Raw genomic sequence first — 288,358 nt, 5'->3', positions numbered from 1 at the left:
CATATTTGAAAATCTTTCAAGAGACAGTTTCCAACAGCTTTTCCAGTCACATTTTCAGTGCTCAACAGACCTCACACTGAAAAATATTATCCAGCCTATCCAGCCAAAAGTCCCATTGCTGCAGACTGTGACTACTGCCTCTTGTCCTTTACTTTGCTCTTCTGCTTCCCTATAACTGCCCTTTTAGAAACTAAAAGCAACAATTGGATTCATACTTAACATTCACTTTTCCAGGCTAAGCAAACAAATCTTCCTGTGACTCTTTCTGTGTGAAGTGCTCTGCATCCCTAGTCATTAGGTGACCTAGACAGGCATCTTAGTAACTCTGAAATGGATCCTTTCCAGTTTGTCAATGTTTGTTTTATGCCAAAGAGCTCAAAGCTAGACAAAATGCTCCAAACCTCAGAAGGCTGGAGTACAAGGAAACAGTCCTTTCCCTTGATCTGCTGGCTATCCTTTTGCTAATGCATCCTAGTATGTGGTATCCTTCTTCTCCAGGAAGACTTGCTGCTTATTTGTGTTCTACTTGTTCACAAAGACTGCACCTCCTCCAGCAGTGCTATTCTGCAGAGCTGCTGCCTGTCCCCTCAGGCCCAGCATACATGGGCTTATTCCATGCCAGAAGAAGGACTTTTAATTCAGTTTTGCAAAGTGTGCCAAGGTTCCTGCTTGCTCATTCCTCCAGGCTGTGGAGGTGTTGCAGTCCTGCCCTCCAGAGTATCAACTGCTTTACCTTGTCTGGTGTCATCTGAGAAGCTCACAAAGATTCTTTCTGCCCCATTGCCCAAGCCTTGATGAAGACATTAAACACTGCTGAGGAGTTTGCTAGTGGCTTGGCTGTATAGAAAGCTCACAGAGGTAAAGTGGAGGATGGTTAACTGCTCCTTTCTGAAGTATTCAGATGCAATAATAATAGATGCCATAGGGAATAGCTATGCAGAAAGTAATAATTCAGCCTTCAGAATGACATTTGAATAGTGTGCAGCAAATAGGGCTTGGGGCCACACATCAAATTCCGTGGATAAAAAAAAAAAAAACAAAAAACTAGCATCTGCTCACTCTTTGAGCATTATCTATCTTTTGTGCTGAAAGGAGCAGAGGTTCAGTGAAAAATCTCAGTGATCATGTGATCAGGAAATAATAATCACTGGTCATTTAATGATGTGGGCAAGGGAACTGAATCCAATATTTATTATTTTATAAATGCTTTTCATTGTAATCTGTAATGCATACATGTAATTGGAATGGATGAAAAGGCTGTATCTTGAAGCATAGTCTTACTACGATTCTGTGAAACTATGAACCATCTTCACCTTAGTTGATCACTTCTACAGCATCATAAGAGGAGGAGATTCAATTATGTTGAGGAATAAGAGAAAGAGGAATATGTCAGAAGAGAACTAGCTATGCTGATTTTCACATTTTGTGGAGAAATTGAGTGAACTATAATTTACTAATCTACAGCAGTTATTAATACATAGTAATCTTTGTCAAGATTTGTATACTGCTGCTACCATCACTGTGGTCTCCATTTTGCTTATTGTCTGTCTAGAGACTGGGACCAAACTTCAAATCTGCATATGTCATTAATCACGGGTTTTACTGAAACCAATACTAAATGTGACTTTGGTTATTGTATAAATATCTGGATATCGAAATGGGCTGCTGATATTGCAGCTGATATTGGCAGTTCAAATATTTATTTGTACTGTCTGCCAAGGGAAACTGTGTGAAGAAAGCCATGTTTAAGACACTTTAAAAAATTCCATTTAAAATAGTCAGTGTGTTAGCGTCCTGCACATCCAAATGTGTGCATGCAAGCACTAGGCTGAAACTGGAAGACAAATAAACTATTGCAACTTGTATTTTATTACACCTAATTATTTATTTTCTAACTATTTTTAAATCCTATTTGAAAAGGAACACCAAATCATATTGCATAGGTGTAAAAATACAGCCTTGTAATTAAACATTTCTAGTGCATGTGCATAGCTTACAATTTTCCTACACAAGTCAAATACCAAACAGTTATTAAAGAACTGTACTTGATAAGGGAAACGCACAAATCTGGGATGTGTTCAGATGATGAAAAATATGTGATTGCTCTTAATTGAGTAAAATATGATTTATATTCCTTATGATTTCATCTGAAAGAGAAAATCCACTACCTTACTTGAAAAAATAGGACCTGCAAACTTCATTTTTTTTCAAGCAGACCAGAGCTTTTCTCTTTTACAAGAGAATATAAAGGCCACAATAAAGAACGTCAAAAGAAAATTTGTTCAATTTGAAAGGTGCTGAAACAATTAACTGGAATGTCACTATTATAATGAGGCAATCATGTATGAACAACTATTACTTTTATTAATGATCTGCAGAAGGCTTATATTTGCAGCTGGCTTGGGTGGATGTTTACCCCTGAAACTTTGCATATCTCCCTGTCTCTTTTTAAATAGTGCTGAAACTTGATCAGAAATTTAATTTTCGCTTGAGCAGGAGAAAAATCATTATGCCAGTGACAAATATATTAATAAAATCTTTGAAGAATCATGATGTTACTTGAACAGCTGTATTTCTTGTGCAGTCTCCAGTCTGGGGGACTTCAATTCTGTTTTCTTTTTATGAAAAGAAGTGCATTTCTTTTCACTGGACATCATAATTGCCAAAATAGGTGGCTATGGCTTCATAAAAGTGTCAAATTTATAAATAGCTTTTTTCAACTATCACATATATCTAGATATATGGGTTGGTTTTTTTACTACTACAGTGCACTTCCAGGACAGTACTAGTGTTAAATAATGCATTTTAAACTGGAAACCAGAAATTCTAATAGCAGGTTTTTAATCTCTTTTAAAAGACAATCTTTTGCTGCTGACTGAAAGATAATAGTGGGAAGATGCTCAGTGTTGCTAGCAAAGAACACTTAGCCATGTAAAAGTAAATGTCATACTTTGAGGTCATATCCTGAATGAGTGGGAAATACTCCTTTTTTTCATTCAAGCAATTAAATGCCCATAGATTTTTTTTCTTTGTTGACATGTAATCAGGCTCAGTGCTTCACAGATCTTCTTGCTCTACTCTTTATTAACTGTCCTGTGTGCCTCTGCTGTGTTAAGAGTTAATGGAATGTGCCTCCAACTGACCTGCTGACCAAAGCCACTGGTTGGGACAGGCACTTGACAATGGCAAAGAAAGTGGTTCTACCCCAAAGATGCTGCTCAAAACATGGAAATGAATTCTAAAGTTTCAGCTGTATAATTGGTTTCAAAACCTTCTGCATAAAGCATCTCACAAAGGTTTAGTTTTTCTCCTGTTACACTGCTGCACATTACCAAGGTGGGGTGGGACTGTTGAAGCTTGACTTAAAAGATGCAGACATCCTTGGCTAGCTTCTCTGAATTCAGGGAGGTAGAATGCCAAAGTTTAAACAAATTGGGTGTGAACAGATTCCTATATGATGACCAAGTGAAATGTATAGGATTTAATATGTGAAAACATTTTCCAAAATTAGTCTGGAAGGAGTTTATTTTTTTCTTTTCAGTCTTTAACTAAGCATAATATTTATCACACAAATGGTTTCATGTCAAGTAGGCAGAGGAATTATGTGAGCTCTAGTGATTAAAACACAGAGATGTTAAACCTTGTCATTGCCTTGTGTTTGTCTCTGGGGCTGTCACTGTAGGAGGTACCAGCAACTGAGGCCTGTCAAAATCTATTAAATGTGATCTGCTGCTTAATGCTCTGATCTGATGACAGGACAGGGAATCTGACACTGCAAGAGGAGCAGGTAAACAAAAGAGTGCTCATAAAAAGACTCCCACAGAAGTGAGAAAAGTAAGTTTTCATTACTAGTTTCTGAAAATCATTTTTAAATAAAAAAACATGCGAAATTTTGGAGAAGGAGTGGTTCATAACTGGAAAAGAGATACTGATAAGATTCTTTTCTTTCTCCAAGAAACAAAGAGGAAATACCTGTCTCATTCAAGCTAAGCAAGCATTGCATTTCTGCTTGAAAGAATAGGAGACCATGGGGGACAAACACAACATCAGACTGGCTTTCTCTGTTGCTATATGCCAACAAAAGGGGAAAACAAGGTTTTCCCAGTAATTCCTCAGTGTTGATTACTCACACCAGTGCACAAAAAGAATTTGAGGCATAGCTTTCTGTTTTCCTGTTCATTCACTTGCATTCAGATGTTCATGGGCAGAAAAAGAATGGGAAATTACACAGTGCCAGAGCCCTGGGGACCTGCCTATCCCTGCCCACACCACTGGGCTTCCCCAACTCTGCCCAAGACTCAGAACCCTATTTCAGCCCCCAGGATCAAACAATGCCATGGCAGAGCATTGTCTGGGGAGATTTTCCACAGTCTTAATGAGCCTTCATTAGTAAGATCACTGAAAGGAAGTTTTCCTGGTTTGCAGAGGTTTGTCATTTGCCTGAGAAAAGTCTTACATTAAACTTAATTTAGTCAAAAGCAAACAACACATTAAAAATTCATTGCATATACCCAAGCATGATAAGATGGCACATATTTAGATATGAACTGGACTGCTACTAGCATTGTACGGAATGTTTACTCAGTGGCTAAAGCATGAAGGGTTTTCAGTATGCCACAAAAAAAATTGTACATCCTGCATTTTTTCTCGGGCTTCTTTCTTTTTCTTGTCATAAAAAATACTAGTTTTAGAACTGCTATACCAATTTTGATAATTACAAGACTATTAAATCTGTTCTAGTTCCCAAATTAATAAACATATGCACAAATACACTAGAATATCAAAACCCCAGAAAATTTGTCCATCAGGAATAAATTTTTATAGCCATGAGACACATGTTTTACATAGGTCTGAAAGAAATCTCCTACATCATAAATCAAGGCTTCTACTTTTTCAAGCCACCACACATATGACTTTATAAATTTATTGAATTCCATATTAGAAACTGGGACTTTAATCTCATTACTACTACTGTATGGCTATTCAAAATGTCATTTCTATAAAGGTTAGAAACCTTCCCTAATTCATAGCTTAATTGTATTTACACAGTTAGTTTCTGTGCCAGGTTTATCCTTTAATTTAACTAGTCTTGCCTTCCTATTTTTGCAATGCACTTTCAGAAACAGGTGACATCGCCTCACAGCTTTCGTCTTGCTGGGCTAAAGAAAACCAGACTTCTTTGGAAGGGTTTGCCTTTTCAGTCTTTATCCTAACATCTTATGTCTGAGCCAGCTGCAGGTTTTTTTTAATTGCAAATGACCAGAATAATTTACTTTGTTCTAGATAATAATTTGCACATCATAAAAAAGTATCAATCACTTATGAATTATATTCTATTTTGGTAATACTGTACTTTGCCCTTTTAGTAGATGCATGGCTGCCCTCTCATTAGGTAGAAACATGTTTCTCTTTACGGTAGTTTGAGTGCTGACTTCAGTGAGGCCAATATTTAAGCTCTACTTTTCAGCAGATTTAGAAGTCATGGATGCATCTCAACATTTTGTGAGCAAAATAAATCCTTTTAATTATAACAAAATGTTAAAGCTCCACAAATGTTCTATGGATATTACACTACATGGAAATGAAGCAATACTTTAAAAAAAAAAATCAACCAAATATTTAAACTGAAGAAGAGATGAACAGGGGAATAATCTTGTTCTCTTGATAAATGGGGAGTTGTATTTGCAGTCCTTCCTTCCCACTGTCTCCAGAAACTGGAAGAGCTATCTGTTTTTAATGACAGTTATTTCTGACTTTTATTTGATCAGTATATGTATCTTCTAAGGAAGCAGTTTGACAAAGAAAGGCAGAGTATGACTGTGGATGACTACACATGTGGCTCAGGTAATAATAAGTGGTTTACAGCATTTATCTAGACTGAATCAAAAGTGACTTATTTGCTGTATAACAAGTTCAAATTCATCTTGCATCCAAACCAGTATTTCCAACTGTTGCATTTTAAATACCAGTCAGTAGCATCTCAGCAGAACTGTTGCACCTCCAGTGCAGCAGGAACTTTTTTCCTGTTTTACTAACAGGCTGTTGGCATGAGTAATAAAGAATTTTCCTGAGACACAGACTCCAGGATCTGATAAAAATTGGCAATATATCCTGATGGCATCCTGTTGCATGTCTTTTCTTCAGTAACCTCAATATCAAATTTAATTATGTAGGTTGAGCTTTTTAGACTTGTCTCAGGATACAAAATTAATTCCCATAAATCTCATGTGCTCCACATCCTGGTCTGTGCAGAGGTTAGTCCCCCTGCCTTGCTGTTCAAGAGAGCTTTCAAAAGGTCTGCGGTCTTAGGCATAAATATTATTGAAAGACTGACAGACTTCTGCAAAACTAATTTTCCCATCCTCTTATCAAGGATTTGTAGACAAACAGGCACCTAGAAACTGCTGTTTAAAAGCTGAACTGTGCAGACAAATGCTTCTAAAATGGAATTGGCTGCCTTAGCTATATTTATTTGTTATTTTGCCTATTTCTATCCAGGTTCATTCCCACCTCTCTTCCCCTGGAGTCTTAATGAATAGTTATTTCACTTTCAATTGGTTGCAAAAGAAACAGCAGAGAAGATGAAAGCTCACCTGAGAGTCATTAGGAGGAATTGTATCGCTCAAGTTTTCCATGCACTACCAAGTCAGTTATTCACTGTTGAAGACTTGGCACTCAAAAACTCATCAAGAGTTAAGGTCAGTGTTAATCTTGCCAGTGTTAATCTGAGAGCTAACTGTCACAAACACAGATTGAGGGTGTGACTTTCAGGCAATTGTTATCACAATTCTATGTATTTTATAGCATTTTTGGGTCCTTCATGCACTCAGTCTTTTGAGATTAGTGTAATTGTCCAATTATCCACAAGGATATACTCAATGGCAGTTTCACAAAGAAATACAGAAGGCATTTGTGGAATAGCGTGAGCACAAAATGCATGTTCAATAGCCTCAGCAGTGCATTTTAGTAGCATCTTATAAACAATGGACTTAACTCTGCATTTATGTGTAATGTGTATGATTTGTCAGCACAGTGGTAGTCTGTTAAAACATGAAGCAGTGAGGTTATAGTTGCATAAATTGAACTGGCTAGCATTTTTCCAATGGGAAATTTTATTTGATGGAAAAAGATTTTTGTAGGTAATAATTCTTAAATTGCAAATATTCACAGTTAAATTTCCAAAGTGGTGGAATTTATGATCAAAACAGGAAAGCTCTTTAGCCACAAGAGTAGCTGGTAGCCTGAAGTTTTAAGAATGAGGTGAGAGATCAGTATGAAGATGCTCTTCTGTGGGACTCAGAAGAATTTAATCTGCACACTTTTCATTGTTAGATGAGCGGCCTGATCATCACACATTTCAACTACTCTGGATATATCCAGAATAACCTTTCAGAAGGTTTTACTTTGCATTAAAAATGCATTGAGGGAGAATAAAAGATATTAGTTTCAGCACTGCTTTTGGGTACAGGAGATGAAAGTTCAGATACTTGTTCTGAAGGATGTTTATTTATACATATAGCAAGTAGTAGCTCCAATAAGAGATACTAGAAAACACTTCAATTTCCGCAAATGCTTAGTAGCCTAGTCGGCTAGACATTCATCTGGAATTTCAGGCTAAAGTTGGACTTAAGTGCTGGACTTAATCACATGAAATAAGAACTTTCCTATCTTAGGAGACCGCACAAATATTGTGTGTGTGAGAATCCCCATATTTCATGGTCTTAACATCAACCTCATGTGTACTGGGAAATATCACAAAGCATAAGGAACTCACAGCACTCTGCATTTTGGAAGTCCTCACTCTGGCATTTGACCTCACAGTATATACCCATAGCAGGGTAGAAGGTACCAGTGTCTCAGTGGTGCCATCCTTTGGTTGTATTAAGTGATGTTCAAGCAATTTCCTTTCTCCAAGGTTGCGCCAACTGTAACCGAGTGCTCCCAGGGTCTATTCTGTAGTGATAAAAAAGATAACTGTAGTATCCTTGCAAGAATTCTCCTCTCATTCAATCCTTCAAATACATGCTGTCTAATATGCATGAGTCTCCAATATTGTCAAATAAATGACCCATCTACAGCGCAAATTCGTGAACTACTAAATAAAAGTTCTACAGACAGATTTAGGATAACTGGGAACTAAAAGATGTGACGCAAAAACTATTTTCATTCCTTTCCATATTAAGAGGGATCTATGCTGTTAGTAACAAGAAAAGCACAGTTTTGTCATCTAGTTTTTCTGAAGCTTGGTGCTTTTTATTTTTCTTTAGGATAATCTCAAAGTGCCAAAAAAATATTTACACTTCTAACAGAAATAAAAAATTTGCACATGCCTAAAGCCATTTAATCTGAGTCATGTCTATTTTCTTCTCCTTTCTACTTCCATCCTATTACATATATTGTTGTTTTTCTTGCCAATGGATAGACATAAATGCTGTTGCAGGAACAATTGGGAAACAGGAACACATATTTATGTAAACCAGTATTGATTCAACTTAAAAAAAAAAATTTAAAAAAAGAAACAGAAAAAGACAAAGAAACTAAGACTTTCAATGTTGTGCTGAAAATCATTATGACCAGGGCTGCTTATGTGCAAAGAATACCTGACTGAGTTCTTCTGATATTCCTTAAGTCTGGTATGAATTTACAGAGTTAAAATTGTTATATGTAGTTAAAAGTCTCTGCCCAATATTCATCATGAGATATAGATCCTTGTGTTATTTTCTTTTAGTCTCTGAAGAGTGATGGCTGTTTTATTTGTTTATGCAGCTCTGTGCTCTATGGCTGACAGCTCCACATTTGGGAACATCTGAAAAAGAGGTCACATGACCTTTTCAAACACAGGAAAACTGTTCTTCTCAAGATGACCTGAAAAGTTCTAATTATTGGTTATTCCCTCTAGTTGGTGATGCAGCCAACAAGCACGTAAAGTTCAGTGAACCCACAAGTGTACAGCTGTTATTTTTGTCTTGTGGCCAAAATAAAAATTGGAACAAAATTTACCCAGACAAGTATAAAGCCTCCTGTTTAAAGCAGTTATTTTCTAAGCCAAATAATCAGACTGAAACTAAGGAAGAGTGAATCCTTTTTCTAGAAACACTGATTCAAACCAGGTCAGCATTTCAGAGATGAGATGTTAACACAGATTACTGACTTGACTGCACGAGTCTCCCAAAGAACATCCAAGTCTCAAATCTATTAATATGTGTTCAGTTTTACCTCGTAATCCAATTGTTCCAATTCCATCATATATGTCATCTTTTCTTGCAGTCTGGAAGTTGATTTTATTTGCCTCCTGCATAACCAAGGTGAAGGTTGAAAGATGGCAGTGGTAGGTCATGTGGAGTAACCTTTGGCACACACCAGTTATATCTGTCTGATGTATCATTTGGAGCAGCCAGAAATGAGAAATTAGTAATTCCCTACTCTTTTCAACATTAATGTTCCTTAAGAAATTTCCATCATTAACTAATCTGGGTCTTCTTATATGGGGTCAAATAGGTATGATAGAGATCAGAACCATAGCAGAAATTGCACACACCTCCTTTTCCTAGTGCTTATCCAGGCACCTCTGTCTGATCTGCTCTTCAGATCAATTCTGTGCTACCTAAGACTATAGGGAAGGGAGACAATGTAGTCAGAAATAAAGTTTCACAGTGCTTTTCATAACTGTGCTTGCCCATGTTGTACAGCAAGCAGATATAAAAAGCTGATTCCTGAACATGTGTAAGTCATATCCATAGTAAGCCAGAGGAGAGAGATCTTTCCACTACAGTGAATGTGTGTATGAACTCGTCCGAATGGGTATTTGATTTCTGTTGAACTGTATCATGAGTTGCAAATCAGCTTCTACTTTCCAGGTAGTATAGCCTGTCTGACTGATAACAAGGCTTAATTAATGTGCATCTGAAAAGCTCCTTCCTGACTCTTTATTTTGAGACAAGGCACATTTATACAGGGAACAGTGCAGGTCTTACTAGCAGATGCAATCCTATCCAGAATTCCTCCTGCACTATCTGTTTATGACAGTAACAGAAATGCAGCAGTGCACTGCTACTTTTTCTGAACAGAGAGCACCTTTTTACATTGGATGCAAAACCAATCGTAACTAACACTTCTGACAGTAAATTCAGTAATAGTTCACATTTTAGATTATCAGCTTGGTAACGTCATCAGCAACAATTTTCAGAAGTCTGTTGAACAAATAAATGGACGTTCTCACTGTACACCTTAAAAACCAGTAGCTGCCATTATTTCAAAAGAGAGGTTTAAATGCAACATGTTTTTAAAGGAACATTTTTTTGTATTGGTGGATTTTTCATCAAACAAAAAAGAATGTTTTTCAAGGTAATGCTTGATAAACTGACAAATAACTGGCAACTAGTCAGTGGTTGGACAATTATGTCTATAAAGGCAATGTTGCAATCAAAAGTTTCTACAAACATAGCAGGCCATCAAAACATTTCTTTGCAATTTTTGTGCATGTTAGGGAGAAAAATGCTAGCAAAATACATCCCCTCCTAAACTGTTTCCTGTCTCTAAATAGCCAACAATGTCTTAGGCAAGAAATTTATTTTATCTTTTCTTTTTCCTTTCAATAAATATTTATTTGAATATGTTAAGCAGTCTTTCTGCTTCATTAAGTTCTTACTGAGATATCTCCCCACTCTGTGACGAGACAATTCACAAATAAATTGCTGGATAGAGTAATATATAAGTAGTCATCTTCAAACTGCAGGTAGTGAAGTGGACCTATTTGTCCTCAGTATTCCAAGTATTAAAATTTCTTTCCTGTCAGACAGCTCAATTGCTTGTCTTAGGTTTTGGAGTGGTTTTTTTTCCCTCCTTCCTGATTATGTTGGTTGTCTTATCTATTTCATGTTTTACTTGTGTTATTTGAAGAACATTATTGTAGAAGACAAAGGGAAATGAAAGCTATTACCAGGAGGCAAACAAAATGGATTAATCTCTATGTGATAGAGTACTCAGATTTCAAGATAAAAACAGAAGAATTACCATGGAATGTTATGAGAGATGCACACACACTACATGGAGGGATGAAAGAGTATCACACCAAATGATATAAATTTAAATAAATTTGCTACACAAGAAATCTGCCCCTTATAAAGTACACATTACAAGTAAAAAGCATACCAATAGATTATTTCCAGATCAATTAAAAGTCTTGTATCATTGACTGATTTTTGACCATCCAAGCTGACTCGTGTTTATTTCTCCTCAGATCCTTCTATGCATTTCTGGTGCAATTTCTTCTTCTGTAGGAGTAGCGGGGCAGAGTCAAGTGCTTGCATTAGGGAATGAAAGGGTCTCTTGTTATTTCATCAAAAGTCAGTTACTTGTGGGAAGGATATCCAGATAGGGAAGCTTGGTCTGTTGCCCAGAAACCCTGCTTGTGCATGACATGAGTGAGAGTTTGACAGCCACAGAGAACATTAGGTTGCAGCTCAGGTGGGTATGTGGCACAGTCCCACCTGATGAACCAAATCTTCCTGGTTTCTGCAGAGCTGATAATTTTTTTTATGTTTTGAGAGAGATGGAAAGGGATGTCCATTAGGCAGAGCAACAAGGAGCTTAAACATCAGCTGGAAGAAATGCTGCAGAGGAAATACTAGTGACAGGACACAAAGACAGCATGATCTTAAGAATTTGATGTGATATGATAGGAGACATAGAGGAAAAGTAACATGTGGATAGCTGTCACTGAGGGGATGGCAGATGAGAATGATGAGTTTGTTAGACAGGCTAAAGGGAGAGTTGGGTGAGGACAATGCCAAATATTTGTGTGAAAGAGGAGTGCACGTGTGTGTGTGTGTGAATAATCAAATAAGTCGTTCATTGAGTGGTCAGTAAGAAGCCAGGCTGTTTGAATGGTTGTAGGAAAAAAAGTGCCATGATGTTGAGTAAGAGGAGGAAAGGAGAGGAAGGAGGGAGAGGCAGGCAGCAGATGCTGTTTATGAAGGATGATGGAGTGATGCTTTGCAGGGTCAGAAATGGCATGGGACAGTTGCAAATCAGAAAAGTAGGCTGAGGTGGTATCTGAAATAGAAATAAGTGGAGGATTTATGGAGGATTATTTTCATTCAGGTATCTGGTGACTTGCAGGGCCAAATGGTAGAGCAGTGTCCACAGAGTGAGTGTGCTCAGCTGAGGTAGGTGTGATACTGTTGTTTCTTGTGGCCACTGAGAGGCTTGTGCCAGCACACTTAGCCCTCTGAATGTTAGAGAAGAAGATTTACTAAAAAGAGCCAAACAAGCCATACCACCATTAGCTAAAGAAGTTTAAAGAGTGTTTGCTACACTCTGAGAGGAAAAGCGATTTTAAACATTTAGTGTCCTAGATTTGCAGTTATCCTCTGCACTAGTGCGTCACAGAGCATCATTAAGGTTCCTGACTTCACACTGTAAAATACAGAACAGTAGAACAGCAGGGTACAGAGTTGCAAAGTTTGTGAAGAAAAAAAGTTACTATAACCAGATTGAGGTGTTTTTCTGCTGTAAACTATGGCAACATCAGGATTGTTGGTTATATGGCAAAGTTGTTCTGTTAATCAGTTAAACTGTTGTCCTTATTTAAACTATCTGCAGGTAAATTATTCTCTGTTTAGGAGGAAAAAATATATAAATGCATTAGAAGGACATCTATCATCATTTATCATCTGAACAGAGGGTCAAGGTCTGCTGTACTTGGGATATGAGCATGAAAAGATCATGTTAGATTTGAGTCTGCTTGAGAAAAAATCTCTTCTATTTCCTGTCCTGCAGAGCCCCCTATGGGCTGAGCCCTATGGGCTTGTTCTGTGCAACTTGACTACTTTGGGGGATGTCTTGTAAACTCATTTCATTTCCCCACATACAATAAGATTTTACTTGCCATAAACAATGTTCTGTCTTTCTTATACATTGGCTTGTTAAGTTTTCTTTGTTTTGCTCTTAAATAAAAGGTTTTCTTTGAACCTCATAGAACTGTATTTTGTAAGTTGATGCTGTTGCCATGCCAGGTGAAGGAAATTAAAATATATAGAAACACAGTGCAATGGGTCCTTCTGAATATTTAGGCACACATAAATTGATTCCAGTTAATGCTCACTGCTATAGTTCTGTAAGATTAGAATGATTTTTAATGAAGCCCAGAATCAATGTCTGCTTGTCATGAGATGGAGTGAGTCCATTCCTTCTATATGTGACACCTTTGAGTTCTTAGCAAATCAGATGCCAGCAAACATGGCAAAAATTTGTGCAAAGAAAAACATCATCAAAGGACTTCAGGGAAAAGTTTCTCTCCTGCCTGAAATGAAAAAGTGGTATTTTCCCATTCCTATTTATATTTTAAGTGTGTGCATGGAAAAGTGGACTTCTACAAAATAAATTACTGGCATAGTGAGTGATCATACTGAGTTTTACCTCCTTTTCTGCTTAGAATTTCCCTATGCTGAAGCCAAAAATGCAGTGCAGCTCCTGTAGGCTGCCAACTCTGCTACAACAAAAATGTAGTAAAAACAGAGCTTAAATCTTGCAGAAGTCTGTGCAGGCCTCAGGCATGTAACTAGGAGACGTAACCCTGCTAAGCTCCCATCTGCCCTCATGACACTGCTAGCAGGATCCAGCTTCACTAATGTTAAAGCAGCCTGTGCTACATCAGGATAAGCAACACTTTTAAGTTTGTAATTAAGAGTGTAGTGACCAGGGAAAAGTTATTCTTGGCTCTGGCCCCATTTCAGTGGGTATGGTGTAACAATCCAGCACCAGTGAACATAAGTGTGTTGCTACACAAAAGTGGGCCAAGGAGCTTGAGCACTGGACCTTGTCTGTCATTGCAAGATTATTAGGTTTTCATTTTTCTGTACATTGGTCTGCTCCCTTTAAGTCCAAGATGGACTTTTCATGATCATTTGTAGACAGACACAGCACAGTTCAATCTGTGGTCTGAGTCAGACAAGTGTGGGACAGTGTCAGTATAAAAGCCATGCTGTGCTTTAACTCAGTTCTGTTCTAGTATAATCAGCATTTGCTGTATTTGTTTTTAATTAATTCTGTCAGCATCTCTTAAATATTCTTCAGCTTGGGCAGCTATGAGTCTTTATGAAACCTAACCATCTCTGCCTGGGGCTTTGGGACTTTGGCAAGGGTTCGGTATCTGTCTCCCAAGGCATGGTACTGCTGAGCTATATCTAACTCCTAGGTGCCAAGAAAATGCTAAGACCAGAATTCTGTTTCTGATAGTGGCAAAAGAGAATATTTTCTAGGGAGAGCACATGGGCTTGGCTTCTTTCTATGATCTTTCTCCTTATACTCCCATGATATCTAGAAGTGCTGTATTAGAGTAGTAAAAGTTGTTGCATTCCCGTCTAGTCCTTTTAGTACCCCTTAACAGATGCGCTGTCTACGAATTTATCTAACTTCTTTTAAGTCCTGCTAATACTGTCTGCTTCCATAGTCTCTGTGCTCAAAACACTATCTGCTGCACAAAAAAAACCCCTTCTTTTATTCAGTTTAAACTTAACTCCCACAGTTCAATCCAATTTAGTATGCAATATTGTCATAGTTTGACATGGGAGGAAAATGTAGGGAAGTGATGTAGAAGCAAATAACAAATAACAGTTAATAATTTGTTATTTAGCAAATAACAGTTCTGCATTCAGCTAATGGATTGCCTTCATTATTTTTCAAACTTTGTTCATATCCTCTCTCCTGCTTAGCTCTCAAATATGAAGACTTTCAGCCTCTACTCCTTTTAAAGCAGCTGCTCCTCAACATAGGCTATTCTAACTGTCCTTTTCTGCACCCTTTCCAGCTCCACTACACTCTTCTTTGAGATGGGTGAACAGAACAGAAATGAGAACAGAATGGCACACAGAACTCAGTGTGTGCACAGCTGAGCTTTTGTACAGAAGCAAAGTGACATCCTTTCTTGTCCACAGCATCCATCCTGGTGGTGATCAAGATTTTGCAAGCTTTTCTGGCAGCCCCTGCACACTGACTCAATGATTCAGAGAACTGCCAATTCTGCTGCTTTAAAATTTCTTTCACTGGATTTAATACGAGTTCTGATGTCAGCACCATGTACACAGGGTTCAGATTCTTTTTTTCCTAGGTGCATTACTTTATGTCTGTCTACACTAAAGTTCACCTGCCAGCCTTTTTGTCTTAGGTGGCCTTGTGTCTGCAGACTAGGAAATGTTACTGTTTATTTCCTTCTTTAAGACATTGATGATCTCTGGGAGACCACTGAAGATTCTTTTTAATTTAGAAATGAGACCAGTAACCTCACTGTGTAGCACCTAATCTTTATCCAGCTTCCAGTCTACAAAAGAGCACTTTCACCACTTACAGTGGCAGCTAAATTTCTTTCATAATCTTTGACGTAGAATTTTATCAAAGACTTAAAATAAAAAAAAAAAAAAATATTTAGGCAGGTATTATCTTTGTCCAGGTACCTCCTGTCAAGTAAAAGCAGATTAGTGTTGCAAGATTTCATTTTACAGAAGCTGTGCTTACTGTTTTTGCAGCAATCCCTGTCTATTTGGGCTCTCAGTGATATCATTCTCTGTTATACAAACACCACCATCTTAACAACAGTGAAAGCCAGAATTCCCAACCTAGCCTGTAGCTCTCAAGATCTCCTCTAGTACCGTTTTTATAGGTGGAGTTCATCCACCTGTATGTTGGCACAGTATGTTTGTAAAAAGGCTTCATGACTCAGCCAACACCTCTCCAATTTCACATTCAAACAAATAAAATACATGGTGGTGAAGGTGGTCAATTAAGTATTTTCGTACCTGGCTAGATATCCAGCTTTGCATATACAGTGGTTTCTCCAGTAACACACACAGTGCACATCCTGTGTGCCTTAGAGCCTCTGTGTAAAGCCAATATTGCCTTTGGCAACTACAGAATGTCTCTCACTCCCAGCTTCCAGGAAAATGGAAGATGCTAATACTCTCATGCTGTTCTTCACCTTGTACTTGCTGTTTCACTCAGTATGTCAGTACTTGAAAAGTGCCAGGCATATGTTGGTTGCTGCATGTATCTCTTGCTGTCTTGGAGTCTTGAGACACATACATTAGATATGTGACATATGCTAAGAGTGAACTGTTGATGTTTGAAAAGGATTTCCATTGCTTAACACAAGCTTTGTGAGTGATAGTCCTCCAGCTTCTCTTGCCTAATTCTCTGTGTGTCCCCTGACTATTTAATGCTGTGCTCTTATGAGACTGCACGGTACGTGCAGTATGTGGAATTTGCAACATAACTATTCAGTGAGTTTAATCAGTTGTTATCAAACTTTTTTTGACCTCTGCTTTGGGAGGATGAACTGGGAAATCCAAAATTCTTCCACCCCCTGACCTACTGTGCATTCTTTCATTTGCTTATTTTTCTTTTACCATTTAAGTATTAAATTTTTTAAAAAATAGCTCTTATCTCCCTTTTTCTCTGTATTTATAGCATATTTTAATATATTTATTCATGTTTTCCTATTTGATTATTTAATCTATCTTTCCATTTTTCCTTTCTCCAACTCATTTATTCAGTCCCTCATTCTACAGAGTTTGGGAAGCTGATATTTCCAGAGCCAAATTAATTACTTGGGTCAGAAGGAGTGTCATTATATAATCAGGGTGTGATGGGTTAGAACAATCTGGCACAAAAGGCTACAGTCCAAAACATGTCAAAATCCTGGATATCATCTTGGCAGGTCAAAATCCTGAATATCATCTCTTTGGTAGTTATAAACTAAGCTTTATTTGGACTGGATGATTCAATGGCACTTACACCAGCAAAAAATTTAGCCCTTGATAATGTTTTAATGAATGAGACTTCTGATGTGTGGTAGGATTTTTCTGTGCTGAAGAAACAAAGAAATCCAAATAACTAGGTAATGGCTGCATCACAATGAAAATAATTATCTAAAAACATTGCACATACTAATTCTGATCCAAGCATAATCTTAATCAAGCCTCTATTAATATCACAGAACACCTTGCTAGCATGAACATCAACAACAGAGTCATTGAACCTAAAGTGTTGTAAGTGGGCTTTTTACTTCATCAAATAGAACTTCCAAACAAATTTGAGACAGGGTAGGAAGGACATAGGTGCTGACTGCCACATTTTATTCAGGAGGAGCAAAAATGCCTTGCTTACATGTAGGATTAATATTGTAGACTTTAAAAGGCTTTAAATGAGGTACATATGACAAAACACATTGGGGGGGAAAATACAAGTTTGAAGAGTATTTTAGGGTGATTTAGAACAATTTACATAGTGGCTGGGCATGACCCAGATTTGCCTTCCTTCAGTCACTTCAAGAATCTGGTCTAAGTGTATTTTGGGTGAAAATGAATAGACAAAGCAAAGAAGGTAATTTTTTGCAGATTCACTTTTGCATATAATGTCATTGTAATGGTCTGATAACTAGCATAATGCATGATCTAATTTTTGAGGATGATGTCATATTTCATAAGCATCCAGAAGAGATGATACAATCATTTCACAGAGGGAGCTATATGATGTAATTGCCAGCAACACTGCATGGATCAGTGACCCAGCAGGTTATATTCAATTCATATTTTATATGGTGCTAATAGGTCTTTTTAGCTGTTTTTTCATGTGAAGATGTCACAGGGAAGAACTTTATATTTTATGTTCAGATTTTTTATTTGAAATCTGATTTTCTTGTTTGTTTTTAAAATAGAGTAATTCAAAATGTCTTTTTTTTTTTTAACCTTAGGGGTTTCTACTTGTTTTGCCCCCTTTTTAACCTGATACTAATTGAATTTGCATGGTGAGGGTTTGGTAGCAGGAGGCTGCAGGAGGGTTTTACATGGGTGATTTCTCTGAGGAGCTGCCAGAAGCTTCCCCCATGTCTGCCAGAGTCAATGCTGGCTGACTCACACATCTCCTCTAATGCTTGGTCATTCTGTTCCACAGCTTTCCTTCTGCCAGCAAGATACTACCAGCTCATAACTAATCATAGGATGCAAACAAACAGAAAATCACATTATTATCCCCTTGCTCAGATTTTTGTTGAGGCTAAGTGCTCTTTGAGGTCTTTAACAGTCCTGCCTAAATAAACATTAGATTAAGTAAGAGTCAGTCCTCTGAAACTAAGAATAAGGGAACTAAAATTACTTCCACATGCAAACAAAGCAGAGACCAAATTCAGAAATCAGACAAAATCGTGAGGCAACTTTACTTTCTGGGCCTTCCCTCCATTCTTGCCTCAGGAAGGGTTATTGAGCAAATTAATTTCTGTTCTTTCAACTCCTCTCTTTTTTCCAGCACTCTTCTTTGCAGGTACATGTTCAGTTGCACTGATGTCTCTTCTTTACGCCCTCTTTCCTTTCTTTTGGTATTTTCCCCCTCTCCCCCATCTCATTAACTTTCATGCTTCCAAGCTCTGTGTCTGAGATAATGCAAACAAAGATGCAAATCATTCAGAATCTTTCTCTGAGATTATTGGTACTGTGGTCCTTTGCATATTCTTCTTCAGATTCTAAAGAACAGAAGCCTAAACCCCAACATTTTATTTCACATTTAGCATGTGATCATAAAAGAGGGTACTTGTGCTGTGCAGAGTTTAGAAGTAAATAGTTGCCAGTTTTGACTTCTAATTACATTTAAAAAAAGCTCAGCAGCAGTCCCAGTGGCAAATTTCAGTGTCATGCTCTATTTTTTTAGGTGTACAGTCCCAGAATAAGAGGCTTTGCTAGTGTGGAGTCTTCCAAAATTGCTTTGTCACAGATGCCCACCAAAGCTCTCTTCCCATAGTTACTAAAGGAAAAGTGGAGTTGTCCCCTGGCAGACATCTCCCTGTTTGACTGTACATGCATTACGGTGTCATGCTTGGCTTCCATAGCTCTTACTAAGGCTTCAGCAGCAATGGCCAGTGACAGCCACACCCCTTTGCTTAGCAAAAAAATTTACCAGAAAGGGGAGTAACATTGCTCTTGTTGCACCCTTGCTCTCCAGCCATACACAGCCGGAGTGGTTCCAATGGGGACCTGCTCTGTGCAGTTTTCTGTGAAGTTACCTTTGGTAACACACGCACTCTCTGAGCCCTGAGATTACTGTCCAGCACACATTGTCTGTGCATTTATGTAGGAGAATTGAGAGTTTGTTTGGCAGGAATTCATACTAGGAAGAATAAAACTCAGTACAAGTTTTGATGAAGTGGGCATTGCTTTGTCGTCAAGTCCGAATGCAAAAAGTCATAGGAAGAGCTGTGAACACAACAGACATAAAAATACAGCTGTAATTCTTTTCCTTCTCTCTTACAGGAAGAGAAAGATTGGGTTTTTGTTTCTATTTGGATACATTGGAAAGACACAAGTATTACTCTGATCTGATTGCATAAGTATTTAAAAGATACAGACCTCATTGTTTGATGTTGAATCAGTATTAAGGAAATTCCAAAGATGCAGCAATCAAAAATTAAATATAAAAGTAAAAATATAGAAAAAAGGGGGAAAGTAGTCAGATTTTGTTATAGTAATGTCATCAGAAGTGCAAGGTGTGAAGAAACTCAATTTACAAGATGTTATCAGTCCAAAAGATTTTGAAAACATAGGTATTAATCCAGCTTTCCTGGTGTCCACAGTATCACCCTGGTATTCAAACTGAATTTAGTGTTTGGTAACCCTGCTCAGTTATAGTCAGATGTGAACTAGATTTGACATCCATGTTTTAAAACTACCTCTCCAGTCTCATTTTTTTTTTAGTTGTTAAAAATTGCATTGGGACCAGTTTAACTCTTTTCACTACTCTTTTCACTTGTAAGCATATTTACTCAGAAGTTGTTTCATTTTCTTATTTTTCATTCATCTCTGATTGTTCACATTTAGGTGGCCACAGTCCTTTATAAAGCAGCTGTTTTTCCTGGATAATGTATGTTTAAAAACTGAAAATAGTTGACATTCCACTCTGTTGTCATGAATATGTCTTTATGATACTTCTGGATAAAAATGTATTTCTTTCTTATTTTTACCCATGGGTCCCTCAGGCAGTCACTGTCCATTATCTTAGACAGAGATGGACACTAATCACTGTTGCTGTAGAGACTAGCTGTTAATCAAATGCTTTAAAATGCAATTCCTTTGGTTCCACATTGTATAAAGAACTGTCTTGTCCATTTCTTTCCCATTCTGACCTTGCACAAACTTTTGTGTATGCTTAGATAGCCCTCTTTCCTTGACCATGAACTGTCCACTCAGTTGTAGTGAATTGCTGTAATGATAAGAAATAAAAATGGCTTGCTCCAGAGCAAGGGGCAAGAACAGAAATTAGAGGAATGTAAGGATGTTGTAGTCCATTTGATTTTTACAATGGATTCCCTGATTTCTTTGGGGTGTGATTGCCCAATTTATGCTTTTACAGGAACTGAAATCAAGCAATTACTTTGAAAACATGTCTTGACAAATATGGCTGTGCAAAATGCAGTCTCCACCATTTCCTCACACTTTCTATTTGTTGTTTGTTCTCTTCAGGAGAAAAAGAGGTTGTCTTCTGTTTAGACAATGATATATTTTTACCTCTCATCTTTTTTTGTTCAAGCACAGACCTTCAAGTAGAGAAAATGGATCTACCTATAACTGCAGATGTCCAATTCATAAAGCTCAGTGATACAGAGGAATATATACAGTATGACATTTCTAGTCAGGCCTCAACATAATAGCTAATATAATCCACTTAACAACTTCAGACATTTTTGAAATATCTCAAAATAATTTTATTATTTAGTTACAATTAGAAATTTTAATCATACTCCCTTCTCCTTTGTCTTGGGGTGAGACAACCTTTTACCACAACACATTTTCCTTTAAAGCCTTTTTATTGCCATCTTGTTGATGTTTTCTGGACTTGATACTAATTAAAAGATTGAGGTATTAGTCCTTCATTCAATATCTTGCAAGAAAAAGTGATTTAAAGAGCAACACTAAGCATAGAAAACTCATAAACTTCCATCTAAATAAGCAGCTAGAGAACTGTAGATGTTTTAGATTGCATTGGTAAATGGTACAGTGTTATAGACCCACCAATACAGTTAATGCTAATTGTAACACACTTTTGTCAAAAATAGTGGGTTTTTTCTCAATTTCTGACATATTTCACTTTCCATAGAGTAATTCTGCAAACCTAGTATCTTTTGCATTTTATGCCTGCTAATGGAAAGCTGTATTCATCTGTGCAAGATTCATCTGGCTTAAGTATATTAAAACAGACATGCTTGATTGAAAAGTGTCTCAGATATTTAGAGAAGATTTGAGTTTTACTTTTTCATGGTATTGTGTTATGTTACTTGGCTTGGTATAAACCGAAGAATGTTCAAGATCTTTCAAAGTCTGAATTTCTTGAAATTCTAATCTCATATATTTGAACAATCACATAATGCTGGTGGCTTAACTGTGGAATTAGAGGTTAATAGGATTTTTTATTTTTCTGCTATAGAAAATAGCATGAAGTTTTTGCCGTTTAATTTCTGAAACACGTTGTTTAAACTTTCACATAAGGTCTTTGGGCAGAAGCAGTGCTGTGTTCATTGTATACAATACCTGGGAGTAGAGCATTTTTCAACACGGGAGTGCTGCCGCAATATCAATTGTAGCTGTTCTGTGAAGTGAAATGGTTGCCTGTTAAATAGGCCACTTTATCCTACTCTGCTTTTCTGGTGACTCAATTTTATAGACCATTTTTTTGTTCATAATGCAATACAATATAGAATGTGACTGTGTAATAAAGAGCCTTATATGAAAGATAAAAAGAAGGAAGAAAAAATGGCTGAGACAACTGTTATAATGAAAACAAAATGTCATTAGGTAATTGAAAATATTAAAGAGCTATCATGCTTCTGAAGTATCAATATTTTCCTCCATCCATAAGACAGAACATATACCATGTACATATACATATACAGAAGGTGAGTTTCTCATCCCAGTTGCTCAAATTTAAAAGGAACACAAATGAAGTTAGTCTGGGCCTTCATCAGTCTGCTGCTTTGCCCGTTGATTTAGCACACTTGTATTTTATATGCCCTCTGTTATTTACATCTGCTCAGACAGCTCTCCCACTATTACAGTCTAGTATTTCACAACCTGTATAACAGCACTTTTTTTTTTTTTTTTTTTTCTGACAAATGCTAGTTCAGAACACTTCTTTTTCTGCCCTATTTTCTTGGAAGGAAATAGTATTATGCAAGTGCCTACATCCATACAGCTGTGACAGAAATAGAGAATATTGGTCTGACTTCAATGTACTCCCTGAAAAATGAACTGAAAATATTCCATTTGTGAGAATGCCAGCCTGTCTTTTACTGTTGCTTGTAGAAACACTGGCTCTGAACAAGGAAGGCTCTACCTCATACCAGCATCATCAATGTGAGACAATCTCATTAGCCTAATTAGGGAAAAAGTGGACAAGATTTAACAGAGCTAATATGATCCGCAGACATTAGAATTGTTCTTTCCTGGATGGTGGCAGACAAATGCAGACTATGTAGCGACAGACAGGTCATCTCTGAATTTCAACATGAAGGAAAAGAAAGGTTCAGTTCAGATATTCACCTGACTTTTTAACACTGCAGCTCTCTGCGTTCCCTTCTGAAATCTCTCTTAATGCATTCTGATATTATTTAGATTTAAAATGTCATTCACATTTGGATACAGCTAAACCTTTAGTGTCTCCTGTCAGTGTTCTGTTTTCACAATCGTGGCTCTATTGACTAGGTGGAAATAGGGCTTTCTTATATTATTAGGATTATTGGCAAAATGACCTTCTATAGTTACTGGAAATGTATGAGAGATATAGTATGAAATTTTCTGAATAGTTGAATTCCACAGTATGTAGATAGTAATTCTTCTCTCTCTTGGACTATACTAGATATTTTGATCCAGGGAAGAGCTATTTTGTCCCACACATGACTTGTGGGCAGGCAAAGATATAGGGAATGACAGATGTCAAGTGAAGTGCAATAATCCCGAGACAGTGTTTGCTTGGAAACCTTCCAGATCTGATCTTAACTTTTTTGCAGCCTGAGATCATCAGACATGAAGCCAGAGCTAAACAGAGCTCCCATCTCTCACAGCCAGTGGGTACAAGTTGTTCTTTTCTGCCACAACAGTGACTGAGAGCCAGACTGCCCTTTAGACTCCCACAGCTGGGGAACATGGCACAAAAATGTGATGCCTCCATTACATGGCCTCTGATGTAGGAGAGGAGTCACTAGCCTTGACGTTGTCCACCTCCCTGCAGGAAACACACTGGTGAGGGAAAGGAAGGTGGGGAAGGAACTGGACAGGAAAACTTGCTTCAAGTGTTCTATATTTGAAAGATTTTTCTGGAAATATGTGAGTCTATGAGGAAAGAGATTAAGGGCAGGCTTGAAAAGCCCAGTCACAGAGCACGTTATCTATTATATAGCTGTACATTCACTCACATTCTGCCAGTGTTGTATTTTCTCCCTTAGCCATCCCTGTACATGTTAAAACTAGTGAGTCAAAGACACAGATTAAAACCCTTTAGGTGGTGATTCCTATCTAAGTTTTCACATAAAGGTACATCTCATAGGCCTCTTCATAGTATATTCCTATGCAATGTATTTGCCATGATCTTTCCTGGAATGGGGACAGATCCTAAGCACACCTTCTTGAAGTCAGAGAGACAAGAATTTATCATTCCTAAAAACAAAGTTGATTTCTCTGCTTCTCTTCAAGAATATACTTTCTGAAGTATTTCAGAATCCAGCACAGATTAAATTAATCTAAAAATGATAGAATGTAATAAAGGATTATACTATCTCAGTGATGCTGAGTGTGGCAACTTCACAGCTGTCACTTCTTTTCAGACTCTTTAGGATTTTTCATAAACCACAAAATGTCTGCATTTTAAAATAGTTGTCTGAAAGGAGTAAAGAAAGCATCAGTGACCTTAAAGCTTCATATAAATCTTTTTTTACTGTCTGATCATGGCAGAATGAAGACAAGCAGCTTCATTTTTGCCCAAGTAATTAAATATTATTCCAGCCTTTCTGACCTCAACCTAATGATAAAAGATTGCACCCAGGAAGAGAGCTTTTGTGGGAGCCAGTCAGAGACTCTTTGCTTGCTTCAAGGATATATATAAGTGCCCAGTTCACAGAAACATGCTAACTAGTTGGGGTTTTTCCCAGCAGCATTTTGTTGCAGAGAAGTTTTGCACATAGTGTAGGATTCATGTGGCACTTACACCTGCTGATGTGCCTATTCTGGCCAGACTAGACCACAACTGCAAGATCTTCGTGAAGATATTTTCTATGAATGTTCCCTGAGGAATGTGGGTAGGGAAAACTTTCATACAAACATAGAAAGGTTTGGGTTGGAAGAAACATTAAAGATCAACTAGTTCTAATTCCCGTGCCACATGCAGGGACACCTTCCACAAGATCAGATTGCTCAAAGCCCCATCCAGCTTGACCTTGAACACTTCTAGGGATGGGACATCTGCATCTTCTCTGGGAAACATGTTCCAGTGTTTCATCACCCTCATAGTAAATAATTTTTTTCATAATTTCTAATTTAAATGTACCATCTTTCAGTTTGAAGCCTCTCCTCCTGCCCTATCACTACATGTGTTTCTCAAAAGTCACTCTCCAAGTCTCTTGTATCCCCCTTCATGTACTGGAAGGTGCTCCAAGATCTCTTTGGAGCCTTTGTTCTTCAGGATGAAAAACCCAAACTCTTTCAAGGACAGGTCTTCTTAGGAAAGGTATTCCATTCATCTGATCATCTCTGTGACTTTCCTCTGGATGTTTTCCAAAAGGTCCATGTTCATCCATACAGGCCTACTGGTAGTTTTGTCTGAATTCCTCAGGATGTGTCACTCCTGAGTTTGAAGGATGTGCTCCTTGATATTAACCAGCCTTCTTGGACCCCCACTATAATGCTACCTTACCCCTCCTTTCAATGGCTCCACATCCATCCCCAGGTGGAACTCCATGCACTACAGTAGGCCACCGACATAGAGCGTGACACTTCCTCCTGGTTTCCCCTGCCTGTCCTTCCTAAAGAGCCTGTATCCTTCCTTTCCAACACTTGCTTGCCATCCCACTACATCTCCACGATGCCCATAGGAACACAGCCCTGCAGGCATGGAGGGCTGACTCCATCTCTGACTCCTTTTGTTTATTTCCCCTGCTATATGTGTTTGCATAGGTACGGCAGCGCGTCACTTTTTCAGCCCCGACCAGCTCCCGAGAATGCGGCTTGGCACCTTGGCTCCTTGTCAGGGTCGATGCCACCGCTACTTCCGGGTGCTTCTGCGGCTGCGCCCCAGGGTGGGCTGGCCGCGCTTTGTCGTCGGCGCGAGGGAAGGAAACGAAGAGGCAGGGAATTGTCCAAACCCATCCATGTCGCAGCTGGATGCTTTATTGGTCGCAGGAGCCGCAATGGAGAAGCTGTGGCCACTCCCAACCTTGTGTGGACAGATCTAGCCCTGAGGCTGGGGTGGGACAGGGGAGGACGGGAGCTCTCCGCCCAGTGAATACAGATGCCGTGGCGGTGATGTTGCCACAGTGGGGACACGACGGGGGTGGACACGGGGGTTCAGGGCCAATGGGACCGCGAGAATGAGGTGATGAGCACGGAACTGACGGAGACTGGACGGGGGAGTGGTCACAGGAGTGGCAGGGGAGAAGACTCAATGACCAGCAGCCTGGGGCTAACTTCCGTGGGGGGAGATAACACGGGGGATGCACGAGGATACATGGAATCGGCAAGCTAACAAAAACCAGAACCCCAAATCTGAACCCAAAACCCAGGATGCAACACATAGGGGCATTTAACTGCCTGCCAATGAAGCTGATTTGCTGGCTGAAGTGGCTGGAATTCCTTTATGCTGCACTTCAGGTGCTCTCCTGACTTGCAATCCCTCTCCAGCCTCTGGGCATTTCTCACTGGCCCTAGCATCAAACCCTAGGAGTGGTGTGGATTGAAGTGCCCTTCCCCCAGCAATTTTAAAGCTCTGTAGTTTGACAGCATCAGCCTTCTTCTTCACTGATATATATTTCTCTCACAGCTGGAGTTTTGGAGTTCAAAACTAAAGTAATAGTAGGAGAAACTGATGTTAATCTCCATAGGCCCCATTAGCTCAACAACTTGCTTATTCTCTAATGTGTGATAGCAGGGTGCAAGAGAGGTTGTTATATAGCCTGGCTTCCTGTGTGTCTTTTCAGTCTTAGCAGCTCTGCAGAAATGCCAGCATAACACAAAAGTAATTGTTCTGCTGTGATAATCAGAATTGCTGCCTTTTGTGAGCTCATTAGGAAGGCAAATATATCTCATTTATAAAGGAACTTTTTGACTGATTATTTAAGTACAGGATAGAAAGTCTGTTACCTAAAAACATGTTTCTATCTCTGTAGTGTTTGGGGTTTTAATATGTCTTTTTTTTTTTTAATTTAAATTTTTGTGAAAACTTTTATTAATCATACTGTGCCTCAGTTTCCTTTCAAGTACAAGGAAGTTAATATATTGGAAACTTTTGATTGATAAATTTAATATTTGTCAGGTACTTTGACATGTTTAGATAAAAGGGTCTCTTGAAGTGCAAATTACAGAGGTAAGCATGGCTGAGGTGCAAGTGCCCTATCCCTATTTTTGGTGTCAGCATCTGCCAGTCTTTTAACTGATTTTTTATGAAAGCCTGTCTGGCAGCACTGTCTAATGTTCTGTTTCGTTTTTTTAATGGGGAGAGAGCCCTATTTTGCTAGGAAGCCATTGATTTGTTTTCTTTTCCCTAGAAAAAAGTTATTTTTATGGAGTGTTTAAGGATCTCAGTAAGTGAGATATATAATACATATTGTCTATCAGAGGTCTACAAAAAGTATTGAAATTTATTGTGCTAACTTTTCACCATGGAGGTAAAATGTCAGATTATAAGGGTCAATTAGTTAATGTTTAGGCCTGGGTACTTAAATCTTGAGGTATGTTAAATCCATATCTAGCCGATTTTTTTCAGAAAAAATCACTGTTTGGAAACATGATCTCAAGATGTACAATTGAGATGTCTTTGTTCATTCTGAGCCATCTCCTTTCTCAAGACATCAGGTATCACCTTTGTTGGGTGCGATCTTCTTTCTCCATTTGTGAGTAAGGTTTAAGGAGGAAGTTGTTCAGTGATTCCCTCTCTTTGACTCATGAGTTTAGCTTGCAGGAAGAACAGAAGTAAGTCTGTTAGAGGCTTCACATTGTCCTCTGCCTTCCTACTAGCTTCTGGTTCTGGGTACATTCCTTTGGTGTTACTTCATGAAATGAAAACTAATATACCTACAGGAATTCTTGGAAAAATAAAAAAGGCAGATATTTTAAGGTCTTCATTAGGTTCTGTGAATGAATGCTTCATTTTTTAGAATTTGCACAGCATTAGAGAGAAAATTAGACCTTATCAACCAAAAGGGAATTCACGTCAGGGCAGAGGAAATGTAAATTAGCCTTAGTCTGTTTTATCAGAGGCTTTTTCATCATATCTGCATGATGTTGAGAGAGGCTGGCAACTAGGGGAAGCTATTAATCTTGCATTGTTTTCACTGTACCATGTCTATTTTTGAAAAATTACCTTTGATTTAAGTGCAGTACTTCGAAGAAATAATTATAATTTATTAAACAAAACCTTTTCCAACCATCCACAGTGATCTAATTGTGCATGTTTGTGTGCACCCATATGGTCTTCTAGCTATAACTCCTGCGGGAATGAGTTTGACTTTGCGGACTTGGTGTGTCTTCTTCATGTGACCTACAAGGTCAGCACCTTGTAGGAATAAGTTAGTAGATCATCCCCCAAGTTCACGGGTCATATTGGCTTACAGCTGTCTTTTTTGAAAGGTCATAAGTAATATTTACAGTATTAACTTTAAACTGTTCATTGAGTATAACTGTCTATAGTAAGTACTCTGAGCAATGTCTCATGGAATGCAACTAGTTATTTCCTATTAATTATCATAAAGTCTTGCACTCTCCTACATTTGTACCTCTAGAATTTATCAGAGAGGTGTACAGTTTCCAGGAATCTGCCCTAATCTCCAAAAATGAGGCATGCTAGGAGTCAAGGACACTTCAAGATCAGTGTATTTCAATGCAAACAAGGACAAAAGGTAGCTCTATTAGAAGCAGAGATAAGGAAGCCTGGTATCCAAAGGGATTTGGTCATCTCATTGAATTCTTTGATCTTTGAATTCAGCTGAAGTGTTTGCTAGCTGAAAAGTTCCTAACATGCATTTTTGACTGCAGAAATTTGTTGTTGAGTAATATCTGCAGCTTTTCACTTGGAGAAGAGAGGGTAGTAATGGAGAACCTTCTTTACTTAGTTGCCCATTTATATAAGCAAGATATTTCTAAAATACATCTCCATTTTCAAAAATGGTACGGGAAAGGACAGAAAGATGTGCATGTATACTAGTACTTGCATGTATTTTGATCCTAAACAGGCTGAGACCTAAGGAATCGAGGTGGAAAATTATACAAAAAGCATTAAAATTAAACAAACAAACAAACAAAAAATCCCCAACCCTTGCAGCACTAGCAAGAAGTGTTCTAAAGCAACAATAAGGTAATTTTGATGGCATTAAGCCTTAAATGTTTTTTGCAATCGCTGTGGAAAACCTTTAAGTTGATCTAATTCAGGAAGATAGGAAGTGCTTCTACCTTTGTTCTTCCTTGCCTTGAGACAAAAAGTTTCCTAGAATCTAGAATCATCGAATCCTAACGTATCCTAAGTTGGAAGGGGCCCACAAGGATCATTGAAATCCATGTTCTGGCCCTCTGCAGTGCTGCACCAACAATCATATGTGCCTGAGAGCATTGTCCAGGTGCTTCTTTACCTCTGGTAGGTTGGTGCTGTGAGTACTTCCCAGGACTGCCATTCCAGTGCCCTACCAACTACCTTCTGTGTGAAGAACCTTTTCCTGATATCTGACCTAAGCCACCCCCAACTCAGCTTCTGGCCATTTCCTCAAGTCCTCAAGTGACAAGAGTGAAGAGATCACTTCCTGCTGTTCCTCACGAGGAAGTTGTGACTACAATGAAGTCTCCCCTCAGTCTCCTGCAGGCTGAACAGACCAAGTGATCTCAGTCACTTCTCGTATGGCTTCCCCTCATCCCATCACCTTCGGCAGCCCAGATTAGAAAGGTGTGGAGACAGCAATCTTATTGCCTTGGAATGATCCACTTGGAATGACTTTTCCAGCCCCAGTTTCCCTGAAGTTGTAAGCTTTCTTGCACTTTGAACCCTGTCCCTAACCCAACTTACTAGATAGTTTTCAGAGGCAATAAGTGTAAGAGTATGCCATTACTCTACTACTTTGCTTTTGCAAACTCTGGTAGGAAAAGTCAGCACCATTATGAAATCCATTATAACCACAAGTGCCAGTATGTCAGAGTAGTTGTGGGAATTGTTGAATCCCCTCGGGAGTATTTATTTCAGTTGTTTTATTTGTTCTAGCTATTTAGATTGCCTCTTGTCTGGATTTTTTTCTCTATTTTCTGCACATTTAAAGCAAATACATACCTCAGAGTCCCAAGAGTTGACAGCTTTCTTGAGCTTAACAGAGGAACAATAATTTTTCTCCCCCACCCCACACTCTGAATAACTTAAATGCAATGATGTGCTCTCTTGGGCTTTCATGTTTCCTAACTATATATAAATAAAACAGATGCAATTTTTTTAGAGCAGGGTTTCTGTCATTCTCCATTTGTCTGTAAATCACATCAGTATTTATCTTTGGTGTTATCAAAAAAACCCCAAACCTATCTTATAACTGATAAAGTACAGCAAATAAAAACTATATATTAAAAAAAATCAGTAAACTTCAGTCTAGCTTTAGAAGTATCTCCAGCTGTCTCAGGACTACTAAAATGTGTTTCTTCTTTCTATGTGTTGTGGTTTAACCCCAGCCAGCAACCAAACCCCACAGAGCCACTGACTCAGTCCCCCACCAGCAGGATCAGGGAGAGAATCGGAAGTGTAAAAGATAGAAAACTCTTGGGTTGAGATAAAGACAATTTAATAACGAAAGCAAAAGCAGCACACACAGGAAGAGCAAAACAAGGAATTAATTGACTACTTCCCATGGTTCAGAAGGTTCCTGTTATGCTAATTCCTGTAACATACAACTCAAATCATGGTTCACAACATCTGAAAGGCACATCCATTTCAATCTCCACTTCTGGCTGTTTTGGACCCGGTTACTTGGTTCAACATTGCAAAGAACTCTTCCGCTTGTTCCCATCGTGATTAACAAGGGATTCAAGCTGGAGCCCTCCATTAGTACAGTCCATATCACAGTCCTCCATGAGCTGCAGGGGCACGGCCTGCCTCACCATGGTTTGCACCACAGGCTTCAAGGGAATCTTTTCTTCCTCTGCTCCATTGTGGGGTCCTACACACAGGAGACACTCCTCCTTGAACTCCTCCAACATGGATCCTTCCCACGGGCTATAGTTCTTCACAAACTGCTCCAGCATGGGTCTCCTGTAAGGTCACAAGTCCTGCCAGCAAACCTGCTCCATCATAGGCATCTCACAGGTCACATGTCACATTCTCCTTCAGGCATCCACCTGGGATCCTCCACAGGCCGCAGGTGAATCTCTGCCCTGTCATTCACACATCTCAGTCCCTTCATCTCAAGTTCACACTGGAGTTTCAGTCTGTCCAGTAGAGGAGCACAGAATTGCACACCATGTAAATTACTTGGTTACAGATACTAAATTTAACTCACTCATTATTTTAACACAGTTTTTGTAGCATTTTTAGTGCCCTGCTTTAAAATCATGTCAACTATTCTTGCAACCCTAGTGAGTAGATGTATTTTTTATTTTGAGTCAGATATTTCAGCAGTGTATTTCAGTATCTTCCTGGGATTAATAGGATTTTATGTTCAGTTATACTATTCAGTTACAAGGATTTCCTTGAGGAGTTCTATCTTCAGGCAACAACTACAGTCCTTCAGTGGTTCCTTACCAGCCTCTGAAAGTGTTAAGAAATAATTCTACCTGATTTTTAATGTTATCAAGCTCTTCCATTATCATATTTCCCTCTATTACATCAGCAAAAGGTTACAAGCATGCTGGAATTCAAGTGAAATTTAATTCAGTTTGCAAGGGACAGTTTGATTTTGCTCTAACACTCACTAGAAAAGGTACTATGTGCTTCTGAATAGAGAAGTGATGTAATGAGAAAGTGTTTGCATTTATAAAGCTTTAGCTGAGTACTATTTCAACCTTTTGCCTGGCAACTCCATGTGAGATGAGTATATCCTTACAGGATATTGAATTCAATAAAGCTATCCACAGTCCAGTATGTCCCTGTGATAAGCTAAGAACGAGATTACTTCTGCCAGTCCAAAACATGACAACAGAACAAAATCTCTTAGTGGCAGGTACCAAGCAGCATTATATATTCTTGAAGTCATATCAAGCATCCTGCCTGCAAAAAGCAATTTAAAATTTAATTTCTAGCTAATAGACACAAAATCAGCCTCATAATATATATTATTCTCTAATAGTGTATTTTTTAATAAGACATTTCTTCCAGACAGATCCCAGTACTTATATAAAATACACAGGGCACCAAATTTCAGTCTTTATGCAAGTAAAATCAGGAAAGATTTCTGTGTTGGTTAAACATCCAAGTCCAGTCCTTAGGGAGAATGGTGGGGGCAGTCATAACTTCTCATATATTAACAAATGCTGACAGTGTATAACATATTCTCATCAATATGAGAATCCATCAAGATATGTATTTTGATTTTTTTTTCTTAGCTAAGTCCATTTTTAAACAGCAGATTTGATTTACTCTAATACCCACATCATTTTGTAATTTTTATTTTTTCTATATTGAACACAATTTCATTCTGGTACTGCCTTGACAAGTAAAAATGCCTGCTATAACATCATAGAATCATTAAGTTGGAGAAAACCTCTAAAGTCATTGAGTCCAACTGTAAACCCAGCACCAACATGTTCACTAAATCATGTCCCTAAGTGCCACACCCCACTGTTGAACACTTCCAGGGATGGCAATTCCACTATTTCCCTGGGCAACAGACAATATAACTGCTTTAGGGAGAAAAGAGAAAAAATATTTTTAGTCTTGCCTGTAACCTTTCATTTTTCAAGTATTAATATCCCCTGATTTAGGTGACCCTAAGATAAAAAAATTTATCTAGAAATAAAAATGGAGATTGATATCCAAGGACTTGTGTTTGTTATTATGAAGTTTGACAGATTCTGTCATGCTTAAAGTGTTGCTTGACTCTTTAGAGCATTGCTTGACTGAAGGCTGAACTTTGGATTAATCTGGACATACTAATTAAAGGAAGATGCTTCTTTTTTTTGCTGTCAGTATCTGGCAAAGCTGGCTGCATTACAGCACACAAGTTGATATCAATGTGCATTATCACACACAGGTGTTTAGATATTTTTCAGGTAACAATATTTAATTTTCTGCTTGAGGACCAAGCTTCTGTTTTCAAGCACTGTCCACCAGTTTAGCATAACAGGTAGAGTGCTCAGGCTCCACCCAAATTTGTGAGCTCTACTTGCTGAGTTATTAGAGTTACTAGGCCAGGTATTTTGGCCTAATCAGTGGTTCTCCAGGGATTGCATGGACTACCCTAATGGACCTGGGAGTCAGAACATCCCTCTCCCACCAGGTCACATTGGGCCACGTGAGCTTTCTTGTACCAAGTCCAGAAGTCCACCTGCCCCACTGCAGCCCACCAGCCCCAAGGTGTGAGGTGCAACTGAGGCAGTTGAGATGTGCAGAAACTGGCTCTCACTCTCCTGCTCTCTCTCTCAGTGTTGACTCTGAGGTTAATTATACTCATGGGGTTCCTAGTGCTTTCCATCACAGGGTTGCCTTGGGGAGACCTAGATGAAGAAGTGCAAGGTAGAAGTATGGCATGAACCAAGAGTAGAATGGGGAGGAGCCCACTGATGTGCCTTGCTCCTTGGACCTTTTTTATTCCTCTATTTTTATTTCACTCCATTAGCTGGAACTTTTGTGTGTGCTCCTGAGAAGAAGAAAAGAAAGGTACAGACTGTAGCATCTTAGTGATCTTTCAATTAAATACTTTTTAAAGTTTTTTTTTTGAGAACACAAAGATAGCAAAATGCAGCCTTGTCTACAGAGGTGAGAAGTCTTGAACGAAGCATGATGACTGAAAAAACCCATCAATTCTTGAGAGCAACCAGAAAAGATTATTTAGTATTTAGACTTCTTTTCAAGATTTTCAGATTCCTCCTGCAGGCCACAGGAAAAAAAAAAAAACTTTATAAAAATCTTATTGATTTGCATTTCCAAATCCTGTTCCCAGAAGTAATGTAGGAGCAAAATGACATTAACTGTCAAGGAGACTTATGAGTCAAAATGTCCCCCCCTTCTGAAAATGATCTTTAGCTTCAAAATCTGCTACTTCTTGGAAGTCTAAACTAGGAAAAATACAAGATATTTTTTGAGAAAGAACAGATTATAAAGACTACAATTTGTATGTTTTGATAAATATATATGGTAAATATCAAAAGGCGTTTAAGTTTTTCTTATAGCTGTCTGTGGAAATGCTTTCATTTCTTGAAAAAGAACATAAAGAAAGTGTTCATCAGTTAAATAATAACCAATGCTTAGGACCCTTAAATGCTGTAAGGAAAAGTAATCTGATGCTGAAAATATTTATCAGCAATTAGTTTGGCGGTTTTCCTGCTGTATGTATGTTTTTACTATAGCTATCAAAATCATGCACACCCAAGGCCTATGGAAATAACAATTACTGACCTGTTACAAAGAAGACTTTTTTAAGGGAGGCCAAAAAGGGATTATTTTGATTCATTTCTCTTAACTCAAAGACTTTGTATAAATACAGGGAAGAGATATGTTTCTTCATCTTCTCTGTATACTTGCTAAAAGTTTCCAAAATTTTTTCAGACTTTCTACTGAAAAATGGTATTAGCAACCAAAATCTCTATTCTTCATAACATATTCAGCAACAAAGACTCACAAAGCAAAATCCTTCTTTGTCCTGCATAACCTGTAGTGCGTGCACTGGCACGTCTGTTATCAGTGCAGTGCACTGTGCGACTGCAAACAGTAATACAATCAGGTTTTCATTTATATTAATGTAGCTAAGCTCTGTGTTTGATCATGTTAAAAGATATGCACTTGCTAAATGTAATTCCCATATATTAATATATTACCTACAAAAGGCCATTGTTTACATAATGTGATTCACATGAAGATTCTGAATGAAAATTTATCAGTGAGATTGGTAAATATTCACATTTAGTTTTAGGCTAGAAGAATTAAAAAAAAAAAAAAAAAAAGGATTCACATGAAATCAGTAAATGTCCATCAACAGCAGATTTACTATCAGCATCTCAAGACAAAATTCATCATCATTTATAAACCAAATCCCACAGTCCTGTTCAGGAATACATCCATTATTTTTGAGTGAAAACTGAACTTTGTATTTCTCTTATGGAGAAATTACCTTCTTCATGCATGAGGAACTTCGGCAAAATAAAATCTAGATTTCAGCACTGTGGCCCAACATGATCCCTATATTACAATTAGGATTGTACTGGTAATGGATTTTCCAGCAGCTGATATTCATAAGGTTGAAAGTAACCAGCAGCCTTCTCTACAGTAAAGTAGAAATTAAAGACACATTCTCAAAAGGCAGGAAACCTGGCTCGGTGTCTTCCTTGTCTTGGATGGACTCAAACTCTTATTTCCTAACAGGTCCATTTTGCTTTTTTTTCAATTGAGCATGAACAAGAACAAAAACTTAGATGCAAGGATTCACATGCTGAGATGCTTTTCACATGCTTTTCCTCACTGGAAATTTTTTTGTTTCAGTACCAGCACTGTCTTCAAATGCTTTGAAGAAATAGGAGGAATTTAACCAGATACTAACCATAACCTCAATAAGTGCACTCCCCACTGAGGTATGAGCAGAAAGGGATATATGTACATACTGTAAGTTAGCTCTCCTGAGAACATAGGAAATTGCATTCTTCTGGATACCTCCTTATGACTTCTTTTCACATATAACAGGTGCTTAATTTTGTAATAACTGGGGACCTGTTAGTAAATTGGAGCTCTGTTCCCATTTACTTCAAAAATGTGTCTGAAAAGCATTTTATATAAATGTTACTTGGCAGAGGATGAAACCATACAGATGTGATTGGTACTCAGTTCTCTGTGTACCTCCATTTACAGGTAGATATCATCCTGCCTGCCCAGAGTTAAAAATTAAAAACAAGAGGTAGAACCAGGAGAACAGGGAAAGTTATGGGAGATGGACAAGTAATCAGTATTATACTATAAGGGTGTTTTTCTGGACAAGTTAGCTTTTGAAAGTAGTTTAACTAGACAGACATTTTAGTCTGTCTTACTAGACCTAAATTTCGAGGAGATAATGAAGCCCTAATGATGGCAGGTTTTAATGGGAATGAAGATGAATGAAGTAGTTACCAACAGGTGGGTAAGAGTCTCTAAGAAAGGAGTGCATAAACTGGATGAAGTGTATTGAGCTGACTGGAATGTATCAAAGCTTCAGCAAAAAGGAAAGCTGGGAGGAAGGAAATATCCAGAAAAGGTTATTTTATTTTTAGCTCTCTGCTCTGTATGTGTGTGCCTTTGAAAAAGGGAGTGCTTTGTTCTGAAAAAAACATTCTGAAAAAAACTGCAGTTAGCTCAGCAGTCACAAATCCCTGAAGAAAGAAGGACTCTCGGATGCCAGATGCACTTGTCATGCTACCAGAGCTGGAGAAATGGGAATGTCTGGCCAGTGATCCATTTTAGATTTCATCTTTTGAGAGAGTGGCCTGGTCACTGAGTACACGGAAGAAAGATGGAAACAGTCCAAAGGGAAGATCTCCCAAAGACAATAATGCTCTGTGTTGTCCAGTGAAAATTTTTAGCTGGTAACAAAGACAGCTGAAGGAACCTCTGTCCCCAGGCATTTGTTCTACATCTCACTAGCCCATCAGTTTTACAAACCTTACTTTTACTGGGGCTGCACTGTAACCTAAAGCTTCAAAACCATCAGGCTAAAAAGAAACCACCCAGCATGGACTGGGAACTTCTTTAAAATGCAGCTGGTCTTCCTCCTGACCTCCATGTCAGCATGGCCACTCAGGCACACTCAGCACTTCAAAGAGGGAAACACAGCAGTGTTAAGGTGTGAGGGAACAGCTACAGGTGGCAGAAGGGGTTGGCACCCTGTCAGCCCACCCAGACAGTGTGGCTTACACCCCTGTGATGCCCACATTGCTCACAGTGTGCACCAGATCTGGCCATGTATTGCGAAGTGCTGCACATGTTCCTAAGTTTCAGTACATATTGGTTGATGGTTTGCCATAGATTTGGGAAAGATACAGCCAAATGACCTTGGGATTAATGGAGACACAGTTTAGCTTTGTCAAGAGAGTGAAGAAATTTCTTTTTCTGAAAGCATATGATACTCCTGATTTTTTGCTTGCATTCCATAAATCCGCATTCATTTACAGAAAAACTCAAAGTAAGAGAGCCAATTATCTTGGAGGTAATTAAAATCTTATTCTTATCCATGAACAGGGCAATAACCTGGGAGGTCCCCTTTTATATTTTATGGAGTACAACATAAAACCACTGGAGCAATATCAGATGACTCTTTGACAACAAATTATGTGGTGCCGCCACATTACTGGAAAACTACTGACATTTTTTAAAGGGAAAGTTGCGGTGCAGTTTTCCATGAGATACTGATTAATATGCTATTGAGTCTATAAATAAGGTGCCAACCAGCAGCAGTTGTGACAGCATTTCTGCACCTTGCTAGGCTGGGGCTGAGATCAGTAAGTCAGTTCACATAGGCCAGTTATCTACGATGTAACAGTAATGAAAGGTGAAAGGCAGGATATGAGCTGCTATTTAGAGGGAAGGTGTTCAGAAAAATAAGGACAAAATGAGAATTTCTTCATACAACTTTAGCCATGTTACAAACATACTCAGACAGAAAAATGAGTGAAGTGTCTAAGTGCAAAACAAGCAATAAATCTGAAGATAATAAAAAGCAGTGAGTGGCAGTCCAAGGCCACACACTGCATTTCATCATATGTGCCAAAAAAAAAAACAACCCACAGAGAGATAAGACCCTAAACAACCCTCTGATCTTTGTTTTAGGTTTAAGGTAGTTAGTCCTGTGGTCCTGTGGTGACTTTTTTATTCAGCCCCATTTTGCTATAGACTCAATGAATTTTGAGTGCATAAATAATAGCATAACCTTTTTTTTTTCCTATGTTCTGGACAAGATTATAATTTTGAAATATGTTCAGGTTCCTCTCAGAGGTTTATCCTGTGGAAATAGTGAGGCTGCAATAGAAACATTGGTGTAATGAGAGAAAACATTTAATGAATGAGGTCCCTGGGATGCTTTGATTTGGGAATAATTCAAACACATGGTTTGTTCAGGCAGCTGTCTGTGTGCAGTTTGTCATTTCTAAACTCTGTTTTTCAAGGAGATTAATTAAAGTCCATGCAGTGATTTTGTCTCAATTAGAAGTAATGAAATGAGGGAGCTTCCTTAAAATTACAGCATATAGTAGAAAGTCTAAAATTAATGCATACCATAAGAAAAACTAACCTCTCACAAATTATTCATATAGACTGTTGAAATAATAATATTTTCAGTATCCCAGACAGAGGGGATACTCTAATGGTAACTAATTGTATGTGTTAAGTTTTCTTATGGCAGTTGTGTATCCTAACCAACACTTATAAAAATATTTTTTGCATTTCAAAAGTCCATATCAACAATTTTTGTGACATTTCTTTTGCTTAAAGTTTTGCCATGGTTATTCTCCAAGGAAACCATCCTCAGGTCTGTCTAGTGTGTTACCACATCCATGGCACTTCACTGGACTCACTCCAGCACGTCTGTGTCAGTATTGCACTGGGGAGCCCAGAACTGGACCCTACATTCCAGAGATGTCTCACTGGGGATGGACAGAAGGGGAAGGATCACCTCCCTCTGTCTCCTGACAATGCTCTTCTTACCACAAGGGCCTTCCTTGATTTCTTCTAACTAAAAGAATAAAATCAAAAACAAACAAACAAACAAAAATCCAAAACACACACATCCCAAAAAAACCAAACAAACTTGTCCTTTTTTTGACAAGCCTTTAAGAAACATTACATTTTATGCAACTACCAGGAACAATACCTTGCAAACTGCAATGGAATGTAGATACAGCATACAAATTTAGGAATTGTCATACTGAGGGTATTGACACTCATTGATTTTAGGCTGTGTGTATATCTAAAGAATAGTCTGCACCAGTAGCTACTACCAAATGCTTGTAGGATACCAAATGATAGTAGGATATCATCATAAGATATCATATGGTTCCTAATATGTTTTCTCCTTACAGATCAGCCCTGAAACTCTAAATTCTACCTCTTTATTTTTGTTTGGCGTTGCTGCTTGATGCTATAGCTGGACAATTTTATTAATAGGATTAATATTTAATTTTGCTGGTTTATTAATCTCAAGAGTGCCCTGTGACAGTCCGTTTAACAGGGTGGTCACACTTTTCTGATTTCCCTACACAATCAAACTGTTCTTTATTCAAATTCAGAGTTGTTGTCATTCAGTGGTATCTGGATGTCCTTTCAGTCTTAGAGAGAAAAGAATGAAGAAGATTGCAATTATTTTCCTCTCCACTATTCATTACTTACATTCCTTATTATTTCTCGCCTCCCTTGTGATTTAAATGCTTTTGCATTAAAAAATACTATTTTCTTTTTGAGATTTTTTTTCCCATATTAATCATTCTTGTTGTCATAAGGGCTTTGTTTTTGCAAATGATGTCAGCAGAGTAATTTTGTGGTATTTTAGCTTTATGCTTCATTCTTGTATATGAAAGTATATAATCAGTTATGTCGATGATTGACTGATTACTGTTTTCTGTGTAAACATGCACAGAGGTATTCTTTGTATTTCACCCTGACAGTGAAATTGTAGGCTATTTTCCTTTGTTAAAGCATTACAAAATCAGTTTGCTTGCTTTTTGTATTTCTTACCTTTCCTAAACAAAAATTCCATTCTGTTCTTCATTATTTCCTTATTGTTTACCAGAGGGACATCAATTAAAAAGATCAGGCATTATGAAAAGTCATTATTGCTTAAAGACTTTTAAATCTGTGCTTTTGTGACTCCCTTGTTACCTATTTTCATATAAAATCTTCCAAATTTGCTAAGCTGATACAAATTGAGATAAATTAGATCATTTGTAGCCTAGTCTTTACTGCCAAATTTGGATCTGCAGTCTGTGTGCGTCCCTGTACAGAGCATGGCATTGTGTGCTGGTCCTCTTGGAGGATGAAATCTCAGATTTGTCTTCAGTCCAGACAGCTATTTTGCTTCCCCAGCACAGCTAGCAGTCATTGCTTCCCTCATTTTCTTTCCACAATTGTCAGCAATTTCCTCCCATGTGCTTGTTCTCTCCAGTGCTTTCTGTGCCAGCAGTTTGATCATAGTATCCCACTCTTTGAGAAATTTTAAGAATACATACTTGAGCACACCCCTGCAGATGATGGTAGCAAGGTACTTCATTGAGCTTGCATTTCTTGTTTACCGGGAAGGCAGGGATTCGTTGGTCTTAAATGACAATCTTGTTGAAACCTTGTTGAAATATTACCTTGACTCATTTTGGATCAAATACTAATTTTCAATTGGAGTATCTATGAGACTCACACAGGGGAAAATATTTGTACTTGTGTGAACTCTGTGGTTGATGCAGTATTGAAATAAATGGTCGATTCTGCAGTATTTAGACCTTCATTTTGCACTTGATCCACATTTTCTTTTGAGAAATAGTTATATTGTGGAGTTCAGTTCTGTCTGTGAGACTCTTTGAAAAACTGACATTTCTGTAATGTAAAGTGGAACTTTGCCAATTCTTATCTGAACTGTCCAAACTGCAATGGTTTTGAATAGAATCTGCTTTCAAAAAAGCTCCCAAGATTGGCTTTGTAAGAGAGGACAAGAGCTTAAATAGGAGAAAAAAACTGTTGTACATCAAACTGTACATGTGAAAACTACCAAATGTAGATTTTTGGAAAGCAATGCTGGAGTCCTGCAAGCTGCTGGTTATCTTTTTCTATGGAAAATCAGGTATCTTCCTTCTAATTTAAGAATTCGTGATAATGACAACACTGTAGTTGTTTACAGAGACCTGGTCCCAGGCTGTGTTTGCCCAAAGCTTCATTGACCTGCTTAGATTGGTAGGTTTGTTTTTACTTGCAAGCCTGCTTCCAAATGCCACAGGTGTTCCAGGGAATAGGTATGAAGGGATCTTCTGTGATTTGAAATGTTGTTAAGTGCAGATTGATAGAAATTCCTTGCAGCATGCATGTGAGTAGCTGTTTTAAGGTAGGTGGATCGTGGCTGAGGCCACAGCTTGGAGGTGGGCGACGCTTGAAGGAGTAAAGTGCTGCTGCATTAAGGATTGCTCAGCACACAAACACACAAAAGAAAAATAATTATTTAAGCTCAGGATTATGAATCATAAAATAACCAGCAAAGATCATGGAGACGAGATGTTCCACCACAAGCCAGCTGTAATTCACTAGCCAGATAAGCAGTGTGAGTGAAGAAGGTGAAGGAAGGATTCACATTGTGTTGGAGGTAATCTGATTTACAAAGTATTAGCATGGCTACAGTACTGAAGCAGTACTATGTGGCTGTATTCATATAAATAATATGCAAAATAAAACTTTATTTTAAAACTTCTTTACAAATAAAATTGTGTTTTGGTGTTTTTCTATTTCTTTACAGCTTTTGGAGTGTTTAGGACATGACTCAAACTTGCCTTCATACACAGCAACTGTGAACCTACTCTCTACTCAAGTTAGGGCTCAAGCAATGAAAAATTACCATAAGTGTTTCAGGACTGTATAGCCCTGCACAGTGCGGCGTGGGTTTTCGCTCTCCCCGGCTGCACGCAGCTCTTGGGAGCCCGGCTGTGGCGTAGCTTCCACGTGCTGCCGGGGTTTGCTGCCGCGGGTTCCCGGACACGGCTCCATGTCTTGGGCGCGTGGGCCGGCCAGCCTCTGTTACCGTGCGCTAGGGATCCGGCAAAGAGGTAAGGAATTTGTCCATTTACTCCGTGCTTGGCAGGAACGGTTTATTGGTCACACATGGCGCGATTCGATGGAAAGGCGCGACCGCTCCCGGCACTCGCATGGGAGAAAATGGCGTCTGGGTGCCGGCGGGATAGGGTTTTATGGAGGGGCGGGGCGAGAGGATCCACGGCCTGCCGGCCAACAGGGGCGGCTGCTGTGGCGGTGACGCCAGCAACAGCGACCAACCAGAGAACCCTGCAGGGGCGGGCACCGAGCCTTGGGCTGAGCGGGATCGTGTGGCTTGGGGTGGCCAGCACGGGGTTTCCCGGGGCCGGACGGCAGGGTGGTTACAGGAGCGGCACAGGGGTAAGAATCCGGCAGCAGGCAGCATGGGGCCAGAAACCACAGAGGGGAACAACACCGGGGAAACGCAGGATTACAGAACTTGGCTTATTTTAACATAAATTAAAAACCCTAATCTAAACCCAAACTCCAGGATGCAACAGCACAGAGCAGAGTAATAAAATATCACCCTATGTGATGTAAATTCTCAGCATTAACTTTTCTGGGAATACAAGTATACAGTTCTCATTTATCATCCTGATTTCAGGGGAAAATGGATAAACAATCAAGCCACCTGAAAAATAAAAAACAACTCCAAAATCTAGGCATGGCTGATATTACAGCTAACTTCATCTGAGGAGGTGGTGCACAATTTATGCTTTTGGAAATCAATGACTAGAACATACACAAGAAATAGCTAAACCTCATTCTAACCTTTATTCAGCCTAAAATTGGTTGAACACCAGTCTCTGATAAACTATGAGAATGCTCTTAGTTCATTGGAGCATTTGGTGTACAAAGACTTAAAAGCTCTCTTGTTAAATGTATAGCTAGGCATGCAAGAGAGCTCTCTGCATAGCTGGCAAAAAACCCACCACCCAACAGAAGCAACAGAACCCAAAAACAACAGCAACAGCAACAACAACACAAAATAAAACAAAACAACAAACAAACAAACACAAATCTCAAACCAAAACAAGAAAAAAAACCTAAAGAAAACCCTAAAGAAAAAAAATAGGACGTCATTCTTAATCAGCTCAGGTGTTTATGTATTACACTTATGTCATACCCTGAAAAGAGGAGGATACTCCAAAATCTCCCTTTTTGTGTAATGCCCTGAGTTAACTCTGGACTGCCTCTTTATGTCCAAGAACAGATCTGGTGCCTTTTGCTACCCTGGCTGCACAGAATGCCAGCTATGAGACATGCTGAGAACATCCCTCTAGTGACTAAATCTCTGTGGGAAGTTACATTTCTTTCTGTTGAGTCTGAGGACCTCCCCATCCTCTTGAAGTGAGACCTTTGTGCAGTACCTTTGTACTCCTGTGACAGTGCTCTCCTCCCTTTCTTGCACATAGAGCTCCTTACACTGAATCCTGACCAAAGAAGGGAGGAGCACTCAGCCTGCACTGGACTGACAGCCAGTTTCTCACCAACATATCCTCTTCCCTCTCCCATTTCGCTATCTTTTCCTGTAGTTGCTGTGGGCTGAACAGTGGGTGACAGGACTCTGTCTCTATTCATGTCCCTGTCCTTTACTTTCTGTGGCTGACACACCACAGCAGGCTGCAGAGCTGCTGGGATGAAGGGTGTTGTGAGGACTTCAGCAGTGTAAGGGTAACCATTGGACTCAATGACCTTAGAGGCCTTTTCCAACCTGAATTACCCTATGATTCTATGACTAATGAGAAGAGAGGTGGGGCTCCACTACCACTGGCAACAGAGGAACCTCCAGCAAGACTTGCAAAATACAGAAAGGGTAATAGTCTAGATTGTGATAGTTCCTATATTATGCTGGCTGCAGCATTCAGAGAATTTCAGTGAGATCTTTTCTTCTGTAAAATGATATGCAAGATCAGCATGTAAGTACTTGCTGCAAGTGCACCAGCTTCACTTGGAGGTGTATTGTGCTGTGCTGAACAGACCTCACCAGTGACATGGTGGTCGACAGGGAAAAGGTGTATGAAAATCACTGGCATAAAGGAAATACTGTAAAATAGACTCATCTAGTTTATTCAGAAATAAGAGCATTCTTGCGCAGTAGCTGCTGGAAGGGAATGTGATCTGAGCAGTTCTGCTTTGGTAGCAACACTAGAATGGAGACAGGACTGCAAGACTTAAGTTTTACAGTGTCTGTTCACAGCATGTCAGACTGATGCAAATTGACAAAATGGAAAGACTGCCTGACAAGAATTCATGCTTCTGAAGAGATCATCAACTGTAAATTTTGAAATAAAACTAATGGCCAAAATGACTAATAATTGGACACTTTGGGGGCAGGGGAGGGGTATGAAAGGGAAAAAAAAGGCAAAAATCCCCTGTCAAAGACTTTCTGTAGTGAGGTTGGAAGAAGGATAAATCAGATGGCTCGGAGGAAAATGAAGTGCACATGTTGCATTGCTCAGAAAGGATGGAAGTGAGGCATTACGATGTGCCAGTGGAGCTGAATGACCTCCACAGCAGATGTGAGCTGATATGATTTGTGAAGATGCACTGTAACGGTGCAGAGCAGGACCGAAAACTCCACTCTTTGCATATATGTTAGAAAACCCGACGGTACATTCTTTCCACTGTGTAATAAAAAAGGCAAAATAAAAGCATATTACAAGGCAGAGATTGGTTGCCAGAATGAGAATTGAACTGGCATCCTATTTGCACTTGCAGTGTGAAAACAGTCAGTGCCAGATCAATCACTTGTTCAAGCAGAGTTTTGGATCTCACTGGGTGTAAAATGTAGCATGTATATCCAGGAGGAGATCTAACCACAAGGCCAATTATTTTTGCCCTCAGAGTAAAAATGACCTAAAGACCAATTTAGATTCGTTGGGAAACAGGGTATCGCTTCCCTAGTGTGGTTGAGTGGATGGCACTTAGGAATAAAAACACATTATTGTTAATTGACTGTGAGTTCCTTCATTTAACAAGGACCCTCTCAGGCTACAAAATGTAATAAATTGGTCAGGCCAGACCACAGAGGAAGCTGGGGGACTGTTGGAAGGATTGGGCTGCTACAAACAGCCTGGAGGTGTTTTTGTCTGTCCTATGCATTGTAACATGGTAAATTAGTGAGATAAATATAAGTTAGGAAGTGTGTTCATCCTGCTGTGTTGAGGAAGAGCCCACCCTCCCTAGAGTACCTTGCACTGGTGTTTGTCTAACCTTTTCCCTGAAAATCAATGATGAGTGTCATGCCTGGGGGAGAAGGGGGAGCAGTTAACTATACATTTTCTGATACTTTTCATCTCCAAGAATGACAGTTTGCAGTACAATCATCCTGTCCTGCCTTCCTGTAAAGTGTATTCGGCAGCCACTGAACCTCTTGAGGACTTAGATATCTACACTCTGCCTTAGGATGATCATTTCCACAGAGGCAGTGCTTCCCAGTTTATCATCTCCACCCTGGTTCATCCCATGACATTTGGCTCATCCTGTGAAACTAGGCTGTCTTTGTAATGAAACAAATTACAAGTGTAATTATCCAGTTGTCATATATCAAAGGAATAGATGCACAGGCTGAAAGAAACAAGATTATAAGTGAAGTAAAAATCATCTTAGCAATGGAATACATCCCTTGTTTCACTACTGGCCTGAGATGCAGACTGCCTCCTGTTTCCCCTCTTTTTAGCAGAAGACCTCTAGTCTTCAGGATTAGCAGCTTCTCTCCACAGAAGAGTCATTAAAAATCTCTTAGATTTACAGCACTCCATGCATGGTGCATTGCAATAGTGTTTGTTGTACATATGTCCAATTGTGTCAGTGCCCTACAGCATGCTCTCATTTTTTTATTATTTAAAAGGTATACCACAGGAACAGATGCTCTCTCATGGATTCTCTCTAAGGTCAGGCTGTTCCTCGGCTATACTCTGATGTGGGGGCACAGTGAGACTACAGCATTTCTGTCACACCTAGTAATTTGGTGATATTCAAATCCACTTTTGCAGTGTTGTGACCTGAGTGAATGTGACCCTGGCTTTTCTTTCAGTGAGTTTGGACAATGACTGGCTGTAGTCCCTTCATGTGTGTGCATAAGTGTAGGCATAAGAAAATCATAAAGTATATACATACAAATTAAGTATATATCTGAGTAAATATATCAATAAATACATCCCAAAATGCAAAAAAGGGGCAAGTTGCAATGGTAATTTGTTGTCTCAAAATAGGATTTCTTAACAGTACACTACTGTATTAATCAAGCTTTCCACATTTCTATTGTTATATTTTATTGTTCTATTAATCCTTTTAAGTATTACTCTTTGTTTCTTACTGAACACCATCATGCTTATTTCATACTACGTCCCAAATCTGCAGAACAATTTAAGACTTTAATCCTATTATTCCAAATGCTTGCAAGGCCTCATGGTCAGGTACCATCTGTACGTTTTCCAAATGTAACCACTCCTGAAATGCAACCAATTCAAAGTAAACTTGGCATAGAAGAGGATCCATGGTCAGTCTCTCAGGATCTGCTTCTCCTGAAAAATGTTTTCCTCATTTTATCAGTGTATTACTTAGAGCAACTCACTTGTGAGGCCTTTTTTGAGCAGCACTGAAGGTACCACTTGGCAATTTCACTTAGATAAATTTAAAAAGTAACATAGATTAACATCAGAAACACGAGTAAAGTCAGCGTATCTCAAAAGACATACCCCTTCTGATCCACAACATCCTGTCAGAGAATGACATAAGTCTGTCACAGTTTATCCTTCACAGCTCTCTGTTGGTTGTCCACCCCAGCCACAACCTTTAGGCCAGTGTCTGTCAAACTGTTCATCGTCCAGGACACCACTTTAAGTGGGATGGAGTTGGTCCATGATTGACATCCTTAAGGGGCCACATTTTTTGTTGTCCTCTTTCCAGCATCCAGCCTGCCAAGTCTCACCTCAGACCTATCTGCTCTGCTCTGTGAACATATCTAAGGAGATAAAAAGGGTCAGGAGTGTGATTCCAGAGCTCGTCAGTTGCTGTGTAGTCATTTCTTCCTGTGTATCACCATGGATGAAACTTTAACTAATTATTCTTGATTGCCCAGGCTCTTTTTGTTTAATCAGACAGGGGATATATTTACCTTCCTCTTGATCACTTCAACCTGCCTTGAATCCACAAGTTCTTGAAGACCACAAGGATTAGAGTCTGTTTTCTCTCAATTCTTCAGTACCTTAGCAAGCATTTCTTTGAGGAATACTGACAAAAATTCATCTAGACTATTTAAGTGTTATTTCATTATTCTATTCCTCTCCTAGAATATGTTTCTGCCTTCTTCTAAAACCATTGCTCTGGGCTGCTGATCATACATAACATTTTTTTATGAAGACTGGTGCAAGAGATTTTTCATACAACTTTGTGCCATTAATTATTGCTGTCCTCTGATTTGAACAATCAGCCTGTGTATTCTGTTGTCTTTTTCATGCTTCTATTTAATTTCTAATTTTTTTTTGTTTCATGTCCTTTGTTCCTTGTAAAATGACTTTTTCTTATTTTATCCCTGCATGCCTTTCAGCATGATCAAATAAGGTGGTAGGTTCTTGCCTGTAGTTCTAGATCTAGAGTGTTATTTATTTCTGTGGGCAAACATGTCAATCCAGATCTAAAATCCCCTTCTGTGAGATGTTGAAATAGAATCTTCAGTGCTGACAATTTCTCTGAACATCACAATGAGTGTGGTCTTTAATGCTTAAAGAAAATTGGTTTGGATCATCTGGATTTTTTTTATTTCCTACAAGTATGATGTGAATTTATTTATCATATTGTAGTAGAGAGGGAAAAAAAATAAACTTTCATGAATAATCTTGAAAAGTTGCCTATTTAAATACCAACTAAAATAATCTTTACATTATAATTTTCTTAGAGCTGCTGTGAGTTTATTACCTTTCCAAAACACACAGGTATAGCACAGCTGAGATGTAGCCAACCTGCAGGGAAGGGCAATAGACAGGTAGGCTGTTGACAAGACAGAAAATGTTGGTGAAGGATGGTGGGGCAATCCTTTTCATGAGAAAAAAAAATGTCACTCATTCTTTAATATCCTTGAAAAGCAGACAAGGCCTCATTTTTTACAATCTCATATTACCATAATGGCTCTCTGTTACACACTGAGGAGTAGCTAACAAGGTTACCCTCTGCCCTTTCCTTATAATTATTTCCAGATTAATGCATCACGTTTCATTTGGGTTCATTTGCCCAGCCCATGTTTTTTTTTTTTTCCTTCTGGATGCCCATTCTGGCCTCTTTGTGCCTCAGACCTGGACAATGTGAATATCAGTCTCAAAGCAGATTTTTCTGCCTCAGACACTCTGTAATTTACATTTAGATTTATTTAATTTCCCAGACTCTGCAAGTTACAGAGCTGGGAACATTTTGGCCTGCAAAACCTTTTTCAAATAGCTGAAGCTGCATTCTTATCCTCCTTTCAAACCATCAGACACCAGGTGCTGACCCAGTCCCATTAACCAATTATATACACGTTACACAATTAATCTTTCATTGCAATTTGATCAAGTTCATTCCCATCTCCATATTATTCTTTACAATCCCACTGTGTAAAACCTGCACAATTTTGTCACTGTTCATTTTGCCCTGTCTGCACTGCTTCAGGCTGGGAAGTGAAGTGACTGTAAATGTAATTTATACAATTATGGGCTGTATAGAAACTCTTTTCAGTATGACCTGATGCGACAGGTTGTAATAGTTTCTTTGGAACCACTCTGGTTTGTCAAGCAGACAGGCTTCTTTCTTTAAATATCCAAAATAACAGATTTGTTTGAACAGGTTTAGGTGGTGTTCAGAGCTCTATTGCTGTCTTATCCTTTGTCTCTTTTGTTTCACACAAACCCTTTTTCATGCTGCCTTCTGCTCATATTGAGCTTTGGAAATAAAAGGAAAGAAATCCTAGCAGGAAAAACTAAGGTATGGAAATTGAAATCTGCACCCTCACCCTCACCTATTTGAACTGAATTCAGTAAAAGCCTTTGCCATATTTGGGGTGCAGCACCACATGCTGCCACTTGTGACAGAAACAGAAGTCTATTCCCATTTCCCTCCCACATGTCAGGAACAGGGCTCTGCATCAGCATCACATCTGCTGAGAACAGGGCAATCAAATATTGTGGTTTGGTTCCAGAGAAAGTATAGCAATGTGGGACACACATCTGGGGATGATCTGCATCAGCAGATCAGCTGAGGTGTCAGAGGATTATCCTGACTACCATATCATGAAGGAGGAGGAGGATGAAAGCCGTGTTTTTTAGATAGACAAAAAACACAAGAGGGCAAGAGAGACTGTTTACTTAATCTATCACCCTGCCATATGTCAAGTTCACCTCTAATTACTGAAATCCTGATGGATGATTGACTAAGCAGTTGAAAGGCATCCAATGTGGGGACTGTACATCCTCTGCAGTGAGGGGTGGGTGTGATGGCGGCAGGATGCATGGTGGAATCACTGCCCTTCTCCATAGGACTAAGAATTCTCTTCTACTGTCTGAAGCACTGTCACTTCAGTTTGTCTGTGACTTTTGTCCTAACCATTAAAAGTTTGAAGAACAGAATAGTCCTCTTTGTGATCATTTTCCCTGTATCCCTCCTCATTTTTATTTAGGTAAACATCTCCAAATCTTTCAATCTTTCCTCCTAGGTAGGCTTTGCTAGATCTCTGATTGGTGTCCTTGCTCTTAAGATTTGTGCCTGGATTTGTTATTGAAATTCAGTGCTGGAAAACTGCACACAGCTTTCCCAGGATGTTTTGACAGGACTGGACAAAATTAGTTGGTTACTTTAAAGGTGTGCCATGCTGTAGAAGGATCTAAGGATAAGAAGGATAAGTCCCAACAGGGTGATTAGCTTTTTTTTTGAGGCAGTGTGATGACTGAAGTTCATTTGTGCTTGCCTTGGTTCTACAAAACCCTCACCATGTTTTTCATGGTGACTACCATGGTGAGTTCATGTAGCTAGAGTAGTTTCTTTTTTCTCTGTTTGCACAACAGATTACTTCTGCCTACAACAAAATACATTTTTCTAACCAGCTTTGTAACTATTTGGAACAGGTTTTGCATAGTCACGTTTTCCTGCAAGAAAGCTCCAGAGCATGGTGTGAAATGCCACAGGGAATCCAGGATATATGACAGTCTAAGGTGGTGCTGCAACCCTCTTTTCTGTTAGTATCATAATTACTTCTTTCTGTCCTGATTTCTGATCCCTCCTGAACCCTTAGGACTATTCAAGGATGGTCATTGTATGAACTGGAATAAAACCCCTGAGACCAAATTGATGTGAAAGGTTTTAACTTTTTATGCCCTAAATGCTTCCTAGCCTTTATTTCCCTGCTAAAAAAATGTGGCATTGTCCCTTACTCACACCTATGAAATGGCAGCCGCAAGATCAGTTTCCCTTTTTCAGCAAAGGCATGCAAGAAGATTAAAGAGCTTTCCTGAAGCTGTCTCTTGATTGCTTTCCTTCTCCGTTGAGTAACAACTTTTCTTAATCTTGGTGGATACACCAGTATTATTACAAACCAATTTCTTGCTATCTTCCATGTCCTCTAGTAATTGAATATCATGTTACATTGCTGCTTTTCTTTTTTTTTTTTTTCTTCTGTGTCTTTGAATATTTTATCTTTTTTTTTTTTTTTTTTTTTGTCATTTGAAACCTGAGTTATGTTTGTCCCATTGTGAAACCTCTCTGACTCTCAAATCCAACTTACTCCTATTTGTATCTGCTACCATTTTCCTCTACAGGGAGGTACCTCTTCCCATGTTTTATTTGTTTCATTTTTGAGGGATATTTTCTTAGGAAATGCCATCTTTAACACTTAGTTACTTTGGATCAGAATCACAGATGATTTTACCATGCAAACTTCTGAATTCATTTAAGTCTCCCTCTGGAACCCTAAAAGTTGGTTTGGTATTCTCCTTCTTCTGGTAAGCATTATCCATCTGAATGTGTTACACTGATTCAGTTACAGATTTGATCATGTATCTACTTTTCCATGATCTCCTGCTCAGGTACTTGCAGTAGAATACAGGAACTGAACTGCTCTGACCAGTTCAGCATCCTCCTCTGTGAACCCTATGGCATATCCTGATTTTCCCCCCCATTTTTAGGGCAGTCTGTTTATAGAATCATAGAATGGTTTGGGTTGGAAGGGACCTTTAACAGGTGAACTTTAAAGTTCATCCAGTTCCGGCTCTCCTGCAATGAGCAGGGACACCTTCCACTACATCAGGTTACTCAGAGCCCTGACACACCTCACCTTGAATGTTTCCTGGGGAGGGTCATCTACCACATCTCTGGGAAGTCAGTTCCAGTGTTCCACCACCCTTTAATAAAAAAAAAAAAAAAAAAAAAAAAAAAATCTTCCTTGTATCTAGTCTGATTCTACCCTCATTCAGTTTAAGATGATTACCCTTTGTCCTTAGGCCCTGCTAAAATGCTTGTCTCCATCTTTTAAGCTACCCTTAAGTGCAGAAAGGCTGCAATAAGGCCTCCCCACAGCCTTCTCTTCTCCAGGCTGAACAGACCCAACTTTCAGGAGGACAGGAGGCTGTTCCTGCCCTGTGCTTGCCTTCATGGCCCTGCTCTGAGCCCACTCCAACAAGTCACTGTACTGAGGACCCCAGAGTTGGATGCCATGCTCCAGGATGGGTTTCCATCTTTTCATTATCCTCTATTAAATACAAACACACTCATTAAGTTACCTTAATCCTTACCGAGCTGCTCATTAAGCAACAGCCTATAGATGAGAAACCAGCACTCCAGTGCCAACCCCAGAAGCCCATTTCTGCTGTTACCTAAAACATGATTCTTGTTAGGAACAATTGGCACATGCAAGGGTTTCTACCCACACTCCAACTCCTCGTAGTCACTTTTATTCTTCTATGGTATTCCTGTCAGTACTATTAATACCATATGGATAAGCAGCACAGGAGCACTTGGTGTTAGCTTTCACTGGATGCCATGCCTGGTTGACAGATAGATTCCTCTGTTGCCCTTAGGAAAGAGACAGCAATCACCACCACTGCTCTTTTGCTTCTTCCTGGAAATTATGATGAATTGCCGAGCCTTTCGAGTCTGCGGCTTTTCCTAAACTGCCAGTGAGACTGGCATTATACCTGCAACGTGAGGATTAGTGCCAGCACATGGTGTCAGTAGGAGTCAGGTTCAAAATAAACAAAAGGAGATGCCGTGGGGGGAGTACGAGAGTTGAGTTCTTTGCCAAAGGACGCTGTGTACAAGAGATGTTTACATGACTGGAAAAACAGCAGAAAGAGAGATCAGATGAGTACTAGACATGTTTACAGGACTGAATTGTTTCCATAGCACATAGCTTCCAACTGCTAGACACAGGTAAGTCCCTGCATTGCCCTTCAGGGATCAGAGATGGTTTGTTTTTGTTGCTATGTTCCTTTACCAGTATTCAATTACCTTTAGAAAATCCCATGGTTTCTTTTGTGAGCTGCTGGCATAAAGTTTTCTCTGCCTTCAGTAACACAGCAATCTTTGCTTAGGAATAAAATTTCATTGCTTTTTGTCTTGACACCACATCTGCAGCAGTCTTGGAGGATTGTGTGTTTTGCTTTTACCATTACTAAAAAAAAAAAAAAAAGCAAACATATCAACACTAGGTATTTTGCCCTCTGATAGCAGCTGTGCCTTTCAGAAGCCCTCTGTGCAAAAGTAGTACCCTTTTGGAACGTGACACAATCCCCCTCTGCCTTCCCTGAAACACTGCAAATCTGCTGTAAAGTGTCGTGGTTTGACATGGAAGTGAATTTTTTCCAGGAAGTTGGGTCAAACCAATCAGTGGTCAGGTTTGGATATTGGCACCTGAAGTGACCACTGAAAGTATGGACACGCTTCTGAGAACACAGGGGGTTAAAAGCAAGAACTCCCAAGGGAACTGTCTCTTTTTGGTTCCGGTTGTCAGAGAGTGCAGACTCTCCTCTGCCCAGCCTCAGGCTGGGTGGGGGAGGGGAAGCCACGCAGCCTTGTCCAGGTAGGCCGAGGGGCTGAGGGTCTGGAACCGAGCCAGCTCCTGGACGGAAGGGTGGAGAGAAGTGGAGATGCCTTTGTTCCCCCCCCACCCACAGAGGGAAAGTGACAGAGAGCCTGGCGGCACCTGGAAATTTGCCGGCAGAGGAGAAGGAGAAGGGGGGGGATGATGTCCAGCGTGGGAGACGGAACGCTGGACCAAGATATCAGCCGTCCAGGGAGTCTGAACTTTTAACCCTTTCCAGGAAATGAGGGCTTTGTAAAATATTACTCCTCCTCGATTTGTAGTGGAAGAGAGATAGTCCGGGACCTGAGATGTTAGAAGAAGAAATATTTAGGTGGGAGGAGATGATGAAGTAGCTTTTGGCTGGACTTTTCTTGTTAGCCATGGACTGAACCAAAATCTCCTGCAATAGAGACTGCATTTTAGGGGGATGCAGTGGTGACCCAAGGAGACCTGCTTCAGCTTCTAAAAGCACCGGAATGGCAAGAACGAAAGAAAGTTGAGGAGGGAATGGTGATGCCCTCTGTCTTCGGGAAAGAAGATGATTTTTCTGTTCTTGGACCCTCGGCCCCAGGGGAAAAGGGGGGGACGGTAGTCCCAAGATGAGAAGCTGAACTGTTGTATCTTTGGGTCCGTGGCAAAGCATCCTTAAAGGAGCTCTATGAGCTGTCTGTCCATGCACGGTGGTGAGAGCACTGTGACATGGAAAGGAGAGTGTCACACTGGCAGATTTTCTCCGGGCGGTTGCCATGTGTGACAGGGAAACACAGGAGGTGGCAACTGTGTTTCCTGGGGGGTCTGTGGTGCAAGAGAGACTTCTCTCTCCCTTGATAGCTTGAGTATTGATTATCTGAAGGGTGGTAATTTGATCAGGAATCCCGGGTGATGTTTCATGGTGGGTGTTTTAGGAATTGAGAGGAGGAGGGGTGTTTTAAAAGGTCTTCATCCTGGATTTAGTTTATGTGTTTTCTGTAGTAGTAGTAGTTTAATAAAGTTTTTTTTCCTTTTGTTATTAAGCTTGGGCCTGCTCTGCTCTGTTCCTGATAACATCTCACAGCATTTATTTAGAGAAGGTGCATTTTCATGGGGGTGCTGGCATTGCGCCAGTGTCAAACCATGACATAAAGCCAGAGGCTTTCAGTGTGCTGCTGCACCTATGATCTACAAAGCATCTTGGAAAGATGTAGCAGGGCATTATCCAGTTCTGCATGTCAATATAATTAGGTGAGATATCGGTGAAACTGGGAGGTCAGCATTTTGAGATGCCCTTGTTTTTGCAAGCTTAAGTAATTTATCCTATTATGTTCACAGGGCTTTCTGAGATAGTCTCTAAAAACACAGATAGCAAGTCCTTTGCTATGTAACACTAAAGTTGTACCTTCTTTTTGCTCTTATAAAAATCCTAGAGTCATATTATAAACCTGCAAGATTAAGTTCAAGGAGTTATTCTTGTCATCAAGAGCCTGATGTGTACATTTTATATATATATATAATATATAGGTATAATAAAAATAGCCTGTTGTACATTTTATATATATGAGTTTTAAGAGATAATTTTCATAGCTGCAGAATATGAGACGGAAAACAAGTGACTGCATGCAAGTACAATGCCAAGACATTTGTGGAAGTTGATTATTCCAAATATACATAGGCTATGCTGTAGCAGTCAAAGTCTGATGCAAAGCACAAAAAGTCTGATGCAAAGCACAAAAACACACAGGAGGAAGAACAAAACAAGACACCTTCTTGTCAGGTGATTGCTACAAAATTATGCTGCTGGGTGTTTTGAGCTGCAGTGCCTGCTGCTGTGATGGTGGGTTGGTTTGAAGTGAATAGTTCTTTTGCCATAGGCTTAGTGACTGTTGGTGGATGGGTCAAAAGTGGGAATTTAATTTCAAGGTCCAAAGTGAGCAGAAAATACATGGGACAACAGGCAACACCACAGGGTCTAAAACATGCATCTATGGGATCACATTTTATGTGTGGTAGCCTCCAGCATACCACCAGCTGAAAGGCAAACAGAAGGCCCCCAGGGAAAAGAATTGTCCAGGTACTTGTGTTAGGTTCTGAAAGTAAAAAAAAAATGTGCTAATACCATCCACGGAGAGAATTTTCCACCAAGGGGACTCAATTCACCTTCTTCTTTTGTGAGCATGAGAGACATCTGCTGTTTCAAGCCTGACAAGAAAGAATAAAGCACATGGAGTTCGTGACATGATGCTGAGCAGGGGCTCTATCTTCCTTTTATTTTAGATTTTGGTAGCACACTGGTTTCTCTAATCATTTGCAAATGTTCAGTTACATCTGCCCACACCCGAGCTGGTCCCCTCAGGCTCTCTTTCTAGTTGAAGGAGGCAATAGGCATGGCTGCAGACTGCCTTCTCTCTTCCCAACATATGCAGTTGAAAGAGTTCAAATTGGCCTGTTCTGTGTAGGAGGAAAGCCATGATGAGTGATAAAGAAAAGCTGAGATGAATGATGATCTCTGTTGGGGATTTTAACATCAGCAACATCTGAAGTGAGGTAATATGAAGCCTGCACAAGAGACTGTGTGTTGTTCCAGGTAAAAAAGAATTTTCCTTTCACTTCTATTATTAGCAAGAGCAATTTGTATAAAATGCATTTTCCTCTCTGTTATAGCTGGATTGTGCACAGGGAGCTCAGGCTTCAGTGGCAATGCTCCCCTGCAGCCCTCAGCCTGATGCTGCTAACAATAAACATCTTCTTTTGTTCATGACATCTCCCAGGGAAACACGGAAAGGTGTCATATCACAGACTTCTGGGCCCCATTTTTTATATAATTAACTGGTTTGCCACCTAAAATGCTGTAATTAAGCTTTCATGTGTAAAGCAGGAACATATGCTACTGTCAAAAGAATGTGAATGAGACAAGTCAGGCATTTCATGTTAATTTAACTATACCACGATTAACTCTCTTCCACTTGTTAGTGGTGACCAAAGGCAGAAACTACTGGTGGTGCTGTTGCTTGCACACAAACCTGGCAGGGCTCTCAGAAAGGTGCACTGTGCCAAGCACAAACAACATGACCTACCTTAAAGGTAAGAGTTGTTTCTGTCCAGCACGACTGATCTCAGTGATGCAGGGAAATTTTCTGTTACTGGTCAGTGAAGCATGCCTGAGTTAGTTGTGGATGGACAGGAGAAGGATGCTAAGGTACTTTGTTTTTATGACAATACTAGATTGTGGATTTCAAGTTCACAAAGTCTCTGAGTATAACAGTACTCTACAAGGAGTCATAGCATGGGCTGAGGCACTGGCCCTCTGTCCCCCACGTTATATAATGTTAATCTGTCCCTGAAATAAGTCTGACCTATGCCAATACGCCCATGCACAGTTTATGGGGTGACACAACAGAAAACACAGAGACCGTGTGTCCTGGGACACGGCCTTCAAAATTGCCTGCCCATTGCTTTGTTTTCAGTTGGCTCAGCCATTGACTGGAATGCTGCCTTGTAGACCATGTGTTTTCTGGTGAGTGGTCTTTATGATTGTGGCTCATTTAAGGAAAATTAGAATTGTATACAATTCTGAGTCCTGCATGGCATAAGAAATCTGATTACAGGATCATTTTTGCTGGTTAAAATTTCAGACAGTAATTCAACTCTCCTATCCAGCACGATATTTATTGGACTGGCAACAAGAAAATCATAATTATACTAAAAAAAACTGCACAGATTGGAGCTGGAAGCAATGAGACAATAAAGCCCCACTGTCTAAGCTGTATAACTGCCTCCAGGCTAGAACTGCAGTTTGAGTCATCCTATTTAGGAGCTGTCTCCAGCACTCACTGAAGTCAACAGGAGCCTTTGATTTCTTCTCAGTAGGTGATGGATCAGACTGTTACAGTCTCCTTTTAAAGTTTAAGAACAAGGGGGCAAATGGCAAGCTTAGTGAGCCACATTGTAATATGAAATAATATATGAAATATATATATATATATGAAATAATATAACTTTAAGAAGAAACATTCTCCTTGGAGGAACTTTAAATTTGCAGGAGGATGAGAGTTCAGGGCACTGCAATTACTACATAATAGTAAAATTTCATCAGTGAGCAAGGACAAAGCTGAATTTCTGGGGTAATGCTTGATGTGCAGCATGGGAGAGGTTTGTAAAAAACAAATTCTGTGGTTGGAAAACAGGCAGCATTTAGAAATAAAAACACAGCAATTAGCAGTGCAGTTTGCATGCAAGGGGCTTGAAGTTAAAAATGTATTATATTCTCATTTAAAACTTTATGGTGCTTTGAGATGAATATGCTGTATATATGATGGAACATACCAATCATTTGGCAAAAAACAGCCCAAAAATTCAGTGAATGAATTAGTTAATTGGAGCATTATCCATTTCTTTCTGAAGGCCAATCACAAAGGGGTCAAGTTGTTCTGCCAGGAAAATGTCCTAAGGGGAATATTTTATTTTACCTTTGTCAGCACATTGGAAAGGATTTCACTCAAGTCACCTTTGTATATTTTATTCATTAGGGCATGATCCTGAAAGGCTACACTCACCCTTTGATCAGAGTAATTTCATGCAGTCTGAGGATGACAAGTACTTGCGAGGACATGCTGGGGACCTCATAGGGTTAGGTTTTGGGCATCTGTGTTCTTATATTGGACTTCTGAGCTGAAAATGGGGCAGGATAATAATTTGAGACAAGGTGCTGAAACTGTGCTAATCAAAGCACCAGTGCAAAAGGAATAAGATGAACACAAAGTCTTCTTGGTTTTATCTAATTAAAAGCAATTTTAACTTTAATATAGGTTGGTGTATTTAGTATTAAATATATTGGAGATGGAAATGGAAGAAATGATCCTGCACAGCCTCTTTCATGAAAGTCTTAATTTGTTCTTGCCTGCTGATTTTGATGCTCTACCTAGGTGCTATTGAATTTTAACCGTTTCTTAGATAATGGAAAGATTTACTGTAGCACAGTCCTTCTGAGAAAAATAAAAACATCTAATGTCTCCTTGGGGATTTGGTAATCAAAGAATAGAAAATTCTATTCTGGAGCCAAAGTTAATGACAGCTTATTCTGTTCCTGCTGGACAAGAGTGCCCCATGTCCCCTGCTGAGAGGACAGGGAGAAAGCTAGCTCTTCCGAACCATCATCCAGAGGCTTGAGCAATTAATCTGTGGTGTGGAGTTGCAGGTTGGAATCCATTACATCCCAAGTGAAAAAAATTCTCATACTGTCATGGTTCCTGTTCCTTCTGATTCTCCACAATGTCAGTGGATTCCAGGATGGATATGAAGACAGGGGTCTGGTTATCTTGTCATGATGCTGCAGCACAAAAAGGCAAGGTGCCACCAACTACGTGGCAGTAATGTATTTTTTTCTGTCCAAGCCTTTTTAATGCAGTGCCCAAGCACCTTGGAGATAAATTAGTCATAACCAATTCCCCTTCTAAAGGGTTGGAAATCTCTCACCCCATTTTTCATTTCAAACCACTTTTTGTGGTTTCTCTACCTCAGTGGTTGTCTTTCAGGAGCAGTGTGGATGTGTTGTGCTCCGAGATTCATTACTGAAGAAGTTGTGAGTAAAATTGATGGGTCTTACGTTCCACTATCAAGGTGACTTGTTTGACTGGACTGCTCTGCTTGTCTATCCATTAGCAGAAAGTACCCTTCGTTAATAAGGAATTCATTCAACAGACTGCATAATTGCCATTTCTGTCTTAGTTAATGAAAGAGTCGTGTTGTACTCCATGATTTCAACTATGTGCAACAACCCTCACATTAAAATGCAACAAATTAAACAGAGCTTTTACAAAAGCCTCTTTTTAAACTAACAGTTATAGAGTGCGAAGTTTAAAATGGCTTCATTTGGACTGAAAATTTCAGTTAAGGATAGAACTATATATAAGAAGCCAAAATAATTGAGAATTTAAGCTCCTTCTGTGCAGCTTTCATGGAGTCATCAGACTTAGAGACTGGGTGTAATGTCTGTCTTTAGGAGGCATAAGGAATATGTTCACATTCTGGTGCTGTTTTGACACCTGAATAATTTAGAAGAATGTCTTTTTTATTGTACTTGTATGGCTCTAGAACCATGGGGTCTTTTTATGGTGATCCCATGATTTGAGGCCACGTTTGCTGGCCATGGTTTCTGTGTCTTTCCACAGTCTGAAACACTGGGAGGGCAGAGTGGCATCTCCATTGCCTTCACTGTGCCAGCCAGGGGAGCTGCCAAGAGCAGCATTGTCTGGCACAGCCATAGGGAAGGTATGGCCACCATGTGGACTCCTCTTTCTCCTCATGCTCTTCTTTTAGCTACCAAAGTGATGAGGAGCAGGGCTGGTGCTTGGATTTAAGATTAAAATATTCTCAGGTTTTATGGTAGCTCATATTCATCTCTGCCAGACTTTTCCTTCCTTTGATTCATTTGAGGGCTTCAAGAACTAACAGCCCAACAGCATTGCTTATTCTGAGGATATTCTGATATATGTCTTTGAAAAGACAAGACACCTGTGACCATACCAACTCTGGATCACCCACCATCATTTCCTTCATGACCTTTACAGATGTAAGATCAAACTGGGCTTTTTTTCCCCCTAGTTCCTTCATTCTGCACTGAATGCAATTTCAGGTCCCAGAAGTGAAATCAGGCAGCACATTAATCAACTCTGCTTCCCAGCCTCTGCACTTCTGTCTTTCCATAGTTTATTTTTTCTGACTAATGCAACACAGATTTAAAAATAGGGGTATATTATCCTCCCAAAATACATACTATTCTGGTATCAGCAGTGGAATAAGCTCATTTAGATGAAAGGAACCATTTTCTTTCTGTGGAATAAAATACCTTATCTGCCTGTTTGGGTTACATTTCAAGTGTTATGCCTCCTACAGCATATAGGGCTGATGTTGCATGCAAGTCATCTGCTTAGTGTCCTTTTGGTATGCTGCTATAAAGTATTTCTCTTAACATTTCTTCAGTGTATGCCTTTGTATGGATCACAAAAAGAAAAAGCTGCATTATGGAAGAAGAAGCACAGAGGAGTTTAAATGTACTCAGCTAACATATGAAATGTAATGGCTATCTCTGCAGCTGGGAGGGAGAGAAAAATTGTGCCTGAACACCTCTGGTTTATTTTGCACTGCTGTCAGAGTGACCAGAATGCTTTATCAAACATGTTTTTACAGTGAGGAGTGGAGCCCTGCTCTAAATACTATACTTCAGCTAAAACATACAATAGTGCAATGGACAAAATGTGTTTGGAAAGGAAGAAAATGTGCTTGCTTCATGTGTTAAAAAAATGCAAACCAAATTCATTAGTTGGTGCTGTAGTTATTTTAATAGCAGATGGTAATTTTAGAATTTCTTAGATATAGGAATCTTGGCATAAAATTAGATTGAAAAATTGATAAAGTGCAATTTGTCTAATTCTTTTTATTTCATTAACTAGACAAACAGTTCCTCAGACTTTCAAGAGAAGTTATTTTTCTGCTGCAGTTCAGTTGTGTAGAACCCATACATTACATTTAAAAAAAATTAGAAAATGGTATAGTAATGCTTTATTTCATTCTGGAGAAAGCAATGTTGTCATGTAATTGCTTTTTTGCTGAGCTCTTTCACTTGACCCTGCTTGCTTATTATAATATTTTAGGTGCCATAGCTTGGGGTTTATTGACCCCTGTTTGTTGCCCATTTGTTTTATAGTTAGTGAGTATTGTAAGGCTTGGAAAGATTAGTGTAAAAATTATAATTTGGTCCTACTCATTAGAAATGGATGTGGAAAAAGTGTTAGCAGTAAATGTCGTCCTTCTCAACTTTTCTAATAAAAGCCTGAAGGGCTGCAACACCTCCAACTGGTCAGCATTAACTCGTGCAGTTCTGGAGAATGTGACTTTGGATGGGCCAGGCTGAGGAATGGTTATATGAGGGAAAACAAAGAAAACTGTGTGCTGGAGAAAAACTATTTGCAGCAACCGCATCTGAGACATTTTTTTCCTACATGTGGTCCTTTCAGTCTCCTAAGCAGTAGTGTTCCCACAATAATTGGGAACTAAAAATAAATATTTTCAGGTTGCTGGTCCATGCTTCTTCAACTAAGTGCCTAATCCAGATATCACGTCTCATGGCAGCCACCACGTGCTGGCACTGTTGGACTTTTTCGTAATGAAAACACTTCCTCCACTTTTCCTTCTGGGTTTACACACACTGGGGTATTATGTACAGCCTGTGAGTCAGGTGGCAAGCTTGGCTGTGTGCAGTTTGAAGAGGCTGCTCCAAACATTCCTGCCTTGCTAAGATCAAAACATTAGAATATTTCATACAAATTTAGACCACCACCACAAACAATACGGTGTCTACAGGAACTAAAAATTGATGTAGTAATCAAAATTCTTTTACGGAGTGAAATGAAATGTCATCCAAAACGTATATGAAGAATCAAAAAGATTTTACAGCTGTACTGGCAAGAAAAGTCAGGGATTTGTGCCTTCTGTCTGCTGCTCAGGTGGGGAAGGAGTCCTGCAAGAATACTTCAAATGCTTTTATCTGAACAGTTGTGTTTGACTTAATTAGGAAGCTCTTTTTATAAGGACATAAGGTGTGAATTATAGAGAGGGTGTGGCCCAGTATGTGAAACCTTTGTCCATTTCTAACAGAAGTGGTTCATGGCTCAATCCCTCAGCTGTAGGAGTAGACTCAATACCTACTAAAAATGACTAGCACATACCAATAAAGATCTACCCTAAGTATTCTGAGATTGAATTAACTTTAAATTTTAAATAAATTATTCTTAAATTTAATTAAAGCAATTTACTCTATATAATTTACAAGCTGCATTTTATACTTTAATAAAAACATAAAATCATAGAAATCAATGCAGCTGCAATACTTTCAAAGTTTTTTTTTTCTCTGAACTCATTAGGCAATACTAGCATTTTTCATATCAAAAACATCCTATGTATGAGTTTGTGTCTAATGGAAATTAAAGAAAAATAAAATGTAGAAAGAAAACCTACTGTGTACTTCAACTGGACCATGTACTTTAAGTAGATTAAGTTATGATGGTACAAAGAAGCACAGAAGGAGGAAAAAAACCTGGATACTGTTTTTATATGTATTCTAAGAAGTTGCACAGCTTTTTATTAGCCTTGTTACAGACATAAAACCTCTGCAAATTAACTTAATGGCTGCTTGAAAGGATTAATTCAGAAACACAATACCTTAAAAGGACTAAAAGCCCTGGAATACATTTCTAAAAGCTTTCCAAACTGTAAAAAAAAGTAGCTTAAATTCTGTAATTTAAAGATAAATATTTATTCTAAAACCAGGAGATACTAGGCTTCTAGCAGCATTTTGTTATTTGCAAAATTCAGTAGATAGTTTTGTAACTTTGCTTGATCAGCTATGCAGTCGTGTCCTGAACTGTCAGTTTTCTGAGGTGGAGTTTCACTCATTAATTCAAATGAACAAGTTTACAGTGTTCATGAAAATAATTTGTACTTCCACCTACACACCACTACACTACCATCCTCCAAGTGTAGGAGGAACATCCTAATATTTAAGAGATGGCTCTCTATTTTTAGCTCTTTTATTTTAGTACATCCCCAGCAACTGAGGAGATCCAGTGTACTGCTAACTTTTATTCCCCTTGAATAGGCATTTTCTTTGTGTTTGAAATGTCATTTTATGTAGTCAATCATATTGGACTTTTTAGATATTAATTTTTACTGCACCCTGTAAATAGGGGTAGTAAGTCTTAATCCTGGAGGTGCAGAAGACCTTAGTGGAACAACTATCAGTCGCTGTATTTCGACTTACACATTCAAGATATATTTCAAGTTACCAAAGGTGTCTCTGTATGACAGCTGTGCCCACTGTTTGCAAGAGGAGCTGAAGAGATGTCTATCTGACAGGCCTGCTCTGAATCCTTCCCTGATTTGTGTTTATACCTCTCTTTTTTCAGCAAAGGCGGGAAATGTAATTAGTGTATAATGACAGCTACAACAGTCCCAAAACCAGATTGATTCCCATGATGGCTGAAAACCCCCCCACACCGTGTGTGTAATCAGGCCCAGTTTTCGAGTCCTAATTAACTTTATTAATGTTTAGTGCGGAAGTACAAAGGCAACTTAAACAAGGATATAAAAAGCACTGGAGCATTAAAATACTGGTTTAATGTAACTGACTCTTATTGAAAGACATATTTTTCAGCATTTTGTAAAGAAAAATAAAGTAATTTAGAAGAAAGATATTAGATTCTTAATACACTCTTATATTAAGGAAGCTTTAAATAACGGAGCAAAGAGACTAACAATAGCTCCCTACTTAGTAACATTGGTAGCAACTCTTTCAGATGTGCAATTAATAAATACGATAGCGAACACGCAACCCTGTACAGTGACAGTGGAATAAAAGAGATGCAATCACTTACAAGACTCCTGTTGTGCCAGCAAGTAAGACTTTATGGGCTACTGGAAAATGAGTTTGTGAAAAACCAATTGAAAAAATCTTCTCCATTACATGTTCCTTTTGTAGAAACATATTAATTCGCATGTGAAAAGATAAAACATTACACTGGTAAATAACTGTGAAGACATTTTCCCCAACTAAAGACACAACTGCAAAACCTTGCAATCAAAGCAATTGTATATATTATTTTTATATAGTTATCATAATAGCCTTAAAAGCAGTGATATATTAATTACATATAAAGTATATTATTTGCATAGATTTTTTGTTTACTGCCCATGGATTACCATTTGGTAAATACATCTATAATTCATCAAGCTTTGGTGCTCTTTGATGAGCTCAAACTGGAATATGGCTGATAATGTATATTACTCTAATGGTAAAGGACACTATAATGATCCATATTTGGTGCTTTTGCCTCCTAAATATAAAAATTACAGTAGAAAATATAAGAATATCTTTTCTGTTATTTATTGACCCTATTCTCAGGCATGATGATTTAACAATACTTAAAAGATATTCCTATTTTCAGAAGCACTCACAAAATATGGTTAGCAGCCTGTCCACTAAAAGGATTGTGCTTTGGAACAATTTAGTATTTATCTCCTTCTGATACTTTTCATATGCTTATTAAGTAAAAACATGTAATAACTGTAGTATTGTTTTGTACAGTCTTGCAAACAAAGTTTAGAAGTAGATTATCCACAGAGAAGTTAGAAAGTCAGAAATATATAACGTCAAAAATAGAAAATTATTATTTCTTTAAAGATGTAGTGTAGGCTATTGTTTTTAACTTTTATTTAATCTGTTATATGATTATTCTATAGTGCTCGCAGTCTCGCCAAGAGAGCTTCTACTTCTGGAATGGCTTCTCCCTTAGGAGGGGACCCGATACGATCCATTTTCTTTTCTTTGCCACCTTCTCCATGACAGGCTTCCCTTCTCCCAACAGCCCTGTTGAACACCTTAGAACTTGTTTCCACATCATATGTAACTTCTTTGGTTACTGGGCTTCTTGTCGAGTTTAAACTGATACTGTGGTGTGAACACGGCTTCTCTGGCTGTCCTTTCTGGTTCTCTGCAGAAGACAAATCAAACAAACCTTGTTTCACTATTAAAATACTCAGTTTCAATATTCTGTAACATAAAAAGACTTCTTGATCAGAAAAATTTTACATGCAGATGATGTACTACAAGGAGTCATGAATGCCAAGGAGGCAAGACAAAATATATTATCACTTCAAAAGCAGTGGACTGGGTCCCTTGGAAGTGATACAGACTTTGCATGTCTTCATTAAATTAGCATCCATATTTCTTACAAAATCACGGATATAGCATGAGAGGATCCTCCTTTCCTACTGGAGTCAAAGAGATACCTAGCACCTCTCAGTGTCTTCCAAGGTTTTACCTCATAAATTACATTTCCTGTATACTTTTTAATTTTTCAAATTTTAAAATGTATTTTAAAATCTATTTTAATTTAATTATCCATTGTTATACCTTTTCTTTCCTTAGTGAAGTTTTAGGCAGCTAAGTAATTTCAAGAAATTGCATAATTCACTATTTTTTGCTAAACACCACTGGCATTGCCTGTCACACAAAGTTGCACTCAGTTAATATCCAGGCAGGAGTTTTGCAGGTTTGGCATGTATTAATAGACAGATTTCTTTTTCTGTCACTCCCCACCCCTCTTCCAGATCAAGTGACTGTTTTCCAAACCAGCATATAAGTTGTTTCTCTCATAGATCTCAAACTTTTTTAAAAATAGGCGTACTCAATATTCATGTAACCTTGAGCAAAGCTTGAAAATGCCTTCAACACACTTGACATGACATTTAAAGTTTTTTGGTTATTCACTGAAAGATGTTCCATCATCCCAATAGTAATGACTTTGGAGCACAGGCAGTCACTCATGACAGTGTGTTTTATGTGAGTGCTGAAAATTCCTACTGAAAACAGCTTGTACATTAAAAGGCAGCTGCTGAAGATATTTACTGCACTGTCATTCCCTGACCAGGGGCTCTCAGTGATGGATGAGGATTTTACACACTTTCTTGGACAATCTCGGTGAATTTTGTAAGTATGATCACCTTTTGGGAGGTGGGAAGGAAATAAATACCTCCTTTCCATCATCTTCTAAATCAGATAAGCAATTCTTAATTAAAATTTCTTAAGACAAATTTGTCACTTAGCTGAAAAACATATTTTTTTTTTACACTATAGAAAATAATTTGACCTTGAATATGCAGCAGCACAGTGTTCCTGAATCACAGGAGGCCAATGACTGGTTATGAACATATCTTTATAATTATATGTAATAAACCCATCTTATATAATTAAAATATTCCTTGTATGTGCACTCTTAAATATCCCATCCTACTTAAATGTTTATGCTTATTGATTCTGAACACATATTTACAAGCAGATAAAAGTGTGCTACCTGTGTCAATATACAAACTACCAGCTGCACCACAGACCTTCCTGTTTACATTCAGGAAGGGGCAGCAGGAAAAACTGTTGGTTTTTACAAATCAACACTTTTAAGTATAAGAAAACACATTGTCATATCATCATCAGAGATGAAGCATAGCTGTTAGATTTTAAAAAGTCTAAAGAAAATTAGGCACTGAAAATAAGCTTCTCAAATGTACCACCAACCAAATTTTAACTACTTTATGTTTCAGCAGTCTTCACCCCAAAATGTGAGGATGAACTACGTGTGGTCAATTAGACTGTATAACAAAAATGGGGAACTCGACTGATGCCTCAAAGTCAAACCCAGCAGTAAAATCCCCCAGTTTCTCATAGTGTACACGGAGCAGAGTAGAGGTGCCTTAGAGAGAGACAACTGCCGCCTAAGCAGGGAACTGCTGCAAGCTAGCTATTAATAAGTAGCAGGTCATGGGATCTATCCAAACTCTTTTACCACTTTGAAACTCAGTAACTAATTGAGGCTTTCACTTCAGTGTGTCCCGCAAATTGCTGCCTACAATCTGGAATTGTGTAGAGATAGGACAGAGTAAAGCTGAAGAGAGATGTGCCTTTTTTTCCCCTTAAAACAACAGTAGTTGTGAATTTCTAGGCATCGACTAATAAGTACAACACTTAACTCGAATGACCAGCCTTTCCCTTCACTCTGAAGGGTCCTGCAACAATGAAAAATGGCATTAGGAAAGTGCCTTAAACAGTGTCCAGTTTATGTGAGTAGTTTTTGTTTTATCTCCTTTGCAATGATAATGTCAAGATTCACTAGAAAAATCACAAAGTCTCAGGCTAGTGATTAGCAGCATTCCTTAATAATGAGAACACTTTGGTCTCAGCTATGTTACAAATAATATTGAGCAGCTAGTGTAAATTTTAAAAAATAGTACTTGGACACATTTTATCTAAATACAGTATTATCATCTCAAAGTTGTTATTTCAGCTGCTTTCTAAATCAGGCAGCATCTTTACTGCTTACGTTCTTCAGTCAAGGAGGAAGGAGGAACTTCTCCACAGAGCATTGCTGTGCCTAAGTGCAAGTCCAGTATTAGCAGATGTGGATGTAGACAGTTCCCTGCTTACCAAATTGGCTGTTGTAAACTTGATTCAGAAACACTCAACTTTGCTAGGCCTGGCTCAGAAAGCATACACATTTACTTACAGCCCTAGATTTCACTTCAGTAAATGTGCACGTAAAGAATTAACCACTGTATTACTTGAGGTATACATGCTGCTCAGAGCAAAAGATGAATTATCTTTAAATCAAAGTGTACAATTAGTTAGGCACTATCAAGGTAAAAAGTCTAACTAATTCCTCAGTTTTTTAAGACAAAAGAAATTAATTTTTGTTAAATCCAAACTCTTAAGCACTCTATACTGCTTCACACACTGATTCAAAACTCTCAAGCATTGGTGTTTTGGTACCACATCCATTCCACTGCCTTGACTTGGGATTGTAACCTCACCTCCCTCAAATCCTATGCTATAGTGGTGAAACCAACGAAGTTAATCTTCAACCTGTCAGTGTTGAGGTGAGTGGTTTAAAAAAAACAGTGCATCTTGCATGTGAATTCAGAACTACATGGCTGCAAACTGCTGTAGGTTAGCATGCAGCTTTGACCACAGCTATGGAAAAACTCGACTTCCTTAGTTCCATATGATAAAGGCTATAAAGCCTTTATCATATAGTTATTTACTTGCAAGAAAAGCCAGAAGTCAAGATTAACTGACAAAGTAAGTACAAGAATAAACAGCCATTAATTTACTGCTATTAGACATTAAAACCTTGAACCACCAGAGTAATGAAGTTCTGGGATTAACATATGTACATGTGAAAGCAGGAAACCATAACCAGTCATAAGCAGGAATTTGATCTGTTTCTGAAAACAGTATTTGATATGGCTGCATAAACAGCCTGGACATGGCTTAGTGACATTGGCCACCTATGTTTCCAGAAAAAGGGAACACACAGAAAATCCACAAACCATACCAGTCTTAGCAGACTTTTCCTAAAATGTTTTGAACCATTACATCATAGACATACATAAATTTGTTTTGTGCATTTGACAATAAACTATACTGGAAACAAATTATGTATTACTCACATGTATTATTTCAAATACACTTCTAAAGAACTGAATATAATTAAACACACAGAAGGTTAAACAAAAACTACTCATGGAAAGGCACTTCTGGATGAATTCTTGTTCAGAAGAAAGCTTACATTTCTGGAGATGCACTATTTGTCCACCTACTGTAGCAAGGCGCACCTTCAAGCAGTAGCAAGACAAAAAGAAATCAGACATTAAAAATCACTGGATAAAGACAGAACTTATTAATTTCCCGTATATACTGGAAGTAGTTGAGACAAGTTTCTACTGTTTGGTCACTTTCAACAATTGAAATTTATCATTCACCTGTTATCATAACAATGACTATGCAGGGGAAAAAAAAAATCAATAATTTTGAATTCATTATTAAATTTTCTAAATGCTCAGGTGATAACCTATAATAGTTTTGACTTTACTGCTAGTGAATGCTCCCAGGCATGGGCTAGGCAGAGATCAGGCAGAGATCATATTGTCTACTACAAAAGTCTCAATGTCCAGATTCCATGATATTTAAATCTTTTCTTTCACTTGTTCAGTATTGAACTTTTATGGGTCCTCCAGACCTATTCAAATGCAATTTTTGCAGATATTAATTGTTCAAACTCTGCTGTTAACAAAAACATTCCCAAGCCATATTCGCAAAACCTAGAGCCAAATACTTACTATCATCTAGACATAAGACTTCTAACAGCAATGCTCAGAAATTCAACTGACAGAAAATTGTGCTTAAAATAGCTGTCCACAGTCAAAATTATGTCCTAACACAGCATAACTTATAATGGTATGCTTATAACCTATTAAAGGATACAACATATTCAGAAAAAGGAAATTGTGCCCTAGTATCTGAACAAAAATAAAATCAGTAGTATGAGACTTGCCTGCTGTGAACTTGGGAAAAAAAATGTGATCAGTTGGAGATTTTAAAATCCCACACAATAGTGTTATATATTACCTTTAATAGAGAAAAAAAACAATTGCAAGAGACTCACTAAAGTCGAGATAGTTTTAAAACAACTAATAAATATTTAATATTAAAAAGGATGTTGAAAAGCTTTATTTCATCACAGTTTCTCAGTAAAATCTTGATACTAAGGACATATTTTGATTTTATGTAAATACTTGTAGACTGATCGAAAAATAAAGTTGCAAATACAATAAGGAGAACAGCGCTGTGTGGCATTATATGCTGGTATTACAGTCATACATCTCAATGCAGGGCATGACAAAACTGTAACATAACAAGAACAATTGTAGTTGCAACCTCATTACATCTCTTACCAAGTTAACAGGGAAAAATGCTCAAAAACCCAGTGGAATATTTCTGATCTCAGTGACTTGTGCTCCACATGCTACATCATATTCCTGAAGCTGTATATATGCCAACATTTTCTAAAGCCCACCCATACTGGCATTACTGGCAATACAAATTATTTTTACATTTTAAGTCATGACTTGTCATTTAAGTCATGTCCTAGACAATACTCTGAAGGAATGTCCCCATACCAAAGGGTTTTAACTCGGAAAAGATAATGGCCCAAGCCATAACTTACCACTGGATCCCCAGTTTGGTGCTGTAGTTTCTCTCTGGCTCCTCATCCATGACACACAGAACTGAAATTCTCAAAAAGCTACAGCATGCTGATGCTGCGCTCATGTATTTTCCCAGCAAAATATCAGGGGAAAAGATCCTGCTCAAAGCTTGCCTTTCCCCAGATAGATCAGAACCAGAATTTAGACATAATATGAAAGACTGCTATAGCTAGAAGGTCCATGTGTATTACATAAGATCATTCATGAAAAATGCGGTAGCTTCTTCCTGGATGGTTTAATGGAAAATATTTTAAATACTTTTTATTGATTTCATGTTTTTGCAACAATATCTCTGACTGACAAGGGTAGGCTTGAAGAATGTCCCTGGTAAAAGGAGCACTGTGTGTTTTTACGACTTATTTCAGTTTGAACCTGCAGCTTCAACCCTAATCCATAAAGGAGTGTGACCTGTACTCAAAAGACCTTTGCTTGATAAACAATTTCTTACACCTTTGTACTTCATACTAAATGCCCACAACTACACTAATCTTAAGCAGACAATAGCTCATGAGACATGAAAAAGTGTTACTGATATTTGGAACATTTTTTTTTTAACTATGCACATATCATTTAATAGTTGCTGCTGTTCTTGAGTGTTGCATTAAAAAGGTGTGAAACACAAGGAAGAAACACTATCGGTAAGCTCAATTTAGATGAGACGGTTTTCAGAAATAGTGAATATAGGGGGTTTATGTGCATTTCAAAGGTAAGAAATGAGTATATCAGCACAGAATGTGACTAATACAGAGAATTTATAGAAACTAAATTTCAAGGACAGTCAATTACAAACTGTGAGCAAACAAATTTTTGATAAGAGGAACTATGCTGGATCTTTTTACTTGGCCCTAAAGTAAAGCCCTTAAAAATTCTTTTAATCCCTTTCCTCCCTATGTCTTCTCAAAGACTACTTTAATTTCCTGCCGATCACTCCACTCAAAGTTTTGCCTATCTTTTCCGAAGACACATTGCAATGAGTTTGGACCAATTTCTCTGTTTAAACTAATATATTCTCACCTGTGATAAGACAATGACTTTTTTTTCTACAAGAAACGCAACTTTCATTTACTGGATTTTAACAAAAGTCTTGAGAACCTGTCAAGATGATAAGAGAAAAGAGTGTGGATCAAGCTGCTGACAGAAATCACCCAAGGTCAGTGAGAGAAGAAACCTCTGCAGGTGTCTTGTAAGATGACTGTTTCAGACTTAGGAGTTTGGCAATCTTCCTATTTCACCCTGAATTACAGTTGATTTTCTGTGTCTTTTCATGCATTTTTCCCAAAAAGAAGGCACATTTGACAGCTCTAGGAAAACTGCAAAATGGAAATTTGCAAAACAGAAATCTGCTTTGTGGCCATTAATGATTTTTAGAGCACATGGTTTGAAACATTCTTGAAAAACTAAATTCTAAGTGTCTTAATTTCCAAATGGATAAATCATAACTCATAACTTTAGTATTAACAACTAATAAATTAATATTCATATTTATGTCAGAAAAAGGCAATTAAAAGGTAAATATTCATCTACATGAATACCAGAGGCATGGGGTCTTCAGGCCCCAGAGGGCAGAAGCAATCCACAGCCTAGGGGTTTATAGGATTTCTCTCAAGGTACAAATAGGACAAACATCAACTTTTTCTCTTCTTTAAGTCAAAAAGTATCAGGGAAATTACAACAATAAAACTGGAAGTTAACATATTTTAGAGTATTTTAAATTCCTGGAATGCAGTTTGTTACTTGTTTTTGTTCACAGCTATACTGCAGCTTGCATTCCAAACTGTCTTTAGAGTTAACAGTCAAAAATGATGACTAAGTTAGTGACCTGTGACAAGATACACAGAGGTCCATAGTCTAAAGCTACCCTCTTCAGCTGATGATAATTAATGTAGTTCACACATACTAAACTGCCTTCAAGCAGTAGACACATTTAGTCTCCAAACCTGTCTACAAACCTGTCTACAAACCAGCTCCCTATAGATGAATACTGCTTTCAAGGTGCACTTTGATAAAAAAATCTTCAGGGATATGCATAAAGACTGCTGTCATCAAAGGAAAGCCACTAGCAGATGCAATGGGGAATGATAAGCAACATACTGATGAAAATAACTGTAATGGAAAAGAAACACAATTTTGTCTTTGTTTACCAACCGTTGAGGAAAAACACAGTAGGAAGCCTCCTTCCTCTGGAAAATAAAACCCACAACAAATCCAAACAACAAAGCAACTCTTAAAGACTGACCTTATATTTATGAGATTCTACTCACTGCAGTTCTAAATGTTGTTGTTGCTTCTGTTCAGTATATACTATTTAGCATACACATTGAAAAAACCCCAGACAAACAAGCAAAACCCCACAGAAAACATGCCTGGAGAGTTTCAAGGCTAGGCTGAATGGAGTTCTGAGCAACCTGATCTCATGGGTGGTGTCCGTCCCCATGGTGTGGGTGTTGGAATTAACTGACCTTTAAGGCCAATTCTGACCCAAACTATTCTATGACTTTATATATAGTCTTGGGTTAGCCATATGATGCTTGTATCCCCAGTTGTCTGTTCTGTTTATGTTGGATATTAAGTTTTGTCCCTTTAAGATTGGTTCTGAGAGCGAAGCGTGAGAGAAGAAGGGCACAGTTTGCTTTCAGATGCTGCGCTCACTCCTCCACATTCCAGCTCCTGGACTGTGCTGTCTGCAGTATGGACAGTGGGACAGGGCTCTCTTTGCTTTTAGTTAGGTTTTTGCTAGCTGAGGCACAGAAGATCCCTGGACTGTGTTTTTTTTCTTTTTCTGGAACTGTTCAAACCTGCTCTGGACTGAAAACCCAGAAAAAAACAGGAGCTCACATCTGTGGCCCACTGGGGCCCAGGATGCAGCATTTTCCAGCACAGGAGGGACTGATAACAGACTGAGCGAGATGAGCTGCAGCCCATGACAAGGACTCTCTGAATTTGCCATCTCTTCAGAACAGTGAGAGGTTCCATTGTTTAATATTGTTAATTTTTCTATGTTTGTGAGTATTTTGCTTGTTAAATAAACAGATTTTTCTGCTTCTCTCCAAGGAGATTTATGTCTCCCAAACTGGTAGGGGGAGGGGCCGCTTGAATTTGCTTTCTAGAGGGACTCCTTCAGAAGTTTCCTCCCAAATTTGCCTTAAACCAGGACATGTCTCTATTTCCAGTAATTGCCTTAAAAGTTTGACACCATTAATATTTCTTATTCACTACTCTTGATATCAAACGTTTACAAGATATTCCCCAGCTATTCCAGTTGCTTCTACAAATCCATACAATTTTTATTTCTTATTTTTATCCCAAACTTCCATTCCCAGGTTTATACCAGCAGTGAGAGTACTGGTAGATTGAACTGATTTAAGTTTGAATACAAACACTTTGTAATACCAGATCAAACCAATGAAAAAAAAATCTTTCTCTCATCGTCTGTTGCTCTTTTCTCTTAAGGAATCAAACTACTTCTAAGCTAAAGGGAGATCTACAGAGTCCTGGAAATACTTTGGGAACAGCATAAAGAGGAGAGGCTAGAGCTGAAAGTAAATTTTTAGTAGTAGTAGTTTTAACAGTTGAATAGAAACACAATCTCCTCACATTGCTGTAAGAGGCACAGGACCAATGTCCTGGGGTAGCTCTTCCCACACAGGTCACAGTCAGAGTGGGCTGTCATTCACTATTACTCAAAAGATTGCAGGAATAACATATGGTTCTCAGGCTCCTCTAACTCTGAATGTTTTTAAAAGAGGTCTCTGGAAGAAGAGCAACAGAGAGCACTACATGCTGTTAATGCTATGACAGGGAAGAGTGTAGTGATTTACTAACCTGGACAAGTATTTATGAGAACTCTGAATTCTAATCTGTGCTTCTTTATAGCATGGGTGCTTTTTAAGAGAGGAGAAGCAGACCTGACTGTGAAGTTTAACTTGCGTAAACTAACATCCAAGATTGCCTTTATGAATACACTGGATGCAAATGGAATGAAGACAAATCATCTTAGTTCATGTAACTTTTATATTATTATTATGGTCCTTACTTTCTTCTGACAAAGCTCTGCAGAAAAAAATTGACAGCATGCTAACAAGCAGACTGTAACCTTGGAGCAGGAAATAGTACATATTGAAGAATATTCTTGTGCAAAAGTAAATATTGGGAAATAAAGGCAGAAGAAAAGTTATCGATCTCTCCCTCACTCTACAAGATTTTATAAACATATTCCTTTGACAATTCTTCTCTCTCTCTTTATATGATGCTCTAATTAATGCTATGTGCTTTCACCTAATTATGAAATCCCTCTCTCTGGGATGGACTCATTTGGTCTTGTTCATGTGTTGAGAGTGACGGGATGTAAAATAATATTTCTGCTCTGCACATGATCCAGCCATATGTGTATTCGACACCAACAACTGTACTCTGCAAGTGTGACAAACTGCTCTGAAAAGGGATGCAGATTTCAACAGTCTCTGAAAGAGGAATTATTATTTAAAAATGGCTTTTACTGACACCTCCAAATACCACTGAATTATCACAAGACAAATTCAAGCTGCATTATCATGGGTAATTAATCCAGTCATTGTGAATTCAAAATGCTGTGTTTGATGTCACTAATGGCATGCACTTTTTATGCAATGAACATATTTACTGCCCTATATTTGACCAGTTAAACTCTTAGCAGCCACTTTGGTATGTTAAAATCAACAGAAGCTAACAGTAGTACTTCCTCCTTCTATTCTTCATCAGTTGCACTCAAATACTATTTATTAATCACTAGATAACAAAAGTTAACCTTACCATGTAGGAGGGTTTTTTTTTTAAATTTTCAAAAATCTAAAATGCAACACACCTTTGCACATACAGAAAAAAAAAACCTCTCTCTCATGGAGGAACTTAAAATATTACATAGAATATGAAAAACTGAGCTACTGAAACCCTGAAGCCTTTATACTCAATGAAAAAACAAGGCAGAAGGCAATAAGACCTCCCAAGCCATGGAAACAGAGGATTCTTAAACACAGACTTGTTTTTCTTTTGTCTGTTTTGACTTATGAAGCAGTCTTGCAAATGAGTTTAGCTCAAAAGGTGATATTAAAAACAAATGGTTAGAGATCATCATGGTATATTAATTATGCAAAAGTACCCAAACCGAATTTAATCAGAAACAGGAGACTCCAAACAGGAAAAATAGTCTCTCTCTCTCTCTCTCTTTTTTTTTTTTTGTTTTGTTTTGTTTTGTTTTGTTTTGATGGAGACAGTTAAGAAAACATTTTGGTAATGCCAGAGCATCTGCTGATTAAAGTCAAAGCTGCAGGATGCCAACATTAAATCACTGAACCATCTTGACAGCTTCTGGGTACTTGAATTTCATTCTAATAATAAATTGCTGTGAAATTTACACAAATCGGAAAATTAGCCAGAAAATGTTGACAAAGACCATAGGTAAGAACATATAAAGCAGATATCAAATTGATTTGCATCTGAAAAAACAGAGCTAAAATAAATGTTTGACACTCAGACATTTCATAGCTGAATTTAATTGGTAAACCTCTAAAAGACTAAGTGCTTTAAGAACAGAATATAATTTTATCATTCATTTCCTAATGATTTTGACCTGTCTCTTTTGTTTGGAATTGTTAGCATGCTTGTTTGTTTAACATAAACACAGATGAGCCATTTGAACGCAGCCTGCAACATTTAAAATCAGTTTTTAATTCCTGACACCTGAGGATTCCACATAGAACAATATACTTCATTGTAAAGCTTTAATTGATGCATCTATGTGCTGCAGAGGGTGATTACTTGAATAATAAGTATGAGACTTGTGATCTGGTTGCTAAGCAAATGTGAGAAAGAGGAAAAAGTCCAAGAAACGATGTAACAATGAATCAAGGTGTGATGACAGGATAATTATTCTGTGAAGTGTCATGTTGAAGGACTCTCAGAACATTGACCTGCACTTGATCACACATCAGAAGACTGCCTGAGGGGTAATTAAAATAATAATACACAAGCTCAGACATTCACAAAGAAAAAAACATATGCTTAACTTATTTCTCTGTAGCATGCATGGTCAAATACATTGTCATTTTAAATGTAAATGTAAAGACAGTGCAAGAATTCAGAGAACAGCATATTACAGAAAAGACCACTGAAGTTTATTTGAATTAGCATGAATGCTTTTCTTCAATTATTCTGAGTATTCAACTAAATATTATTCATACTATGACACATAAAAGCATAAAATCTGTGAAGGGGTTTTCTGAGTGAAGTTGGGAAAATGTAGTCCTTTTAAAATACGCTTAATATTGTAAGGGAACATGTTCAAGAAGAACTTTTCCTCCTTTCCCTGAGATTTTATTGCTGAGCATGACATCATATGGTAGAGCATCAGTCAGCTGTGTCAATTATCCTCTTCCAACCTCTTTCCCACCCTGAGCCTCCTGGCTCCGTGTTTTTGTGTGTGGACAGACAGAAAGCCACAACACTGTGCAAGCACAGCACAGCAACAGCTGAAACACTGGTTTGGTGGCTTCACCAGTCATTAAGACAAAGCACAGCAGCTTATGGGCTGCCATGGAGAACATAAAGGCCAATCCTGGCACCCCCAGTAAAACCGGAGATAGTGTAACAACTCTATGCCATTGCATATATGAATTTGATAGAAGCTGTTCACATGACAGATTTCAGATTTTAATGGCAAACTTTTACACAGTTACATTTTTTCCTATTTAGACTTTTGTTTAGTTGTTTACTGTATCACTTTATATTGCCACGCACCCCACTACAGGCCTAGACTTTAGTTCCAAGCCCCTACGTGACCACATCTAAGCAATGACAATTCCTTCTCAAATTGCAGACGCTTCACTGCCTTTAAACCAGCCACTGCCAGTCTTGTTTAGGGGTGAGCTTTGCCAATTGTATGAAATCACTAGTGTTTTCTACTTTGCAACTGTACTGACTATAGATGCCAACTCAACCCATGAAACAACTTATTTCCAGGACCAAGTTTGTCTGTGATGGAAATCACTTGACTGCTCAGAAACCTCAATTTTCCCCTCCGTTATTCCATACGTAACTGAAGAAACTGGAAGACAGCCGGGAGAAGTTCTGTGGAAACTCTTCAAAAATTTAAGACCACTCAAAAGACTTGAAAAGATTTTTTTAGGACACAAGGTGCACATACGGTTTCACGTGCGCATAAATTCATTCAGGCTAGAATGTCTATAGGTTATTCTCAGTTATACACGAGCACAATTGCCACACAGTTCTCATAAAGAGAATTCTTTTCTCCCACCATGTTCTAAAGAGATGATAAAAATACCTCTTAGGAAACACAATATACATAATAACTATTAAAATGACACTTCTTTCGAGAACAACTATATTGTGCAAACTCATTGCTAGCTCATCAGTTAAATTAGTCACTTATACTAAACACGTTAGATATATTCTCAAATTTTTTCTAGCACCTTCATTAGTGCTCATTTCCAGAGAAAAGCTACACCTGAGTAGCTTTAAATGCTAAGGAAGAAAAACAAATGCAATTGAAAATCTCATAATGTTCAGCAGTTCACTTTTCTAAGGAAAATTTATCAAAATGCAATTTTTATGCATGTTACTATTAATTTCAAATCAACATCCTATAGAAGAAATATAATTTTCAGTTTTGTGTCATAAAATAATACCACATACAATTGCTATTATTATCTAGATTCTCAATGTTAGAAGTGTTAAGAATAACAATTCAGCTGACTCCAAGGAGATTTGTAAAAATTTTGCAGCAAAAATAGTAGGCTAGATATTTATGTATTTTTATTTCAGAAACATAACTGACGAAAACTTTGTGGAAGGGAGTGTGAAGGGAGAATATCATCTATGTCTAAGAATTCAGTTATGGCATTCAATAATTTATCTTACATCTCTTAAAGCATTTGCTTCTTCTGAGCTTACTAGCCAAACAGATTTCTTCCAGAAATTAAGCTTAAAATCAGGACAGTTTCAGTAAGCTGAAGCAGATGTATAAATTTATAACTCTTTAGTTAGGTAACAGAATTCAGCTTAAAGCAAAAAGTTCAATTACATTTCTGTAGATGCATTTCCTTTTTTTGTGGGAATGAATACTTTGAAATATTCTTAAGTTACATTTAAAACAATAAACTGCAAATTTAACTGGCCTTATTTACAACTACAACTATGAAATAGATATAACTCATTGACTATGGATCTATATGTTTTGCAGGTACAGAAACAAACCTGACTCTTTTCTTCAGTGTTATATAAAATTGTTTGTAACAAGAGCATGCAAACTCCTGTGTGTCCTTGTGCCTGACCAAAGGCCCTTGATCCAGTGTGAGATTAAGCGGACCGAATGAATTTGTGCTGGTTGCCTTAGGCTTCCTTCACATTCAGTGAGGAGAAACAAGCACTTTTAAACTGTGCTTCATTTCACCCTAACGTAGATATTTCAAACAGGTAAAGAGAGCCCACACTTCAGATATCTAAAAGTAACTTCTGTATCTGGGAGTTATAGACTTTTGACTGCAGCAAAATCTGCATAAAAAGTGGATTTCCTAGTCTGGACAGAGACAAGGGATTGTTGAGATGACACCTCCCCTTGTAAGGGACGACAGGGTGCAGATTCTGTGATTTTAAGGCCTGATAGACCATTAAGTATACATCTCATCACTTATTTAAAAGAAGCTGTAAAATTTCACAAAACTTTTTCTGGCTACATGAAGAATATAATTAAAACAAATTACAGTTGCTACAGTGAACACTTTGGATATAAGCAGAGGAACACTGTTTAATATGCAATATGCTGACAAGAACTGTAGATGTGAAAGACATAATTACTAAGTACGCTGCTCAGCCATTACCTATCACCATTTTTTTCTTTTTTAAATATCATTCATGTTCACTAACCTTTACCTCCAGCAGACGTAGCTCTTATAGTTGTTTAGGTTCTTCTCTCTAACAGATTTGTGATACCCAAAATTCTGTATAGCTTTGCAAGTTTCTGACAAGCTTGAGACATATTCTGGATTTAAAAATCAGCCCATAAAATAAATGATTTCTACTTCTGCATTGGTACGTGCAATCCTACCCTTGAGGTGAAAATCATCACTTCTTTAAACTGAAATTGGCTTAGATTTAGTCCTGGCCATGCAAAACTTACAAAACTCTAGTTGTGTACATAAAATCTTAAGAATTTCACATCCATAGAGGACTAAGTGTTTAAGCTTAGTCTTTAGAGATGATAATTCAAAAGGGAAGGCAACCCTGTGATTATTAGATATTACTTCTGAAGTGTACGCATTTTTGTTAAGTAAGATAGATTAGTAGGTGAAAGAATTAAAGTAACAGAGATTTGAGTTCCATGAAAATGTTTTATGAAGCCTCTCTCTAAAAAAACAAGATAACCCAAAAAAACCAAAACACCCATAACACTGCTTTTGCAGGGTATGCACCAAATTAAAGACAAAGCGATAAAAACTGGGCCTTATCATCATTTTACATCTATATTACAGAATATTTTTCTCTTACTTGTACAACATAGTAAATATTATGTTAAATTTGAATTATTCCATAGAGCATAAAGCTAAATAACTAACAAGGAAAAGCATTAAGATTTCAACATAGTAAAAAAAAATAAAATGCTAACATACAAAGCTATTTTTGGTATGAAACAAAAACATGCCGTTACTTGAGACTCAATCATTTGAAAAGACTATTTTCATTGATTTTTTCATTGTTTAACAGACTTTAATATATATTCCATCATTCATTCAGAAACTAATCCAAATTACCTATGGCCATCAGAATTAAATTAGAAATGCCATTTTCCTCATCAGATTATGCACAGCTCCATAGTCACTAGAGGTGCATAGGTGCATATAGGAAGGACTGTGATACACAAAGATTCAGCTGAAAGGTATTTCAAATTTAGGAGACAAATCATTTATAGAAAAATGTATTTGTGGGTGGCTGAGGTTGTTTTGTACCATACTAATTACACAAAATACAGAATTTCTGAGAGTGATACAAAGTGTGGAATGTTATCTATGGATCCTATGTACCCACTAGTGCTGTATTTCACTATAATGAAATCATTGTAGAGCATGGTAGTCCTGGTACAGAATCATTATGCCTGACTCTGCAGAACAATAATGGCAAAGAGATTGCACTGTCAAGGGACTAGTCAAGGGAAAAAGGCAATCTTCAGAGCACAATTAAAAGCACATACTTTAGGTATCTATTGGCTTCTTTTGATTAGAGACAGAGCCTAGCTTAGATTAGTTTTAAATAGATAGTGAAGGCAAGCAAAACAGATCCCATGTAATTAAGTGGACCTTAAGTGAACACCTGAACATGAATTATTTACCTGCTTTACATGTGTCCATACCTGTCTGAGAATTGCCAGCTTTGAACAGTAATTTCTCACCAATAGTCTTTAAAAGATGTTTTTTTTTCAAACAGAAGTGGTGTAACTTGGAAAGGGAAGTGGGCTGAAGTAGCTAAATAGAGTATATGAGAGACAGACACCTGTAAGAGCAGCACTGTGGGCAGCTGGCTGGCTGCAGAGGGTGCACTGATGTGACTTCCTGGCCAGAAAGACTAGTAAATCTTGGACTGGGAGTCCTCACCTGCCTTGGGAAGACAATTCTGCTGTTCAGAGAACAGCGACTCTTGACTGCTTTAGGGGTGATGTGACTGTCAGTAGGAGGAGACTGTACTTGTCTGAATTCAGTTTCAACTGCAATTCCTTCTTGAGTATTTCATTCTAAAGCAGGTCCAAATGAGATGATAGCTTGCTCTCCACCCGTGGGACCTTCACTCGTTCTAGTTTCTAACAACTTCTTTCCTTTGTAGTTTCTCTTGCTTTTAAAAGGCATTTAAGTCTTCTTTAAGAAGACAGATTACTAAGCCAATAGTAATATAATTAGTGCAAGATACAGTTAATTTTATATATTTATATAAAAGATTGGCTATATGTGAATCTGCATTAGGTGAGAAAGCAACTGAGCACTTAGGATGGATGAGAGAGTTTTGGAAAAACACTTTCAGCTGCATTCAAGAGCATGTAGGTAAATGAAAGACAGAGGAAGGCAAGACAATCAAATTTATGATTGTGTAAGTCTAGGACACAGAACAGCACTTATTCTGTGCAGTTATTTCACTTGGAATATTGAAATCCACTACATAGGAACATTTAACAACAGGCAGTTACATTAGAATGCTGGGTCCAGTTTAAGAAACCACTCATTCACCTGCACTTTTTGAAAAAAAAGAGAAAAAATGTTTGAATTTTTTTTTTGAAAAATATAAATCAAGAAATCACACAGTTATAAAATAAACTTTTTGATGTTTAGTATTTTTTTAGTGATGATTATTTTTCTTTAAGCACGATTTTTGTTATTGGATGAAATAATATAAATCTAGATATAGCACTGGTTAAGCATTTTATTCTCAAAAATATTAATTGCATTTTCTTGCTATTTTTACAAAAATATAAATAAAATACCAAAAATAGCTATAACACAATAAAGCAGAAAATTCACTAATGTGAAATCACCATTCCTGAAACTGTTTTTGCTTAAATGTACAAAGTTGAAGGTTACAAACTACAATTACACATGGGTTATCAAAGAAATATACAATCTCTATGGAGAAAACCACTCACTTTCTCAGCCAAAATTTAAAGACTTTTTAAATTAAGTCTTTGTACAAAATGTTTCATTGAGTAGTTGCAATAATATTTCACAAAATAACAATGAAATGCAACAGGTGAGAGAAGATAAATATTGTCACATTTCATTCTTACAATTTGGAGAAAACTTTATCTTTTTCGTTATTTTACTAACAGATTTTACTCCCATAAATCCGAAATATTACATTTGTCCTCATTTGCAAATTTGGTCCTCAGTGTTTAATATCCTGTGCGTGACAAATTGGAACTCAAATATACAGTAGTGTCCCCTTTACTTCAGAGAAGCACTATTTTATAGCACAGTGCCTACCTAGCATTATGACTGTGGTACATTTATCACAATGCACTGGTAGCCAGAGTTTTCTAACAAAAGCAATTGAATAGTAGACCTTATTGAAGTCTGTAAGGAATAGCTAAATGGACAGCAGCAATTAACAAGATATGCAGTAGAACACCTTTTAGAAACAGGTGTTAGGAAATATCTAGTGACCAGTGTTTGTTAGAGACATTAGACGTCTTCTGGAGAAATGAAAAAACATGCAAAAAACAGTCCACTCTGCATGATGTTGTGTATCTTCAAGTCTTTCAAGATCAGCTTTCACCGCACTGGCCATGAATCAGTTTATTGTAAGTACCACTGTGCTACTTGATGATGAGGGAAAAAATAGTATTCTTCTCATTTTCATTGCATTTATCATTTTTAAGCAGCTAAAAGAAGGGCACTTTTCCAAATTAAACAATCCCATGTATGGCTACTTTTTTTTCTTCATACCTCAAAAAACACCACCAGTAATGTTCATTTAAAAATACTTGATTTAGGATTTTTTAATATATATAACTTTCAGTTTGTTTCAGTTAAAAGAAATACCAGACACTTATTAATGATGCATTACTAAAATATTAAAATAGGGGCAGTTTAAAAATCCGTCGCTTGGTGCAGTTACTGTTTCACAACAGGAGCAGTAATTTCTTGAAGAGTGACATGTTTCCTTATGCCACAGCTATTCTTCCCTTACATAAGCTGTTACTTTGAGGGGAGGGGACAAATTCTTGCCATCAATTACTATGCAGTCCATTCCAATGGGTTCATTCATATTTATAATACAATCTGTGATGTTGATGCAATCACTTTAGACTTCACTGTTATTTCAAACAAATCCATAACTGAGAAAAAGGCAGGCTGTTGACAGGAGTTAATGTAGGTTTTACTCTGTTTACAATTGCTTTCTAATCTACTAAATGGCTGTGAAAATTGATGCACTGTTAGAAGTGCTTTTATACACTACTACAGATAAAGGGCTGTTATACTGCAGTAATCTCTGTAATGCTAAATTGAATTTTGACAGTGTTTTTTTTTTTTTGTTTTGTTTTTCCAATTTGAATGGAACAAGGTTGGCTACTGCATTTACAGTAAGCTTAATTCCATCAATGCAAAGCATTTTTCCATCTTTATTGAGATGACTATTATTGCTATGAAGAAAAGAAGTTATAAATAAAAACTTGTAACTATTGCAATATGTACTTTAGGGAAAGTCTCTTAGTGGCCAAAGCATGAGGCAGAGTCACTAAATTTTGCCATCAAATTTGTGACCTGTTGAAGCTGTGCAAGTGAATCCTCAGGAGGTAAAACACAGTAGTACTGCTTCCAGAACTGCTCAGTTTGCCATGAAGGTAAACAGATTCTCCTTAAACATCACAAAATAAAATTTAGGATTAAGTGATTTCCTAATAAGTAATTTTCCAGTGGGATTTCAGGGAGACATGCAAAGACAGTTGTTTAGTTACATGACCAACAAAATTAGTTATAAAGAAGTACAAAGAATGTATACTTCAGTTTATCAGCCTAAAAACAAAACCACAAATAAAACAATAAAGCCTTTTAAGCCTCAGATTCCCCTGATAAAGTGGATACAGCTCTTGCTGATATGAAGCACAAGTACAGAAGACTTAGGTACTGCAGAATAGGTGCCCTAAAAATTCCTGACACTTATCTGAAATGTCTGGTACCCCACTAAAACCTGAATCTGAGGAATGCAAGACAAATGCCTTTTTATGTTAATCAAGAGCTTCTTATTTTTTATATGGATGTGAAAATATTACAAAAACTTAATGATCAGATCATCTACATGGCTCCTGATGGAAACAAGTCCTTTATATTCGAGACATTTACATATGTCGTAACTTCAAAATTTACTTATGTGTTTTAATTCACAAAATTTAATAAAGAGATAGAGCTCTCTCAGATAATGAAAAAGCTTAGGTTGGTGAAGATCTCTATAGAGGTCATCTGCTTCAAACCCAGCTTCAAAGTGAGATACAGTTGTTAAGTCAGATCATAAAATTTTTTGAAGGATAGACTATTAAAGATTCAAACTTAATAATTTAACCTTGGTGACAGTTAATCACATCACCTGAATTAAGTAGTCAAAGATAACACCAAAAATGTCCATCCATTCCGTGTAGGACAGCATGATTAGTCTATGCAAAGCAGTAAGTCAAGTTCACCTCAACAGCCTATCAACTAACGAACACAAATGTAAGTAACCAAGCTTCATGAACAATAAAGCTCACAGAGCAAAATCTTTTGGGGTTTTTTTCCCTATATGACTTATTTCTTTTTATGAATATGCAGTTTTTCTATTGCCATTTTCAAAATTAGAAAAGGCTTAAGAATTAAAGTCTAGAATTCTTACTGACTCAACTGAAGAAAACCTATTAAATTTAGATGCTACTTAATATATTGAATAGATTTTGAAACATAAATTAAAGTTTGGGATGTAAAGATGATAATTTTAGAAGATTAGAGAGTCATAAGAAGTTAATTCTGGAGTTGCTTGAAAATGTGCTAGGTATGGTCATGTCTTATAAGCAATCTATCACTGATTGTTTAGAAGAACCATGTTGATTGCAGGTCCAAATGTTATTTACTCCCCTATCAAATTTAAGAAAATATTATACAAAAGATTTCTACAGAAAATTGATCATTTTGCTTGACTAGGGCTAAGAAAAAAGAAAATCTGCTGCATACCTAACATTTCCTAAGATTATTTTCTTAATAGCTAATGCAATGCCTTAGGAACAAAAATGTTTCTTCAGATAATTAGTGGTCATCTTCTAAATGCTGCTAAGAATCATTTCATCCCAACTTGTAGTTACTTCTGAAATATAACCAAAGAAGCAACCTAATTTAGCTGATTTATCTAATTTACTTCAAATACTGTCACTCTTTGCAGAAGTTACTCATGTTCAAGTCTACAATTGCAGTTCTGGTCTGTGACACTGCTTTATACAATGTTGATTTCACATTTTCAAATATCTAAAACTTTCCTTTAAAACTATACTAGAACAAAAACCCACATCTTATTACAAAAACTAGTTTTATGTTTTGGAAAATTTACAGAAAATCAGTAAATGTATTAAACACAAAGAGAGGAGTATCTCTCCTACAAAGACAGGCTGAGAGTGCTGAAGAATGAACAGGTTGTCCAGAGAGACTGTGCATTCACATCCCTGAAATGTTCAAGACCAAGTTGGATGGGGCCCTGACCAACTTCATCCTAGTGAGTGGCATCTGTGGCATCTTGAGGGTTCCTTGAAACCCAAACCATTCTATGATTCTATGCTTAGTTGTTCACTTAATGCTTTACAACTTTCAGCGTGATTCAGGAAGTCTGGGTTTCTTACTTAAGTACAGATGTGAGAACAACTTAATAGAAAACATTGCTTCTGTGAAAGCATAAGCACCTCTGCTCTTAGCAGGCTGACATGCATGGGACAGACCACAAATCCGCAGAACCAGACTTACAGAAACTCCACCTTACCATACACTAGCAGGTATCTTCTTACTGGTAAACTATCTTAACTGTAACAAACCTGAGGTATTTGCAAGTTGTGGAAATTACTTTGAGTAACTTTATGTTATACACAAAGTTTGTATTCTTTGTGTCATACACAAAATTCATCTGGAGCAGAATTTGAACATATTTAACAAAAACAGCCTTGAAAATTAGAGAGAAGTTTGACACATATTTCACAAATATACCTACTTGTATATCACAGAAATAACAAGATTATGAATAACTGTAGTTGCAAATGAGTTTTGAATTTTCACCTAACCTGTCAACATGAAATGGGTCTTTTCTTGAACTGCATCATGTAAGTGTAAGATCCTGCTTTGTCTGGAGAAGAGATGGAAATATGGCAGTCAGGTCATTTGATGCTTTTTAAAAATTCCTTCTCCTGTACCAGCAACCTACAGTTTTACTGCCTGAATATTTCACTTTTTAATAATTTAATTTCCTGAAATACTGTTCAATGAAAACATACAGGAAATGGTGATTTATGGGCAAATACAATTAAAGCCACAATAAGATTTCAACATGTAATATTGCTAATGTTTAAGGATAAGGACACATAATTTTGTCAATAGAATTTGGTAAAATTACTTTATACAAAATGCTATTTCTAAAATAAATATAGAAAAGTGGTTTTTAAGTACTCATATCTGTCTAAATTTTGGGTTCGCACTATTTAAAAAATAAAATATCAGATGAAGCCTGTCTTAAAAACTATGAAGTTTATCATTTAGCACCTGTGGCACTTGCCTTTTTCCATATATATATATAGATAGATAGATAGATAGATATATCTTATATAAAAGAGAAATTGAAATTAAATGCTGCTTTTATAATTTCTATTTCTTGTAATGGTTTCTTAGACAGAAAATAGAAAGAAAAATCAATCAAAAATGTCAGTAGTGTCTTTTGAGATACACATTGTTAATATTACAGAAGCTGTAATTTAGAAGTATAAAATTTAAGTCCAGATTGCCTGATTTACTTTACTGACTCCCTGATCTAGTTTAGTTGAACACGGAATTTAAATAAAGGTGCTTGAAGTCAGGAGGGACTTATGTATGTGCTTATATGCTGTGCTGAATCAACATCCCATTGCAACAAATCACAAGTACAGTATGTTTAACAAGTGGAACACGGCAAGCATATTTATCTGTTCATAACAAGGCCAAAAATTACACCTTCTCTTTGCATTTTTGTGAGTAAGCAAGAATCAGCAGGCAGGAATAACCTTACTTTTCCTTATCTACTTTACCTTAGAAATAATTATTTAGCATAACAAACCAAGAGCAGGGTATATGTTTTGAAGTTGAAAGGAAAAGGTCCAAACTGGCATGCTGTTTATTAACTACTTTTCTCCTAATGAATTGCCCTATTGCTCTGCATCACTGTGACTGCAGTGTAGCAGCTTTCATTAGTCATTATAAATATGGCTTTGTGCCACATTATTTACATTCTTATAGTAAATAGTTAGAAATTCACACTGTAATAATTCAGACTGTTTCTGCACTGGCTAAAAATAATCTGGCGATGCCTAATATGTGATTTTAAAACCTTAAAAAACCTGAAGCCCAAATATGAAAGTTTTTGGGTTTGTAGGTTTTTTTGATACAATTTTACCACCAGCATAATTCCACAATGGCCAAAGTTCTTGCCAATAACAAGGCTAAGGGAATCAGAATTTCACTGTAATTAGACTTTGCAAACTGGGCTTCTCTTCTGGTAGAACTGTCATAAGAAGAAACTGATATTCAAAGCTTAAAATATGATTATTGCTTGAAAATGAACTAAGCACTGTAAATATGTTTTAAAATGAGCTTAAGAAAAATCTGAATCACAAATATGAACAATAATAAATATTAATCAGTAATAGGACTGTTTTCATAATACACAACTACTTTCTAGATATTTTGGTGACATTTCATTAAAAAGCTTAATTTTCTTCTTTAACATGTCAGCATGTTAAAAAAAAGAGGACACAGCAATGGTAATGGTAGAGATTAATGGTAGAGATTCTTTGTAAAACAGTTTTGTATTAAACACATTACTTACTCAGGTCAATCTAAAGTCAATGAATTTCAGACAAAACTGACATATTAATTCTAGTAAGTGATTTAGGTAGACAAATGAAAAATTTTTGGTTTTGGAAACCAAACTATTTCCCTTAAGTTGAAAAAATATAAGCAACAGAACCCATATCTACAGTGAACAATAACTATTACAGAGAACATTTTTCATTACTAACACTCTTGAAAACCCTAATTTTGGTACTACTAAAAAATTAGTGCCTGATTCTAACAAATATATAATTATTAAACACATATAAAAATGATGATGTCTATAGACATTTTATACTCATTCAGATATTATGCATGAAAATACATTACATCCAGATTTCTTGACTCAACAGGCTTTAGTAAAATTATTAATGACAACAGAAGTTCTGTTAATCATCTACACCAATACTTTGAAACAGTGACTGTGCAAAATCCCAGCTGTCAGTCTAAACTCAGTTGCAAAAGGGCAGTTCACCTTTAACTAATTTATTATCAGAAAAAAAAGATTTATCAAGTGCATTACAAGGATTCAAAAATGACATTTACATATTATAATGGGAAAAAGTACAAAGACATGAAAAAATGTCTATAAATGATGCTGAGTCAACAAAAAGAAAATAAAAGATAAGAGTTCCTTTGAAAAGTCATTTTAACCTTCCTAAAATAGGAAAGCAAACTCCTTTTGCTAAAATATAAAAATCTCAACAAACAAGTTTTATTGTATTTAACATATTCCTCTCTGTCTAGTTAAATTTATATTAATCTTCTCAAATTCAGGCTAGGCTGCTGCTGAAAAAAAACTTGTTCAGGGTTTCCTCAGCTACTAGCTTTCAGCAAGTAGAAAGCAATTCTAATTTGATGGATGTGATATTAGCTCTATTTAGCTTTTCATCTGGCTGCTTTTCTTCCCAATTACATGTTGGCATCACAATCCTTGAAGAGGATTCTTTCGCTTCATAACGGATGGTGAACCATACATCACAAACGTGGCATCTACAATGCATCTATGTAATCTCTTTGGCAACATAGCCACTTAATTCCATGACAGAAGTTGTTCTCAGAACTGCTTTTATATTCTTTTAAATATCTGAAATATTTATCTGACAAAATTATAGATACAATCTACAGAATTTCTCCTGACTGGTAGTATCATCTTCCACCTAGTGAAGATAAAAACCACAGTGTCAGTGCTGGTCAGCATTAGCATTAGGATAAGGGTGAAAATGGTTAACTGCTCACTTACCAATCTCATAAGGTAATTTCAATGAGGAATATTGTATCTTCATCTCTGATGAAAATATTGTGTAGTTATTGCATAACAGCACTTTGTAGTAACAGTGAGACCAATTTGACACCACTATACTTATTCCCTAACATTAGAGGGTTACAGCTCAGGAAAAAATACCCTGGCAAACAACCTCCTTCTGTCAATGTACTGCTCATATTCTAAAATACACAGGATAATCAGTATAGTTAGGTAATAAAAACATGGATAGGGAAATTCTTCACTACATTCAAGAAATAAGTTTTATATGACAAAGATAGCCTTATAATATGTCAAAATCAAGGAGAGCTTAGTATTTTGGTGTTCATATTAATAATTAGCAAATAATGGTCTCAAACTCAAATAATCTGAAATGTTCTGCATTTCCCAAATACCACCAAAATGCAATTTTTTGACACTTTTCCCATTTGATATATTTTAAAAAAATAAGTCTACTATCTACTTTCAGTTCTGGTCTAACTGAAGGCCAAACAGATTGGTATGAACAGCTAACTCAGCCACTTGACATGGGAAATGAGAAAATTTATCAAGCAGAAATCTTACCAGAAAATGGATTTTGAAATATTCCAAAAATCTGAACTGGTTTCAGATAACCTATCTATTCTATTTTTTTGATTGCAACCAAGAAATTAAATAAAAACTTGTTTTCTCTAGAAGAACATATATTTTTTTCTGAAAAAAGAAAATTCCAAGTCATTAGATATAGCATTTTGCTCAGTCTTCAAGAGGGAAATTATTACTTACTGCTGCTTATTAATATAAATAGATTGGAACACCAACATTCCAATTTAGATTAATGCTAGAAATAGTTTATATCCTCAAAAGAAATGCCTTGAAACAGGAGAAATAAATATAGGCTTTATTAGCTTTATTGTAAACACTGCCCACATTAATTTTTGCACAGAAGAAAGTTCCCACAGCAGAAATACTAGGAATGAGTGGACTCAAAAACATTGGCGTGTTTTAACAATGCAATATAAAAGTAATGAAATCCCATTATCTCAATGCAGAGAAAGTACAGAAAAAGTAGTAAGAAACCAACATGATTAATTCACAAAGACGTCCATGACTTGAAATTCAGAAATGAAAAGCAGAAACCACAGTCCTTGGAGAGAATTAGTAAGGACGAATATAGACAATTGCTTAAGGACAAAATAATAACATCAGTACTCAGAATGAGATACAACTGGTGAAGAAAGAAAAAAAAATCACTCTTTAGGTATACTGATAAGGAGCAGAACAAATAAAGACTTGGTTCATTACTCAAAAGGGAAGAAAAGCTTTGAGTGGATGAGACCACCAAAGTGTTTAATTTTTAGTCTTTTACTTCAGTATTCACTAAATTTGCATTTTGAATACAATTAATGTATGTGAGAGAGCTGACTCTGATTTTTTATAGGAAACTCCCCCAAAACCCCAGATAAAATCAGATAAAATCAGACCCAGAGTATCAGGTAAAGTAACCTCAAAGAATATTGCAGCTACATTTGATAAATTTTTTAGAAGAGATTTAAGAAAACTGAAAGAATGTTAAAGTTATTATTCTAATAATAACAAAGGAAAGAAGTGTCACAGAATTGTTCAACATAAGTCAAAATATCAGGCTGTTTCTAGGACATATGAACAGGAACATAGTCTTTCAAAAAATATGAACTATGCCTTAGCTCTCCTGTTCATCAACTTCAGATTTTTGTCCAGTTTTAAACACTGAACTACGAGAAATAAGTTGCCTTTTTTTCATTTAGATATCTGAAAATCCAAAATCTACAAGAACAGGCAGAAAAAAAGTATCATGTTGTTATGTCTGCAGACAGCAAAATACCAAGGAAAACATGGGATAGTAGAGGTACTACAGAAGTCCACATAAGCCTCTTATTCCCTTGATCAGCGCTGTCTGTCTTCCTCATCAGTAAGACACTCTAATCAGTAATTTTTTTTCTAAATATATATAAAGAAGCAAAAATTATATAAATATGCAAAAAAAGAAAAAAAAAGATGCTGCTCTTTTTCTCCAGTGTGGATGTGGTTTTTTTTGTAGAAAGCTCCATTGAGAATGGTATCTGTATCCTTGAACTCACAATGTGAAAGGGAAATAGATTAAATAAACTCTTAACTATCCATTAAGTTTTATGATTCTTAAATGTAGTGAAAGGAAGGAGAGCTATCTGCCACGTGAAAAAATGATTTTATTATTTCTCCTGAGTAATATAACTATGTTATTTTACTCAAAATCAAGGTAACAAAAACAAGGAGTACAGCAAGAGCACTAATAAGGTATATATGGATTGGTTGAAAAATCCCCCTGCAGCTCATCTGCCACACCCAACATGAAACTTCATGTAATTCTTATTGTAGTATCGATGAGAAAATGTGATAGACCATGTGCTATCAGTTAAATTAAATCTGTGAACCAGCTTTTTAAAGTAAACATATTTCTGACATTTATTAACAGAAATTCCACACTGGTAATAAATACAGGTAAGAGATACAACTCTAAATTTACTTATACCTCTAAAATACGAAAATAACTCTTAGTTAAAACTCATTTTTCTGGGAAGTTGAACAGATATAAAACAAGGACATAAGAACAGACTTGGACTGCAGCACCACAATGAAAGCTTTCCTTAAGCCTTACAGTCAATGCAGCTTACATTTTCAATTGTAGAACAGGCAGTGATATTCTAAGTGTTTATAAATTCTACAACTTGAATTAAAAAAAAAACCCAACTGATTTCATTTGAAAATGGGTGCTATATTCACATTAGAAGTCTGAATGAATTTAAAAAACAAGGAAACTAATTAAAAAGATGAGAATTTCTATCACAATAATCTTATAATGTATTTATATGCAAAAATGAAGTACAAAATGTACTACTGTGCGAGTCATGCCTATCAGAAGCAATAACACCTCTCCCTTTTATCCCTTTTTTCTTCCTGGCTCCTGAATTTCCTTCAAAGTACTATATTTAACCACTTCTTTCATTAATTAAACACCCAGGCATTTAAATCTACAGACCAGACAATGTATTTACTTCCATTCCCAACTACAATACTTTAATGTATAGTTTCTCAAACAGTTGTTTTTTACGTGTCTATGACTGATCCACAGTTTAGGATTAGCCATCCTAAATTAAAATTACCAGTCTCAATCAAAAATGACAGATTATTTTCTTAACTCTTCAGAATTTCCAACAGGATTATTAGGAATAATTATCTTTTTCTGGTAGGTTTTCCCTCAGCTTTTCCCCCTGAATTAAGACTGTTATCTGTAAAGTCTCCATAGATCAGGTGCCTGAGCACTAGATCACTAAGAAACAGCCCTTCCCTCTTTTTTACTATCCATACAGCACATTCAGACCCTTTTCTAGCAACACACAAATACACAGTATATTATTTCATAGCAGTGTTTGGTACCACAACCTACAGTACTTTTCTAAAGCTGTTTCATTTGATTTGGAATTTGTTTTCACACAGACATGCTTTACATTAACACACTGAAATCAGTGCAGAAGCAGATAGTGAATTGTACAGTCAAATACTTGTAGCGTTAACTCATAGGCATCTCAAATTAGAGACAATTCGGCGTGGCAAGGGCAGATTTTAAGATATAAATATATTTTTAATGCAAAAATGTATCTTTTAACTGCGTGCACGAAGCAGATGAGAAAAGTTCATTGGCCTGGTGAAATGTCTTCGTGTAAAACTCCTGTGACAGGTGATCACCATGTTGGCCTTTTTAGGCTTGCAAAGTTTCAGAACACAGAATCTTAAATAACAGTGTAAGAATGGAGAGTCATTGTTTATAATCTCCTGTTCTTTCAGGAAAACTGAAAAAAAATGGTGAAAGGGAAAACTGGAAGATTTTAGGAAGATAAAGAATGATGTAGATTGTTTCATATCTCAGTAAGATTTAGATAGCCATCAGTATCTGAATAAATGTTTTCAAGTGCTAGAAAAAGGACACAGCCAACTTAAAAAACACATTTGCCCAAATGGAATTAAAAGAAATAAAATAAAGGAATAATTCTCTATAAGGGAACATTCTGCATTATTTACCTTGCTTAACATACCCATTTCCTCTTTTGCATTGGACTTTTGCAAAGCAATAATGGACAGAAAAGCATGAAAAATATAATGAAGCCACAAAAAGTAGAAATGGCATACATAATTACATATAAATGCATGCAATTAAAATTTCAAGTTAAAATGTATCCCCTGAAAACTCCAAATACAAAGTATTAAGCTATAAATATATAATCTACTGCAGTACAATCTGGCCTTACCCTTCAAGTTAGGAAAAAGGGGGAGTAAAATTAAGAAAATAAAAAAACACTGACAATAAAAATATTTTATAAGACAGAAATAAAATTTAACCTACAGATTCATGGACAACATTGCAGAGGCAAACACTGAAAGCTTTCTTTGCTCCCCTCCCCACCAAAGCATCAGTTAAGATTTGGACACCTTGAAGTGATTCTATTCATCTTTACTTATTTCTAGGTAACAGGACTATATAGAAAATAACTGTAAAGTATGTTTGTTCACAGTTCACTGCATAGGTGCAGTAACAGCCATTTGTGAAAAGATCACAGTGGTGGAAAGGTTGGTTGTTTACTATCCCCTGACAAATGCAAGGCAGCTGAATATGAAGTTTCTGGAGATGGGGCATTTTGCTTCTTGCTTGAGGAAGTAATCATGTTCAACCTCAGCCAAGTTTCTTAATGCAGAATAGAAGGGGATGAAGTAGATGAACTTTTTTTCAGAGGACACTCAGGGCAGGATACAAATGGGTTCTGAAGTTTTTCAGGTCATCCAGGTCACCCACCAGTTTTGGTTTTTTGCTACATACATAATTATTTTATTCTTTTTATATTCTTCTACAATGGGAAGATAAATAGGGAGCCTTTTGTGTCTTTTGGTACACTTCCTTCAAAGCTCTGCCTGAATCGCAGTCCCATCATTATATTCTAGCTGAAAAATATGCAAGTTCCTAGGGGCTTTTGACACACAAGCTTCAGAGGCAAGAAGCACCTTGGGAAATCTGAGATTATTTGGTCTCATGCTATATCAAGTCAAAGAACAGTCTGATTAAATACTATGTAAATGTTAATTAAATGCTCTCTGAAATGTTAATGGTCTAATCCAGGTGACCAGAAGGAGAGTTTCTGAATTAGTACTTAAGAAAAAACAGTAGCTATATATTAGCTTCATAACAAGTTGCTCAAGTAGTGAAATTATGCTTACAGAAACAAGCTACTCATTTTATCTATCTGTAACTAAGCTCAAATATAGTTTACAGATTTTACCTTATAATGGTTTCGCATCTATTTAATACAGATAATGGTTTTGGAAAATATTACTAAGTTGCTTATGTCCAATAATAGTACTTTAAAAAGAAAGGGCTCACAGTATCTAAGGAAAGATGAGAAATTTCCAGAATTTTTACCCTTAACGTTAGAGGCTAGAGTACTCTTGTTACATTCTAGTGAATTGTTTCAAATTTTGCTAAGAGGACACAAGAGTCTAAAGCAGCACATAGAAAATAAAAATTGCAGAGTACTGGTGGAGAGAAATACAAGTTTAATAACTGAAATGATGCTTTCAGATACTTTTTTAGGGGAAGGCAAGAGGTAAAGGTTAGAAACCAATAGTGTAATGAGCATACCAGGAGTGCAGAGCAGCCACTTTTAACTTTGAGTCTCAGTTAGCCTCCTCAGTGCAGTGCCAGCTCCGTAATGAGCGAGCAGTGCACTCAACCAGGGAACTTAGTGCATTAAATGAATCACGGGATACAGAAATGCACTGCTTGTGGAAACAAGCATAGAGATCAGCATTAATGATGAAGTGAGGCAGATAAATAGTGAGACAAGGATGTAGAGGTACCACTAGTTGAGATACATCATTAAGCACAATCACCTTTGACAGAAGCAGTTTTGATATTTCAGTACTCCGTTTATGTCAAACCCATGAACTTCAGCATGTTAGAATGATGTCTTTAAGGTTGCAGCTAATTAACCCAGATCATCTGCTGCAAGTTTCAGACCTGTTGTAGAACTGATCTTTCAGGGTATTTTACAGCTTAAATTGACTGGATTTACAGTGTTACTCTTGAATATAAATATAGCATAAAAGTACAGCAATCAAATGCATAATTTTCTATGTTATAGTTGTGTAGTGTTTTTAGCCAGTATTTCTACATTTCATGCAGTTGCTCAGTAATCTGCAGGAGCGTATTACACCTTTATTCTGATGCCTTGCAGTAAATGTGTCTAGGTAAAATTTAAGATGATAAATATATTTTATGAAGTGAAAATAATTTAGATCCAAGTTCTTCAAAAAATTTCTTCTCATGGAGTTTTTGCATATCTCTTTCTAGAGTAACATTTAGGATTTGGAACAGTGAAATCACTATAACTTTTTCCAGCTGTAGAAACTCAAGGACTTTGAGATTATTTCCGTATTTCTGCCTTTACCTAAACCTTTAATCCTAATTGTTTCAATAGTCTTAGTCTCTTCAGGTTCCTTGCTGAATTCAAGACTCCTTTTGTGTTGTCTTTACATCTTACTTTTAAGTGTTTTATCAAAACACCTAAGTAGTTGAAGTAGCTTTCCATGTCTTATCCACCTGATACTCTATTTAAACTGGAATCTTTTTAGAAACAGTATGAAATATGATCTCTCTTTACATCCATTAGTTGTCTTTGCTTTCTTAATATCTATAATATTACTCTGCAATTAATATCCATCAGCATAAATGAAATAAACATTTTTTGCTTTGCTTTGACTTTGGGGATATTAACAAAATTGAAAAAAAATAGGAAAGCTATATATATACTTAAAAGATCTAGCTATATTTGACATTTGGAGTATAAAAATCTTAGATTTTTTTTCTGTAATACAAACACAACAGATGAACATCTCTTTTTTTTTATCTAAGTAAGTTTTAAATAAACAGGAATTGGCTGGGAAAAATACAAATTTGTGTGGAGAAAGTCACAATTAAAGTATAGGATATAAGACTTAAGAGATTCCAGTTCTTTAATTATTTTCAATAATTAATGCTAATATACTTTTACTTGCTCATTAATAGACTAATTTTTTAAATGTCCCCATGAAAATGGGACCAGCTATCCATCCTACTAGAATGCTATTTTCAAAATTGCACTAGTTACTAATCTCCATTTGTTCTTGTGTTTATGCTGTTAACATTTTTTCTCCAACATTTACCCTCCCAAACATATACAACATATTGCATATATTATAATTGTATATACATTTACATTGCATGTAATACAGATCTGTGTGTATTTTACACACACATCTGTGTACACATACACTTTCTTCTTGTCTTCCCTTTGTTAGACTAAACAAGCCACATTGTTTCAATCACTTAATTTTAAATAGTCTATTTGTCTGTATTAACCTAGCAGCCCTGCTCTACATTAACTCTAGTTGAATTAATTATTTTTGAACACTATGAATATCTCACTTTTTATTTGCAAAAATACTTCTCTTGATCCAGACAGAGAATTATTGACTTTTTGTAAAGATGCACAGCAATGGAATTAAAAATAAGCCTGATCTTTACACTTACTTAACTGTTCAAGTCCTTCCTAGCTCATGAATCCTCTGTTTATATAAAGTATATGATGCTTTCTTATCTCTCAAGTTGTCATATACATAAAATAAGTATAATTACAGAGTTTTGTTTGGGAATAAAGTTTGTATCTAATTGGTATAATTAATGCTTAAAATAAGGAAGAGACAGAATGTATCCATGACTTCATATTTCTTAAGATAATTATCTGCTGTGTGTTTTCCATTTCTATAATTCTTACCCCAGTAGGAAATGGCAAAGTGTTTGTTAATTAACTCAGCTGGAACCAAACTTGAAACTGTTGAGAAATCAAAAATTCACAGAGAAATAAGTAAGGTTTTCTGGACATTACATTACAGATTAATTTGGGGTTATCTCAGAATTAAGTCCCCAAAGCTTTATTCAATAGTCCTATTAGGTCTTCAGTAGCCATCATTATTTTATTTCTTTAAAACACAAAACCCAGCCTATTAGAGAGGATCAAAGTGTCATAGTGATACTCTACAATCACACTAGGCATAACTGGGACAGATACTATATCAGGGGAGAAGTTTCATCAAAAGACCAAACTGAATGAAATCCTGTAAGCTGTTCTTCAAGGCAAAGAAAAGAATAAAAAAGAAGTCTCTCTACGCATGCAAATCCTTTTAGATCATAAAACATATATTAAATTAATGCCACAATATAAAATAAGCCCATTTGCAGACTAACCTCAAAACTGCATGCTATCAATAAATTGCGTCTAAGTCTAAAAATTCTGATTTATAAAATGTTTTGACAAACATGCACCTTTAAATCATACAACTTGGCCTCTGAGGAGTCATGTCACTTCTTTTTCATGTCCATTCTCTGCATTGTTGCATTGCCAAGATCTGCGGTGGCCACTGGAGCTCAAGTCAGACAGAGCTATCAAATCAGTTATAGCAGCCTGCCACTGTCTTACACCGACAACAAATGATTGATAACAAAACCTGCCTACTTTCAGTTCCCATCTGACAGCAACAAAACAGTCCCTGCCTGCTTTTACTGGCATTTGTCATAAATCAATAGCAATTTCATCACTCAGAAAGGTGCTGTCAACTCTACTCAGTCCATCTGGTATCACTTTACTGTTATAATTTTTAACGCATAAACTGTTCAGGAAGGTTAATGTATAAAACTGGTTTTGTTTAGAATCTCCTATACACTGGCACCAGAGCAACACTTAGAAAATATAAAGCATCAATTATTTTTAAAGATGGGAGGAGGAACCAAGAGCATCATGCACTGTAATTTTAACAATGTATTGACACCTAGCTTTGCTGGGAATTTTCTTTTTATTAGGTAATACTACCATCTGAACCAAAAAGAAATTGCTCTTTTGACCTGTTATTATGGCCTTACAGTAATTATACCTGAATGTTGAACAGTGAATCATTTAAATGAAACTCAGACTTACCAAGCATGAGATGATAGATAAACTCTGTATTTTTCCTACCATGCTCAGCTAGGATGTTAATATTAAAAGAGAAGATCTTTAATGTTCTACAAAAATGAAAAAGAATAATTATAATATTTTTAAATTATTATACTATTTTAAAACATCATCTGTAGTTACAAATATAAGTTTGAATTATATAACAGAATTCACTGGTATACTAAGTGGCACAATGAATTGTGTGGCAACAGAGATGCTACATATCTTAATACATGGATTTGCTTCACATCTAAGTTTCCAAGGTTGATCTGAAAAGAGCTGAATCACTAAATGAATTACAAGCTTCCTTTGCTAAAAGCAGTTGGTGAACAGCTCAGCTCTCTGGTTTGTGTGAAGCTCTAAACCATGGTATGTATCAGGTTACAGTGTATGCTTAAGAAATAAAGGTCTGCCACACTCAGATTTCCAGCAAACCACTGTTCAGATGTTTCTGTAGGGGAATGCTGTTTTAATGGTTTATATCTGTGTTTTGGGATGAAAAACATGTTATATATTTCCACTGCAGATAACAGTGATACTTCTGTAGTGGAACTTTATAGCACTGTTATTATTTAAATTGGTAATACGTGCATTGACTAAAATAAATCCTTATTTAAATCACTTAGAAAATTTATTTCTGATCCATAGTATTAATATTATGTAGATAAATCAGAGAAAATAGTTGCATTAGCACCTGAGTCTTACAGAACAGAACACTAATATATGCACTTCTCTTGGGAAGAATCTTAATTGATCAACATATAATTCCACTTTTTCCTTATGACAAAAAAAAAAAAAAAAATCACACTATCACAAGACATTCCCAGGATTCCCTAAGCTAAAATGTAAAGGATTCATGAAAGAACAAGAAAAACCCCTCAGACTGATTTCCAGCAGTTTTTGGGACATCCAGTTCTACTAAAAAAGCAAACAAATAACACCCACACCAACCAAGCCACACAAATCAGCTGGCTGAAACTCCCTTTCTGATGTTCCTCTGAGTGCTCTGCCACTTTTTTTTTTTTTAAACAAGAGGCTCCTCTTTTACATTATGGAAAGTAAAAAAAAATTCACCTGCTATCCAGTGAACACTTATGCCTACAATGTTATCTCACCATTGCCAACCAATTACTTGAGTCTTTAACATGCAGCGAGTCCAAAGGAGTAAGAGGTTTTTGGTTTTGTCGTTGTGTTTGTTTGCTTCTTTGTTTTAAAATGCATCACTATATTATATGTACCACACCCTAGGAATGCATTTAGAGAAATGGGTGAGTTGTTGAGGTGATGGAAGATGCTAACATAGCAATGTAGAACCCAGGAAAGAATGAATTCATGTTCTCATAAATGTACAGACCAGGAAGGACATGTTCATTTGGGATGAAGCCCTAACCTAAATGCTGTTTTATATCCTTCTGGTAGCCTAGGAAAATATGGTAGGGACATGACAAATATTGTGCTCTTCAATGCTTATCTTAACCACAACTAATGGAAAAAAAATGTGAAGAAAAAATAGAAATAGATAAAATATCCAGGAAATGACTGATTAGTACTTGCACACCAGACCTTAATACATATTGATGATCATTTGACAGAAAAATACAAGAGACATTTCCCTGAAAGTGTAGGAGAATTTATCTTGCTTCTGCCTAAATTGATTCATCATCCTTTTAAAACAATTTATCCTGTGAAGGCCCCCAGAAAAGGGCAGTGAGGGAGATGATCTCGAAAAATATGAAGTGAAATTAGAACAGCAACTTTTTTCAGAAGTCAGTGTGGTAATTTTAATCCTGTTGCAAAATGCGAACCTCCAAAAGAAAAGACAGGAAAAGAGAGGAAAAAAGCATGAAGAAACAGCATTGGTCCTATGATCTTGAGAACTATGTCAAGCACAGTAGCTTTTATTCCCAAGGTATTCAGGGAAGGTGCCTTAGGATTCTGTTTCTCCAAAGGCAGATTAAAAAAAATTGCCATTTATCGTGGCATGTTTTCACAGGTTATTACAAAAAGAAGGGTTGTATAAAAGATGTGAAAAGAAAAGCTGCAGGCGTATTTTCTTTTGATTCTACTAGTACATCATCCACAGAGAAAATCCTGAGCCTCACACAAAAGGCACATAGATCAATCTATATCTTCTTAGATTTTATATCCTGACCTAAGGGTTATCTAAACTGTAATAACTGAGGCCATAAACCTTGCAACTTCACCTAAAAAGTAAGCTGATGATCCAATGCAGTGCCTGGATGTCTTGATTAACTCTGTCAAACCCATTTCTCACTGAGACTTAAGTTCGACTTAATCCATTGGGACTGTTCCACTACTCATAGATATTCAGAGCATGCAGCAATTGGGAAAGAGCAGCTAAGCTTGGTGGGTAGGAGACTTGTTTATTTCTAGAAAATTCACAAACATTCTCACAGAAAGGAACAAAACTGAATCTGTGTTCTCATCTCCTGGCTAAATGATGAAGTAATCTGGGCGTTGAGCAAAGGCAATAACATCCATCTCCTTCTTTCTCAATTGCTTCTTGTTCTTTCAGAAAAGCAAATATTTCATGCCAAACGGGAAGAAATTTCAGTTTCCAATACAATGCAGAAAAATGTACATCTGGGGTAAAATTTATTTTTTCTCTTTGTCTTAGCAACAGAGAAAAAAAAAAAAAAAAAAAAAAAAAAAAAAAAAAAAAAAAAAAAAAAAAGTAGGTATCACAGCTCTGCGCCAGACATTTCTCTCAGGCAATACGTTCTTAGACTCCCCATCAAATAACCCATTCCATTACTCCCCCTTTTCCCAAAATACATCTACTGTGTCAGAAGTGTTTCTAGATGGCAGTCAGCCTGCTGTTCAGTGACAGACTCACTTATGGAAGAGTTACCACATTTATTTTCAGCCTAGGATTTCTACTAAATCTTTCTGGGTATCACATTACAACTTTAACAACAATACTCCCCCTTCCTCCCTACCACACAAAAAACCCTGAAAAATCCCAGCCAACCAAACAAACATCCCCCACTCCCAAATACCCAAGCCTTAAGCCCAAGAAAAACCTCATTTAACAGTCAGTTTCAAACATTTTCCTGGAGTTGAAGGAAATAATCAAATGATAGGATTGGATGTTAAAAATAGGTATATGTGCACAGACAGGAAAAAAAAGCAGAAAAATGAACATTTTGCCTTTTAAGCTAGTTGATATGGTACAATGGTGATACAAATCTTGGTCATCTAAAATACTGTAACCAGTTTTAACTGTGAGCGATTTTAACCTTCCAGAAACAAACACACATGTTGTCCTTCTTTGATTAAATTTTTAAGGTTGAATGTAACATTTAGGTTGAATGAATGTTTAAGGATTTTTTCCTGGTACATAAAGACATGTGTCTTAAAATTCCCATTTAGAGTTAAGTACAACTCACATTTGAAATTACAAAGAATGTCCACTTGTGCAGGAAAAATAAAGTGTGCTACTACTATAGAAATGCATTGTTATGCAATGACCTCTTGATAACAAATAACAGGGACAATATCAGTTTTATGTTGTTTTTCTGGAAGGCAATTAGAGTGCCTGTGCTATTAGTAGTCACCTATATTCCTAAATAAATAAACTTTAAAAAATTAACTGCATCATGGCAAGTTTTCCTGGAGCAGAACCAATGTTTGTTTTCCATATCTACCTTCTAAGCCCAACTGCTCTTCACCAACTGCCAGAAAGAAACACCCATGACTGTAAAGCTTTGCTGAATGTGCAACAGCTTTGTAAACTCAGCAGCAGCTTTGTTTGGTGCTCCCTTCAGCCAGGAACAAAAGTGTTTTGCTAGAACAAGGTTCGGGGAGTCTCTAACACTCATCTGGCAGCTGCAATCCGGGGGAGGGCTGGGCAGTGGGAGCTGTACTCATCCCTCAGTCCTGCTGCCATCGCCATGGCAACCTGGGTTGCCCGGACGATGTGGCGGCTGATGCTCCCAACAGCAGGCTTGGGCTCATGCACCCATGCAACCACCCTTCGCATCCCTCCTCTATTTTCCACTTTGATTCATAAGAACTGGGTTTTCTTCATCCTCCCATTCCCCTTCCTCCCAATCCAGTACATCCAGGTCAATTTTAATATCTAGGAACAGCTGAAATACCTTTATTTGCTCCTTCCCTTACACAGACATAAAAATACCTGGAATACAGCCAGACAAGCAAACACAAGAAGTCACTCCAAATATGCTAATTTTTTTCACAGGTGGCTTACATTTCTTTCACAACAACTGATGGGGAGAAGAAAAGATTTATCCCTAAATAACAGAGCTGCTATAGCAATGGAGTAAAAGCAGCTATAGGGGTGGGCAACAGTCTGCATGGTGAGCCAAGATAAGAGGAAACATAATTTAATTATCCCAAAGCACACAGAGTTGTTAATTTGAGCTGAATCTGAATTAACTGAAAATACTGTACCAGAAAATAAAACATGTAAATAAAGTGTTTCAGAAGCACTCTTCAAAACTTTTATCCCAAACAAAACAGCGAACTTCAAGCTTCTTTTTCCTGTTCGGCCACACATTTAAGTCAAGAAGCTGCTGTAAGTTGTTAAACCTTTGAAAACACCATAGACTTGTTACTTTTTTTTGTAATGCTTATGAGTTTATCAAATGCAAATTCCACCCAGAATAATGGTTATAAACAGTCCTTCAGGTGACTCATGCTAACACAGCTGGGCCACTGAACTAACTAGTAATCAAATACCCATCCCAAGAAATACTTCAACATCAGTTTGACTATGATGTCATCTGCCACATTTTTGTGTAGCGTCCTGTATGCAGAGAAAAAGTAAAAAAATGTAGGTACTTCACTGATTTCATTCTGCAAAGTGTTTTTTTTTCTCTTTTTTTTTAACATAAGAACAACTATTATTAGAGTAGGTTTTAAAAAGTGACTCAAAAGTTAAAATACAATCTCATTTCCAGCACCACCATTTGGGTGAAATAATTTATTTCCATATTTCTCTTCATATTCAAATCATGAAAGGAATGAGCACAAATGAAACAATTTCTAAAAATTAACAAGAAAAACCAATAAACACTTTTTCTCTAAACCAATAGACCTCTGCCCCAAGTTTTAGTTGCAATTGTTTCGATTGTATTAGAAATTAAACTTTTAGGTAAACTCCAATTGTGATGAAGAAATATGAACATTTTTATCAAAAGTGTCTGTAGTGGCACTCGGGTAATTTTTACATCATCTTGTTGTGGCTTTGGATGATAGTATTTCTTATTAACTTGCTTTAAAGATTAATTCAGTTCAACAAATAATATTGGTTAAATCACAGTATTTCTTGCTTCCTTAAAGTGCTGTCAATCTAATTTGCCAACAAGGAAGAAATAAGTAATATTAATTGGAAACCTATTTTGGAAAAAAAATATCCTAGAAAAATCACTGCTTCTGTTTGACTGATGCACTGTGATCCAGAGAGTTTCAAGGCTGACTCAATTTTTTGTTAATAATTAATAGGATTTTATTTACAAAAATGTAAAATGGAAAATGAGTACAGATACTTCCCATGAATACATATTACAACAGAGCATCTCTCGTGCATTGATCAGTAATGAGTTATTATATGCACTCCAATCATAAATCCCAGTGGAAAGTTTAGCTAATAGAAGTTCTCTTATTAGGCTGACTTAATAAGCTTGGACTGATTTACTGAGTAAATTGAAAGATATTTCAGCTTTCTTGAGTGAATTTGTTCACTCCCACATACCCACTTCTATGCAAGTTTAAGAAATAAATATCAAACCCAGCACTGTTCATATACCTCAAAGTTGAGTAACTCCTCAAAGACAACAGGTAAAACATCAGTTAAAGTATGTTACTTTCACCAAACAGAGGAAGGATTTCAGTATGTACTGAAAATGGCATAATCTCAAAGCTCAAATTTAATGTCTGTGATACACCAAATAAGAACATGTTAAAACACATTGAAATACCAATTATGATACTTTTAGTATTATGCAGTGTGAAAATTACCAAGCTCTTTGTGTCCTAAAGATATGCAGGAGAACTTAATACTGCAGAGAAGCATCTTCATCACAAGAAAACACTTCAAGAGCAATATGTTTTTCTCATCAGTATACCTCATGTAAGTGTACAAAGTTTTTCATTAGCTCCAAAATCTGAAAATCTTGTTTAGGACAGCAATGCTGCAGCACTGTTTTCCAAATACAAAGCACTGTGAAGTAGATTTCTCCACTAGCTTGTTCGCCATATAACAAGAAAACAAACATATTATAAAATTTTATTGCATTCAACTTGGTTTTTGAAGGTAGACAATTTGGTGTAAAGATAATTCTACATTAATAATGAAAAAAAAATAAGGTTGAAATCTGCAATTGAAGCCAAGAACATAAGGCAGTGCAGTGCAGCCTTTACTAGCAAACACACTGGCAGCTTAAGAAAAGCTTTCCCATTTCTCATATTTTCCTATTGTTCTCCCTAGTTTAGTTTAGCTTTGAAAAAGCCAGGCCCTGGTAAATTAATTTTAGTCAAACTTTATTTCCATATGAAATACAGTTAGCACTTTTGTTAAAAAGTGTTCTTGACCAAGTAAGTTTTCTTATCACTAGCAGAAATATATTACTGTAATGCAAACATTGAAATAACTTCCACTATGTCATTGCAGGCTAAGGGTATAAAGATTTTTAAACTAAAAATAAGAAGCGACACCTGTTTCTTTGGTGACTTTTTTCAAATGGGCTAAATTAAAGCAAAGAAGTACTAAGTATAAGAAAAAAATACCCTGCAACTACTCAATGCACTGGCATTGTAGAAGTACAGATGAAGAAAATCTTGTTTGACTGCATGGTGCAACCCCAGAGCTAGAAGATCTTAAAGTGCATCTTGTAGCAATATCTGAGCAAAACCAGATTCTGAGTCCCACTCAGTTTTGGATGGGAGGTCTAAGTGTTGGATGTTTGAATCCCACCCCACTACCTTTACCTCAGAACTTTAAAAGGATGTAAACTGTATGGCTTATGGCTATCTAATTTAAAAATATTTTATTACTTTTGGACAGCACGTTACTTTAAGTTATTGCTGACCTGTCCCTCATTTAGCTTTAAGCAGTTATGACATAATTTTTTTTTTAATGTATCACTTTGGATTTTCATTTACTAGAAAAATAATAAAAGTATATTTTGTGTTACTACAGCTTTCCCAGAAAACATCAGCTGAAGGTGCTTTGCAGCCTTTCTGGTTGCTTAGTTCCTTCAACATGCAAATATTCACCAAAGCTTTATTATTAATGTGAGCGTAAAAGACTTCTATAATAAGTAATATCCTCATTTTTAGACCACAGTACATTTTATATTTTATTGGCACAGGTCAAAAATGCCCTTTTTATTAGGCTAAACCTGCAGTTACAGACTGAAATAGGAGTAAAATGTTTTAGAAACTAGAGTTAAGTGGTTCTGTTGACCGTGCTAATGTTCTATAGGACTGATAAATGAGTAAGAAAGATGGGTTAGAATAAGGATGCTACACGATGTGGCTGGGGACAAGAAAAACTCTCATTAGGTATCATTCATATCGTATCTGATGTGAATAGAAAGGAAGAAAAAAGATCTGCAAAGGAAGATCAGAACCCAAAACAAAAAATTAGGATATTGTCAGTAGTATCTGCAATTAAAAAGTCATTAACAGTTTATTTTTTAACTTTTAATATTAAAGATAATCCTTTTTCTATTTGATGGGCATTGGAATGTGGAAAAGGAAGAAATTAATTCCACTTCAGCATGCTTTGTTTTCTGTCCCATAGGAAGCAACTATTCCAAATAATAAAATCCAATCTTAGACTGTAAGATTCCTGTATTTTTGACCCCACTGAAACAAATACAGGATTTTATAACAGCATATCTCACTACATAACAAGTTTTCAATAAAATGATCTCAGAGCAACTGCTGTTAGGTGGATAAACAGAGACTGGGTAAGCTCAGCGGAGAGTAATTGGCTGTGTCCTGTTTTCAGTCAGCAGCTGGCAAGAGAGAAAGAACAGACTTAAAGCACTGGGGTAAGCTCAGAGACTGATTAGTCAGGAAGCTATTGCTAAAGGCAGCAAGAGTAGGAGCTATCCCAGGAGCTCTCTCACAGCAGTTTTCTTTGCCCTGTGAGACACAACTGGAAATCCCTTAATGCACTCTGCCCTTCATTTATTTTTGTTACTGGACATTTGAGAGCATTTAAGAATGTTACTTTTTTGAGTAGTTGCCTGATGATGGATCACACAGAATTAAAATTATTTTATTTTCTTAGAGAAAGGTGAAGACTACCATCTACAGTACAATTATAAAACTAGGGATTACCTGATAGCAAAATACTTTTTATTCTGTGCTGAATGGCCAAAAAGGAGCTACTCACACATTAATCCTGATTTACTCTTTATGATGAAATTAAGAAATCACCTTGCATTCTAGGAAGGCTGCATAACTTAAAGCCACACTACTGATCTATTTACTTTTAATCCAGTTAAATAAAGCATGAGTAGATAAAAAAAAAATATTATTATTGCACTAGCTGTGTATACACAAGCATACTCTATAGTAAAGGAAAAGAGATGAGTATCAAAATACTAGAATTTGGTAGCATAACAAAGTTAGCTATCCAAATTTAATGTAAATTTTGTGCATGTAAGAGAATTACACTTTTTTTTTCCTTCAGAAGCACTTGTATCGGTCATTGCCTAGAACAGAACATGAACTTAAAGAGCAGCTAATCAAGCTACTGTTTCATCTGCAGTATTGAGTGTGCTGTGTCCTGTTTTATTAACTTTATTATACAAAGAAACAGAGAACTAAAACGTGAACAGCCCTTACCAGGTCTCTCAGCCTCAAGCACTGTAAATTGGAGGCATGAAGTCATTGATTATTAACAATTAATATAGGCTAACTCCTGTGTAGGATCAGTATGTGCCTCTCTCTAGCCACTACAAGGAGCCTAAACACCCTAAACTGTGCATCTGTTTATGAGGTATTTTATCTCTTCAAGAGACTATATACATAGATTAATTCTGGAGGTCAGTTAAAAATGCTTAATACCTGATTTCCCAGAGTAATTAACATTATAAAGAATTTTATTTGTTTAGTGTTTTGATTCTACCTTTCAGTGCAATTGTAGATGTCAGTAAGGAGAGCTTGGAGAGCTCAGTTTAAGAACCAAACAATGCAAATTGTGACAAATTTCACACTTCTAACATAAGGGTGGGAAGGAGGATCCTGTAAACTACAGGCCTGGCAGCCTGACCTCGATGCTCAGGAAGGTTATGGAACAGATTATCTTGAGTGCCATCACATGGCATGTACAGGACAACCAGGACATCAGGCCCAGCCAACACGGTTTTAGGAAAGGCAGGTCCTGCTTGACCAACCTGATCTCCTTTCATCACCCAGGTGACCGATGAAAGGCTGTGGAAGTAGTCTACACAGACTTCAGTAAGACCTTCAACACTGTTGCCTACATCATTCTCTTGAAAAAGCTGACAAGCCATAGCTTAGAGAGGGTGCACTCTTTGCTGCCTGGATGGCCAGGCCCAGAGAGTGGTGGAGAAAGGAACTAAACAAAGCTGGCAGCCAGTTGCTAGCAGTGTTCACCAGGGCTCAGCACTGAGACCAGTCCTGTTTACTATCCTTACTGATCATCTGGATGAGGGTATCTAGTGCACCCTCAGTTTGCAGATGACACTGAGCTGGGTGGGAGTGTTGATCTGCTGGAGATCAGGAAGTTTCCGCAGAAGGATCAGGATAAGCTGGATCAATGGACTGAGGCCAATTGAATGAGGTCCAACAAGGCCAACTGGTGGGTCCTGCACTTGAGTAACAACAACCCCTTGCAGCACTACAGGCTGGAGGCAGAGTGGCTGGAAAGCTGCCAAGTGGAAAAGGACCTGGGGGTGTTGGTTGACAGCAACTGAACACAATCCAGTGTGTGCCCAGGTGGCCAAGAAGGCCAATGGCATCTTGGCCTGTGTCAACAATGGTGAGGCCAGCAGGACCAGGGTACTGATTGTCCCCCTGTAGTCAGCACTGGTGAGGCACTCAAGTGGCACTCAAATCCTCTGATTGTTTATGGGCCCCTCACTACAAGAAAGAAATTGAGGTGCTGGAACGTGTCCGGAGAAGGGCAATGGAGCTGGCGTTGTTTATCCTGGGAAGAAGGAGGCTTAGGGTAGGCCTTATCAGTCTCTACAACTAAAATTGCAGCAACAACTTGAAAGAAAATTGCAGCAAGGAGGAGGTTGGCCTCTTTTCCCAGGCAATCAGCAATAGGACAAGAGGACACAGCCTCAAGCTGCACAAGGGTAGCTTCAGGTTGAACACCAGGAAGAATTTCTTCACCGAATGGGTGGCAATGCTTTGACATGGGCTACCCAGGGAGGTGGTAGGGCCATCATATTTGGTAGTGTTCAAGAAATTACTGGATGTGGCACTTAGTGCCGTTGTTCAGTTGACATGGTGTTGTTCAATCAAAGATTAAACTTGATGATATTGGAGGTCCTTTTCAACCTTAATGATTCTATAAAAACCCAAGCAACCCAAAACCAAAGCCACTTTCCACTCACCTCCACAAAGTTTAGGATCAGAGGAAAGTATGGGGTGCTCTGTTAGCTTCTAGCATTTATTTTGACATAGCTGTCATTTAATGTTATCTCACTTTATACATACTGACCAAAACAATGTCCTCCACAAGCTCCTCCCTCAGCCTAATTGCCTAATTTGGCATTGTGTTCATATGAGTTAATCAGCAGATTTGGAAGCATTAGATTGACTCAGACAGCTCTTGAGCTACTGATGGTAGAGTGAAAGATTAGATACCATAAAGTTCACTTTCTCTTGGAAAAGATGGATCAAAGGAGATATTTACATTTTAGAGCATAGGAAGAAAAATTATATATTCAGTCTCCCTTCTTTGATAATGACAGCAATAAAACGCACCCACTGAAATAAGAATATGTCTCCAGATAAATGTTTTTGTGCTTATGCACCGAAAAGAAAGCAATTTTGGCAAGGAGTAGAGAGTCTCTGCTTTTGAAACTAAGGCAACGTTAAAAAAAATCACCAAATGTAATTACGACTACAGTAGAAAACAACCAAAATCAGAAAATAACAACCTTATACAAAGCTATAAAAGCAGCAGAAGTCTTTATGTATTAATAGGTTTTATATTCTGATCCCTTCTCTAGAGCCTAGAGAAAACAATGGGATGATCACTACCTTTAAAACTTGTTTTTCTGGCTAACATAACTGTAGTAACTCAAACAGCTGCCTTTCAGCTAAGGTACACAACTCTGATATGAATTTCTTCTTTTGCTAATAAATTTAGTTACCAAGCTAAAAGACCAGTAAAACTTAGGTGCCAAAGTTAAACTGAGTAATGAAAGCTCTCACTCAGCTTTGTTTAACCCTGGTTCATCAAGATTTATTGTTCCATCAAGGAGAGGATTTAAACCATGTTTTGTATACCCCTGGAAAGTTCCCTTATGTTCATTAGCCCCTCTGCTCACAGAGTGCCACTATAAATAACAAATGTTAGTGAATCTACAGATTCAAATAATCATAATGGATGGGGGTGGATGGTAATGATTCCTGCCACATTCTTGGACATGCTTCTGAAACTGCATAGCTCCATTAGGTGTAGTACACAGATGTTCAAATATCTTCTGAAACCCCTAAACTGGGCTGTGATATCCAAATTTGTTCCTGACCTAAAAGCTATCCTGCTTCAAGTACACAAAGTAGACTGTCTAGAGCTAATTCAAGTATTTTTATGTGCACTTTATTATAATGCACCATGTACACTCATCTCTTTTCAAATACAAGGAAATAGACTTAAAGCCTAAGAAAACAGATAACAAGAAAAACCTCTGGAATAATTATTTGTCTGTGCTGAAAATCTGCTGAGATTTCATTCCATTTCCCTGTTTATGACACTAAGTAGTCCCAATGTTATCTTTTCAATTTCTTATTTTATCATTTTGTTATGCTACAAGGAGGGAAAAAACCAAGAACTGCAAGCTTGAATAGTATAGAATAAATTAACTCTTAAGTTTTCTAAATCCCTGTCTTTAGATTTTTTAAAACCTATGGCAAACACGCTCAAGCTTATAGGGTCAGGCAACAGCTTTTCTTTTATTTCTCTGGTGTATGGAGTTAGATAATACCAGGAGACAAAAAAGCATGATAAAAACTCTTTTCCCCATGGAAATAAAAACCATCACCATTACAAGCAAAGTCTTCTTTTGAAGACACCATGAAAAACTATTGTAACAGAAAGACTATGCTACTAACTAGACAGTTATAGTCTCTCAAAGAAAGAAACATATACTAGTTATAGTCCAGGAAGTAAAATCATCTAGGAAAGTGCACAGACTTCACATAGTTTTTCTGTTTGGTTAAAACAATTTTGCTTTAAAAAGTTGTTGACTTTTTTTTAAAGCTAAAGATTACCACGCCAAGGATAAGAGACAAACTACTTCACAGTGCTTGCTGAAAGGGAATAGATTGACTAGTCCAGTATCCTCCAAAATCCAAATATTCTTTCCCTAAATTGCTTAACTTACAGCTTGCCATCTTGGATTTGTAACCTACCTCACTATAAGAAAAGAAAATTTGCAGACCAACCTGCTCACACTATTCCAGATCATTCAGTGGAAGCCTGGCTATCATCCTTCCTCCTGCCATTCAGGCAAGAGCTGCATTTGACTCCTGTATTTCCTTCCTTTATCACTCATGAACTCCAGGTTTGAGCCACCAAAAGACCTTCTGAGGCTTCAGATTATTTTACTGGATGATTGATGCAGCTATTGCCTTAGGCATGTATGGTGGAAATACACAAGACTCATCTATTTTTTGAATGAAACAAGATATTGGATTTATCAAGCAACTTACAGGCACAAGCACTAATTCTGATACAACTGAACTGCCAATTTCCCTTTAGAGTATTCAAAAACTTGAAAGTAAATCTTCCAAGTGTTCCCACCCCAACAAAAGGGAGAAGCTAAAGATACCCTTGTTTTCTCTGCATGTTTGCACCTTTGCAGAGAATTGGCTATAAAGAAAAAAGTCAGGCAGAAATATAACTCCAGTAGTTCTTCTACACAACATTTTTGTTATGCTACAGCAACCACTTTGGAAAAAAAAATGAAACTAAATTCTCCCAAAGGAGGAAAAATCCCAGACCATTAACAGAACCCATTCACTTACATGGCAAAAAAACCCCATGACTTAAGAAAAGTGCTTGAAGAATTTAATGAAAAATGTTTGTGCTTTCTCTAAATATTTTGAATTCCGACTGACTAAACAATGTTGCATTAACCAGACATCACTGGAGTCACAGAACAGACTCAGGTCAGGAATCATACTCTGTTAGGATCTCAGATTTTGTCCCCAGTGAAATCTTTAACCAGAGAAAACTAATTTTTAATGTGTAGTTGATGAAAATTTCCTACCCAATATTTCCCTTGTGCTTTATTTGTGGTTTCTTTATGAAAGATAACCCCTTTGAGAAAAAAAAAAAATATATATATATGTGTGTATCTATCTAGCTATTTTTAAAAACCCACAATATAAAGAGCTTTATGGCTGTTGTTCAGCAAATCTGCTACTCAGATCAAATTTCTAAAAACCTCTGAAGAATGAGACAGAAATTTAGATACTACTTGTTCTTAACATTCAGAAAACAGAAGTGAAACAAACTGGTAAATTTATACTTAAAATCTTGTTTAACAAGTATGGAAAAGTTCTCTGAGAAGTGACAGAATCTCTTTGCTATACCTATAAATATGGTGATAGTCTTCGAATGGGAAGTTCTGTGTGATTAAAATATGAAAAGGCAAATAGGGGTAAATTGCTTGTAATTTACAGCTCCCTTTGCAGATTTAAGATTTTCCACTGATAAATTTTCAGCTGACTGATTTGAATATATAACTTGTCTGCTGTAGCTTTTGGAAATCTGGTTACCTACGTAGGCGATTATGAAGCTGACATTTATGGTATGTGCAGTTATGGAATGTACAATGTCACTGCTTTCAAATGTCACCTCTTTGCTACTGTTCTTATCTTGCAGAAAGTGTCCTTGCCTCCCTTGAGAGCCGTGATCTTATTCAACTAATATCAATGAACACTGGCAAAATATTTACAAAAGCAATTAGCTCTTCCAAGTGTCTAATTTGACATCTTCAAAGGGCACATTTTAGGAATGAAGCTGTCAAACCTCTGGAGAAAAAGCCCCATTATAAGGTCCACCTTGTCTCAGGGTAGTATTTAAAATTTTTACTCTGAAAAAGCTTGGGTTCTCCTTTTTGTCTACATTATGTTCAGATTTAATGCTATATGATAAGACACAGGGTGAAGGACATGCGTGCAACCTCACTCATGAGAGTTGATAAGGGAAATCTCACAAGACTTTAATAAAATAGAGAAATTGTTAGTAGTACTGCAATTCCTTCTCACCTTTCTAAAGGTTGCCAGTGTGTGTTTATCTTATACTGAGGGCAAGATAGCATTTTTTTCTGTCTAGATCATTATTTTCACAGTAATAATATGCAATTACTACTACTAATTTGAAGTACCCTTTTCCACTCTTGAGAGTCTCCAACCATTTTTCAGCATTCGGCACTTTAAAATAAATAAATGATTAAATAAATGAGGTTTATACCTCTCTATGTCAGTCTTTATTTTAAAGAACCTCTTGTTAGAAAGGACCCCCCAAAAAAAAATTCTCATTTTTTCACTCTAAACTCTTCTTGCTGGCTGCCATCTTTTCTGAGTAGGAAACTTACTTCATTCTAACATTAAATTATGAATGTGAGAGACTGCTAAAAACTCTGCATGAAAATTAATCTTTTTCCTAGATATTTTGGAATTAAAATTCTTCAGGGATATTTTTGTGATGGTATGTGTTTGCAACTGCGGCAATGCAGAAATAGTTCTAAAGAAAGAAATAAAAATGTGTAAATTCACTTTCCTTGTCTGGATATTATTTTGTTCTTTCCACACATGCAAAATTGACTTTTATGGTCAGTTTCTTTGAACTCTGCTGTATGCTATAGGAAAAAAAACTATTATAAATAGTGTAGATGGTTCCAGGGGAATTATTTCTGTTAGAATAAGCAGCAATTTTACTTGACCTATGAAGTCAATATTGAAGTGAAGGTTTGGTCTTAAAATGGCAACATCTGAGTACCATTTTTTAATAGAAATCCTATTAAATGTTTTCCTTTCATAACAGTGCCTACAGTTATTCTATGTCTTTTACTGAGAAAACTCCTCTATTGAGTAAAACTTCACAAAGCTTTACAAAAATTTTCTCCACCAGAGATACTGATGTTTTGTGATCCCATACCTAAACATGCATGGTGCCTTGAAAGCAGTATCTACTGTGAAGGACTGCTAATGCTCAAGAGAGTGACTTTATTGCTAACATGTTCTGGGGAAAAAGTTATCTTCATGGGTAGCTTCTTCACTTTTAGGTACCTCCTAATGTTCACTACATACAGTTGAGGAAAAGACAGACACATACACAGACTTAAGGAAAAATTAAGTTGAAATGCCAATCATAGCTTGCTGTCACATACAATGACAAAATAAAAATTACCTCTATGTGGTCACACTGTTTCAAGAACTAAGATGAGCTTGAGCTCACTGTCAGCTTCACTTGTCAAAAATAAGGTAGCAGAGACATTAATATGAATATCAGATGACAGTTCTATTATAAATACAAGATGAAAAGAAGCCAACACACATGAAAAATTGTTTCCTTATACTTAATTGGGACAGAATGACATTACTACATAAGGGTTTTATTTAACAGAAGCCTTTAAAATGCTTCAGACTACATGTGACATGAAAATTATTCTATTGTGTACAGATTTACTGAACAAACAGCTATAATAATTACAACCATTTCTTACCATGGAAGTTTGATCTCAATATAGAAACAAGACCTTTTTGTCACCTTTAGAAATGTAGTCCACATGCAATTACAGATTGTGACAGAAAGATTTCTTTCAACTTCTGCAGTCTCAAAAAGCAATCTGTATTTTTTTGCTTGCATTTTATTATAGCTTTTCTTTACTCACAGCATTTTTAATATGATCTGCTTATAAAGACAAACTCTTCCTGCTGCATTTGAGGTATGTGTTCATATACAATCAAAGCTGCATCTCAAATTTGTATTCATGCAATTCAGGTAGCATTAGCTTGGCTAATGCTACAGCAAATAAATGTGTAGCCATAGCAGCACAGAATTTGATGCAGGCTGCAAAACCTGACCAAAACCTTAGTGAATAATATAGCTTTCTGTGCGGCAGTGGGCTCTGCCCTGCCTTGGATATGCTGCTCCATGTATCTGAACTTCAGTAGCTTGAAGTAAACATACAAGCTGCAAATATGCCTTGACTCTTGTTGTAAATAACTGAAAAACTCAGATCAGCCATAGCTGAAATGATAGCCATAGCTTGAAATGATCTTCTAATGTGCAAAATCCTGATCACTGAAAATTAAGTGCTTTCTTCTGCTTCCTAAATAAAATAAAAGAGCTCCTCTGTTAGTCGCTATTGAATCCTAAGCACACCACTAAAACTATACCAATATTTTGCTTGTGTCAAACAGTGCTCTGAATTGGAATTAAAGCAAAAGCATGTACCACAATATTTATTGCAGTCCATGGTCCTTTGCAGTTAAAGCAAACTGTAACATTAACACATAGTTTTGCATATAGATGTAATTCAGTAGGTAATTTAAAAATAAAAACCACTATGAACAGGAATTAAATACACCACTTGTATCTATATCCACTAAAATCTAGTGCATATTACTTGCATTCTTAAGGCATTAAAACACTTCCAAGATTTAGCAATTCTAAATGTGTTAGTTCTAATTCTAAATCCTTCTGTTAGTTATGCAGGAGGAATTTTTCTCCACAAGAAATATTCTGACTTGATGGGCCTTGTCACAAGCATTAAAAATACAACTGGTAATTTTGGTCACAAAAACAGAGCACATTTAAACTTGACAAAACCAACATATCACAGAATCACAAGGTTAGAAGAGACTTTCAAGATCATCGAGTCCAACCCCTGCCCTAACACCTCAACTAAACCACAGCACCAAGTGCCACATCCAATCTTTTATTAAACACATTTTTTTTTAAACACATATCATGTTAGGAAGAGGCAATCTGTTATGCGGTAGGATTGAAAATAAAATAACACACATTCGGCTACCATGGAATGTGGCATGAGAATGAGTACTTTTTTAACTAGAAGTACCAGCTGAACACTACTAGAGCTTTCAGGGAAGCTCAACAGATCATGAAGAGAAAAATGGTCCATGCATTAGCTAGCATTTCACTAAATTTATTATTGCTCTTTTTTTTTCCCTTAAGCAGTCTATTTAGTTAAAAGAAACAATCTCAGTTCTCAGTTCTAGACCTGAGCAGCATTGGATTGCTTTTCTGTATTGCTTTATTTTACAGGGTTTGGCGAAGCCTGAAAAGCAAATGCTAGTTTGATACCTTCTGTAGCATTGTACTAAGGGTGACATTGGCAATGATTAGAAAAATTTCCTTCCTGCTTCCATTTATATGACAGCTATGGAGAAGGTGTGCATTCAGGATGTATTCCTTTCCCTGTGAGACATGGAACCAGTTTCCTGTCCTGTGTTTGTGTGGGATAGAGTTAATTTCCTTCCAAGTAGCTGGTACAGTGCTCTGTTTCGAATTGAGTCTACAAAGGATGTTGATAACACACCGATGTTTTAGCTGTTGCTCAGCAGGGCCTACCCTAAGTCAAGGAATCTTCAGGTTCCCATGCTCTAGGAAGCTCACATGCTCTGCATGTGCCCTGCTAAGTGAGCAGGGGCACAATAAACTGGGGGGATCATAGCTGGGACAGCTGGCCTGAACTGGCCAAAGGGATTCTCCATGCCATATGGCATCAGGCTCAGCATGCAAACTGAGGAAGTTGGTCAGGAGATGTTGATTGCTATGAAGAGACTGGCTCAGCATTGGTCCACAGTGGTGAGCAATTGTATTGTGTATCACTTGTTTCTCTTGTGTTTCATTCCTCTCCCTCCCTCGACTTTTTACTTCAGACTCCTTCTCCTCCTCCCTATTATTATTATTTCAATTATTACACTGTTCTTTTCTCAACCCATGAGCTTTACCTTTTTCCATCCCACCAGGGAAGACAAAGCGTGAGGCTGAGAGACACTTAATTGACAGTTTGGGGTTATAACACTATTTATGCTTGGATCTGATTTGACTTCCACTTTTGTAAGAGAAATATCTTTAATCATAAAGACTAAACTAGATTTTATTAATTTGGTTGGTTGTGTTTTGAAACAGAAGAGATTCGTTAGAACTTGATGGCACCTGCCCAACAGAGATTACTCCACTCTAAAGGATTCAGGACAGCCATTTCAAGTCATGGCTTGTAATTCTTTTTGACTCTATGATGAATCCTAGGTATGAATCTGCAGTGTGCATTAATAGAATATATCTACTATAAGTGAATCTGTCAGTCTCAGCAGAATAAACAGTAAACAAACCAGTTACCAGTCAAATCAAACAGCCAAAACCAGTACAGAAGCAAACATGGAAAGTGCTTGAATTGCTACTTAAGGACTTTCAACAATCTCCACATATTTTAGCTTTACAGTAAGACAGTGGGTTTTTTTCCCCGTGATATAAAATTTGGCATCCAGTTGAAGTTTTAGGCTGTGGGAATAAATAGGAAATTAGGAACGACCAAGCCAATACTTCTGTCTAATAACATATCCCAGTTTCTGGGGATATGAGGAGTGAAGCTGAAGTGAGCTGAAGTCACAGACTTCTTGCTTGTATGGTGTATAACTAATAGACCATTATACAGAGCATTCATCACTTAATATACACATATAGATAGAACTAACAGGCTATTGAGTATATATCTATATATCAGATATAAAGTGCAAGAAAAAATGATACAGAGAACAATACATTATACATTGTTGAACCCAGAAAGAGAAATATAAAGAAACTTTATAATTCCTATCTTGACTGACCACATTAACTTTATTAAAGTTATTATTATTACCTAAAATTGATTTTGACACTCCAAGTCTAGCATTCATTCTAGACAGTGACCATATACTTCTACTAAAAAGGAAAAAAAGGCTTTGAACTCACCATAATCTACACCAGGTTTGGTGCTCTATTTGGCTCAAGATAGTAAGGTGTAACACACAGACATTGTAACGAGTGTCAACAAATCAAAAACATGCTAATGAATTCCTTAAAATCAAGCTCAGGTCTGTACTAACCTGTTTCTGAGCCAACTAGACAAGTGAAATAAACGTTGAATTCATTTTAAAATGTCTTAGAATGAGACTATCTCAAAATGCTCTATGGAAAAACCGACTTTGGTAAAAACAACAAAATATCCAAGAGCTTACTTTCACTCTTCTCTCCAAATTAGATATCTGAACTTCAAACTTTAGCACCCAATTATATCCATTTGGTATACAAATTCGTCCATGGTTTAGACTAAGATTTTTCAGCATTAAAATTTTGGTGAGTGTGAGTGTTTGTTTTTGTTGTTTTGTTTTTTAATCTGAAACATGGCCATAATGTTTGACCAAAAGCAGTTAAGTTTGAAAACTGGAAGCTACAGTCTCTCCACAGACAGCTACCTAGATAGAATGTGCTGATAAGAAGCAGTATTCAATATGACTGCTCTTACAAGCAGAAACACTTACAAGATAAATTCAGATGTGCTCTATAGTCATTACTCAAATATCAATATGTTATGTGCTAGACAAGTACCTGTCAAATATACTTGATTTCTCTTTGATCCAATTTCTGCAATTATCAACAAACTGTCCTTTCAGCTCTGTTTTCTTCAATTTTGTTTTTATACGCCAAATTCAACAGTTTTGGGTTTGTTTTTTTTTTTGCTAGACTAACTTAGAGAAATAAACACTTAAACATGAGGTATAATTAAAAGAATCAATTTCAAGACATCCATTCTATAAAACCTGTAGTGCATTTAAATATCAAAAAATAGTGCAATCTGCTTTAAAAACTAAGAAATAAGATTTTCTCACCATTATTAAACATTCTCTTTAACAGAAAGCCTACAGATAGAAACTTTTTGCTGAAAGCACTAGTCATGAGCAACTGAGTCACTCTGGACTCCTCAAGCTTGAATAAAACACAGTCAATATAGTAATATTCTGTAGACTGACTATCTAACAAAGCTAACAGGCACCCACACCTGCACTGTAACTTGCAAGAACAAGTCCTACTGATTGCAGTGAGATAGTTCAGCAATTTAGAAATAAACATTTACTATAACTTTGTTGAGTCAACACTCCTTCGAATTAACACTGATAAACAATAGCTTAAACCATTCCAGCTATAGCACCAAGAAAACCAAGACAAAGAAACACAGAATGAATGCCAAAAGTTCTCAGATTCGGTATAATAGGCACTTAGTAACACTTAAAACATTAAGCATTACAATTCCATAAACCCCAAAAAACTTGCATAATAATTCGTAAGGACTATAAAAGTGCTACAATTTAAAAACATAATCAAAATTTAAATAAATAAAAATCCCACAAAAGATAGAAGACCTTTGAAGAGGAATCAGTAAATATAGTTTCAGGATGTAATATTCAGATGATTCTTAAAAAGCAAGTTCCTACATTAGTACATTTTGTACTAATGTACAAAATTGAAAAAATAATCACAGCAGTCTTGAAAGCACAGATCAACTACATAAGCTAAGCTAAGAAGTGCATGCAATTAATGAATATGGTTCATTACCACGGTTACAAGCTTTCAGCACAGGCCGCTGTGTGGTTGGACTGAGATTTTGTGGTGTGTCTGCAAAAGCAAAGAAACAATGGAAATAAAACACCGGTTTGAAAGCCACCAGAGTATTACAACATTACAAAGCAGAAGTTTAGGAATTTAAGAATTACAAGTTAGGTATTTCTTGGAATAAATGACAGTTATATACCAGAGAAATAATTTGACTCAGAGTCACTTATGGAGCAAGGTAACTGTCACTTCCCCCATACAACTATAAACCCTAAAAAGTTAAAGTACATTTGGCTGTATTGAAAGGTCTTGCCATAATGATCTGGCTATAATAAGTTCAGTACATTAATTTCCAGTCTTACTGACATAAGCAACAGTCTGAACATCCCTGAAAACTCATTGCACAAATGACTTAAAGCTGACAGTATCTAAATTCTAGAGGACTGGACCCATAATGCTTTTAACTGTCTGGAAAATAAAATCTAAAATAGACTATTCACCTTTGGACCTTGGTGTCCTTTTCCTTCGGTCTCGAAAAGCTGCACCTGACTGCAAGGCCTCCAACAGGCTATCCATCACTCCAGTCTCCTCACCTTCTATAAAGGAAAAAGAAGGAACCCTCTTGGTTACCACAGCAATATCAAAGCATAAAGAATAACGCCAACAAAAACCAATAATAATGGATTATAATACCAATATATATACACCAATACCAAAAATAATACCAATAATATTATTAAAACAATTAATTTCAAACTTCGACCAGTGCTTTAATATTTACAAATTGCTCTTTTGCAATTAACTACAACAGACTTTGTCTTCTAGAGAGTGAACTAGACCAAATTCTATTCCACTAATTTCACATTCCTCTTTCTTTATATGGAGAGTCAAGCATAGTTTTAAGGGAAATGTCATTTAAGTCATATTTTCATTTTAGTACCCTTCTATAACTGCAAATAATCAGTCTCATGTCAGCTTTCGAGAACTGTCCATTATATGATTTGTTACATTTGACAAAAGACTATTCAGTTATTGTGATAAAAAGTTAAAATTGTTTCTCAGCAGGGAGTTGAATGAACAGTATTGGACTGGACAGGATACAGTGATATCCATAGGTAGCTTTAATCAAAAGCCATTTTCTGTTCACATTTAATAACCTCTGGGCAATATTAAATAATTGATGTAGTTCAGGAAAATTCTACCCATTGAGTTATATGCTTATAAAGCCTAATAATATACACAGGTGCATAATAACCCCCAAAAGAATTATGCATGTTACTCTGAGATGGTAACCAAATGCAAGTATTAAATACTCTCCTTTTATTTCCTTTAATAAACATCTGAAGTTTAAATAAATAATAAACATCAGAAAGTGTTACATTTTTGACCTTATTGCCCCATTGTATGTATGCACGGGAGGACAAAGAACAGAACCCAGGGATCAACTACAAAAAATTAACTACAACAAAAAAATATCCATGGAGGAATAAAGAATTCCATTACAGAAATCTCATTATACCCCACTGGGAAAAACTCCCTAGGTCAACACACATCTTGGATAGAGTCAGCAGTTACTGCTAACAGTGAATATGCAAATCAAGATCTAAACTACCTGGTGCATATAACAAGATGCCGAGTACAGGGGGACAATCACTGCCCTGGTCCTGGTGACCACACTATTGCTGACACAAACCAGGGTGCCAGTGGCCTTACTGACCACCTGAGCACACACTGGCTCACTTTCAGCTGCTGTCAACCAAAACCCCCAGAGCCTTTTCCACTGGGCAGCTTTACAGCCACTCTGCCCCCAGCCTGCAGGGGATTACTGTGACCCACATCCAGGACCCACCAGTTGGCCTTGCTGAACCTCATACAACTGGCCTCAGCCCACTGATCCAGCTTATTCAGATCCCTCTGCAAAACCTTTCTGTCCTCCAGCAATTCAACACTTGTCACCCAGCTTGGTGTCGTCTGCAAACTGACTGAGAGGGCATTCAATTCCCTCATCCAGAATACTGACAAAGATACTAAACAGGACAGAGCCCAACACTGAGAGCCCTGTGGAGGGCTACTCGTGGCCAACCATCAGCTGGATGTAACTCCACTCGACACCACTCTTTGGGCTCAGCCATCCCGCCAGCTTTTTATCCAGGAAACAGTAACCCTTAGTTCTTCTCTTTTCTCTATACTCTGTACTACCAGGCTAGTTTTCAACCTTAGACTAAAGTGCTACACACAAAACCAAAGAAGTGAAAATTAGCAAATTAAACAAAACTTTGCCTAACATTTATATTTATGGCAGGTATAGAATAAACATGAAGACTGAAATACAGAATGTTTTTTAATTTTTCTTTGTGTCTGCTATAACATGCTTTATTACACTGAAGTTTGCTTTCTTAGGACTAATGGACTATCACACCTATTAGTATGGCTTGGAATACACCTTATAAAAAATTACTCAGCCTATGTCTTTGGCTTCCTATTTGCTTTTTCAGGTTTGGATTTTGTTTTGCTTTTTTTTTTTGTTTTGGTTTGGGGTTGGTTTTTTTTGTGGTGTTTTTTTTTCTTGTTGGTTTGGTAGGAGGTTTTTTGTTACTTAACTTTCTCTATCTGATGTCATGCAATTCTCTAAAATACTAATGTCTAGAATGAATATAATCAGTGAATAGTTCCAAACCAACATGCTGCCTGAAGAAATTTTGAGCCAAGCCATTAGTTACATTAACGAACATGAATACTGGAGGAAAGCTTATAAGCATTTTGGGTAATGGCAATTGAAGTAATACTGAATAGTATCACGGTCACCAAAATGATACCATTAATGTCTAGGAAAAGAATTAATAAAAATTTAATTCAAAAACTTAACAATTTTCAGTATTAAAAAAATCCCTGATTACTATAAAAAGGCTAATCAAATTTTTTAAAAAGAAGTTTTAAAATAATGAAACAGAAATATTGCAAACCCACAACTTCTCGCAGTAAAGCTGTAACATTTACATGCATTATCTGTTTTTCACACTTATATGAAATATTCTGGTAGTCACAAATTGGATTACAGATTAATCCTTCCATTGACATACAAAACAGTATTAGAAGAATAAATTCAGATTGAAACCTGAATGAAAAAAATTCCTCTAATATATAAACTCTCTGTATACATGGATGTATTGAAACAAGCTAACCACTGCAAAAAAAAGCATGTACTTAACAATCTTTGTACCCAAAACATGTAGAAAGCCTGTTTTTCAAACTCATACAACTTCAGTAAGCTCCTAATTCTGGTTTCTGATACCTACATCAGCGGCTGACTGTGACAACTTCTGTCAAGTTATGCAGGTAACTATCAGTACCCTCACTATTATTAAAGTAGTCCAAGTGTCTATGATGGGAAGATTAAGAATTGACAGTCTACTATGCAGTATGTGAAAAATCTTTTAAATTACCTTGGGAGAGCTGTATACAACACTGCTACCATGCCAGTACAAGAGTCACAAATACTGTTCGATATTAGCACTTCCTAAGGGACCTTTAAATCCGCTTTCACAAGCTGCTGCAGATGACTGGCATCAGTCCCAACCGGCTTCCAAATTAGTCAAGTGTATCAATCTTTTGACATCATAGAACTAGGAATTCTGGTTGGCTTGCAGATAGATATATAGTCCACAGCAATTCCTTTGAGAAAGATATCCTTTTATGATTTAAATTATCTCTTTCCCCTCAATTGCAGAATAGAAGATTTAAACACTTTTTAATATCATACCTAATTAAAACTCATACAACTGTCTTTAAAATACCATCTAAAGAAGTAAACTTCCCAAAGTAGCCGGTGAGTCTTGCCCTTGACATTTCAGTGCCAAGTCAGATATAAACTACCTAATTTCATAATTACATCTTTAAAAATGTTAAGAATATTAAAGACCCTTCTCTTCTAGTGCAGTGAGTATCATTAGCTTTACATGTGCATCTATAATGTCTTATAATGATATCAACAGATACTGCAGTCAGTAGTGACACCTGCATTTCATGTACTTATAAAAGAACAAATTATATATACCATAACTCCAGGAGCAGTAGTCCACTGACATGATAGAATCACAAATATCATTAGCAATGTGGTTTTATAAAAAGTATGTTGTAACAAGATTATTTTGGATGAAAAATGTTTTATTTTTACAGTTCCCCTGAATCTGTCCAATATAAAATGAACTACAGAACACTAGGACTCCAAAAGTTCACTTTACCAGGAGAAAACATAACAACATGCCTGTTTCCTTTTTCACAGAATCAAAGCTTTATTCAGCTACTCTTCTCACAAAAGAAAACACCAAGAAGTTTCAGAAAAGCAAACCAGGGATTCCTTAGCATGATTACTGTTGATGTTGCTTACTCAATCTGTGCACTTACGAGATTTAGCTACAGGAATTTTTACTATCATCTTCCACCTGCCTTTATTTATGGCATTGCAACAACATTCAACTTTTTGTTATAATGTAGGTAATGAAAAGGACCAGCTCCTAAAGCTAAACACTAAGTTTCATGTGAAACTAAAACCATACAACTTGGACAAATACATACATTAAAAAGAGACCTTACAGATTCCATACCTGTTACAGAAGAAAAAGGATGCAAAACCTCAAGGGCTACTTCTGAAGTTAGCTGGATAGCTGAGTTTAATTATCTTTGTTTCATCTTTGACATAACTCCATGGCAGCACTCAAGCCTTTATAAACATTAACAACAAACCTGGAGTGCTGAAGCTATTGGATTTGTTTTCCTCACCTTAAGAATTAAATCCTCTCAATTCAGCAAGTACCAGAATTGATACTTTTTTGCTCTTGTTTGCTAGAATACAGACTGCTTTTTTCCTTCCTCTTCAGCTCAGGACATAATTCAAGTTAGCCATACTGCACCCAGTTTTTGACTGACTAAAATGTAAGCCCTTCACAGCCTACTTCCAGGTTTAGCTCCCTCCTGTCTTGTGCATTTACATACAAAAATTTCAGAGGCAAATGATTACCAGGCTTGGGACAGTGACAGCTGAGATGTTTCCAGACTAGTTGCACAAGGAAGGAAAAAAGAAAGTTACATCTTTTAACTTTACTAATGTTGTACCTTTACTTTAAAGACATAATGAAAAGTCCTTTATATTTGTTTTTATAAGGACTGATTTTGATTAGTGCAGGCTACACTGCACTGCTCAGCTGACTAAAGGCCTCCATCTGAGTAAAATTTGAAGTACATTCTCTGAACAAAATCACAAGAGGAAAGCTTTAGGCATGCATTGTTTTGAATGACTTAGGCTCCAGGAAGCAGAACAGCAGATCACATAGAGGAAGATAATTGAAACCATCAGTGCAGCAGTGGGCTCCAGTGTTTTGGATGTGGGTTCCAACTTTTCAGTCTCAGAGTGTAAGGCAGCCAGATTCTGTGCAGTATTCATAGTGCTGATGTGAACAATTTCTAGATCTTTCAGCCATGTATATGATGAAGACAGAAGACTTTTTGAGGGCTTTTACGTTGTAAACATAAAAATATAAAGAAACCTTAATGGTTCAATGTAACACTGAAACATTTAGAAAGTCATTTAGCAATGATTACCTAAACTCTGAGTCTTCATTCCAATGAAATTCAGATACAATTTCACAAGGAAATTGTCGGTGGCTGATAAGAGCAACTTCGTCAAGAAAATGCACAGGATACATAGACTTCAGCTTGAACTTTATATAAGGCTTTGAATTTTTTCTGGTAAAAGCCATAGCAGCAACCAGATAATCATTGACAGCTGAGTTAAGGAATACATTACTATCAGTCTGACTTTCAATAACAGCGCACAAACTAGAGCCATGAGCCAGAACACAGGGATTCCTTTGACACTGATAAAATTTTGGAAGAACCTTGTTACAATACAGTAAGAAAAAGAAAATTCCCAGTGTACAGTTACAAGCAGAAATAGCTGCCAAGTGCGCCTTGGATGGACAGGCTGAAAGGACAGCTCCTTTTAGATTTAAAAGTATCAAATGCAACTTAAGAAAAGTATCACTATTTGCAGTGACTTCAGGCAAAGGACACATAACAGCCCTTCCAAAAGCAAAACACATGCACATACCTCACATTTCAAATCAACACTCTAGTCCAGTATCAGAAGAGTTACATTTCTTACTTATGCCCAACACAAAGTAGAAAGCTGTTGATAGTGATTCAGAGCCCATGGCAAATATAATCTAAAAAGGTATAATTTCTCCTAATGACTGATGCACCATTTCATAAATCTAGCTGAGAAGAGTAGGTTTCATGCCATCTTGTTTGCTCTTGATAAACTGGTCCATTGTTGAGCTGTCCTAGAGTGCTTTTATGGTTTAGAAATAGATACATTTTGACTCTAAGCATATGAACAAAGAGGGCCCCAAACTCCAGAGAGCTTTAAACAAGTTAAATTCAAAATAAACTCCACCCTTCATGAACTCTGAAAGACAGCTGTCCCTTTCAAATCAGCTCTTGAAATTAAGGTTGGTACCTACACAAATTTAATTTAAGGTCACTCATACAAAATCAAAGGTAAGCTCTGGTAAGAGATGATTCTTTACCACAGAGATACCAAAATACTTCAGTGGTGTGAGGTACCAATTCTTGCATCTCAGTTGGATCACAATTTCCCATTTAAGTAATGGGACTGCGAGTGAAAACATCTTAATACTGAGCTAATAAAAATGTTAATAAAACATTTCTGATGTTCATTGTGAGTCTGTAAGTCCCTTATTTCTATGACAACAGAAAAAAAGCCACTGTAAACTCACACAGAGTTTTCCAGAGATTATCCAGTTTTATTTATATTGGTGCCAGATCCAGCAGAATGACTCTCAGAGCAAGTGTTTCTGAGAGACATCCAGGTAAACTGGACTTATAAAAAAATGAACAGAAAGCTAAGCCTTAGAAGTTGTGTACCCCAGGACTTCATACTTACAACATCTTCATTCATCACCTGAATGATGGAATAGACTGCACTCTGATCAAGTTTGCATATGGTGCAAAATTCAAAATAATGGCTGACCCATTCAGAAGAACCTTGAAAAGCTTAGCACATAAGCATCCTAATGAAATCCAACAAAAGACCTGTTTGTGATGAGGTGAAACCTCATCCAGGAGCACAGACTGGGGGCTGTCTGGAAGACATCTTTAAAAAAAGTAATTGGGCATTCTGGTGGACAACATACGTATCATGAGTCAGTACTGTGGCTCTGTGGCAAAGATGACCAAAGAAAAGCATTGCCAGCAGGTCACAAGAGGGATCCTTCTGCTCTTCTCAGCACTGGTGAGACACATCTGCAGTGCTGAGTCCAGCTCTGGCACCCCTGTACAAGGGACACACAAACATGCCCAAGCAAAGTCAAGGGCCACAAAGATGCTAAAGCGATTACAGCATCTCTCATATGAGACCACATTGAGAGAGCTAGGGCTGTTCAACCTGAAAGGAGAAGGCTCAGGGGGATCTTATCAATATACATAAACATCTGTGGGGAACGCTGTGGGCTGTAAAGGGGACTGCGCCAGACTCATCTTAGAGATGTCCAGAGAGGACACATGAGCACAAACTGATTACAAAGGGGCTACCTTTTCACTAAGTCCACTCAATTTTGCTCACATACCCACTCTCTCACCAGCTCAACAATACAGGATAGTCTAGAAATGAATTTTACATTGCATTATCTGCTAATATTTTTTAAAGCCACCTAAAAGATTCAAACTTTTTACAGTCCTTTTCCTATTTGCTTGTGATGCTGTGCCTTTTAGTGGGAAAAAAAGCCTGCTAAATTGAGAATAATGTTAAGTTTCTTTTAGCTTTATTTAACCACTGATAACTAAAACAGATCAGCCTTATGCACTCAGATTATCTAAGGCTATGATTTGAAAGGACAGCTAATAGCAAGAGCTATTGATTACATATGAAGAACTCAGTCAACATGTTTTACTATTAAGGAGTTTCCCATTTTCTTTACACATCACAACTCCAATGACACTAACAAGAATACAACCAATCTGCTTTCCAGACTAGCCAAAAACTAGTATTTTCATTACTTTTGTTTCACAGGGGGAAAAAATACAAACATCTATTATTGAGATGAATCAATTACAATTTCATTTAGAAAGCAGGAAGAACAACTATAGGAGCCTTATTAATTGAACATAGCTTCTTAAAAGAATATATGGAGCTGGACATAATACACCTGTGTGGGTGTGTGCGAACATCTCGTCTCTTGGTTACTGTGTGCCTCTGAAGGAGCTTATTGAGCACAGTACTGTTTCCATTTAAATTTATAAACAGCCAATAAATTAGAAAATATACACAATGATTGCTCATACTAAAAGTTGTGCTACAGAGATGAGGGGCTCAAGGAAATTTTCAGGTTAAATATTTTTTCATAAGTGGAGTGATAAAGTTCTGACTGGACTGCATGACTGAGCTTACTCTTAGGAAAATTTCTGGACAGCTTTGGGTGGGAAAGATCCTTTGGTCTTGGGTTGGGTAGGTGTAAATGCCTAAGAATACCCAGAAAAATCAGATCAACAGCCCATCTACCCCTGCATCCTTTTGCACTAGAGGCCAATAGGAAACATTTATACAAAGGACAGGATAAATATATAATTACATTTCTAGAATGGTCTCTTGGTCTCCAGCTGTTCATGATTCAAAGACTTTGTATTTGAATTTAGTAGCCTTCAATAGAGAGAAGCTGCCAGAGAAATCAAGTAACTTTTGTCAGCAAACTTCAGAGCAAGAATATTTTGGTATGCAGTAATGAGACTGTACTTCTGTACAAGCACTGAGGTATTGCTGGGTGAAGATAAGCATCCTAGCAAACAGCATAGTAATAGAAGCAGTAGCAGACTCAGTTTGAAGGAAGAGTCAGAGACATGCCCTTCCCATCAGCTAGCTTTCCAGCAATTACAGAGCAGGTTCTTGGCTTTTTTACAACTTTGAACTGAGGAAAGTAAAAATAAAGCATATCCTCCAATGCTTTGGTAAGGATATTTATTCCTCCCTTCCTCTGCAACTTGAGAAAAGAAACTCTAGATGATACAGAAAAAAACCAGAGAATAAAAGCATCATATAGCAGGAGTGAGAGTTTAGAGGACTCTGGTGTCTACCTCCTTACAGAGGAGATGTGAGGTAGTATTTGGAGTAGGAAATGCCTACTCAAATCAAAACCTATTATCTGTATAAACATTAGAGCTGTTAGAGCTCTTAATCCCAAAGATGTCTCCAGATATTGTAATTGTTTTTCACGGTAACGTCATTTTAAGTTTGCAGCATTGTTTTCACATTTGTTGAGAAATTTTACCCCTATAATATAAATGGCAAGCCTTTTGAGAATATTCATCTACAGACATTACTTTCTTGACCCTTAATTTTTTCAACAGTTGTGTTTGTTCTAATTATTTTTCTCTCTTCTAAATACAGCTGCTGTTTATTTTTCCTTGGGCTTTGTATAAAACTCAGTTTCACAGAAGCTTTTCAGCTGCTTTCTCCAAAGATTCCACTTCTAAGTAAAATTTTCAGAAGATAAATAATTGTTTCTTCTAAACAACTTGCTCTTTTGGAGCTTCTACACAGTACAAACTAACAGCAGTTGCTGCATTCTGAGCCCATGGGCTGCAAATAAGTGCACGAACCTCCATGTTCCAGAAGACTTAACACTTCTGGCATCTTGTTAGAGCACAACCTGTGACTATTAGTTGTTGATTAAATTAATATACATTCAGATCAGTTCTACCTTTTTGCACTAAAAACATCAAATTCAGTGAACAGATAAGGTTTTGCTGTATCTCATGTTTTGCTGTGGCTTCTTCAGATGTTTTACATCACATGTATCACATTGATTCTTTTAGATTTTTTTTTATTAAACATACCTGTATTTTATCATTCTCTGGAACCTTTTTCAAGCATGCATGTGCCAATTATTCTTGAGGGAACATCTGGATGTTCTTGGTAATTTACCCAGATTTATACTTTACTGTCAAAACAATACAATTGTAGCTGAAAAATAACCTCCATACTTAAGGAAGTATCAAGTGATACCTCCTTTCTGGTGGATTTGTGGCCAGTGTCTGTCACATCTCCTTCCTCATATGTATGACTTCCTTTTTTTTTACTTTTTTGGTAAACAGACATCATGCAAAAATTAGATCTACTCTCCAAAATCGTCATGGGCATACTACGAACTGTCCAGTAAATATTAGCATGAGTAAATACTGAGTAAGCAACTCTAATCTCAGAGTTCTTTCTGCCACTGTAATTTAACATAAGAGGAAGAGCTTACACTCCTCATAGTTATGGAAAAGAGTTATTTCCCACTGGCCTCCTAATAAAAGTGATTCTTAAGAATGAATTTAAATAAGGAGGATAAGTGGAGGCAATCAGGGAACAAGAGGAAAAAGTCATCAGCACCACAGAGGAACCAACTTGAGTGGAGCACTTGAAATTCCAAAAGGGGAAACTACCTGGAGAAAATAACGTACATAAAATGCTTGTTGGATATTAATAATATAGTCCTTAGGACTTATTCATATATCTCATTGTCAGGTCTTTTGTCCCCATTACAACTAAATTCAACTAAATTTACTAATTTAGTTGAATGAAACATACTCCTAAATTCCCAAAAGCTAGTAATTTATATACTATTGTTCAAAAATCTGTATTTTTTCGGGATATTATCCCAGCAGACATTTTATAACAACAAATTACCAACATATGTTGGAAACTAATGGTGTCTTTTCAGTGACTTTTGCAGTCCTTCACTCCCCTCAGAGGAAAAGAATACTCTTGAGAAGTATTGAATCTTTTACTCCAGTGAGAACAAATTAATAAAATGGAGGCCTTACAAACTTGACCTTAGCAGGTAAAGTAGGATCTTTGAAGGCACCTACTAATATAAGTAAAGCATTTTATCTGTTGTAACCTGAACTTTAATTACCTAATTATATTTACTACTTTCATTTTTTAAACTATCAGTACTGGCATCCATGGTGTCCTTTTGTTTTGCAGAACACTACAGAACTAATGAAAATATTCATATTGCTCAACTTAGCAGACAATAATAAAGATTTTTGAAATATTTGAAGAACCAAAGCTTAAAATGCTCCTAGCAAGTTTGTGAGACAGGAATGTGGATTTTTTTTTTCCAAAACGAGATAAACAATATAAAACCTCTGCAAAAATAAATGCTGCAAAATTGACTGCAAATAAGGTCATAACTGTTTAAATGAACTAAAACTTATTTAAAACCAGATCATTATGATAAAAATGAAACTGAATAACACAACTGAAAGCAAACTAATATGTTATATTGGAAATCAGATATTCCATTTTAGCATTACTTCACTGCTTTTATGCAAGAAAAGGGCAATCTTTGTAAATAACCACTGATAAAAATGGCTTGTTACTTAAATAGTATTTGAAGTAAGACACAATGAAAATGCCAAAATGATGGAGTTCTCAATTATATTACAATAAATTTAGCTGCTATTATGTCAGCTATAGAATTCTTTACATTCTGATAAGATAAAAATAATTGATTGGTGTGCTTCTACTAAGAATCTGAACAGCATGAGAAAGTTTGTATCTGAATGTTAATAGTATGCAGACAAGTGGCATTTACATAAAGATCCTCTTTCACTGGCTATTTACCTTTGGAAGGGTAGTGTGTGGTAGTTTGATTTGGCTTCAAAAAAGCAAGTAAAGTATCTCACGATTAATATAATTTTGTAGTCCAGAGGATATTTAGTGGACAGATTTTATTGACATAAATTTCAAAATGCTAAGTATCACTCACTGCTTAGTCAAAATGTTTACTGAATGCCACTTACTTTTCAAGTTAGGATGGAGCTGAAAGGAAAATATGAACCTGATACTTTTACTACGTAAACTGAAGACTCACAGGCTTCTTTATCAGTGAACTATTTGAGCTGTGACCACTAGTACATGTAGATGTTGCTAAGATGTAGAGATAGAGACTTTTAGCAAACTACGGTTTAGAGGTATGTAAATCTGACACTGGTTGCAGGTCCAAATCTCAAAAACAATTTGCAATAGGGTAAATGAAACTGTTCTATATAATAACAGAAATCTGTGGTCTTATTAGCAGAGGTTAAAATTTATATTGTAAAGCCTACCTAAAATGTTCAAGTTTTTCTAAAACATGTTGTACTGTGTGTTCATAAAACACTACATACTTCACAAACTATAAAATATTAATATATTTATATCTGAGAGATTAAAAAAAAGAACTTAAAACTTCATAAAGACTTATCAAAAAGTACACATATTTATCTAATTTTAGAAAATTACCATATCCACACTGAATTTGGTGCAACAGTATGGGAAAAGAGGCCTGATATAGAAGTATGGATGACAGAGCATACTTGTGATCTAGATGACTCAGTTGTTGCCTGTGTATCAAAGACACAACACAGGCTAAGAAAGATTATTATAGTTTGTGAGAAGGCTGATATATTACAGGACTACTTGGGAATTCATATTTGCCATAAATATCAATTACTGCTAATGAAATTATTGTTTTCATCCTGAAAAAATTAGTTTAAGCTAAAACTGAGGAGTTACCTTTAATCCAGACTGGTTTTCTTTTTGGGTTAATATGACCTTTGTAGGCTTCATTTTTTTTGTTGTAGTTCATTCAAAACTGGTATAAATGCAGTCCTAACATGCTATATGGAAATTAATGACTCAAGTCACATACTGGGTATATTTGAATAAAATTTATATTTCATTACATATGATGTAATCATATGATGTAAGTGTCCCTGCACATGGCAGAGGGGTCAGGGGTTTATTGTCCATTCCAACCCCCTGGCATTCTATTATTCTATATTAAGTTTTATCAATGCAAAAAAGTCAGCAAATACCCCCCAAGTAACTAAAAACTTTTGCAGTATTATGTAGGTTACTTTTATGCAAAAGTAGTTTCCTCCACCTCATGCAGCCAAAAGTAGCATGATAGGCAACAAAACCCTGCTCTTCAAATAGCTTCCAAAAGCAGATGAAAGATGAAGAAACCCAAAGAAAAGGACTTCAAGAACAAAGCAGTATCTGGAGAAGGTTAGATGTCTGTGTTGTAAATGAGACCAGTGGTTAACAATACAAGCTTAGGATGATGATACAAATACTGTTTAAGTACTGGACAGCACCTTGGGTCTTGAAAGGTATGAAGTATAGGCTGAAAGAAAAGCTCCAGAATCATAAAGTAGTCATTAATGGCTAATTAACAGTCAGTGAATAAAAGCACAACCTCAAGCACTGTGAAAGATTGCTTTTACGTCAAGAAAAGGAGCAGCAGCTAAGCAAGAGAAAATCAAAGGCATTGCTGTGGCCTGGGGAACTAACACACCCTGAAGCATTTTACATCCTCTAACCTAGAGATCAACAAGAGGACTTGAACTATCTAGAAACAAAACCATTTTATAAAAGAATAAGATCCAAAACTGTGCATGGGGAAGGGAAAGCGAGATGGTGGAGTAAGAAAAAAAAAAAATCTATTTCCATTCTAGCTTCCCTTGCAGAAAACCTCTGAAATTTCAATATGCCATCTTGTCAACTAGGAACATCACTGGTAGCCATCATCACCAACACTACAGTATCAACTCCACAGGATTTTATACTGACATTAAATTTAGGACACAGATGTTAAGATAGACTATGCAGAGGTAGTGATTGATAGGTACTAAGAACTAATTATAGTGACAAGGGTAAGTTAATAGCACAACCAGTGCTGCTAATGACTGTCGACCCAGTAAAGTGGGATTGGATTTTTTTATTATTGTTTTTGTTGTTTATTTTGATTTTTATTGCTGTCACTGCTTCTTAGAGTGTTTAAAAGAAGTTTAAGAGAAACAATTAAAAAACCATGAAGTAGCACATAGTACAGGGATTCACAGCCATTCCTAATCTTCAAATCATTTTCTGTTAAAAAGCCATGTTACTCAAAAAAAAAAAGAGTTGAGATGTAGAATACACTATAATCTATCCACTGAGAAAAAAAAATTGAAGAACCATTTAGCATATATACTCTCATTTTTTCTCTTCTACCAAGTGTGCACCTTTTTGAAATCCCAAAAATAACTTCTGGGTTGGTTACATTAATGAGTTTTACTTGAGCAATATTTGAAATAATGTTCCTACAAATCTAACATGAGATCTAATCACCATATGAAGAAATAATAGGCAGCAAAAATCAGTTACTCCACAGTCACACTTTAGGTAAGAGTGGTTTTTTTTTGATATTTTGACAGACAGAGGACCTGGTTATGAAATTTTTAGCAGATCAGACATGACTGATTTACAGATTCTTAATGAGAAGACACATTTGTTGTTGTTGTCCTCCCTGACAAACAAGTATACCACACGTGCTTTCCTTCTCACTTTCAAAACTCAGGTTTTCTAGTAGACTTAAAAATATGTTGCAAAAAGGCACAAGAAACCTTATAACTCATCAGTGGCCAATTTAGACAGTATGAGGCTCAAAACATTTATAGCTTGAGGTGACTCTAACACCATGTTCTACTATCTGCTGTTTAGATCAGTCATTCCAAACTGAACCTTCTGTGACTCACAGGAGAAGAAACATCTTTCTGTACACTTGCATGATATCAAAACTCCAGGCTACTTAAAGACAAGTAGAGGACAAGTCCTTAGCTCCCTGCCACATCAGCTGAAGTGGAAGGGTTCACTATCAGAGGCCTACATACACATGTGTACTAACACACAAATCTCCAACATTGGCACCTCTATTCTGGGAAGACTGAACATGACACGAAGAACAGCTTCATAATGAGAGAGAGCAGCTTTAACTTGGACTAAAAGACTATCAATTTTCCATCCAAAATGCTATCAGTCATACATACAACATGTCTGAGAGAAATCTCGTTTGAAACATTTCCAACCATGCATAAATACAGACACCACTTTTACCCTTTCCTAATCTTCTGCAGCCTCCTCTATCTTCTGTGAGCATTGAAAAGATTGTCACTGGTTGTTTTCTGACTGGGTCTTGAATTGTACTTCTAAAGAATTAGAATTTCTGTGTTCAGAGAGCAGCTGCCTGATTTCCCATAAGAAAGCTTTAGACTCACACCTCAAAATATGGACAGGCTTATAAAAATGAATCAAAGACTTTTGGTCTGAAGCATCTCTGAAACTAAGCACACCTACTCTGGCTATTAGTGAAAACTGGAAGAGACAGATAATCATTTATGCCAAAGGTGCCAACCAGGCTTTAGGTAGGGAATTGCCTAAGATCTGCTCAGGAAAAGAAAAAAGAGAAGCTCATGGCAATTTACACAGCAAGTCATGCATCATTCTGAAGGACTACAGAAGCTCAGTCTAGGATAAAATACAGGCATATAGAGGATCATCAGACACCTCTTTTAGTAAGAGAAAACTCACAGCATCTGCCATCTCTTTTAGTACAAAAGACAATATAGCATGAGTAACTTTTAAAATGCATGGCTGAGTGGCTTTTTGAGGTGTTTCAATTGGGAACTGTTAAAATAATAATTGACATAATCGAAGAAAAATACCAAGTAATTCAGGAAGAGTTTATTCTTATAAAAGAACAAAAATGAGTATGCAACCTTAGTTAAAGAAAATGGCTTTGTGATTTGGAAAATGTCTTTTCTCAAGTAACATAAAGGGTTTTGAGCATAACTGAACTTACACTTTGTTATATAAGGTTCAATATATTCCAAGGGAAAAATAAAAAGCAGCAATTTGAGTTATAAAATAACTCAAATTTTGAGTTATTTTATAACTCAAAACCCCAGGCAATTAGGAAAGCCCATTAAAAAAAAAAACCCAAAATTTAAACACCTCTTTGCTGAAAACTTTAATTAGTGAAAAATAATTCACCTATTTTGTTCTTTCTCATAGAACATTCAGCAAATGAAAAAACAGAAGATTTATTTCTAGTAAAATGCTTAGTTAAATGTGTTTTCTATATCACTTACCCATTTTCATTTCTAACAAGTGTTTTTTCTTTTGTTGTCTCTCTAGTTTTTCTTTTTCTGCCTTCTCCTTAGCTATTTTAGCACGTCTTTGTTTTTCTTCTGCTTCCCTTCTTCTCATATTTTCTTTTACTGCTTGCTATGAAAAAAAGTAATAGAGTTCCATTAAAATGGAAGTCTTAGCAAAAACAAAGCTGAACCTTAAAAATAAAGAAAAAAGCTTTCAAACTGTAACACCTAACTAACCTTAATTTATCAAATCAAGTAAGTATTTCACATTCCATATATAGAACATTTTATTCAGAAGAATAAGCAAATTCAGAATATGTTAAAAGCATACTAATTGCCCCCAAATGAGGATTATAAATTCAGCAAGAAATACATCTTAAGAATACATATGTTAATGTAGGAAGAATTCAAAATGTCTAAACCACCTTGTTCTACAAAATTGTATATTACCATTTGTAGTTCTAAAACAATTTCAATACTTTCTCATGCTGCCACTACACCAAGCAAAACAAGGCTGCCTGGGTAACAGTGTTGCATTTTTCTTATTCTTATCAACATATGCATTAATTCACTGGGTTTAAAAATTCTGTCTAATATGCGTACAATACTGTTTCTTTAGAATTATAAATATGTACTCCAAAACTTCCAGTGAAGCTAAAACAGAACAATGAGTTTCAGAGTTTTGAAATTAAAAAAATTTGCATATTCAGACATTAAGCAAAAGAACTCTATTACATTCAAAATATTTTTTATAAAAGTATTTTGGGATTACCTTTTCATTATTTTAGTGTTAGCTACGTACACTGGTAAACTCTCAGTGCTCTAAGAATTTACATTTGCATTAAAGTGCACCTATTCTTCATTGCAGAAAGTTGGTTTCTTTCAGAACAGCTATACAGAGCCCTGTCTTTGATAATATATTAATGGCTAACAGCTTCACAAGGTCGGAGGAAAAAGCTGCAAGTTTCAGGGATAATTAATGTCTCATTTGCTTTTAGAGGGAAAACATCCAGACTGTGCTCAGGAAAAAAAGAATGGACTGACAAGTATTACATAGTACAGACAAATGCAGATTACAACAATACTTGCACAGGCACACAGGCATTGTTTGCAGCATCACTGCCATAGAGAGTGAGCAAAAGAAGGGGGAAAAAAATATCACATAAAGTTTGTGAAAAAATATTTGTGTTGGATAACTGAAGAAGAATAAGCTTTCCATCATGAAAAAAATGACAATGAAATGGATTTTTTATACAAAGCAAAACTGTACTTTCACAGTGACTCCTCTAAAGTCACCTCTGTCAAATGTCTTGATTCAGGGGGAGAAGGGTAGATGCTTCCTACAAAATTCTAAAATTTTTGATTGAATTAATTTCAACAAATGATTTGCTGATTTTCAGACTGGGCATTCTGTAGAATAAACTACTGGATAAAATTCAAATGGGACCTGGTACTTGACAAGTACAATACTGGCAGAAATTGCACATTTTCCTAATAGAGTGACTAAGGAAATATCTACTTTGCACCTACTTTTTCCTCAAAAATAATATCAGTAGGACTCAGCCTCAGACTGCAGTCATTCAAATGTAGATGTCTATTCTTTGTAATCACACTGAACAAATGAGCCTGACTTAATAGCTTATACCTTCATATGCAGTGCAAATTGGATGCTTTGGAGTATCATACCTTGCCCTCAGCCCTTCTCTAACAGGAAACCAATTTTCCATAAATTCTATGTCAAAGCTTAAAATTTCAGGCTGATGATGTCTTGGGTATTGTTTAAGACACTTCTCCAGGATTCTAGGTACTTCTGTTGTTATGTCTCCTTTGAGACATCAGGTAGACAGCTCTCCAAATTCCACTAAATGAATTAAGTATGCATCTCCCTTGCCTACAACACAAGATTAGACACTCAAACTCTCATACAAATATGCCCTAAGGCCAAATTCTATCCTACCTGTCCCATGTGTTTTCAACAGGAAATGTAAATGGAATCCCAAGACCTAGATTTTCCAAACTGGAGGCATTCTCGGGTTCTCTCTTGTGATTTCCAGGGTAATTTCTAATTTTTACTTAAGTATTTGCTTCATATAAAGGAAAAATAGAGTCTAGGGAACATTCTTACTTGGTTGCTCTTCTTCTGGTTCTTGAAGTTATGTCTCTGCTGAAGAGTAACCTAGTGCCAATAGGAGCAAGGGGTTTCTACACCTATGATTAGCCTAGTCTTGGACAGAAGAGCTGATACCTCAAGGTGTGTTTGCTCCCTTTCCTGCATCTGGAGGAGAATTCTAACCATTAAACAATTTCTTCATCATGAACGCTATCCTTCCAAAGAAAGAAATGAGCTTATTAGCAGTACCCATGATGCTGTGAAAATACAGAGGGAGGTTAACAGGGATATCTGACACCTAAGATATTCCACTGAGTGTACCAGGAATTTAGCTGTGGAAGCTAAAGCTCTGAAGGCAAGATGCTTCACTCCTTTTTTTGGATCTGGCCAAGTAACTGTACTCTAGATTCAGTACTCATAGAGTGTGAATAATAGTTGTCACAGCTACCAAATAACACTGAAATATAAAGTGCAAATCAAAGTTAGCTATGAAACTCAAGTCTAGGGCTCAAGATTTAAACACAGAGATTTTTTAAACTTTTTAATACATTTTCATTAATTAAGAATGGAAAAAAATAACTATAAATAGGAAAATATTTCATGTAAATCATCAACTTTGCATGACAACAAGTTGACTAAACTTCACTCTCTCCGATACCTACTGGTGACAAGTCATCTTTTAGTTTGAGCTTCTTAATAATCCAATCATTTTTCAGCACTAAATTTACAAGTCTTCTGAACTAAATTTTCTAAGACAACTATCACCTTCAGTTTCTGTCAGTAACAAACCCCAATATTAAACAATCGTGAAAATCAGCTCATTTGTCTCATGCTAGGCATCTCAAAAATCTTTTCTGAAAAGTTTCAAAACTGAGCAGCTACTCAAGATTTTGATTGGTGTCATTGAATGATAAGGGGTTTCATGCCTTATCCACACATCTTTTTCATATAGCCTTCAAACTGCTCTGCAAGACAGAATTATTAATTTTCCTCAAGGTTCCTTCTATCATGCTCATCAATAATACCTGTTCTGAAGCAATAATTAATCTATCTTTATGAAACTGCTGTGAAGTAGAGGCTAGCATCAGTGCTAATTTTAAAAACACAAAGAAGAAATATGGGAAAATTAATGCAAAGTAAAACAACTTTTCTCGAGCCTCCAACTCAACATGAACCAAAGCGTTTAAAATTCTACAACATTTACATGGGTAGTATGGTTTAAACATCAGAAATTAAAGTAATACAACTATTTTCTAATATTTATTAATTCTGAAATCAGACTACTGAGTTTCATATTAGGCACTGATCAAGTTAAGAAAACACAATCAATGCCCCTGTTCTCAAAAATCTGGCATATGTAACTAGTCAAGCAAAATTATTGCAATTGAATACTATCTAGCGTTTTAGTTGTTAAACTCTGAAGCAGCAGAGGCTTAGTAATCATGACATGTTCCAAATGGTTGCTAAATATGGGTTTCAGTTCAAGCACTTTCCTCAAAACTGATAGATATATGAATTTCAAACTGTTTCTCAGTACCTGTGAGAAGTAATTTTCTCCACCTATATTCAGAAATCATTAAAAAAACCCAACCAACCAAGTAAAATCAAACATGACTGGGAAACATGCAAACATCCTAAATACATGTGTTGCAATAATAAGTTGTAATGACCAGGCTGCAATGAGGAGTAAGTGGAAAATGACTAAGTGAATCTTTCAATCTTTCTTTCTTTTGATCTATAGGCATTAGTTGGATCACTCCTCCAGATTTTGTCACAAAACTCATGCTCATACAATATTCCTGCAGGAGTGTAATCAGTAAGTTAAGCGATGTCATCATAAGAAGCCAGATGTGACAGAAATCAGCTTATTATCCAAATTCATACATATAGATAAAGTTACAAAATATAACTAATACAATATATTACATATATTTTGTAATAATACAAAATATAAAATAAGAAATATTAGGTATCAAATAAACATATTGTACCATGAACATCATCCTGAAGTTGTTTAAGTCTGTTAAAAACTCCTCCACCGAAACTTTCTTGAGGTCAATGGCATAATACCCCATCACATTCTGATAGCGTTTTTCCATGTTCTCATGCATCCGTGAAAGTTTCTGAAAATCTTCTTTGGCATGATCTAGGAAGCTGTACACTGCTGTTAAGGCTGCAAAAATACTCAGTGGATCCAATCAAACACACTGCTTTCACTTAACATTGATTTGTATGTCATACACATTTTTTATTTCCTCAAATAAGGACCAAAAGAATTCCTTCCATGTTGTATTTAATGTATATACTAGGCCTATGAATAAATTCAGGGACTTTCATCAAAATATCTCAACCACTTTACATTTAAAGATTATTCAATTACTACATAATTTCATATGAAATTAAATGAAATGTATGTAACTAATCTAACTTCAAGCACCCATGTAGTTTATTTAGTATCACTGTCTCCTTATTGAAGCTAAATGCTTAGGTATAATTACAATATCCTTGGAATTTAGGTACAGATACCAATAATTAACCTGAATACTTTATCAATAAACACTATAGTCCCTAGTAAAATTAGAGTAAAAACAGAAACATTGATAAACCAGTATTAAAAGTAAAAATCATGAAAGATAAAAAACTTCATTGTAACAGCAATGCATTTATTTCTGTTCCTGAAGGTTGCACTAGGTATTTATGCTTTTTCTAAGGCTATTTGCAATGTTAACCTAACTTAATTAAATTAGAGGTGAAAACAATAAAACTACTTATATAAAAGATAATTTATAAACAGCATCAAAATATTGCATGTAAAATAAAAACCTCTATGTTTATTCAGAATTTCAATAATGTCGTTTGCCAAAGAAGCTCAAAGACAAAATATTCTACCTAACCATTTCTCTATGTTGGGCAACTTCAAGAAGTGTGTACTTTAACAGAATGGTAGCTAAACAAATATTTATGTTCCATTATTTTTCTGCTGTAGTGAATGCTACAAAAGACAAGAAATAGCCATTTTATCTTTACTCTCAATTGCCCACCTCAACTACTGCAAAAGAGAATTTACTGTGTTTGTACACTTTCTACTACAGAATAAATACACTATGGTCACTTTATGAAGCACAGAATTTTTAATCAAGTGCATGAAAATCTAGACCAACAGAATAGCACAGGAGCTAGCATTTTTTCTTAATGAATCTCATATCATTGGCCTCAGTCCATTGTCCCAGGCTGCACAGATCCCTCTGCAGAGCCTTTCTATCTCCAGCAGATCAACATTCCCACCCAATTTGGTATTGTTAGCAAACTTGCTTGAGGGTGAACTCAATCCTGTAATGCAGATCAATAAAGATGTTGAAAAGGACTGGCCCCAATATTGAGCCCTGGGGAACTCCACTAGTGACCAGTACATATTAACATTTTACAGCTGGATGACTGTTTTCACTCTTCAGGTTTTTTGCAATGCACTCCTTTTTTACTTTGTTTAGAAGCTGAATTTCATTTCAGTTGCACTGTTAAGTGTCCTTCTGGTTTGTTAAGGTTGCTTTAAAAATAACAAGTAAGCAGTTTCTGGGTTTTTTTTTTTTGTGATTTAGAATCCAGGCCAGAAATTCACACAATAATGATCTCAGATATGTGCAGGAAGGGAGAAATAATGCACTTTCACAATATTCTAATTAGTCACTAACGGCTACTAACTGATTATGTAAGTGCATAACAGCCTCCCCTACGATAGTCTTGTGAAAAAGGACTAACTAAAGTCAAGATTCAACAATTTAAAAATATACATCTTCTATCACCCATCAACCACCTAATTTTGGATTTTCTCAACATGGCTCTTTTGCCAGTACAAGCTTCTTTTCATGCTTTTAGTAACTTCGCAAGATGCAGCTTGTAAGCAGCTCCAGACTGCCTTGATGACTGGCTGGCAACAGCTCAAAGAGAACTGATACTGCCAGCCCTCTTTTCTTCTACATCAATTTGAATCTCCTTTACTCAGCTCCCAAGATGAGCATAGCATACAGGAAACTGATCTTTAGACTCGAGATTCTTAAAAAATTATTCAGACTCTTAAAAAGCTATTGGTAGGAAACCAAAGAAAGTTGATGAGAGGTTTGTCTACAAATGCTGCCCAAGGACTATATAAAAAAGGATTCTGTGAAACAAGACATGACAACACAAAAGCTAAGACCATCAAAAGAAATGTCACCAGTTCACAAAAACACAAACAAACCAAAACAACAAAAAAGAAGTGAAACTAGAAAGAAAAAATAATTCAGACATCTGGTTTAATTTTGATCCTAAAATTTAGGATACTTATTATTTGTGATTCTTTGACTATTAACATATGTTATGAAAAATATAGTTTTTTGCAATTATGAGGGTGTTTATTTCCACAGAGTGAAGGGTAAAGGAAAATTAGATAAATTAGTTTTGCTGACTCTCTACATAAATGCCAGATACTAAACACTCCAGTATTTTTAGTTTTCTAGGAAGCAAAAACAAAAAAAAGGGTTGAAATTATCAGTAAAATGTAGACTTCATCTTGTAAAGTACAAAATATTATCCTGAAAAGAAAACCTGGGGAGTGGGGAAAGTGAGAGAAAATTTCTCTGATATTCTTCAAGACACAGCTAAAATTACAGCTATCTTAATAGAGTCCATACAAGCTGGTTAATTTTATACCGTTGAAAACTGACTCCCCTTGAATATCTGATACATAATGTTAAACACAAACTACAGTATTCTGGCAAGATGCTTTGCTATCTAGTATTTCAATGCCAGACACAATGAATCCTGAGATTTTTATTTTCCATCTGATGCATTATGGGATACCCCTAAGCTCTTGGCATTCTACTGAGACTGTGATGCAATTTAGGTACTTTTAATAACTCCTCTTCCTTTTCACCTTAAATATGGCTTTTGTTAGCCAACTCTAGCTAAACTGGAAACAGCAGGTAATACTACTGAGTACGGCAATCCCAACTGTAATTATTATGGACAGGTTGATAGATACACATTATCAACTACACAATTCATTGGTTTTGGATGAATGAAGATAGAAGTACACCTGAGCTGCAACACAGGTGGGAAGAAAACAAAATCAAGTAGTTTGGTATTTGTTAATTTTTCTGAAGTGGCTTTACTTCATGGACTGCCTTTTTGGAATCGCTGGACTACAGATCATTCTGCTAATTAATGTCACAGGACAGCATTGCACAGCTGAAACAAGATCTGTGAAAGAATTTCTAACTGCTGTATGCTTGGTCTTGCATATTCTGGCAGCTCTTTTCACAGTGAATTGGTTGTCGAAGTTCATACTGATTTTAATACATTGTGTATATAAAATACTAATACAGTGCCTATAAAGTACTAATACAGCATATCAATCCAAGTAAAAGCAGCTGTTACCCTAGAAAAGATTATGAATAACATTAATCTCTACTTAAAGCTTCCTTAAAAGACACCAATATTGACTACTTGTATTTTAGCAGAATCTTCAAAAGAGAACTGAGACTGCCACTATACTAGATGACAACAGCCCCCACAAAACATGGCAAACCTTTTGAAGACTGATGCAAAAAGACTTTGCGGTCACTTCAAACCATTTCAACAAATTATTTTCTACTAAGAGCAAGCAGTGTGAATGTTGTAGGACTCTGTTAAGGATTTCTCACATTTTGGGAAAATAATTGCAATTGTCTGAAAAATACATGTCAGAGAGAATTCTTTTTATATACATATACCAAAGTTCAACAGAAAAATTCTGCATCTGAAAAAGATAGTTCAAGAAACACATAGAAATGTTTAGATTTTTAAATCAGTACCTTCTGAAGAGTACTTGTCAAATAATACCTTCTCTTTGATTCACTCCTACTTGTCTCTATGTTATAATACTAAACAAATTGGCAAGTATTTGTATCACACAAAGCTGCTGCATCCACTGTGTATGTATCATATATTACAAGTAAAACCAGTGCTAGCTATAATATATGCCTTAAGTCCAGACCAGATATTAAAAGAAGCATAGACTTAAATTAAATTTACATTGGTTGACAAAGCCCTATCTCATTACCTGTCCACACAGTTAACGTCTGTACCCTCTACCAAAGAGCAACACACAATCTTTTTTCATCTGAAGAGCTCAGGTCCTGTAATCCACAAAGTCCTTAGGATACAAGGACATCTTACAGATTCAGTTTATGTTGTACAGGGGGAACTTCAAACTATGAGGTCAATTACGTAACCAACAGTTTGGAGGCAGCAAGACCCTTCCCTGCAGCTGAAATGGGCTTATTTTACCTCATTTGGTAGTGAAGGCTCTGACTTATTTAAGTGCTGTTTCTTCCTCCCCTTTCTGCAATGTCAACAAATCAAACTAAATGGCAAAGGAACAGCTAATTGATTAAAAGAAAGGATTTTTTCCTAGCTGAAAAGCAGCAATCAGCCGATTGTCTCTCAAGTATTAGTTCCTAAGTTTCTGTAAAATAATACTATCAACATCACTTTTATCAGTAAGCTCAAACTTTCTCAGCTGGTGCTTGGAAAATCAGAAGATGGGAGGTGTATTGATAAACAGCATGCTGACTAAATCACTTAATTAAACTTTTAACATGCAATTTAAATACTCTCCCTAAACCCACTAAATTTTTATTTTGAACATACAAGTGTATTTGTTCACTGTGTTTTTTATGGAACATTTCACTTGATGGATTTAATACATTAGATCTATATCAATTCAATATTCTTTGACTTCCCTAATTAAAGGAAACAGAAGAATTGAGATAATAACTATTTCTTTTCAGCTAGCATACACACGATGGCTCACAAATTAACACAATCTAATATACAGGAGAAATATTCATAATTACAGACTTTGTCAATAAAAGAGTGAACCAACTGTGCATGTCCCTGACTTCCTAAAGAAATAGGAATGCTAATCAGTTCATTAGGGGGCTTTGGTTTGTGATATTTAGCGACAGGATGTAATGGCCTGCTTGTCCATGGAGCTTAATTGTACTCAGGATGAAAAATTATTTTCTACAAAGCACTATCTATTCTTCTTTTTTAAGACTTCCTGCTGGCTTTTTTTTATGACCTACCTGCTTTTCAAGACATCATCACCATTTAGATTTCCTTGTCATAGGAACAGAAGTAAAGACAGGTCCTGGTTTCATCATGCTGTGCAGCATTATCTAACCTTTACATCAAACCTTTTCTGCTTCGTAATTTATTGAAGTTCCTATTTTCCTAAAAGTGAGCTGCTTTAATTAGTGTGTTCACAGATGACTAATAACTGTATGCAACTATGCTGTTTAGAAATTGCTGTCTGACTGCTGGGTCAGGTAGTAGGTGAGGGTAAACTATTTCTGTTCATAATATTTACTACTCAAAATACTGTATTTGAATAGTCTAATACAATTAAATATGTAGTATGGCTATTGTAATGACTTAAAGAGCACAGTTGCCTGTCTCAAACACTCCTTAGGCCACAGAAGGACGTTGACGCAAGATAAGAACAGAAGGGAGCGACAGGATGTTTCTAACCTGGCAGAGGGGAGGTCTGGGTAGCAAATTCTGATTAACGCATCCAGACAACAATTCCCACTGTGGAAATCTGTGTAAAGAAGCAACTGCAAATACAAATATCACAAAGATCATCCCAAGTTATGGGATAGATGGGCAACTCTGACTACTGAAGATGCCCTTCCATAAATATGCTTCCTAGGGACTATAAATTAAGCCACTGTGACAGGAACACAAGATAAGATAAAGCTGGTACTATTGTTGGGTGTTATCTCAGACCTAGGGGAAGGTAACAAAGATGGGAAAAAGAATAGATCACTGATAATGGACACAAAGAATGCAGAATTTCTAGAAAGTCCGATTTCCAAGTCAAAGTCCATTTCCTTTTGACCAGGAAAGCCAACTCAGCAACTGTGCTGAAATCAGCTCCAGCTGGGTGCAAGGTAATTCTGGCAGGGGAAGATCACAACCCACTGAACCAAGAAACGCACCGACTCAAACAAAGAAAAAGACTGAGCACAGGACTAACAGCAAGAGAACTGTGTAGCCAATGATCATTAATTCATTTGTTTGCTAAAATGTATAAATAGTGAAAAGTTTTAACCACCTCAGGACACACCACAACCAGGAAGCCCAAGGTGAAGGAAGACTAACAGCAAGCCACTGGATCCAGGTGTGGGGACCATCTCCTGCTTTACATCCCCCTTTCCCCCTACTGACTCGCATTTACTGTTAAATAAAATGTGCATTATTGACTTCAGCATATGGTCTCAGGTCACTAATCAGATTTTAACAGTTGGTTTTACCTGAACTGATTTATTCCAAGTAAGACCAAATATTTATTTTGCCAGTTTCTGACAGCAGTCAATACTCAATAATTAGGAAAAACAGGAGGAAACAAAACTTGGCAAATGTAGCATGATAATTCTGTTTCTAGCAATCTGTGTGTTAGTCATTCTTCTGAACTAAAGCTGCCTCTAGGCCACTGTTAGCCACCTATTTAGGCCTTATATGAAATTCATTCACATTTTCAGTTTAATTGTCTGTTGTCCGTGAAAACATTTCTGTTAGTGTGTTTTAACCTGCTGGACAGTATTTCATGTGGGATGAACCCATGGTTAATTAAAGACACAAAGAATATATTCCTCTCTTTCCTTCTGCATGGGACACAAAATTACAAGTATTTTTACTGTATTTTTTTAACTTTTTTGATTTTCCACCATCAGAGAATTACTCTGTATATCAGAGTATGTATTATACAGAGTATATACTCTGTGTATCAGTCTATAATCACTGAAGTTCACTTGCTGCTTTGTCAGCATCTGCCAGTATCTCCCTTTGATGTGAGGATTTTTTTCAAAGATACTAATTTTAAAAAAAAGTAATCAAACTACTTTTTAATCTAAGAAATTTCTTTCCTTCTAAGTCTTTGTGAAAATGTTGAAACATGGATAGAAGTTCAGTTATGTTCTATTGACTTCTTACCTTTATCTGCATGCTGCAACAGGCCTGCAATGGATGGTTTCTCTTTACAAAACACACAACTCTCTGCCATCACATTTTAGCTCCACTTAATACATGTTCATTTAGTATTTAGTCTTCATCAGTTTTCTTGGTAGCAAAGCTTGACTTGAAGATCTTCCTTGTAGCCCGTCTAAAAAACTTATGGGCTTCTTTTCAGCTTTGACATAGTCTAGTGAAAGGTGTTCCTGCCTATAGCAGAGGGGTTGAAGCCAGATGATCCTTGAGAAGGAATCCTTGAGATTCCTTCCAACCCAAATTATTCTATGATTCCTCAATTGCATGATTCCTTTGTGCCTCCAGCTATCTTAGTTAATGTAAGAGTCTGTAGTCCATTAAATTTATATTTGAGTTAATTTTGCATATTTCAAGTGTTTTGTGACCACTGTTTACTCCTGGGGATTTATTGCCATGTATTTTATATTAAGAAAAAGAATTCTACTGATTCCTTCATTTAACATCATCCTTCCAATTCAAACATTACACAGTAGGATCAATTGAAATTCTCTCCAAAGAAAACTGACGCAAAGAACAAATTTAACTTTATGGCTATGACTTATCTTCTTAACAGACATTGATAATCCACATCTTCTCTAGCAGGATTAGAGCTTTTGAGATCCCTGAAAAAGACGAATTGTAGGTCCTCCTTTGCATTTTCTAAGATTATCACTATCTTTTTAAGCAATCAGTAAACTGCTCTAATGGTTTTCATATATGGGGATGGACTTTCAATCCCAGAAAAAGTTTATGCTACTTATGGACAAGGTCTGCCTACCTACTCTGTCTTAAATACAATTTATAACTTTTTATCATGGTATTCCACTCACTTCTGCCAGGAAGTTTCATAAATGCCCAAGAAGTCAGTAACACAAAGGGAAATGAGGCATCCTACATAATAATTTTTGAATATTAGATGTTTGGTATTAGCATATAATGGATATAAATTACATTTTTATTTATCCACTTTTCTCTTGATTTTTCTTCTTAGATTTTTGGGAGGATTCACTCATTCTCAACTGAATTTTGCTAATTTAGTTCTTATATTTTTTTATAACTACATATCCAAGGAAAGCTGTATACTATCTGTTCCTTCAAAATCTAGTCATTAGAAAAAAAATGCAAAAAGTTAGAGGGTATTTGAAGACCCTGCATCATGGCTATTTCAGATTAGATGATTGTTGTAGGTCCCTTCCAACTGAAATAGTCTATTATATTCTAACAGATAAAAAAGGGCCTGTCCTTTTTCATAGTTTAGATTTTTTAACAAGTGCTTCCCATTCCTAATTTCCTAGACTACATGTAATTTTCCAAACAAAACACAGACTTTGTGAGTCCTAGCAATATTCTCCAAAAGCTCTCATGGACATATTTTCCTCTAAATTCCTGGCAATATTTTATCTCTTGCCTTCAGGACCCATCTCCTAGTTCTCCTATTAAGCTGTCAGTTTCTTCAGGATCAAACTTATGTTTCATATTGTAGAGACACCATGCTGGGGGGTTGCAATGTATTTCCTAAAAACACATTGAGCTGGGAAAAAACGGCATCTCATTAAACAGAACAAACTCAACAACAAAATACCCAACTTACAAAAAATTAGTAAAGACACTGCAAGGTAAAGATAACCCACAGAAGCCACAGAAGGCCTGAAGTTAAGTTGCAAACACTTGGGTTGCAGTGCATCTAACAAAGACAGAACTGGCCCTCACACAGGAAGAACCAGTACATCCACCTGGCCTCAGGGTCATTTGCCATGGCTTGTGTAATAGGATGAGATGAATCAAGAGGACTGTGTCCCAAATCCTCCAGTGTTTGTACATAACAAAGCAGTCTCCCAGCTAGGTAACAACTTAACCATGCCTGCAGAGCAAATTTCAACCTGTCTGCTCATATTTCTGCTTCCATATTAGTCTTGGTGCCAAGCATATATGGCCAACATTTGCTGGAGATGTTTAAGTGAAAGAATGACATTTTTTCCAGTTTAATTATTTATCTTTATGTCACAAGGTGTTCTTATGAAAGAGAGGCAGTAAAGTTGGCTGCCTGATTTGAAATAAATAGTGAGAAAAAGAATTTTGGCAAAAATAACACCAGAAAACAGTTTTCATAGGCTATGAATCTCATTTCTGAAATAACAGAAATTTTCTGGTTCTGTGGTTCCATGTACAAAAACATTCACAATGATAATGTATACACTAGAAAACAAAGAGACACAGGGTGACAGACATATTTTTCTAATAGATTCTGACATAAAAAAATGCCATGTAACACTACAGTGCTTAAGATTCCTATTATAACTTCTCTTTACTAGTTAAGAAACTTATATACAGTATAAAAGCCGACAGTAAGCATTTTTCCTCATCCATTCCACTTCAGAGGAATCCTTTAATTGGATTGTACATGTATTTAGTTTTTGAGAGGAAACACAAGTCATATTTTTCAAAAATACATGCTACAAACTAGACAGAAGTTATGCAAAGAAATTTAAAATTTAAAGCAATGCAGTAAAATTACTTAGGAATTTTTGATTTGTTTTGTTTTTTAAGAGTGCCTCAAAGGATATTGACATTTTTGCTACAAACTTATCGTGCCTATCTTCAGGAACTGGAAAAGTCTGCAAATCCTTCTCAAGCTGTTGAAGTTGCCTCTCCATATGCTTGAGGCTCTTCTCCAGGTTTTCTGCTGAGACTAAAATACAGAACATTCATTCTGTTAACACACTAAACAAAAACCATTGTTTCCCAAATGCAAGAGTTAAAACCTTACCCAAGTCAGCATGCTACATTGTTAATTCTGCAATAAAATCACACTGAACAAATTACAATGTAAGATGAGGACGTCACTCTACAATGTTCAGCTCTCCTCTCTTTTGCAGATTCTTTATTCTCACTAGATGTATGCTGTTTGAATGTTGTATTTACATCTGTTTTTATGCCCAATGTTTTGCATTGCAATTAACGCTCTGTTTTAGTGAAAGTGAGATATACATATGCCAGTCTTTCTCTTGTGATTAATCAAAGGACAAGTTTTCAAGATATTCTAAGAACCACAAAGCTTTTCTCCATCTTATTCTGTTAAAACAGAAAATACAAACATTTTTATGAACGATCATGAAGAAAATAAGATTCCCAAACACAGAAAATTGGGCTATTAAACATCATGCATAAAAACCAAACCTCAGTCCTGTAGTTTAAAAGCACTATGTATGGTAAAAAACACAACAGAATTTGTTGGAGCAAAAGTGCCAGCCAAGCATTTGAGAGGGTACAACAGAGCAACACAGGGACTTAGGAAAAAGAAAGGAGTGGAGCTAAAGCATCAGGGATTCATAGAAGGATGAAAAAAAAGCAAAAATTTTCTTTGCCAGGAAAAGAGAGATACAACTTTCATCCATTTGAAGCAATGCACGTAAAGTTGAATGCTTGATCTGTAAATAGTTGATTGAAATATCAAGATGACCAGAGTAATTTTAGGATGCTTAGAATGTATTCTTTCTTAGATCTATATTATCACTACAGATGTTTCTTAGATCTATATTATCTAAATATTATCGGTTAAAACTAATTTTCGATTATTTATGAAGTCAACATTTATTTAAGTTCGATAGGAGCAATACATAAAGAGGTAAGAACGCACAATGAATTCTAGTCTAACGACTTTTTTTTCTTTTTAATTATTTATTTCATTCATAATATACTGTATACAGCTGTAAAGGTATCGTTTCCTTCATCTTACCATACAAGATAGATCTGTAGTAGATCCCTAATTTCATCCACCAAATAGTTATGTGAGAGAAAACATAAAATACATAGAATAAACACATCCTTCCCTGATACAAGCCTGACAGAGTCCCCAAATGACCACAGTAAGATGCTGCATAGCAACTACAATCCCATTCATAGCAGAAAGGTTACGACAACTATAAAATGATCCATGGCAATGTGATAAATTGTTTTATAATCATAATTTTAAAAAGCCTCTGGTTACTCAAAAAATAGTTTCTCAATTGTATCTTAGACTTGCACATTTTGACTCAGCAATTGGTAAACCAAAATCATCACCAGTTAGGTCAGTTGGCTTCAGTAGTTAAAAAAATGCTTTGTTTGGGGAGCATAGCTAAAATTAGAAGCTGACAATGTTGACTAAGACGTGTTTGAGTCTTCACTGGCCCCAGAAACAAACCTGATTTTAACAGAAAGTCATACTTCTGCTGTTGTGAGAAGCATCTGAGGGTTAGGCACACACCATTTTGTGTCATTGATGCTAGGAAATACAGAAAACAACAACTTGTGTGTAGTCTAACTATTGATTGGACTCTTCACAAGACCGTTTATCTTGCATAAAGAGTTCCTAGTAGAAATTAATGCGACATATACATATTGTACATATAGTATATAATGTCAAAATTATGAGAGCTGGCAAGGAACACTGATTTAAAAACAATACAAAAGCCCAACCCACCAAAAAATCCTCTACACCAATTGCAGGCAGCAGCTGAGTAACAGCTACACTCTTTTACCCAGATGAGAAACCCAGCAAAATAACTCAGTGCCTAGAGCTGATTAACAGGTTCTATACCAGAGATTTTCAAGCTCTTGCTTCCAGCAAAGCCTGTTTTTCACTCTAGTACTTCAGGGTTTTTTTTAACATTGAACATTTACATATTTGATCAAGAATCTTTATCTGTGTTTTGTCATGAAGAGGCTTTTTCTCCTCTGTCATGATCTTAGGTTATTCTTGAACTTAAGATTTCAGTATGCCTTGGATTTCAGCAGTGTATAACTATTAGATATATTTTCCTTTAAGACTATATTTCTGACGATAGCCTCAAATAAAGGCTAGTTCACAATATGCTGCTATTAAGTTTGGTACTATTGTCTTTGCAGCTTTAAATTTAGTGAAAACAGATAAAAAAAATCAAACCTCTAAATATAACCAGCTCTTCCAAAAAAACATAATATAAAATAATTGCCAACCTTTTCTTGTGTGCCTCTGAAAGACATGGTATAAAATCTGAAGGGACATAGAAGAATGGCAGAAAAAAAAAAAATCCTTAACTTTCACCCCTAATCCTGGAAGAATTCAGGAAAAAACCCAAGCCAAACTGAAGTACACAACTCATAAGCTAGTTAAAAAATAAAGTCAAACCCTGAGGTTCTTAATGTCAGTGAGCCCACAAAGCAAAGCTGTTTGCTGAATACAATGCATGTGTGCCTAAACAATCTCCTACTTACACCTGCTCATACCCCCTAAGCTCTCACAGCCTTCTTCCAGAATGGCTCCTGCTATTTTTATAAGAAATAATTAGATTTCCCATCATCTGTTTTTTATGGTTAAAACAACTTCATTCTTAGGGCTTCTGAATCTGGTTTTCTAATATCACAATTATTCCGGAAGCCCCTTCACCTGCTTCTGTTTTCAAATATTTCTGCACATAGTTTCAGGTGATGACTCACCAGCCCTTTAAGTTTTGCGTTACAATTTCTCCAGTTATTCTGGGAATACCTTATCTGATTAATTTACAATAAAATATACTTTTTTTCTTGACCAAAGCCCTTATTACAGTTTTCACTCCCATCTCTCCCATCCCCAGATCATTATTTTTGCCTAAAAATAAAACAATATTTAACTAGCTTTGAAACTATACCTGTTTTATCTTAAATACAAAAATAATTCTCCAAAGTGAAGCAATACTTGCATGTTGTCTCATTTTTATTGCTGCAAACCTCTTGCTACTTTTTGCATCAGTCAATATTTCAGACATCTTATATGCCCACACTCTATGACAATTTGCTTGGATGTTGCCATCTCCTAATCTTGATTTCATCCTCTTGTCTACAGGTATTTTTCTTCCCTTGTGCTATTATGGCCCCTTTATTCTGAGAGAGTGACAGTGACAAACTGACCTCTAGCCTGATACAAAAAATTATATCATATTATTTAAAAATATTCTAGAAATATATTATTGGTTTTGTCATGTGAAAATTACTCTGAACTGATTGAGTTTAGTGAATAATTCTCTAAAATTGTCATCATATTATAAATGCAGCATTTAAAAGTAAGGTTAAATGACAAAAGACAGCAAAAAAAGCCCAATAACCTACAAGAAAAAACTCATCCATATTTTCAGGTGGAATTAGAGCACTAACAAAGAAAAATTGCAGAAGAAAACTATTGAGTGCTTCTGTAAGCACCAGTAAAGGTCTGAAATATCCATTAACAGTAGCATAAGATCTATTTGGATATACTCAGCGTCACACGGCACTGAAAATATAAAAATTATGGGTTTTTTTCTCCCAAAATAATGATTTCCCTTGTCTCTACAGCCATTTTATGGTTTTCTTGCCTTTTCTCTCCCCTTTCTTCTTTGTGTGTGTGTGCCTAAGGTGCATACAATATTCCTTTTGAGAACTTTTTTCCCCCAAAGCTTTGACAATGCCACTGGCTCTTTAGCACTCAGCTTTCCCTTCTGTAGCCAGAGCAGATGTTAGTTTCATACAGGAAAAAAAATCACCTAAGTAGGATTTTTGTCTCTTATTTTGAATTCAAATAGGAGCACACTAATGTAGTGTAACTGGTAAACAATGTGGAAGCATTTTTGTACCCAGTACACCAGTACTATCATCAGTAGTATTAGGTCTCCGATCTTACAGCAACTATGCCCTATACTACCTCCACAAGAACCCTGGCCTGCTGGACTTGTTATAAACTTCAAGAGCCTTCTGGGAGAAATGCAGTCTGACACCATATCTCTTTTTATAATGTATAGTGTAAGCTCAGAAATTGTTAATATGGGAAACAGCTGAAAACAGAAACACCTGAATGACAATTCACTGATTGTCAGTTATTCATCCCTGAGCTGCTACTGAAAGAAAGAAGCAGCTGCTAAAGCAAGAAGAAAAAAATGGCCAAGCAACAGGATACGGCACCAGCCCTGAGCACAGAGATCAAGGTCCCCCACTGTTGCACAGCACACAGTAATATAGTACAGTGGTGGACCAGGATCTGTCAGGAGACAAAACCATCTTATAAAAGAAGAAATTAAATTCAGAGGAGGGAGCAGAAAGAAGACCCTTGCATCAGTTGCAGCTTCCCTTGCTGAAGACTTCTTGAGCCTCACCTGCCTCCTTGGAGACCACAAAGTGCTGAGCTGACTGCAGCATGTTGTATACTTGCAGATAATTTAGGGTATGATTGTTAGTAACTAACTGTTTTGAGTATGCAGTGAGAGTGGTTAATAATGATTCCAAATGAACTATTAGCATGGAATGGCCATGAATATCAGTCCAGCAGGGTTAAAAATATGAGTTTTAAAGTGGCCACATTTATCAGTTTTCTACCCAATATTGTCACTCTAAGATCTCACTCCTTGAGGTATATAGGTAGCAAGATACACAAGTCTACATGTACATCTAAATGCAATTTCAGCACCTTCCTACTCATTAAAATTAAGCTTTCTCACCTTCAAGGGTCTATACATCTGCACAATGCATTCAGGTTTTTTTTTAATTGCATTTTCCACCATTTTAAGGTTCCTCTTGCAATTGATTTATGTGTAATCCATTTGAATTTTTTGTATTTCAGCAGATATCCACATTTTTCCCCTAGTGAGTACAGAACCCTGACAGCCTGAAAACAAGAGCCTGTGAATTTGCAGCTCAAATCAAAACCCAAGCAATGCATAGCATATTATTTAATAGTACTGAGAAAATTGTCGTTACCATAGAAATTCTCTAATAAGAAAAACACCCTTTCCTTATGACATATAGAATTCTTATGACATATATATTACTATTTTTCTCTCATGCTGCCCTAACATCTTTAAGTTTTATAGGTGGGGGTGTCCTATTTTTCATTAATATAGTTTAAACTTCACATTTTCAATTTGGTTCCTAGATTTTTTACTTTTGAAGTGAAATTAATTATCTATAAAAAAAAAAAAAAACACATGAAGTTTCAAAAAGGAGAAAATGGATACGTTACTTGTAAAGCTGTGATGAGTTAATGTCTTTTAGATAAAGGAAAATCTGCAGCTTTATAGAGTTAGTACAATTTGAAAGACTCAATACACAGTCCTCTCTCACACCTGTAAGGTCTGTGTAAATTAGAGTCAATCAAGTAAAACAGCAGCCTGAATAAATACAATACAAACCTTTATAATAACATTAAAAAAAATTAGTAAATTGTACTGGATTACCAAAATATTTATTGTCTAGAATACTAACAGAAAATCAGGGAAGTAATTATGTTTAAAAGAAAGGACAGCTTTAATTATATGAATCTTCAGGAACTGTCATATCTGTAAGCTCATTAGCTGCAATGAAAGTTCCTCCTGCTGATCTAAGAGCACTTAGAAAACGGATTTGTTACACTTAAAAGTAAAAAGGTATCTTTAATTCACGTACTGTAACAGTGAATTAAATCTACTTCTAGTATTACAAAAGTAAAAACTAAAACTTTAGCATACAATGGAAAGAAACCAAAACCACAAATTAAATACCTTAAATACCCTGAAGCAAACTTCAATTGCACAGGTCATATGTCCCTTACTGTTTGCCTCTCAAAATTAGATTTTAAAAAATATTTTTCCTGCAACAATTAATTTACATACTGTGAATATTCAATCATTTATAAAATACTATAAAATACATTAGCTTCACCATTAACTTGGTGCAGTCAGTTGACACTGCTCTTGAAGTCTTACAAGCTATTTTAACAGCTCACTGCATGATCACTGGACAATGTTTAATGAAATTAATGAAGCATGAATGTTTCTTCTGGAAAGTATAAAAAGAAAATGAGTTTCTAAACATTGTAATGTTCTAATGTTCACCATTTTGAATAAGAAATACTTGAAAGAGAAGTTTTAAGAATGAGCAAGTATAAAACAAAAAAATCCAAGGCATGTTACAAATAGGCTGGCTGATATGACAGTCATGTCAAGGAAGAATTCTAAAATAAAGCATCCTTTAAGAAACTTGTTTTGAGAAACTTGTAGGAGAATCAACAATTACTTGAAGATGATAAAGCCAAAACTAACAAGTGCACAATAGAGTTCCATTTTTATATATAAATACATATGTTCAACTTCAAGTTTTCTGTTAATATTGCTTAAATGGCATTTACACATCTCTCTACCACATTAATTTTGATTTATAATTTTAAAAACTTATAATAATAAATACTGCAAATAATACTTTTATGCCAGATAAAGAATGTGAAATCATTGTATCTGAAGACATGAATATGCAGACAGGTAATAAAACCAGCTCAATAAAAACCAGCTTGCAACAAAGGCATAGGAGAATAGAATATTCTTATCCAACTTCATTGATTTATTCTTTGAAAGTATTAATAACAATTACTTCAGAAAACAAAGTTCAGTAAAACCATGAAGGGAATTTAATTCCACCACCTGTACAAGACCCTAACCTTTGCCAGGACAAAAGCTAGACAAAAGCTAGGATTTAAAAACAAGTACTGGAACAAAATACTATCTCTGGTTCAGGGAAATACTGAACAATATATTAATATGATAGAAAAGCAGGAAAGAGTGATGTTGTCTCTTCACCCAACAATTTTGAGGAACAAAGCAGCATATGTGTGACTAGAACCTTTCTATTGGATGACAGGAAAAACCCAGGCTGACTTCCTCCCTTCTGTGCTATCAGCAGCCTCTAACCCTTAGATGTAACATTTGGATCCTGTGGTTTTCCAGATTAACTGGAAGTGTAAATTGCCTCCCAGAAATGCAAATCAGGATGGATTATTTCTACTAAACCCTAAATTACAATATCTTAGAATGGAGGAAATCCTCTAAGCCCTCAGTACCAAAGCTCTGTTCTACCACAACAAGCATTTTTTTTTTCTGGAACACACATATTTGACTATATAAAGATTTTTGATTACTTCCCCTCTATCACTGTTCCTAGTAGCCATCATGATAACTTGAAATATCTGCTGTAATATCTGCCATGATTTTCCAGCTCTATTGGTCAGTTTGTTAGTCTTCATCAGCATATCAGTAGTACATGAGACCATTACAGTGGATGTGACTGAACAGATACATAGACTTTATAACTGACCTTCTGCTAAGCTCAAGCAAAAATAGCGACTTCATTAAAAATTTACTGTACAAAAGTCGGTGCATATTAAATCAACTTGCTTCATAAAAATATACTTTTGTAAAAGTACTAAAAGGTTTAAAAAAACTCCATGAGCTACAGTTTCTGTGATCTGCTGGGTTTTCCAAAATTCCAGTGCAGCAGGAGTATTTCAAAAACAGAATGGAGTTTTGCAGGTAGAGAAAAAAGTATTAACAAATACACTGATACCCTAATCTGTTAAAGATATACTAAGCCTTCGTCTTTTTCATACAGTAAAACTGAAATGCAAAATGCATCTCAGAATACATTGTAGTAAATTCAATATATAAACTTGAAAACATGATCACTGATTTCCATCCTACCTCATACTGAGTGAGATCAAAGACTCAACTAGTCATTACCAGATACCTAGAACAGAACAAAAAGCCTGGACTAATTGATAATTTTACTGGCTACTCTCTGAATGGTCAGTGATCTAGATCTCAGAATTTTTCTAGAAAACAGTCAGTGTCAAATAAGACAACTGTCTACACTGAAAATACTGCCTTCTGTTAAGGGAAAACTCAAGCACAATACATACAGTAACATATTAGTGATGAAAAAAAAATCAGTTACGAGTTAACGCTGAAAATAATGCCAAACACACCAAATTAATATACAGCAGAAACTGTTTCTATTACCAGTATAAACAGTTAGGTAAAGGGCTTGAAGCATTTGACAGATAATTAAAAATAATTGAACTTTTCCAGGGTTATAATACACCAAGTAAAACTGGAAATTTTAAGAAGCAGAAAGTGAACTCTGTGTAAGTGACCACTATCTCAAGTCCTCTATCAGAGGCAGATTTTGCAAAGTTGTAATTTGTGGCAGGAGACTGACTGAGGTATGAGAATGACACTCTACAAAGCATTATAGATAAACTGTGATGTTTTCCAAACTGACATAAACTAAAATATTTTTAACTGAGCCCATCCAATCACCTTTTTCCTGCTAGAGAAGGACAGTGCTAAGGTACCATCAATTTCTACCTCTATGCCTTGTCTGTTTAAATTACTTAAACTGATAAAATGTGGAAAAGGCACTTTTAATTAAGAAATTAATTTCAAAAAACTCTGCTGGTGCTTATACAGAGATTCTACATTGCATGATGAAACTACAAATTTTTCCAGACTTCCAATGTTACTGTTGAATGAAAAAGATACATGTAGGGAAGACAAAACTGTTCCATGTTTTGAAAAAAATAAAATAAAGTGATGCCATGAGAGCCTTTCTACATGTCTGAATTAGAAGACAGTGAGTGATACACTTACTGCATAAAAGAACAAAGACTGGAATTAAGATCTGGCAACAGAAAATAACTTTTAAAAGAAATCCAGTATGGAAAATGGTTATAGAAAATATGTTAGAGGAAATGTAACGGCAAGTCCTGTAGTAAATATTAAAGGACCAAACAGTACGTATCTTCAAGACCATTTGCAGCAGCTTAAATTAGTGATCTGTGATACTGACTATTAATATCGATTTTTTAATATTGTTAGTAAAAAATAAGCATCATCTTATACACAAGACACTGCAATGTGTCAAAATCAAAACTTTAGTTAGTCACACAAACCTTTACTAGCTTTATCCAAATGCTGAAAATCCTCAACAAAATTCAGAACATCCTGATAGCTTTCTTCACACACTTCTACAAGAAAATGAAGCAACGTTGTTTTCTGGTCTGCTGACTTTGTGTCCTTCAGCTGGGCAGGGGGGAAAAAAGAAATGTAAAAACACTGAGAAAAATTTTATTTCTGGCCATTTTAATAATTGATATATATTAGTAATTATCCATCTAAGAAAGGAAAGAGCAAACTATTAGAGTAGTACATTTTTTTTAAAGATAGCAATGGGCTGTTTCATTTTCCCCCCTTGCTAAAAATCCCTAGAAAGGTTGCACTAAGTATTTTTTTGTTTCACGCAATTTTTGTGTTCAGTATTCAAAAACAGTACACATATTTCTTTTAAAAATACAATTATTTCAACAATATAGGGATATTTACAAAACTGTAAATAAGCACATGAAAGTGCAAAAAAGAAAAGTTGAAGTTAAATCAGCAAAATCTAACTATACACAATGCACATATCCACTGACTACCTTATTTCCTTTTAATGTATGAAATTAACTCTAGCCTAAAAATATTTATGCAGTGGAAGCCACACAACCTCAACATGCACAAGTTCCTGTTATCAATTCTCAATGCAGTAAATAAGAGTTCATAGGTCTTATTGTTTAAAAATGCTGACTTAAAGAATTCTTAAGCATAAAGCTTTCTATCTGGACTCTTTATACATAGAAAACTATTTTCAAGCATGGCCACTTTAAAACATGTACCTGCTTGTGTAAATACACTAACAACTGACAAACACTTCTGTTGTAGTCTTTCAAAAGAGATCTTCTTTTAAATCAAAGACATTTTTATAAATAGAAATTACATCACATATGAAAGTGTTTATTCACTACTTAAGAACTATTTCTGCATAAAAAAATTTAGCAGGAAAAGTATACAAGCATGTAGGCACAAAATAAACAGGAGTAAAAGAGGGCTGCCACAATTACACAAAGACTTACACAAAGGCTGCCACAATTACACAAAGACTGAATATCACGGCACCAAGTCCTTAACACAGTACTGATTTTTCATAATTAACTCTAAAAAGTCTGTTTATTTCCAAAGATCAAAATGCTACAATGCTGAGATATACTGTCCCAGAGCATGCATGCTGTCCTTCAGAAAAGTGGATTAATAACACAGTTTTCCAAATAAACAGGAAATGGATCACATGTATACCAAAACCCAAAAATATATTCTAGGAACCTCACTGTATGCAATATTATAAAATATGTTACTTCTGTTGTACTGGGAACCTCAGTGAAAGATGTCTCAATAACACCACAAAAAATTTCTACAGTGTGACACTGTGGTACATTTAATACACTGTGACACAAAACAATAGTTAGCCATAAATATGCACCTGTGTTATAAACATGCATATAATTTTAATACATCAGTAATTAATGAACAATTGAGTATTAGCATATAAATATTGTATCTCTCTTCTGAGATTACTCATGGCTGCTCTCTGATGCAGAAGAACTAATACAGTAATTCCTTCCATACTTTCATTATCTATATACATCAATTCCCTCTCCTGTATCTAGTATTCCATGGTTATCTTCAAAATCTTCATATTCTAGATCTTAATACATTATTTCTCCAAGATAAATTCTGACTTTTGATCCTGCACTGCAAAGTGCTTATATCAATTACCTTGACATTCTTTTCATAAATATATTTTTTGTCTTGTGCATTAAAAAAACAGAGAATATAAACAGACCTAGGACAGATTCTTGTAAAATCATACTTAAATGCTCTGAATTGGATAAAGAACCTTTAGTATCTTCCTTCTGAATATGTTCCTCAACAAGTTGTATTTTTAAATCAATCACTTCATCTACAATGTATTAACTCTAGGTGGATGACTCATCCTTAATGCTTACTTTAGATTAGGGAAAGAATATAACTTATTTTTTATGAATATTTATGTCATAGGTATCGCGTTCAACACTCAGTGAAAGAATTCTTCTGAAACCTGGCAGAATAAGGGTGATTAGTTTCATGAATGTAGAAGTTAACATATTGTGTTTTCTCTTGTGCAAAAGGATAAAGAAACAGAAAGACGAAGAGTACATATAAAGTTTCAAATAAGTCCTTCTTTGCAAGAACTACATGTGCACTCTGAAGATTGTTCAGTAACCTGCAGAGAGCACAGGAAAAAAACAAAAACAACACTAAATATGGGAAAGGTAATTAGCATTAGAATGGATTATAAATGAACACCCAGAAAAGTATAGACACATTCTTGTATATACCTTATACAAAAGTTGAAATTGTGAAAATTTAAGAAAAATCAGAAGAAGCAAGAAAATGATGAAAATGAGCAACATAAGAGGAGAATCACATAAGGAGTAAATTCATGTCCAAAGAAAAACATAACTGTATTAAAACATACTAAAATGTGATAGATGTCTTAGTAGTGCTCAGACATGTTAAAATTACAAAACTGCTATGATCACAGTGATCAAGTCCTTACATAACCTTATTTAGTTTGGGTTTTTTACTATTCCCTCAAAATAGAATCACTTAAAAGTGATTAAATGCAAATCAGTTTTAAGATGACTATTCATGGATTAGCTGTACTGTTGAAACTATCAACTAATGCCAATAATAAGGAAAAAAAATAGTAAGCAAATAATTAACTGCTGGAAAACCATCAAAACCAGAGTATTTATGCAGCATAATAAAACAAAACAAAAGAAAACAAAACAAAACAAAAAAAAAAAAAGTGAATGTAATACTCAACATGGACATTTTAAAACTCACTTTACATAGCGAGCTGAGATTATATCCAAAGGTCTGTGCATTCCGAGAACCTGCATTCATGTAGTTTCCCATTAACAATACTAGTTCCAGTAACTTGCTAAAGCTTTTGCTCTTCTTTATCTCATCACAGGCAGCACTGACAGCCATGATGTCAGGTTTGATGTTGTTCACCTGCTCCTCAAACTGAAGCTTAAAAAGAATAGCACTGAGCCGTGGCTGTAGTCTTTTCACGTTGCTCATCTGATTGAAAAAAAAAATAGAAGATTTCCTTTAAAATTCATGGTACACTTTGGCACTGTACAAATGCATACACTCTGAAATGATTTATTGGTGTGACAGGCTTGAAGAAGCAATATATCTGCTATAACTGATAGCAAATGAATGAATGAATGAATGAGAGACACTTGGGTAAGCAACTGAAATCCCATCTTATGGTTAATAGGAACTGCTCCCATCCTTTCCAAACAACTAGTATGTGTAAGCAATAAAAGATAAAGTGTCATCATATATCACATCTGTCAACTCATATACCAAATCCTATAAAACTAATCCAAGTTTATGACCCAGTAGTTGCAAAGCAATGAAAGTAGTTCACAAATTTTGTATAACTCTGGATATACCAAAACAAGACAAATCTCATTTTCTGGTGCAAATATTTGAAAGCTGATGTCAATAAGAGCCTATGATAAACTTGCAGGAAATTAACAGTTTTGAAAAAATCTTTGAAACACTTAATATAGCATACACTAATATATACCAATATTCATACCCCCTGCACTCCTGTATACTACCCTAATACTGTTCATTAGGTGCAGCTGAATGCTTCCAGGAAAACAGCTTCTGTAGATCATATACAAAAGACTTGGCTTTTTCTATGGCTTACTGATCGTGTATTTTCAACACAAATTTTGGCCTTATATACTAGGTAACTGAATTCTCACTCCAGACATACTTTGCACATTGTTTACTACATCCACACAAGGAACACTAAAAATTATTCAATGAGTTGCTTATCTTATTTTTCCCTATCCCTGTTTTCTCATCATTTTCATGAATTCCATAAGATCTCCTTCCTCATACCTGTCTTCTTCCTTCTCAAGGCAAGGTTCAACACAATAATTTCTTTACAATTCCCAGAATTCTAAACTAAGTTTTTACTATTTTTTTTTTCTTAATAAGGAACACATTGTTTCCAGCTATCAGTATTTCTAAATGCAAGAAAGAAGTGCAATAATATTGGCACTTCTCCTACAAAGCAGCAGGCTTCATATAATGGCCTTAAACTTTTGCCTTTAAATTGGACATATTCCCCTCCAAACCACAGTGATACCTTAAGGGTTTTACAGAATATTTCTCAACACAGATCTAGTCTACCAATGTGAAAATTCCTCTGACAATGCAGCATTCATAAGTCATATGGCACTGATTATCCACAGAGACTCAGTGTAAAGGATAATGGTGACACTGTCCATTTTCAGTGTAAAGTGAAACTGAAGGCTGTCTCATCCAAAGGGTTTGATATAGAGGCAGAAGAGGATCGAATTTACAATCTATTTTATTGGTTTTACTGTGACCGTAGAAGAAAATAAAATCAGGTAGAGTTAACATTTTATGTCACTAGGCCATTTCAGAAATGTCTGCATAGCTCTGCAGCCACATTATGATGTCTCATTGAAGTAAACACACCATTTTGCATTTTAGTTCAGGTGAAAAATCTTGATGTAAAATAAGAAATCATTTCCACTAACTGTACTTTGGTTTTCATCATAGAGCAGAGCACATAATCAGGATGTCTTTCAAATTAAACTAGGTTGAAAATCAACTGTTGTAACTTCAGTTGACTGACTGCCTCCAGCCTGTTCGTCAAGTAAAGCACTTAAAATGTACACTTAAAACACTTAAAGTGTACTTAAAATGTACTCTTTGAACATTATTAGCTCAGTACCAACAGTAGGCAGATATTCTGTTCTTATACTACATGAAATAGCATCCAACAAGTGTGGTAAAATTCTTACTTAAGAAAGGATAAATAAGGATAATGGCACTTGAATCTGAACAGGGTATTTCACAGCAAAATAGAAACAGAGATATCTAAATTCCACATGAAATTAACACAGTACTCTAACAACTTTATACCTAATGTAAGAATAACTACATAAAAGAATGTTAAGGTAGTGGACAGAGGCAAGTGTCATAAATTCATTCTCCAAGCTCTGTCAGGAAGAATCACTATTAACTCCTTTTCCTCAATTATCTTACTAAATTTGTATATGTACTACTACTTCTCAGCATCTTGAGAACATGTTTTTAGTTTTAAGTTTTGTCCTAAAGTTAGCCAGAAAAAAATTGAGACTAGACTAGGAAAAAATCCCCACAATATTCTATTCAAATTATCTAGATTTTTAGTATTTAATACCCTACTCAGGGTGCAAGAGAGATGATCATTAATATTAAACCATAGAAACTAAAAAAATGCAGTGTAAGTTGCATTGATTTTAAATGATATTGAACTCAAGATACTACTGAATCACCAGAAGATGCATCATTTGTTGGCTCTTGGCTTTTCAGACAGGCAAATCCTTGAAACTGTAATAATCACACACTTTAGACCACAAAGATGTGTTGCACAAACATGAGCATGCACATCTGCATAAAAAGTGCAAAGTTTTCATCAGAACCACTTGAACTACAAGAAATTCAGATGTCCAGTATGTAAGTATGTAATTCTTAAAGATGAATGCAGAAATATGTAATCTTAAAAATTAGAAACAGGAACACATGCCAGAAACACAACAGAAATGCCACTGGGATTGCTATGACTGCTATTACTAGTATTATTGTTGTTGAAAATGCTCTGAAATCCATGCACAATGCATGTTGTTGGTATTATTCCTTTACCTGTTTGCTAAGTCAATAATTGAGAAGAGTTCCCTTAGTAACATATAGCTTTTTTTGTGACATGTAGTTCACAGTTATATTTAAAATTCAACCCATACACCCTACCACAAGAGGTGCTAAATTTAAGTGCTGCAATGCTGACCATCTTATGTTAACACCCTGTATTTTTTTATAATCAGCATATAAGAACATAAGTTTAAGTCAGTCTTGATAGTGGAATTCTGAAAACAAATAATCCAAATAACTAAAACAGGAAGTTGAATTAGAAACCTATACATGTCAGAGAACTCAGTGTACAGGCCATGAATTGTACTACTTTTTAAGTCATAGTCCACAAGAAGAGTCTCACTACAAGCAAGTCCACATGGGAACTGACTCATGAGTTGAGCAACCCAGTAGCAGCTCTCGGAGATCTCACATCCAACAGCAAAGACAGGTTTTTTTTCTCAAATACAGCATAAATCACAAGGCAACTACAAGAATCTGCAATCTGATATATGTGTACTCTCACTATCTTTTCTGTTGATGTCAAGTAAAGCATCTCAGAAGTTCCACTGACACTGCATTTTGATCACATTCCTGTCACAAGCTCATAGAAAAAAATACTGCAAGTGCTTCAGTTTCATACCTTCTTTAAAAGGAGCAACGGTGCTGAGACTGTCAGACCACCTGAAAATGTTCTCATCCAAAAAGTAAAATAACAGTTACAGCCAAGCTGACTAAAGAGAGCACCATTCCCTGTGGATAATGTATGGCTTTCACCTCTGCAGCATCAGTGAACTCCTAAGAGTGCAGAGGTAAAAATTGAGAATTCCTGATACTTATCTTTAAATCCAGGCACTTGAAAAGCAGGAAAAAATCAAATAGGAAAGGACTGATACCTTAACAGATATTTTATCATGTTTAAAGAAGATAAAGGAACATCCTGATCAATTTGAAAAGGACAGCCAATATGCCTAAATCTTAGTGAAAACCAGCAGATGATTTCCAGTGAAAAAGATTTCCAGAATCTTCTGGAAAGATCAAATATTATTTCATAGTATGGGAAGTCAATTCACAATAAAAACCAGTATTTTTGTTGAAATGTTTTTATGTATATGTGGAAATAGTACCTCTTCACCTTTGACATATTCTTTTTCCACAAGGAAATTATAATAAAGTCAAGAACTGCCAACATAAAATTAAAATTACTTAAGAGAAATTGAGTTCATATATATATACATATATATATATATATATATGTGTGTGTGTGTATACATGCAAACAATTGAACTAATGACGTTTCAGCCCTATTAGCAGTGATGGAGAGCATGGCCTGTTACTCTGCTTCTCCAGCCTGAATTATAAACAGCTTGAACTACTAAGTTTCTTGCAAATCCAATATTTTCCTAAAGGATATTCAGAGCAGAATAGAAGGCAGTATATTGTAAGCGACACAGGGACAACACCTATCAATTACCTCCTAGCTGTACACAGGCAGCCTTCTCTTGTCTTGTGGATGACAGTGCACGGATTCACAGCACAGAAAATCCCTGGTACTCTTTTGGATTGCATTATGTTCAACAAAGATGGCCCAGCAAGGTCAGTGAGCATATCTCAGAATTGCCAATGGGGGCTACAACACAGCTGTCAAAATAAGCTCTGCTTACAGTCTTCGTGCTGAAATTCACAGGAAGATAAGTTCTGTGAAAAGAAAGTGGTCTTTTTCTTTTATCTTATCCAAAAAATACAATTAGATGTACTGACATATTGATCAGTATGAAATGCAGACAGCTTTTGTTTCTCCAAGTTGAAACCAGACAATGATATTTTCCTAAAAAGGAATCTTCCAAGAGGGAAGGGTCCAAATTTCCCAAATTCTTCTATTTTTAGCCAGCCTAACAGATGTCTGAAAGCCTATTTTCATTAAAAAAACACATATGGAGCAGATGCTACTACACTGAAAAGGTTTCCTTGTGGGAAGCCAAGTCAAGAGTTTAATATAGGTAAAAATCCTCTGTAAAACCTCTAATCCATACAGGTAGCAAAAATTAACACCAGAATTAAAAAAATTAACATCAGAAGTCAAGGGCAGATGTCATTGAGGAATTTAAAATAAAATATTTTAGTATCAAACCAAATGGAGTAAATCAGATGTAAAATTAAATCAGATGCAACTGTATTCCAGATCAAACAACCTGATTTGAAAATAAATGTCTCATTTTCTGTCTGGCTACTACTAGGAATCCACCTCCTAATGAAAAGTCTACTATAAGGAATATCCCAAAACAGAGGTAATAAAGACACAAGATCAAGGTCTGGATGAGAATGTCTCAAAATCATGACAGCAAGTTTAGCACTTCCCATCAGGTTGAACCATCACAACAATTCCCACATAAAAGTGGAATTTGATGTTACATAGCTAGCAGCTGATTCTGATGTCTTTGATGTGACAGACATGACCCATTACAAAAATTTCCGGCCTCCAACCATTCCTATCTGGTATCATTTTCTCTACTGACCCAACAAGGTGTGTCCCAGTTAATTTCCTAAGAAGGAAGATATGTGTCTATGATCATGACAGTATTGCTAAGGAAAAAACACTCCACTGTAGAGATTCTGTAGCCCTGTCAATAGCAAATTCAGTAATGACTGTGTAATTTTTTTCCATATGGTTATTTGGTGTATTTGGAACCACAGTTAATCTGTGGCAAAAACAGTCTGACATGTCACATAAGTAACTACTGCAGAAGACAGTTTGCATGACTTGGAGAAAGTTCCTCAGTTCTTGGAGCTCAGCACTTGGAGCTCCACTGATCTCTAACGTCTGAAGCTGGAAAGGTGAAATATCTGCATATTAACTTCAGGCTCTAGGGATTTAATAAGTACTGATCAGCCTCAAGGTTCTTTCAGTATAGCTGCCCTACACTAGCCAGTCATTTGGATACCTAACTCAATTTAGGTGGATAAATTCCAAGAAATCCTTGAATTTGCTAAGTCAAAACAGCAGGATCATGGTCCTTACTCAACACAGAAGTGTCTTCCTTATGATGTGTAAAGCATGACATGAATATTAGAGGGTTGCTTACATTAGTAGTGAAGAAAAACGTCAAATCAGATCCAGGACAGGCTTTTGACAGAATGTGCAAAGTGAATGGCTGAAAGCAAAAGATGGGGATCCTTCAGAGAAATAACGTTCCTGCTTTTAAGGTATAGCAAAATCTGCCAAGAATAAAACTGAGATAGTCTGTGTGTGGGCTAGAACAAATAATAAGCACCCACTTAGCCATCTGAATTAATATCAGGCAGTAAGACAAAATGTTTTAAACTGTTCTTTAGATTAACTACACAAAACGGTTTTACCAGAACTAAACAGAGATAAGAGTAAGATCTGCTTGTACTGAAGCATTTACAGGAGTCTCATCTATAATATGGCATCACAATCTTTCACTGATGGAAAGGAAGTAATATAAGCAAATCCAATGGCAATTGCAAATAGTCAGATCAGTGCAGATCATTAATGATGGCAATTTTCAGAAGGTATTTCTGGAGCCTTGCTCTCCACCCTTACCTAGGTTCAGTGTTTGAAATACGTCCATATTACAGGAGTTAAGGATGTTCTCCTTCGCAACAGCATAGGTAACTTGACTGCAATCTATCATAAAGACTTTTTAACTCTCGCAGATGGCATATAATAGAAAGTTAATTTTTGGCAACACTCCTGGAAAGGCTGGAAATACTGATAGAGAACACTGACAAGGCAGAGCAGCCTTGTCACATGACATCTAGAAGACACAGAAGATAAGGTTTGCAGATAGAAATTAACACAATCAAAATATCTCACAGCCCAGATGCACTTCAGTACTTCAGAATTTTAAACAGAGTGAAATGTCAGTAGGTATGGCTGTGTCCAAGCATCAAGTATTAAGAAAGGCAGAGTACGCCTCTGCAGAAGCAGTGATAGTATATTTTCCAGACAACAGTGAAAAAACATTAATACATTTTGAGTTATCCTCAATGAGAACATACAGGTGAAACTATCAGCTGAATATGGAATTGATCAATTTAAGCGTCTGCTGAATTATTTAAGACAAACTAGCCTTCATCAGGCCTCACTCTAATCTTCAATTTACTCTAGTGAAATCTTTTCCTTTGGTACGAACTCATTAAAAACACATCCATCAGTGAACAAGCTGTGAAGCCACATGAGGATTGCTTGCCAAATTCTATTTGGGTTAGCTGTCAGTGAATTTCACAAGGTCTGAACATTAATTATTTCTGAAACAATATTTTGTAATTCCCTCAATTTTATCTTTGAGCAAATATAAGTGATCAAGGAAAAATCTGTTTCCTTTTTTTTTACTATCAGACAATATGGGAACATCTTTCCAAATGTCTCAGATTACCAGAAAAGAAAGACAGCAGGAGCTATCACATGTGGCTCTTGAGACAGTTCTTATATGTAAGAATGCTAGTACACTTGCCTACACCTGAGGTCAAATGTCTACTAATAGCATCCTGTCAAGCATTAGAAACTTTTTGCATTAGAAGTGTTTATAAACAACATCAAAACTTTGATTTCTTAAATGGAATTGCATTTATAGATTTCAAGTCTTATAATAAATTTAATATGGACCACGACCATTTAATACCACTAAAGATTACAGGCACTGATGAGGCTACATAAAATCATAGAAACTTTTGTGTTGGAAGGAATCTTAAAAATCATCTAGTTTCAACTCCCCTGCCATGGGTAGGGACACCTTACACCAGACCAGGTTGCTCTGAGCCTCATTCAACCTACCTTTGAAAAATTTCCAGGGATGGGGCATCCACATTCTCTGGGCAACCTGTTCCAGTTGTCTCATGCTGGAATTTACTACTGGATTCAGATATATGCATGCAGCATTTTCAATTCAGAACTACTTTTTGGAATGGTTCCAAGTGAAACAAACAGTTAAAATACATTGGCATTGAGTAGGCCTGAAGCCTTAGCACTGCTGTGTGGGCAGGAGAGGGAGAAGAGGTGGATGTGTGGTGTTGTAAAGCTGGGGAACTACAGTTACAGGACACTGAGGGGAGGTGCAGCAAAGAGCTAGAACCATCTGATGTGGGACTAAACACTGCCATGCACCTCTGTGCCTCAATAAATGCCCTGAAATGCCAGACCTAGAGGCACAGGGATGCCTGATAATGAGCATCAAAACTGTGATTTCTTAAATGGAATTGCATTTATGGATATCAAAACATCTAATAAATTTCAAATGGTCTAGGACTATTTTACACCACAAAGAATCACAGGCACTGTAAAATAAACAAGTGTACATCAAATCATAAACAAGTGAATCACAGGCACTGTAAATAAACAAGTGTATAGAATGGAATTCTATAAGAATTCAGAATATTCAAGTTCGGAACAGCTGGAAGATGCTTGTGTCAACTTCCTTATGAATAAGATATTGACCAGTGGTATGGTAATAGTTCAGCAAAAATCCATTAAACAGATTACTGGACTCAAAGTATCAGTCATAATCAATAAATCTAACTTCATCAACTTCACTGAAAATAAATTAGATTAACATTTACTAAATTATCTACTCCTTAAATATTTTTTGATATAATGACAGACACTACACCAAAAATTAGGAAAAAATATCCTCTAAAACAATGCTTTTTTCTTAGTAGGAAAGAACTACCTGCAAAACAAATCAACATTGCTGAAAGTCCTAAAGCAACAAAATATTTATACTGTCTATTGGAAAAAAAAAAAAAACAGGTAAAAAATGTAAAAAACTCCAAAATACAACCTTCTCTCAACAGTTACCAAGATGAACATATAGATGAAACCTCATTCATCTCCAGTGGGTTTCATATTGCACAAAGATAATCTTCATCATTATCAAGTTTTAGTCAAGATTCAGCATAGTGCTAGTAAAGACAAGGTTGTGGGTTTGAACCCCATATGGGCTATGTCCTTAAGAGCTGAAGTCAATGATCCTTGTGAATCCTTTCCAACTGAGAATACTCCGTGATTCTGTGGTAATCAATGAAACCACCAAGAAAATAATATGAAGGTTAAAGAAGTTTCGGAGAAAGTTTACTGCAGTAAGTATAACCAAGTACAAAACAAGAAATATGGTAAAACAAAATGCAATTGAGAATTTATTTTTCATCAAGCACAAGCATACCTCATCATGAATTTGAGCAAGGAAATACAACATTCAATATAACATCAAGTTAAGGTAACAATAGTAAACTAAATTTTTAGTAATATGAACAGAATTAATGTAATTGTCATGAAATAGCTAATGAATCTGTACAAGCCCCTCCCTGTCCCACTCCCACCCCCCAAAAAACCCCACAACCCTAAACCAAAAACAAAGCTCCACAATAATAGGTGATTACATCTGTGCTCTGAGACATCAGCCTGGAGTAAGTGAAAGAAAGAACCTAGCAGTAAATAAAGTAGTTTATCTAAAGAAAACCCAAAGTCTGGAAGAAAAGATAAGGGCCATAAAGGATTTATTTTATACTTACTGCTGAATGAACAGAAAATATAAAAATGATAAATAACTTAAAAAAGAGAAGGCAGAAACCACAAAAGCAACTCATAGTGTCAATTCAAAGAAAACAAATCCTCACAACCATAAGACAAAAACCGAAACAAAATCCCAAAACCACAAGTAGCACTCATGAAGGAAATCTGAACTGTTTAGAATCATGCCCTCAAGGTCTTTAAGCCAACAACAAAAGTTAATTAACCTTGCTTGAAACATACAATACTGTAACAGTCACAGCCAGGCAATATCTCACTAAGTGTCTTGCTGTTTGTTTCAGAATATCAAATCTTGACCTTCAATTCAAAGCCTGAAAGATAACGGGTTTCCATGATGAAAAATAATTTTATTACACAAGTAGTAATTAGCCATTTATTTAGATTCTTCCTTAGGAATCAAATAGTTTAATTGTTCCTTTAATTACAACATCAGAGCAAATTAACATGGAATCTCCTAATTCTCAAAAAAAAATGTAACTATAAAATACTACTCATCTAAAAGACTTCAAGTCCTGCATTTTGTATTCAAGTTTGATTCTCCTCATTTAAAACAGACAGCAAAAATTAAAGCATAAACCAAAATTTTTAAGGAAAAATAAACAAAACCAACAAAACCAGCAATAATGTGAAGATTCACATTAGCATCAACAATGGCTTCCTAAGAAATGAGAAGAATTTCTCAGCCCGCTCCATGTACAGCAATAAAAGAAAAGATACAGGAGACCCAGATGGAGCTTGAAGAACTTTGATGAAAAGTAAATGGATAGGATTCCATATTCAGAGTAAAAAAAGTGACTTATTCAAATTTTCTCCCATTGGAACAGAAATGAAAAATGTTTCATGTAATAAACATACTTGCTTCTTCTCCCAAATCCTCTCTACTACATGCATAGAAGCTGTGACACGACAGAAACTGTTCTTGATGATGGGGTTTGGTCTTGTTTGTGGACTTTGTTTTTTAATGTTTTGCATAGAAAAACAGGAAAAGCAAGGACTTGCACTTTTCAGTGGGAATCTGGTTGTTCCTTCAGAAAAGAAGCTCCAGAAATTTTTGAGATACAAGAACTTTTATGATTTTGTCCATTTATTTTATTTTTCTGAGTTATCACATTGCCTCAACTTTTAAAGACAAATTTATCAGAAAAGTTGGGCCAGATGCAGCAAAACTCTACCTACATTGTTACTGGTCTAGCTCTTCTCATCAACTGACAGTTCCATCTAACTGAATAAGTATTATTCCCTCATGGGAAATTCCCTCAGATAAGATAATCTTAGCAATAACCACCTTAGGTTGAAACTCCAGGAATCAAAAAGAAAAATCAAAGACTTGTACAGATATATGCTCCAGGAAACTACATAGCATTATTCTGAGTTTGTCTGGATGAAGTAATTACCAACTATGAATTATGAGCTATACAGAAATTAAGATGCAAACTGTATTTCCACAAAAAGCATCAACTGCCAGCTCTGAACTAGCATTTTCTTTTTTTTGCTTCCAGTCTTCCTTTGTGAATTCAACCTGGAAGATATTACAAACATATCTTTCCAGAGGGAAGGGAAAAAGTGATTAGGGGTACTCTTTATAGAACATGGTATAAAACACAGGCAGCAGGAGGCAGAATAGGTCACCATGACCACTATGACATTATTTTCTTCTCATTTACGTGTAGAATAGAAAGAAAAACGTAAGTGTAGAAAACCTCAGTAAAAAAAGTTAGGATTTATTAATGCAACCAAAAGTAAGGCCAAACTATTTTAGCTATGAAAATTCAAAAAGAGCTCTGTATTTCCCAGTGAAACTTTGCCACAGAAAATACAGAAGTTTTTATGGTTTTGGTTTGGTTTCTTTTGGAAAACAAAATAACTTTTTTAAACAAAGAGAATCCAAAATCATTCCAGAAGTAATATTTCAATAATCAAGCCTTTCACATCCATGAATAAGTCAACAAAAGTCCAATTGAATGGCAGCACCTGTACTCTTCTCCTGGTCTGGAACCCCTTCACTTTTTGGAAGAAGCAACTGTCTCTTTTTTCTATAATATTACATTAAAACTGTATTTCCAGAAAGGACAAAGGAAAAAAAAAAAAAAAGAAAAGAAAAAAAAAAGTGATAATAAAACACAACTCACCACAACACCAAACTGCTCTGGCTCAGACAAATTATTATACTCGTTCTTGAACTTGGACAATGCATTCAATTGCTCTTGTTCAGGGAGGTGTTTTATTAAATTCTATAAAGGAAAATAAAATAGCCTCAGAAATCACAGATTCAATGTTGCTTCTATTATTGTAAACAAATGGGTTTACATATGTATTATTGCCATACACTCCAAAGACAACCCTCTTCCCTGAAGACAGTAGAATGTACATAGTAACACACAAATTAAAGTAACTGAGAATGTCAAAGATAAGCAATGCAATACTGCCAGCACCTGACACGGATCCTACACACTTCCATAGGAATTTTTTTAAAATTGTTTTTAAAGAAAGAATATGCTTGATAGGCATGATGGAAACAGAACACTTCAAAGTAAACAGAAACAGAACAGGAACTTTAAGTATAACATAACCATCGAAAGGCTGGCAAGAATTACTAATGCTAGATGAAAAGTATTTTGAAAAAGAATAATTAATTTTCAAACATTTCAAAACAAAAGTTTAAATGCATTACACTTACTTACTTACACTACTATTTAGCGTGAAAACTTGCTAGAAGTAGTAAATCAGAAGTGAGATTCAGCTTCAGCTGAATTCAGTAGTCAATATGGGGAGGTTGGACACATATAAAGTGAATGTCTTACAGGTAAGGGAATCAAAGATTTCACCTTTATCTATTCATCTGAAGAATCCTCTGACTCCCTGGAGTTTCCTGAACATTTAGACATATATTATCTACATAAAGACACTCACATTTGGGCACCTGAACACCATTCTAATTAGCTTCTGCTAGGCTGGCTAAAATTGGCTTCTTGGATATTCTGGAAATAGAAAGTTTCTCACACACTTAATTATATAAAATTTGAGTCAGTAGCTCAGTTCTGTCCTTTCTCAAGATGACTGCTACAGCTAGTAGGCAATAGCCAGAGTCCCTACGACCTGCTGTGCCTCTCAGATTATGACTCTTGTGCTTCTGGTTACACATGGGTAAAGCTGTCACAGTGAGAAAAATACAAGAGATATTTTCCTTTCTTAAAACACTCCCTGGTATACTGGTAAGATCACTTTCCTGAACTGAAGATTCAATCCTATTAACACTTAAGGCAGTCTAGGATACACAGACATCCCACCACCTATTACCATTTTTCAAGAAAGAAACAAGACCAACTCCACCACTTCCCCATTACTTGATAGAAAAGGCAGACATTTTGGTTGCCAACATTTGTTTTATTACCTTTCAAGTAAATAGCTTTGGTGATATACAATGAGCAAAAAAAAAAATTTGTTTCAGTTAGAGAACAGAATCTCCATCTGAAAGTCTTAAAAAAACCCTCATTTTACACACTAAAGATCCTAGTCCCTTCTTTTACAGGAAATTCAGCCAGTTAAGATATAAAAATTACCTCTCTGCAGCCAGACAGATAAAAAGTCGTACCTATGCTTTGGTTAACATACTTCTTTAGTTTAAGAAGAATGCTTACTTTAGTTTCCTACTCTTTTAAGTAGTAGCTGAAAAATATCCCTAAATCAATAGACTGATTCAACAGAATGTCCATGCTCAAATGAGGATTTTGGTAAGAAAAGACAAAAGTATTAAAAACACATGAACGATGATGCTTAAAACAATAATGTAAACTTAAATTTTAAGGAGCTTGATTTGGATATGGTCAAACTGAATTTTAGTTGAACAGCAGTCATATATATCCTTACCACTCTTACATCTGGAAAATATTTCTGTAGAACAGACTACATTTATTAATTATGGATGAAGATGTCTGGCACTAAATCAGTAGCACTGAGCAAAAATGAAAAAGTACAAAGTGTAAAAATATACATTTTAAATTAGAAATTCACAACACTCCTATTTCTTTTTTTGATATCCAACATTCCCATAAACAGCTCTAAATATAATACAATTCCTTAATATTTACTGAAATGAAAATGTTATTGTTTGTTGCAGAAATAGTTTTCATATGAAGAAAAACTGGCCACAAAACTTGCAAAAACCAAAAACAGTCAAGTGTTAGGTGAATATTTTCAATATTGAGCATCAGAATAAAAAAAGAAAAGCAACCAAAACAGAAGGAGCAGCTGATATCAAAGCAGCTTTTATGGTATTCAGATAAAGCTTTTGAACAGCTACAGATGAAACACATTTTGAATATCAAACAAGGAATAAGCAGGAGAAAGAATTTTGACTAAGTCACGGGAAACATTTCAATAATTAGTCATTGAGTTTTTGGATTACAACATGACTTGGAGTTTTTATATTTTTAAGCACTAGATGTAATTTCTAACTGAAGTGGGGTGGAGGGAGGGGGATGGAGTCAGATGGAGAGAAAACACATTTTATTTCTTAAGCATAACAAGAGCTGGATTAAGAACAAATTTCCAACTTCAGAAAAAGTGATATTAGGACCCACTGAACATAACAGTTACAGATAAACAAAAAAATCTGCTGAAAGCAAGAAATTCCTGAAAGGAGAAGTACCATACTGTCTAAGGTAACTTATATGAATGAAGAAGATTAGCTATATGGTTGCAAACCTATGTATGCTTTCCCTCTTCTCAGAATGACAAAATACATGGAACACATTTTCATAGCATGGTCATAATGCATTATTGAAAAGGATTTTGAAGGTAGAAATAGAGCCATACAGCTGGATATTTAAAGTTATTTAGTACCTAAGTATATATGAAGGTGGATACCAACTTTATGAAGCAATGAGGCACATTGTTCTACCACTTTCAAAGAAGGATGGGTGTCTTAAGTCCTTTTTCAAGTTCAAACTCAGTTTCAAAGTTATTATAGGGTTATTTTACCCAGAAACAAGCAATTTGGATGAACCCATTTGATAAATATTATTACATCCAAATTTGCAAATTAAATTTGAAGACTAAGTTCTACTGAATTTTCCACTTGATTTAGGTCTTCAAGGGATTAATCACTTGCCAAAAAAATGCAGTCTATATTCTTGAGTGATTTATATGACTGTGTTTATACAGATATCGTGCACATGATCACTTGTATTACATTCCACTGACTTTTACACAATCACAGCAGCTGCTAGTATCACTGTACTCTTGTAGGATACAATTGCTCACTTTTGGCTTTTCATATTCTCTTACCCTTTTCTTAAATAAAATTGTTCACTCCCCTCCAAAAGCAAACACACAAGGGCTCAACCACTGTCAAAATCACTTTGGACTCAATTTTGATGCCAACTACATAGAGAGGTTACTGTATACACTGACTTTCAACATACTTTAATGCCAATACCAATTAATAGAGCCACAAGATTATCAGCATAGTGTCAAAAAGTTATATCCTATTATATTGTTAGCCATGCCTACTCCAAAGCTCCAGTGGGGTTAGGGTGTGTTAGATGTTCTAAATATATTGAACATTAGGCATTCTTTATCAAAAGGCATATACAATTATAATGAAAATAATAGTTCACAGAAGCAATTAAAAATAGTGATATGAAAGCAAAAAAAATATCCAAAATATCTTAGATTACTGCATCTTCCCACAGAAGTATGCCATTAATTCACTATCCGTCAATGGTTTGATGATTTTCTTTCCCAGAGTCTAAATGCAAAAATAAATTTTTCCTTCTTTAGATAGCACACATAGAAATTATCAAAATGACAGTTTTTCATATTTTTGATTTACAGTACTTACTTATACAGGTTGCTTCATTTAGTTGTTGAGGACCTAATTTTTCTAACAAGCTAAATGTTAAACATTGAAAAACAGTGCTAAGATCATATAGCATGAGAGAGTCTTAGAGCAAGCATGAACTATCTGAGGCAGAGTTTAACCTGAACATAACAGCAGAGCATATTCCATCTCTCAGTTTTTCATGCTACCACAGAGAATTTCTACTATTATACCGAATAAAATAAAATAAAGATAGACATCATGCTGCTATTGAGCATGAAGAAAACCTTGAAAAAGCGATCTAAGTGCAAATTAGACTAAAAAAACATTTTAGAAGTGTAAACTATGTTCATCCTAATAACCTTTAAGTAATAGTTTTAGTGCCAATATTAACTGCATCATTGAACAAATGAATGAGAATTATACAATGATTATATATACTGTTACTGGAGATCATGGTTCATGCTTGCTCCTTCAAATATTTAAGAGAAACATCTCATTCTGCAGTGAAGAAGGGAAAGTGAAGTCCAGATAGCTGAAGAGAGATTGAACACCTTCGAAATCCAAGTCATATGAAGTGAGGGCAAAACTGCATGCAGGAAGAAAAAGGGCATGCTGAGCATTGCACAGCCTCCTGTGCAATAAGATAAGATGTTCTTTTGATATTCCGATATGGTGGAAATTCATTTAGGAGGAAAAACACAGATATACAGATTTGTCTCGTTTTGACATCCGAATACAAGTTCTTATGTGCTGCAGTGCAAGCCACACCTGAATTTCAGTGAGCCTTAATGTAACAACTGATTTTATGACCCTGATACCTGTACTTGTTTTACCTAATCAACATTCCTGCAAAAAGAGTATGTTTCTAAAAAACCAATCTGCCTTCAACTTTCTTTCATGTTTCAGTAGGGAGTGGTACCCATGTCTGTAACACACTTTAAAGTATGCTGAAGAGATTAGCTATCTAAAACCTATACTACATTACTAGTAGATGGACAGTAATTATCAATTATTGATATTTTATGTTTTGACATTTATAAGCCATAACGGAAATAATTTGAAGTTCATCACAGTATGCCAGAGTCCTGTCCAAAACAGATAATTTTTCTAAAGACAGACATTTTCAAATTTACTGATGCTCATCAAGATGACTCAAGATTATGGCACCTGACAGGCAAGGACAGACTGAGAGAAGTCACTTTGTTGAACTCTAGGAAAACAAGCCTCATGGGCCCTTAATGTGTGCAGATACCCAACTAAATGGTACAAAGAAGGTGTAATTAAGCTCTTCTTAGTGTTCTGCAATAGAAGATCCAGGTCACAAGTTATCACAATAAAGATTCCAGTTAGATTAACAAAGAAACATCTTCTACTACAAGTGTTCAACACTGGAAAAGGTGTCCAGAAAGCCTATTGGGTCTCCTGACTTGGAGATACTAAAAATCGGATGGAAAAGGCCCTGATCAAACGGCTCTAGTTGACCTGGCTTTGAGCAGAGCCTTGGCTCAAATGACTTCAAGACACTCCTTCCAAATTATTTTTCCCATGGTTCTAAAATTATTCATTTGTGTTTATTTAATTAAATTCTTCAGGTTTTCAACCCTTAAATATCACTGTATGTAGAAGAACTTTCAGTTTCTTTTGGCTTCACATAAAGTCATACTGACCTTGTGTTATAAAAAAATAATATTGAAAGAGAAGACACTACCTAAATAAACTCCATGGAAGAGAAGTGGTGAATGCTGTAAATGCCCTAGGGCAAGATACTGGATTGGTCCAGCTATAACAAACAGAAAAAACCCACAAACCAAACAACCAAAACAGAGATTTGTGCAGATAAGACAGAGCTAAAACAAAGCAAAGAAAAATCTGGTAAGTAGGGAAGAAACAAAACATTATATGTACCCAAGAAAAAGTCTCTATTTAGGTGTGGACAGTATGGAAAATTGAGAATAGAAATTCAGCTGTGTCATAGTTTAATCCCATCCAGCAACCAAGCCCCAAGCAGCCATTCACTCACTCTCCCCGCAGTGGGATCAGGAAGAGATTGGAAGCATAAAAGTCAGAAAACTCATAGGATGAGATAAAACCGTGCACACAAATAAAGCAAAGGAAGGAATTAATTCACTGGTTCCCATGGGCTGGGAGGTGTTTTCTGCCATCTTCAGGAGAGCAGGGCCCCATCACATGTCATGGTGACTTGAAAAGACAAACAACACCACTCCATCTCCCTTCTTTCTTCTTCCCCCTTCTTTACATACTGAGCATTATGTCATATGGTCTGGAATGTCATCTTGGTCATCTGGGGTCACCTGTCCTGGCTGTGCCCCCTCCCAACCTCCCTTACACACCCAGCCCCCTTGCCAGCGTGGCAATACAAACAGCAGAAAAAGCCTTGGCGCTGTGTAAGCCCTGCTCAGCAGTAACAAAAACATCTCTGTATTATCAACCCTGTGTTCAGCACAAATGCAAACAAAACCCCGTATCAGCCACTGTGAAGAAAGTTAACTCAAAAACAACATAAGCTGCTTTCATAAATGTATTAGCATTAGAAATTTAAAAAAAAATTACCAGTCACAGGAAAAGAACATTCTTGTAGTTAATTATTAACCAAAAGTTTACATTAAGAGGTGTTTTTAGCTATGGGTTTCTATTTACTGAGAAGCTTCTCTTGAAATACTGGGATTTTAAATGCCAGTTATTTTTGTTACCTGAATCATGGACTCTGAGAGCTGTGTTTCATCTACTTCCAATATCAACATTTTGATCTCTTCATAAGGCACTCGGAAAGATCCAAGGAAAATTGCTAAAACAAAGATTCCACAAATAATGAAGAAAGCAAGACAAGAACTATCTTGCTTCTATTTAAAAAACAGCAGCAAAAGAGGTCATAGCATCTCCAGATTAACAAACACTATGCCAAATAATATAGGTAAGAGATAACAATTTTTAATGTATTTTTAATTACTATTCTCTTTCAATTCCAGCCTTCTCCATATCCATTTGTTATATACAACATCCAGCATCACAGAAGACTTCCATAGAGACAAATCTACTCTGCAGAAGAATCACTTCTATTACAGTATTTTGTGCTAAGGTGACAATTGTAATTTTTTCAATAGTCTTGTCAGAGCCTTCTCTTAAAGAAGCACCATGACAAATCAAAACCAAACCACAGAAACAGAACATTTTGTTAAATGTTCTGATAAGCAGTCTTTATTTAGTCACCATAATACAGTTATTTCTTATTTAATCTCTGCTGGCATTTAGGAACCTGTTCTTCCTAGAACTCCTCTCCATCAAAACTTTATTTTCTTTGTTTGCATATTATTCCATAATACCAAGTACGGCCTAGTTTCTACAAAGTTCATGAGATGGGTAGACATGCTGCAGGCATTTTCATCCTTTTGTTGACAAGGGGGACATGCAGGGGGAGGGGGCATCCAGTATTCCTTGATGAATATATTGAAATACAGATGGATTAGATACATAGCTGTATGCTTGCACTTCAATACATACAGTCTTGAACAAGGAATAATCCTTACCTACTTCTCGGGTCTTTTTAAGTGTTTCAGTTGTGTAAACTCACCTTTGTGCTTAAAAACAATATGCACATATTAAAACATGTTTTAAACAAGAAATGGTTACCAGGCAATCACACAAGAGAGAAAGGCATTTTTATGGAACATTTATACATCACTCCGAGGAAAAAAAATAACCAACAGAAGCTACTTACACAGATTCTGTGCAATCTTAGGATCCAAAACTTTTAATTCTTTGATTCGTTTCTTAATGGATTTCTTTTCTTCAAAATCCTCCTCCTCTCTTTTTACTGCCAAATTATTCATAAATACAATCATGGTTAATTCTTAATATTTAGAGGAAACATTCATGAATTCAGAAAGCATATTTGCTATCAAACATAGTCAATGCACAGAGAAAAGATCATAAAACACACAGACAAAAATTTGAGAAGTTTTGCATGTAGTGCTTGTATTCCAAAACTTTTGCTCTTCAGTAAAATTTGTCAGCTTGTTGGCCTTCTAGATTTTTTTTTTAATATACAGGGCCTGAATAAACATGCTAATGTTAATTGTACAAATTCAGTCATGTTAAAATACCATGCAACATGCTCCAATTACCCTGGCCAGGCTAGGATTATGAAGTGGATTTTAACAATAACAAATCTTAAAAAACATGCAATATATCTCAACACTGAGACATCTATTTTTGTGATTGCTTTTGTCTAACTATATGCACCAAAATTATCCAAGATCACCAGCTTATTGAAAAATTAACTTAGAATATAGCTGAGTTATTATATACCTATATAGCTTATAGGTATATACATATATCTATTTTCCTGCCCCTCTCAAAAAGATGTATTTTTAAATGTATGATGTAATCACATTATTACAAAATACCACAAAGAAAAAGTGATTGTATAAACATATATTAACATTGTTGGAGATTTTGGCTTATTCTTTCTTTTAATAATTCACACAAATAGAAAATAATTAATACAAATAGGATCTCCCAAACACATAGTGTAAGCTGAATTTATTTTTCATTAGTCACACACTGTCATAAGAATTTCACTTAAAATAACAACACAGGGTTGATAAAGTATTAGATGAATTATTATGCAAACAAACTAAAAAGTGAAAACCACACAAATCTTTCCTTAAATATGATCTGGTATTGTATTATTTTACAATAATACATAATAAAAATACTCTTTTTTTAAACTTTTCCTTCTTCTTCCCCCCAGCACACATCTTCACTGTCAAATGCTATTTACCAAATATATTGCTACTGTTTATCTAATTCTGTATACTATTTCACAAATGAAATTAGTAACAAGCTTTTACAGTATGATTGCTCCAAATTAAGCTATACATGCTTCAAATATTTGAGAGAAGAAAATATGCTACAATAATGTAACATGCTACTGCCTTCTGAATGAGATAGGTATAGATGAGAAATCCTGTCAAGGAGACATAGGATTAAAATTTCTAGCTTAGTGATGATCCTTGACAAAACTAGACATAAGCATGAATTATCAAGAGGATTTCCCTAAGCTGAAATTAATTCCAAAAATGTTAAGAAAGATATTTAAGAGCTACATCATTCTAAAAAAATGTTTTCCAAAGCATGATAATTTTTGCCAAGGATTTGGACACAGACTAAATGACCTCTTGAGGTCTTTGATCTTTGTAGTCTAAGATACAACCAAAGAGATAAAGAATTCAAGACCTCACAGAGGGATTGAAGGAACCAGATTCAAGTCCCTTCCGAGTAGGTGGAGACAGAAATTTGAATCATCTCCTAAATCACTTTTAATACTCTGCTAGGCAGTACAATGTTCCTGAGAACATGCCGCAGTGCAGAAAAGAACCTGTATTCTGCAAAAATGAAATCACTAAGCTAAGACATAAAGCAGTCCTTGGAAGGACTGATAACCAGGGTCCTGGAAAATGGGTTACAAAGCCACAATCTTCCTCTTTTTCTGTTTCCAGTGTAACCACAATATTCACTTGGCTTTGAATTTCTTTTAGAACATTGAACAGAATGGTTAGCAGTCTCCTGTACCAGGAAAAACTACACACCCTGCTTACTACACATGTGAAAGCAAAAGTAGGTTTTCATCACCAATGTGAGAACTCTATAGCCAAGGTTCCAAATGACATTAATGCTACTAGATAAAAAGGTTAGCACTAAAGGTTCACTTTTTCTGATTATGCTTGAAGAAGAGCCCTTACTGAACCCATAAGGGTATGTCAAGGGGCTGCAGATCCCAGAATCACATGACTGTTTTCTCTTGCAGTTAAACACTTTAACAGACCTCTCAAATTTCTTTACTTCTTCAACTACACACTGAAAACACTGACTCTTAAAAACTTGACTTTTGAGTTGCCTCAAAGTCTTATCAATGCTAGAATTGCAGATTCTCCTAGAAGACCTGTACATTCCTGTAGCACAGGTTCCAAGCAATTTTCATGTCTTAATGAAAATACAGTAAAATGTTTTATGGCTACCTTGGAACTTTACAAGAAACAAAATAAGTTTTTTTGTAGTCACAATAAAAATAGTTAAATTAACTAAATTTACTAATTTGCTTAAACGTGCCCTGACAGCCTCAAACTGGATGCTAATAAAGGCAGAAATAAAAAAAAAAGTAAAAAGAAAAGTTTGCCTCTTCCAGCACTAGAAAGCAAAATTTATTAACTAAAAGTCTTATAACCAAGGTAATACAGACACACAAATATGCAAAAAGAATTAACAGTTAAATATGCACTACTTAATTCCCTACTTCCAAATCAAAAAACAATGCTGCAAATGAACTGCTAATAGCCTCAGGAATTTTCACCCAGGAGGGGGTTATGTACAATGTTCAAGCACTGCTTAAGGTATCACAACACTAAGGAAAAACATCTAAGCATAGAACATGTCTACTCTAGGAAACTCATGCAGGAATTGTATGCAGCATTCTACAATTATGCAACAAACTAAATTACTGCAAACTTACATGATACTTCTTCAGCAGAATTCAGGTCACGTCCTTATGTAGTTGGCAGCAATAAGAAGCAGAGGACGTGTTACTTTTCTTGCTGGTTTGAAATGTTGCACTTCCCACTGAAAACTCTGATACCTCCTACTGTCTCTAGAAATTTTCACCTCCTTTGCTAATGTCCTGGTTTCAGAGAAGGACATGGGTCATGTGGAGACATGTGGGCATGGTCAAGACACTGTGCTACTCAATCCCTTCTCACCTCAGGGCCAGGGAGGAGGGAAATGGGTCTCTCTCTTGCTTCCTGGAAAAGAGAGGGAAGGAAAAGGCATTCCTTTTCCAGGGAACCAAGTGACAAACGTAATGGTGGGTTAACACTGGTCCCAACCAGATGATCTGTCTGCCATTTTTTTCATTGTCTTGGGGGAAAAACATGGGGGCAGATGGTCTGTCCACCATTTTGTTCACTGTCCCAGTCAGTGAGCAATTCCCTGCAAATCACTCTTTTTGCAAACTTTTGTTATTAATATTGTTGCTGTTACTGTTCTTATCTCATTGCTGTTTCCAGTAAATTGCTCTTATCTCAACCCATGATCTCTGCCCTTTTTATCTCCCATTGAAGGCGGAAGGGGGGCACTAAATGAGGGAGTGCCGCTCCTAAACCATGACAGGCAGCAAAAAAAAAAAAAAAGCCCCCCAAAATCCCAAGAAACATAACTATTCTCTATTTCCAACAAGTAAAAAGAGAAAAAAATCCCACAGCCAAGGGGAATTAATAGAAATATCTGAACAGGTGAAGTAAGAATCTAGACTAAAATGAACTCAAAGAAAATAAGCAGTTAAATTTTCCTTTGTGGAGAGCACTGGAATAGAGGGGAAAGTATACAGAAGAAAGAAAATGGGAACATCTGTTTACAGTGGAAAAAAAATAAAGCAGCCTAGTGGGAGTGGGCAGCTGCTGCAGAAAGGATGTGACTGTTTGAAGGAAACAGATGTGAGATAGTACCATGCTACTGAGAGAAGAAACGAGGGGATCACAAAATACGCAGACAGTTTTCATGGCTCCAGAAGTTTGATCTTACTAAAGCATTAATTTTTTCAAAATTACATTTTTTTCAGCTATTATACAACAGAAAACCACACATCCTTTAAAGTTCTGTCTATATGCTAAGTCTAACCCACTGCAGGACACACACATGGCCCTAGCATCTGAGCTATGTTTTGTCAGTTGTACCTCATCTGATGCTCCCGCTCTGCCCTCTCAGGATGAGAAACAAAGTACTAGAGCACTTTGAAACACACAGAATGTGCCTCCCACCCTTCACAGTTCCTCTTCTCTTCACACCCCACATCCTTATTAATAAGACTCTAAAATTAACATATGTGCTTGCCAACATACACAAACACAAATACCTCAAAGGAGTTTTAGATACTGGACAGATTGCTTCTACTGTCTCCTTCAAATTCAGATCCATATACACATTCAAATGTAGTCAACTACATCCATCTGTGGCAATGACCTGACTGATATTAGGATCCTGAAAAGAGTGGTGACAGGATTGTTTTATAAATACTACAGTCGGAAGCCTGCAGAACAGCACTTCATAAAATTGTGGCCTGGATCCTATGGAGCTACTCTGTAAAACTCCGAAACAGTTACATTCTTGGTAGGTGCCACTAAAATAATCTACATTCATGAATTGCAATATACATTTCTATTTCTGCTACAGGTCTTGATATAATCTGCTACCCACAATCTTTGTAAGAAAAATCATGTCCCTACATCTGTATGCTAAAGAAAAAAAATCTTCTAAAATACATCATCCTAGTGGAAAAAACCAAAACAAAATACCTTTGAAATACAAGCTTCAAAAGGAATATATATGAACATTTAGATCTGAACATTTATTTTTAGAAGTCTGAATTCCTATTTCAGATGAAACTTGAAAACTACATTTCACAGAACACTCAGTGGAGTTATTTCATCACTAAGAAGAGTTATTTTGTTACTAAGAAAAAGAGGTACAGAAGATTACACTGACCTTACACTTTTCCTAGCCTATTAGCAAAGACAATAGTCATTTTGCATTCTCTCTTCACTGACAAATAAAAGAACAAACCTGGGGTCATGGACTCAAAGGACTCCATAGCGAGTGTCATTATGAAAGTAGATGCCTAGTTTATCTGTATAGAGCTCTAATTCTCAAAAGTAAATGGTATCTTTTGTCCCATATAGCAGGGTATTCAACTGGAAAACCTGCAGTTCTTCATCTCCTAAAAGTTATCTGGAATCAAAGGAACAGATCTTTAATAGAAAATGAGGTTCTAGCTAAATAACACATCCTGCAGAACTTCTCAGTTATTCAAAGCTAAAATGTGGAGTACCTTGGTATCAACCACTACTGAGGTTGCAAATAACCTCTGGAGGTAATTTGGTCCAATCCCCTTACTCACACAAGGCTATTGACAGCCAGGTGCCCACAACTGTATTCAGGCGGCTTTTGAATACCCCAAGGCCAGAGGGAGAGTCCAAAACCTCCCTGGGCACTCTGTGCCAGTGCTCAGTCTCCCTCCAAGTAATAAAAATGTGGCTTGTGATGTTCAGGAGGAACCTGTGTTTCAGTTTGCGCCCACTGCCTCTTGTCCTGTCATTTAGCACTACTGAGCAGTGTCTGGCTCAATCCTCCTTGAACTCTCCCTTCAGGTATTTATGTAAACTGGCAAGACCCTCCTGAGCCTCCCCTTGTCCATGTTAAGTACTCATGGCTCTCTCAGCCTTTCCACACAGGAGGGCAGCTTCAGTCCCTTCACCCTCTTCATGACCCTTAGGTGGACTCTCCCAGTACATCCATGTCTCTCTTTCACTGGGGAGCCTTGAGCTGGACATATTATTCCAGCTGTGGCCATACCAGTGCTGAAATCAAAGGCCAGGCAGGGAATATGTGTCTTTTGACTGACAGGACAGAAACTTTGGAAGACTTGGATTGTTTTAACAGCTGCATGACTACTGTGCTATAATAGGACATGTAACAAAACAAAACAAACCTTTAGTTTCAAAAGAAAAAAAAAAATTAAAAGGCCACAATGAAGCCTATAACCTAGACCACGACACTACACAGGTGCTATCAGCTCCACTTACATATTTCATATTAAGTTGTTCACCAGCAGTTATTTGTGACAATTTACTTTAAAATACAAAAGAAATTGTGAACTAGATCTAAGTAGTTTTACAATAGCCTTGAAAATACCTTTCTTATTTTTATGAAAACAAGGCTAAAATAAGGCTTCTAGGCATAGCACACAGAAGCAGGAAGAATGCCTGAACACTGAAATACCAGGAAACTGATAAATATTCTGCTTTCCAAAGTAAGCAATCTAAGGTTGTATCAACACAATTGGTAGCATCAGGGATTGCTCATCAATTAAAGATCTGTTTTAAATTATAGTTCATTCTGAACCAAGAATATTAAATTCCCACATTTTTTAACAGTACCTGACAAAATTCTGAAGAAAAAAAAAAACAACCCTGAAGTCTTATTTGTTAAGAAGTAACTAAAATGCTCACAGTAATATGGCATGCAAAATCAGAATAATCATTCTCTTAGTTACAATCTGAACACCTGCTGGGCTCCCCATTAGAACCGAAAGTTTTAACCAAGAGTGATTGAACTCTTGGAAAGATCTGAAATTTCTTAATTCTTGCCTGAGGGAAAGATAAAAGGGGATGGTGAAATGAGCTTTCTGCTACAATGGAATTTGCTGGACAGGGAAAAGCAAAACATACTGCTGTTCCCAGCAGAACAGAGTCTAGTGCCAGTAGACACATAATTCTCTAGCTTCCAGATCTCCCCATTCTAAGATATACTCCTACCATCAAGATTTAGCTGTTTGGGCCTTACAAAGCTGATCCATCACTTGTCAAAAGCTGAATCAAAAAGCTGGCATCAAAAGCTGAAAAACAGATCTGAGTGCACTTGCACCCAAAGGGAGCATAGTTGATTCAAGAAACACCATAAGATTATTGATTGTAAATTGGAATGACAACTGTTCCCCTCCACTATTTGGTGTTCAACAGTTGCCTTTCAGACATTGTGGAATTCCAGAGCAAAATCTTTTCATTTAATAATCCTTGACAGGTTCATCTTTCCACACATTTGTGTAATTGCTTTTTAAACCTAATAAATTTTAAACTTTAAGTCCTTCAGCATATAGTTCCAATTCTTAATTGTGCATTGTACAAAGAAAGACTTAATTTTTATAATCTTGATCAGTTTTGCTGTACCTCTACTGTACTTTTTATTAGTAAGAAGGAAACCACAAAAAGTACGCAGAATGTGGGCACAACTTGAACTTTTACAACACTTTTATTTATTATTTCATTTTCCTTTCTTAACAGTTCCCAAAACCCTATTTTGCCAGTATATCAGTAATTTATTAGATTGCTAACTAATTCTGCCATTTATCATTGATTATCTACAATATGTCCACCACTGATATCAACTTTGGCAATTGTAGATATTCATGCCTTTTCTTAAACTGTCGTCACATTTGTCACCTTGCTTTCTTTCTTCTGATGTTGGCATAAGTTCAAGCAATAGTTTACACGGCACAGTTCATAGCTCAGCTGTTTCATCCTTCAGTTCCCTTAGAAGTCCAGGGTGAATACCAGCTGGTCTTAGCAATCTGTTACTGTCCACTTTATTTATCTATTCTAAAACTCACTCTACTGACCATGGAAGTTATGTTTCTTGGTCTCATGTGGTGTTCCCCCAAAGTCCAGCTTGGAGGTAAGTTCATTTTTGGTCAAACAGAAATAATTTAAAGCTTTAGCATTTGGAAGCAGGAAAAAAGGTGTGTTACTCTTTTTTTTCCTTTGGAAGGCAAATATGACACACTAAATCATACTTTTGTATAGTATTTGTATTACGTCTTTATCTATGCTTAAAAATCAGTAGTATGAAAATTTTAACACCTTAGCTCTAAATTGCAAAGCAGTTACAATCAGAAACCTACTGAAGTCCTCACAATTAAAATACAATCATATGCTCCTAAGTGAAACCTGCATGAAAAAGAGACACTCAAAGACATGGCTTCTTCTGCTTATAGATTTTATGTAGCATCTGTTAAATATGCTTAATATGCTGCCATCTCTGTATTTCTTTAACTATACTCTGGGTTTTTTTTTAAATTAATCTACTAGTTAAATATTTTTTTATCTTTTAATGAAGAATTCATTACTTTGTTTGATATCAAAACTCTTTAAACTTCACTAAATAGCTTCTAGAAGCTGGACTTGGCCTATTTCTAGACCAAAGTCCAACACACAAGCTAATTTTAGTTCTTCTTACTGTGCAAGTTTTGAAAACATTGGTATTTATTATTTATTCACAAGAATAAGTAGAAGTATCTTTTTCATTTTTTTCATTTTATATCTTAGTTTACTACACTGGCAAAATTGCTTCATCATAATCTTAACTTTCAATTTAATACAGATGTTTCCAGCCTTGAGTTTTAAGACTAAAAGTCTTTGAACATATAGTAATTTAAGTTTTTTCACCTTTGGAGAAGGGCTTGGGGATGCTGGTAGATGAATGACTGGACATGACCTGGCAATGTGCACTTGTGGCCCAGAAATCCATCCACATGCTGGGCTGCATCAAAAGCAGCCTGGCCAAGAGATCAAAGGAGGTGATTCCGCCCCTCTGCTCTGGTGAAACCCCACCTGGAGTCCTGCATCGAGCTCTGGGGTCCCCACCACAGGAAGGACATGAACCTCTTGAACCAGGTCCAGAGGAAGGCCACAAAAACAATCAGAGAGCTGCAGCACTTCTACAAAGACAGGCTGAGAGAGCTGGGTTTGTTTATCTTGGAGAAGAGAAGCCTTCAGGGATACCTTGCAGCTTGTGAATATTCAAAGGGGACTTACAGAAATTAGTGTCTATTGTGACAGGACAAGGGCTTTAGCCTAAAAAGGGTTGATTTAGACTGGATAGATAGGTGAAATATTTTACAGTGAGGGTGAAGAAACACTGGAACAGGTTGCCTGGAGAAGTGGTGGATGCCTCATCCCTGGAAACATTCAAATTCAGGACAGATGCGGCTCTGAGAAATTTGATGTCATTGAAGATGTTCCTGCCCATTGCAGATGAGTTTGACTCATCATGAGCTGGGCCTTTAAATGTCCCTTCCAATCCCAACTATTCTATGATTCCAAAAGTCACAGTATGGAGACATTGCTGAGCACTTCTGGAAATATATGGGAGTCCATTCCTTCCTCTACACACTCTGCTTTCCTCCTGCTTGCATAGTCCTGGAATTTATGAAAAGGGCAACATAATCAATGTACTTTAAAAACTTCAAAATGTACTTTAAACACATTTTGTACCAAAACTTCAATGTACTTTAAAAACTGACAAAAATGAATGAAAAATTAACGGGGAGGGGGGAAGTGTGATATCAAAGTAACAAGTTTAACCAGCTTGTGGAGTAATCAATGAGCACTGAAGTGTGGCAGACCATGTAACCAGAAGCAGGGCAGAAGACATCAGTCAGGCCTTCAGCATCAATGAACTGACGTATTCTGTTGCACAAAGACCACCATCCTGTGATCCCAGGAGAGCAGAAGTTTGCAATGCATCTGAAAGAAGCTATTCACCATTTTCCTATTTTTATCTGTATAGTGAATTCCAGAACCTAGTTTTCAGTTGCGCCACTTCCCTGCACAGCCATATAAACACTCTCAAACAAGAAAAAGAATTGGACTCCCCCTATCTAGCAGCACCAGATTTGCCTGCCACTGAAATATGGCACAGAACAAATTCATTAACTTTGCTGTAGTATAAATTATAAACAAAAATTACACATTTTTAATTAACTATCTGTTTTTAAGGGTCATTTTGCTCAGAATAGTACAATGTAATTGATAGGAGAGACATTTTTCATAATTGATTTGATCTTTGTTATTGTAAGATTTAAAGTTAACAAGTACCATCTGAGTATACACATAGGTTGAAGATACACTTCTGACAGAAAAATTATTCCATCAGGACCTCATCGCCTTGCTATGGGGTTCATTTCACTTGTGTAAAATACTGTTGTATACTCTTACTAGCACCCAGTTCTCAAAGTCAGTTTAACTAAATATCCTTATTGATGAACAATACCTCAATTCACAAGAAAGACAATTTTTATTAGTTATTATGAAGAAGTAATTTCACTGCAGAACACTGTAGTACAATATAGTGCATATTGCACTATACGTTATTCATCTGTAAGTACGTTTGCTGAACAGTTTTATAAAGGGTACTCTATGTGTTTTGATGTTATTTTTAATTACTCTATTAACCTCTGATATCAACTTAAAACAATTCAAGCTATTTCCAGGAGGAAAACACTGGATCAGGCTTTCAACCTAATTCTTTGAGTGACTATACAAAAAAACCCCAAGACATGAAAGTAGAATAAATGGGGTAGTGCAAGGGCAGGAATGAATGATCTGACATAAGAGGGACAAAACACTTACTAAGCTACCACTGTCACCTCATAGCACTGTCAGTGCCTCACAAACCACAAAGGCAGGGGCATTACCAACCTGACAAAGGACTGATCATTAACTTGTGACAAGAAACAGCAGTACACAGGACTCCAAATTGAAAGGGCAAATAGACAAGAATAGCAAACTGGGATTACTAGGGAGGAGATGGTGTATTCTGAGTGAAACTGAATGAAGAGCCACACCAGCAGTGGACTGCCAAATTACAAAGGCAGCAGGAAACCAAGGGTATCAGAGATAATAAAGAGCACTCCCATACTAGCACCTACAGTACCTCAAAGCACCTGAAGCATGTCTGGAGATCAGGATGGGACACTTCTATCAACCTAAGACATGAAATGCTGGTATATAGTCAGCCAGTGCAACTAGACCTCCAGGATGATGGCATTAGCTGAATAGCCACTGAAAGTAGTGGCTTTGCAGGTCAGATGCCTGGGTTTGAACCTTCAGAGTGAGACTGCTTACCCCTTGTTACAATCCCTGCGAAATGGAAAATCTGGGAGGCAAGCCAATAAAAAGATAGATCACTGTGGATCTTCCATCCTCCAACCCTCCTTCCTCACACACCCCGATAAACCCGCTGCTTACAAACATTTACCTTATGTGGTGTATGGGAGCAGGAGACAGAAGATAAAGGAATGCAAATCTATTCCTTACTTGTAAATTCTTGCAACAATTAATAGCAACTACTGTGTCATCTAATAAATGTAAAATAGGAACTCATAGTCCAAAGTTCAGGTAACTCCTAAAACAAAGCATAGCAGATACATTTTTCATAATTTTGTTAGGTCTATTTTCAAAATATTGAGGTCTTTTTCTTAAAGAGGCATTCCCAAGGTAAGTGTGCCTGAATCTCTCTGAACTACTTGTCTGGAACCGATCTGCAGTTCAATTTATTCATGACTAGTTTTTACTTATTTCTCATTATTTAAACAGTTCTTTTCCCTTTCTAACTCTCTTCTTAAAGAATGAGAAAGTATCTTAGCACTACAATATGATCTTTGATTTTTTAAATTAAATATTTCAAATCCATTTAATCTCTTCACCTGATGATACCAGCAGCTTCTACGCATCTGTGATTTAATCTGCCTTGAGTCTGGGACAGTAGAACTGAAAGTCACATTACAAAGCATGACTTGTAAACATATTAATGACAATGCTTCCCTACTGGAAACATTTCTGTGAAATCCAGGATTTGTTCTGCTCTTCTTCCTTTACCTTTATTTCCCTTTTTTTTTTTTTTTGTGAACAACCTATACATATATATATATATATATATATATATGTGTGTATATATATATATATATATATATATGTGTGTATATATATATATATATATATATATATATATATCTAAAAATACCCATATCTACATAAACTGAAGTAAAAATCACAGATTCTAGTGCTAACCTAAAGTTTGTGTTCACAATGTTAAGTTTTAGGCATGAGCATCTCCACTAAGTTCTGATTCCCTGACCATAAGGGAAGGCAAAGGAACTGTGCCATGCTCTTACACAATATCAAATCTATCCAAATGGACTGGAGAAGTGTGAGACTGATTGTTGGCTCAGACTGATTCTTTCTTAGGTGTTTAATTACCAGGTTTCTTTGCTTTCTTCTGAAACAGCTACACTTGCCTTCACACTCTACATTCTCAAACACCACCAATACTCTGCAACCTTTAAGTAGTCAGTCAGCTACTATAGGTCTCCATAATCCACTATTAGCAGAGGAATGCCAACAAGGCCACACAAAGCCAGTAACAAACTTTTTAGTGACTGCTACCTATCTTCCTGTCCTGCTCTCTGTACTGGCACCCCTGCAACCATGAGGTACATGGTGGGCCGTCAATAGCATACTGGTAAATCCTACGTAGGCAAATACAGTAGCATTTAGCAATGTTAACAAAGGATTGAGCATGTTAAAATTTCTTTGTTATATAAGAAAAGATCTGTTTCAATACAAACAAGTGAAGTTAAAGGTTTTGTATAAAAGAAGTACTGCAATTTTGATTTTGTAGATCCTACATGTAGTGTAAATATCCTGAGATTACTTGAAATGCACTTGAACAGAGCAAGCTCTTTCAGAACTAATAGGATGTAAAAGTAATATAAAATTTGCTAATCATACTTAAGTATTTGGCTTTGTTCTCAAATTTGTCTTTCTTCTACTCATCCAGCTTCTTTAACATCCTACCCTTCTTGAATCTGAAAATGCTTCCAAACTTTGCCATCAGTTCAGCCTTTTCTTAACATATGCAACAGATCATTGAGACTATTTAATAAATAATTATTCCCAAAACTGATCTTTCAGAAACTCTAATAGCCTCATAGTGCAATGCACTGTTTTTCAATATTCCCCACATCCTCTTAAACTTACCTGTTTTACAAGTCCACAGCTAATCCCATTTTTCATTAATATTGGTACAAAGCAGTCCTACTGTGATCCAGAGGTTAAGCTGATCATATTTGTTTTGCTTAGAAAAACTGTCATCTTCTCAAAAAACTAAAATGTTATCTAGCATAATTTACTTTTCATATGCTGAATTTGACAGACACTTCACTCTCCTTTTTTTAATCTACCACCGTGTCTTTGATTATAATTTGTAGAAAAACTGAACTAACAAACCTATGAAATAAAGTCCTCAGTCATTTTTGAATGTGACTTCTAGAAAAGGTGCTGTCTTGTTTTCCCAGCAAAAATAAATAAAAACCCCCTCAGTATTCCCTTGCTACAACTACTAAATGATGCATGATTCCCTTGCAATCATCACTAAATATCATACACAGTTTCTAATAAAAGCAGTGAAATGGATTTACATAATTGAATAATGAAAAAAACAATAACGGTCCACAGTATAAGTTAAATTGAAGTGCACAAGCACTTCAATTTTATGTGCACAAGCACTTGAAGGATTACGCTGAAACAAAATATGAATTTAGCCAACATTTTTTATTGCTAAAGCAAGAGCTGTCAATCAGCACATTTGTTTGCATGGCCTCATTAGAATACATTGCCTCAATCTCAACAGTCATAGTGAAGAATGTTGAGAGCATAACTGAGCATAACTGTATCTACTTAACAAGCATTCATGCACCCTCATTAATTTTTTTCATCTCACTTTGAAGCATGACATGGCTCATACCAGAACAATAACTTGCTGATAATTGTTTGAGACAACAACTGGACAGGAACAGCGCAGAGGTGAACTTTCTTATAGATTATAGTATGCTTCAATGAATTACAATTAGCTTTAAAAGTCATCTGTCCTCTTCAGCAGCTTTCAAGATATTTCATTAGCAACTAAAGAAATCCTAACATATTTTAGGCTTTAATTACCTAGTTGCATTATATTTTCTAAGATAGAAATTTCTCCAGAACACATGACAAATATCAAAATACGTGAGCTCACAGTTCTATAGAATTTATAAAATTGTCACATGATAAAAAACTGAAACTTCGCTTGTTATTTATTAATTTAAATGCTAATAAAATAACAAATAATTTATACAACTCCCAGATCACAAACCACCTTTACAAAACTCTGATGATAACTTTACTGTACTCCTCTGCAAGTGTCATATTTAGGAATATAACAAAACAATTCAGATCAAGTACAAATCAGTAAGGAAAATAACTGTATATAAAGCTGTATAATTGTATTCCATAACAAGTTAACGGAAAATAGATTATATATCTACCTAATCTATGGTTATTATAATGTACTGATACAAAAATAAAATATAAAAACCAAACAAAAACCCACACCACAAAACATAACAAGATTACTTATAAAAATAATGTTTAAAAAATCTTTCAGATTTTTAACTCTTAATACAGTCCTATGTCCTGATAATGTTCCGTGTCTCTTCTAGAAGAATCACTTCAATGCTGCATTATCTCCTGCTTTTGCTGCCCCAAAACTCAACCTTTTTTGAAGTCAGAGGATAACTCCCTCTACATTTATCTGTAGTTTCCCAGAAAATTGTTGAAATCAAAGTGCTCCATTTCAGCAACAGAAAAATCTCCATATCTACAAAAACATTATTTCTTTAAAATTATTCATAGTTAGAAGGTTGACTTCATAATAAAAATGGGTTTTGTTTGTATTGTTATTATTAAGTGACAGATATCTGCAGAAATTATTCACTCTTTTTACTGGATAAAAAGAAAAGTTTGGGGATGAAAGAAGAGCTATAGGAATGAAAGCAGATTTTCAACAGAAAGTCTGACTTCAGATGCAGAAAAACATTGTATTGAAGATTAATTAGAAACCTACATCCTGACCAAATTCTTCAATTTCAAACAAGTAAATCGGGCTCCAGCAACAGATAGTGATGTCAACTCATATAGAAGGCAATTGTGTAGGGAAAAAAAAATAATTTCAATTTAAAAAAGAAACAGACTTAAATTAAAATTTGCCTTAGGAAAAGACCACACATAATGACAGCATGGAGACAGACCACTGCATCTACTCCAAACAGAATGCTGGACAAGCATCATTACAAATGAAAGAACGAAAGAAAGAAAGGACGAAAGAATGAAAGAAGTACACGACTTACTTTTCTGCAACAAACAAATCTTCAGGAAGCAGGAAAGATTTCAAGTACAGTTTAAAACCAGTTGTTAATCAATTAACAGTTTTCTGTAGCACTTACCTCCCAAAGGCAGACCTGAGAACAAATGCAGTTATAGTTTCTAGTGTAGGGGCGCATGTACACCATAGTCTTGGAGCCACTGCCATTTCTTAAAGCATACTTTAAGTATGCTTAAATATGCTAAACATGGTGCAGGAACTTTACTTTCAACCTTGTATATTCAGAATAGAAAAATGTAACATCTGTACACATGGATAACATGACTCAATGAATTCCAATCACTGACAAGCAATTTCTCTCCCTAACAGTTGTGTAACTCTCTACTGTGCTCTACTCACACACCATCCGTTACCTGGAACAGTATCCTGGAATTTCCAGAATAAATATCACTCTTTTAAAAGCAATATGATGCTTAGAGATATAAGCAAGAGAACAGCTGGTAAAATTATAAATGCTCTTGAAGCAACCAACAACCACACTATTATCATAAAGTTCTCTCCATATAGCAATCAATGCTTACTCATCCTAAATCCTACCTATTCCCCTTGTAACAATGTCTGATGGATCTGCAAATTAAGTATTTTGGGGCCTCTACACAATACAGAATTTGACACACTTACAACAGACGGGATGCAAAAAACATTATGTGACACCGTTGAGCAGGATGGGAACAGAGAACTCCAGATCAGAAGGCAAAGAGAATGAACTCTCATTTATTTCAAATGCACTGCTCTATATATAGAGAACATTGTGCGGATTAATTTCATTGGTCTTAGAGTAAAAACATGTCACACCATTGGTGGGCAGTGAATGACGCACAGTGGCAGAACAAATCTATAAACAATGTGAACAAGATAGATATGAGAATTATTTACATTCTTTCCAAACTGCTTCCCAGGCTCTCGCCTGTTTAGAAAACCTTTCTCTTTCTCTCTGACTGAGATGAGAATATCCATATTTCCTCCGTTTTGTTTACAAAAAAGAAAAAAGGAAAAGAAAAGGAGGTGTTTGTGCCCTCCTGCAGGGCCCTTACAGGAAAGAGAACAAACACAGCTCGAGAGCCTTATCAACTCTAATCAATCAAAACCTCAATTTGGATATTGACTCAGAACAGTCGAAGAGATTCCAAACTCTTATTATAAATTTCAATAAATCAGTTACCAACTCTAGGATAGTAACAACTCATTGTCAGTCTGCCAAAGGACTGGCAGTCCAACTTGTCAAAACCCATTTCCCAGTGTGAGCAGATGCCCACATGACAGAAAAGAAGGTATTAACAAACATGTGCACATACCCAAATCAGCCACAGCTGCAAAGCCTTTAGGCCTCTGGAATTTATCCCAGCCAGTAAGGTGCAGCAGGTCAAGCCTTGGTTGGTATTCATCATATTGCTTTTGCAAGGTGTGTGCACTTGATAGAAGAATCATGCAAGGCTTTTGGCCCATGCAGTCACGTCCTCAATGAACCACCTGAGTGACATATGAAATGCCATGAAATCTCTGAAATGCCATGGCGACAGCCCTTAACTCAATCACTTGGGCCAAGGTTGTTGTGGCTTTCCAGTACTTTGAGCTGTCAGTAAAACACAGCTCTTTACGCTTGGCCAGGCCAAGCGTCCTAAACCTGGCCGGGGGGGCAGAGAGCCCAGGCTCTCTGCCGAGCCAAGATCCACGCGGCTTGGCCCATACCCCCAGCATCTCATCGGTATCTTCTCCAGAAGGCACACAGTTTCAGTGTTACCTCTCTCAGGAGGCCAAAGGTGTCCGGCCAGAGCCTCCAGGCTACTGGCGTGGAGCCGCAGCCGCAGAACCTCCCCCCAGCAAGACCCTGGGGCTCGGGTCTTCAGCCGAGGCTGCAATTCCATAAGGGGTCACCAGATGACGCCGTTGAGCAGGACGGGAACAGAGAACTCCAGATCAGAAGACAAAGAAAATGAACTCTCATTTATTTCAAATGCACCACTCTATATATATATAGAGAACATCGTGCGGATTAATTTCATTGGTCTTAGAGTAAAACATCTCACACCATTGGTGTGCAGTGAATGACACACAGTGGCAGAACATATCTATAAACAATGTGAACAACAAGATAGATCAGAGAACTATTTACATTCTTTCCCAACTGTTTCCCAGGCTCTCACATGGTTAGAAAACCTTTCTCTTTCTCTCTGACTGAGCTGAGAATATCCACAATGATGTTTTGTTTTGGTTTAACTATAGAATGGAGAGAAAGCTGTTGGAACTGTTTTGGAGGCGGGCGGTGGGGGGTGGGGAGGGGAGGGCTGGTGGGCAGGTGGTGATAGTTTTGTTTTCCCAAATACTTAAGCATTGTTTGTCTATAGCTCTCACACTTCCCAAATTTATTATGAAAATAGTAAATTAAAAATCTCTTAGACTTCCCGTACTTACTCTGGAAAACGGGATTAAGAACACATCAAAGCTAACAGTACTTTATGGAAGGACTTTATGGAAAAAGAGAAGTAGATGCAATTCTATCTACCCATTTGAGTTATTTTCTTTACTAGGGCTCCATTGGACCTCAAGTGCATTCAAAGCACACACTCACCAAAACTTTAGATGGATGAAACTTTTGGAAGGAAATTTCATCCAAAAATCTACAGCAGAAAAAAGATATAAATAAATATATATCTAATATCTCTGCATTCTGGATGGATAAACTTTTCTGTAAAGAAAAATACAAAAATTTCTGCACATATAAAACCAAAAACAAGCGTCATGGCAGCATCGATATAGCAACTTAATTTTACCCAAAATGAAGTAAAAGAATGGGAAAATGCCATATAGTCATAGGGAGCATTTTTTGTTTTCTGCCTTCAGAAATCAAGACTTCTAAACATTATGCAGTCACCATTGAAGGTTGTCAGCTATGCTCCTACCCTTCTCTCCTTCTTTTCCCCTATCAGAGGTACAAACACCAAACACCTCCAGGAAAGTAAGTGGTCTGAACTCTGTACATAGTCAAATACAATGGTCTGCCTTCATTATGCAGGATTGAGATGATCATAGCTCAATTCATGAACCTCTGAGGAAAATGCTCTCTTTTTCATTACCTTTTTTATAATACACTTTCCAAAATTCGGCTTAGTGATTTTAAATTCAGGCTAAGAAAAGAAAAAGGGATACTGTGTCATAACAACATATTCATAATGTCATATTTTATAACTGAGCTGGTGGGTTTAAGAAGAACTGGTTTGATCAATATTCAAAATCAGGACAGTATTTCCAACTTTTGTCTTTTTTATCCACTCTAAAAAATTAAGCCTTTGTTCCTCAGAAAGAAAATAAGAAGCTGCTGTCTCTTTGAAATAACTCAGCAGTTGAATCCAAAATGCGTTTTACCCAGTCAACCTGAAGAAAAATGTGGCTGTATTTACATTGCTCTTATAGAGGCAGGAGGGAGGTTATACAGCAGTTTCCCACTTCCAAGTAGAGCCTTCAATTTTTCATGACTGCTTTAAAACTGTCCGCACTAACACCATAGATAACCAGGACTGTATTAGACAATGAAAAATGCAAAATTCTTCTTCCAAAGCTTTCCAGTCCCTTTTAGCTGTACTTCTTTCCATACTGCTTCAAATATATCAAATAGTAAACCAAATAAATCAAAAAGATCACGTAATGTTTCAGAAGTTAGGTCCCCAAATACTGAGTCTGTACTTTACAATGTTCAAAATAACTCTATTCAGTACCATCTAAAACCAAACCATGTTTCTCTACACTATCCACTTGCAAAAATATGACACTGAAATTAGAAATACACAAGCTTACGCAAGCTCTGTAATGTTGCTATTTTTATTATTGTCGATCAAAAGTACCAACATAATTGATTCATTATTCAGTGATTGGAACATGGACTAGACAGCTACAATTCCTTTAGTATCATCCAGGTTTTCAGCAGCAGACACTGAAACTCTGCACAGCAATTCTGCTTCCAAAGCTATCTCACCACAAAAATGATCCAGAGTTGCCTTCTTGAATTTACTTTGTGAGAGAAATACAGCCACATAAGCTACAAATCAAAAAACAATAACAGACCTGTTCAACTTTTAAAATACTCTTTTTTCTGTCCACTTAACTTCAAATCAACACATAGATCTAGACTTGACTATACATGGCACTCAGAGACATAATTTTAATTCTGTCAATAAATATGCAAAATTGTTGTTTTTAGATTTACACTTAAATACTGTACATATCTAGAAGCATAGTTGTTTCTAAGCTATGACCTGCATTTTATCTGAAATTAGGTAGAAAAAAAAATTTCTTTGTTATGTATCAGAGAAATTTACAAAATATTACTTTAAGATTTTATCTTGAAACCTAATATGATAAAAACCTTTTCCAAGAAAAACTGAAACTTTGGTATGACATTTCTTCATTAGAAACTATAAAGGTAGCATTGTTTTAAATCTCTATGGGTATATTTAAAACCTCAAGTTAACTATAATAGAAAACACATTTTAAAAAACTGCTACTGTTTCAGATTGGGGGAAAAATCTATACTTAAAGCTGCATAGCCATTATTTTCAACACATACTAAAAATCATACTTTCCACCAAATATTTTTAAAAATCACAGTTCTAAAGTGCAACAAAAATGGAAGAAAAATAAAGATGCTTTGCTTCCTAATCTCTAAAACCACAGCATACCTATCTATTTATTAAAAAAGGAGAGGTTGCAAGGTTTACAGAGAAGTACAAATTAGCAACTTATCCAATAGGATGTTAAGATCTGTTTTTAATATGAATGTACGATGGGTAAAGTTTGGAATCTTTTTTATACATAGAAAGGTCCAAGTAATATAAGACATAACACAGGCTGAAAAAAGTTTCAAGAACATAGTTCTATGGTGAAGACAGGAAGCAGCAGAAAGTCAAAAAGACATGCATAAATAGTTTTTTTAAATTATTTGGATACATAACAATAAGACGTGGTACAAGAATGTAACATAAGACATTACACTGATTTCACATAATATATGCAAAATTAAAGAAAAATATACAAAGACAGAAACAGACACTGAAAACCTATAGATAAATCTAAAGAAGTGCAGAGTAACAGATCATTACTATTTCTACTAGAAAATAACAGTGAAAACTATAGTTCTTGATCATTATTAAGTTTTTGTTAGAAGAATAATCTTGTTAATTATAAAACGACTGCTTACATAATTTTTTTTAAATCATATTATATTGATATGACATAATCATTACTCAATAATGAGTGTCTGATTTAGTTCAAACCATTTGAGATATAAGGTAACAGAAGTGCCTATTTAATTTAAATTATCTCAGCCATTAAACCATCAGGCAGATTTAAACATACTAAAACTCAGAAAATTTATCATCTTATACTTAAGCAACTAAACTACCATCTTTAAACATTAGTTTCACATCACATAACAACAGTAATAGCAACAGCGGTAATTCTGACCTACCTATTCTTACAAGTATACGTGAAGTCCTCAAAGTAAAGACTGAGGTTTAAAATTATCTAGAATTAAGGAAATGAAGATGAACAATAGAAGTTACAGTTATAAGAATGTTTGGTTTGCTCTACTAAGGGAATGTCCATATCTCACATATCTGTCTCCCTACAAGTATGCTACATTCCACCTCAACTAAACTACAGTACTTAGCACTGTGGAAACAGACAGCATATAAACTGAAACAAGCAGACAGTTTGCAGTGTAGATGCATAAAGTGCATAGCTATTGTGCTGTGAACATCTTAGAGATTTAGTCTTGAATGTCCAAAAAATAGGAGAATATATTTTCCCTCTGAAACACAGACTATCATTGTATGCATGTACAGTTTTCTGAGAAAAGTCTCTGTGAAGGAACTCAGCCTGGCATTTGAAGCTTAATAGATACGTAGCAATCATGTTACAGGTGAGCAAGCTCTCAGTTGCACATGGGAACATTCCACTTGATAAAAATATGTCAAAATAGCTTCTGAGGAAAATCTGAATGAACCAGATTATTTACTTACTGAAAGCAGCATTAATGTATCTTTCAAATATATAGAAACCAGCAAGTAATAAAGTAATCCACTTTGAAGTGTAATAAAAAATTTGTACTGAACAGCAAATCTCCAGAACACAAGGCAGTACTTGCAAGATAAACAAGTTACAGAGGTCTATAACTAAAGCCAACATCAATCAAGGTCACACAAAATCTCCATGTGGCTCAACTTGCCATATTTAATAAATAAATCCAGCATTAGCTTGTTAATAGATGAATACTAACAACATAGTCCATATTCTGTGGAAAAAAAGCTAATTAAGAATAAAAAAACTACCATGCATAAGTCTGTACTGCAGCTCCTCAATAAGATAGATAATTAATAGTCTTACATATTTTGCAGTGGGAATTCATTAACTATCACAAATATTAGGCTTTCAGTCAATTGATATACAATGCATATCAAAAGTAGCTTACTGACAACAGCCTGAGGACTTCAGACCAAACACTAACAATTAGTTTATGAGATGTTCTTTAAATCCAAGGGGTGACTAATATTGGAAAGTATGTTGAACCTCAGCAGAAAAAGATATGGGAATGCAGTCACCTAAACCTTATTTCCCACCCTGACCTCCACACTCATTCCAGTGTGTTAACATTGCTAAAAATAATTTTTAAAAAATGTTTTTAAAATTAAGTACTAGCTCATACAATTAATGTTGGCTTCAGCTCATAAACAACAGAAATTACTCTTAAGTATTTCTGTAATAATTTTTGCTTAAAAGTCTGATAAACAATTTCAATTTACTTCCTAAGTACACCTTCAAAAATGTTAGAAAATTAACAAGTGAAAGAGATTAAGTGTTCCAGAGCACAAGCAAAGGGAGGTCATTTGTGGGGGGGGGTATATTATTTTCTTTTTCTTTGGGGGATGTTTAACAGCCAAGAAACCACAGCAATTTCTGAGTCTTCTACAGGCCAAGAGATCTGACTGACCTCATACATTCAAGCTGGATACAACTGGATTCTATCAAGATATTCTAGAGTAAAAGTTTCTACCTAACACTTTACAGTTTACATCAAATTGTAAGACCACTTTAGCACATTTAAAGGTTGCCCAGTATATTAAGAATCGCTAAAGACATTAGGAAGAATAAATGACGTTTTAGAAGTTTCAATGCACTGTGCATCAAACAAAAGATTACACTGTTACAGGGTATTCCCTCTAAGCTCGTGAGTTACACTGCTAAGGATCATACTAAACTCTTATCACAGTCTCAAGCCATAATGAGACTGCAAATAAAGGTAAATGGAGCATACCTTTATTTAGATTATATGCTTTAATATAACCTGTAATAAGCAAATTATTCAAGCATTCAGAAGACTGCCATTTAAGCTATTGATTTTGGACAGATCTGGCACAGAAAAAATCTAGTAAAAAGTACTGAGAAAAACATATAAAATGAGGCAATGATAATTTAGTTAATTTTATGACTTTATATACTGGTAATTAAAGTTCTGATTGTCTTGAAATAAGAGAATCTTGAAAGACAAGAACACTAACAAGGCCAAACAAGAGGGAAAGGAACATCTAGGAACTTTATCCACAAGTAAATTTATCAGAAACTGTAACAGACAAAATTGCTCTAGTCATAACATACTCACACAAGGAAATTGCATCACATACCTCTAGACACCAAATTACTTCGCTACAAGAGTATTTTCTTTCCTTAGGGATACAAGGACTCTCACATAAAATACTCAGTAAATAAGACATAGCTTTGTATTGTAAAATATTTATTTAATACCAGTAACCAATATTTTTCAATAACAGTCTATAAGAAAAACAAGCCATTAGAACTACTGTGATTGATTAGTATCAATACACTTATCAATGTATATCTGAACATATAACAGAGAGAGGGTTTTAGGTTGATCTGGTTAATTACTGTAAATAACAGTATCTGCTGTTTCCAGATTATAAAAATAATAAAATGAAACAGGGGAAAGTAATATAGTGTTCTCAGTGCTGTTTCTGATAGTAATACACCAATCCAACTTTTTGAAAAATACAAGCAGTTTGCATCTTTTTTTTCTCCGAATAAATAAGTTTGAAGTATTGGTTATGTACTAAAACCAGTAAAACTTTCTTGTTTATTTCAAGTCTGCTATACTGCAGTGCCAGAACTAAGATATTGAAACAAAAGCATGTATTTCATTCTTAAATGAAAGTGTTGTCATATATCCACAGGCTGATTTTGTGCAAATAGTCCTTCCTCCTATAACTTTCCAGAAATCTATATTAAAACACTTTATAATCTATACCAGTTAATACAATTTTCCCAGGTACTGCTTATCTTCACTTGTATTCAGCAATACAAAACTACCTGGTAAAAATACTTCCAAGAAACTTAATTGTTTTTCATATTTGCATTTATACAGTACTCTCCCTCTGCATAAATTTCCTCATATTTTAAAGTGTATGTTTTGTGATTGCACTTAACAATTAGAGCCACATAAACTCTACAAAAAGGCACATGTTATTTATTTGTAGCCAGTGGCATGAGATGTGCAGTAAAATAAAATGTAAAGAGTTATGTAGTTCTCAACTCTGAAACAGGATATGAGGATTTATTTCAAACCATTTGTTTAGTTATAACATATACATTATTTAGAAAGAGACAAAAAAGTTCTAACTTTCCTGAATGAAAGTAAACAGGATGCACATCGAAAGTGTAAATCACCTTAACCTTTCCCTCAGAAGTGGAGAGTATAACTGAAGACTATATAAAAATCTGCAGCACAATTATCCAAGAACATGTAAGTGTTCTAATCTTAAACATTTTTCACAATTTGCACATTAAAAGCTTTTAATCACTACTATAAAAAATACAAAGAGTGAAGTAAATTTAGTAATTTATGTGAATCCACATGATTTAGAATCCACAAAAGACCCTTTTCCATTAATTCATAGCCTAAGTGCTTAGCAATATTTAGACTCAAAAATTTAACATTCAGTCTACTATTCAGTATAAATAGCAATGAAAATTCTATCATTTTCTTCAAATTAAAATATTCTCTTAAAAGCTTTCTCTAATATGACAGAGAAATATGAAAAATATGACACAAACAGGAATCAATGAAGCAATTGGATTCTTGGTTACAAGACAAGTGCTATTTCACTGAAAATAAATCTTGCAGGAAATAACACCGACTTCACTTTTCCAAAAAGTGCAAAAAGAGTTTTCTAGTTAAAATTATGGCTGTGCATCTTCCTGTTACAGAATCCCATTTCTTCTGCATTATTACAGATGTACAATTGACATTACTTGCAACATCTGTATTTCTTAGGGTTTTCTCTCCTCTTTCACCAAACCTGTAATAGCTATTCAGTAATACAGATCATTTACTGTACTATGAGACACTCTTGTGGCATATAAAGGAATGAAGTGATAAGCCAATCATAAACAGAAAGATTCAAACTCAAAGTATCCATTGTAAGCAAGCTTTAAGAACATTCACCATTTTAGAATATTTTATTAAAAAGCAAGCAAGAGAGATCTGCACCATTCATTCTCACTGAAATGCTGTTCTATCTGACATACTATTTGACAGAAGCCGAACAACAGAAATGATGGAATTGCAAGTGTATTCTTGTCTTTGTTGGCTGGAGAACACATTAATACCACATCACACTCTAAAAGTGAATGTAACTTCATATTATTTTATGTTAAAAATGTATGTATTTCTGCAACAAAAATAGATATTTGATAATCTAATGTAGCTACCTAAGTTGGAATATACTGTAAATATTAGCAAGTTCTTAAGCCTCTGTCGAGAAAGCTTCTCATTTCTCCAGCAATTCAGGCAAACAAAATTTGTATAATGAAAGCTACTTGAATTCCTGCTCCTCAAAGTCTGTGCTAGAGTTCTATGAGATTGAAGATGATGTAGTCTCTATTACAGAGATTCTGCAAAATTAGTCTAGTATGCAGATTTGGTTATTGCACACATTTTTTGTGAAGAAAAATATAATTTATCATATGAGAACAATAGTAGTATTTCTTTACTATCTCGTCACACATCTTTGCACTAGCCACAATTTTTTAAATGCTGGAAAAAGACAAAAAGGGAAAAATAAGTCTATTTTGCATCATTTGGAGTCTTTTTCTTTAGTTAGTATCTCCAAATGCTGTAGAATAGGATTTTATCTTTCTTTTCCTGTTACATTCATGTATGCATAACAGTTGACTACCTAGTCACTAGATCTTGCAGACTTTTGAGGAATAAGTTTAATTTTAGATGCATAAAAATTAGTTAGTTGTTCTACTACTAACAACATACTCATTCTATTTGCCCTAAATATGATTATATGTAAATGTAGTTCCTGCAACAGAATTATAATTTGATTAAATCTATATGACTTCCCTCCCCCTCAAAAGGTAGAATACAAATATTACCCTGAGAAAACAGAAAACTTCAGCTAGTGATCAAAGAATAATCCTTAGCTTGAGAGTCAGGAAAGGCGTAAGTACCAACAGCTATATTGACAATCTAAAACAAACAAGAGTTGTACAAATTAACAATTTGTGTTATTATTTTTAAGAAAGTTAAGCATAACACAATTTACATTTCATCCTAAAGGCAAACATGAATTCTAGCAAAATGAATCACATTATTTTCTCGACAAATCAGAGGCACATTAGCTCCTTCACACAAGGAATGCTTTGTCCTTAATTTCTCCTATTCTTTTCATACTGACTTATTTTTGCCACTGTAGTTTCAGGAGGGCTTTATATAGTTCCAAATATGCTTCCTACTTTGATTTTCAGTCTATACTCCCAGGTTCTCAGCAACAGAAACCTGGAGATCAGAACTGTCTATTTCCAGTGCATATGAGTATCCTGTTCTCAAAAACCTATTTTTGTTGAAGTGGTTGACATTCTTTTTGTTTATTATAAAGCATGCATCTGCACAGCTCAGCTTATGTCACCATTTGTCCCTACTTGATCACTATCTTTTCCTTATTCTGCTGAATAAGGAAGAATCCCAGGTACATTCAGAGCATCAACTGCTAGCAGCAAATGTATTTTCTCTTCCTCTTTTTAAAGTTTAAACAAGTCCATTTATTACTACTGCTTCTCTTCTAGAGAGCATTAAAACATCAGTTCACAGAAGAGTAGTTCACACTACTAGATTAGTACTGAAAATAAACTTTCTCTTTTGGCTTTTTGAAGTTAAGGTGATCTAACCTGGTCTGGTTTTAGCTACATCTATCCATGTTTGTTTGTTTTCACAGCAACATTACAGATCTGCTGAATTACAGATGCCAAGATTTTTGCTGCAATGTGCAACCATGCCTTGAATCCCAGTTTCTCTTCCAGCATTCCAGCTACAGCTACCTTCCATGCTGTCATGGCAGCAGCTTTTATTCAAAAGTTTTGAAGCTTTTATTCAAAAGTGTTGCTGAACACCTATTTGATTTTTTCATCCTCCCAGTTTCGAATAGATGATCCAGTATTTCTCAAGACTTTACACTGAAATGCCAGCAACAAAAACCGTAATTCTGTTTCATATATATCAAGTCCACTGCAGCCAAATTTTAAGTGCCACAAGACATTACACTGCACAGTCTAGGAAAGGCAAAGATAAGCAGACACCCTAAGCAGGCTCTTTCTAGCTTCTTATCCTTTCCAGCTATACAAATGCATTTACAGTTTTAGAAAAAGGCATTTCTATATCAAAGGACAAGTCAGATTGCGCAGCAGGAAACATTTAGTCTTTGCAACTGTAAAGCTGAGTAATACAGCAGATGAAATTTCTAAGTTTCATTACTCAGTAACTGATGTTAGAGGCAAGTAAGATTGAAGAACTATCTTGTGAGTTAAAAAGTAGAGTTCCACTAACTTGTAAAAACAGGAAGAGTGGAACAGCAAAGCCATAAAACAGAAATATGAAGTTGTTAAAATTGACAGGATATGTTGTCCATGCCCTCATTCTCTTAAATTTAAATGACACTGAATGCAACAAACTCATCCAGAAGAAGAATGTATCTGAAAACACAACTATTTCACTGTAAATATTCAACTATTGTGCCAGTCAACAACTACAACAGTGCAAACACATCCTGCCCTATTACAAAAGTTTTCAGAACGTGGAACTAGATTATATCCTATGTAAAACAATATTTTGTTAAAGCTCCAATTTAACCCACAAAACATCCTATGATTTCAGATCAAATAAATTCTGTCAATTCTTACATAACCTTCAGAAGCCAATTGCTGTTAATAGGGGGTACATCATCTACAGGACATTTACAAAAGTGCTTCATGGTGATATTTATTTCATAAAAAACATTGAAAGAGCCCTGTTAAAATATCTGTCAGCAAACTATCAGGACAAGATAAAGACTAGAAAAATCTATTTAGAATAAGGAAATTGTTTGAGAAATTTATCATGTTGAGATCACGCAGAGAACAGCAGCCCACAATGGAAGCCTCTTTCACAAAAATTCATATGAAGTACTCAGCTTACTGGGTATTTAAATTAAGAATTCACTTTAATTAAGAAAATAAATTACGCATTAAATAAGACCAGGTCATATTTATACAAAGTTAGTAGATAATGAAGAGTATGTAATCTTAGTGGGTAAGGAAAGAAAATGTCTATAGCCAAGAATATATGAATAACTTAAAATATTGTTCCAGCTGAACCTGATCAAATGCAAACAGAACCAAAGACTGCCAAATATAATACTGTTCAAGTCTGCACAGCATGCCAGTACCCAAGTACTGTCTAACAGCTGCCTAATTGGACATCACTGCTCCATTAACACATAAACTCCTTGATTTTTTTTTTTTGTTTTTCAAAATGAACTGTCCTTGAAATGAGTTTCTTCTGAAATAAGCTATTCACTGAAAAACTAAATTATAGATTTTCTAAAGGACAAAAACTAGTGCTCATGGAAATTTAAATGCTAATAATTTTCATCAACAGTGACTTATTATTGCCAAATAAGATTTGTTAAACTTGCATGTAAATTCTTTTTTGCATGTAAATTATTTTTCTCAGTTCACAATGAAAAAAGGCTGCAATAAAAGCAGCGCTGTAATGAAGATTTTATGACATGCAAATATAGTGTTACCTTTAGTCAGATGTAAATGCTTGCAACATTAGACTAGAAATTCATCAAAAGCACTTAATGCATAAACATGTAGCAAAACCAAATAGGAGGTAAAGACCCATGAAAACAGGTTTGTACCAGGTGTAGAGTTTTATACCTCCTGTGTGATACAAACATTAGCAAATTAATTCATGCAGAATCCTCGCCAGTATAGTGACAATTATACTGAAGTTCTTAAAGTGAGTATTTTCCATTAAATAAACAAAATTATTAGACTGAGCAGGGCACTGGGATGACTTTCCATGACTTGCATTTTAGGATCCAAACTTGTTTTTCTATTCTGTTGGTATTTATAGTTTTGGCCTTATGAAATTGAGTTGACTTTTTTTGATCTCTGGATACATGAAAATAATATCTACCTCCTCTAAGATCTTACTTGTTCACACTTTGGAAACATTTTCTAGCAGAAATCAATAAAGGAACGCTTTTATTGCTTCTAAAACATGAAGCCTTCAAAGGCTTTTCCTAACACAGTGTTGGGAAATGGGAGTGGAGCACTTTTGTTACCCTGAATATACTGTCATATTTTCATCAAACATAAAGTGACTGCAGACTGATATTGTATTTTGTGTGGAAATAAACTATTAAAAAAAAAAAAAAGAAATAATAAATTATTTGAAATAAAAAGGTAAAGGTGAACTAAAGGAACTATTCTGTCCAGGCATTTCACTGAAGAGAAAAGGCTAACACGCAATTCAATCTAGTTTGAAGCTGACAGGAAATAATAGTCTGTGCATAGAAGGTAAGAAACAATCATTTAATAACAGCACATACTACAATTCTGTCAAAAAGGAAAAAAAAAAAAGGTAAAATAAATTAAAACTAAGGTATAGTTAATACTGTGCTTAGGTAGATGCTTACAAATACTGTAACAAACTCTTCAATAATATATTTTCACTATCTGACAAAGTAGTTCCTAACTGAAAATACAAATCAAAATACCTTATCTAATAAAAGTTTTTCTAATCCTATTTACAACAACTGCTGACCCACTCATTTCTACAGTCCTACTAGAAGAATGATCTGATGTTACTCATGATTCTGACATATATTAGAACACTGATAACACAGTCATTCAATAATTAATTAATTCAAGGGAGAATTCATCCTAAGAAATTGTCAAAGAAGGAGAATAAAGGGGAAAACATGCTACAATTTTAGCTTCAAAAAAAATCAAACTACAAGAAAAAAGCTATTGTTAGGCTATTTTAACCACTGCTATGCTAATGTTTTTTTTCAGGTTTTCTGTTTTTTTGTTTGCCACACATTCATGAAATTATCTTGATATCAAAGTTGGTTTTAAGAGTTATTCACATCCCACTTCTTTAAATACATTTAACAGTCTGAACAATTGAATGTTTCTCCTATCCATGATAGGACATCAGAAAAAAATAAATTAAGTTGGATTAATTTTCCCTAAATTTGGTCTGTTTTGCTGTAACAGTAATCAGTAAGTGATCTCCCTGCTTTTAATTTGACACACAAGATTTTCTATTTTATCAGAGAGCAACTGGGTGGGCATCTGGCAGCCAGCCAAGCTCAATGCACCACAGAAGTATATTCACTCACTGATTCTTATACATCAACCTCTACATAACAAATATGATTTGGCATAAATATTTTAAAAGGATAAGAGCAGAAATCATTCAATTTGCTACGAATATAAGCAACTAATATAGTTACTACCAAGCAATACTAAATATACCATTCACTCCATGTGAAGATAATACACTCAAGTTGCAAGATACCACTGACATTTCAATGTGTTAGCTGCTGTTCCTTGCAAATGCTTGTAACTTACTCCTGCCTTCTTCAGAAAGAAACTGTTTTTCCTTATTTCATTTTATATGCACAAATCTTTTTGAATAATTGTGTTTTCAGGATAGTTAGGATGATACTGAAAGGCAGCTAAACAAATGCATAGCAAGCTTTAATTACTTCTACTTGTACAGTTACATTAAAAGCTAACTCAGGTTACTCAGTGCTGTATTATAGCAAAAATTACTAAACTATATTGGTGGCAGTCTTACATGTTTGTAATAATAATATTCTACAGAAAGTACAGTTTGGAGCTACCTCTGACAAATCCTCTGGAGGAAGAGGAAAATACACGGTTAGTGGGCTCCACCTAATCTTTCAGATGGACAACAGCATGTTCTCTTGCTTATGCAAGGTAGGCTGTGGCGTGTTAAACACAACACTAAACTGATTTATATTGCTAATTTGATCTTCTCGGTAGCATTTACTCTCTTTTCTGATTTAAAATATTTGAGACTTAATTGGCACTATAGCACCTTAGGTCTTGATTTTTCTTACAGAGTATACAGGGGAGGAAAAAAAATTATAAACTATATTGACCTTTTCAAGTCAAGTGCCAACAGAGATAGTACTCCCACAGAAGTGATTTATTTCTGAATAATCAAGTCTGGCAGGAGCTCTGGTGTGATGAGATCAGACACTGCCATTTCGAATAAGATTAGGATGAAAATCTGTCCTAGTTGATAAAAAAACTAGAGAGAGATCATGCAATCTTTCTCTCTCAAGTTTCCTAGATTAATTCCCTTTGATATCTACAAAAGAAAGAAGGGAACATTTCTAATTTTTTCATGCCATCTCCCATTAGCTGCAGTTATCTGCATATTGCTAAAAATAATGAAGAATTTACAAGTGATTTCTTGTAGGTTTGATGTGCAATTTCTAATCCTCATTTGGACTTTATCACTTTAAACATAAGAGTCTTTGGATCAAGCCAAATCAACTTATTGGTAGGATATTTATAAATACAGTGCATTAATTATAAAGCACATATTTCAAGAAACTACTAGCTTTCTTATATTTTGCATACATAAGATTTTCAACTTGTCATTTTGGACTGAAATGCTTCAAGATTTCTTTTTTGGTTAGAGGTTGCCTTCTTGTGTATTCTATACAACTTCCTAAGTCTTGGAATCACCTTGGCAAACCACTTCAATCACCCAAAGGATTAGTGTAAGGAATATGCAGTTGGTTCTCTCTTGTTATCCTGAACACATATCTCACATTATGCCTAACCACTACAGTCTCACTACATTAATTACACTTACTCACAGACTTCAGCAACTTACTGCTATCATCTGCTCCACACCAGTACTCTTCAAAGTAACTCCACAAATCCGGTGTTTGCATATTAAAATTTACCTTATTTCAGTATTGTAAGTCTTAAACATAGTAGTTTGAAGCCACTCCAAGCAACCTGGCACTCCTATCAGTGATTTAAAAATCAAGAACTGCAATAAGAAAGGTTCATAGAAAAGATATAATGCCAGCTTTACCATGTCTTATAATCCATTCCCCCCACAGAAGAAAAAAGTTCCCTCCTAAAACTATAACCTTTCCTATTTCTTTTGGACCATTTATCCCTGAATTTTTCTAATGTTCTTTGAACCTACTGAACTTTTGAAGTTGTCTCCAAGTGGTCCCACCAATTCCTTAGCTAGCTTCATTTACAAAAAACTAAATACACTTTTCAAAATTAGCTGAAGGCTAATTAGACTAATTAGCAAAGGCTTCCTTTGCAAGCAATTCAAGATTCACAATGAATATGTGAAGAACATCCTGTTTATATTTATCTAAATACATTTAATGAGTTTTCTCATTATCTTCACACTTTTACATTTTTAATGCTAACTTTTTTCTTGCAGTACTATCTTGAACTTCCCTATCAATACACATGCAATTTTTTTACCCCATAGCTTTAGCTGCTGGCAATTTTTCTGTATTACAATACAAAGTTTACTCAAATCCTGGATATAGTTAAATCTCCCACTTTATTATCACAAAATATTCAGCTTCTCTAATCTTAACATTTTCTCATCATATACATGTTGTGATCCAAGAGCTAATAAATTATTATTAGAAGGAATTTCCATTCACAAGGTTTTGCACAGAAGGTTTCTTTTACCCCACAAGAGATTCATGATTCTAGAGCTCATGCTATCTTTTATGTCAGGTGTCACTCCCCTGCCTGTACATCTAATAATTCCAGCAAAGTTAACAGCATGTTAGCTTTACAGACCAGTGATTATTCTTCCATCAGGCTTCCAGTGCATCACAAAGCAGCTAACATTCAATCATGAGCATTTATGTTTGTTCATCTTATCTCTTAGGATTAAATAATATAAAAGCACATGTAAGCTCCAGCTCTGCTATTCAATATTTCACATATCAATTAACTTTAAGTCACACACTTAGTTAAATGTTTTCCAAAAATCATAGTAGGAGATTCCTTTGAAACCATTGTTGGAAAGGCTTTACACAGAATTTCTTCATTTGTCTGAGATCATGAGGATAACCCTGGTGAGTAATTCTTAAACTCCTGATTTATTTCTCTTTCATGTCTCTTCTAACCATCCCTCATACCAATCCTTCTTTCTGCCATTAAAATGTATCAGATAACCAAAGATCACCCATGCAAACCATTCACATTCATCACCTTATTTTCAGAGCTTGACAAATACTTTTCTTTCCCTCCAGAGAGAGAATAGTCATGGAGCTGTCAGAGGTACACAAAACCAACTCTACTCAGGTAACCAACTCACAACCAAAACCAACAGCCAAAATAAACCCACAACAAGGGTAACCATGATGACAGTTCAGGGACATTTCACAGGTGATAGGTTCACTGTATCAGTCAGGGATATCACCACGACATGGACAGGAACAATGACCTAAAGCACGGGCTCACACACTAACACGCACAAAGCCCTCTTGCTCCGGCTTTTATGACAAAGGAGTTGGTGTGCCATTATGCCCTTAACTAAAGTCTAAATCAATGAAAAAAAAATCACATTTCATCTTCAGTAAGTTGCTACCAGACTACTATCAACAACTGATGCTTTGATATTTCTCAGTGTTCATCTCAAGGTTTTACTGTTATAAAACACTTTGCTTTCACAAAATAATTCAACTTTTGAAAAGTGACAAAACCAGCTTTATAGCACGCGAAAGAAAATATCCTATATCATCCATAGTCTGTGTGAACTTTCCATAATCACCATCAGCAAGCAGCACAGTGAAAACATTTCCTCCAGTGAAGTACGAAGACTGCTGCCAGCAGCAAGTCAAAGAAGCGGTTATTTCCCTCTACCCCCCTTCTCAGGAAGATATTTCCCCACTCTCAGGGAGAACTATCTAGAGTATTTTGTATGGGTTTCTCCACCTCAAAAAAAGTATAGATACTTTGGAATGAGTACAGCAGAAAATCATCACTATAATTAGAGGGCTGAAACATAAAGATGCAAACAGAAAAGTTGAAAAAGTAGTCAGTCTTGAGAAGGATAATAAAGAACAAGGGAAAACTTACTGATGGCAAAAAAAAAAAAAATTACCTGACAGAAGGCTAGAAATAAGAGGGAACCAGAATTCTTGGAGGTGCACAACAAGCAAGAGGAAATAGGCGCAAGTTTCAACAAAAGATATCTCAAAAGATTATCCAAAAAAATTCACCACAATGATAAACATGGGAACAGGCTGTCCATCCCCACATCTCCATCTTGAGAAATACCTCAAACTCAGCTGGAGAAAGTCCTGAGCAAGATGAACTTGACTAGTCCCTTTACAAAAAGCTGTTGGACTTTCAGATGACCTTCAGGGGTTTCTTCTGTGGTTTATGTCTCTGAAATATCCCTTGATATACTCAACAATGGTCTCCTACAGTCTGAAGCTAAGCCCTCTTTTACTTCTTTATTCTTGCAACAGTATTTCTTTCATAACTCCATAACATCTTCAGTTTTTCAATTGCTTCAATGCGCCTTCAGAATCAACATATTTTATAACTCCAGTACAAACATCTGCTGAATCTTCAAATCTATTATATACTGTTCTGTATTCTTTTTTCTAGTGAAAATTCCTCAGTGGATTATTTACATAGACATAAGACTTCCTTTTCTAGATCAATGCTGATACACTTCTGGCATATTAGCTGGCAAAATGCACAAACTGAATATTTGAGTACCTCAATTTGATTTTACTTAATGATAATAGAATTCACTTAAAGCATCATTGAACATTCTGGTCCCCACTTCCTCTACCAGATACCTCTTCTTATGCAAAGATTTTAATGAAAAGAGTGCATAAGCAGACCCTTCAGCAGAGTGGAAACTAGCTCATTCTTTCCATGACATAATTTGGCTACAGAATAATTTTCAATTTCTCTTCTTTCTGGTTTAAGACACAAAGCTTTAGAAATAGTTAAGGACTGTTCCCAATTTGAGTGCAGTGAATAGCTTGCTGATTCTGCTTTAAAGAGCCTGGTGTTAGATCTCCTCAAGACTGTGAAGAAAACTGTATGTCTCTGATTTCTTTGGTACATTTTGTTATAATCAGTAAATTAAGTATAAGCTACAAAGAAGTATCCCCTCTCTCCATGGACATGAAAATAAAAGCAGTTGCTTTGCTGTTCTCTGTACTGGAATTCATGCTGTCAACAAGGGACCTTGAGAGCTGGTCCTGCCGACTAACACACTTAAGTTTTCATTTAAAATTCTGTAAAAAACTCACTTGAACAAAGATTAAATTTAGTTCCATGTTGCCCTTTAAACATCTACTTGCTGTTCTAAATAAAATCTTTATTGTTGCCACTTCCTTTGAAAAATTAAGATGATGGCACACTTACATCACCCACATGGGATGAGAGATTTCAAAACTTAAAACTAAAATGGATTAAGTAGTAAGCCTCACCTGTAAAAAAGAAATAAATTTGTCTCTAGAGACCACAGTCTTTAAATTGCTACACACACACATGTACATTTGGTATAAAAGCATACATCACTGACTTTCCAGCTGTAGATCCAGTAACTCTCTTCTATTGGGTTTTGTCAGAACAATGCATTCAGTCCATTCAGTTAAATATTGAGGGATGTTAATCTTGTTAACTCTAATGTTCTTGCTGTCTGTGGAGACTCACAATCCTCTTCTGAGGCATTAAAATGTTTGGCCTGAACATCATCTTGTCTCCCAAATTTTACTGTTTAATTACACACAGGAAACTATTTCCTCCAGTGGCTTTTAAAACTTCCAACCTATTAATTCAGTGAATATTCTTGGGAATTCTCCTAACATTATAAAGGCACCATAATTAGCTTCTAGACTTATTTTAATAGATTCAAGCAAACATGTCTATGGCGAGGTTTTCTTGCCTTTTTATCTTTGTACAACATTCTTAATATTATTAGATATCAGCAGCAACAAGCTATAATACTTAAATCAGTAGATACACTGCTAGGCATAAAAATCATGCTTTGACAAGAGTGGAATAAAGTTCTTGGTTATGGTAAAAAAAAACTGGATAATACACATCAAAGCATACCCCCAAAAAAGGAGAATTTTGAGAATGCCATGTCATTCTACTAATAAAAATATAAAAATTGAATTTTTAAGACAAAGTAAAAATACAATAGCCCCTATTCAATTTGCAAAGAAATCACAACCCTTTGGCTGCTCTAAAATACTACATCTCTGATACCAAAAAAGGAGGGAGAAAAAAATGTGTCAGGAAGTAACAGGCATTTTATATATGGGACAAAATAACCTAAACTAATACTACTACTACTGTGACTTGCCACAGAAAGGAAAAAAGTTTTAAAACCAGGAATACTTTTAAATATTTTTTTGCTTCACAATGCCTTAAAAGCTAAAGAAGCTAAGCAAAAGGATATCTATGCTTCTACAGGTTTATCGGGAAGTAAAAACAAAAATCACTGAAAGACTATCATCCATCATGGATCCAACACACATCAACTATTATATCAATTCTGAGGGTAAACACATCACCTTCTGGGCTCCAGATTAGATTTCAGTAATTGATGAAGGTGCTCTGATAAAATTTTATAAATATTTTTTTTAATGCGATAAATAAAATCTGTATTATCCAGAAGAATTTTTTGGGGTTTTTTTCTGTGAGGTTTTCCTACAAGTCACATAATTTTTGTCATGCTTACATAAAATAGTTCAATATTACTGCTTTAAGCAGTCTAGGATTTTCAGACATTTTTCTTCATACATCCCACTTAGAAACAAGAACATGAATGTTATATTCTGAGGGTTTTTCCATATATTTATTTAAGTTTCAAGAATGTTAAAGGTATCTCCAAAAGCTGAAAATTAAATCCATCAGCTACTTACCTCTTTTTTGACAACAAAACGTAAGTTCCAATTTGCAAAGCATGTCAGCATTCTCATACTTGTGTTCTTCTGCCTTAACCCAAAAACAGGATTCTGTCATCTCCTGAGGCCTGATCTATAAGCAAGAGGCAAAACAAAATTTTATTAATTATTTTGATACTATGCAGAAATTGTGATCTGTAAAGTCTAAAGCACATTAAATATTTAAGAGCTCTGTAAAAGGTGAACTTTTAGTACATAACTCATCTTTACAGTTGTTAATATATTTCTCATTAAAAATAATAATACTTAAAATAAGTGGGTTTGGAAAAACATTATTCTAACAATGCAGACAACACATTCTGTTATCCAAGATCTAAAGGGAGCAAATTAGCTTTGGTCTAAATTTAAAACTTGGGCAAACTTCAAATAATCTCTGAACACAGTTGGTTTAACTAGATACTACGTACCTTACTTTCAGAATGTAGCTTGGATTACTTTATTAATTGTGAAAATCTCTTTACTGACTTATTTTTGGTCTAAATAATTATAGTTTCCAAATTCAGTAGACTGGTATACTTAATCTTGTCAAAATGGAGAAGGATAAAAAAAAACAAAATCAAAACCAAACAAACCCCAAATTCACTTTGTATTTTATCAGCCATTAAATTTATGTAAGTACATTTATGTAAGTACACTGAAGTACTACAGACAAATGGAGAGACCTGCACTCCTCCTTTCCAGTCCAGGCTAGATAGATTCAAGACACTTGTTTGGAAACTGTATAGCTATCAGTATAGTTCAGTAACTGATCCAACATAAGGAGTCTGCTGAAAAATGAGGCATAATAGGACTCAGGAAGCATAAGAAGCATCCTGCTATCAAGGTTATTTTATTCTAGACCAGAACTGACTTTTTCAGACATCTCATAAAGTCAACAGATACTTGCCCAGATGATTCATGGGTTAATGAAACACAGTTTTCAAAAAGAAATGAAAAGCTAAAGACAGAAAGTATTCATATCTTACATAATTTTAACTAATGTATAAATTGCTTATCTAGTCTTCTGACTATCTATTTTCCCCAAGTTCAATGTCAGATTTTATATCAAGTATTTGTCATTAATCAACACTACCTTAGACCAGTTGAGTCTTTTCATGGTAACCTCAGGTTTGAATTCTTTTTTAGGCTTCATTCCAAATGGCAAAATACAGGAAGGCGGGGACCACTGTATTCCAGACAGGCCTGGTAGAGGGGGTGGTGGAGGAGCACCACCAAAACCCAGAGGAGCTCCCAAGTTATTCAGAAGTGGTGGAGGAGAAGGGGGAGGCGGTGGTGGTGGAATTGCTCCATTAGAAGGCAGCGGTGGAGGAGGAGGGGGTGGAAACTGATGTGGTCCTGCACCTTCCAGTGGAACAACAGATGCATCTCCATGAGTTGATGGCAGAAAACCAGGTGGCACAGAGCCATACTGATAAGGAAAATATTCTTATTCAGTTTCACAGTTTTACCAACAAAATGCTGCAAAAATCATAGTTTATAGATTAAATCCAGAAAGCCAGTTGAAAGTCAATGCCATTTGTCTTGTATAGAACAGTCAAATAAGGATGATAACGAGCCCAATGTACTTTTGATTTCATGATTGGAAGTGTCAATATTTGAAGCGGACATTCAGACCTGGGGGGTGCACGCCAAAAATGACAAACTGAAATAGGGTTTCCCACTTTTTGTATTTCACTGACCATGAGCTACAAAGGGTATGATAGATATCCTGAGATCTTGTCTAGACTACCATGGTTAACTCAAATAAAAAAAAAAAAGTAACATCCTAGTCTCTGTTGTTTTCTTGCTACAGATGACAGAGAAACATTCCAAGTACGTAACAGTAAAATCTGAAGAGATAAATAATTCTATTGAAAAACAGGTATCTTCCAATGTAGGAGCATTCTCATTCTACAGAACTGAAAACATGAAGCAATAATGAAAAAATATCCTTCCAAAAAATTATGCTTCCTTACATAATAGCTTCTTATTCCATATAGAAATTACACCTATAATGTATCAAAATAGGATTAGGACTTCAGCAAGTCTAATAAAGTTACTACTACTATTTGAAGAACTTGTATCATAGGCCTGCAAACATAAATGAGAAAGTATCTGACAAAAGCAACTAAAGAATAAATAAAAACTATATATCTACTGGTGACAGCACTCTTCAACTAACTAAGAGCTGAAACTGATTATTTTAGAAAATTAAAGGAAATACAATATGCAAAAGATATAAAATTTCTAAAAGGAAATAGCTGAATATCAATAAATACAAAGGCGTGCACAACAGCATGATAATGTTTTGAATTTCTGAGCATAAGCATTGTTTACACTGACAAATAGACACTGAACAGTTTGGCTCCAGAAATGAAAGAAATACATCAACACATACCAGTTGCAAGAAGAGAGTAAAGGAATGAGACCAGAAAAAAAAGTAGTATTAGAGGTAGATGTCAAGATGCTAAGTAGCAACTGATGCCATATGGAAGCCAAAGTTTAAAAGTACTAAGTTGCAGTAATCAATTACCTTACATTTACAAAACTTTTCATGTATCCTATTAACAACAGTGGTATAATTCATGGTATGAAAATTAGTGAGCAGAATCATATGTTATGCTCTCTGTCTGCATGTAAAAAAAGTTGTATTTCATGCAGTGAATAACAGAAAAAGTAAAAAAGGGAGGAAACCAATTTCACTTACAAAAAGTATTTAAGTATAACTTCAAGATACACACAGAAAAGTACTTTCTTAATGAATGATGTGCCACTTTTACTATATTTTGTTTTTTAGAGTGTAACAATTTATTGCTTTTGTTAAATGTTTGACTTTGACATTAACAATTAATTTTGACCAGAAACATGAATTAGAATGACATTTCTAAATAGACCAAAAGCAAAGCAAAATTAATTTTCCTCACTAAGAAAATTAAAGAAGCCAATAAATATTTTTTTTAAATCCTCAGAAGTATTAAAATAAACCCCTATAAAGCATGTATTTCTGATGCTTTCTTCTTTAGCCATTTTTAGACTGTTCTTCTTATTCCCACAAATAAGACACAGGAAAAATCACTTGGTCACAGAGTATCCTTACATAGATTTAAGAGTTGAAGTAGTTACAAGTAACTCGAGTATTACTCTCAAAAAATCTGCACTGTTCCTCTCCATCACATTTTCAAATATCTATTTATGCTTGAAAATTGAAAAATTATCGGGAAATGTTCTTATCCAGCAACAGGTTATTTCTTTCACTGCTGGATATCTATGGTAAGGCCTCAGTATAACAAACTGCATAATAAGTAATTTCCTGTGCAGGGATAAAAATCACAATTATGAATGCTAATCTAAAAGCATAAGACTTATTACCCTATGTGGTTAATTACTTAGGAAATCTATGACTCTGAAAGCAAAACCCAAATGAAATCTAAGAAACTAGTTTAATTAACTGAGCTCAGGCATAAAAGGATCATCTGGGAATTCACAGCAAATTAATGTCACATTACAATTATTTATATAAAACAGAAATAAAGGAAACTAACATTCAGTAATAATCGATAACAAAGATTCTTTGAAAAAACTCTCAACCGTACTATCAGAATCTGAAGAAGATGCAAAAGCAAGTCCCTTTCAAAAACATTATTTCATACGTTCATTTATACTGTCTTTTACCTGTGATTTAAAAGCTTGTAATTCTGTTTCAAGTTCATTGATTCTTTCCTCTTTTTTTTGCAGCAGGGCCTGGGTCTCCTGATGAACTACAAAATCTTTTTCAAACTAAGAAAAGAGAAAAAAAAAAAGAAAATTGTTGGTACCAGTCAGTTCTGCATAGTTTCTTTAAATTCCAACTTTTCCTTTTGTGGTTGTTAAAACTCACATGATAACAATACCAAGGACACATGTCTGCTATTCCAACTTCCATGTGTCTGCTGAGTGGAAGAATCATCTGAACCACCACTACAAGTATTTACTATATAAATGGCATAAAGACTTAATGTATATTAAGTTAGTATTACAGAGAGTAGCTTAAAAGCCATGGAAGTACAGTAATACAGTCTGTAAATATGAAGCAGTCTGTTTTTATTCTCCCACTGTTTACTTTGTTAGGGAAACTGATAACTGTTGAAATAAAATATTCAGTTGGTTTTTGGAAGAGTTGTACATGAAAACTTAAATAGTAGAAAGATTCTCAGTTAAGGTTAACTACTTTACACCACTTGGCTTCCTAGCCTACAAGGAACATCAAAATTGCCACTTTAACACAAAACTAATAGTAAGTTGAAGTTAAGAACTAAGCTGACGCCGTTGAGCAGGACGGGAACAAAGAACTCCAGATCAGAAGGCTAAGAAAATGAACTCCCTCCTTTATTTCAAATGTACCGCTCTATATATAGAGAACATCGAGAAGACTAATTTCATTGGTCTTAAGTGTAAAAACATCCCACATCACTGGTGGGCAGTGAATGACGCACAGTGGTAGGACATATCTATAAACAATATGAATAACAAGATAGATTAGAGAATTACATTCTTTCCCAACTGCTTCCCAGGCTCTTGCCTGGTTAGAAAACTTTCTGACTGAGCTGAGAATATCCACACTAAGCCATGGTTCAGTTATGCCATTCATTAATCTACTACGTAATCCCATGTCCATCTTATGATCTCATGATGTAAAAATGACTTACTTTTCTGGAAAGTTCAGAAGCCCTCTCTTCACATTCTTCTAATCTTGCTTTATCTACACAAACATCTTGAAAAAAAACAACAAGCACAGTTACACATACACAGGGAATACAAGATTCTTAATCAACTATTCAGTTTCATAGTAGGAAGTATGATGCTGTAATCATTTCCAAACATAGTACTTACCTAGTAAGTGGCTGAAATTTATATCTAATCTCTTACGATACGTGAAATCTGGGTCTGTTCCACTTCGATGTAACACTATCTGTGACACACACTCTTCAATTAATTTGAAATACTGTGGACTAAAGACAGAGATGAGCTATTTTACAGATATTTATTAATCAATCTATACTTAAAATCTTGTCTATGAACCAAGTAAAGTCAAAAGCTTTGGGCTGATTTGTTTCCATAGAAAGGTAAAAGTTTCAAAGGAAAATTACGTTTGGTAGTTCATTACACAAAAATAGTTTACAAACAGCCTGAAAAAATAGTGGCCCTGAAGATAAACAATTCTTGTATTATAAAATCTACATCTCCCTCCCTATGGAAATATGGGAAGGAAAGACCACCTCCTGCTTCCTCTCAGTAAAGAAAATGTTCTTTCTTCAGCTTGATTCCACTAGTTTTGTGACTTTTGTAAGTACAAGTGCATTGCAGCCCTGCTTCAGTACAAGGAATGAGAAACACCTTGTTCTAAAATGCCAGGGGGTATAACAGCTGGGTCACTTGCCCAGAACATGCAAGCTGTGAATTCAAACCTTTTCAGGTGGAAGAGGTCTAGCACAGATGTACCTATAGCAGGCAAGCACCCTTAACCTTTAAGCGTACATCTGTGCTAGACCTTGCCTGAAATGCAATGTTATGCAGAACATGGTGCAGAAAACAGATGGCTCCTGTTCAGTTCATACCTTGTTCTTCCAGTGTTTCCTCAAAGACAACACAAGAGTTTTGGAAGGAAAGTATTTGTCAGCTTGAAACACCAAAGTTTTATTAACTGTTTCCCCATAATTTATCTGATTAATTTTCCAGGAGACACAAACATGTCTACACTGACCTACAATGTATACTGAAAATACTCAATTACAACTCAAAAGTTGCTCTAAATTAGGCATCTGTTCAGATTTCTGTATAAAGTGCATTTCTTTGCATACTTGATTTTGTCTTTTGACTCAAATACACCACAAAATTATAATGCTACTACCGTGATTTATAACTGATTAAGACATCTCTCCTGATCACTTATACTTGCAATCAGTAATGCCCAGCTCTTAACAAAAATAGTTTTCGATGTTTATAAAATAAACTTATACACTAAGCAGAAGAGACAAAAACATATAGATGGCATTATCGATTCCAAGTTGATTCTTTTAAACACGAGTTCACAAATTACAATCCACATGTAAAGACTAAAACCTATCATTGAATTTATGGAACAAATATTCTATTAATGACTGAATAATAAAAAAAGAATCCATAATTAACATTTAACACAGCATTAAACATACCGGATAAAATAATCATTTCTAATCAGCAAAAGATGTTGGAGAATAGAAAGAAAATATCCTTCAGCACTAGTGTCCTTAACTGTATTCCACACCATGTTGTAAACATCATTTACTTCAGTGAAAGTGTTAAGGAGAATAATAACAAAGAATAAAAAAAAAATCATTCAAACGTTTACTGATAATTTCTTTAAACAGAAATTATAGCAGAAACATATCCATTATATGCTTTATTTTATTCATATTTGTCCTGCTGATATCATGGAATCATTTATGTTGGAACAGACCTCTAAGAAGATGATCAAGTCCAACTATTAGCCAAGTACTACCAAGTCCATCATTCAGCCATGCCACTACATGCCTCATCTAGAAATCTTTTTAAGTATCTCCAGGGATGGGGACTCCACCACTTCCCTGGGCAGCCTATTCTAGTGCTTGACAACCCTTTCTCTGAGAAATTTTTCCTATTATCCAATCTAAACCTCATACAGCACACCTTGAGACCCTTTCCTCTCATTCAGTCACTTGTTATTTGGGAGAAGTGACTGATCCCCACCTCAGCATAACCTCCTTTCAGGTAGTCATTGAGAGCTACAAGCTCCCCCTGAGCATCCTTCTCCAGAATAACCCCAGCTCTCTCAGCTGCTTCTCATAGGACCTGTGCTCCAGACCCTTCTCTGGACACGCTCCAGCCCCTCCATGTCCTTCTTGTGAGTGAGTGGCCCAAAACTGAGCACAGAATTCAAGGTGCAGCCACACCAGTGCCCAGTACAGTGCAATGACCAGTGTCCTGCTCCTGCTGGCCACACTATTTCTGACACAAGCAAAGATCATAGCAGCTCTCAAAAGGATATTCTAGTTCAGATCTAATATCTTCTAAACGATGAGAGAATTCAATCATGTCTTCTTCTTTATGCTCATTGAACACTTTCAGCTGAATATCTAGTGCTTCATTCTTTATACATTGTAGTTGCTGCAAAGAAGAAACAGCACAAAGGCTTGCAAAATTAGCATTTCCATATGTAAATAAATGTATCTTTTTAAGAAATTCCATAAGTCTATATTAGTTAAAAGTTTAAAATTACAAGAACACATAAGTTAAATATTAAAAAAGTAAACGTAACTTCAGGCTAGCTTAAAATTTTTGCACAACGGTGCATCACATGTTCTTAAGCAAAGTCATAAAATGCTGAGGAATCAGAATAAAATCAGAATAAAGCTCAGAGAGCACATTTCACCTTTTCATTTTTATTTTAAGGCTGATTCTCATACCTGACTGGTCTTTCCCAAATTTAATAAAATGCCTTTGAGAATAATTTATTAGAACTTGTTCTCCCATTCCCACTCTCAAGCTCAAATAATTCAAAAATTTAGATAGTAATGCAAAGAGAGGAGACAAGATGCTTACTGGCAATATCTCCTTCAATCCACTGCGCATAAATTCATTTCTGATGTGAAGCCTAAAATCCAAGTCATCAGGAGATGTAATGAGAGCATTGATGAGCTGCATGCAAGCTACCTGTAATAAAGCAAATAATAAACTATCTTATTTCTTATATTTCAATATGCATCACAATCAAAAAGATACAACAAATAAATAATTAGGCATTATATAATTTCTAATTATGAAACTATTATAATCCTATAAGTAAGCTACTTAAATTCCTGATCAGCCACATGAGCTATAAATACCAAACACTAGTTCACAAATTTCCATAAAAAATAAATATTTTGTCACTCCACTGAATTTTGTCATTTTACACAAATATCAAGTTCCTTTAGCCAATGAACTTTAGCAGATAAAGCGTAATAATGGACATATAAAAATCATTGCAAATATACATTTATCTATACATATATATAAGAAGTTAGTGACAGAATGCAATCTGTGTACAGTGAAATATATCTTTTTTTTTTAAATGCTGAGTAAATTAAACTGAGCCTGAAGAACAGAATGGGTTTTTTTTCCACTTGTTTTTGAAATAGTCATTCTTTAAGCATACTGAGCATTATAGAATACTTCACGGGAATCACACCTTCAGAAAGAAAGAATCAGGCCAACTACTGAGCAGACCCTCTTCTGAAAAATCAAGAGACTCATCTTGAAAACCCATAGCCAGGAGCAGCTAGAATTCACTGTCCAGATTCACAAGCCTTTAGAACAATGGCAACTTACTGTTTATCTCTAATACAGATAAAAAGAGTCATTATTTTCCTTTTTTACCCTCTTTATTGTTTGCATGTTTCGCTTCAATTTACAAAAAATATGTTATTCAAGTAATTCCAGCATTTTAAGGGCTTTTTAAAAGCACCAGATCATTAGAATTCTATTTGGACCTTACATACTATGTCAACAATTAAAGCAATCTGGTTCAAATACTTTGCTGTAAAGCCTAAAAAAGCCTTTGCTGTATAGTCTAAAAAATGATGATGCATTATGCCATAGGCAAAAGGTGACACTGGAAAGATGCTATCCCAGTCATTTTCAAAGTATGCATAACTCCAAGTACTGAATTTACATATGGTCACAAGAACAAGTATTTACAAAGATGTACAAGCTACTTTGATACAGACTGTGAGAAACAATAGCACCTTTTAGGTTTCCAGAAGGAACATGCTAAGATTACATAACAGCACAGACCACAACCATTATCTCATCTTTATCCTACTGCAAAGTATGTAAGTATGAAAGTAACTTTATATATTATTTGAGCTGCGCTGTTATGGAGGTGAATGGCAATTAGCATAATTTAGGCCTGTTTGACTGCAGTGTTAGTCTGTGTAGATTAACTTACTAGCTAACACTCCAGAAGAGAACAGCTTAGTTATGAGAACAGAGATGTAACAAATGTAAGCAATCTGTTAATGTGAGAGCTGTGAACCTGCTGAGAAAACCAAGCAGACTGTGAGCAACAGGTTTTTGGGGACCAAGGGTTAGAATGACCCAATTAAGCACGAGGTATTCTCCACCCAAACCCATAAATGATGATATTTGGAGTCGCTTGAAAAGAGAACCTCAAAGGCCCCACAACTCCGCACTAGGAGTTGGGACCATCTTTTCAGCTTCTGGAGATATCTGAAAGGACAAGAATGCTCAAGGGAGGATGCCATGGTTCGAAACACTGTCCTAACCCATCCAGTACCTCTCCTGGATAAAAGCTGTCACAATGGCATTTATTCTTAGATTATTCTGTCATACTACATACCTTGCATCAAGAATAACTTGGAAACAGTAATAGAAGGAAGGAAAGAAAAAGCTTTGCTCCTTCTTCTTACTTGAAGAAAGAGCTGAAATTAATTTCTATTCCCTCAGAACTTCTATGAAATTCAGTTCATGCAAATATCTATATTTGCATAATAATAGAAAACTATTGGTAGTATTTTATGGACATAAATAAGGAAAATCATACTAAAGTCCAACTCCCAGCCCTGCACAGGGAAGTTCCAAGAATCACACCTTATGCCTGAGAGCATTGTCCAAATGCTTCTTGAACTCAGACAGGCTTAGTGCTGTGACCACTTCCATGGGGAGCTGCTCCAGTGCTCAATCACCCTCTGGGTGAAAAATTGATACCAAATCCTAACATCTAACTTAAATGTCCCCTGACACAGCTTCAGACCATTCCCTTGGGTCCTGTCAGTGGTCACCAGAGAGAAAAGATCAGTGTCTGCCCCTCCTCTTCCCCTCATGAGGAAGTTGCAGATTGCAATGAGGTCTCCCCTCAGTTTCCTCTTCTCCAGGCTGAACAGACCAAGTGACCTCAGCTGCTCCTCATACAGCTTCCCCTCAAGAACCTTCACCATCCTCATTGCCCTCCTTTGGACACATTCTAACAGTCTTATGTCCTTCTTATATTGTGTTACCCAAAACTGCATACAGGACTCAAAAGTATTATTTAAATAAATTGCATAAGTGTTAAGATAGACTTCTGTAACTTAATCCAGTATTAGACAATAATCAAGTTAGAATACCTAAACAAAATAATACAACACCAGTGGAGGGTAGGAGCAATCAAAACTAACCAATCAAACATGAAAACGTATTAACAGAGACAAGGAACTTTGAAGGATAATTTGCAAAAAGCATCTATGATTAACACATCCAATTCCTCAAAGATAACAAAAGGAAGACAACAACAGAATCTTAGGGTCAGTAAAAGAACATGGTGTAAAGAAGTGTCCAAAGAAAACAAAGCAACACAAAGAACAGCTTCACTTTGCATTCATTTTGTCATACTGGTGTGTGAAAGGATATCACAAAGCAGAACAGAGACAAAACAGTTCAAAAGTGGCAGAAGAACTCAGAGAACCAAGCCAACATGAGAAGTAACAAAAGAGCATTCACTCTTCAAACATTCAAAGCCTTAAAAAAATTGAGGACAAAATAATTGTACTTGCTATTACATCCAAGTTTATACTGAAATGTATCTTGACACTGAAGAAAATGATGATGGCAGAAATTATATTGACATTTAAAAGGCCATTTCCAGGAAGATCTGGACAACTACAGATTGGCAAGTTTGACTTTTTCTACAGTAGAAATATATTTTGTATAGTTGAGAACAAAATTAATGAGTAATACAAAGAATGTAATATGAATAAACAGACAGTATAAATAAATGGCTTTGCAAAGCAAAGTCCTATTTCATGAATCAATGAAAGGTGCTGAAAGGCCCAAGGAGCAGGCAAGAATGCTCCAACCTAAGTCTGGACTTCAAAAATTTAAACAAGTTTGCAATGACAGGTGTTAAAGGCCCAAGGAGCAGGCAAGAATGCTCCAACCTAAGTCTGGACTTCAAAAATTTAAACAACTTGGCAAAATATCAAAACAATTCAGAAAAATGTAGAAAACTGCATGCTAAACAGCCAAATCAAAAATTCTACTAGTAATAAATAATATTGAATTTGGTGTTTAAAAGTTTAGCTTTGGCTCAAAAATTATGTCATAATAAATTCTGTTGAAGTAATGTTTCCTAATGTTTTCCCCCTGGCCTCACTGTAAGTCTGCCTTTGTATGTTTTGTTAGCAAAGTATTTAACAGACTTGGCAAGGCAATGACAGCCTTTTCCTGTCCTTTCTCCATATTCTTTACAGTGAGGGCAATTAGATCATCAGCTGATGAGTAAAAATAAATAACCTCACGTATCAAAGAGGAATATACTTACGGTGTGGTTTCTTTCAGAAAGGTATTGGCATTACATTAGTAGCACTCAGCTTTAAAAGAACTCAGTTAAATAGGAGTATAGCTAACAATACCACAACATTGACTGCTTTGCCTTAAATAAAGTATATTTCCTGGAGAAAGATCTTTCCAATTTGGGGCTTCTTTGAAGTTATAAATAAGAAACAACCCTTGGTTATACTTCTCTTCTTATAAAGCTGCTAAATAGATAACAATTTGAGCCTTTAACTGTCACAGTGGATTTTTCATCTTTGTAGTGCCTGTCAGAACAATTCTTACGATACTTCTCCTTCCTGAAATGTGTTATTGCCCTCATTTTATACAATTTGCTTCTGTACGTATGTCTACAGTACTTTAGAAACTTAGGGGAAAATAGGACTTTGTTAACTTATCAATTATTTTCTTCAAATTCAAACAAAACCTCTGTATTACTCTTCAAGCCTGTTTCTGTGCAAGTACTTTTTCCTGAGTTACTCATATGTTTGCTACTGCCAAAGCATCACTCTACACTAGGTAACAAAGAAGGGTGCTAACCCCAGCAAAGGAAACTACAACAACTAAAAGATAAATACAAATAATATAATTTTCTTACATCCAAATGCTGACACTACAATACCAAAAATTTTGAAAGGTGTCCAGTCCACTTTCAAAAGTACACTGAATAAAATCTTCCAGGAATTGACTCAACAGCAACCAACAGAGATGAGAGGTTCTGCCACAGAACCAAGCACTTTTGAACACAGAAAAAGCTCCTTGTATTGAATATTTGTCTGTAGTCCTCTACAGTCTTGTTCAGGACACGCGGCCTTGTAGCCCACTTATTTTTGCTAATAACAGGCTACAGGTTTTGTATGAAGCTAACACCACATGCTTCCAGACCTCTCAGGCTTCGAGACATGGCTTGCCTGTCTGGAGCTCAGTTTTGGCTTATTTAGTTGCAACAGGATGTGTCTAGTAACATAATCACTATCACCCCACTAGTCGTACATTTTTCTTAGCCTTGTACAAGTCTCTGGCATAAAGTTTACCATTACAACATTTCTGTAACTAGTAGATAGAATATGACCGTAAATTAAATGCAGCATAGAAATGTACAGGTATGGGATGGGGTGGAGAAGTGTTAGCACTACTGAAAGCAATTTTATTAGACCACTAAGACATCACTCAGCCAAAAAATTAAATGCTTGGCTTTCAATACCAGGTGTATTTTTTAGGCTCACAAACTGCACAAGATAAAATGTCACAACAGAAGAATTTGGACATCACAAGTGGTTTAAAATGCAAGCAACCAAACCAGTTAAATTTACTGCAATAAAACCTTAAACAATACATTGTCTTAGATATATCTGAGTATATAAAAAGCTTTATTCTTAAAGCTTTTTGTATTTATTTTAGTATGGGTCCACTTTATGAGTATTTGTCTTTCCCTTCAGCAGCCAAGATGAAAATTTTTACTTCCCTTAATTTTGATCTTATTTAATTGAAACAAGTTATACCATCTCCAATTCATCTCTCTGGAGTACAAAATCTTTCATTCAATTGCATTTTCTGGATTCAATTAGTTGTGCCACTCAAAACCAGTAATTCAATGCACTGACTGCTGCCACCAACACCTGCTCTCCTGTTAACATCAGTGAGGCATTTCAATGATTGTAAACTTCACTACCATAGAGTCAGTACCAAAGTACAGTGCTACAGGGTTACATTTACATTTCAACTTCATGTTGTTTGATTATATACAATTTGGAATCTTTGTCATTGTTATGACAGCAGTTTAAAACACAGTATGTTTTCCTGCCCAACACTAGGTGAATGGACTGTTAAGCAAGGAAACAGCATTTATCACAGATGATTTAAACTATCAGTGAAGAGTCAATCAGAGAAAAAGTACTAGTATAAAAATCCTGATCAAGATCAAACTATAGTTTTATCTTTGAGATAGCAAGGCAATTTCAATGAAAGGATATCTACAGATGTAATTGTATCCAAAAAAAGATTATTTTATTTTAATTTGCCAAATTGACACAGTACATGTGCACGTGTTACTCAAACAGAGCCATGACACAACTGTGAAAAGCAAGAAATTCATCAGTAAGATGTACTGCTATTCTAGTATTTCTTGTCAAATTTGATGAAGTGAGAATTAAATTGCACTTCAGAACTAGAACATACTTTAGCCTTCCTGAAACAAACAAGACAATGATCCATTGGATAATATTAGCTAACTATTTATTTGTGTAGGAATACAAAGTAATAGTGAAAGTCCCAAACACAAGCCTACAAAAAGCAGAATGAGAAAAACTTATACAAGAGGAAAGAAAAACAAGTCTAAGCAAGGCACATTGCTTACACATCTAGATTTGAGTAAATTAGATCACAAAATGTTTTTTCTAAGTTTAAAAACTTTTTAAAGGACTAAAGATAAAGGCAATAGCAGGAACCTGATAGTAGATCAAAAACATTTAAATCATACTCCAAGTGAAACTAATTCAATACCTAGCAGTTAGCATAAAATACTTAAATCACATAAGATCACAATAATTAGAAATTAGTTTGTGCAGTCTTGACATTTAGGTAAGGTAAGCTTTGTTCTGATTGACCCTATTACATAAGCAGTTATGGAAAGGACCTTATTAGGACAGAGCAATCAAGAATCACCAAGTTATTCAGCAAACCAAAATGTCACAGCCATCTCACATCCTCATATTATTAAATGATAAAGATTAAATGGTATTCCCTGACAATTAAAAACACTAGGAGGATAAGACAATTGATGAATACCTACGATCTTTTACTTTGTAAACACTTCTCCTAGGATACACATGAACCTGCATGTTTCCACAGGGATAAGCAGTATTTATTTTTCAGGAACTTAACCAGGAAAGGAAAAATTGCAGCTTTGTTTCACCATTGCTCCTCTTCTCAGTCTTAACTGGAAAATTAGAAGGAGCTGGCATCTGCAACTAGATCTGCATGGAAGAATAACTCTCCTGTTAGTCAAACCACCTGCTTGAGAAGTAGTGGTGAAAATTGATGATTAGAGAGTATAAGCACTCATTTGCTTCTCCTAGAAGAATGAGAAGTAGGCAACAAACAAGTTGTTGTTGTTTTCATAACTTTCTTACATATCAAAATGGGTTGTGTCAGAAGAGCTGTATTTCCTGCCTCCATGACTTGAACAAGCAAAGTATTAGACTTTTCAGTTGTCATCATAAATACACAAGGTACCAGATTGCCCTGTATGCCTTTTAGGCTTAAGATGTTAAACTACATTTACTTTAACAAAACCAGAAACTTGATATTACTCCTGGCTGTAGTTATATGTTCAGAATAATACTACTAATCTTGTCTTGAACAAAATCAATTAAGTATGCTTTCCATAATTTTAGATTTTATGAAAGACAGAATATCTTTTGCATTCAACAAATGCAAAAAATAGATAGAGCTTTTACTAAAAATACAAAAATCACCCTACTGAGGCCTTTTATGTATTCAATCTTCTTAACAGAAATGTTAAGTCAATTCAAAACTGAAAAGGTCAGTTGTTACTGTCAAACTGAACTGCCACAAAGCAAGCATACATACATCAAGCAGACAATCAAGGCAAGAATGCCAAGTAACTGACAACTGTAAACTTCTGTCTCATTAAAACCCTGTCAAATTAACCACCAGGTCAATGTCATTGTTAGAAAAGTTTACAGCTGATTCACATGAGGAGGTTTGATTTTTCTGGTCTTAAAAAATAGAAATCTAGCAACCATTTATGAAGTCTGAAAAAGTAAATATCAAAAAGCCTTTTAGCAGAAGGAACATACTTTAATGAAAGTTTAACAAAACAAAATAAAGAGAGAAGAACTTTTAATGAGTTTCCATGTCAACACAAGATATAGCAAACTAAATGGCAAAGCATTACCTATTTGCAGGAACTTCAGGCTAACACTCTCAGCAAAGTCAAATAAAGGCATTTAGCAGAAGTATTTTAGCAGAAGTATTGCAACGGTAACATTTAGAGTAAATTCTCATTTTTAACAATGCTTCTATCTTCTGTATTAGAGAGTAACAAAATACCAGATGGAGGTATAATCCAATTGATAGAAGGAATAACTAGTAGAAACAAACGTTTTTAATATCTGAAGAGAAGTCCTAGAAAAATTAAAATTGCTATTGCATAGGTAACTCAGCTGAAGTTTTCTGCACTGATTTGGTTATCTCACCAGTGGTATCTTGCTCATGGAGCTGAGCACCCCTGCAAACAGTGGGTACCCATCATGGGTAAAACAAGAGGTACAAAGGATTAACTTAACCTGCCTGATGGCTCAAATAGAACAATGGCTGGCTCTAAGGGGAGTTTCACATGCACTTTCAACTATAAAGAAAAGGAAGTTACAGATAGTAACTTTTTTCTGTATTAAATCTACAATATTTTTTTTTCCTTCATTAAATCTATACAGATGCAAATATAAAGAAGCCCTGAAAATTCAGCATTACACTCAAAACAACATCCTCCTAATTTCAACTTGGTAGTCCTCAAATCCATACATGCTCTACACAGACTCTTGAATTCTCTTAACTTAGATACAACATGGTGGAACTGAAAAAAGAATTTTTGTGATCTAAAGTATTGAATCAATGAATCAAATAATGATGAATGAACCATTAATATTTTTTAAAATCAAAATATTTTTTAAATAATTTTTATATCTCAGATTTTTTTTGAAATTCCATAAAATTCATGGATAGCCCAGGGAAACTGTAGATGCCCCATCCCTGGAAGTGTTTGAAATTGGACTAGGCCTTGAACAACTTGGTCTGGTGAAAAGATGCCCCCTTCAGGGTAGCTGGGTTGGAAGCACATGGTCTTCAAAGGTCCTTCCAACCCAAACCAGTCTATGATTAGAAGAGAGAAGGGGTTAGGAAGAAGGGAAAATTTTTCAAAAGAGAATTACATTGGTACTGGCAAAATTGAACTACAAACAATTCTCCACCTGCAAATATTCCTTTATGGTTAGCTTTTCTGTGAGACAAATGAAACAAACAGCAACTTTTATTGTCAGACATAAACTATTTAATATAAAAGCTGAGTAATGCAAGCATTTCTTTCAAACTTTAATATTTTACTAGTTTTGTAATAGTAACAAAGAATTGATGTGGGAAATGCAAGCATAGAGAGCTACCAAGGCCTCAAACATACAAGCTCAGAGATAGAGATGGATACAGTGTTTGACCTAAGACCTTGGAGAAGGTTTGAAGCTTTAGAATAGAATAGTGAAACAGACACGAAATAAGAATAAAGATTTGCAGTTTAAGCCAAAATGCGTTTTAAGCAAGTAGAAATATGTCTCATGTAAGCAAATAAATATGCTAAGAAAGATAGTAGAAGATTTTAATCATTTTAAATTATGAACAGCTCTCAGTTCAATCCGATTACATGAATATCAATTAGTTCACATCTACACTCTCAGACCAACGATTTATAATGATCAAACAAAGTTAATACTTTGTTCCTTCCTGCAGAAAACTCTATATCCAACTGAAGCAAAATGAAAATAAGGTGAAAGTTTTCTATCCTCAGACCCTCTGAGTGCAATTTTATGATGTCATAAGGTGAGCATGAGGGAGGGACAGACCTCCCAAAGATTTAAAACATTAATTATAAATTGCAGTTCCCTAAAAACTTGCTTTTTTATTATTATCAATATTCAATTTCAACAAATATTTCCAGAAGTGATATGATCTTTTTGCATCCAAACATATGACTTATCTTTTATTTTAAATATATACTGTCTTTTCACTCGCAAAGCTAAGATCTCAGTGAAGAGAAATCAACAAATTGACCTGCAACACCCCCATGCTTCCAGGCTGAATCTTCCCATGCCACACCTTAAAAGACAAAATGATAAACAATATTCCAAAATTTGACCCAATTTGAAACAGCACCCCTACTCCTTTTTTATTGTAATGACTTGTTCAGTCCAGAAAAACATGTAATTTTATTTTCACTTGTTGAAGTGGTTAAAAAAAAATTACTTACTTGCAGCTGAACTGAGTTATCCTGAAGACCTTCCACAATAGGAGAGAATCTATCAACATTCCTCTCCTCTGCTGCTGCTGTTACAGCTTCCAATATTTTTTCAAGTCTGTGAGAAAAGAGTATTATTTCACTCACGAGAGATATTTAAACTTATTTATTTGCTATCTTAAAAGCCATGTTGCCAAATTATTCACCTGGCTCAATTTCTTGTAAACAAATTTAGGAGGTTTAAGCAATACTTGTTGCCTTTAGAGATTTTTGTAACCAAAGGATAATTTACTGGATTACGAGGGTGAAAAAAAGTATGCTAATAAATATTAAGCAAAAGAATTGCTGCATAACTATTTCCATCTAACCAGTACATCCAGATGTGAAAAAGAAAACTCACTGATATGGCCACGATAAAAAAAACCCACAAAGATATCCTGAAAGCTGACAATATAATACAGATATTACTTTCAAACCTAAATTGAAAATTTTACCATTTCATTCAGATATAACTATAATTTGGGATATTGTAGAATTACCTTACTATTTCTTGCTTAACTACAGTACTTACATGTTTTCCTCTCCAACAATGCACATTGCAGATAAGAGTTTAACTATATCCGTCATCATGTTAGTTTGCTTGGGATCAATTGCTTTGGTCAGCAACAAAAGGCTCCTCTCTTCTCCCAAAATTCTTTCCAACCCATACTAAACAACAGAAGAACATTTGTAAGGGAGGGGATCCAAATGACCATCAAGTACCTAGTAATGACACCATTCCCCTCAAGTAGGAATTTCAAATGACATTTTAGTCTGTGAAATAATAAAAAAAAAAAAATAAATGAGAGAAAAGTGCCAAATAGGTCACTTATTCTGTAGGAAGGCATCAAAAGCAACAGCATCAAAAGTAACAGCATCAAAAGTTTACATTATTGTCTTTGAATATTTCAGAGAGAAAGTGGCAGACTTCTGGCAGACAGAAAGAACTTCAAACCACAACTGACCAACCCACCACTTCACCAAATTGCATGGACTTATACTCATCAGGTACCTTACCTAATTGAACTGTAGTAACTTAGTTTCTAGAATAAATAAAATCCCATACCTTATTATTCATGAAGGCTCTCAAACACTGTATAACTTTATGCTGACTCCTTTTCACAAGTCGGTCCTGACTGAATAAATGAAAATTTTAGTGTAAATAAATGCTCTTTAAATATTAAGAAAAGCTAACTTTACATTAAGACTTTATATTAAGATATAGAGATTATATTTAATTTATATTCTATTTATATTTAGAAAAGCTAATTTTGTATTAAATCCTTACTTTTTTGTCTCAACCAATCGTTCCAAAACATCCAACAGCAGTCCCAGACCTTCTCCGCCAAAGTTTTCAACCCAGCTAGAGAGAAAGACATTTTAAAAAAATGACATTTCGAAGACTAATCACAGTGAAAGAAAACTGTCACCATAAATAAAAGCAGGTATAATTAGATGGTGTTAAACCCAAAATATCTTCAAGAGAACACAACAGAAATTTTAAATTTCAGCTACTACCAAAGGCATCTTTTGATGAGGTTAAACCCTTGGCCAGGTGTTTCTTCATGAGACAGATGCTTCATGGTCCTGTTTAGTATTGCTCAAAACCCCTTGATATCAAATACAAGTAACACCACACTGACAGTAGCACTAACAATTACAGGAAGAGAAAACCAGATTTTTTTTTTTCTTCGAAAAGTAAATATATTATGAAAATAGATTTTCTCTGACGGGTGTTTTATTCTGAAACAGATTAGGCAATTAACTGGCAAATATATTTGGCGTATCTGTCCTAGACATAATCCTAGAAGATTCATTTCTTTGAACATTTTGTATTAGCAGAATTATGTGCAGCATCTTTGCTGTACATCCAATAGCTGGGGATGATCAACTAAGTACTGATGCATTCTTACTGCCTTTACCTCTGCTTCCACAAGAGAACAAAAACTACTTACACTGCCCAAAGAAAACACTCAGCTTTTTGTCATTCTGACAAAATACTAAGATATCAGTGCTTCTATTTTCAATGTATTTTTTTTTAAATGTCTTCTTGATGAAATTCAACCTGTTGCAACTATTACACAAAAGGGGAAGAAATAGTTGCAGATAACTAGTTATCTGTAATAATATGTACACTAGATCACTTGAACCACTTTTGATGAACTGTGCTGGCAACTGTGAGGTCAAAACACCTAAATTATTTACCTAAAGATTAGTGACCAAGATTGTCCTTTTAGAAGCTTTCTTTTTATAGTGATAGGAAATAAACACAGCTTTTTGCAGTAAACCATAGATTTCAATACCTGTTTCTAAGTACCAGAGATCAAACAACTCAGTAATATTTGATTTAGATTTTCGCTGTGAACTCAAAATACAACTTACAAAAAAGACTAATTGAAAACTCTTTGTCAGAATAACTCAGGTTACTGTAAAGCATGATTCCTTCCACATAAACCATTACATATTCTAAATAAGACAACTCAATTCAGAAACAAATTAGTAGAAGGAAAGAAGCAAATACCCATAGAGAAGACCCACATCACCAAGCCAGACACAGACAAAAGAAAGTTGTGCAATCCTTTTCTAATCATGTCCCAACATTTCATTTGCATTATCTTAAACTACACCCTAAACAGTTTCCCCAAATCATGTGTACAACCACTGTCTTAAATGGTAACTCTAAACAAAAGAATGTAAATAGAATAGAGTAGGAAAAAATACAATTTAATAAAATAAAGTCAGCATTCACAAATCAACCTGCATGGAACAAATCAAAATTAAGACTTGTCAGTGATTACTGATGAGTTAACCTTGCTTCAATAAAGCACAGGTAAACAAAGGTTGTGCTTTCTGCTGTATAGATAAGCCCTACCGGTACAGAAAAAATACAAGAAGGAAGGAAGGAAGCAAGCTTAAAGTACACTGAACAGAAGCACACATTTAGAAATATATATGTAAATATATATGTTCATTTATATATTTCTAAATATATACATTTATATGTATATAAACTTATATCTTTAGAAATATATAAATAACTCAAACCAAGGTGCCTAACTCCCATTATTGATTACCCTGACAAAAATAAGTTAGAAGATCAAAGACTTAGAAAATATTTCAAAAATAAAAATGAAAAACAATTGACTACTTAGCACTAGAAAAAAAAGGGAACTGCTTCTGCATCACATTTCATTTACCTTCTCTTAGTATTACCTTGTATAGATCAGCCAACTCTATTAAAAATAACAGAACTACAGAGGATACATAATCAATGAAAAAGAAAGAAGTTAAAATCACTCTACTGCACACATACTCATTAACTGGAAAACCGTGAGACATGTACATCTACATATTCATTAATTTTAATCCATTAAGAAATTAGAATATGATTAATCTCTTCAACATGTGCTAATGATGTTACCTGACAGGATTACTAGTCAAGGACACACGGAGAGATTCTAAACAAGTGACTAGTCTTTCATCCGTTGACCCAGATTTTAAATCCTGAATAAATTCTTGGGGAGAAATCTTCCTACTGCTCTTGAGACTTCCCTGAAACACAGAAAATACACTTTTTCTTTATTTGGTGCATACAGAACTTAAATAGCTTATTAATGGCTAAGCTTCATTTCTGTTCCTTGAAAAATATATAATGTAGACCTATAAACCTGTAACTGATGGCTATCTACTATTTGCCAAATACTGACTAAATTTGGTCATTTTATGAATAAATTTTTTATCAACAGAAAAAGCAACAGGTATGAAATGTACAAATTTATCACACATGCTCAGAAAAATAAAATTTTTGTATTGAATGGATTCTATCTATGCATTGCAAACACCTTAATAGTCAATATTCAACAGAAGGAAAAACCAATTATGAGGTCCTCTGAAGAGATCACAGGGCACATGTCCAGAAGGGTGACTGCACTCACATAAGCTTACAGAGCCAAGAAGCAGCATACCAGAATACTCAGCATGTTACTGTGGTAACTTCTGCTCTTGCAGAAGTAGAAGTGTTCATGCAGATATCAAAAAATAAGAAGTCTAGCCCACCTAATATCCAGTTCACATGAAGGATAGATATATTTTCTACAGAACGTATCTAAATACAAAAAAGCAGGCATACAATGGTGCATAAAACTTAGACTTAATTCATTGCAAGACTCCTTTTTTTGAAAATAGAAGCACAACTGTCATGTTGCACAAAGAGACTTACTAAACAGTTCTTGATCAACTAGTGGCTTAAGTCAGTAATTGAAGAGAATTAGACTTGCAGTACAATAATAACTTGAAATTAATCACTGTAAATGGTGAGATAATCTTATTATATTACTATAGCTCTCATTATATTATTATTATGTTATATTAGTTTCATACAAGTGATGTTTTATCCCTTTGGTAGATCCTCAGGAAATACTGAGATGTAATCTTTTCTTCTATGAAGAAGAAGATGATTAAATAGTTTCTAGCAAAGAAATGAAGCTAGAAGATAGGAAGCATGGTTGACAGACCAGGCTGCTGAGCTGCCATCCAGAGGGAAATCAACAGACAGCAAAAATGGGCAGAGGAATTTCAGGAAGTTCCACAACAGAAAACTGTAAATCTTGAACCTGAGGAGGAATAAACCCATGCACCAACATGTGCTGGGCCTACCAGCTGGAATGTAGGCATGTAGGAAAATAGGAGTTGTGATGGATGACAAGTTGACCATAGGTAAGTGCATCACCAGCTGGTTGAGGGAGATGACCCTTCCCCTCAGCTAAGCAGTGGTGAGACATCTGGAGAATTGTGTCCAGTTCCTGACTCCCCAGCATGAGAGATGTGGACATATTGGAATGAGTCCAGAAAGGGCTGTGGACGGAATTACAAGAGAATCTGTAGTACATGGAGAGGCTGGTAGAACTGAGATTGTTTAGCCCCCAGAAGAGAAGGCTCAGGGGAACCCTATCAATGAAAGGACAAGAAGAACAAATTGAAATACAGGAAATTGGTTAAACATAAGACAAACACAAACTTCTCCCCTCCTCCCTCTGTTTTCTTAAGCATGAGGCTGGTATAGCACTGGAACAGCTTGCTCAGGCACACTGTGTAATCTCCCCTATAAGAGATATTAAAATTGGAATAGATAAGAAGTTGGATGCGACTATCTCCAGGGTCTCATCTAATTCTATTCCATGACTCTGTGACAACAGAACATTGGGGGCTATAACAGTCTCCACTCCAACTATATTTCCTCAGACTTGATAACAGATGCTCTGGACATCCAAAAAAAAAAAGAAAAAAAAAACCACCCAAACAAAAAAACCCACCTGCTGCCAGGAATCATCCCAAAAATATAGCATCTCATGTTATATTTTGAAACACCATGTGTAATACATGGAATGTCATTCAAAACATGCTTCTGAATTGATGGATATCCCTACTTGCTTAAGTATGAGGGTAATTTCCAATAACTATGCTACACAAAAAAAAAGTAGATGAGATGTACTGCAAAGAATAAGGGTTGAGGTGAGAATCTGGAAGACAGATCTAGGAAACCCAGAGAAAAATTTAAAAAATCAGGAACAATAAATGTTCCCACAAACAAAATGAAACTCAATATTTTCAGTTTTCTTTCATGGATCTTTCCAGCTGGACTCTGCATAGATAAGATAACAGACTGACTAGAGACAAAATGACCAAACTCCCAGCAGCCTTCATGACAAAGTACTTAACTAAATGTTACAAGAGAGTTAGAAATTTCAAGTAGTCTCAGAAATTCTGCTGGCAGCTCCTGATGTGCATACACTACTTGATAAGCACTACTTGTATGCCTAAGCATAAGGATTAATATCCTGTGTGGAGAATCTGTCATTTCCAGTGACTTCTCCCAGCAGTTCCTGCTGTAAAATTGACAAAACTGATGGAAACAAAATACTTATAAGTTGTCAGTAAAATTTCTTTTTTTGATGTACAGTCATATAGGACAGTCATATGGACACAACATACAGTTAAGATGGTTAGAAGATATTTTGGAGGGAATTTAAAATAATCAATAGCAAGTGTGTGCAGTGCAAAGGTCACATGGGACAGGAGCCCAGTCATACTAGAAGAATCCACTAGAATGACATTTCAGAAAGCCTCATGTGACCCGTCTGAAAACAGTGCCACATGCAGTGGAGACTCACATCAATATCCAGAGAGTAACCAGTCATCCCATTTCAAACTCAGTTCCCCACTGGTACATTACCCTATGCAAAAGAAGCAGTAAACTGTGACTGTCTGTACAACAACCTACCACAATGCTAAGTACCACTTATTCAGTTATGCCGAAGTTCTGCAACATAAAATGATACATCTGCCAGTGCTTAAATAAAATGAGAGCTGCATTTGGTATCAATTGTGAAACAGATTATATTAGCTGTATTTCAGCATGAGAAAAGCTGCTTAAGTTCAAAATGTTCAAGTTTACTGAGAAACAGGAAATATCTTGAGGCATCAGTGCCTCTAGAAACTTAATTGCTCAACTGAAGAACAACTGGTCTGTGAGCAGATGCAGCATGAAGTCAGCATTAATTAATCTAGTTAAAATATCACAAGAGCACAACGTGAACAATAAAAAGAAAATATTGAGAAGAAAATTCACTTAAAAAACACAGTTTGTGTGTTTTCAACCTATAAAACAGCAAAACCTATGGTTGAGTAACATGATAGCAATGCTACTTTTATATACCCTTGAGTATTAACCTCATAACATGGAAAAGTTATTTACAAAACTTTTCTTTTCTGGAAGTATTACTATGCAAAGAGGTGTGCTTTGTGATTATTGGAAAGGAGTTGTGTACTTCTGAGAAAGAGGAAACCCTGACACTGAGGTCAATGATAAAGCTTTGATTACAGTAGAGCACACTTTGCTTACCGGAGGCTGTTGCATTTTCATTGATTCATTAGAGGTGCATCTATGTTCTTCTTTAAGAACTATTTTAATAGTTCCTAAAATGATAAATGCTTTAAATGAAACATGCTCACTTCCATGACATTTGTGAATGAGGATATCTTTCCCAAGGCAAAATATCTTAGTACCCATCTCCTTAAAGAAGTATGAAAAGAAGTAAGAAATACCAAAAGAAGTTACTGCAGTATCACTTATAGAAGGAGAAGCCCGAGATGGGATTGGTTGCACACAATAGTCAGGAGCTACATGACATTTCAACTGTTCCAAAAAAGTATGACACTTTCATGAAATCAAGGTACACAAAAAGTTAGCCAAGTACTCTTGGGGTGCAGTGCACTATTCTCTCTAGACTCAGAAGGCACTCAGTCCAGCTAACTCGAGGAATGAAAGAGCATGCCCAGAACAAAGAGTTTTCAATGGCAAGGGAAGGAATTTCCCATCCCAATAGCTCCAGCACTAATCTAAAATCATCTGCAGCACAACTGGATCAAAGTACTAAATCTGTGCCTCACTGAAACAGCCTTTCCCAGTACACAACAGGTGAATGTCACTTCCAGTAAAGACACAACAGCAGAAAGAGAGTTCAGGAACGACAAGTTTCCCTGCATGGATTGGTCTTCAATCATCTCCCACCACAGAAAGAGGAATACGTCAGCTAGCAGCAAAGGAAGGGAACAGAAAGGAGAAAATGCTGTTGGTGACCTTAGGAAAACACACAAGACAACAGTTTGTGGTAACAAATCACTGCCCTGGGGGAGGAAACAGACCTGTCTTCTTCAACAAAGCACCTTATACAGCTCCTTTGGGCATAGTGCAAGAAGCTCCATTGCCAAATCACAAGTGTGACGACATCCAAAGAAAAAAGGAAAATTGTGAATGGCACTCAGAAAGAAGGACCAATGAGATGTACTCTGTGGCCAGGAAGCTAAGACATGAGACCTTTCTCTTGACAAAGAAAGCCTTAACATCACCACTATCAGCATGCTATGATTTCAGCAACAGATATGAATGCAGCAACTCTGCACAGCCAGTCATGTTCTATTATCATATTATTTTTTAGATCAAACAACTGAGGTCTTAAAATACATATAGAGGCTAGGGGTGCCAATGATATGTAAACCCTCACATACTATTTTGGGTAGATAAATTTCAAGAATGTTGTAAGATCTACTAGTCTGAAGTTTCTTGATTTCCCATGCAATATCTCTAAAAAAGAAAAACAAGCTAGACCTAATCTTCTGGCATTAAGGACTTGTTAAGCTATAAACAAGACTAGTAGCTTTGATAAACTCATCTTAAATAATCTCCAGGCAGTTAGGTCCTGCACTAGGCATACCTACCTTACTAAAAGTGCTAAAGCTTAACACTAATAATATACATCGTGTGAAGTAGACAGTAATGTTTTAATTTCTCAGTATTTAATTATAATTACATCCAGGCAAATTTTACTGATATCTCTAGTTACATCAGTGAGCTGAAAATTCAAACATATGAATTCCAAAACAATCAGAATATCTGAGGACAGGATTAGCTATGCAGCATTTAGTGCAGAAGTCAGTTCCCATTCTGCAAAAACTAAGCAGATTTTCTTATGCCAATTGAATCCTTAATTTGGCCCTTATATACAACTCCTTGCACTGCTTTAGAACAACCAATCATTATAGGTAAAAAATGGACAATAATTGATTTTGTGCACAACACTTTCATTATCAGCTATTACATAGCATCAAATATGAACTCTATTTTAAGTCAGGCATGAAAAACACTCATCAGTTGAGGAATTCTTTTTAAACAATGCTAGAAAAGAAAAAGGTTCACACTAAACTTTTGCAAGAAGTTTTTGCAGAATCTTTCCATCTCTACTCTTAGTCATACCTTTACCAAAAAGAAATGCTGGTTTCTGTATAGAAGACACATTTCAAGTACAAGTGACTACCTGCCACTGTAACTTGTAAAATAGTAAGACAGACACAAACATTTTTAAAAGGCACTATGAGAAACAGAAGTTAGTCAAAGGAATGCATGCAACACTTTTTCTGACCAACAGGAAATAACGTAAGCTTTTAGTAATTTACTTACAGACTTGGAAGCAGTGCTAATATATTGCATCACCATTTCTTTTTTGGTATTAAAATCCTTTTCTCTCAATGGCATTTTCTTGTCTTCATTTAAATTCATATCTTCCTAGAATGGGATAGGAAAAAAAAAAGAAAAAACAGTCTTAAATGCCATACATCAACAGAATGATTTTCATGTAATAGACTGACTTAAATAAATAAAGACACAAAAATACAAACTCATACAACTGAAAGCTGTTATGCAAACAACTTTTCATAAGATGTTACTCAAAACCATAAAAATCCTTATCCATATTCCCTCTAAACTCAGACTGAAAGAAACCAAAAACAGTCAACTATGCTAGGATTAACAAGTGCATCACAACCATTTTTACTACACTCTCTTCTTAGGAAAGACCTACAGTTCCACACACGTGTGCACCAAACTACAGAAGAGCATTATTTAATACTTCTCAAACTATTTATAAATGTACTCAAACCAGTATTTTACATATTTTTAATTTCAATTTTAATTTTTAATTTATTCCATAATTCTCTTCCTCTATTCCCAAATGCTTCATCTTGGCAGCAGAATGTGGTTTGTTCTGAAACTAGTTCACAAATTAATAATCACTTTTGCAATAAGAAAGGCCAAATTTCCTAAGGATTAAATCAAAATATTCAATCAGTATCAAAACCCCATCATAATTCATTCACCCCAACAAAAATCCAGAGGTCAAAAAGAGCAGAGAAAGACCTACACTGAAAACCACACAAGTGACAGTTCTTAATGGCACTAGAATTTCTGACACAGGGAGTTCTACTGTTCCAGCCTAGAACTGCTCTGATCATTGTAATCAGTTGCATATCTGTGAGAAATGGCATTTCTCAACATGGTGTAAGTTAATGAATGAAAGGAAAAATAGAAAAAAAAAATTTAAAAAAAGTTTTCAGGAACAATTAACAATTTTGGCACACACATATAAAGCACGTACAGTATGTGCTTTACTATGTGCATTACTCAAGCTTAGTAAGAATTACTGCAGTTATTTTCAGCTGAGACTCATGAGGTGAATCCTCACCAGAAAACATTGACTATTTTTTTTCATACAAAATTAGTTCTAAAAGCCTTGCTTTTAGAAATTGTTCAAATTGTTCATCAATCCACCCCTCCAAATCACTTAATTTGATCAGAACAACAAACTAGAGGCTACAATATATAATTAGCTATGTAATCTACTGTGACTAAACTAGCTTTATTCCAGCCCATTCAAATGTGGATAATCTGAAAAATCCTTTCCGTAGTGCATGTTATAGATAAAACAACACTGATAAAGTAGCTTAATACAAGTTTAAGTGCTTTACTATTCAATGAAACTAGGAAGGCATTCAAATTATCCAGATGTCATCAGTACTTCAACATATTTTGCAAAGTAATTTTAAAATTGGAATTAATTATTTAAGGATCCATGGATATAAGCATCTATATTTATCTAGACACGCAGTAGTAGGTTTCTGAGGATTTATTGAAAGTTTCCATTTATTTGTGGCACAGTATAACATCACAGACTACCCTATACCAGAATGTCTGTAGGATGGTAGAGAAATACAATCTAAATGCAGGAGGTGGAAGAATGCACACCTTCAAGTTTTTTAAAAAGAACTCTCCCATTTCCTAACATTTGAGCAATTATCAGTTACAGCGAATTTTTTAAGAGAAGCAAGACATAAAAGAAAAATGAACCATTTGGCAAAAAGTACAAATACAAAAGTTGGTAACAGTTAATTATTCCTTTCCCTCACCAGCTTAACCATGAAAATCCTTCAGTTATAGTTCTCAAGAGTTCTACAAAAGCTTCTTCAAAACTAAACTGAGTACTAGGAAGTATAAATTCCACGAAAGTACTTCTCTCACTGCACATTGCATTTTCTCCACATGCCAGTCCCTAGTAGTCCCCTTTGTATTTCAAGAGTTACTTGTTACTTGCTGTGAGGCAGAGAAAGAAATAATATTCCAGGCATCATTCTCCTTGTTAGTGTTCTCTTGTGCTCTTCACATTTCAGTCACTCTTTTCTCATGGTCGTTCCCTGTTTAGTTTTCAATTGCCCAAAATGTCATCATCACGACAAAAAGCTCAACCAACTGGGGTGCTACCAATGCCACATGATCTTTGTGACTGCTCTTTTGTAGTGCACTAACAATGACAACTAAGGAAAGAAGCAAATTTGCAGACAAATACTGCTTTGGAGGCAATTCTCTCTTTTTGTGCAAGAGTGACATGGCATATAAATTGAGAACTAAATGTGGCTGTGACATTTGAAGGCATAAAGTATCTTTGTGAAAGTTTCAGATCATCTTAAAAGGAAGAAGGATCCCCTTTTTCTTGTTCCTCTTGTTCCTCCTCAAAACATGTTCTCACTTCTAATTAATATCTCACTTCTAATTTCTGTTTTAAATATACTTGGAACAAAAATTTGCAAAAATAATTCCAATACTTTATTTCCTGAGAAACACCATAATAAGCACACAATTACAACTCACAACAATTATATTAATAATTCAGGTAAAGATTAGAACACATGCACAGAAGAATACTTGTTCCACCTATCACTCAGCCATGTTGTCTTTCTTTAACTAAAAGGAAGTGTAAGACTCTTACCATCATTTTTTCAAACAGTGCTATGATTTCTCTTTCCGACAATGGTTTTGTAGCAAAATCCTCTGGGTCCATAGGTGTGGATGACCAATCTGTAGAATGTGACTGCTTCATATGTGGCAGAGGAGGTCTTTCTTTTTTACTTCTTGGAATTCTTATACTGGCAAATCTATCCAACTGAAAACACAAAAGTTACAACATATCACATACTGCTTCCATTCTTTGTAGCCCTAATTAAGATGGGTGTTCTTGGAAGTTGAACATCCTTATTTTGATGCAGTAGCTTACCTGTTATTTAACCACCTCATTCTAAAGGCTTTTCCTAAAGATACATATGATGGTCAGTTGCCTAGCACTGGAGTTAACCAACCAGAATCCCATTACATTAGAAAGAAATCATGCAGAACATCAGAATTTTACAGAAAGTTTGGAGGAATAGATATCTACAAAACCAATTTATGAAGAATTCTTTCCAAGCGTTACATGTAGAATATGAGAAAGCAGGCTTATTTACCAAAAGCATAGTTTTAAAGTGGTTTTAGCTACCCAGAAACAGCTGTACGCCTAATGTGGCTACAGAATATATAGGCATGCAAAGAAACTACTTTTAATAAAAAGATAAGTTAGCATAACTAAGACACAGTTCTATTTATTTTCTTTCTATTTCTTTTTGCATCATGTAATACAATATTTACTGCCTTTGCTCCAATAACTTAGAAACTAATTTTGGAGAAACCATTGACTCCTCTATTAAAGCTTTGTAGAGTACATTTATGATTTCATGAATGATCCTTATGACTAATCCCCAGCACACGTCAATTGCTCTGGCTTTATTAATCCTTCCAAGAGCCAAAACCTTTCTTAGAAAAGTGGTTTGGGTTGTGGGATTTTTAACTGGTTAGATATTTACCAACTTTGTGATCAAGAGTTACTAAGTGAAACTTTACACATTTTCCATGCTAGAGCTTGTGTGTTTTAAGGTACATGGGCAAAGACCAACAGAACGCAAAAGCAGAGGACACATAATGAGATGCGCTACATCATCATCTTTGTAACACCTTTTTAAACAGATATGAACAGCAACATCACACTTGAAGTTAAGAAAGTTACAGAAACATTTGATGCATAAGAGATTTTGGACAAGATTTCAAACATATCAACAGACTTCTGTCTTGAAATGCTATGCAAAAATATTCTGAGGCTTCAATACATCTTCAAGATAAGTATCTTGAAACAAGTACATCAGTTACCAAACTAAATGACAAGTAAAATTGTTATAGCAACTGTGGAATCAAGGTCAGAAAGAGCAAAGAAAATCGGTAGCAAAAATTGGGTACAAGTGTTCCACTCCAGTCAGAGCAAGAATTGACTATCAGACATCCATGAAGAGAGATTTAGAGGAAAAATATAAAGACTTTAATTCTTCCAGTTCAAAATTGAAAATAACAGTTTTTGGAACATAGAAATAGATTGTAAGCTACTCACAGATGGTTGCAGAACATGCAAAAGCAGAAAATTAATATAGCATAAACACAAAAGAGCTCAGCATGGATGATGGGGTTCTTCTGTGTCACATCAAACCAGCAGGCAATGAGGAAGAGCATACTCTACAGGAATAATTACACAGGTACGACCCAGGAAGACAAAGAATGCAACAAAAGCAAAAGGGAGGGTAACATCACTGGAAGTGCAGTAGTAGTCATCAGTAGCAAAAACCATCTCACATCTTGACTAGAAAGCAATTTCCCTTCCGGCTTTTAAAATCAGAAGTCTATTGTAAGCATGGAGGGATGAAGCCAGCCCTCAAACTGAAGTGACTAGACTGGAATTGTAAAAAAATCCTATTATATGAGACTTTTCTTTTCAAGCAATGTCTTTCACAGAGTACTAATGAAAGCAACATGCCTGCTCCAAAAAATGAGTTAGCCACTAGCTTCTCCATGCCCCGACATCTTCAATATAAAATGTATAACCTAAGACACAAGCCACTGTATTTGCAGACAGTTCACATACAGACTTGAAACAGGTGTAGAAGGAAGACACTTTGGCTGAAATAATGGATTTCAGCCCATGAATCAGTGAACAGAGAACAAATTTGGTTTAAGACAGCTGTGCCCTAAATGCCTTTTCCTGTATCTCCTGAAAAATCTCAGTCCCTTCTTTACAGTCTGTGCTCCCAAAGTGTCTCCTCTTCCTCTCCTGCTCCACACAGCAGCAGCAACAGAAGTCCTGGCCAGGAGAACTACCATGAAGTATCCCAGGCAGTCCCAGAGGTCTGCTAGAAACAGACAGCCCTTATTCAGGGAGAAGAGCCTATTCCTCCTTGAAAAGACATATTTCACTTGTTCCCATTTTTAGTTTATGTTTTGGTTTTAAGTTTCTCTTGAATGTATAGTAAATATTTTGCATCATTATACATTACGCTGTAACATTCATATTCCCCCATATTCACCAAATCCTATACCACTCATCCTAGAGGAGGAAAGCACATCTTGGAATATATTTGATCAGACAGAACATTTAAGACAAATTGAGATAATAGGATTATAAAGACATTTAAACATGTGTCAAACTTTAAATTACTTTAAATAATTTAAAACAATGCAGTCTAAAAAAAAAGATTCCCATACATTAATAAAAGGGAATTCACAACAAGATTTGCACAGCAGTAGAGTGTGGATATTCTACATATACTTCCCTTTTGAATTATACATTGATAGTGCTTCAGAAAAGTTAATACTTCTCAGTATTCCATACAGGCAAATAATTTCATGGTCCACAGAAAGCACTATACAGAGAGAATAAAAATTTCATTGCTTGGGTGTAATGAAATCTACCACTGATGCTGCTGGCGATCCAAGTGCATGGAGGAGGAAACAGCAAAAAAAAAAGTTCAATAATCTTCCATGTTACACCAAAACATTTTAAATCAGGGTAACCAACAGGCTACAGCTAAGCTTAGCTTTGATACAGTTTCACTAGAGTTTAAAGCAGGTTTGACCTTGCATCTTTTCTATTTTTTGGTATTTATTTTATCAATGGATACATATAGATGCATACAGGAACAGTGCTCTAGGAGAGTAAGAAAACTATCTGTATGAGCCAAAATTAAGCCACTATCAAGAAAGAATGGCAAAGTTTTATTGGCTTATTTCATAGGCTGACTATTATTCCACTGAGAGCCCATGAAATAAGAAAGTGATTTTATGCCCACACCATGGCCCTGAAAAATCAAAGTTAAAAAGAGATCCACAATACAAACTTTCTGGCTCATCACAGTTTCTAATCAGGTCCCTAGAAAGTAAATCTTTTTGTGTTCTGATTTTGACCTTAGTGATGACTTCTTATACCATTCTCCATAACAAAAGAGCGTATATTGAACTTACACACAATAATGCAGGAGTCAATGGATCAGTTACTGCTAGAATAATTTTTGGCACGACAGCTAATCAAGACATCACCTACTAACAGAGCTGCCATGCATGCAGGAATGAAAGGTGTTACTTCACTGCCACCCTGCCTCCCTCATCTCTCCCTTAATTAACACATCAAATCACCTATTCCTATATTAAGAAATTTCTCAAAAATTAAATCCAGCACATTCATGTAAAAAAAAAAAAAAAAACATTCATTACATTCATTATCACTGTAAGGGATGGCCTTAGTAAAAGCACTGAAAATAGCCCTTGTGATGGCCCTGCTCCTTCACCGTCTCCAGCCTCCTTGTTCTCCTTGACTGCTTTTGCTAGATCTTTTTTGAAGGGTTACTTTCATATACATTTCTTCTGCTTATGTACAGAGGAAAGTGACACCAGCACATGTTTTTTCTCTGCTTCAGTGGCACTTTTTGTCATCAGGCTTGAACTAACCACAGAGTCTGTCACGGTGGCTGGAGCAGCTGCAGGGCCTGGTGCCTCACTGTCAGATTCAGAGACCTTCTTTCCCTCCTGAGGGCACTGGGCAGTGCTGGGCATGGCTCAGTAGGCCTGGGCCAGGCCCCAACACATTTTTAGTGGTTTAGGTCCTTCTGGGTTGCCAGGGTGGCAGCACACCTTTTCCAAGGCAAACATTTACTAGTTTTTCTGGATTTTGCACTTGCTAGGGGTAAAGTGCAAACACAGACCACTGCCTAGACACTGGCCCATACAGTCCAACACATTCCTCCACTCCAAACTATCCAGCTTTTGGGCATATGTCTGGGTGATGTTCTTAATTAAGAGTCTGATCTTAAACAAGACCTGAACCATATGCAATAACATGCCAGCTCCAAGAAAAAGGATCAGGTTGGTTTCAAGGGTATTCAAAGGTTATTCAAAATCTTTAAAATTCTCAAAGGCTACTGTAATCGGTCTGGAGGAGAAGGAATGAAAGGGGGAGGGAAAAAGATGCAGGAAGGTATTGTTATGGGTTCAGGATGATGCCTGTACACAAAAAAACTCAAAGACAGTCAGAATAGCAAAGCAAGACAATTTTATTAGTCGTGTTAGCAATAAATACATACCAACCCCTGGATGTTGGAGAAGCTGCCAAGCAGGAGAAGGAGACAGAGCACAGCTCCTGAGTGGGAGAGGCATCAGGGCATCCCCTGATGAAAACGGTGTGCATCATGTCATCCTCTCTCCTCCACCCTTATATCTCCACCTCAGGAGTGGCCAGTTTCAACATCATCTCACATGGGGCCACTGCATGAGATGAAGTCACAACAGCTCATGATCACACCTCCTTGCCAACAACAGCTTAATTATTCCCCTTTCAAAGGATGAATTCCATTGTTACATAGTTTCATTTCTGAAGGTTAGTTCTACCAACTAACAATAAATTCTTCTTCTACATTATCTTGTTGACATGCTCAATTGCAGACCAAATACGTCAGGCCTTAGACCCGTCTTCGGTCCCTGACAAAGGTATCTTCCCCATGGGTTGTCTTCCTGAGGACACAACTTCTGATACCTCATCATGAAAACAGAGCATTACAGAATTATTATGGTTTAACCTAAAATACGTTACTAGAAGTACTGAACAATCTTCTTTCTTTCACTCCCATTCTCATGAAGAGACACACACATTCACATATATAAAAAAAAAAAAGAATAAATATACAGGCCATCAAGACACTGATGGTGATCACTAAGCAGAGTTTTTAAGCAGAGTTCTGATATGAAATATATACAGGTATAAAATATTCCTTTCCTGAGTGAAAGCATAAAGCCAAGAGTATTGCTTATAGTTTTTGCTCTTTTTCCGGGTGTTTATCTCACTCTGCCTTATAGCTATATAGGACAAAAAGTACTGCCACCCTTTATTTTCAAGTTCACGTTTTGACTGCCTGCTATTTATATACTCAGTAAACACATTTTCACATCTAAAAAATCTGCTCAAGCACTACAGAATAACTCAATCTCCCAGACATTTTGCCAGTCATTTTAGTCACAGAAGCCAAGAGCTCAGTCATGAAAGTCTGCTGTAAAACCCTGATGCTGACAGATGACAAAGGGGAACATTAACAACATAGGAAAGAACAAAAGGAGAATACAAAGTGGAACAAATCCTGTGTCTTCACTTGAAATAATTATTATTCCTACTGGATAGGGAACCAACACAATGAACTCGGTTGCAACAATTCATTTCAGTATCTTCAGAACTTAAAGCAACCCACTTACCAGCAGAAATACTTCTCAAAAGATCAAAGAAGTTACTTCCAATGACTCTGAGTCAAAGACCTCTTAACATATTTTTCCTCCTTGAAGCTCCAGAAAATTAAAAAAGTATATTCTTTCTTTGACTGTCAAATTGCTCTACAAGATTAACTTCTTAGTATGCAAGAAATTACACTGCTAGTAGTAGAGCTTTTAGGAAGAGCAAGACTTGCATAAACCAAGATACACAGAAGAATCCCTTTGATAGAATTACTTCTTATTACTAATAAACTCAATCTCAGAGATTACTTTACCAATCTAAAATTTATAGAATTTAGACCTGTGCACAATTGCATCCTAAATGTGTAGACAATATTTCACTCTGAATCTTATTTCTCTATATACTGAAAATTATACAGCCTAGTCTAATCTTTAAAGCAGTTGCTATGAAATCAGTATAATTTGATGTTCTAAGGAATTTTAGTATGCTTTTCTTTTTTGTCTCCATAAGATACCTTTTAATAAAATTCTGTTAATATGTAGGTTTAGTTAACCTTTCTGAGTCTTATTCTCCCTCTTTCTGCCAACACTGAGTCAGGCATGCCAGCAAACTGCATCTCAGAAAGTGGAAGATCACCCCAAGAGGCAGGAGGGGACATAAGAGACAGGTAGGTCCCTGCTCAGGGTGCCAGGTGAATCCCCTCCCAACCTACCAAGGGAGCTGTCCCAATACATCTGTTGTTTGTGGGCAGAGAAAGACTAGTGGGTGATATGGTGTGCATGGTGGCCATTTTGGGCACTGGAAGAACAAAATTGTTAAAGTTCTCAATTCTGAATAAAGTAAGGATGGGCACCAGCAGAACTGCCATTTTGGGCTTCTGGCAGGCAGACTTTTAGCAGGCCAGCAGGCGTTTTTAGCACATGGACTGAAAAAGTCCCTTGTGAATCAATTCTGAAGGGTAAAGAAGTCCAGGAAGGCTGAACATACTTTAATATGGAAAATTTTAAAGATACAGAAGCAGTCTGTCCGATATGCCATAAGAAAACCCAGTGGAGAAAAAAGACCAGCCTGGCTAAATAGAGAACTTTAGGCTGAAACTCAGGGCTCAGAGGAGAGAAAAAAAAAAGAAAAGAAGAAAAAAAAAGAAAAGAAAAAAAGTGTATCACTTCTGGAAGGAGGGTCAGACAACTTGGGGTGTTGTAAGGTTATGTAAGGAGAAAAAGTAGAATAGTCAAAGCCAAAGAGGAACCTGGTCACTGTTGTTACAGACAACAAAAGTTTCAATGAATACATTGCCAGCAATGTACAGCTATGAAGAGTCTCTTTCCTTTGCTGCTTGCAGAGTGTAGTGTAGTGTCCAAGGATGACAAAAAGGCTGAGGTATTTAATGCCTTCTTTACCTCAGTCTTTAATACCTAAACCAGTTGTGCTCAGGAAACCCAACTCCCAGAGATGAAAGTTAGAGATGGGAAGCAAAGTGAAGCCCCCATAATCCAGGAAGAAATAGCTAGTGATCTGCTATGCAAGTTAAACACCCACAAATCTATGGGCCTGGATGGGATGTACCAGAGAATAATGAGGGAGCAGGTAAAAGAGCTTACCAATTCACTTTCAAACATTTACCAGCAGTCCTGATTATCTGGAGAAGTTCCAGTTGACTGGAAATTAGCAAATATAAGGCCCACCTAAAAGAAGAATTAGAAAGATGATCCAAGGAATCACAGGCCTGTGAAACTAACCTAGGTACCAGGGGAAGTCTTGGAACACACCATCCTGAGTGTCAGTACACAGAATGTACAGGACAATCAGGATATCAGGCCCAGCCAACATGGGTTTGGGAAAGGCAGGTCCTGCTTGACCAACCTGATCTCCTTCTATGATCATTTGACCTACTCAGTGGATAAGGGAAAGGCTGTGGACGGTGCCTCCCTAGACTTCACTAAGGCATTTCACACCATTTCCCACAGCATTCTCATGGAGAAACTGGCTGCTCGTGGCTTGAACAGGTGCATTCTTTGCTGGGTGAAAAACTGCTTGGATGGCTGAATCCAGGGAGTAGTAGTGAATGGTGCTACATCAAGCTGGTACCAGGTCACAACTGGGGCTCCCCAAGGCTCAGTATTGGGGCCAGTCTTTCTTAATATCTTCATCAGTGATCTGGACTAAGAGGTTAAGTACTCTTTCAATGTGCAGATGACACCACATTGGGTGATCTGTTGGAGGGCAGGAAGGCTCTGCAGAGGAATCTGGACAGGCTGGATCAATGGACTGAGGACAGCAGCCTGATGTTCAATAAATCCAAGTGCCAGATCCTGAATCTGGGTCACACAAAACCCCTTGCAGAGCTATAGGCTGAGGTCAGAGTGGCTGGAACACGGCTGAGCAGAAAAGGACCTGGAGGTGTTGGTTGACAGTAGCTGAACATGAACCAGCTGTGCCCAGGTGGCCAAGAAGGCCAATGGCATCCTGGCCTGTATCAGAAAGTGTGGCCAGCAGGACCAGGGCAGTGACCATCCCACTGGTGATGCTTCACTTCAAATTCTGTGTTCAGTTTTGGGCCACTCACTACAAAAAAGGCTTTTTTGAGGTGCTGGAGTGTGTCCAGAGAAGGGCAATGCAGCTGGTGAAAGAAGGGTCTAGAAAGCAAATCCTATGAGGAGCAGCTGAGGAAGCTGGGGATGTTTATGTTGGAGTAGAAGAGGCTCAAGTGAGATCCAACTGCCCTCTACAAATACCTGAAAGAAGGTTTTAGCAAGGTGGGAGGTGGCCTCTTCGGCCATCTCAAGTGAAAGGAGAGGAAATGGCCTTAAGTTGCACCTGAGGAAGTTTAGAATGGACATTAGGAAAAAAAAAAATACTGGCAGAGTGGTTAGGCATTAGAATGAGTTGCCCAGGAGCATGATGGAGTAACCATCTCTGGAAGTGTTCATGAGGAATCTAGATGTGGCAGTTGATATAGTTTAGGGGTGATTATGGTGGTGCTATGTTGACAGTAGATCTACATGATCTTGAAAGTATCTTCAAACATTGATGATTCTGTGATTGTTGGAATGTGGAGCATTTGAGAGAGATAATTTGATATCTCAGCTACCTGCTTTCCACTCCTCTGTGGAGGAAGAATGCAAATGCCGTCTTTGTATACAGCAAACAATTAAGCTAAAAGAAGCACAGGTATAAAAATCAAGGTTTGAACTTAAAAATGAGGATTTATCACTAAAAGTAGACAATTCATCAGCATCTCACAAATAATCCAATTTAGATACTGAAAAGCAGTCTGCATTTTAGATTCTCAACATGCTGCTAACATGTCTAAGTTTAAAAACAAAAAAAGTTCCTGGTCACCAACATACAACTGTATTTGTAAGAAATTGCTTGGGAAATATAAATATTTCATAAAGCATAATGCAGCAGTAAGTAAACATGCAAGTGATTGCCAATGAGAAGAAATGAAATATATTATTTCATCGAAAGCTACAAAATCAAGTCATGTTAAACCTTCAATTTCTTTACCTTTTCTTACTACAAATTTTGTCCTTGTCTCAGAATCAGACACAGAAAGAGTAAACCAATAGAAAACTGAAATAGAGGAATAAAAAGTGCCCATTTGAAAGCATACCCTCATTCCAAGATGATGTTGGAAGTAAACAGAATATCCCCCTTTACATGTATTTAAAAGTTCTCAAATGTTGTGGTGTTGTAATTTATTTCACTGTTAGCCTTTTACTAAATAGCTGTTGTTTCCCTTTTCAAAAATATATATTCATATAAACAATTTGGTACTACCCTGCAAATGAGATTTCATTACTCTGTGAAAGGGGCCATTTTCATGCTCTGAGAAATTTAAGGAGTTGGGAAAAGTTTGTTTACTACAGAGCTGACAAGCTTTTTGTCCTTATCTCAAAAATCCACAATAAATCTGCCGATTTTTTGGGGCAATGATTACAAGCATGACAAGTCCAATAAGCTTTGTAAAGTACAAGTGCAAAAAGGCAGCAAGCTAGCCTCTTGAACAGGAAAAAAGGCACCTCACAAAAACAAACAGCAAGATCTCATGTATCCCAACTATAATCCTTACATGATACTATCAAAACTTGTTTTCTAGTTACCAAAAAATACTTTTGCTTTCAGAAAGCTGAGAGCATTTCCCTAGCTCTCCAAGATATACAAGTTTATACAATCAGACTCGTATTATCAGCCAGCCAAACTTGTATTAGCAGCCAGTCAGACTCAAATTTCTTAATAACAATTTCATTTAATGAAATTCTGCTAAAGAAATAGAAACAGATTATTTAAGTCAAACTAGGACTGATAGACATAAATCTCTCTGCACTTCAGCTCCCAGCTACACACAGAAGTACTTCAGCAAGAATTCTGTATAGCACTGAAGTCGTAACAGCTGATCTTTAGTTGATGACAAAACATTACTTCCTAGGCAAATTCAAAGACTTTGTAAAATTATGTATTTTAAGAAAAAATATTATTACCCACAAAAGAATAGTATAGGCAGTGAAAGAGGTAACTTCAAGAGCAAGAAAAAAATCTGGTTTGTGGTTAGATACAGAACCTCATCTCTTAATCAAATTCAAGAAACACTGTGTTAAGCATGACACTGAATATATTTAAGGTGGTTTGAACAAGCATTAATAAGTTTCACAAGCAAATGTTACTTTGTTAAACATGTTATTTTAAGCTAGCCACGCAGCCTAAGTAACTTCAGAATTAAACATGCAATCACAGATATCTTAACTATACTGCATGTAGATTGGCACAATTACCTGTGTCAGGCTCATTTAGCTGTGATTAGAGCATACTTCAAAGCCATCCATACATTTTTGCTACTCATCTTGATTATGTTACAGATAATTGCCAGTTCATTGAGACTTTTCCAATTAACTAAATTATCCTCAAAGATAAGATAGTTTCTTGTATTACTAAGGTTATTTCTATTGCATTAGCAGTAAGGTTATTTGCTTAGCCAAAGCAAAACTTAAGTTGTCTTACCACATCATCTGTCAGTGTCTTGATATTTAAGTGCTGTAAATCAAACAGGAAAGCAGTCATGTCAAAATTGTTCAGTAAAAAAAAAAAAAATAAGCTCAGTTATAGTTACTTTTATTCAAAACATGCAAGTTAAACAGTGTTGAATCCTGACACTTGAAATAAACCAAGTTCTTGGCAAGTTGTACCTTGCTGGTTTATAATGCACAGCAAATTATACAGATTTAAAAAATCTTCCATTTGATCCTCCAACAGAACATCAAAAGACTATGAACTAAGCACAGCTTGAAACAAGTTGTGTTTTATTATATTTCATAACTAAATTATGCTTTAGAGCTAAATATACAGATGACCTGCTCAAAATTCAGCTACTGGACATGTGTCTTCTCAAGATGGCTGTGGGGACACCAACAACAAATAATCCAGAGATTTCAAACCCAATAGAAGAACACAGAGCTCCTCAAAAGTTCAAAACTATCCTTCAAGCCGCAACACTCAAAATACTCACGTTGTTGAATAGTCTCAAATAATGCCTCTGTGGCAAGCAGAACATGAACCTGTGAGCAGAAACTGAACTAAACTTTCAATAATAGTAGCATCCAAAAAAATCTATACATCACTCAAAACAGCAGTTTCTGAACCAACACTTGGTCTCCACTGCAAATTTACAAACACAGCAAGTGCTACGATGTACAGCTCTTCCACAAAAGCAAAGAGCAGCACAGAATATTGGCAACTGATGAGTCAGTGTTGCAGGGATCTGACGTATCATTTTTATGAAGAGGTTGAGAACAGACTTGGCAGGAAAATGTCAAGAATGTGAAGTCACATACTTAGTGAGATAGACCCTTACCCTTCTCTTAGACTCCCCTAGTGTACACAGCTTGGCAACAGCTACAGCAACTGTCAACAACTATATCCTAATTAACCAGATTTGGAAACTCTTCACCAAGTCAACAATAATTGGCTATCTCTCTCTACAACCTGAAAGGAGGTTATAGCAAGGTGAGGGTCAGTCTCTTCTCCCAGTTAACAAGCAATAGGACAAGAGGAAATGGCCTCAAGTTGCACCACTGGAGGTTAGCTTGGATATTAGGAAAAATTTATTCACTGAAAGGGTAGCCAGGCATTGGAGCAGGCTACCCAGGGAAGGGTGGACTCAACATCCCTGAAAGCATTCTAATGGCATGCAGAGACGTAACACCTGGGTTTGGCAGTGAAAGTGGTGGTGCTAGGTTAATGATGATTATCTCAGAGGCTTCCAACTTTAATGGTTCTATGATTGTGACAATTACTTCTGACATCTTCTCTGGCTCATCCCTCAGAATTAAAGAACAATTTGTGTTAAGTCAAACATTATCACACAACAGCTCTAGTCTGAATAGTGTCAAGAAACTGAGGAAGAAGTGTCTGATGAATGGTTATGAAGTTAAAAATAGAAGAAAAATGAGGTGCAAGGAAATACAATATTCAGTGACACACTACATTCCGTCAAAAAAAAATTGTTAAAAAAGGTACTAGGTCACTACTGAACTTTTATGACAATTCCATTCCATGTTCTAACAGGTGAGGATTTGTAATAAATGAAAACAACTATTCCAATCTGGCCAGGAAACTGAAGATCTGTATCCCAGTCTTCTCACTGGTGTTCTCCTGCCAAAGGGTAGATCAGACTTTTGCCCCACACACTGCTATAGAACTGGGGTTTATTACTTGCTTTTCCCATTCTGCTAAATATCTACAAAGACTGTAAAAATGTTAACTGGTGTCATTTACAAAAGCTCATGAGTTTGCATTTAGAAAGGTTTGGTACAATACTTCTACCCTTAAGTGAGCAAAACTGCAAGAGAAAACACTAACATACGGTCTGACACTGCAACTAGCTAGAGAAGAACATGAAAATTTATTCCCTTTTCATGCAGATGACTTAAATCACTAAGCCTTAAGCAATGCACAAATACCATCATGGAGCTCCTCTAACATGGCAGGAGATTACATAATCTGCTTAGAATGAAAACCACCTGCATTCTATGCTTTGAGTAGAAATTCAAGATTCATGTCAAATTCACTCCACTAAAAAAATGCAGGAAAGCAAGAACATCAGGTTCATTTCAACTTAAGAACAGATGTTGGATGTTTTGTAATTGCTCCATACAAGACACCATCAGCATGCAGGTAACCAGGCAATTTCAGATTCAGGTTTTGTTCTTTGAAAAAGACAGAAGTTAGTGGGATAGTTCAAGCTAGTATTTTATTTTTCTTTTAAGTCATGAAATTCAGCAGTGCAATTTACTATGATAACAAGTGAAAAGTTTCCCATTTTGTATATCAGAACACCTCACTGACCCAAGTCACCTGGCTAATTAGTGAAAAAAAGAGTACCACACAACTAATTAAGGACACCATAATGGTATAACAAACTCAACATACAGATATGAGCCTTCTCTCAAAATCTTCATCTTACTGGATACCTAGAGTACGGAAGTCTAAAAAATATCAGCACTTCTTTCATAAAAAGTTGTGGAGTCTAGTTTGAAGGCAAATGCTAAAAGCAGGTTCTTAAGTAAGAATCTACTTAACCAGCACCAAATATCAACACTGGTGACATAGAGACTTTATAAAGGAGAAGAAATGCAAACTACAACCTAATGTTCAGCCCTTTCAGCACTCAAAAGACTGAATGACTTGTTGTAAGACATCTCTAAAGACTTACTTAGTAAACTTTATGTTATAATGCTTCTCAGTCAGAGGAGTTGGTTAAAATAGAACTGGGGTTCTCTTTTTCCCCTCTCCCTCACCAAGTCCTTCTCTTTGTCAGAAGAACAAAAGTAAAATCAGTTGACAGCTTCACTGGTCTTCTATAGCATGCAAGGATACAGGATGTGGAACAGTACCTGTGGTCTTAACAACAACAACCATAACAAAGAAACTTACCACACTGGATCTTTTAATGGCATTGTATATAGAGGAGTGCTGCAACTCAAGAATAAGAGCATATTTTTATTCTTGACAGGCCAAACGAAACAAACACATTTCTAGTAAGAGGAAAAATAACTAGACTAGGAGTCAGGTAAATTCCAGATAGAGGCTAGAGTGCTTTACTACCACAGGGACCTATTCCTATTTCCAGGCTGAGATATATCAGTTCACAAAACATACATTCTGCTCAAGTGAACAGGTTGCCTTAAACACAGGCCCACAAGTGAATACATATGACTTAAGTAATATTCCTATAATATTCAGTCACTGCTAAAAACATTAAGTAGTTTTACATAATACTGCTTCACAATGGATGAAAATATTTCTATGCTATTCTGAGTCTTCCATGAACTCCACAATAACAAAATTATAGATTTGAAAGCACAGGAGCTACGTACAAGTATTCTTCTAGTCTGTTTATCATGTAGAAAGTAGATATGCAAAACTGAAAAACAAATTATCAGTATTTTAAGTATGCTGACATCATGTTTTCTAGTCAGAGATATACAAAAGCACAAAGATATTAGAGTTAATTAGGACAGTTCAGGAAAGATTTATAAGTAGCACCTACAGTTAGAAAAACAGAAGAAACACCATTGCTTAGTTTTCAGCTATAAAAACACTTTTATAAACTAAATTTTAAAACTGCACTCCTCAGTGTACCTTAGTTTTTAGTCTAGGACATGGAGGAAGAGGTCATTTTGTTTTGCAATTGAGTAGAAGCAGTTCACTTAATGCTAAGTCCAATGAGAAAGAAATACACAGGTGTATCATTTTTGAAGAAAGCAAGCAATCTGACAGAATTACCCCTTACAGAAGATTATGTCTCTCAGGCATACTGCTGAATAACCAGTGTCATAAGACGGAAGATATACATATACATGCAGCATGTGGTACAGTGTTCTTGATGAGCTGGCAAAACTCCAAGGATAGTGAGAGTCTTAGAAGCTGAAAGGTACAAGAGGATGCAAGGGCTGAGCTTCACAACACAAGCACAGCAACAAGACGACTGCTCCCGAGACAGGAAGAGTACTGTGTCTCTTGAAAAGGTCACAAATGATGAAGACATGTGTGATGGAACTTTCACACCTCTCAGTTAAAGGAAGCCAAATACTATTTGGCTTCATATACATTCACAGTAGAGAATCTTATTGTCATATTGATGCCTGAAAACTAGGCAAGAAAACAGTACTCCATAGCACAAGGCCTATAGAGCAGGCATACTTGATTCTATGCCAGGAATGAGGGGGATAGCTTCACCACAGACTCACTCTTCCATTCTTTGCACAGTACAAGCTTTTATACTTTTTCTACTTAATGTGCACATTATACTTTCCTAACCTTCACATTGTAACATATTTTCTAATTACATGATTATGAAAGCCCTTGTAGCACATGTACGGTTTCTGCACGAGGTGGTGATCAGCCTCCTTGTGGTCATTTTGGATGAAGGCTGAGAAGTCTTCCTCAGGCGTGAACTTTTCACCTCTGTCTCTGTGCATGCTCTATAAGCTTGCCTGCTGAAACAGCCACTGGTTAGCTTTTTGCAGTCAGCTTGTTCTGCTAAATCTGCTGATTTCTAAAAAGTGCTTCATTCACATACCTTGTTACAAAGTAACTACTTTTTTCCGCATAGCTACAGCTTTTTGCATCGCTCAAGCATTATCTTGTTGCCTCAGCATCAAAAGGAAGACAGGGAGGAGGGGGTGAACCAGGGAGGGTGATGGGGCAACATTATCTTGTTGCCCAGGTATCAATACACAAGATGATGCATCCAAACAGCAGTACATACTTGAAGTTCATCTGCTAGATATAATGTAATAACTTGAGGGATTGCCGATATAATTACCCCAGTCAAGTCCAGGTAGAGACAGTGAAGCAAAGCAAAGCAATGACAAATCCCTCTTAATTGGATCAACGGTATTAGTCCGATCCTGTGTGTCTTTACATCTATTTCCCTATCTTTACAAAATAGGGAAAGCAATCAGGAGCAAAACTACCTTAACATGACAGGTTCTACACAGTGATATTCTTTAGGCATTGATGAGTTAAACTCAAAATTGGTGCTTACAGGTAAGATCATATAACAAAGTGCTAGAACACAACACTAAAATTTAGTATCATAACCCACAGTGTTAATTCATGCCAACAAAAATAACAGCATGAAGAATTTACAATTTTACAAAGCCGCGATAAAGTGTTTTAGGTAACATCTGTTCAGCAATCATTTCTTTAAAAGACTAATTTAGATTCAAGGTCTTACACTGCAGCATAACTGCAGCAATAATTCAGTCACTTTGTAATTAAAGATATTGACACAGATTGGTCTTACCTTTCTACTCTATGCCAGAGAAATGGAAGTGTTTTTCCTCTTAACTGCATCTTTCTTTGATTTATAGACACTGTTAAATGCAACAGTTAATTTGTCTATTTTTAATAGATTGGTGTAAACAAACCCTTCTTGACTCATAAATTTCATAAAGAACTTAACTAAAAACATACCCTGAAAGTCACTGAAGTCAGGTCAATGGTAAACTGAAATTAATAGAAACACCTCTTATTTGATCTAGAAACTGAAGTTGATCTTTTGAAGACCAGTCTACAATATGTAGTATCTGTAAAGTGCAGTTGGAAGTCACATAATATAGTGCTCACTGCAATGATTTCCAAACATTTCTAAGGTGAGGGGGGAATCAAGGAAAGGAAGTGGCAAACAATTTCTTTTTACCCCACCCTGCCCTCGCAGGGTGGAGAAGTTTCTTGCTCAGTCAATGTATATAGAAAGAACAAGTAAAATATCTGCCATCCTTCTGTAGATTTCCTCTTTTTACAAGGCCCTAAACTACAAGGGGGTTAGGCATGAGCTTTCAATAAGCTGAAGTACCACAGAAATTCTTTTACCCTTTTAAAAGTCCCACTCTTCTAAAAACTTGGACCTGTTGAACAAAGTCATGCTGGTATGTACTTCAAAATGAACGCCTTCAAAAAAAGTATTTAAAATGATTCTGCAAAAGAACAAAGACAACTGAGGCTTAAAACTCATTCACTTCTTCTGAGAAGCTAGTTTATTCAAAAAGAGTCCTTGAAGGCCTCATTTGGCAGGGCTAAACAGTTATAGCGGCTGATTCCAATGCCTCTTTCTCCCCCCCTCCACACCTCATATGAAGTGGGTTTTTAAAAACAGTATTTTCCTCAGTTAAAAAAAGAATTTGATCAATATGTTGCATTGACTGGAAGGGTCCAACCTGGAACTTATTTTCAAGCCTTGAACACTGAGAAATATTACACTCACATAATCTGTATTACTTGAGGTCAATAAATCTAACAGCTACTTTAGTTTGACAAATGTACACAGATAGAAATATAACTGAGGTAACATGAGGTATGGCACTCTAAGTACCCTAAACAGAGAAAAGGGCATAAACTAAATCTAAGACTGGATTACAGAGAACCCAAAGGCGTGAGAGCCAGGCTCTGCACATTCTGACACAAAACTAATTTAGCTATTAAAATTACATTGAAGATGTATTACAGAAAGAATTAGATGCAAAGAAGTCAAGTTAGAAAATACCTCTAAGATCATCAAGTCCCAACCATAAACCAAACGCTGCCAAGTCCATTACTAAACCATGTCCATGAATGCCACATCTACACACACATCTTTTCAACACCTTACGAGATGGTGACTCAACCACTTTTCTGGGCAGCCTCTTCCAGTGCTTGACCACCCTTTCAGTGAAGAAAGTTTAGTTAATACCCAATCTAAACCTATCCTGGTGCAACTTGAGGCCTTTTCCTCTTGTTCTGTTACTTGTTACTTGGGAGAGGACACTGACCTCCACCTCACTACAGCCTCCTTCCAGTTGTAGAAAGCAATAAGGTCAGTCAGTGAGTTAATGGCACACCGAGAATACAATCCATGTTCAATCCATAATTCTTCAGTCTTATCAACATCCAAAGATAAAATCTTTGCTTTAAGACATTATTTAAAGATGAAAAATAGGACTATTGTTAGGGTGAAATGCTTTTGAAAATTGCAGTTTGACAAAACATTCTCATATATCCCTGCTTAAAGAGAAACTGGGCAGGGGAATAGGAAGAGCCAAAATAAAAAAAAATATCAAAATCCACACCTACCTACAGGATGATTATATACCCTATAAAACTGAGTCAGAACTCCAAATTCAACCCCCTTTATTTTCTGTAGCTGTGACCTCAACACCATGACCTTAAAAAAAAAAGTCAGCTGATGCCTATATTGAAACATTATCAAAACCACTCTTGCATAGCCTGGGAAGCCTAAACATATACCCATCAAACTCATCTGCACCAAAAAAAAGGCCTTCTTTCACTGAAAAGATGAGATTTCATCTAAGAAAAAAAGGCTCAATGGCTTTTATCACATCTAATTTCTACTCCCTATAAACTATTGTACTGCCATTTTACCACATGATTAGCAAAACATGATAGCAACGCACTACTTCTGTTTTAGCACATAATTAGAGGAAAAAATGAAAACCATTGTGATATCTGCATAAGAACTTGGCAGTTGAAGTATTGGTAGTAAATAAAACATCTTGACTCAGAGCTCTTGTCAGTCGCAAACACACAAAAATCCATGTCTTTCATGAAAGGAATAATCCAACCCTCAAGTCATACAGCAACGACACTATCTTTTACATGGGCCAGACCACATGGTTTCTCCTCACAGATCATATACTAAAGCATGTTGTGAGAGACTGGGAAGATCTGGTGTCACGAGACATTTTGGGGTACATGTGTGTGGGGCAAGGGGTTGGTTAGGCCTTGCCATGGTGAGGTGATGCCCTGCTCTGCACACACACCCCACTCCTGGGGCCTGTATCCCAGCCCCACACTGGCTACCAATCCCTGGTACAGAGGAGGCAATGCTGCACACCTGGCCTCTGGAACCCCTAACCCAGCTCCTGAGTGGCCAAACAAACAGAAGTCCCACCTGGAGGAAGGGCTCCGGAAGGCCAAGGGGTATTTAAACATGAACGCAAGCACATATCTTGACCCTACCTCCTCTGGGAATTTCTATCAGCTGAGCACTGCTGGAACCCAGCAGCTGGTAGCTATACATGTTCTTTTTCATGGGGTTTTTTTTGTCTTCCTCTTCTTTTTCTTCTAGGAACTTTTGAGTAACTTAAAATCAAACAAGCTTGAAGTTTGCCAAGTTGAACGGGCTAAGTTAATGCTTTGAGATGTATTTTATGTTGATGGAATGTTGCACTAAACCTTTTGCCAAATCTTTGATTTTCTGAGGTTGCCAGTAAAGTCTTTTTGTGTTTTGATCTCTTGAGAATATCTTGTTGCTATTTCTCCTGTACATCTAACTCAGAATACAGGAACAACCATGAGCCCTTTTGAAAGCCTCGTCAAGCGAGGGGCCTTACACATGTCCAGCCGTGTCATCTGCATGACTAAAACGCACATTCCCCCAGTGGATATACAACCACTTAGGAAGCCGAACAAATAGCTCTTGGTCAGTCTCATATATGCCTCTTCTAACATGCAGAAAAAGGCACAGGGACATGGTTCAAACAGCAGTCTCTGCAGCCACAATGCAAAAAGATTGCAGCAAACAGGAATATTCCAGGAGCAAGTTGTGACCTTTCAGAACAGGTCTGGCCAGCCTGTTTGATACCGCTTATTGGCTAACTTTTTTGAACCTGCGCACAAGTGCCAGACACTCAAGTACTGAATGTTACATAAATACAAACTTAGAATCAAGAGTCTAATATAATTGTTAGGGTATCTCTTTTGTAATTATGTAACAAATACATTTTAGAGCAGGTGGGCTCAGGGACAGCTGAACAAAGATCAATATGCATCACCTAAATATGAGCATGGGGTGCATTTCCTCTGCACATGGCAGATACCCCCTGAAAAGGAGGTTGTATCCAGATGGGTTCAGCCCCTTCTCCCAGGCAACCAATGACAAGATAAGAGGACACAGTCTCAAACTACACCACGGGACATTTAGGCTGGACATAATGAGGAATTTCTTCACAGAAAGGGTGATTAGACATTGGAATGGGCTGCCCAGGGAGGTGATGGAGTTATGATCCCCAAAGGTGTTTAAGGAAAGACTCAACATGGCACTTAGTGCCATGGTCTAGTTGACATGGTGGTGTTCAGTCATAGATTAGACTCGATGATTCCAGAGGTCTTTTCCAACCCAATTGATTCTGTGGATACAAGGCCTGTAGAATATATGTTGGCCCCAACTCTAATGCTTGGAATTCTCATCATGTTCAAACAAAAACTGGTTATTTCTGGGTACACTTTGGTTAGAGCTCATCTGGAAGACACGTTATCTCGTGAATGGTTATAAGACATCTTGAGTTCCCCAATTTCTTGATGTGCTAGCCAAAAGCTTGTAAAAACAGGCCTATGGAAGAGAACTTTACTATGTCCTTTAAATTCAAAGACCAGTTTTACACTGTAGAGTTATATCAAGAAAGTTAAAAAAAAAAAAAACCACAACCAAAAAAAACCACCAACAAAACAAACACTGCAGTCCTATTAGAAGTAACACCGTTTAAGAGCTGTAATTCTGTTCTACTACCCTTGCACCCATAGCTGTCGCGCAGCAAGTAAGGCAATGAACCTTTATGATGAAGCGCTCGGGAGAGGCCTGAAAACTTCTTGTATCTTTTCACACGGGCAAGCAATAGGCGAGCTGGACCAGGCGGGATGAGCCTTCGAAGCCCAGCTGAACTTGACGGCGCCACGTATTGCCACTCAGTGCCCCGATCTCGGGGGGCCCCAGGCAGGGGGCGGCGAGGGGCAGACGGGGGTGTCACCGCACGGCCGGGCCCCCTCGGCACGGACCAGCCAGGCCCCGCTCCTCGGGCACCCCCGCCGCGGGACCGGCTCGTACTTACGAATTTAGGCTTCCTGCTGTCCGCCGCCTCCTCGGGGCCCCCGGCGCTCCCGGTTCCCGGCGGGCCCTTCCGACGGAGCCCCTTGTTCTCCCGCCCGCCGCGACTCGGCGGCGACGACGGGGCGCAGTAACGCGGCCGCGGGGGCTCCATAGCCGCGTATGGGCGAGGAAGGGAGATGGGCAGAGGGGAGCGCTGCCCACGATCGGGCCCAGGCCCGGCGGCCCCGGCCAAGCTGGGCGCCTGCGATTAGCGCGGCTTAGCTGGGCTCGGCCAGGCAGGGCGCCGGGGGGGGAGGAGCGGGGCTCAGCGCTAAAGCCGCGGCCTCACCGCAGCGCAGGATTTAGCGAGGAGAAGCCCTAATCACGCCACGCCCGAGCCGCGCGGGGCCGCGCGCTCCCAACGGCCGCGGCTGGCGGCGCGCGGCAACGTCCCGCAGTCCGAACCGTCCCGCCACCGCCGGTGCCGCCCCCGCCCGCCCGCCGCGGCCAATCCGCGCCGGCGCGGCGGCAGCGGCGCCTCCCGGTTGGCGGGACCGGTGCCCGTCTCCGATGAGTCAGCGGCTCGTGCCGCGCCCCGCCGCAACCCCGCCCCGCCCGGCCGGACCGCGCCTGTCCCCGCAGGGAACGGGACGGTCCCGCAGGGTTGAGGTAACGCCGCCTCCGAGGTACATACGCACACACACAGAGGAAGGGAGAGTTTGTTTCCTTATCGTGCAAACCCCGTCTTCTCTACATCCTGTCTGGTCAGGATCTGGTCACGGAGCGGGTCCCTCACCTCTTTGGCCTAGGATGCCGATTTCCAATAAGTGGCTTTGTTTAAAATTCCGATTCCATACCTCAAGCCGTTGTTTAACAGGTGAAAAGTGGTTCATCTATTTCTATATGACCTTTTTAAATAAGTAGAGCGCTGACTTTTATATATAAATATACATTACTACATAGAATCGTAGAATCATGGGGTTTGGAAGAGACCTTCATGATCATCCAGTCCAAAAATCCAAACCATCTCTTAAAACACCCCCAGGGATGGTGACTCCATCACCTCCCCAAGCAACCTATTCCAATGCCTGCCCATCTGAACAGTGAAAATAATTTTCTAGTATCTTATTTGAATCTCCCCTGTCTCAGTTTTAGGCCATTTCCTCTGGTCTCTACTGCAGTCACAGTAGTGACTGGCCCCCACCTCCATTAGAACCTCTTCTCTGGTAGCTGTAGAGAGCAAGACATACATAAATAGACATACATACATACACACACACACACACACACACACACACACATATATATGTCATATATTAATACTTCTCATATTACTTTATACCAACTTGGTGGTACTGGGTTAAGGCAGAATAACACAGAAGAGACATAGTCCCTGTCCAAAACTGTGGCAGTGTTTCCATCATCCTCCTGTACCCAAGTTTCTGTTTTGTGATGGACAGAGTCTGTGTGGAGGAGCTGTTAACTGTGCTGCCAAGGCCAAAAGAACAGGTGTACCTGCAGTCTGCATTTGTTTAATGCAATCTGTTATTTTCCATCACTGAAAGACCTGCAAGACGCTGTGGTTTATGGGGAAATACATAAATAGAGATTTCATTATGCTGTAAACTAGCAAATTGCATATGGTTTACAAGGCAATTGAATTCTCATTGCTACAATCAATACCTTGCTTTTATCTTTATTTTAAATTAAGGGTAGTTAGAATAATGATGCAAACTGGAGACTTATGTAGGGGAAAATCTATTTCCAAATCTCAGTGTTAGGGATCATTAAGAAAAGGCTCAGCATTTATATCTCTAGAGTATTTCCTAAAACAGAAGAATTTATTTTCTGTCATTCAGTCCTTCACCATCTCTTACACAGGCAGTGACCTACAAAATGTAACATCTGCCAGTACACAGAGTTCTGGTGAAACATAGCAGAATTCAGCCCCAGACTCAACCTTTGCAGGGTGAGGAGCTGTGGGGCCACACAGGGAGATGCCGTAATTATTTGTAGACGTTAAACAGTTCATCCTTTGGCACCTTTCTATAGATGTTTTGTAAATTATATCGGAATTCTTTGTGGAGAGTATAATTAGCAGAACAGTGTTTAATGTCATGGTTAATGATTTCCTGGAACATTTGATTAGAAAATTAATCAAGCTTTGTGTGCATATGATAAAGCTGTTTAAATGGACTTCCTAATTGCACTGTGGTAGAACACAATGGCTTGTACCAATATATCACTTTCAAGGTACTGTGTTGCAATAACAGAGAAACACTGAAGGGAATAATTTACCAGACAGTTTTACTAAGCCAAAAGTAAATGTTAGTACTTTTGATTTATTATTATTTTATACTGCCCCTCTTGTGCTCGGTAGGTGTTTCACAGAAACACTGTTGCAACAGCTCAGTTTACTAAGATTAATCACGACTGAGGAAAAAAACTGTGAGAAAGAAATGCATCACTAATACTAAAATTGTGCAGAGATTCTACTTAGTCATAGCATGCAGATTGTCTGGGGCATGCAAATAGCTTGGCCATTTTGCATTATTTTTTTTCTGGAATGAGAATTTTTCAAATATGAAAGTCTGAGACAAAGTAAGTGCATAAAGGTAACCATGGACATTTGCAGAAGTAGTCCTTTAGACTGATGGATTCATTTAGGCTTTTAGCATTCTATTCCATCTCTCTTTTATTTTTTTTTAATATACTGTAATTCATGACTTAAAAAAAAAAAATAGAATATCATCCTAATATTCATTGTTCCAGAGAGGCAGTTTTTCAAATATATTCCTGCACAAAGTATTTCAAAGCTGGCCTTTGCTGTGTTTAGGCAGTTGTCTACATTTCATCTGGAAACATCTAGTTCTTTCCTATAAGAAGATAAAGCAATTAACTGTTCTTTCATGAGGTTCATCCTTTTGACCTGTCACATAAAAGTTATGAAGGATTTTGTCAGCAACGTTGTTGTTTTTACAAAGCAAGCACACAAGTTTAATACTACTCTATTTAAGAATGCTAACAAGGAAAACCTTCCTAGGCACAGTTCCTGTAGCTTGGCAGAGACAAGCAAATGGCACGTCTTTTCAGGAAAATGGCTTCTTCTTTCTCCCATGGAAAGCCCCAAACAGGCGATTCTAGCCCAAATCCTTCAAACTTGCATAGCTATTTGTAAATTGTACCAATTGAATATGTATCTTATACCTTTCCTACCATCTTATTCAAAAAGTTAATACAGGAGTTACAAAAAGATATGTAATTGTTAACTCATAAGGCAAATAAAAATTACATTAGAAAAACATGGCCTGTCCTCATGTCTTATGGAGGCAATTGATGCTTGTTTAACTAAGAAAATCTTTTAACAACTGTATTTTTATACTGAAATAAAATTCATTATTATTTTAAATTTTTGCAATGTAAAATCCTTAAATGTAACCTTTGGATAAGATCTTACTTAATTTTCACAGCATGGGTGGCTCTCAAAACATATTATTTCATTATTAGGATAATGGGGAGATAAAATCTCAAATTGTTCATCTAGTCTAGCCTATTAAGTTGACTAAGGAACATGGCTGTAAGTTTATCATACTAATAAATTAACAAATTTATGTTACAGTTATGAAAAAATTCATACTCTGTTCAAATAATAAAGTTTTATTAACAAAAATTTGCTTTAGTTTTATTTCCTGTAAAACAATTATTTTGGCTTTTTTGCACATGATTTGATTGTCCTTTAGTCAGTGTCACTGCCACAGTAGTAGTATATGTCATCTCTACATTCTGTTTTTAGCATAGACTGGGAAAAATGAAAATCCATTGCTAAAACTTGTGGCATTCACATTCTCTGAACAGAGAGACATGATTCTCTCTCTCAGGGCTTTTTCCTGGAGAAGCACAGAGAGAAGAGAAAACAGTTCTTATCTGTGCCTGTGTTTGTGCCCATGTGGAATGTGGTATGGAGATTGTTTACCGAAGGTGATTGCTTGATTGGATTCTGGTGATGGTTGTTTGGATTCCTGGACCAATTGTATCCATGTGTGTATCGGGAATCTCAGGAGAGAGTCATGGGTTTTATAGCTAGTTAGTGACAGTTCTTGTTAATGTAATATAGTGTAATATAGTTACAGTACAATAAAGTAATTCATTAGCCTTCTGAAATCATTGGAGTTCTGTGCATCATTCTTCCCCGTTGGGAATTGTAGCACCAATAAAAACTATCCTAGAAGATCATGGTAATCAGAAAAAGGAAAGAATTGAAAATTTGCCAACTAATACGACACTAACCTTCAGTTCTTACAAGAGAAAAATGTATTAAGCGTTTTCTGATATATGGTTATGAACTTAGTTGTAAAAGCTTACAGAATTATAAGTCTACTAAAATGTGACAAAAAAGAGTTTTGGTTTTAATAGTCTTCATAAAGGATTGAATTTTTCCTTTGCTTAAGCTCATGATCAAGGTTACTTTTGTTTGTTATGAATGTGTTTAAAGAGATTCTGAGAACTGTGTTTAGGGTAAATGCTTGTTGTGGGTAACACAGAATGTTATTATATTGTATATCTATCTCTGCCCCAAACTTGTTACTGTCTTTTTCAGACTGTTATGTGTAATAGGCATAATTCGTCCCTATAGAGTGATATATAGATAGGAGTTTTTATATGATTAAATATAGACACAAAGCAAGCGAGCCAGGGCAAAGGGGAAAGGCTGTCTCATGTATGTCGAAACCATTGTAGACAAGGCTTCATTTACAAGTTAATACAAGTGGCTCACTTGGAGATGGGCCATAATCTAGGAGCTCACAAGCGATGATCGATGATTGTCCCACCAAGTACCCGAGATTGGAATCACTGGAATCTCCGGGAGATGCATCTCAGTGTCGGGTTACCATAACTCCATCATCGATGTACATCCATCCCGGACCTCGGATTGTTCAACCCGGCGCAGAGAAAAGAGACTTCATGAATATGTGGGACTTTGAATGGAAAGAAAAGGCTGATCACCAAAATCCCGGCCTCAAGCAAAATAAACTGTATAAAAACTGCTCGTGCAGGACGGGTGGTGCGAAGCATAGGAGAGACCCTCTGCTAGAGTGGTTGAATCTGTGTCTCACCCAGCACCGATCCCAGGCTCGGCACTGTCCTTTTCTTTGTGTCTGGCTCAGATAGAATTTGATCTTTATAATAAAAATTACTTTTCTAATTCGGCTGGGTCAATTTTTACCTATAACAAGACCTAGCACGGCAAGAACTGGAATTGCAGGGCAGCTGGGAGGTGCTGGTCCCCTGATCCCTTTACAGGGCTGAGCCAACCTGCTCATGCCTGGCAGTGTTTGCTGAAGGTGGAGGCTCTGCTTCAGAGGGGGTTGTTTGGGGCAGTTGGCTTTTTGTTTGCTTGGCATTTTGTTTGTTTTTCTGGGCTTGCAATACTAGCTACTCAGAAGAACTGCATTTCGCCATCACAAACTGCTTCCAAGTGAACTTTGCCAAGCAAGCTGGTTCCTGGGGCTGGGTCAGCCGGCGCTGGTGCCCACAGAGCGCTCCGCTCTGCCCCAGCACGCGTGTGGCGGGCGGACTGCAGCATGAGCACCAGCAGAACCCCGGGCAGCAGGAGGAGCCAGCTGAGCTGACCCCACCTCCGCCAGCACTTCTCATCGGCCACTAGAGCTCCTGCATCAGCTCCTACCTTCCTGGGAGAGGTCTTTCTGCCACCATCTTGTCCCTTTGTTTCCCAGAATACATGATCACCTGTGGCGGGCTGTCAGAGACTGGAAACGCAATCTGTTTCAAGACATCTTGGGAAGCTTGGAATGTGTGGTAGTGGGTGGGTCAGAGCTTGCTCTGGTGCCGTGTCCCGGATACCCCCCAGCCCCACAGTGTCTGTCAGTCAGATCATGATGGAGCAGCCCCAGTGTTGCCTGACCCAGCCCCTGAGTGGCTGAGAGACCACAGGTCCTACCTGGGAGGAGGGCCCTGGATGGGCCAAGGCTTTAAGAAGCCTGACTACAGGGCAAGCCTGTTGACTTTTAGCCTTCCTATCCTCTTTGGGGTGTTACATCACTGTAACCCAGGAGTGGAGAACTATGACTGTTTTTCTATACCTCTCCTGCCTTTCTGGTTTTCTCCCTTTCTTCTTCTAACTCTCTTCTTCCATAACATAACATCGAGTGGGTTTAAAGGTTTTCTCTGGGCTAAGTCTGTTGTGTGATAAGTGATGTTATGTTGCATTTACTCTTTTGCCAATGTTCTTTTATTTCCTATGGTTTGCCAGTAAACTTTTGTGTATTTTTTACATGTTAAGAATATCTGGTTGGGATTGTCTCATTTGTGTCTACCCAGAACAAAAGAACCTTGGTTAAAGCCTGGAATTAAGTAACTGGGGTGTTATATAGGCACCCTTGGAAGGCATCATTCTCCCTTTGTCTCCCTAGATGCAGTCAGCAGTGGGGGTCACCATCTTGCAAGAGATTTGGAAACATTTTGGGTGTTTCTTTGTTCCTCTGGAGTTGGTGAGATTTAGCAATTTTCTATCTAGTGATTATTCACTGGGGTTTTTTTGCCTGTTGCTGTTTTGCTTGTTAGCAAATAGTTATTTTTTCACTTACATCTACTCATATTCATTCCTTATTGTGGAAAGGGATTGGTTGAAACTAAGGGTAACTTATTTTAGAGAATGCTCTTCTTTAAATTGTCTTAAACCAAGACAGTGCTAAAAAAAATAGTAATTTTCTTTGATATTCCTTATACTCTTCTTTGGTAACAAGATAATTTTTCTCATGTGATGCTTTAAGAATGTAGGATGCCACTTGTCTTATGATGCATCTCTTCTAAAGCCCTGCTCTTGCTCTCATCGGTCTTGACTGCCCAGCATGCTATGTACAGTTGGAAGTACTCAAAACAATTGTTTGCCATTATTCACTGGCACCCTGAAAGACAAGTAGAGTATGCTAATTAATATTTGTATCATATTTTAGGCAGAAGCAGAGAGGGACTTATGGCCGGACAGATAATTAAAGAAAATGCTGTCTTGCCTGGTGTGGCAAATAGTCTGTAAAGGCAAGCAGCTTTAAGCCATTGTGATCATAGTGTTGGTAAAGCTGCTCTTGGCACAGACCTCTTGGCACATATATTTCTTGTTTCTTAAAAGTATCTGAACTAGAGTCTTCAGAAAACAGTTCTTTTCTTCCCTTTCTTATACAAAAAGTATTATGGTTGTATTCCAGGAAAATATTATGGTCATATTTCTTGCAATTCATTTCTGTTACCAGTAGAAATACTTTTGGAAACCAGACTATCCCTGATTGCCATCCCAATATCCATATCCATATTCGCTAGGAGTCTTGGACTGTCACACTTGCACGATGGTATCAGTGCTAAGTGTCAATGGAATACGTATCTTGCAACAGTTATAAAAAATACTTGGATTTTAGAGAAGCACAAAGGACTTCAGGCCCATTCTTCATGTTTGCATGGCAGTATTTTCCAGACACTTAAAGATCTAATTAAATTACTCAAGCTGAAATGAAATTTCCACTGAGAGTTGTGTCTAAAATACTACAACACCTTTTTTCTTATAACATTAACATTTTTACTGAAGAAAACAACAAAGCAAGATCCTGCAGGTTTTAGTAGAACCTGCAGGTATAGCTGTCTTTACTCCAGAATGGACAGACAAGGCATTCCTGAGGACAGCATATGTCACAGTCCTGTTATTGATATAACAGTCATACCTTTTTGAAATTTCAAACAAAATTTAACATGTAATGGATTCATTTTCTGTTTTTTCTAGTTAGAATTTAAGGACTTTCAGAAATAGTTGTGGTCTGAATAGCACCACTCTCCTTCTTGAAGCTTTCAAAGTCACCCTGTAAAAGATGAGGCTATAAGAAGTAGGAAAGTAGTTTGCTTCATCAATTTATTGTGGATTACATGTTGCTAATAATTTCTCACAAAATATTTTAGGCTAGCTTTTCATTCAGCTGAGGAAATCTAATATACCTCCTTCAAGATACTGCCTAGATGGGAAAAAACAGTAAAGAAGTCCATTATACAGTTCATCAAATGGATCTTTATGAGGATATTTGAGATGTGATTTGTGACACTATTTAGGATACATTGCATACTACATTATTATAAAGTTCAGGTTTGTAATTTAATTATGGGCCAAATTATCTTCAGTTCTAACTTTAGTTGAAGTGACTAGGCCACGCCTGACAGGTGATATAAATTGTAAATGGTCCGAGTGTCATGGGCCGCAATAAAGGCTGTGTTACTTAATTTTATACTTCATGTGGGATTTTCAGAGCTGCCTAAAGAATTAAATGAGCTATTCAAACCTTGTCTATTCTATCATTATGCTCCTAGTAAAATTATTGCAAGCATTCAATTTTGTCCAAAAAAATAAATATGTTTTCAGAGATAAAATTGTACTGAAGGTTTTTTTGTGACTATTAGGGTCCATAGAAGTGTGATCAAGTTTAGTGATTTTTTTCAGGGCATTCACTGCAAAGATTTCAAGCCTTCTGTCAGACTTCTGAGATGTAATTATCTTCCATTACTTCCTGATAACTCTCCAAATTCCTCATAGCTTTCCTTTTTTAATATACTTCTGCATTTTTTTATTATTCATTTTCTGAATTTCCTCCTAAGATTCTGTCTTTCATTTCTCCTTGTGATAATTTATATTACTTTCTACTAGGGCATGATACAGTTTGCTTTCAGAAATCCCTTATTTTCTTTTGACAGATGTGTCATTTAAAGAGAGGGAGGGAGGGAGGGAAAGAGAGATAAACACATATATGTATGTGCATGTTTAATGCTTTTTATGTGTTAGTTATGTATTGCAGAAGTCTTAAAATTGACTATAATTTGTTTATATAGCTTTTATTTCTCTCTGATTGATTTTCGTATTCTAATCCATCTTTAAGTTTCTCAATCTACTTTTTCCTCTTGCAAGAGTAGTGGATATAATCATATTATGGTTACTGCAACTTAATATTCAGTTGCAGTAAGTACTGTACATGTAGATTAAGAAAAAAACATCCTCTTGTTTTAAAAAAACAATATCTATCATTTGGGGAAATTCCTGAAATACATTGTATATGAAACATAATCAGCAATTTTGTGGGTAATGGAAGTCACTCTGTTGCTATCCAAACTGCATATAATTTTTTTGATGCTCTGTTCCTTGGCAAGTTTCAATGGACAACCTGATTTTTAATGGCTTTTTAACACACATAGTCATAAATTTCTACAGAGTGCAATGCACTGCCTTTCTTATGCTAAATAGTAGCTTCATCTCTTGTCATAGGATGATGAAGAGTGTAACTGGAGGGTGTACTTTGCATCACAAGTAGTCTTCCAGTGCAGCACAGCTAAGCTTAGGGTTTTCTCCTAGGAAGTTTCTTGAGTGGCAGTTTTATGACAGTGTGAATCAGAACAAACTTCATAAGTTTCCATCTTTGTTCACCTATGTTATAATAAATGAAAGCTGTTGGTTAAGAAAAAAAAAAAAACCACTTTCACTTATTTTTACAAAGTATTTCTGCAGGAATGGAGATATGATTATATTGGATTGTGATATCCTGTAGGACCTAGAGACGCAATCAGCTGTGAGATATGTGTTTGAGGAGAGGGAGGCAAGTGAAAGAAATTGTATTGTAACAATTACAGGATTGCCCCTCAGCTGGCCATAGGCAGTAGGGTCTCAAGATGCTTTTGGTTCATTGTACGACAGCCTAACCAGAATGGACACTTATGAAACCAAGGTGTATTTTCCAGAAAAGTAGAGGCCAGTTGCATTGTTTCTGTTACCTTATAAATGAAAAATTTACAGAGAGCAGAATCTCAGCCTCTGTTTAAGTGTCAGGGCATGGTGAACACCAGCTTTCCCTAAGGGATGTGGTGCTGAGGAAGATACGATGGCCAGCAGGACAAGGGCCCTTACTAGCCAGGGCCCATCCCACTGACCCCAGCCAGATTAAGGAAAGACCAGCCCAGAGGTGATAGCCAGGTTTATCCAGTAGTCCAGTCTGCCAGGCAACTTTGTGATGATGAAGCAAGTCTGAAGTCAGGCCAAAGATCAGGGTCAGGAGCAGTTCCAGTGACTGTAACAAGGGTCTGGAGATGATCGGATGTATCCACAGTGAAGAAACACGAGAAGCTTGGGAGTCACATACTGTGCAGGATCAACAGGGTTCATATCTGGCAGAGTGAAAGTCTGTCTTCTTTTCTGTGGTGTGATACACACAGCAATCCATCATGTGTGTGCATCCCATGAATAACTTCATGAGGCTCAAGAGCTTTGTTACTTCTACAGCCACCCTTAATCTGAGAGGAAAAAAATTCATTATTATAAGTGTGCCTATTAGTCTCTGAAAAGTAATGTAATTCCTTATCCTCACCCGTCTACAAAACTCTATTTGTTTTCATTCATGAGTTCTTTTCCCTTGTATTGAGCAATCATGCTTCACTGGTACCAGTGAAGAGGAAGTCTCCTTGAAGAAGGAAAGACTTTGACAGGATTTAAAATCAACCAGGAAGTCATCAAGAAGTCAAACACTATACCCCACTAAATGCTGATTAAATTATTATTTACCATATGTTTTGTGAGCTTCAAATCTGGACATCAGATAGATGCAGGTTTTCCATTTAGAAAAGCACCAACAAAGACCTCTTTTGGTCCCATTGAAAGAGAGGGAATATGAAGATCTATCTGCACAGGCTTGCGGGATGCTGGGGATTAATAAAGGCAGCCAAAATGTGATAATCCAGATACAGCATTGGGTGCATGGTACATACTTTCTTTATATGAACTACAACATGGAAAAGGGAAGAATGTTGCCCCAAAGGTGGTTCAAAATAAACATGATGAAAAGCAGTACAGTGCCCAACTCTTTTTCATTCGTTGTGGGAAATAGGATACCAAGAAAGAGCTTTTTTGGAAGAACAGCATGCACAGGAGCAAGAGCAGGGCAAAGAGCTCATCAGCAAAAGCAGCAGGCAGGTTTATGTATGGAATGTTGCTGAGAACTGAGCGCTGGAATGTACCGATCCCAAATAAACTGCATTGCTTCAGCATATCATGAGCTTGACTCATCCACCCTCCATCCCCCAACAACAGTGTTACTCATTCTAAGACTCCTTGTCCCTGTAATGATCACTCCAAGTTCTGCTTAGGTGATGTGACTTCCCTGTGGCCCTTCAATGTCAAAAGTCAAAATGTCAAAAGTCAGTAACGATACTGGGAACGAGTGACAATATAATTGAAATGAGAAAGTATTTCAAAGTAGTATGGTTCTGTAAAACAAAATATGTGGGAGTTTTGTAGTATTTATGTGTAGGGGAGGTCTATATTCTCTGGCTAAGGACAATTGAATCAGTAAAGAACTAATCTAGGCTCTTTCTATGATTAAGGAATTAGCACTTAACTGAAGTTCTCACTTTTATCTAGTGAAGAAAAACTAACATCTACAAAAATCAGTTCATCTACTCTGAAAATATGAATTTAAATCAAATGGAAAGGAGACCCTCTGGAGATCCTTCTATGTTTTCACTGACTATAGAAGATGCTTTGATACCTGGTTTAGAACAGAAGAGTACATTTAGATGCTGAAGGCAGGTGAGGTAAATCTCATTCTCTCAAACTATTCTGGGGATTTCAGCAATTTTCAGTCAATATATTCACTCCCTTTCAATAGATTTTATTATACATATTCATATGAATTCAGGATCACAGATATATTTAAATAGCAATGTTAATGACTCTTTGGAATTAACAATAAAATTCTTTTGTGATCCTCAGAGAATAAAATCTTGAATAATCACACTTCCAAGGTAATCTGCACATCTTTGAAAATAGTTTTTGATAGTCTGAAAACTGAAGACAGATATTCCTTCTTAATGACTAGTTCCCTTACTCCTTTTGCTGAAGGCTGTTATCATTATGGATATTAAAGTACTTCAAAAACTGTGAGAAGCGTTAAGTTGCAAATATACTCTCCTGTTGTACAGAATTACTTGGATGGTGATTAAAAGAATTAATGCTGCTACTAACCTAAGTGTTCTAAAACATGTTCTTGGCGAAATCTATTCCATTTTTCTGTTTTGTCTTTTTTTTTTTTTTTTGTCTTTTCTGCTACAATACATTGGGTTTTTTTTCTCACTTGCAGAGCTTCGCATTCAACCTTGGAAACTTTTGCAAGATGAAGAAATTAACTCTCTAATAGGTACATGACATCAGTCCCATCATGAATATGTTAGCTTTCTAAACAGGTACCTTTGTGCTTTCTCCCCAGATGACATTCAGTCTATGAAGAAGTCATATGTAAGCATCTGCAAACAACTTAATTATTATTTTTTTGATCTTTCTTTAGAATTCTCCTTTGCCAATCTGCCCACAGAAGTGAATAATTAAATACAGCCTCTCTCATTGTTATGTGTTGCTCCTGGTTTAGACTTCATCTCCTGTCTGTCTTCCACAAAGAGACAGCAACCTTTTGGGGCATTGCTTTTTTCTCCATTCAAAACAGCTCTGGCATTTTACAATAATAAATGTCTTGATTAATACACAGAGCTTGATACTTGTGTTACATGCAAAGACTACAACACGTAAACTCTGTTTCATTTCTAGACTTTCTTTGTTAGCTTCTGCCTGTGTTTACATGAGAAAATTCACCAGAACAGATACGTCAGAATAAACAATGCTTGCTTTCCATACTTAACTTTCCACTCTTTGAATAGTATTACAACTAACTAAGTGCCTGTTGTAACTTCTAAATGTTCACCATATTTAGTAAATAATCCATACTTTATAATTGACATTGTTCAATGCAGTTTTCAGACTTGTGGTATTTTCTAGCTTTGAACTATACATGTGCACAATCTCATAACTGAATGTTTTATCCCCATGTCTATTAGTATGGCTTCTGAGAGGGAGGTGGGGATGGATATAATTATCCATTTATGTTTCAGGTGGAAATAGAGGAAAATTATCTGTGTATCTAGAATCAAAGTTGTCATTGTATAACCATTTATTTTAAACTGGGAGATTATACAAGCTATGTTCATTCAGATTCAGTCTTATGTAAATCATGGCTTTGCAATCATTTAGGAGTTGTATCACATTAATCTACAGTGACAGTGTTCAACAGAGTCTAGAAAATCGTTTGATTTCACACTCTGTAAATGACAGTTCCTGATTTTCTATAATATTTTGGATCACAGACAAAGCCTTGTTTCAGTAACTGCGTATTAGCTGGATGGTTACAGCTGAAATGCAGAACTGTTGTGGTTGGGTGATATGATCAACATTCATCATAAGCTAATAATGATGATGCTGAACATCTTAATTGGAGATCACACAACTCCGTGTAATGTGAAATAAGATGTCGGGGCGATTGCAAAGATTTTGACTGGTCGTTGTGCTGATAGCCTGCAGAATATTTTAGTACTCTGAAGTCACACCAGATGGGCAATCTGCTGCAGTATATATCTTGGTTCAGTTTTAAGTTGCAAGGGTTTTGTATCTGATGTCATCTCAAGGAAAAAATAATAAATAGCTGCACTAATGATATTTTTTAATCTCTCTACTCTTGATTTACCTTGGCTTTGACTGATGAAATAGTCAGTTTAGGAAAACTGTAGAAAGAACTTCTACAATACCAAGAAAATGGACCAGAAATGGAACTAGAAAAAAATTACTACCCATTATTTAACTGCTCAATGCATGCCTTCTAATCCTATGTGCAAAATTTAACTTGTTGTTGCAAACTAAGTTTGGAAAAATATACAGTATGAGGAAAAATGGCAGAGAAAAGTGCAAAGGAGTACTGATAATATTTCGATTAATTTTTATATCTGAAAGAAATGTAGTCAGTTCTCTGGATCAGTGGAGTAATTTATTCTGGTAGTGAGTAGATAGCAATGCCAGCTCTCCCCTACTCCAAGGTTTTGCTGGATACATTTTTTCATAGAATATTCCATGGAAACAACTTGAGTCAATTTGAGTTCTGCAGCCCTTCACTGCAGCTCCCACAACTGGACTTTTGTCTACTTTGGTACAGGACAACTCAAAGGTTTGGGTCTTTTGTAGTATTGTGCATCTCTTTCAGTGTGGAATTTTAGCACAGTTCATCATCTGGGTAACCTGATCTGTAGGTTATGCAATTAATATGAAATGGGGGATATAGTCAACTTTTTAAATATTATTGTAAATAAATAGTTTTGGACTACAGCAAACATGTCATGTTAAAAGAGAGAAATAAATGTGAGGAATTATGATCTGCTTTTATAATAACTGGGTTTGAATTAGAGAGCCAAAGAATAAACTATTTGTGTTCTATTATGCAGAAACATTTGGCACTTGTCACTGAATAAATAAGATATCATCTAAGTGCTTTGCCCTGATGTGGCTACTGAAGACAAGTATTGAGAGTAAATAAATGGTAGAGAAAATAATCTGAGTTGAAAAATAGGACATGTAAAAGACCACTAGAATTTTCACCTGGGTTGTCAAAGATGAGCAAAAAATTTAAGTAACGCTTACATTTGCCATCTAAGCAATGAATGAGGAGGAAGACAATCATGTTAAGGACAATGATGTCCTTAACTTCTAATTATATCTGGTTCTGTCACTTGTTATGCTTCATAGTTTTTAATTACTTAACTGTTAAGTAATTTCATCATATCGATACACTATGAAGGCGGATAGAGGATGGAGCCTTCCACACAAATGCGAAATGCATGAAGGATGAATGTAAAAAAAAGTCTGAAAATAGAGACATCTGATAAAAATCCTGATTGAAATTGTAAACTGGAATACACAGCTAAGATTCAGAGTTATTGTATAAAAGCATGACATAGCTAGCATTTCCTGAGAGCTGAATTCAGGAGGACTAATTTATGCTTAAGAAGCCTACAGTGTTTTGAAACTACAGACTGAAAGGACAAGAAAGATGATGGGCATATGGTAGAGACATGCATGGGTTGAAATTTTGATACAGACCTGCTCATACTATGGTAACCAGGATGATTACTAACATGCTCAGTAAGAAGCAAAATTGACCCCACTGCTCTGCAGAAGTTACAAGTGATGACATAGAAAAAGATTGTGCCAGTCCCATCACTGGTTCTTGTTAGTCCATCAGTACAGCAATATATAAAGTTCTGTAGAGTACTGGGGCATTCAGTTTGTCTTTTTCACTGTCTTCTCCCACTTGACACTGGGAGAAGCTGGGAATTGCTGGAAAGCCACTTGGTAGTTCCAGGAAATTTAATACACACTGGGTCTAGGAGACTAAGCTCCTAACATTTTTCAAAGTCAGGACAATATGCTGAGAAAGCTTGATACCACTTGAAATTTTTAGGGAAAGTTCTTTCACCTTCCATCTCTGTCATTAAAAGCCTTTTTGTCTTGACTTTCTTTCTTTGAGACTCAGACAAGAGGACAAGATAGAAGGAAATTACTTGAGACTCTAGTCCAACAGTCCAGCACATTATAGGATAACTTATACTTGACTTGCCATGAATGAGCTGAAAATCCAGATAGGTGGAGTGATTTGTTTTGAAAGTGTGATTTCCAGAAAAATGTGTTGCCTTTGTTTGAAAGACCACAAATAAACCAATTATGCTAATTCTGAAGAAAATTGCTTCCTAATGTTGAACTTGAAGACAACATATCCAAAGTGGATTATGATAGACATAGCTGCTTTATGCCTGAGGCCTGCCCAAGAACAAGAAATGTCCTGCACTGCTCGCCTCTGAAATACTGATTAGTGAACAAAACCCTTTCCAGAAGAAAGGGTCTAAATGTCTCCATTCCCAAGAGTGTTTGCATTTTTTTTCATTGAGATTCAAATTCATTGAGTGATTTAAAATAATTTTCATTTCTGTAGCTGAATGTCATTGCCTGTAAATGAGATACTGGCAGTTAGATGCCTTTGATTGCTGCCAAGTGTCAATACCCCTAAGGAAAGCCGAGATACTTCTACGGTGGAAGATGAACAAGAAGCCTGCTGATCAAACACATCACAAGTTGTGTCAGAGGATTAGCGAGTTAAATAAAATAGATGTGTGTTTACACTCTTCTAGTAATAAACAAGCTGTCTATGAGTTCTCTTTATTTTTTCCTTACAAAGAACACTTTATATTCCAGTATGTGAACTGGTTTTTGTATTTTCTGTTATTGCTTTATGGAATACATGTATCTAGATTGAAAGGAAAGGAGCTAAAACAGCCATTTTCCTGTTGTCCAAATGTCTGTCTATTTTACTTGGATAAGTGTCGCTGTTCACTGTCATATCGTGCTGGGCAGCGACAGTAGGGGCGTAACTTTCCCCCTGTGAGCTCTGCTATTCCCAGTTATTGCTTGGTCCGGCGCAGGAACAGATAATGACGACACGGGACTTGGCGTAGAACTGGATGGATTTATTAGGTCCAAGACCTGGGACCCCAAGACAAAGCCCAGGGGGGGGTCTGCAGAGGTTTTTATAGGGGGAGGGGGGTATAGGGCAACCAACCAATGAGGGCATGGCAGGGGAGGAATCTAGGGTAGGATTAACATTCTATAAACCTATCAGGGAGAGCAGGGGAGGGGGATAATACAAAGTAACAAATGGGGTATCGAATACTACAAGTTAGACAAGGAACACTCTGGAAAAAGAGGTAGGGATAGGGAGGATTGACAGCTTGGGAGGGAGGAAGTTAGGGAAGGGAATAGTGGGCAAACTCAAACTCAAAGCAAAAACCACACCACAACAGATAAGTACCATTTAAATAGACAACAAGAATAAAAGTGGTTTACTCATTACTGTTACCTGTTGTAGTAAATGGGCTAAATTTTCAAAACTAGACACTCAAAACTTGAAAGATGCAGTTCATTAATCAAATGCCTGCTGTGCAGTACAAGTCAGGTATATAGTGTTGCACACAGTCTGTTTCCTTATATTACTTTCCGTATGCATAATTTAGACATACACACCAGATTATGCCTAATTTTGTAAAATGTAGTCCATATGTTTTGTGAATCCTCTTCTATTTTTTCTTATTACACCTGCTTACTGTTAGCGTTCAACAGAAAATTAGCTGAAAGCAGTAAAAGTGGAAGTGAAGATTAGCAATGCAGTTTTAAAAGTCTAAGAACAATCTTAAAATGTTTAAATCTATCTTTATATCTATTCACTGTCAAGTGGCTGAGAATATAAAGTGGTTTTTTGTGTTGGTTTATTCTCCTTTACAGCCTTCAATGTTAGCTAAGTGACATGTTTTAAAAGTCTGTGGAGCTGATTAGTGTTGGGTGTAGATGCATAATCTCAACAGAGATACCTCCTGGGAGGACATGTCCAACCTTAACAATCTTAATAAAGAAACAAATAATATTCAATTATATTATATGGTGAGGGAATGTGAAGTTTTTATATGTTTTACTTCTCAAAGAAAAAGAAAGCATTTTTTTTTCTTGACAAAGAGCTAGATTTAATGGAAAATAGCATAAATCAATATAGGAATTGCATGAACACCAAGGTGTCTAAAGTCTGCAAAAATTCTTAATAAATCTCATTGTGCCTTCTGGGACACCAACCACTGCAAAGATTTTTTTTTTCCCTGAGTTTATTAAAAGCTTCTGAGACACTTTTAATGGCAGGTAGTCATTAGGTAGCTGCCACAGTGGGGAGTCCTGTAGTATTATATATCTTATTTTTCAGTTGTCTTCCTACTTGGAGAGACATAGTGGCTAAGTAAGGAGGCTAATCACCAAGGCCCCTGTCCTTTCATGAGGCAGTTCTTAAATCTCTTTCAAGAGGAAGAGAAATCTTAGACAACTCACAAACTGAAAAGCAGAGACCAGACTGGTCAGCCAGCAGCAGTCATGTAAGAAGGGAGCTGGAGAAGGGTTAAGAGCCAGGCCTATCAGGTGTGTTTCTGAAGGGAGGGAGGGAGGGTATCAAGAGGCTCTTCTCAGTGGTGCCAGGCAATAGGGGACAAGAGGCAATGAGCAGAAAGTTCCACCTGAATATGAGTTAAAACTTTTTTTACTGTGCAGGTGACCGAGCACTGGAACAGATAGCCCATAGAGGCTGGGGAGTCTCCCCCATGGAGATAGACACAATCCTGAGTAACAAGCTCTAGGGGACCTTGCCTGGGCAGGAAGGTTGGACTAGAAGACTTCCCATGGGTCCTTTCCAACGCTACCTTTCTATGAGTCTTTGATTTTGTGTGATCTCATATTCTTCACAGGCAGGCAGTCTATGTGCTTTTCTCAGTGATCCTAACTTAGACTTAGCTACATGCTAAGGCACAAGAGACCAAGTCAATATAGACTAAGAATAGAAATTCTTAGAAGTATTTTGTTTTATTAGTTTTTCTAAATGTGAAGGATATGAATACATTACTGGAATGGGATGTAGGACCCAGTTCTGTTTTTGCTTAGATACAGATCCATGGTGACTCTAAAAAAGCAAGCAGAGGCGGTAAAAACCAGTCACAAAGGCTGTGCTTACACCTCTCTAGTTGGTTAATTTTAATATCATTCATAGCTTTCTAGATTAGGGAACAACTGATATGTGCTGTGTCTATCTTCCCCAAATGCACATTCCTTTTCTGTGAGTACCCAGAGGTAGATGAAGGGTTGGTCTGTGTGTGCAGTCCAGCCATGGTAGTCAGTGAATGCCTGGACCAGCGAAGGCTTCTCACTGTAGATGTAGCTGATGAAATTTCTCAAATAATTAATGACACATTACAAAAATTGCCTTCTGAGCATCATAAAGGTTGATTCTCTTTTACCTCCACAATGTCCTGCTAATGTGGGCGCCTGACTGAGGCTGGGTGAAAGGAATTCCCTCCTCCTCTTTTGTGCTTTGAACCTCTTCAGTGAGGTGCCTTTTTTAATCTTCCCTGTTCCTTCCTTCTGCTTTGAAGGGAGCTTTTGTTCGGTATATTCATCAAGGTATTCTCTTTTTATTTTTTAGGCCTTATTATTTAAATGTCTCACAACCTCTAAACTTGAGTGCTCTGATCTTTAGAACAGCACAGCGAAGTAGGAGAGCTCACCACTGCCTTGGAGAAAAAGAACTGAGGACTAAAGTAGCTCAAATGACTTCTCAGAAGCCACACACTGAATCTGTGGATGAGTAAAGACTACAGTTCTAAGTGCCATACTTGCCCCAAACCACGTGTATGTGTGGGGGGTGTGCACTCCCCAGCAAACTCCAAGCTGAACCAGCCGGGGAGCAGTGGGCCTTGGGTCCAGGCAGGGTTATCAGGTGGGCAGAAGGTTTGTGATGGTATTTGGGGGAACCTCTGAGTGTGAGACAACCGTGGGACAAGTGTGTGAGTCCTGCATGTGTTCAGTGAGCATCTATCGGGACCAGCCAGCCAGTCAGGGGCTTGTGGGGTGAGTAAGGGGAACAAGATGTGGAAAGGGGTGCAAGGTGGGCAGAGGGGCCATACAAGTGCTCAGGGGATCTGTAAATGTGTGTGTGCTTGTGCTCAGCTGAGGAAGTGTGGATTTGGTGAGTGGACAGTGAGGGGGATTGAGAACTGGCTGCATGGTAGGTCTCAGTGATCAGCAACACCGAGTCCAGTTGAAGGCCTGTAGCTTAGCAGTGAACCACAGTGGTCACTACTGGGCCCAGACTTGTTCAACTTATTCATCAAAGACTTGGATGAAGAGAAAGAGCGCATCCTCAGCAAGTTTGCAGATGATACAGAACTGGACGGAGTGCCTGACACAACAGAAAGCTGTTCTGCCATTCAGTGGGACCTGCACAGGATGGAGAGTTGGGCAGAGAAGAAACCAGTTAAGTCCAGCAAGGGCAAGTTCAGGGCCCTGCACCTGGGGAGGAATTACCCCATGTCCCAGTATGGGCTGGGGGCTGAAGTTCTGGAAGGCAGCTCTGTGGAGAAGGACCTAGGGACCCAGGTAGACAATAATCTGACCATGGGTCAGCAGTGTGTCCTTGTGGTCAAAAAGGCAAATGATATCCTGGGCTATATTAAGAAGAGCCTTGCTAGCAGGTCAAGGGAGGTGATCCTGCCCCTCTACTCAGCCCCGGTGAGGCCACATCTGGAGTGCTGTGACCAGTTTTGGGCTCCTCAATACAAGAGAGACTGGAGAGGGTCCAGTGGTGGACAATTAATATGGTCAAGGGACCGGAACATCTCTCTGCTGAGGGAGCTGGCACTGTTTAGCCTGGAGAAGAGATAACTGGGGGCAGATCTTATCAATGTATATAAATATTTTAAGGAAGGGTGTAAGGAGGACAGAGCCAAGCTCTTTTGAGTGGTTGCCAGCAACAGAACACAGAGCAACAGAAAGAAACTGAAACACAGAAAGTTCCATCTGAATATGAGGAAAAGCTTCTTTACTGTGAGGGTGGCAGAGCACTGGAACATAGTGCCCAAAGATGTTGTGGACATCTCCTTCCCCAGATATTCAAAACCTGCCTGGACATGATCCTGTGCAACCTGCTGTAAGGTGCCCCTGCTTTAGAAGGATTAGATGATCTCCAGATGTCCCTTCCAACACTAATCATTCTGTGATTCCAAGAACCTGGGCAGTGTGGTGTCTGTCCTGTACTAGTGACTTTTTGCCTATGCAGTCCAAAAGGTGGAGGAGACGTGTCCCTGTGTGCCTGTGTCTGCTGTGAGTCCTGAATGTGGGGGCTGCAGGGTGCAGTACCTTGTCTGTGGCTCTGTCTGTGTCCTCTGTGAATGTGTCTGTGTGTCTCTGAGATATGTAGTCAGCTTTGCTGCTGGTTGAACCTACAAAAAAGAAAGTGTCAGCCATGTCCCTCAGCATGGACAAAGACCCTGGGTTCCCTGGGCTGGGCTGCAGTGGCCAGGCGGGAGGAATCCCTAGGCCTGGAGCTGCTGGAGCTGGTGAGCACTTGTAAGAATTTAAGATTATATGTAGGTAACGCTGTTTTAGCTGGATACTCCCCAACACTATTTATTTCCCCCCCAACTGTCATTTAAAGTTACAGTAATTAGTAACTAGTAATTATGGAGACACCAACCTAGATTAAGAGGAATATTTTCAGTAACTAGTTTTTTTGGGTTCCTCCACTTAAAGGAAGAAAAAGTTTGTCATAAATTACTTTCAGTGGGTTTCAATCTTGTCATAATGTTGTAGTTAATAAAGCTGGAGACCCCCTAGGGCACATGACGGCCTTAGTGTCCTGTAAATAAAGAATTTTAAAAATGAGGGATGAAAAATTATTTTACATTTTTTAAAATTTGGCTTCTGTTGTGATTAATATTACACAGCAGATGTAACATGCCACAGAGGTCACAACTTACTGCCTGGGGTGAGCTAACTGAGCAGAAATCACAAGGAGAGATTATACCCACAGAAACAGTTTATTACAGAGTACTGAAGGGCATTGGCTGGGAATAAGCTAGAGAAATTTATGCTGTGGTTTAACCATCCCTCTAAACTCCTCAAGCTGACAAAAGAGACATTCAGCCTTCCCTGATTACTTTCCCTGCTTCTGTGCCCACACAAACAGCTGTGCTGGACAAAGAGAGGTGATGGCAGAGGAGCAAGCAAAATAAATGTTCAATTTTTAACTTGGACAAGTTTTTCTGTCTAGTTTACTGCCTACAAAACACAAACTTGTATGTTGGCACAAGTGAGCAGTTAATAAAAGGATGGGAACCATAATGGATCTCTTTATTTAGCTGGCCTATGCTACATGAAAATTACTGGAGAATTATGACATTGTAATTAGTTTGTGGATAAATAAGAAACTGAGTTTCCTAATAGCTCATAGCATAATTCAGGAAAAACTTCTGAAGATTACCTAGTCCCAACTCCTGATATTTGCAGAGCACTTCAATGGTCATTGAAGTGACTCACAGCCTTCCCCAGTTGGGTTTTGAATGTTTCCATGCTGGAAATGGTACAACCCGTTTGGACAGGCTGTTTCCAACTCTTAAGCCACCTTTGGAAATAATTTTTTCCTTGTCCTGTTGGAGTTTATTTTGACAACATGTCTCATCTGGGGGAGCCCTGACCTGATCACTGCATTTCAAATGCAGCCTCCACAGTGCTGACTAAAGAAGAATAATCGACTTTCTTGACCTGCTGGCTAAGCTTTTGCTGGTGCAGCCCAGTATGTGGTTAACCTTTGTCACAACAGGGTACATGGCTGTCTCACATTGAACTTACAGGCCACCAAGATAGCTTCCCTGCTGGTCTATCTCTGCAGAGCTGTTTTCCAGCCCTGTCTGTCCTGTTGCATGGAGTCTTCTCTCTTACTTTGCAGATTACTAGCATGTGATTATGTTGGATGAAAATAGCAAAGTGATTCAGAACACTTTTAAACAAGCCCACATTGAATTTCCTGTTTTCTAGAGTGGTGTCCTAGTCTTTTGAGGTCCTCAAAAATCTGGAGTTTGTTGTCTTTCTCTACCTTGCTCTCAGTCTACTGAGATTAACCTTGCCACACTTGCTTTCTACACATCCATGATCCTCCTCTTTGGAAGTTAAGAGTAAACATAGTAACAATAGTAACAGCAAAACTTCTAAAAGTTGAGAATATAGATGAGAAGGGAAAAGGACAAAGAAGAAACATAAGATGCTTAGCTTTGCAATTATTAGGACCCTGGCACACATAATAGATTGCATAAACAATCAAAACAGAGACTATGAAACTAGCATATGTTACTAACATTAGAATAGTGCTGCCATGTCAGATAAAGCTCTTTAAAAGTATATTTTCTTCCCTTTGTAATGATTTTGCTTTTGAAATTACACTGTATGAAACTGTGTTTAATCATTACAAGTGTGACTATCCCTGCACTGTTCAAATGCCTTCTCCTACTTCATTTTATTTCTTATCAGGAACAGCACTCCAAACATTTGTCTCAGTGTTCATATCAAAGAAGACAAAATCCAGACCTCTGAAGGACTGAATTGCTTTATACATTTTTGTTCATCACAGAGAACAATCCTAATACTTTCAAGTGCACTAGGTGTACCTGTAGTGCCTTGCCAATTGCAAGGAAATTTTTTCTACTTTTAACATTCTGCTTTACTCATTCTTTCCTCCATTGTCATAACTGAATTCATAAAACAGTTATCTTTTTTTGTTTGTTTTATAAATGGAACATTCTTCAGGAAGAGAGCAAGAATGTGTGCACAGAAATCATTGAAGAGTCACCTGTATTGGAAAAAAACCCTTACTTTCAATAATGAAAAATAATAAATTGTGAAATTACATAAAAAAGGTAAATTTATTGTTTACTCACCTAAAAATACCATTTCACCAAGCAAAGAAATTTAGGGGTAACTTATGTCATATTCTTTTACTTTTATAATAATATAAAGATAGAGACAAACCTAATTAATATATCATTTTAAGGGTGAAGAAAATGTGATGGTAAAGTTCAAGAGTGAAGGTTAGATTCAGTAGGTGCTCTTTATCCTACAATACAGTAGCTCTGAGAAGAAAAATCTATTGTGTTCCTTTTTTCAAGTTCTTGCAGAAGGTTCTGAGAGTATTTTGCTATTATATCCATCTCAAACACACTAAGAGACTACTTTGTTGTTATAGCCACCCCAAATAGCAGCAGATTATTAGACCTGGATTTAACAGGGTGAGACTGAGCTGCAGTTTGAGAAATGGTAACAGTTAGAAAAGTTTGTGTGTCTGGGGTTCTTTGTCTGTGAAGACCTCCCACCCATTTTGTTCTCAGGTTTTCTTTCTAGCTATATAGAATAAAATGTGAATAATAATAAATGCAAATTTTTTCAGAATAAGTATAACCTGTTTCATGAATAATTCATTTCTGTCTTGTATGACTTCATTATGTCATGTATAACTAGCACTTTGTACTGTCAGATTGAAAAGCTACAAAAAGTGTTTAACAGTGCAGCATAAATTCATAACTTGTAATTTGAAAAGTGACATGATATTGCACAAGTCCTTGCATTCTCAGATAACTTATTTAAGATTTTTAAAATACAAGACTTAGAGGTTGTTTTGCTTTTTTTTTTTTTTCAGTCATAGAGGTCTGCTTTTATAAAAACAAATCATACATTTCATAATATTCACTGGCCTAACAGCTCTCATAAAGGAAGGACTTTCAGCTAATGGTCTTAATTATGCAAGATAGTTAAAACCATAGGTAAATATTTCATCAGTTATGTCAGATACCTGATACATCATAGTATACCCATCTTCTAAGTGAGGAAACTCTGGCA

The 288,358-nt window shown here is 36.5% G+C and overlaps 1 protein-coding gene across 6 annotated transcripts; it reads right to left on the bottom strand.

Moving 5' to 3' along the window:
- Positions 1 to 62,321: 62,321 nt before the first annotated feature.
- DIAPH3 (diaphanous related formin 3) lies at positions 62,322 to 264,557 on the bottom strand. 6 transcript variants are annotated; one of them, XM_053971176.1, is made up of 30 exons: positions 264,176 to 264,212; positions 254,289 to 254,321; positions 248,156 to 248,600; positions 243,654 to 243,827; positions 241,016 to 241,120; positions 235,421 to 235,551; positions 233,288 to 233,362; positions 233,066 to 233,135; positions 232,532 to 232,668; positions 231,973 to 232,078; positions 222,168 to 222,278; positions 221,614 to 221,732; positions 220,763 to 220,879; positions 219,441 to 219,559; positions 219,257 to 219,321; positions 218,244 to 218,348; positions 215,665 to 216,000; positions 214,551 to 214,665; positions 181,091 to 181,123; positions 178,298 to 178,393; positions 177,273 to 177,367; positions 170,867 to 170,968; positions 159,305 to 159,544; positions 156,493 to 156,622; positions 147,338 to 147,462; positions 137,720 to 137,884; positions 133,613 to 133,748; positions 118,099 to 118,194; positions 117,602 to 117,661; positions 62,322 to 63,714 (listed from the first exon to the last, which is right to left on the bottom strand). In XM_053971176.1, the coding sequence occupies exons 3-30, from the start codon at positions 248,222 to 248,224 to the stop codon at positions 63,458 to 63,460; spliced, it is 3,489 nt and encodes a 1,162-aa protein (XP_053827151.1). In that variant the 5' UTR covers positions 248,225 to 248,600; positions 254,289 to 254,321; positions 264,176 to 264,212; the 3' UTR covers positions 62,322 to 63,457. The 6 variants fall into 6 exon arrangements, with proteins under 6 accessions (XP_053827151.1, XP_053827147.1, XP_053827150.1 ...); XM_053971172.1 differs by lacking the exon at positions 248,156 to 248,600 and having other exon boundaries at positions 264,176 to 264,557; XM_053971175.1 differs by lacking the exons at positions 170,867 to 170,968; positions 248,156 to 248,600 and having other exon boundaries at positions 264,176 to 264,557.
- Positions 264,558 to 288,358: the final 23,801 nt, after the last annotated feature.

The sequence above is a fragment of the Vidua macroura genome, chromosome 2, assembly GCF_024509145.1.
Source record: "Vidua macroura isolate BioBank_ID:100142 chromosome 2, ASM2450914v1, whole genome shotgun sequence".
In the NCBI taxonomy this organism is placed as follows: domain Eukaryota; kingdom Metazoa; phylum Chordata; class Aves; order Passeriformes; family Viduidae; genus Vidua; species Vidua macroura.
This window is presented reverse-complemented; position numbering and strand designations above follow the sequence as displayed.

Excerpts from the sequence above, each read along its gene's own strand:
- DIAPH3 (XM_053971172.1), bottom strand. The coding sequence starts at position 264,325 with ATGGAGCCCCCGCGGCCGCGTTACTGCGCCCCGTCGTCGCCGCCGAGT. Across the intron at positions 178,394-181,090 it reads TTCTGCTGAAGAAGTATCAT|TAAAAAGAGAGGAGGAGGAT; the intron begins GTAAGTTTGCAG and ends ATAATTTGGCAG. Across the intron at positions 133,749-137,719 it reads ACTTCAGGATGATGTTCATG|CAAGCAGTAAAAGAAAATAT; the intron begins GTACAATATGTT and ends TTTTTTTCATAG.